This window comes from Peromyscus maniculatus, chromosome X, assembly GCF_049852395.1.
Source record: "Peromyscus maniculatus bairdii isolate BWxNUB_F1_BW_parent chromosome X, HU_Pman_BW_mat_3.1, whole genome shotgun sequence".
NCBI lineage: Eukaryota > Metazoa > Chordata > Mammalia > Rodentia > Cricetidae > Peromyscus > Peromyscus maniculatus.
The window spans coordinates 19,216,534-19,434,262 of record NC_134875.1 but is presented as its reverse complement, the minus strand read 5'-3'; the positions used below and the strand labels follow the sequence as shown (position 1 = coordinate 19,434,262).

Below are 217,729 nucleotides of genomic sequence, written 5' to 3'. Positions count from 1 at the left end.
GCCACTTCTGTCACTACCATGTCCATGTCACCGGCTGATGTAAGGGATTTCCATAAGCTACCATGTCCACTGCATCCCTTGAAAGTGGCAGTATACAGGGGACCAAATCAAACGTCGTTTTAGAAAGATCACTCCTTGTAGCTATGGCTATCTGGATAGGGGCAAGAATGGACATAGAAATAATGAATAGAAAGCTTGGTCAGTGAGAGAGTGTATGGTAGTATGGACCAGAGAAGTGTCACTGTGGACAAAGAGGGAAGGTAGATCAGGGAGCATTTACTATGTAGACTCAAGAGTAGTTGTAGACTAAATAAAAGAGTTGAGGCTGGAGAGATGTGTCTGTAATTATGGAGAGATGGGTCAGTGGTTGTTGCTCTTGCAGAGAACCCTGGTTCAGGTCCCAGGACCCACATGGCTCCTCCAACTGTCCATAAGTCCAGTATCTGGGAATCTGATGCTTTCTTCTGGCCTCTGAGGGTACACACATGAGACACATACATTCAGGCAAAGCATATATAAAATAAAAATTTACCAATTTCCAAATGTGATGATTAAGTTGGGGGGAGAGTTGTTATCCCCATGTTCTAAGCAATCAGATTTGGGCACAATGGATGGAAGACAAGTCAGTAACTAGAATTTTAAAAAAACTAAATATTTAGACTAAGAGATTGTGAGATGTGCCAGTAAAAACAAATTTGCTTCTGGGTCACACACATATACACACACGTGCTACATGCTGTGTCTCATTGTGGAAGCTTAAAACATCAATTTAAAAGTAGAAGAGAATAGAATAGTGATTATTAGAGACCAAACAAAGAAAGATGGGAGAAGGGGACATAGAAGGAAGTCGGCTAATAGTAAACACAAATAGGAAGAATACATTTTAGTGTTCTGCAGCACAATAGGGTGACTTTAATTTATAATAGGCCATTATGTGGTTTTCACAAATATACAAAGGAGGAGTTTAAAGACTCCAACAGAGAAAATAAGGAGATGAAAGTATGATTTGCCCTGATTTTATCGCCATATACTCTTTTCATGTATTGAAATATCACACTGCCCCAGAAGTATGTACGATTATGATGTTAATTAAAATTAAAATAGGAACATGAAAGAAGAGAAAGGGACAAGGGCCCCAAACGAGGTTGGGAAAGAATACAAGCTTGAATACCACCAAGATTTGGAAGCTCTTCTCCATTATAACGTAGGAACATCTGGAGCTTTTCCTCTGGGTGGTGCCTGGGAAAAATAATTGATTTAACCAGAGTACAATGGATGGAGGAAAAAATAAATTATTCCCCTCCTTCGAAGCAACGGAGCTTCAAAAGTTCTCAGGAATGATGGGTGGTGTTATTAGGAAACTTTTCAAAGTGTGTCAGTCTGGATCTTAGTGAATCCATCACTGGTCTTGGCCAGGAGAATAAAATATATGTGGTGGGTTCTGTTGAATGCAGTTCTTAGTATTTTCCAAGAGGGTCAAGGGCCAAAGAATGAATATTGGACGTGGAAAGGAAGCCACAGCTGGTTGGCTAGACCCTTTCTGGTTCTGTGGAGATTTAGATGCAAGCTGAAACTCCTTGCCTTTTCACCTTCCCCAAAGACTGTTGGAACAGTTTCTAGCACATCAGTGGGTGACCAAAGCCCTGGGGTGTGCTGTGCTCAGATACCCTGTGCCATTCACCAGCTTCAGTCATCAGAATCAAAGCTGACACTTTAGGGAAACTGAGCCAAATAGCAACTGGTGGGAGAGATTTCATCAAACATGCCTGGATTCAATGCTTTAAAAATTGATTTTTTTGCGTCTCAATAGAGGAAAATCAGTAAACGACAGTATATAGCTTATTTAAAAAAAAAAACATAGAGGCCTATATTAAGATGAAGGAAACATCTGGTTTTTGTTTTCTCAAATTTTATTAATTCATCTGAGGTGTGAGTCACCAGCTCACTCGCCAATGTTTCCAAACTTTGTTGCCTCCAGAGCAGTTGGGAAAATTCATTTAAAACTACCTTGAGGAAAAGATGATCTACAGAGAGGTAGGTGTGTGTGTGTGTGTGTGTGTGTGTGTGTGTGTGTGTGTGTGTGTGTGTGCGCGCGCACGCTCACATGCTCACATGCATGTATGTGTTCCTGCATACATGTACATACACATACATATGTATAATGTTTGTCTTGAGTGACATTTCTTAAAATTGCTTCTATGTTAAACCATGACCATATTCCTTTCTAGAGAGGATTTTATTCCTTCACCTAAAAATTGAGGACTGAAACCTCATAAACTAAGCCCTTTACCTAGGAAGACAACTTTGTTGCCTTATTTTAGCCTTTCCCAATAGATGGCAGTTAGATATGTATCCCCTAGGGATACTAAGGAATTAAACCACTCCCCATTTCTCCACTCAAGATATTCTTGGACTACTACCAATCCTAACCTGAAAAGGCCATCAAGGGGAGACGTCGAGAAGATTAAAGTGTTTTCTTCCTGAGTCTAAACTCTACCGCAGTATGGGGGAGTTGGCCATGCTATATTCTTGGCTGTTCCAGATGGTCCACATCTCATTCTCAAGATGGCTGCCTCAAGTTGACAGTAGGCCAATAGTTACAGACCATGACAAAACTGGGTTTTCTGTGTAATGATGGAACCATCCATTTTCTCTTATTACACTATACTTTTCCTGGCCCATTGGCAGGCATGCCAGTAGTTGGATTCAAACCTCTTGTCTTTCATAGGCGATCAATGGCTTGATTAGCACCCTCTGTCTCTCCCTTCCCTTCCTCCTTCATTTCTTGAACAGACTTAGAGCGCCTGTCCACTCTAGGTACTGAAAATACCAAGGTGAGTAAGTCTTTGGGTTATTTTTCTTGTAAGTGAAAACTCCAGCATTTGTAAAGAATGTCATGACAATTAGATTTCCCTTTTTCCTATTCCTCATCTGATTAGCTTAGATACAATACTGTCAAGAGTAATGATAAATTATCAATTAGTATTGGGTCTGGTCCAAGGGGGAATATTTTGACAGTCTGCTTTAACCTTATAAGCAATGATTCCAATAAAAAGTTTTATGAGGTGGTGTTACAGATGTAAATGTTTCCTAAAGATATCACTTGAGTTGTAAATCATGTTCTTGAATTCATACTAAAATCACCTCATTAAATAACAAGGGGAGCTATGTTTTTCACATAAACCTTGGTCTCCAGCTACTTTTTAAAAAAAAAAAAAAAAAGGAACAAAAGAACAAAAACCCGAACTCCAGTCCTAGCTGTGTGTGTGGCTCAACTTCAAGAGGCCAGCAGGACCATAAAAGTTTCTCCTATCACTTTGTTTTTCACCTGCCTTTCTGGACCATCCCCTCCAAAAGTTCCATCTTCCTAGGCTCGTTGTCTTCTTCTCAAGAGCAAACAGAACCGGAGAAATGAGGCAGAGAAACTCTTTGGAAAGGCTTATTGAAGTCCGATTGGCAAACAACAGAGGTAATCCCTCCAACGCAGAGTTCTGTGTCTGCAGACATGTCCCATGGTGACAATATGGAACATTTACAACTCTCCAGAACATTCCACCATGCCCCTTTGTAATTAACCCCTCTCTCTGGCCTCATGAATCTGACAGCCTGACCTGTTTTTGTCTCTGTAGCTCTTGCTTTTTCCAGAATGTCACAGAAACACAATCACGAATGTAGCCTTTTGCAGACTCTCCTTTTTTAGCTTTTAATATATTTTATTTTTTTATTTTGCATGTTGGGGTGGTGCATGTGCCACAGTATATGTGTGAAGGTCAGAGGACAACTTTGTGGATTTGGTTCTCTCCTTCTACTGTGTGTGTAGGGACCAAACTCAAATCTTCAGGCTTGGTGGAAAGGGCCTTTGCCAGCTGCACAATCTTGCCAGGCTTCTCTCCTTTTTGTTAAATTAATAACATTATTTTTCAGGTAATAACATCTTCATTGTGGTAGATTTTAGATATTTAACAAAAATTCTTCACTGTGTGATAAGCATGGGAGGGCAGCTGTCTGTTTGGCTTGCTGTTTCCTTTTCTTTGGGTATAGAATTTCCCATGAGAATTCCTGGAAAGAATTCCTGTCTGTGTCTGCAAAGACTGCAGTTGTATGCGGAGGTTGGAATGTTGCAAGCCTAGAGGCTAATTACCTTATCTCAGGATAGGTTTAGCACCCTAAATAGCCATTCCTTCTCCAGGTCTGTGTCACAACTAACATGTGACTAAAAGATAAAAATCTTTGAGAATGGGGCTGGGAAGAATGGGGCTCAGCAGTTAAGATTAGTGGCTGCTCTTCCAGAAGACCCAGGTTCAATTCCCAGCACCAATATGGTGGTGCATACCTGTCTGTAACTTTGACTCCAGGGCTTCTGATACCCTCACAGGCGTACATGTAGGCACAACACCAATTTATATAAAATACAAATAAATTGTAAAACAAAAACCTCTGAGAATCTATTAACTTAGGCAACCACTAGCTTCCACCAACTCAAGAACTTAGAATGTCATCAGACAGCATCTGAGGCCTATAGGATAACTTCCCCCGTCTTGACGTGGCCTATAGGATAACTCCCCCCCCCCCCGTCTTGACGTGGCCTATAGAATAACTCCCCCCCCCCCGTCTTGACGTGGCCTATAGGATAACTTCCCCTGTCTTGACATGGCCTATAGGATAACTTCCCCTGTCTTGACATGGCCTATAGAATAACTCCATTCATCTCACTGTAACCACTGATGTATTTTAAACTCGCTTTGCCTTATGACTTTCTTTGTTCTGTAGAAATATAAAACTGATTCCACATTGGAACATGGAATTTGTAGTAACCTAATTCTGTCTTCCTCGGTCATGGCCACTCAAATTTAGCTCCAGAATAAACTCTGCCCATTCCATTGAAGGTGAGAGCTCTGTTTTCTGCGTTGACATACCCAGCAGCGGGCTTGCTGGATCATGTGGTAGGTCAATTTCAAAACTTTTGAGAACTGCCTCCCCACTTTTCTCCATCATGCATATGCTAATTTGCGTTCCCACCCACCGTGTGCGAGCTGTACTCCTCGCTGTAATAGCATGCCTCCTGCGTGGAGCCGGCCCCAAGCTGGTTGTCAAGGAGATGGGAAGTACAGAGGAAGAGGAGGTGGTCTGCTTGGCCGCTGCTGTGATAAGCACACAGAGCTGGGAATAATTAGCGTCTGCTGCGTACCACGTGAGTGCTTTATCTGCCCGCTCTGCCTCGGCTGGGAGAAGATTTGAAAGTCTGCGCTTGCATACCAAGGTAAGAGCAAACAGAGACTGTCTGGGCCACCGAGGCAGACCAGCAAGACGGAGCGAGAGATAAGGAAAGGTGGAGGGCATGTGATCAGGAGAGGAGTCCAGTGATGCACACGCATGCAATACCATACTGAAATATATTATTTTGTACAGAGCCCCACTCAGTTGTACACCGTAGAAAGGTGAATTTTACATTATGTGGGTCATATCCTAATAAAATCTTTTAAAAAGAGCCAAAGGTAGTTGGGGGTGGGGGGGGAGGGAAAAGGAAAACAGTTCAAGTCACTGTGAGCTTTACCTTTGCTCCTGATCTTTGGCTCGGCCTCACAGGTAACAATAGCAGTTAGTGATTATTGACTCAGCTAACCTGGGCCAGGCACAGGGTGAGGTGCCTCACACAATTGCCTTAATGGGGTCTCAGCACAACTTGATGAACTGAGCACTAGTACCCCTCTCTTGCAGGCCGGGAAGTAGAGGCGGCTTGGCGAGGCGCTGTGAATGCCTGTGGTGACACAGTGACCTGCTGAGGTGAGTGTGCTGCAGCGGACACCCAGGCAATGGCAGCCGTTATGACTAGGAGTTCTACTAGCCGCCCTAAGACGTGACACAGTTGGCCCACAGCAGGCCATGGGCCCCAAGGCTCCAAATGAACTCTGCAGTGCAGATTCCCGAAGGACCCCTGGGTTCCGGGGACCTGCTGCAAAAGCTCCCAGGACCCTGGTCTCCCTTCCAGCTTCTCCAAGGCCTGTGAAGGTGGCTCCTTGGGTGGTGGGGAAATGATGTTGTGCTTGCGCTTGCCTCCAACTTAGTTCCCACAAATGTCCTTAACATTTTCCAGTTTCTGAATGCTTTTGTGAAACAGCTCTGATGTGGTCGACAGCATTTGTGGTGTGTGCCAAGTCAAGCCTTCCTCGGGAGGAAAGCTGGAAGCCTTTAAGGGACTCTTGAGTGCGCACGTAGCCCGTAGCCTCTTGCTCAGTATCGCACAAGGCCTGCACTGCCAAGCACAGCACTCCCTTGGATCTCCCTGCCTTTCTCCTGGTGGGGAACCAACACCCTATCAGCCCGGCTTGGGCTTGCAGTGGCCTTATCCAGGGACAGCTTGGCTGGAGCCCCTGATCCACCTGGGGTGCCTTCTGTGGTTCAAGGCCTGCTGAAGTCAGCTCAGGATGATTTTCCTTTCCATGTTTTCTGCATGGACTTTCCCCCCCTCCAGGCCCTTGGAGAGGATGAAACTAAGAATTACCAGTGCGCCAGGAATCCCTACAGCCTCTTTTGGAGAGTAGATGAGCACCATATGCTGTGGATCTAAACCTGAATGGCTCCCCCCAGTGCAGCACAGGGGCCTTGAATCACTGGCTAACCTCTCTTTTACCTTAGCAGCTGGAGCAATGACCCTCTGCGTGAGGCTCCATGTGCAGATAGAAATTTGGCTCCCAAATGGCCCAAACTTGTGTTTATGCAAGTGCCTCGTCCCTTAGCAAGGCAGGTGGTAGGCAGGCTACCGTCCCTCTGGAGAAGTAGTTGAAGGCGGCGAGAAGAGGCCAACGGACAGGGCTGGCCCACTGCCTTCTGCCTCCCCAGACAGACTTTCACGGAGGGCTCCCTTTCTGTGAAAAGTTCAACACTTTCCAACATAGTAAACCCTAGAGATGGGGACAGAAAGAGCTTCCCTTTGACTTATGGTGGGCCTCTATCGTGATGACATTGTGAAGTGGAAAATGTTGTGAGTAAAAATGCCTAACCTACTGAATGTCATAGGTTGGCTTAGATTGCTTTGAGTGTGTTTAGACCACTTATAGTAGCTCACAGTTAGGCCAAATCACTGAAGCTAGAGCCTCGGATACTGAAGCATTGGAGAGCACATGTAATTTTTGGACTACGGTACAGGACGTAGAAAATAGAATGGCTGTAAGGGTTATGCTATGGCACCATCATACATAACGTAGCAGAATTGTAGTCAAACTGTATTCACCTGGGGACCACTCTGCACCCATTCCTTGATGTGGGCAGTTGTTTATCCATCTAGCCGTTCGTTCATCAAGAAACTGTTAAGCTCTGTGCTTGTTGGTTTTTCTCAATTTGAAACAAACTAGAGTCACCTGGGAGGCGGGGCCTCAATTGAGAAATCAGCTCCATCAAATTAACCTGGGAGGGGCCAGCCTGCTTTGAGTGGTGCCGCCCATGGCCAGGTGGTCCTGCATTGTATTTGAAAAGCAAGCTGAGCAAACCATGGAGAGCAAGCCAGTGAGCAGTGCTCCGGTTTCCATTGTGGTCACGGCTTCAGTTCCTGCCCAGACATCTCTGAATGATGGACTGTGATGTGGAAGGGCAAGACAAATAAGCCCTTCCCTCCCCAGATTGGTTTTGGTCAGTGTTTTAGTACAGCAACAGAGAAGCCAACTAGCATAGGGATCCTGTGTTAGTTGCCTTGAAAGTATTATTAAAAGAGCAAGCCTGGCCCCTCTCTTTGCTCTGTTTTCCTGTCTCGCCACGTGACCTCTTCCTTCTCACACTCTTGTTGGGATGCCATTTTCTAGTAGGTCCTCACCAGAGACCAAACCAATAAGACCACCTTGGACTTCCAGATTCTGAAAATGGATGCTAACTAAACCTCTTCTCTTTATAAGGTTACACAGCCTCAGGTGTTGTGTTCTAGTAATGGAAAAACAAACTAATACAGTCATGTAGTCTTAAAGTGACAGAAATAAACTTTAACAATCTATGTGAGTCCAATGGTTAGGGCTGTGTGCTTTGCAATTACTGTACATTACTGTGTACTCCAGAGTTAGCCAGTTAGAACCCACTCATCAAATGTGGCCCACTGTCCATTTTATACTACCTAAGAGCTATAGTTTTCACATTTTTAAATGGTTGGAAAAAATCAAAAGAATGCTTATGTTACATGTGTACAATATTAGTCACATATCAGTGTCCCTTAGTAAGATTTGACTGGGACAAATCCATTCATTCATGTTTTATCTAATCTTTTCCACTAAAAAGATAGTGTTGAGTCTTTGTGACTGAGACTACATGACCCCCAAATATAGCAGAATGTGTTTGCTGATCTCTGGCACGAAGAGAAGCAGATCTCAGTGGATCTCTGAATTCAGCGCCCTGCCTGCCCACATTGCAACATGGGGAGATCTTTAGGTGTCCTGAGTTAGCATTCTGGGTGATGGTTGTCTTTTAGCTTTTTGAAGTACTTCTTTCAAGAGTCTGTGAGGCCTGGGATGCTTCGAGTGGTATTAGGTTTTCCATCAAATGTTTAGATGAAAATGTAGACAGCAGACTTTGAGGTTATTTGTGAACAAAGCCCTGAAAGCAATCCAGTTGGTCTTTGGTAAGAGGTGCCAAATTATCTCAGGCTCCCCTGGGAGCTGTGTGGAGAGCCTTATATGGTATAATCTCCTAAGCTGGCCTTGCCCTGCTCTGCAGCATGGGCAGATCTGCTTTTTTAAAACTGTGTTTATGTTTAAGTTGAAAGTTAAAATGGTGTACATTTATTTATTCTTTACAGCATGATATTTTTAAGTGCATATATGTTATGGAATGGTGAACTCCAGCAGTGGACATGAACACATGCAGTCAGATCCACGTTTCTGGTTCTGTGCGCTTCTCTGGTCTTCCTATTTAATCAAGCCATACTCAAGAGAAGATGAATGCTGTCAACTCCTGCACACATCTTATTGCTGTACCAAAGATGACAGTTGCTTTCCTTTGGCGCTTGTCCCCCTTTCCAGTCGGATGTAGGCGGAAGGATGTGTTTCTGTAAGTGCTGGGGTGGGCGAGGTGTCACGCCATCAACTTACTCGCTTCCTGGGATTACAGTGTTTGAAGATGTTGATAAAGAGCTTTCACTGTGTGCCTAGAGGCAATGGGTCTGGGTGAGGCATTCCATGGGGGTTAGCTTACTCAGACCTTATGGCATGCCTTCACTCACTCATTCAACAGATACTCATCGAATGCCTGCTAAATGCCAAGTCTGGTACTATGTCAGAGCTACAACAGCGGATGCAACAGAGACAGTATCTGTCCCTTTTCAAAGTCTCCACCATCCCATGAAACCAACCTACAGGTAGAGCTGATGATGATAAATAAATCATAAAAATCCTTACAGGGATAGGTCAGAAGGCAAGGCTGTCACAGACCAGTGGAGGCAATAAGACACAGTGTTAAATAAATGGCATGGCAAATTCAGCTGAAGAAATATAGCAAGATTCCCAAGGTGTTCCAGAAGAGGGGTGCTGACCACACTTGAGGAAGCCAGGAAGCATCCAGAAGGGGGCTTTCTAGAACAGCAAGTGTGTCTGGGAGCTAATAGACCTGAGTTTGAAGGTAGAGTGGTGGCTGTTGAGACTGAGGCAGAGGCGGCAGGTCTTGGGAGAGTTTGGGGAATGAGGGCTTTGGATTTGCGCTGCACAAAAGGTATGTAAACACAAGAAAGGAGATCCCCCTGGTGCTCTGCCTTGATAATATCCTGCTTGTCATCCAATCCCACTGCTTTAGGTTCCGTTTTCTAGGAAGCTATGGTGTTTCAAAGAAGCTGCTTGATCCTTTTCTACACAAATTTCATGCGTTGGGAAGTGGTTTTTCCTCCTAAGTACTTTGTATTTCTCTTACAACTTTTCAAAGCAGCTACCATATGGTATTTCTCCCAAGCGAGAGATTATTGTCCCTCTATTTGGGGGGAACTGAAATGAAGTCATCTGTCCACTGAAGTGACAGCTGCAAGCAGAAATGTTCTCTGTGAGCAGCAGGCCACCATCTGAGCTCAAGCCAGCATCCCTTCGCTGTGAGTGGTTGCCCCTTTCAGGCTTCTGTTACTGAAGTCTCCCTTTCCCTGCTTGTTTCCCATTATATAAGAGGGGTTTTCCCCCCAGAGATGAGCTCTGGCTTGTTCTGAATGTTTTAGGTGTCAAACATCCTGTTTTCCTCTGAGTAATCTGACCCTGTCAGCGACCCACTGCATTTCCGAATGACATCATGGGATTCAGCTGAGGATTGTTGGAGAAAAGTGCTTATGGGAGCCAGGGGACCTCTGCTTGCCCCTCTACCTTCCAGGGAGGTTTTCTGAGATGCTGAGAAAGAAGCCTGAGAATGTGTGCCATCTTTGCACAAAAGCAGGGGTTGGCAAACTCGGGCTTGACAACTCAGCCCTGCAACTCTGGTTCTGGCTGCTTCTGCGAAGAACATTTACTTGGCACACATCTGTTCTGATGTGCTTCAGTACTGGCCATGGTTATTTTTACACCACCTGTACATGGAATTGAGTTGATATGCCAGAGCCTGTATGGTCCACAAGGCTCAAAATCTTGCCCATAAGACCCTTTCAGAAAAAGTTTGCTATGGGATATTTGTTTGTTTAGTTGAGACAGACTTTCATGTATCCCAGGCTAGTCTAGAACTCACTATGTAGCCAAAGATGACCTTGAATTTCTGATCTTGCTGTTTGTGCCTCCAGAGTTCTGGGAATCACAGATGTGCACCACCAAGGTTGACCACCTTTAGGAAGCAGCTTGTGAACAAAGAGGCATCACATGACTTGGTGACCCACCACTCATTCCCTTCCCCTCTTCCTAAACACACTGTACAGGAAAGTAGGGAGCGGTTTGAAAAACACGTTGGAGCTTTTGTAGTTATTTAAATGACGTCAGATCATGCACATCTAGTAAATGAGAGCTGTGCTCCCCCCCAAAAAAAAGTCCCCTGGGAGGTGTATCCTTATTCTAATGTTCTCATCAGTGTGCTGGACATCGTTACTCCTCAGAGCCAATGATGGAACACCTGAGAAAATCACTTCTTCCTAGAGCCAAGGTAGAGCCACTCTAGTGGAAACATTTGCCTGTTGGGCAACATCTATCCATTTAAACAAACCCACACAAATCAAGCAGCAAAGCTACTCCAGTGCAGTAGTTGTGGGTTCTAAAGGTAGTCTCCTGAAAGCTGCCAACCATACCATTTCCTCAGAAGCTAGGCAGTCGTGTCCTGTGCAAGGCCAATCATGTCACTCTGCTTTGGAAACCTCTGTTGAGATTTGGATGAATGGTTTCAGCATATGGATCATTTCAATTCTCCCCAAAGGAAATAGTGTGTGCCTCTTGCTTCTCTATTTAGAGACGAACTCCCTACTTCAAATGACTTTACCATCTGTCCTGTATTTCCATGTCTCCTTCCAGCTGCTGTCCATGGCTTGTGCTGTGGCTTGGTCTACTGTACCCATTTGGCTAAAATTGGTCTGGGCTAAAGTTGAGGAAACCCTTGACTCCATTCCATGTCTCACAGCCGGGTTGGGATGGGAAAGACTCCCTTAGGAGCAAGCATGTGGCATGCTATGGGTGGGCCTGGCATTGTTGGGCAAGACTGGAGGCAGTGGGCATGCCAGCCTTTGATCCCTTCCATCCCATGGACCGCCATGTGCTCTGGACTGCTGTGGGGATGGAGTATAGAGGTTAGTGGTTTTGGAAAACCATGAAATGTCTACCCATTGCTCCGCAGTTCTGCTTTCTCATTTTCTTTAATCTCATTTTTCAAAGAGGATATTGTGTGGCCAGTCCTGAGACAGAATGATAACCAGTTAAGCCACTTTTTTGTCTTTCTTTCTCTACTTTTTTCCTCATCCCTTTTCATCAAGAACTCTTGTGACAGAACTGGGGAGGTGGAGGCAGGGGAATCAGGAATTCAAACTCACCCTTGGTTATATAGTGAGTTTGAGACCATCCTGAGCTACATGAAACCCTACCTCAAAAAAAGGCAGTGCCTCTTCCCACAAATGTCTGAATTTGACAAGTTTCCATTGCTTTATTGATTTCTCCTCTACTGCTGTCTCCAATACCCAACTCCAGGAAATACTTGCTCAGATCCACATTTGTTTATATACTTACCATTAAATTGGATGTTTTTGCATGATTGAGAATGATCAAATGGATGACTGAGAAGCAATGAACATTTAGGGCTGGAGCCACAGCTGTAAATTCCTCCCAAATGTTTCTGGATTTTCAGTGCCCCAGCTCTGAATCAGTTAGGGCAGTGGTTCTTAACCTGTGGGGCGCAGCCCCTTTGGCAAACCTCTATCTTCAAAAAATATTTGTTATGGTTCATAACAGTATCAAAATTACAATTATGAAGTAGCAATGAAAACAATTTTATGATTGGGGGGGGGTACCACAACATGAGGAACTGTATTAAAGGGTCACATCATTAGGAAGGTTGAGAACCATTGACTAAGTGGGTAGTTGGGTGAGGGGAGGTGCTGTTTTGTCTTGAGATTTTCTGTGCTAGGGATCAGAGGTTAAATTTGAACTATTATCCTTAGTCCTGAGTGGGGGCGGGAATTTGATTATGATGTATTGAAGCTGGGTCATCATATCTTGGTGCCCAAAGGATTGCTGAGAGCATCAAACACCTTGGTAGAGACGATGCAGGGAACCTGCTGGCCACATGCTGTCTTGCATTATGTGTTCTTCATTCAGTGGTGTCCTTTTCACAGATGGTGGTCCAGTCCACACGGACCCTTCCGAGGGCAGGAATTATGCCTTCTGTTGTTTTTGTAGCATGCCACCACAATATGTGTAAAAGCATGCAAGTGGGATTTCTGGTGTTTGCTTTTATAATTTGAGCTTTGTGTCTATTCTGGTAGTACTTAATAATCAGGCGCCTTTGGGATGTGAGTCTTCCAAGGGTCAGATCCCACAGGACTTCCATCAATCAGGCAGCATGTGAAGGAATTTGGGCTTTGTTCATAAGAAGTCTGGCATCACTGGTCCTTGGGAGACTTCCAAGCTGGCATGTTTGACCTCTAAAGGGAGGAGCAGGGAGGGGGCTCTTCGCTCAAGAGCCCTTTCTTTAGTTTGTGGTTTTCAGAAAAGCAAGGGGGCTTCAAACATCTTTGCTGGGAAGCTTTTGAGACTGAGAGAAAGGGGTTGTCTTGGCAAGGGCTCTGTTTAGGCTCACTTCTTAGTATTCACAGGAGTGAAAAGCTCTGCTTAATAGGTTGGAAAAGTTCCTCTGGGCAGAGCTGCTGGAGGTGGAGTGACGACTCTCTGTTGCTCTTGGTGCTGTGGGGGCGGGGCGTGTGGAGTAGAGAGGTGGGTATGGGGTGCAAACTGGTAGAGGCAAGGCAGGGATGGAATGTGGGGGGCTATTAGCCAACACTGCACTGCCTCCAGAAAAGGTGAGACTATAGCAAATGACCACAGACCCACAGACATCTGGACGGCTCAGCCCTGCCCCAGGCTTTCTCATTCGCCAGACAGCATAGAGTTTGTCAGGCATATTCTTGTAAACGCTGTGTCCCAGGTCTTTACCTGTCCCTGACTAATCAGTCTTCACCACCCACCGAAAGTTCTGAGAAGGGACCAGCCTCTGCTCCCTCCTTTCAGCCCACTGTGTGCTGCGAGTCTGTGTGTTGTTCTTCCCATCGCAAGGGTCTGAACTAGTTCCTGCCAACGTTTAAAAAGAACCTTCTCTGGTGCTCTCCTTTAATGAGTGCCAGAAGTGATTCATGCTGGAAGAATGCAGGCCGTGGCTCTTAGCAGGCCACTGATGACCTCTCTTAGACCCTTGCTAAACTCCAGACTCCTCTCTTGATCTACTACTTCCACATATGAAGACCATCACTCTTCTCCAAGGGTGACATTTGACTAATTGATTTCATCATTCATCGATTCACTCATCCAGTTCATCCAGTACACATTCATTCAGCATTCAGATGCTGACTTTTAATCTGTATGCTATGTCAAAATGTGGGGGTAAAAAGGGTCCTAGTCTGGCTGGGCAGGCCTGATGACATACATGGGTTTGATTCACAGGATCTCTGCTGAAAGGAGGGAACCGACTCCTAGAAACTGGCTTCGGACTTTGTAGCAAGTATGTTCCTACACACCCACCACCACCACCACCACCACCACCACCACCACCACCACCACCACCACCACCCCACCCCTAGAATCTGAAGAAATGCCCAGTGGGAGATGTAAATATGGGACGTGAAAGCCCAGGAGAGGGTTCTCATGCAGGAAGGGTAAGTCAGCAAAGAGTTGAGAGCTGTTTCAGGTGAGACCATGGGATTGGGGAGGCAATCCCAAGAGAACCAGGCAGATCAAGAACTGAGCTCTGAGGCCCCCTAATTACTCCATTTAGAGGTCCAGCACAGAAGGGGAAGCAGCCAGTGGGAAAAGAGAAAGGCAGCTGTTTCTCGGAAGCAGTTGGGAAAAGCAGCGAGTGCTTTAAGGAGGAGGGAGCTAGCGGCATGGCTCATGCTACTGCTGAACACAGATGCAGACAACAGAGTGACTGTGAAATTAGGTTCCCGGAGCTCCATAGTGTTCTTGGCTAGAGCTGGTTCAGCAGAGAGGAGGGTGTGGAAGCCTAGCCGGAGCCAGTGGAGAATGGAATGATGTATGGAGACGTGGTGATGGAGCCCGACTAAAGGCAACAGTCTGAGGTTCGAGTGCTTCTTTAGGTTTGCATCACGCCTCTACTGCTCCACACTGTTTCCCTGGAAACTAAGACCACCTCCTCTGTGGATGAGCAGGCCACATCACTCAGGTGACTTCTATATTCATGCATCACATGACACTTAATATTCTCCTGACGGGAAAAAAAGGACTACATTTTACAGAAATGGAAGGCTCATAATCAGATCCCCACAGCTTATAAACACTCTCTTCACAGGGCTTCTCAGCTCTACTTGACATAGGAACACCTTTTCCTCAATACATTATTTCCTCAACTTTCTAAAGTTCCCATAATGGGTCCTGCACCAGTCCACTTTCTGTTACTAATAATGCAATGCCTCTGAGTGAGGGAGTTTTAAAGAAGAGAGGCTTTTTTGAGCTACTAGCTCTGGTCCAAGGTTGAGGAGCCACAGGTGGTGGTGGTGACCTTGTTGCTGGCAGAGACCCTAAGTGGCACAGGCAAGAAACAGGGAGTGTATGAAAGTGGGAGAGACTTACCAAGCTGACTTTAGTAACAGACCTACTATGCAGAGAAACGACTATCCCATGAAGCCAATCATCCTTGACTGTATTTATCCATCATGGGAGCAGAGTGCTATTACTCTCTTAAATGACCCACCAGATCTTGCCTCGTTGTTGTTGTTGTTGCTGCTGCTGCTGCTGGGCAGTCTTGCTCTGTAGCCAAGTTGGGCCTCAAACGTGTGATCCTTCTGCCTCATTCTCCCACATTCTGGGATTACCATGCCTCACTGCTCCCACCTCTTAACATCTCATGATGCAGATTCATTTTGAACATGAGTTTCAAAGAGGACGACGTGTAAATTAGACAGACTTGTTTACTGTGGATGTAGCATACTTGTGATAAAGCTCATTCATTATGCCTGTGAGCAAGATCCTCTCATCACGACCTCCAAGTTTCTTGACCTTCTCTTCCCCAGGTGTCTTGTCTGCCCTTAGCTCTACTTTAACCGCTTGCTTTCATGATTATACACTAGACCTGTCCTTCGCCATTTTTATTAAAGCATCCAAAATGTCTCCTTGCATAGCTAGGTAGGAAACTGCATTTCCTACTGTCCAGCTCACTCTTAGTAGTGAGCCCAGCTGTATTTTAAAATGTATTTGCAATTTTCACAATAAAGTATAATTACATCATTCACCCCGTCCCTCCATCCTGTCATGTGCCCCTTGACTCTCTCACAAATTCATGGCCCCCTTTTCTTTCTTATTCTAATTCTCTTTTGCTTACACGAGGCTTCCATCTAGCAAAGCTCCGCCTCTTTCATTGTCCCTACCTCCTTCCTGTCCTCTGACCTCACTGTACTGCCTACATTCCGTGTCCCTCCCGTGCACACATCCTAACTCCTTGTCCTTCTTGAAGCACGGGCCTATTCACTTGGCAAAAGCCTCTGAAATTCAACTAGCTTTCAACTAAGCACCTGCAGCTGAGATGGTCACAGACAAAATAGAAAACCATCATGCCTAATGATAATCTCACTTTAAAATCCTGATGGCCGTGCACAAAAGTGGGTCCTTCAAGTTGCTTAGCAACCTATTTGCATAATTCACTCTCCCTCTCTCCTTGAGGACTAGGTCCTATGTACTCCCTCTCTCTCTTCAGATTTCCAATACTTCCCCTCCCAACCTTTACTCTTGGTGTGGGATCTCTGTTTCCACAATGATACAGAAAATAAGATGTAATCAGATGATACAAAGAAATTCTCAAATCTCCTGCTACTAAATAAATCACAATGGTAGAAATGTCTTTCAAAAAGTAATTCCTCCATTTCTTCATTAGATTCCCATACCCTTTCATCTACTCAAGGAAATGTCAAGGAAATGACACAAAAATGTTCCTTTTCATCTAAATATTAATTTCATCTGAACTATTAGATCATTCCTGCCAGCAAGCAAACGAATCTCTTGGGCCACTTTGCTGTGTAGCAGCTGCCTTCTTTTTCTCTTTCTGTTTATGCTAAAGTGTCTTAAAAGAGTATCCTAGAAATGTGCCATGGTGTCAGTAGCCAGACTATATTCTCTTGGGCATAATCTCCCAGGAAACTGTTGCATTGGCCAGCTCCTGCTCTATGCTGTCAGTGATGATTTGATTGAGAACTGTCCCTATAGGCTTGTGACACTGAATACGTGGTCTCCTGCAGGTGACTCTGTTTAGGGGAGGTTATAGAACCTTTAGGAGGTGGCAAATTGACTAGGTGTGCCACTGGGGAGCAAGTATTGAGCGTTTACAGCCTCATTCTGCTTTCTGCTTCCTCTTTAACTCCTGTGTACAGATTAAAATGTGATCAGCCATCATGCTGCCCTGCTGCCATTCTGTGCATTCTCTGCTATGAGCCATAAGGCAACAAATATACTCTCTCTTTTTAAATTTAATTTGTTTATTTCCTTACATCCCGACTGAATTTCCCCTCCCTCCTCTCATCTCCTCCCATCCTCTCCTCCCATCCTCCCCTCTGATGTCACCTCAATCCACTCCTCTGTTTCTATTCAAAAAGGGGCAGGCCTCCCATGGATATCAACAAAACATGGCCTCTTAAGTTGTGGTAAGACTAAGCACCTCCCTTTGGCAGACAAGGCAACCCGGTATGAGGAATAGGGTCCCAAGAGCCAGCCTAAGCTTTAGGAACAGCCCCCGCTCCCACTGTTAGGAGTCCCACAGGTAGACCAAGCTACACAACTGTCACATATATGTAGAGGGCCTAGGTCGGTCCCATGCAGACTTCCTGGTTCTCAGTTCAGACTCTGAGTTCCTGTGAGCCCAGGTTAGTTGTTTCTGTGGGTTTTCTTGTGATGTCCTTGACCCCTCTGGCTCCTACAATCCTTCCTCCCCCTCTTCCACAGGATTCCCTGAGCTCAGCCTTATGTTTAACTGTGGGTCTCTGCATGTTTCCATCAGTTACTGGATGAAGGCTCTCTGATGACAATTGGGGTAGTCATCAATCTGATCACAGGAGATGGCCAGTTCAGGCTACTGTATCCACTATTGTTAGGAGTCTTAGCTGGGATCATCCTTGTAGATTCATGGGAGTTTCCCTTGCATCAGGTTTCTACCTGACCCCCAAATGCCTCCCCTTTCCAGTCATCTCTTTCAGTACTCTCCCCCTCCACCCACCTCCTAACCAGATCCCTCAAGTTCCCATCCCTACCCCACCCCCTAGTACACCTAGGAGATCTCAACTATTTCCCCTTCCCAGGGAGATCCATGTGTACTCCCCTTGGGCCCTCCTTGTTACCTAGCCTCTCTGGGTCTGTGGATTGTAGCCTGGTTATCCTTTCCTTTATAGCTAATATCTACTTATGAGTGACTACATAGCATGTTTGTCTTTCTGGGTCTGGAGGTATCTCCATACTTTATCTCAAGCTCTATTATAGAGCTATAGTAATAAAAACAGCATGGTTGGCATAAAAACAGACAGGTGGAATCTAATCAAAGACCCAGACAAATCCACACACCTACAGACACCTGATTTTTGACAAAGAATCCAAAATAATACAATGGAAAGAAGAAAGCATCTTCAACAAATGGTGCAGGCATAACTGGATGTTGGCATGTAGAAGAATGCAAATAGATCCAAAGCTATCGCCAATGCACAAAACTCAAGTCCAAGTGGATCAAAGACTTCAGCATAAATCCAGATACACTGAACCTGATAGAGAAAATGGGGAACAACCTTGAACACATTGGCATAGGAGACACCAGTAATAGAACAGCAGTAATACAGACACTATGACAATTAATAAATGGGACTCATGAAACTGAAAAGCTTCTGTAAGGCAAAGAACACTGTCAATAAGACAAAATGGCAGCCTAGAGAATACAAAAAGATCTTTATCAGCCCCGCATCTGACAGAGGGCTGATCTCTGAAATATATAAAGAACTCAAGAAACTAGACATCAAAAACCCCAAATAATCCAATTTAAAAAGTGGGGTATAGACCTAAGCAGATTTCTCAATAGAAGAATCTCAAATGGCAGAGAAACACCTAAAGAAATGTTCAACATCTTTAGCCATTAGGGAAATGCAAATCAAAATGACTCTGAGATTCCATCTTACACCTGTCAGAATGGCTAAGATCAAAAACACAAATAACAGCTTATGCTGGAGAGGATGTAGAGCTAAGGGAACACTCCTCCATTACTGGTGGTAGTGTAAATTTGTATAGCCACTTTGGAAATCAATATGGCAGTTCAGAAAATTGGGAACCAATCTACCTCAAGACCCAGCTATACCACTCTTGGACATTTACCCAAAGGCTGCTCAGCCATACCACGAGGACACTTGCTCAACCATTTTCATAGCAGCATTATTCATAATAGCCAGAATCTGGAAAGAACCTAGATGTCCCTCAACCAAAGAATGGATAAGAAAATGTGGTACATTTACACAATGGAATATTACTTGGCTGTTAAAAACAATGACATCAGGAGATTTGAAGACAAATGGAACTACAATATACTCTTAAGTTGCTTTTGGTCATGATGTTTTGTCACAATAACAGGAAAGTAATTAATATGGATGATCATTTGCCACCATTAATCAGTAATTATTCAGACATATTGGAGGACATGCAACAGGACTTGGTAGAGTGTGCTACCCAGGCATTTGAGATATATCATGGAAAAGGACATTGTAGCCTATAGCAGTGAGCCAGACTAGAAGTACCACCCCACCTGGCACTGCATGAATGTCAGTAGTCATGTGACACATGAAACCAGAAGCCTCATCTACTTCTATCTAGGTTAATTCTCCTGTTCAGACAGAGTTAAAGGCATAGGTTGTGCCAGACAGCGATCCAGCCTAAACAAGGACTGCAGCCTAAATTCCAAGTTCCAGTTTGAACTTTTCAGTCTTGCTAGGAGAACATCTTCATGTTGGAACTTTAAAATGTTTTGTTCAGGGCGTCCTCTGTACTAATTGGCTGTGGTCGTAAAACATTGTGTAAAAACAGCTTATATTTATTTCTATTCCTTTTCTGTTCCATACTTCTGTGCCCCATGTTTTCCCTCTTAATCCAGCCTATTAAAAAAAAATCAATGGTGGAGATGTAAAAATGCAAGTTTGCTATATTTATTGCCTCCACGTTCTCTCGTCCCATTCATATTCATATTTGCTCTTATTAATGTAGCATACGTGGGAAATGAAGCTGGCTGCTAAGTATTATATAGTGCTAGAGGGCAGTAGAAATTAAAACTACACCTTCAAGAGAAGCAAACAGTCTTCTCTTGAGCTGTAGCTCAGTTCTAGTGTTCAAGAAAAATATGAAAATATGAGAACAAAGCCCTCAACCTCAAGGATTCTTTTTGTTCACTTTGCATTACATTTATTCATTATTGTGGTGGAGGCACATATCACAAAGCAAATGTGGAGGTCAGTGGATAACTCATAGGAATGGATTCTTTCCTTCCACCATGTGGGGCTCAGAGATGGACCTCAGGTTTTCATGCTGGGTGGCATGAAAGTGCCTTTACCTGTTGTGCTATCTCGCCAACCCTCAAGAATTTTTGAGAAACACAACTCAATGAAAATACCAGCTATAATCAGAATTCCTCTTGTACTGGAGAAATACAAGGCAATATATTAAGATTCTTCTGTTACCTTTTAAACATCATGCTGGTTAGGATGCTGTGAGGTTTGTAGAAATGAAGACCACTGCTATAATAATATATTAGAAGCTCATATTCTAATCATTAAAAATTAATAACTATTCATATTTTACCTTGTTTGCATTGCCTATTGAAGACTTTTTCTATGGAAAACTTCAAACATATAAAAGTAAAACATATATTAGGGAGCAGGAATACTACTTTAATCTACCCTGATGTAGCTGTCAGCCAGCTGCAGAAGTTATACAATCATAATGACTTTTTAAAATCTGTCCTCTCACCCATTTCCCTCTCAAATTATTTTGAAGCAAATCCTACATGTATAAGTTTGCTATACCACAATTCAGTATTTATCTAGAAAATATAACCTTAAAATCCAGTAACTATTCTAGTTCATAATTGTTTCATAAAGCTATAACCTGGAGACAATTTTGTTTAAATTAGGATCCAATAAGATCCATCTGTTGTAATTAATGGATATGTGTCTTTTATAAGTTCTTCTATATGTATTTTTCCTGTTCAAGCTTGTTAGTTGGAAAACCTGGTATTTTGTTGTTGTTTGAGATAGGATCTTACTATGTAGTCCTGGCTGGCCTGGAACTCACAGAGATCCTCTTGTTTTTGTCAACCATAAACATGTGTACCACCATGTCCAGCCAAACTTTTTTTTCAATCCAATACATTTTCCCAAAGGCTGTTATCAAGTAACATCTGCACTGTGGTGTCATTTAAATGTATTCTTTTGTCTCCAGTAGTTCCTGATCCATGGCTCTAGGTGCCTAGTGAAAGTGGGTTTGCTTTTTCTTTTGCTTAACCATTTTATTAAAGGAAGAGGCCCATCAGCAGAGGCTGAGGGGCACCAAAGAGGGCAACGGGTGGATATGATCCAAGTACATTATATACATGTTTGTTACTAAAAAGCACATCATTGGAATGGTATGTGGTCACGTTAGGAAGCATGACACTGTAATAAATTCTTGGTGTGACATTAGCAGCTGCGGGTAGGGTGGGAGTGGTGGCAAAGTGATGATATTGTACAAGATCACCCTTCATTGATTAGCTGGAATACTTCTACAGTGTGATGACCTAATCTACAATGTGGCTTTTTAGTAGTGCTAAAAGATTTCTAGAGAAATCTGACTCTTCAGGGTTAGTTTGCAAAGTAAGAGTTGCTTCCCTAACATCCTGTAACAGTTGCCAATAAGTTCTTTTTTAATTTCAGTCTAGTCAACCTCACTATTCTATTTCAACAGGTCTCCTCAAGGCCATCACTCACTTTCATGAAGGCAAACGGAATGGTACAACCTATGTCCAACCACCACCTCTATTTTTTTTCTTTCTGAGACAGGGTCTTTTTTTTTTTCTTGTTTTTTGAGACAGGGTTTCTCCGTGTAGTTTTGGTGCCTGTCCTGGAGCTCGCTCTGTAGACCAGGCTGGCCTCGAACTCACAGAGATCCACCTGGCTCTGCCTCCTGAGTGCTGGGATTAAAGGTGTGCGCCTCCACCACCCAGCTCTGAGACAGTCTTATGCATACTATTTTGGCCTTGCACTCATTATGGAGTCAAAGATGACCCCGAACTTCTGATCTTCCTACCCCTACCTCCCAAGTGCTGGGAGTCCTGGGATATGCAGTGCTCAGGACTGGATTCAGGGCTTGTGCATGGTAGGCAAGCATTATACCAGCTTAACTATAGCCTCAGCCTTACCTTTCTTTTCTTTTGTTTGTTTGTTTGAGACAAGGTCTCACTGTGTACCCCAGACTGGCTTGGAAGTCACCAGCCCAGGCTTCCCGTGAGCTCACTGTGATCCTCCTCTTGAGTTTTGTAATTACAGATAAGCGTGACCCACCATACATGGCTCTCCTTGACTTTTTAGTCCAACAAGTCTCTTAGACTTATTGACATCAGAGGACAAGCTTAGCCCCTGTCCCCTGTTTTTTGTTGTTGCTGCTTTTGTTTGTTTTTTGAGCAAGAGTTTCTTTTTGTAACAGCCCTAGCTCTGTCCTGGAACTTGCTTTATAGACCAGGCTGGCCTCGAACTCACAGAGATCTGCCTGGCTCTGCCTCCTGAGTGCTGAGTTTAAAGGTGTGCACCACCATCATGCTCCACAACCCCCATCCCCCGCCGTGTCCTCTATCCTTAATCTTTCATGATCTCTTTGACTTGCATGGCTTTATATACAATCCACACAGTGATCGCACCAGCAGGGACCTCTCTCTATCTGAACTCTAGAGTTAGAGTTATACCTGTCTAATAGATGTCTTAATTGTAAGCTGCTGATCTCCTAGACTCTGCTTTTCCTGCAGTTTTCATCTCAGATTATGACAGTTGCTCCAGCAGCCAAACTTTAGTCATCTTTAACTCCTCCCTTCTCGTTGAAGCATTTACCAAATCAGGAAATCCTACTGATGCACAGTTCAAAATACCCTGTGTGAACATGCCTCCGCACCTCTGCTGATAGCACTCTGGTGACACCATGCCACACCTTCATCTGGTTGCTCCCATTACCCTGCTGCTCTCACCTTTGCCCCTTCTGGGGTTCATCTTCTGTCTGGCAGTAGGTGATGGTCTGGATGTCTGGGGCAGGCGGTGATAATGTTGTCATAATGCACACCATACACGCAGCACTTGCTCATGCCTACATGATGGTCCCTGATGCTTCTCACACCACATGTCCTGTTCTCTTCCAACCATTTGTAATATTCCACGTCTGTCTTCTTGTTGTTCTGAGCACCTCTGGCTTCTTCCAAGTTTCTTAAATTGCTCTTCTCAGTGCCTGAAACACATTTTCCCCAGATAGGCTCCCGGCTCCTTGCCCTGACTTGCTTTCACATCCTTCAAGGCTTTGCTGACATGACACCATGTTAGGTGATGTCCCATCAATACCACCCTCCCATACCGACACTCCTCATCTTCCTGTTTAGTTCTCCATAGCAATTGCTGTCTTGTGACAAATTACCTATTTTTTTTTTTGGCTTATCAATTTTGTTTCTCATCAGTAGATTTAGGATAGAGCAGTAAAGGGCTCTTGTTGACTCTTATTCCATGACTTTTTTTCCTTTTGGCAAAAAAGGGGCACTCAAGAAATTTTAGTTAAGTGATGGAACTGGAATTCCAAGCACAAACTGGGTGAGTGGACACTTCACGTGATAGATCTTAGTTTTTAGGACAGCTCTACAAAGGCATGTTATTATCCATCCTCCCAGATGAGAGAACCGCACCCAAGTTCACATATCTGTTACATTTATTTATTCATCGATGTGGTGGGTGAGCAGGTGTGGAGGCCTGGAGACAGCCAGTCGGAAGCAGTTCTCTCTCCCCACTGTGCGGGTCCTGGGGGTCAACCTCAGGTCACCAGGCTTGGTGGCCAGTGAGTGAAGACTCACCGGTTCTATGCTCACACATCTGGTAAGTACCAGAAAAAAATGGAAGGGGAGGAAGGAAGAAAATAAGGGAGGGAGAAACAGAGAGAGAGACAGGGAGTCCAAATGGCCAAGGTCCTGAAAAAAAAAAAAGAGCTGGGCCCCCACAGGAAGAGTTTAAGCAGCTGCTGGACAGCCACAGAGTAGGAAGTGCTCTAAGGAACCTTGCTGGACAGTGCCTCTCTCAGATGACAAGTGCTCAAGAATGGCACCGAGGAGACGACGATGGGACCTAGAGGACAAGATGCAAATATAGTATATGAAAATATCGAAATCACACTTGCACTGGAGTCACAGTATAGCAGCTCTTGTCTCCCTTCACAGTGGCCTTTGCCACAACACGATTACTCTAATGCCGTCTCTGGACTCTTAACTCAAGCACACATAGGGGGTACAAACAACGACATTCCAAATTTCCAGGCTACCGAAAAGCAAGTGATGCTTATTTCTTTGCTAGTTGGTGCCTCATCCACACAGGACCCACAGGCCCATTCAGGCTCCAGTGATAAGGGAACTGACGCACGAATCAGTGGAAAAGAACCATGTGATGGGAGGAGGAGAGGAATTCTTTTCTAGAGTGGAAATTGTGTGCAGCAAAGACAATTTGTCATGTCATAGCATCACTGAAATTACCTTTCTGCTGCCTGGCAGCAAACTGGAGGCTGTGCTTGGACAGCTTCTTGCTGTTATTTCAGCAAATGCAATATGTCTGCTTCTAGTCTTGTTCTTCTTTAGTAAGAGAAGGTATTGAATGACCTTTTCTACTTCATAGTTGTAGATAGTAGTGACAGGCTTGTAGCCTCAGAACAAAACAAGCATGTCATTTGGGACAGGGTCAGTTTGAACAAAACATGCTTGCATCATTGTTTTGATTTGATGTCATTTCTAAGTTAGACATCATTAAAGTCACAGACTTTTCTGAGTATCATGATTTGCCATGGGTTTTTTCCCCCCATGTAGCTGGACTTCAGTGTTGGAATAACCAGAAGACCATGCTTGAAAGGATGCTTTTAAAAAAGACTTTTCTGGCCAGGCATGGTGGCATGTATCTTTAATCTCAGCTCTCAGGAAGCAGAGTCAAAAAGATCTGTGAGTTCAAGGCTGGCCTGGTCTATATAGTGAGTTCCAGGTCAGTCAGGGATACACAGAGAGACACTGTCTTAAAAAAAAGATAACACTCCATCAAAAAAAAAAAAAAAGAAAGAAAGAAAAAGAGAGAAAATGCTTTTCTGGGGCTGGAGAGAGATCTCAGTGGATAAGGATGCTGAGTGCTCTTCTAGGGGACTTGGATTTTTAATTCCCAGCATCCAGGTGGTGGCTCACAATCATCTCTAACTCCAGTTCTCAGAGATCCAGCACTCCCCTCTGGCCTTTTTGGGCACCAAGCGCACAAGTGATGCACATTCCCAGTATAGAATGTTTTACAAACATGCCCACCGACCGCATTTAAGAGCACGCGAATAGCAGTCATAGGACAGAAATCTTAGCATTTGGTTTTGGAGGCAGGGTCTTACTGGGTAGCCCTGTCTCTGCCTCCTGAGTGCTGATATTAAAGGCGTGAGCTTTAATATAAAGGCTGCCACAATTGGCCTTAGCATAGTTGCATCTTGTCCTCTAGGTCCCATTGTCTCCTCGGTGCCATTCTTGAGCACTTGTCATCTGAGAGAGGCACTGTCCAGCAAGGGTTCTTAGAGCACTTCCTACTCTGTGGCTGTCCAGCAGCTGCTTAAACTCTTCCCATGGGGGCCCAACTCTTTTTTTTTTTTTTTGCAGGACCTTGGCCATTTGGACTCCCTGTCTCTCCCTCTGTTTCTCCCTCCCTTCTTTTCTTCCTTCCTCCCCTTCCTTTTTTCCTGTTCTGAGGATTGAATATATGGCCTGCACATGCTAGACAGCTGCTCTACTGTTCAGCCCATTCTTTTTTCATTTTACACAGGGTCTCACTGAGTTGCCCAGGCTGCCTTTAAACCCACTCTGTAGTCCATCCAGGTCTCTAAACTTGCAATCTTTTTGCCTCAGTCTCCCTAGTAGTAAGATTATAAGCCTGCATCACCAAGCCTATTTTGTTTCTTAATATATCACCCCAGTTGGCCTTAACATCACACTGACCTGTGGGTGTAGCTCTGTTCTCAGGAGTGAATAAATATGTCCCCTTCCATAAACTAGCCTTTCTAATATTCCAAATAAAACACATTCCATGTCCTTCCACCCCCTCTCTTTGGTCTCAAGCTTCTCCATATATGGCTGGGTTAATTTTCTCATTACCATCTTAACTCTTGGCCCCAAGATCCTCTTAAATTTGTCAACAACTTTTGGAAAGTGTTGTGTCTAGCCTCTAAATCTAAATCTAGTTTGAAAGCAAACAACTTGTTGAACTCTTGTTCAGCATTAAAAATTACTGTCTTCATGATAAAGACGGTTCCAAGATTTTATTTTATCTTCCTAGTTCTTTCTACAAGGCTGTTCTGTCCTACACGACACAATCAAGATTGGACGAGATTTTAGAATGATGGGCTAGAGCCAACAAGATGAAATGTAACAGCGACTTTGCCTCTGCAAAAGCAGCTTGCATTACACGAGCGCCTGTCACTGCCATGGCTATGGCTGACTCACACAAAACTTGTGGTTGACTAAAGCCCCCAAGTCGGCCTCCATGCTGCCAAATCAGGTCTTGCTCGGGCTCTGCTCTAAGGCTATTGGACATTAAAACCATCTTGTTGGCTTCAACTCATTCTTTGTGCCTTTCTGAATCTTTTAAAAATTGTATTTTTAAATTTATTGTTAGAACAATATAAAGTTCAGAAGTCTTAAGTGTTCTATTACACACACACACACACACAGAGAGAGAGAGAGAGAGAGAGAGAGACAGAGAGAGAGAGAGAGAGAGAGAGAGAGAGAGAGAGAGAGAGAGAGAGAGAGAGAGAGGTGTACACCGACCGCTTAGATCAAAAACTGCCACAGTACCACATTCAGAAGGCTCTCTGGTATGCTTTCTATAGTCAATAACTCCCACCCCAAGGTAATCATTATCCTGATTTCTAACATTATAGAATTATTTTTGCTGGTTTTGGAACTTCATTTAAGTTTAATCATATAGAGAATATTTCTTTGTGAATGGCTTTTAAAGCTCACTATGGCTGTTAATTCATATTGTTGCATATAGTAGTTGTTCATTTTCATTGCTAAGTATTCATCCTCTATTGAATAAACCTATTATGATTTACTTATTTGTTCTTCTGATGATGGAAAATTTGGTTGCTTCCATTTTGAGATTAATATAGCTAACATAATGAACATTCTTTTAAATGACTTTTTGAGATTTATATTAAGTATAAAGCTAAAAGGATACTTTCTGGTTCATAGAGAATATGTGTCTTGCTTTAACATATATTGTCAAACATTTTCAAAAGTTTTGATCATGGAGCTGGTGATGTGGCTGGGTTGATAGAGAGTGTTTCCAGCACCCACAAAGTCCTGGGATCAATTCTCAGCACCATATAAACCAGGCAGGGTGGCACATGTCTGGAATCCTAGGCACTAAGGAGGTAGAGGTTAGGAAATCAGAAGTTTAAGGTTACACTCTGCTACATATTGAGTTCTAGGTCAGCCTGAGCTACCATAAGACCCTATCTCAAAAACAAAACAAGTTATTGCAGCTACTTAAACTGTGGTGCTCACTTTTATGTGTCCTTTGTTAAGGCATGGTCTCCAGTTAGTCAATCAAACACTGATCTTGTCATTTCCATGAAGATATTTTGAAGCTGTGATAAAAAGTTCACAGTCAGTTTCCTTTAGGCAAGGGAGGTTATCCTAGATAATCTGGAAAAGGATTCAGGTGCAGGGCTAATGATAAGAAACTCTGCTTGTGCAGAGCCGATTCAGTTCCTGGCTGTTCTGCCCATGGGTTGACCCCACAGATAAGGCAATCCTGCTTTATTTGCTCCACTAACTGAAAGGCTAATATCACCTAGAAACACCATCATAGCCATATCTAATAGCAATGTTTAATATGGACACCATGTCAAAATCAAGACATACATTTGATGCAAACCACAGCAGGAATTTTGCAGATAGAATTAAGTGAAAGGTCTAACAAAGCCAACCTTTGTGTCCAACAACAGAGAAATGGATAAGACAAAATTAGTATATATTAAAGATGGATTTTTTCAGCCATAATAAAGGAAGATAGATACAACTGGACATCATTACATTAAGTGAATCAGGCTCATCTCAGAAAAGCAAATCTTGCATGCTTTTATTTGTGGATTTCTAGATTTTATATGCATGCATAGAACTGTATATATATATATGTATATATATATATATATATGGCATAAAAGTAGACAAAAAGCTGCCTAGGGCAGCAGAGGAGACTAATGGGAGGGGAGGGGGTGGGAATAGGAGGGTAGAAAATATGCTCAAACAAAACAACCCAAAAGGAGTGAAGTTAAGGGTCTCAGGATGAATGGATTCTCTATCATCTTGGGTGGTCTCCACATATAATGATACATATCCTTGTATGGGACAGAGGAGAAGATGCAGACACAGAGAGAAAAGCAAGCCACATGGAGATGGAGCAGAGACTGGAGTTATGCAGACACAAGACGAGGAACTTCTAGAGGCTGCTGAAGCTGGAGGAGGTAAGGAAGGACTTTCCCCTAGGAAAAAAGTTTCACTGTTCACCACTGCCCCCAGAAACAGCAGGTTTTAAGATGTCTGTGGTTTTAAGCCACCCCGTTTGTCATAGCAGCGATTTCCACTTCTCGTTCCTATCTTGCGTTTCTGACAGTCTGTGTCCAGCTGAGCATGTCTGAGCAGTAGGTTCTTTGTCAGTTTTGTACCTCTAGCTTTTAAGCTGTGGGTTGTGCCCTTTTTTATTTCACTACTGAAATAAGTGAACATCTTATTTCAGGCCCCCAAAAGCTTTGGCATTTCTCAAGGCTGTCTTTGAACTGCCATTTCTGCTACGTGGCTCCAGGTTTTCAATCAGAAACACCTCTTCCTCTCTCTGCAGGGCTCACTGCCTGACTGACCTTGGGCAAGCCATTCAGCTTCACCTTCCTTTATGTGTGCTCTCAGGTTCACAACACTTCCCCTGTTGTGGTTATTGTGAACATTACAGATAATGGGCCCTTGGCAGAGTGCAGTAAATGCCAGCTTTTGATATGTCCTGGACTTTATTGTATGAGGTGTGTTGAACACATACACACAAAAGCTCCTGCCTTCCCTTATCCAAGTTCTTCATGTGTAATGGTGGTTGTCATCCTCCAGAGCTCAGCAATACCTCCCGCTGCTCTGTTCCTCACCACTCTCCAGTGCAGCCTTTCTGGCTTCCGGGCTGTTTCCTGCAGACACTCACCATGTAACATTTTCGTGGCTGCTATATTTGCTTCCTCTGTGTGGAACACTTGTAGGGACCTGCGTGACTTGTTCCCTGGATTCACTCAGATCTTTCCCAAAAGTATCATGTTACCCAATGTATCCTCACTCCATTGAACAACACAGCCTCTCCAACCCCTGTACAGCCTTGCTCTACATTGTTTTTACCTGCAGACTTTGGCACCATTTAGCACCTTTTTTATATGTCTCCTCCATTAGACTTCAAGATCAAGATGGGATTTTTGTCTCTTTGATGAACTGCTGTATCTCTGCTGCTCCGAACAGAAAGTGCTCAATAAATACTTCTTGAGTGAATGAGTGGATGGATGTGTGAACAGTCTAGCTGAGTAGTCACAATATAATGTCAGAGTACTATGATGAGTTTGTACAGGGTGTGCTAGGTAACCTTAATCTGTGTTGGGGTTGGGGGGGTGAAATGGAGGTAAGAATTATTAATGAAAACTTCTTGGAGCAAGTAACAGCTAAATTGAATTCTTAAAAATGAGTAGGAGCTTCCAGGCTTAGGAGGTTATAAAAGGAAGCCTGCTTTGATGGCCCTACTGTAATTCTATAATGAAATTGTCTAAAAAAAAGAAAAGAGGCCAAAGGATAGTCTTAGGGCTTAAGAAAACACACTGCCTTTGCAGAAGACCACTGTTTGGTTCCCAGTATCCACAGCAAGTGACTCACAACCACCTCCAGAGGGAATCTGGCACCAGCACTCATATGTGCATGACCACACAGAGATATGCAGAATTCAAAGTAAAATGACTCTCTCACTTGACAAACCAAAAGGGAAGAAGAGGAAAAGAAAGCAAGAAAGATAGAAAAGATGAAAGGAAGAAAGAAAAGGGAAGGAGAAAGGGAAAGAGGAAAGGAAACAAAATATATTAGGATATTTTAGGGAGATGAAATAGTGTTGTAGACGAGAGAATGAATACATCTTAAACAGTTTGGGATGACAGAATGGAAGGAAAGGGGGAGGAAGATAAGAGGAGAAGAGAGAAAGGATGGGAAAATAATAAAGGGGAAGGGAGGAATTATAGAAAGAGAGGAAGAAAGAAAAGAAAGAGTAAGAGGGCAAGAGTAATTTGATGGAGGAAGGTTAGAGGAAGGCAGGCAGGCAGGAAGGAAGGAAGGAGGAAGAAAGGCAGGCAGGAAGGAAAGAAGGAAGGAAGGAAGGAAGGAGGAAGAAAGGCAGGCAGGCAGGAAGGAGGAAGGCAGGCAGGCAGGAGGAAGAAAGGAAAGGCAGGCAGGGAGGAAGGCAGGCAGGCAGGAGGAAGGAAAATATGCACCCAAAGAGCTCATGGAGCACTGTGGAATGATGGTGGAAACAAAACGGTGATGGTAGGGCTGTTTCAGGCCACAGTGGGAATGCATGAGGGAGAAGCACTCCCTCTGTGCAGATGGCAGAAGCTGTGGGGGAAGAAGACTGCCTAGAGAATGCCCAAAGCCTGACTTGTTCACCAGGCGGACCGAGGAGAACAGGCCCAGTGGAGGCAGCAGGGCTGAGCTCCGCGAAGGCTTTGAGCTCCGCGAAAGCAGCAGTGCAGGAGGATGGTGAGCAGGAGGTGAAGAGAGAGGAGTAGGCAATAGGCTCCTGGCCATGGAGGCCGTTAAAGCCACAGCAGAAGGATGTCAGGAGTCATGAAGAACATGAAGTCGAAAAGACACTGAGGGGAATCTTATAGATTCAAGATAGGCTTGTAACTCATCCATTCTGTCTTCCCCGGGAAGAACCAACTGAAAACGTGATAAAGCCTGGAGGCGAGAGGACCAGCCAGAAACCTGCTGGAAATACTAAAGCAAGAGACATGGCAGCCTAGAGCCTCCTCATCCAAAGTTTAGGCCGATGCCAGAAACCCATTGAGTACTCAGGAGTTTGTGTAATGTGCTTGCTGTCAGGCACTGACACGCACTTGCTCAGCCAGAGCCTACATTTTAACAAGATCCCTGGGTGAGAATATCCATATGAGAGTTGGAAAAGACCTGGCCAAGACTAAGTGGGAATCAGGGGAGGGGTATAGATATGGAGAGCTGTTAAGAGGAACTGATAGGATTTGGCTTGAGAACTATTGATCCCCACCCTTTGAAATAAAGTCTCATGTATCCCAGGGTGGTGTAGAACTCATTCCCTATAGCCAAGGATAACCATGCTAGATAAACACTCTACCAACTCGCTACATTTCCAACCCTATACTGACTGCATGAGTCTCTTGCTTACACTTTCAGAAGCTTGGTCAGTGTCATGGCGGGGAGCATGGCAGCATGTGTGGTGCTGGAGCAGTAGATGAAAGCTACATCCTGATCAACAGGCTGAGAGAGAACGAGACTGGCAAGACTGGCTCAGCATGGGCTTCTGAAACCTCAAAGCCCACCCCCAGTGACATATTCCCTCCACCAAGGCCACACCTCCCAATCCTTCCCAATAGTCCCCCAAGCAGGAACCAAGCATTCAAATATATGAGCATACGAGGGTCATTCTTATTCAAAGCACCACCACACGGACCCTTTTAAAATTACTTCATTTCTCCATTTGTTGACTTCTCTGTTTTTTGTCAACTAGGGCTCCAACTGACCCCACCCCCTCCTGGGCTGGGTTTCCACCCCAGCCGAGGAGGAGCTGGCCTTCTCTTTGGATCTGGGCCCATGTATAGACAGAAAGTTGATTCATTTTCAGGGTCCTCAGCAGATGGCCCCTTACACAGCTCAAAAGGCAATAAAATGTAGAATAAAACAGTGGAGGATCGTTCTCCTTTTTTTCCCCCAGCTGTTCAATAATTTCTTTAAGTCTCTTCAAAGACAACAGTTCACTTTCATTTGAAAGCTGGGGCAGAGAGTGGGGGAATTGAATTACCTCAAAAAGTTTTAAAAAGTGAAACACGGGCTCTTTTATCCTACTTGCAAAGCATAGAAGGTGTCCTTGCTTTATTGTGGAGACACATCTTAACACCAGTAGATTGTGGGTTTCCATAACCTCTCTTCAAAATATGAGAAATGTTGGGTGAGTTGATATAGAGAGCATCATTAAATACCAGAGGCACTAAAGAAGAACCGCTCCCCATGAGTAATCGCTCCCAGATGCCTTTTTAGGAGGGAGCTGACTTCATCCTTGAGTCAATGTGTTCATTCCTGTTATATTTGAAATGACAGTTACTTCAGCTGCTGACCTCTTGTTTCTCGCCCTTCCAACATTCTAAGAAAATCTGCCAATTAAGGAAAGAGAGCTCTTGTTATGAGACCATGACAGCCATGGTAGAAATGCGTGGGATTTTGTACTGAGCAATTTCAAGTTGGAAACAGACAGACCACTGATTCAGCAGGTGTTTGTTACACACCTCCCAAGGTAAAGGGATTTTGTTAACAGGCTTGTTCTTTTCAATCAGCAGAAACCAATTATGATGAGTCTATGGAGAAAACAAACGCAGAGGCAGGAAGTTAGAGGTCCCAGGAATGCCAGTGAACCAGGTTTGGAAAATGCCCTGCGACTGGGGGAAAATCCAGGGGCCAGAGTCCCAGGCAAGGTCATGCCCCAGGAACAGAATGCTTGAGTTTTCCTGCTGCCACTGTGGGAGGCTAGCTTGGATCCTGGCTGTGAATGCCATGGTAGTTGCTGCTGCCAGTGACTGCTAGGTGCTATGCCCTCAGGACTGTGGTGGTTTGAAAGAAAATGGCCCCCAAAGGGAGTGGCACTATTAGGAGGTATGGCCTTGTTGAAGGAAGTGTGTCACTGTGGGGTTGGGCTTTGAGGACTTCCTGTTGCCTGCAAGATGTCGGACTCTCAGCTCCAGCACCATGTCTTCCTGCACATTGCCATGCTCCCCATCATGATGATAATGGACTGAACCTCTGAAATTGTAAGCAAGCCCCCCTATTAAATGTTTTCTTTTAAGAATTGCCATGGTCATGGTGTCTCTTCACAGCAGTGAAAATCTAACTAAGACAAGGATGAATTCAGAACTGGTTTTTGCTTCTTTGCGACACTGGATTCTGATTTCAAGTCCTAAACAAAAGTCCTAGATTGGCTGAGCATAGAGCACATGCCCTTTTCTGGCTTCTACAGGTGAAGGATGGTGAATAGCTGATCATTTCATTCTCCTCAGTAGGAGGTAGCCCCATGTTTCTCACACAGTGGGGATTTCCCAACGTACTTTTGAGATTTTAATTTATATCATTTCTCCTCTCCTTTCCCTCCCTCCAAACCCTCCCAAATACCTCTCCTTGCTCTTTCAAAGTCATGTCTTTTTTTTCTTTTTTCATTAATTGTTGTTATATGCATATATATAGATGCATATATTTCTAAATAGAACCTGCTCAGTCTGTATGACATTACCCGTATGTATGTTTTCAGGGCTGACCATTTGGTATTGGATAACCGGTTGGTGTGCTCTTCTCTGGAGAACACTACTTCTCCCACTTGTGAACATTCCTTAGTTGTCTGTAGATATTGATGCAGGGTTAAAGCCTTGTGGGCTTCCCCCCATCCTCTTTGGCATGTCTGTTGTCTCCTGACATTCTTTTGTTAGCAGAATTTTAGGGTATAAGCCTGGGTCCTGGCATCCCTAACGAGCTTGGCTCAGCCAACTATCCCTAATGAGCCAATTAAAGGGACATACAATAGTGAAGAGCAGAGAAAGGAGATTTAATTTATCCAGTATAACCACATTGGGAAGAGGAACAAATAAAGAGGTTTGGAGACACCCAGAGTACATCTTGGAAGTACTGCCATGGCGTTTCAGCTTGAAGAGAGGGTGAGAGGTGTCTAACTAGGTAGTCCTGGTCAGCAGGTATGGGTCTGTGCATAACCCATCATTGTCAGTGTCTCTGCTTCCGGTCCGCAGTCTGTCTTAGAGTTGTCAGAACTGTGTGAAATCGCTTCCTGAGAGACGCGTTCCTTCCTTGGCTGGCCCCAGGGCCTCAGCAGATTTCTATAGAAGTCTAATTCATCAGGGTCCATTTTAATAGGGGTGCGCAAGTGTTTCTCTGTAGAATATTGCCACCCCAGGACAGTTAGTTACACCTCTGCCTAGGCCATCTCACCCTGCTCCATGGCTTTAAGTTGCAAGGTTCACTGATGGCTTTCAAGTTTCCATCTCTAGCCACACTTCTCTACTGGTCTCCAGACTGCCATGTCACATGTCTGTATGACATTTTCACTTAACTGTCTAATCAACAACACAAATACGTTTTTGAGTTCTCCCATATCACCCCTACAAGCCTACATCTCCCTTGCTCTCCTGCGTAGGTGAACATTACCACTAACCACTTCTAACCAAATCCCAGGGATTGGGCTCCATTCCTTTTCCCTTCATTTTCTACCTCCAAACTGGAAGGGTTTCTTGTGATTTCTGCCTCCAAAGTATAATGTATCTCAAATGTCCCCTCTTCTCACTACCTCCAGTGCCCTCACTGTGGTCCAAGCCATCATCACTTTTTGGCCTGCACCAACCACCTGAGTCATTCAGTGTATGATCAGGAAAGAGCACATTGGAAAGAGATTAGCCAAAGAGTACATAATGGCTCAGCTATTAACCAAGGTGCTGGCCAGGCTAACCAAACAAGCGGCAGACCAGGAGACCCCAGGAACCGGAACTGAAGCAAGACCAGCATAGCCAGGACCTGCTTGATGAGGGAAGGCAGTAGACTCGGGAGTGGTGGTAATGAGGCCCCTCCCGTTCTCCCCCAGCCGTGGAACCTCCTGTGGTTCCTGTGTTGGGTATCTTTGACCAGAACGCAGCCAGCAAAGGAGCTTTGGAGGTGCTGTCTGCAGGAGTCAGTCTTGAGGTCAGAGAAGGGCTGAGAATGTTACAGTAGAAGAGGAAAGCAGTTAGAGGGAGAAAGCCAAGCCATCCTCACTGGCCACTTCGCCTCCTCCCTCCTCCCTCCTCCCTCCTCCCTCCTCCCTCCTCCCTCCTCCCTCCTCCCTCCTCCCTCCTCCCTCCTCCCTCCTCCCTCCTCCCTCCTCCCTCCTCCCTCCTCCCTCCTCCAATGTCCAGTTTATTCTCCACAGAGCAACCAGTGTCCTTTTACAATGTAAATCAAATCGTCCTGTGTGTTGGAAGCGGTTGCCTCCAGTGGCTTCTTTTTACCCTCAAAATCAAAGCTCCTTACCATGGCTTTTTATTCCACCTCCCACCACTTTTCCCTTGCTCACTAAATTGTCATGTGGGAGCCACGCTCATGTCAATCTCGGTCTTTGCCTTCATTTTCCTTGGTGGAACAGTCTTCCTACAGCTTACAACTTGGCTTGCAACTCAGTAATCATTCAAGTAGCAGTATTCATACAAATTGCTGGAGATCTTGGTGTGTGTGTGTGTGTGTGTGTGTGTGTGTGTGTGTGTGTGTGTGTGTGTGTGTGTGTGTGTGTGTTAGGGTTTCTATGGATGTGAAGAGGCAACATGACCATGGCAGCTCTTCTAAAGGAAAACATTTAATTGGGGCTTAGCTTATAGCTTCAGAGGTTTAGTACATTATCATCATGGCGGGATATGGCAGCATGCAGGCAGACAGGATGCTGGAGAAGGAGCTGAGAGTTCTACATCTTGATCCAGGAAACAGAAGGAGACTTTGTGCCACACTGGGCATAGCTTGAGCATCATGTTCTTCTAGTGGAAAGACCTCAGTCAGGTAACTATTGGTTATCCCCATAACAGTTAATGCCAATGTTACACTAGTAGGTACATCCTACCTGGCTAATCAGTTTTGTAGTATGCAGGGTCCAGCATTGGGTAAGACCATTGGTGAGTTTTCTCCACCAGTGGTCTGTATAGTATCTTCTAGCACTATGAAAGCTAGCCAACAGGAAGACAGTTTCCTGGTCAGTTCCAGATTGATTTCTCTATGTCCTACCACTAAAGTATATGGTGTCTTCAGCAGTTGGGTCTAGTATGGTACAACCAAGAGCAATGATACACAACCTCTGTCGTTTTGGGGGTTTCTAGGGCTTTCCTGACTAATAGGCAGAGGTCTTTCTGTCATTGTTTTGGGCTTTGGGGCCTTTTTAATTTAATTTGGAGTTTAGAAATCAGGGATGTAGAACAATTATCTGGCATGTGCAAGGTACAGGGTTCAAGTTCCAGCACTGCAAAAATAAATTATATTTAATTAATTTAATTTAATGCATAATAAAATTAATAGTTTGTTCAGCTCAATGCATTTAGACACATATAGCCTTGTATAAACAACACCCCAGTCAAGCCAGAAAACATTCCTATTACTCAAAAAAGTTCTTCCATATTTTCTATGAGGCAATCACCCCTCTTTCTAATAAGGCATTTGATTTTTTCTATCCTACAAATTAGTTTTATCTATTCTTGAACTTCATATAAATGGAATCATATATTACACTGGCTGCTTTTCTCTATTCAACACTGCTTTTGATATTCACCAATGACCTTTTACCTGATGACACATGCCCATGAAACTGAGTACATGGGAGACTGAGGCAGGGGAATCACAACTCAGTGGGCTACAGCAATCTATCCAGGTGGTTGCATGTATCATCAGTTGCTTCCTTTGCCTGCTGAGTATTAACACATCATATTAATTGAGCATAATTTGCCATTTCTCCTGCTGATATGTGTATATTTCAGTCCCTCATCTCTTACTTTTGAGTATATGACTAAAACTAATTAATATTCTTCTATGAGTTTCTTTGCAGATATAAATACATTGAAGATTTACCTTGGATAAGTATCTAGGAATGGAATTGTTAGGTGGATAAATGTTGAACTTTATAAGGCTAGATTGAACAGTTTCCCAAAGTCGTTAAGCATTTTATCATCCCACCAATACTGCATGAGGGTTCCTATTGCTTCACAGTTTTGCTGTTCTTTATTTTGCTATTATTTTCTGCTGTCCAGCCATTCTACAGGGTGTGAAATGTCGTTTCATTTCAGTTTTAGCTTATGTTTCCCTGGTGATTAATAATGTAGACCATCCTTTTGTGTATTTCGTGGCCCTTTGTGCCGTTCTCTTGTGTAGTGTCCATTCAATTCTTTTGACCATTTTTACTGAGGTTTTTGTCTTTAGTCTATTGTTAGTTATATACTGTGAATAACTTTACCAGTCTTTGCTTTCAGTGTTCATTTTCTTAATGGTGTAATTTGATGAGGAATACTTTTAAAAATGTATTGAGACAGGGATTCACTCTGTTGCTCTGGCTGGTATTGAACTCACAGAGGTCTGACTGCCTCTGCCTCCTGATGCTGGGATTAAAGAAAGTTTGTGCCATCATGCCTAGCCTATTTTTTTTTAATTTTGATCGTTTCATTTATTACTTTTTCATTTTATGGTCAGTACTTCCTTATCTTCTCTAAGAAATTTGTTGATTTGCTTATCCTTAGGTTATAAGAGAGTTGCCTACATATTCTTTTTTCCTTTTTGGTTTTTCAAAACAGTTTCATGGTGTAGCCCTGGGTGTCCTGGAACTTGATTTGTAGAGCAGGCTGCTGGTGTAGAACTCAGAGATCCTCCTGCCCCCGAGTGCTGGGATGAAAGGTGTGTGCTAACACACCCAGCTTATTTATTTGTTTGTTTAACTTTTCAAAATGAATTTTGAAAAGTAAGATGCTAACATGTTCCCTCACTCCATTGCATTCAGGTTAAGAATCCAATGACTGAGTACCAACGATGTTCTCAGCACTGGGCTAGGTTCATGGACTGTTCACATAGATAGCTTCTGGCCTCCAGAGCCCCTCCAGTTCTCACGCTCTGCTATATATAGTCTGGAGAGATCATAAAGTGTCCTGCTCTAGGACCACAGACTCCAGAGTGTTCAGCTCTTTGCTTGGCTCTGCAGGATACTTTACAAGGAGCTCAAAATTCTTGGATAAACAAAGAGGATGCGTTTACAAATCCTTGGACTTCTTATCCTTCTGTTAATATGTTTTAGAGGAAATAGCAATGTTTTACAATAATATCTGCATATTTCACATTTTCCCAGTGAGATATTATCTATATATTCCTGTTTGGCCATATATCATTAACCAATAATCAGCAAAGTTCTGAGAAACTGATCTCTGGGCCAATGCGATGACATTTTTAAGATTTGAGAAGAAAATTTTTCGTATGTTATTCTAAAAACAAAAAAGCAAACATCTCATTTCTTCATTTATAGCACTGGAGTGTATTACTTACACTTAATCTGTGTTTAGCAATCTGAAATAGGGCCATGAGAGTGTTTGGATTCCTGGACTTCTTTCACATTTCTGACTTCAACTGAGGGAGATGAACACATTACCAAAGCAGCAATCTGTAAACAGGCAAAATCAACCCATATTAAGCAATTGTAGGGTATGGGTTGGGTAACATTCCAGTTTTGAACTCTAGTTCTAGCTAAATTTCTGACTCCAGCTAAATTACTCAACCTCCCTGATTCTTGGGCTCTCCATCTTATAAAATGGAATTAATATGATCTTTTTTTTGTTTTGTTTTTTTGTTTGTTTGTTTGTTTGTTTTTTTCGAGACAGGGTTTCTCTGTGTAGCTTTGGAGCCTGTCCTGGAACTGACTTTGTTAGCCAGGCTGGCCTCGAACTCACAGAGATCCGCCTGCCTCTGCCTCCCCAGTGCTGGGATTAAGGGCGTGCTCCACCACTGCCCGGCTTCATTTGATCTTTAAGATTACCAATTAGATGAAATATGCTAACAATATGTAGAGCTTTCCAATAGGAGACCATGTCATTGCCCCCACGAATCACTATTTGTTCCCTCCCGACTTTGATCCTGGAGACTGAATTTCACACCTCACGTGTGTTTCCCCTGAGCTACATCTCCAACTCCTGCATCACTTTGTTTGAAGCAGAGAAAATAATTTTGTGTTCCAATTACAAAGCCTCCTGAGGTGTCTTTATGTGAAATATTTTAAGAAGATAAATGAAATTGAACATTTAGAACACATAAATCTTATGGTATATAAATATGATCTTTTTTCTTTTTTAAATTCTTCTTTCATATATTACATCTGGACCACAATTTCTCTTCCCTCTTCCTTCTCTCCCAATTGCCCTCCCTGCCCATTCACTCCTCCTCCTTTCTAGGCCACATTGGCCTCCTTATGTCTTCTCTTTTCCCATTTCTGAGACTTCAGAACTTTTTCTTCCCACTGCTTGGAAGACTCTTTGCTTAGCACTGGCCAGGCAGTCCCTTTTCACTCATGAAACCTCACCTGAAATGGCACCTCACAGAAAAGACCTACCTTCCTTTTTTTGGTATTTTAACTTTGTATTTGATTTTTTTTTTCATTTTACATACTAACTCATTCCCCTTCCCTCTCCTTCTCCTGTTCCCCCTCCTCCCCCTCATTCCACTCCCATCCCCTCCTCATAGAAGGTAAGGCCTCCCTTGGGTAGTCAACACAGGCTGGCATATCAAGTTGGGGCCGGACCTAGCCCCTCCCCACTGCATCAAGGCTGAGTAAGGCATCGCACCATAGGGAATGGGCTCTAAAAAGCCAGTTCCTGTACCTGGGATAAATCCTGGTCCTATTGCCAGGGGACGCACAAACACATCAAGCCACACAACTGTCACCCACATTCAGAGGGCCTAATTCAGTCCTATGCAGGCTCCCCAGCTGTCAGTCCAGAGTCCATGAGCTCCTACTAGCGTGGGTCAGGTGTCTCTGTGGTTTTTCCCATCATGATCCTGACCACCCCACCCCCCCACCGGCTCCTATAATCCCTCCTCCCTTTGTTTCTTTTTAAAATGTATTTTGTGTGTATGAATGTTTTGCCTGAATGTATATATGTGTACCAAATGCATGCAGCACCCATGGAGGCCAGAAAAAGACATCACTTCTCTTGGGATTAGAGTTATAGGCAATTTAAGCTTCCATGTGGGTACTGGGAATTGAGCTCAGGTCCTCTACAATAGCAGCCAATGTTCTTAACCACTGAGATGTCTCTCCTACCCCATTGTTTCTTTTCTTTCTTTCTCTTTAAAAAAAAAATCTTATCCTAAAATAGAAGTTTTCTATTTGTCTACTTGCATTTATTGTCTCCTTCAGTAGACAACCAATGTCTTAGGCTAGGTTGCTATTTCAATAAAAAACATACAGTAACTATATAGCACCCGCCCCCATACACACAAGTGAGTGACTCTTATATGCCACTTTATGTATTCCCATAGCTCTAATCACCACTCCAAATGCTCTTTGCATTCGTGAATATGATCTGGCTCTCCTTACCAGACTACAAGCTCTATGAGTGCAAGGAGTGGGTCGGTTTGGATCATTTCCATATGCTTAGTACTCAGCAGAGGTCTTAACATTGGCTTAGCTTTTACATTTAGGACTAAACGCTTGCTACCTGCACTTGTTCCTGAGTGAACACTACTTAATTGGGGGTGGGGTAGGGGAAGAAGATCTCATGTAGCCCAGGCTTGCCCTAAAGTCCTTTTATAGCTGAGCATGACCTTGAACTCCTGATCCTCCTGCTTCCACATTCTGGGTACTATGATAACAGGCATGTATCACTCCACCTTATCTGTTCCATGCTAGGAATCAAACCCAGAGCTTCATGCATGCTAGGCAAGAACTCTGCCAACAGTTTCAATGGTTGGGTTTATTAAAAGCTTAGCCATGGGATGGAGATATAGCTCAATGGCACAACATTTGTCTAGGTATGCAAGGCCCTGGCTTCCATCCCCAGCATTGCAAAAACAAAACAAAAACCTAAACTTATCCTGGCTCATGTCCTTTACCACTTGAACGTGTGTGTGGAAAATTTGACCTGCAGAGTTCCAAGAAAAATCAGGCAGTGAGCACGCAGACTAAATTATATGGCTGCTGGTTTTCAGCTAGAAAGAAATCAAGTTTTTGTTCTTATTTCCTAGTATATTGATGTAAAATCCTCTGGCACTTCTTATAGATAGCTGTGTAACTTAATAGTTTACTTTGTGGGCGCTTTGCCTCTTGAATTATTGCTCTCTCAAATTCCAACTAAGAATTATGATTCTGCACCAAATTCTATTAAAACATCTTGTATGAAAGTACTCAGATCCAGCTTTTGCAATTATGGATTTGATTTGGTCTCTTGGCTGAGCTCTAGCCGCTGTCCTTCTAATGGTTATGCACACCAGTGCTACAGAGCTTATCTGTGCTTTGGAGGCATGTAAAGCCTGCTTTCCATAAGAAAAATGAGGTCTCCCCATTCTGTCTTTTTTTCATGAGGACAGGAGAGACAATAGTGATGTTACTATTATTCTTTTGCCATCTAAGGAAGCAGTCGTTTTATAAATATGTATCACCTTAGGAACCAGAAAGAATGCAGTTTTGCTTTGTGGACATGTGTTAAGATATATTCATTTATTCACTCAACAGATACCCAGATAGATGCTGTTGATATAGCAGTGAACAAAACAACGTCCCTACTCGGTAATTACATTCGAAAGAGAATCCTAATGGAAAAAAGGTCTTCATAAATATGAAATGTTTAAAATGGAGAATGAGTTGAAGACATTTTATTGAATTTATTTGCCAAGTTAGACACAGGCAGCCCCTCATTTGCGGTACCATCCTTTAATTAAATCTTGACCCTCTCCAGGTTAGCATGTTCAGAGTCTTCAGTATGTCTAGAGTTAATTTTTAATCATTAAAACTATGTAGCAGTAGAATGTAATAGCACAAAAATGATTCAGAATTCGAATTCCTATAATGAAAATCGTCAGTCTTCCTGCCCACCCTCACCACACCCTAGTCCTGCCCCGTGGAAGCAGCCACCGAAATATTTTTAGCTGTTTTTTCTAGTTAAGGCCACATTCTTTTACAGTGGGGTTTTCTTGGTATTTCTACAATCACCCATTTCAGCTATCATCTATCAGTTTCTTGTTATGCTAGAAAAGCATTAGCCAGATGAAAATCTAAGGATCTTATTCTAGTTAGTTGCACTGCCTTTTTTTTCCCACTGTGTTTTGAAAGAATACAAACATTTGCTCTATTACAACTATGTGAGTATCATGCATTGTGGATTGAAGTCGTTTAATGATTCTGTTTTTGGCTTATAATATATTGTCCCACACTCACTAATCCTCTTTTGTCTTATTTTCTTTTCCCTTGTCTCTCACCCACACATCTGAACTCCTTCACAACTTGTCTATACTATCAGATATTCTAGCAAGCCCCCGTCTTTTTCTCAAGCGTCACCTTTCCAGAGCCAGCCAGCTTTTATGCTAATCTTGGCTACTTGTTCTCCAAGCCAGGCATGCAGCTGCCACTCTGAACCTTCCCCACACCACGCAGATGGGATCCAGGTTCTTTCTTTCTATCCAATATGATATTTTATTGGTTATTTGGGAATTTTGCATAATGTACCCGATCATGCTCACTGCCCAGTCCCCCTAGATGGGGTTGGAGAAGGACTCCATTTTCATTATGGGGCTGGCCACTGGGAGTTGAACCCTGTTCCAGTGAGTATATTGGATCCACTTTCTTGACTCCCATTTCCTCCCTGTTCTTGTGTCAGTCCAGTAGCCTCTAAGAAGGGGACTTGAGCCCCTCCCCTTTGCTCCTCATTAGCATTAACATGCCTTCCATTCTTGCCATGTCTTCTCACGAGACTTTAAGAATGAAGAAATTCCTAACCAAGCAACAAAACCAAAACTGCCCCATATTCCGGTAGATTTCAATGACAATTTGCAATGCCATCGGGCATGAAAAATGGGATTATCAGGAATTGCACGTGGGATGGCACACAGATTTCTACTCTGGCAAGGTCACTAGCATCTTAGCTTACCAAGCAGAGGCTGTTGCTACTGTTTGGATAGTCAGACTCATCTTATCGGGAAAATGATTTTTCTTTGTTTCTATACTCCATATAAGTAGGTTGGTTTAATATAAATGAAGATTTTAAAAGTCACCGAGTCCCTTGCATTTCTAAAATGATGTCTAGCCTCATATTTGGTTAGTCTCGTAACTGGAAATAGAATTCTGGATTGAATATAATTTTCCCTGGTGTTTTTAAAGTTTTATTTATTTTTATCGTGTGAATATATGGTGTGTGTGTATGGTGAGTTCACACATGCCATGGCACATGTGTGCAGATCAAAGGACAGCTTCAGGAAGTTGGTTCTCTCCTTCTACCTTTACATGTTGTCTGGGGATTGAACTTGTGTCATCAGGCCAGTGTGGTGAGTGTTTTCACTTGCTGATCCACTATTCCAGCCCTCTGTCACACTTAAATATTTTATTTATTGCATATGTTGTATATGTGCGTGCACATGCATGCACACGTCATGGTTTATGAATGGAAGTCAGAGGACAACTTGCAGAAGTTGGTTTTCTCCTTCCACTTCTGATGGTTCAGTGACTTGTTCTCACTTTCCTCCATGTACAGTAGCCATGGATGAACTGATCGTACTAAAAACCTGAGATGGTGGACTTGCAAAGTTCAGGGTTTGCTTCTACCACTGTGCACAGTGCACAACCTGCATGTGCTTTTTCTTTTTTCTGTTTTTTTTTTTTTTTGTCTTTCAACAGGATCTCAGCATTTTAAGTTAAAATTAACTAATCAGTCACAATTCTCTATGACTTTAAAGAGTATTTGTTTAAAAATGACACATCTCAAATGAACCATTACTAGTAACTAGTACAGGTTAGGCTGTCCAGGTCAGGAGAGAATAAACAGTAGTGCAGCTCCCTTAACCTCGGAGTCAGGTCTGAGTGACAGAGCTGTCGCCAGCAATGGACATGCAAAAAACCATCCAAACTGCTTCTGTTGAGGGAAGGCCCTGTGGAGTCCCAGCATAAGGCGGGGACATTGGCATGTGTCGCACCGGGTCTCTATGACTTAGGATGGAGTGCCTTCCTGAGCAGTCCTGAGACAGACAACCAGTTCCACCATCTCACTGGCTTTCTCCTTTGTCGGCAGCATCCCCATCATAATCTATCTGGACAACTGTTCACAAACAGTCCTCACATCTGGAACTCAAGAGGCACCACAGCATCCCACCAGAAATCAACCAGTTTGTTTCTGCAATTTAGTGACAGTTGTAGAAGGCCAAATATAGTCCAGAGAAAAACGAAATCACATGGGAAACAGGTCACTAAGTGCTCTAGATGTTGAGTTTCACCGAAAACCTTTCTGTTATGAAAACCCCAGAGACCTCTTCTTATCCTTATCCCCATACCTTTTTTTTTTTTTTTGGTTTCTTGAGACAGGGTTTCTCTGTATAACAGTCTTGGCTGTGCTGGAACTCTCTTTGTAGACCAGGCTGGCCTTGAACTCACTGAGATCTGCCTGCCTCTTCCTCCCAAGTGCTGGGATTAAAGGCGTGCACCACCACTGTCTGACTTATCCCCATATCTTAATGGGCACAACAGGAAATGAAACTCTGACCCTTTTCCCAAGTACCCCAAGAGCAAACGTATTCATTCATGATCTGTACTGGGCAGAGTGGCAAGCATGTGTCAGTTCTTTGAAAGGGGACGATGGGGACAGGCATCTGAACCAACCATACTGCTTTCTCTTCTGTGGCCCCAGGAACGCAGAATGGACAATTCCTCCTCCTCAGGCCAAACAACAACGTAATAAGGAGAAGCAGAGGAAAGACAGGAGGGGAGGGCAGGCTAACAGCTAATGCCGCAGGTCGCAGACCTTTCATTAAATCTTTTAAATAAAAGTAGTACTATCAATGTGCACATTGTGGTTTTCTTTCTCCAGTTTTTTACATCAATACTCTACTCATCTGTAAAAACAAAAACTCAAGTACCCCCAACACCTCAAATGACCCGCCACGTTCTTTGCTATTTCATCTCTCACAGTAAGACATTGATAATGGGTTGGGAACACTGTAAACCAGATGAATCTTTACAGGTTACTGCCGTGAGCCTCATCTCTACAATATTAATGTTTATTACAACTAGCCTAGAACTTAGCAAGGTTCAAATTGCACTGGTTTTTGCTACTCCCAAATACTTTTCCTTTTAAATAGAAAAAGTTCTTAACTTTTAAATTCTGAAAATTCAATGGTTGTTACTTGCCCTAGAGGGTGGAGGGGTGTGTATGAAATCAGGGTTGATTCAAACAAAAACCGACACCTAGAATCGCAACATATACAGACACTCATTTCCAAGGGAAGAGAGGGAAGGGGCAGCACCAGAGGCTGGCGTAAAGCCGGAGCGGAAGAACAACAAATTACTTTGGTTCCTAAAGCCAAATTGGGAGAAACAGGCAGAAAAGAAGACAAAAATGGTAAGAACATACAGTCAGTGGGATTTTCTCTGTATCAATGATTTAGTTATAAATATAGATTATTAGTCCTCTTTCTATACATGTAACAAATGTCAAACTCACTACCATGAGATTTCTAAAGTTGACTCTTTCACATTTGTTAAAAAAGGTAAAAATCACATACTTTCCCCTTTCAGTTTAAGCTCTAAACTTAACTACTACATGTACAACACTGGTCCTAACTTCTATACAAAGTTAAATCATGTCAAGCTCCTTTGCCAATATAAAGAGCTACATAATTCCTATCACACTTGCCTTGAATTTAGGCACGAGAAAAACTCAAAGCAACAACTCAAAAGGAACGGGTCAGAGAAGGGAAGGCTACAGAGGAGGGAGAGAGAAGACCAGCAGATGAAATACTCAGACAACTCGAATCTGCCATTCAAGTATGGAAATACCCCAAAAGGAGACAACAGGCAGGATCTACTGTAGTGGCAGTCATCAGAACAGTATGCAAACGTCAAGCGCTGTCTGCTGGAAATGTAAGGCTAGCGATGCAGTCCACGATTCCTTTTGGACCCTACAGCAGGGGCTCATCTGAAGTCATAATTCTCTCACTGCAATTTTCTCTTGGTCATCTTTAGAAAATAGTAGTTTGCTTGTTTTTCTCCATGTCATGCAGACTGTCTCTTTATACCCCTCAGAGTAACAATTTTATGTTTTAAAAAACTTCTTTTCGAAAATGGATAGAAGAATATGAGGCTTCAGTGATGATGTTAGCAGTTGCTCTTCATTGCTTCTTTAGCTGCCAGGATCAGTGGCGTCAAGCTAGACAATGGTTTGGCCAGTTCAGGAAGGGATGCTTCCTTTGCGTTCTTTGGCCGAACCACTTTTCTCCACATCCATCACCAAACACCGATTTAAGAAATCCCGCAATATTGGGGCAAGTTTTTCTGGATTCTGAAGTTCGGGAGTTCCATTTGTTGCTATCAGGTACAAAGCCCTCAGAGGATTTTCACTGGGGTGTGGAGGCTCTCCCTCAACCATCTCGATAGCCATGATGCCCAGAGACCATATCTCAACTTTGGGTCCATAGACTTTTTGTGTAACCACCTCTGGTGCCATCCAGTATGGAGGTCCAACCATAGTACTGTGTTTGCTCTACTCAGGGGTGATCTGGGCACAGAAGCCAAAGTCAGTAAGTTTAACTGAGCCTTCCATTCCCAAAAGCATGTTGTCACTTTTGATGTCCCTGTGGATCCCTTGATCAGCATGTAAAAACTCCAAGGCCTGTAAACACTCTCTGCACACAGCTGCCATATGTGCCTCGTCCATGCAGGTTTCTGTTCCAGCATCAGTGAGGGACCCACCAGCAAGGTTCTCCATTACCATAAACAACTCATCTCCTACCAGGTAACTGTCCAAGCAATTAACTATATTGGGATTCTTTTATTCTTTCATCACCAGAATTTCATTAATGATCAATTTCTTCTTTGGTTGTTTCTGTAAATTAATCTGCTTAATAGCAACAACCTCTTGCCCAGTGCCACATCAGTTGCAGTAAAAATTGTATCTGAAGCCCCTTGTCCAACTTTTTCATATCCTGTGTATTTTTTCTTAGGGTCACCTATGCTCACAATAGTTCTTAATTTCTCCAGAATCTCTTCATCTGTCATCCTGGCTTTCTTTTTCTGTTTGTCTGAAGACTTGGCTCCACCATCAACATTAGAATCACCAACTGGAGCAGGAATGGGGTCAATGACAGACTGTGTGTAAACTGATTTTGTATGATCTGGCCCAGGGACAGTGACAGGAGGAACAGCGTCTTCATCATCATCGTCTTCCTCTGTTACTGCTGCTGCTGTTTCTGATCCCTCGGTATTCAGTGCTGGTGTTCCAGAAGGGAAGCCATCTTTTTTAGGGGGGTAGAGCTCAGGTACATCTACTTCACAGTGTTCGAGTCGTAGAACTTCAGGACGTCCAGCACAGCCTGAGGCGGCTTCTTCTGCACTAGTTTGGTAATGATGGAGGTCTGCAACAGCCTCATCCACTGTTCTGGCATGCCAGTGAATTCTCCAGGAACAGCATCAAAGCCAACATGGATTGTGTGTTCAAAATGAGATGGAGGAGAAATCTCTGACTGTTCTTTGTCTTTCTTTTTACTTCCTTTTCCTGTGCCTGAGAATATGGCGATGATTTTTGTCCCTGGGTCTTTCCCCTCTCTGGAGCAGAAGGCAAAGGTTTCAAACTGTGATTGACTGATAAAGGATCTTTTCCTCCAGTGCTAAAAATGGTACTGCTCATTCACACAGGAGGTGCTATGGGCTTGTCTTCTAGTTCTCTGTTATCAGACCTGATTGAGAATTATGAAATGGCCAGAGAGGGAAGGTCTCCGCCTAGCCCCCGGGCGGGCTGCAGGGCTGACGCAGGCGAGTGCTGTGCTGGACGGCAGAGAGGCAGGAGGGCAGGGCCTGTATGTGCTTTTCCAATGTCTGTGAAATAGAGAAATCTTCACATTCTTAAAGTGTGGAAGAATCCCACCACATTTGAACAGCTTCCTTGAGATATTTGTATACCAATTATCCCATTTAAAATGTATCATTCACTGATTTTTAGTATATTCAAGTTGTGCATTTATCACCATGCTCAATTGTAAAACTTTTAAAAAACCACTCTCCTAAAAGAAGCCCTGAAGTTATTAGTAGGCACTCCCCATTTCTCCCTTTCCTCTCTTCCCTGGCAAACACTAATATGCTATCTCTATAGATTTGCTTCTCCTGGACACCTTATTTCAGTAGACTCCCTAGTATGTGACCTTTTATCTGATTTCTTTCCCTTAGTATAATGGGAAAGAAATTCCATCCATGTGGCAATATATATATCAGTATGTCATGCCTTTTTAATATTTTTTGCTTGGTCAAATAATTTTAATCAAGCTCATGGTCAGCAGTAAAATTGCAATTCCATGCAAAGTCCTGGATTTTACATGTTGAAACTGGCCATCACTATCTTTCCTTGTAAGGTGTTGAAGGTGGGATGGGTCCCATTCTTAAACCTTCTTTCTAGTGGTGAAATAAGGTGCAGATGTGCCACTCACGTTGAAATTCTGGTTTGCCCAAATGAATTTATGAGCAGTAGGTGGTTGTGTTACTAGAAGATCTTGAGTCCTGCAGCAAAGCCAATGATGCCATTCAGGAAGCACCAAGTTTTCATCCACACCCCAAAACGTGTTTTTTTCCCATTCATTTCAGTGGCATACAGAACCCACTGATGAGGGCTAAAAAATGGCTCATTGTCCCCCATCGTGTTTGTTTCCATAGTTGTCTTCTTCCCCACTCCCAACTCATGTACTAACCCTCGCGTTATTTGTCCTGAAGAAACTGTTGATTGAACCCAGGTCCTCTGGAAGAGCAGTCAGTGTTCTTGACCACTGAGCCATCTCTCCAGCCCCTTCTCCATGTATTTTATGACTGTGAAAGCAGGAAGAGAGACTGGAGGACAGCACTAGGAATTCAATATTCTAGTCATAGAAGCAGCTTAATTCACTCAGTCAGTGATAAAGCAATTGCCTGGTTTAAACACGGCTCTGCTTTATCTTCAGTATCTAAAAGGACAGGGACAAAATGTGTGTGTGTGTGTGTGTGTGTGTGTGTGTGTGTGTGTGTGTGTGTGTGTGTGTGTGTGTGTGTGTGTTGGGCTTCTGAGACAGGGTTTCTCTGTGTAGCCTTGCCTGTCCTGGAACTCACTCTGTAGACCAGGCTGGCCTCAAACTTGGAGATCCACCTGCCTCTGCTTCCCAGGTCCTGGGATTAAAGGTGCGTGTCGCCACTGCCACCACCACCACCTGGCTTACTTTTTACAGGAATAAGTCACCACTTCTGGCCCATAATCAACTTTCTGAGGGCCCACCAGTTTTCCACAGCAGCTGTACAATTTTGCAGTTCCATCAGTACAGCACACGTCCCAATTTCTACATTCTCCCCAAGTGCCACTGTCTGTCTTTTGTGTTATCTTAGTAGATGTGAAACAGTTTCATTTTTTTAATGTTTCCTCAGTAACTGGTGATGTTGAACATCTTCTCATGTGCTAATTGGCCTTTTGCTTATCATCTTTGGAGAATTATCTATTCGGTTCCTTTGCTAATCAAAACTATTTCTAGAATAAAATATCCAGAAAGTAAAGGTTATCATTGGAACCATTCCAAGGGTCCAGTTCAGTGGTGCATTAACATCACTGTGCAGCAATCAGAACACGTCTCCAGGATTCCTTTCATCATGCCAAACTGACACTGTACTCAATAGACAAATGTCCCTCCTCCATCCCCTGACAACCGTCGTTCTACACTCTTTATGAATACAGCTGCTCTTGGTACCTCAGACAGCAGTTGCAATTCTGTTTATATTGAGGACTAGCTCTGCATGTCTGCAGAAGAAGGTTTAGACATTTTGCTGGAGGTTGCATTGAATTGTAGGTCAGTTCAGAAGTTGTTCCCATCTTAACACTAGTAAATCTTTTGCACTTTGAACTCAGATGCCTTTGCATCAGTTTAGGTCTTTAATCTCTTTATACTTAATGTATATTTATAAGATAATTTATACACAATGTACTTTTAGAGCACAAGCTTTACATCTTTCCTGTTAAATATATTCCTCAGACTATGTCAAAAGGATAATGATTTCATTATTTTATGTGATTTTTGTATTGTCACTGTAACATTTGGAATAATATTTTTAAAAAGAATTCACTGTGGTCAACCTCTGAGTTTATAATCAAAAGCTGTGACTCTGTCCCAATTGTCCTTTTCAGAGACTCCAGTGTTTTCTAATGGCTCACACAGTAAAAAGCTTAAAAATGAAACTATCCTATGAGTATGTTTGCTAATTTGGAAACCATCAACTTCTTTAGTGAACTTAACATTATCATAAAGATTCCAAACCAATCCTATCCTATTAGAGGAAGGTGAATGTGAAAACTTTGCTTGTCCCTGGAACTTGTCTGTTAGTACTTTAAATATTTAATATGTTCCTTGGGTGAGTGGGTTTTGCTGAAATTCCAATCCTTTTTTAAAGGACATGGAAAATTCCTGGGTGCTGGTATTAACCTCTCCCTCTTTTTAATGGACTGAAACATTGAATCCAATGAGATGAAAATGTTCTCAAGGGCCAAGGTCAGGACTCAACTGTTAATGTTCTGGGCGAATTTGGGTTCAGAGGTAGACCTGAATTCATACCAACCTCTCAACTAGAGAGGTTTACTCCTCCATTTTTCTTCATCCTGGCTTTAAAACATCCCAGCTAGCATTCTCCTCTTTAAATTTTCATCTTCCCACATTTAATTAAAGGATAATTTTATTAAAATATCTAGTATACTAGTCAAAATTCAAGTATGTGGTAAATACAGTTTTGTTTTACTTGAAGCAATATTTTCTTTTGTTCTTAAAAAAGTTTCTGTGTTAATCAGGAGTTTAAAATGTTTATGCACATTTTGTGCCAACTTATAAAAAGAAATTTGACAGACTGGAGGCATTTGAGAAGTTGTAAGGACCTCAGAAGCTAGGGTGGGGTCTGTGATCCAAGTTCAGTCTGTAGACATGTTTTATTTGGCCATTCTGGTATTTTTAAAAATAGTCAAATTAGTTGCCAACATTAAAAAAAATTAGGTTGAAAGTTTCACATAAAAATTTAGACTTGTGATTTTTCTTACTATCTCTAGCCCGCATTTATTTCAGCATGTGGCATTCTGAGGCCCCGGGCTGCAGTTTGCTGAGGTCCTCCCCTGTCCCATTACATTCGGGAGTTTGAAATGGTGGCTGCAGGAGGCCACTGAGACTCTGCTGAGCTGATTCATTAATCCCCTTCTGAAGTGTGGAGACATCATTATGTCTCAGAGTTAGTCAATAGCTAATTATTTATCAGTTTCTCAATATTTGTTTGAACTCTGATGCCAAGAATGCTATTTATATAGCAGATCATGTTAATGAATGGCTGGCTAATTATTCTACATTTTCAAGGGATTTTCTTGCTTGAATGGCATCCTTATGGATGTATTTAGGTTTTTTTTTTTTTAAAATGTAATTCATTGACAGAGGTTCTAAAGAAGCCACAGATAATCAAGATTGGTTGTGTCTATACACAATGAGTCATTATTTTAACCTGGATTCCCAGCTTTAATCTGGCTTCTTCAAAATTTTCTCTGGTTATATCTCTCCTCCCCTTCAAACACCAATGATTTCCTTGTGTTTCCAGGTTACAAGCAAACTAGTAGGTAGTCCTCTGTTCAGTCAATGTTTATGTGAATGTGATGAGGCTATGGCTGTAGTTAGGTGGCAGAACATGTACCTAGCAGGCAGGAGACCCTGGCTCCCATACCCAGCACTGCAACCACTACATTAAAAGAAGTACATGTTTGAGCACTTATTCGGTAGTAGGTGATGTCCTAGGTTCTTGGGCTATACAGCACTCCAAAGAAACAAAAATCCCTTACAAGGCAACATGCTGGGGGGAGAGAGAAGACAAACAGGCGGGTTCTAAACGTTGACGTCAGAATTAAGATGCAAACATGGGTTACTGTGAGTGTGGCCTAGGTTTGGGAGTGTTATTTCAATAGAACAATGATAATAGAGGAGCCACATGAGGGTGTAGGGCAAAGATTGATCTGGGTAGCTAGGAAAATAGATATAAAGGCTTGGAAGTGGACCAGTGTAGTAGAACAAGGGAGAGGGTGAAACTGGTAGGAGTTGAAATAGGAGAGAGGGGCAAGCTGGGAGGCATACAAAGCCTGTTGGCCATAACCTGTGGCTTCTGCTTTAGAAACCATTGGAGTCCCGGGATTCTGTTATATGGCCCATGTATTATATTTCTCAAGTCTTCCACATTGCTCCCAGGCATGCAGTAGTAAGTCAGTCTCTACTCTTCAAGTTCAGAGGCCCTGGACAATCCTCTGGAAATGGGCTCTTACTAGAAGGACCTAAAATGGCTGGGTTTAGGAAAGCCCCATTTGCAAGAGATGGTGTCTATACAATAGAGGAACTTCTTCAGTTTATATGGACCTGTGGGGTCATATGACACGCTACAGATAAAGATAAAAAAAATGATGGCACCAGTGTCATTAGTGTCCCTTCTCTGGAGTAGACAAGATGGAAGGAAGAGGAGTGGGATCAGATGGGACCCCAGTTTTTGACTGTGGCAAGATTTTTGCATGAGTCAGAAGGGACAGTGGGTGACAGGTGGTTGCAAGGGGTGAGTGTACACATCGACACGTGAGTATGTGTTAGTTTTCAGAACCTGCCCAAGCCTTTGAAATAGTACATCAGTTAGTGCAGAAACATTACAACAGAGGTGAAAGCAGTCCATATGGGTCACATCTCCAATCACTGACTTTGCAAAAGTAGCAGAGAAAAGGGAATCATGTCTGTCTGTGACTAAAATGTACCCCCCCCCCATTGCTCATGAAAGCCAATGGTAAAGCACAGTTCAACAACTCTACATAAATTTCAGTGCCATGGACAGGAACACATATATAAGGTCTATCCATTCAAGTGTAGCGGAATAAGACTGGGGCTAAAATATCAGTAACCCCTTTAATTGCTGAAGTCTTGTCCAAAGATTTACTCCATTGCATCTTTAGTTTCTTCAAATATAACAGACTATAGCCTTCATGAAGTTCCTGTAAGGAGAAAATGAGATCATTTACCTCTAGCATTTTAAATAATGTCAGAGGCATCAACAAAGAATATCTGTTGTTTGTATCTTCAGTCTTGCTTTGTTTTTTGAAAGCCACAGAAGTAAGGTAGTTTAGATTTTCATTGCATTCATAGCAATTAACAGTATACCACATGAGTTGAATTTTGTGGGGAAGCAGCAACAGGAAAAAAAAAATAGCTAGACTCCTTCACCCGATGGCCATTTCACATCATGACTTAACAGGGAAGTACCTCTTGAGCAATTCCCAAATATAGTCTGAATCTTAACCCAAAAATGATTCACACTCCTAAATCTTTCCACCCTAGAAAACAAGTCAAGAATTAATTTTCATCCGTTTATGTTCATATGGACTGAGCCATAAATTCTCTAAAGCTTAAGAATTCAAAGGCTGATAACATTCAGCGACCTCTAAGTGTAATTTCTCCCCAGGCTGAGAGAGCTAGGCATATTTGTACCATAAGCATGTAGGGCAGAAGTCTTCATGCAGCAATCTGGACATAACATAGGTTTTAACCCCACAAAGGAAAAACCTCTAAATCCCTAGTTGGCTCTGCCTTGATAGGTTTCTCTGGCTTCTCTCAGCTCTCATAGTTCCATAAAGGTATTATCAGCCTGTACTGTCTGTGACCTTATTTTGAAAAAAACCATTGCTGACATTTCTCAGCAGCATTCATTTCTGAACAGAAAAAAAAATGGCTGAAAATAACACTAACTTATTCTAATATGTGTATGCCTTGTTTTGAGTTGCTTTTACTACAGTGATATGTTTGTGTTTAAACAGTCAACAATGGAAATATTAATGGATGAAAAATACTGTTTAATTAACTAGCTTTTATCAGACTCCATGTCAACAGCTATATTTAGCAACCGAACTAATGGAGAAAGCTGCTGCAGAATTAGTCAGCACATCAGCCTGTTAAATAGCAAAGAGCAGAGGACGCCTTTTGTCTCCTCATTGAACAAGAGATTGAAAATGCATCTAATTTTAGCATGTCCAGAGCAGGATAAAAGACGTGAAACACAATCATCAGGAAAAATGTCACGCACAGCCTAAGCACACATTTGTTAGAGAAGAAATGCTGAGAGGGTGGCAACAGAAGAGGTCTGCCCGGAAGCTGGAATTCATCTCCATGAGTGGATTCTTTAAAATAACTTACCGTTACAAAAAGGCATCAGCTCCTAGGGAATAATCCTGGATTTTGAGTAGGGTACAAAAAAGCGTCAGGTCCTAGGGAATAATACTGGATTTTGAGTAGGTGACAGGGATATTTCTTTTCCTAGAAGTGATTTCAGCATTTAACGCCATCATCAATACAATTGAAGAGAAAGGTTTCTTTCCAGGGTGAGCTGTTACTTCCTTGAGAGTCTTTTGAGAGAGTACAACTAGGTGAATCCTGGTAGCAGGGAGGAGGAGGTGGGCTAGATGCAGATCTCTTTGAATTTAGCCATCTTGGTATATTTGAAAGGGTTCTACTATATTATGAAGGCAAATTTCACATTCTTTTTGTTTGTTTGTTTTTAAAGATTTATTTATTTATTATGTATGTTGGGGTTTTGTCTGCATGTATGTCTGTGTGAGGATGCCAGATCCCCTGGAATTGGAGTTACAGACAGTTATGAGCTGTCATGTGGGTGCTGGGAATTGAACCGAGGTCCTTTGGAAGAACAGCCAGTGCTCTTAACCTCTGAGCCATCTCTCGAGCCCCCCCCCCAAAAAAAAAATCACATTCTTAAACAGAGCATAAAAAGACTCGAGCTTTGATCAGGTGTGATAATGTGTTTTGAAATTTTAGTATTTCAAGAACCCAGATTGGTACAAAGAGTGCCTTCAAGAAGTATTCGCTGATTATGGGGAGCATAGCTTAGTGATAGAGCCCTTGCCTAGCAATCAGCTCTGGATTTCACCTCCAGCACAACAACAACAACAAAATGCTGAAGAAACAAACAAATGGTTCCATGGTAAAACCACAGTAAAGTGAGCATACGTGTAACTCTCCCAATATTACTGCAGTGATCCATGAGGTCTTTCAAAAATAAATTTAAAGTGATAGAGGGAAGTTTTCATAGATCCAAACAGAAAGAGGTAAGCCAGGAGCCGCTGGTAGTAGGGTTACAAATCCATGAGAATTTCCCTCGCAGCAGGAAGCCAGGGCCCAGCACTACTCCCCACTCTTCTACTGGCACACGGGGATTTTGCCAGAATTTCAGGCTTAAACTCTAGCTGTCGTGAGACCTCCACCTATTTGTGTGTGTGTGTGTGTGTGTGTGTGTGTGTGTGTGTGTGTGTGTGTGTGTGTGTGTGTGTGATATATGTATGGACACTAGGACGGCTAAATCTTTAGGGGGAAGCAATGATCTCAGTTATTGGGAGATTGAAGGGCCAGGACTGAGGCCATTGAAAACCTGCTTTCATGAGCATGGTTATGTACAGGAAAATTTACATAGAAAATTAGTTCTCAACAAAATGACCAAGTTTCTAAGCATGGTGGGTACCATGAAGAGCGACCTATAACCCAGCATCTGAGGAAATGAATCAAACAGAATGATCTAAAGAGTACTTGACTTTCCCTAAGTTTGAAAGTATAGTTTAAATAAAATCTTAACATAAATCTTGTGTTTGCAAGATGGAAAATGCTATCTATAACATTGTCTTAGTTAGGGTACTTCTATGATGAACACCATGTCCAAAAGCATGTTGCGGAGGAAGGAGGAAATGGTTTCTTTGGCTTACACTTCCACATCACTGTTCATCACTGAAGGAAGTCAGGACAGGAATGATCTGGGCCCTCCCCATCAATCACTAATTAAGAAAATGCCCAACAGCTTGACCTTATGGAGGCATTTCCTCAGCTGAGGTTCCCTCCCCTCAAATGACTCTAGCATGTGTCAAGTTAACATAAAAACTCAACCAGGGCAAATATGTTGCCATTTAGGTAAGAAAAAAGGAGAAGTACGTAGCTGTGTATCTGCTGATATCTGCAGAATATGTTTTACAAATAAAATTAACCAGAAATTAAGGAAATTGCTTTCCTAAAGGGAGTAGATGCTAATGGAATTCAAGGAATAATTCTGTTTGTTTTTGCATATTTTGTTTTATGATTACATTAATATTTACACATAAAATAAAATTGAATATAAAAATTTAATCCCGCATAAACATATTTATTTATTGTATCACACTAAAAATACAACTATGCACCAAAATAAAAATTAACATAATAACTTGTTGCACAGTGATTTCATTGTGAATATTCAGTGACATACAGACTAAAAAGAAGCCAGTTGGGTTGGGCAGTGGTGGCGCAAGCCTTTAATCTTCGTATTCAGGAGCCACAGGCAGGCAGATCTCTGAGTTCAAGGCCAGCCTGGTCTACAGAGTGAGATCCAGGACAGCCAGGGCTACACAGAGAAACCCTGTCTCGAAAAACCAGAAACAAAACAACAACAACAAAAACCCTAATCATCATGGTGCGAAAGTATAGTCCCAGGATAAGACACAAGGAGCCTTTGAGGCCCAGTGTTTGAAGCTGTTATGGATGACATAGCTAAATCCCATGTCTTTGTTTTCTTGTTGTTTTGTTTGTTTGTTTTTAATGGATATCACTAGATAGCCCAAACTGGCTTCAAACTCACGATCCTCCAGACTTAGCCTCCTGATCATGAAGGCTGAAGTTATAGGCATGTGCTACCACATCCAATTTTGTTTTTGAAGATCCCTATCTTCTAAAAGGAAAAAAAAATGACCTAAAACCATTGACCATTTCTTACTGGCTTATCTCTGGTGTTTCTGGAGAAATACCAAAACTGTCAGGTCTTTATACCATGCCTCACGCAGTGACTGCATATGAGTGGTTCCAAGGGCATGCACTTAGGTGAAGGGGTTTGCAGCTGAGGCCGACCCAAAAGGAAATGACCATGTTTTCCACAGGTAGGAAATAAGTCTTTTCTCGATGGTCGATCCAGATGGTACCTCTCTAAGTGTGTACCATGCTGTGTCACAATAAAAAGAACTAGATTTCTCTGAAATACTGGATCCAAGGAAAGAAGAAAGTTAGGGGACTTTGGAGATGGCTCAGTGGTTAAGAGTACACACCTTTAATAACAATACCTCAGGCAGAGACAGGTGGATATCTGAGTTCGAGACCAGCCTGGTCTACAGAATGAGTTCCAGGACAGCCAGGACTACACAGAGAAACCCTGTCTCAAAAGATAGATAGATAGATAGATAGATAGATAGATAGATAGATAGATAGATAGATAGATAGATAGATAGGCAGGCAGGCAGGCAGACAAGTGCCAAAACATTAGTTCTTCTTTATTGAAGAATCTCAACTAATGAATGTGGGAGAAATTGCAGGAATTTTTGTATAGGCATCATAATAATAACTGAGTCCGACAAGGCATCTGTCTCTCTCCACCCATGTTTTTATTAGTATTAAAAATAAACCAAAAGATCTGAAATATGTTACTAAACTGATTTATAAGAAATATCAAGAATAGGCAAACCTGTATTTAATACAGAGCCTCACTATGTAGCCCATCTGAGACTAGCCTCAAAGTCAAGATCCTAATGTTTCAGTCTCCTGTATAATGAAACAACAAGCATGTACTACTAGGGATTTGTTTTTAGTTATTTTGAGACAGGGTTTCTTTGTGTAGTTTTTGTGCCTGTCCTGGATCTCGCTCTGTAGACCAGGCTGGCCTCGAACACACAGCAATCCACCTGGCTTTGCTTCGTGAGTGCTGGGATTAAAGGCATGCGTCACAAGTGCCTGGCTTCTTTTATGGTTTTCTATGAATTTTGTTGTTTTAGCTCTTCGATTTGTTATATCCTTAGTCCCATTTGTGGTTTTTTGTTGTAGTTGTTATTGTGGTTACCTCGTTTTGTTTTAATTTTTATGCATATGGGTGATTTACCTTCATGTATGACTGTACACCACATGTGAGCCTGGTGGTATCCATAGAGGCCAGAACAGGGGGTTGCATTCCTTGGGAATGGAGTTACAGACAGTTGTGAGCTGTCACATGAGTGCTGAGAATTGAACCTGGGTCCTTTGCAAGAGCTGCTGGTGGTCTATGCTCTTAACTGCTAAGGCATCTCTCCAGCCCCTTGATCCTTTTTGAATGAATTTCTGTGCTTGCTAAGAAAGGGGCCCAGTTTCATTTTCATTTTTATGTGTGTGTGTGTGTGTGTGTGTGTGTGTGTGTGTGTGTGTGTGTGTGTGTATCCAATTATCCTACTATAACTATTGAATTGCATTATCATTCTCTCTCTCAAAGATTTATATTAGGAGATAAGGAAGAGGATATAAAGTTAATTGTTTTTTTAGTTCTAATTCTGTCATAGACATTGTTTCTGGTTGTGAATAATGTACATAAAAGTATATTCAATAGTGAAAGTATAAAAGCCAATGTGAAGCGCCATAGCTTCCACTTTAATGGCTATTCTAACTGTATAGAAGTTCATTGAGTTGGGCCTGCTTAATTTTAGTGTGTAATTTTTTATTTGCAACATTTTATAATAAAATTTAAAATAAATTTAAAAGAGAAATAATATAAAAATATTCCAAACATATTTATGCATTTTAAAATTATATATATGGGTGTTTGTCTGCCTATATTATACTACATGCGTGCCTTGTGCCTCCAGAAGCCAGAGGAGGGCTTTGGATCCTCTGGACCTGGAGTTAGGGATGGTTGTGAGCTGTCATGTGGGTACTGGGAATTGAACCTGGGTCCGCTACAGAGTAGCCAGTGCTCTTAACCTCTGAACAGTCTCCTCAGCTCTGTTTCCACCCTACCCTGTCTTGGCATGCTTGTTAAAAGCAATTCGCCTGTGTAAGGGTTGCTCTGACAACTCCACTTTAATTCACGTATGGATTTATACTTCTTCATATGCCAACAGCACATAGTTTTGATTACCACAGCATTACATTTACTTTTTCAATTAAGCGGTATAATTCCTCCAGCTCTGTTCTTTCTTTTCAAGGTTACTTTGACTGTTCTGAGTCAACTGAAGAATCATGTACTAGTTTCTGAAGTAAAAAAAAGTTGTGATTTTGATAGGAATTGTGTTGACTTATTCATAAATTTGGGAAGTACTGTCGTCTTCATAGTACTGTAACTTCTAATCCATTAACATGGTTTTTAGTGATTTATCTAGATCTTCTTTAATTTCTTTGAACAATTTGCGAGTACAAATTTTATGCTATTGTCAAATTTCTTCCTAAGTAATTTATTCTATTATCAATGAAATTATTTTAATTTCATTATTGAATTGCTGATATAGTGCAGAATTACAAATGATTTTTACATATTTATCTTGTATCCTACAACCTGTCAAATTCTTTTATTCCTGGGATAAATCTTACTTGGACATGGTATATAATATTTTATGTGTTTAATTATGGGTAACTAGATTTGGTTTGATGTGTTTTGCTGAGATTTTTATACTTGTATGCATAAGAGATGTTGTATACTTTTCTTTCTTTTTAATTGTCCTTAGCTTTTAGACTGTTTGACTTTGGTATTCAGGGTATCAGGAAAAGTTAAGAAGGGTTTTGTATTAGTTAGGGTTTCTATTGTTGTGAAGAGACACCATGAACATGGCAACTCTTATGAAGGAAAACATGTAATTGGGGCTGGTTTACAGTTCAGAGGTTTAGTCCATCATCATCATGGCAGGAAACATGGCAGTGTGCGGGCAGACAGGGTGATAGAGAAGGAGCTGAGGGTTCTACATCTTGATCCGCAGGCAACAGGAAGTGAACTGTGTACCGCAGTGAGTATAGCTTGAGCATGTGAGACCTCAAAGCCCACCCCCACAGTGACACACTTCTGCCTACAAGGTCACACCTCCCAATAGTGCCACTCTCTTTGGGGACCATTTTGTTTCAAACCACCACAGGTTTCTTCTTTCACTTTTGAAAGGGTTTGTCTAAAATTGGTGTTAAGTCTTTGTGGGAAATTTCCAAATTACTAACTCAGTCTCATCGTTTATTTATTTGTTGGCACTTTTTTTTCTTTGTTGTAGCTCTGCTCAGATTTCTTACCTCTCCTTGGGTTATATTTAGTGATGTGTGTCTTTCCAGAAAATGTTCCTATAGTGGGTGGCTGTTAGAGCCATTCCCTGAAGCACCGCCCCTAGTGACATTACACCTGCCTATGACCTTGAGGTACACGCCGCTGGGGGACCCTTAAGACCTGGGATGCACATAGCTCTCTCTACCTTGTGATTTGGGATGCTGGGATGGACCAGGGCAGAGCTTGCCATAGAACTGTGTTGGACCGTGCCTCACCCTTCTAGGATCCTATGACAAATTCCTTTATTCTGTCTTGTGAATTAACCCCTAGATAAATTGCTTTGATCATTAAGCAGGCTCTGTGGATTGCTAGCGATATAATCCCATTATGTTCCATTTCATCTAAGTTATCTAATGTGTTGGCATCCATTTGTTCATAATGTTCATGTGTAATTCTTTTTCACTTCTGTAAGGCCAATAATAATAATGCATCCTCTCAGTTTAGAAAATTGAGGGTTTTTTAAATTTTTCCCTCTGGCCCCCACCTTCCAAGTGCTGGGTGGTCTCTGCCATGGCCAGCCCATCCTCTTGTTATCTAGAACAATTTCCCAGCTTTAAAAATAATCTGGGCCAAGTTCTTTTTCCCCACAGTACACCTAATTTGAACTTGTCTGACTCTTCCCATTCTTGGCAGTAATGCAACAGAACGGCCAGTGTGTTCTTTGTGCATCACATAGGAAGGTGATGTTGACTTATTCCAATATTAGGTAGCTTTGTTCACTAGATTCAGGTGGTTTCACCCGATTTCTCTATTGTGAAGTATCCTATCCTTAAAATTAATAAATAATCACTGGTGCGATATGTTGAGGGTGTGTGAATGTATTTAAAGCATGCTTTCTCTGCATAGTTTCAGGATCTTCCTGAGAGCCTTTCTTTTAACCCTTATTCAATACTTAGTGTGTGCACATGTGTGTGGTTTTTCGAGACAGGGTTTCTCTGTGTAGCCCTGGCTGTCCTGGAACTCACTCTGTAGACCAGTCTGGCCTCGAACTCACAGACATCTGCCTGTGTCTGCCTCCTGAGTGCTGGGATTAAAGTGTGCACTACCACTGCCTAGCTAGCATCAATTTTTAAAATGTCTTTTGATAAATTCCAGTTCTGCTTCATACTGGCGTGTTCTGAAATTCCTCTCTGTACTGAAACCAAAAAGCCAGGTTACCTGAGTAGAGGTCCCTAAAATATAAAGGGATGCCTTAGGCTGCTGTGCATGGCAGTGTAGGGCTGTGTCTTCTCCCTGCTGACAGTACCCTAATGTGCATGATGGCATGACATCATAGGGAAAAGATCACCTGAGAATACTGGTGGACTCTGGAAAGCAAAGGTAGTAGTAGTCCCAATATGAAATATTTATTTGTGATATTTAATTCATTTCCTAAAAGAGGGAGTAAGGGTTGAAATAAACTGTTAGTAGTTACAAATTCTGGTTGTTGGGATTATGCCTGTTCAATTATTCTTTCTACTATTTATGTCAGGGGTTTGTTTGATTGTTTTTTGTTTTTTAGGCAGGTCTCACTCTGTGGCCTTGGTTGGCTTAGAACTTGCTAGGGCCGGGCGGTGGTGGCGCACGCCTTTAATCCCAGCACTCGGGAGGCAGAGGTAGGCGGATCTCTGTGAGTTCGAGGCCAGCCTGGTCTCCAAAGCGAGTTCCAGGAAAGGCGCAAAGCTACACAGAGAAACCCTGTCTCGAAAAACCAAAAAAAAAAAAAAAAAAAGAACTTGCTAGGTAGACTGGGCTGGCTTCAAATGCATAGAGACCTGCCTATGTCTGTCTACAGAATGCTGGGATTAGAGGTGTATACCACTGGCTTATTTTTAATTTTTGAAAAGGTAAGATCTAGTATTAATAACTTTGTATCAATGTCTGACATATAATTATTTGAACATATATGTCTATGTAAACATGATTTTTATTTGGCTGAAGATTTTAAAATAGGTGGGGAAACGTTCAGATTGTATTTCAAACTCATTTTTGTTGATTTTTTTAATGTGTTATCTTATCCAAATCACATACCTTTCTAAAACAAAACAAAAAAAGCATGCTGTTTACTCTGTACCAGTCAAATAAGACGAAAGATAAGAGCACTTGTGTAAATGCAGGAGTGTGAAAATGGCAAGTTGGGGAGGGACTGTCACATTTTCCACTCACCTATATGTCTAATGTTGTTCTAGGGAGCTTCACACACGATCCACAATGCCATCACCAGATAATCTCGTGACGTAAGTACCCTCAGGTGCACATGTGGAAACTGGAATAATGAAAATCACACTGGTGTCCACGGAGGATTGCCAGGACTCCACAGGTCCATTGATTGGTGAGGAACAAGGAGGCAAAAGGCACTGTCCTTCCTACCACTGAAAACACTGACTCAGGCAGCTGGAGCTCCTTTGCTGCCTCCTCTCTCCCCACAGACCTTCTCCTACTTTAAAAAGGAAGCAAACCCTCTTCCCCAGCCACTCTGACTTTGGTGCATTTCCCGGGGATAGAGACTTCCCGGGGACAAAGAGGCAAATTAAAGGTGCTGATGTTCAAAACCGAGTCCTCCTCACTGCATAACTAGGCTTTTGCATCACTGAGTGTTTCAAATTCTTTGCTTTCAACGAAGTTGTTGAAGGATCTAATAGAATGGTGAGCTAATACATTGTTAAAATGATTTTTGGTGGTAGGTTGTCATAATATATAACTAAAAAAACCAGGGCTGGAGAGATGGCTCAGTGGTCAAGAGCACTGACTGCTCTTCCAGAGGACCCGGGTTCAATTCCCAGTCCCTATGTGGCAGCTCACAACTGTCTGTAGCTCCAGTTTTAGGGAATCAGACACCCTCACCCAGACATTCATACATTAAGACAAGACACCAATAAAATAAACATAAAATAAAAATAAACAAATAAAAAAATCTAAAAACAACAAAAATCCAAACCAAAACAAAAAAGAAACAACCGATTGTGTGACAAATTCTGTGAGAAAAATTCTTCATCCCTTCTATTTAGTTATGTGAACAAAACTTAGCATTTACACTTTCTAAAGTTAGTAAAGAAAAAATAAAAACTGATATTTGTCTCATCTAATAATAAACAATATCCACAAATATATGAACTAGATAAAAAATACTTCTTCAGTCTCTAGGGAGTGTATCTCCAAAATTTTGTAATAGCATATTTGAACTATTTTTATTTTTTTAATTTGGCTTTTTGAGACAGGGTTTCTCTGTTTAATAGTCCTAGCTGTCCTGGAATTTACTCTGTAGACCAGGCTGGCCTCAAACTCACAGAGATCCTCCTGCCTCTACTTCCTGAGTGCTGGGATTAAAGGTGTGTGCCACTACCGCCCAGCTTGAACTATTTTTAAAAATTTTATAAAGTTTTTAACTGAAGATCCCTAGCAGGAGAGACACTATGTATAAGAAGGTGGTTTCCCAGGGCAAGGCTCCCCATTGCACTTTGGCTAAGCTGATTGCTGTGATTTCTCCTAATATGGGAAACTTGACTAAATCATTTATGATAGTGGGAGACTGTGTTCATGCTCTCCCCTGCTAAAAAAAAGTCTATGTCAGATGATCAAATCCAGACTCGTATGCATAAAATGTGTTACATTAGGACAAACCTCTGTTGCAGAAGGGAATGGAGAGATGACTTTGAGGAAATACAGAGAACAACATAAAATGTTCAACTGTTAAAGACGTTAATGGCCTATATTTAAGTGCCTGCTGCTGGCTATGAGCTGTAGTATTTAGATTTGACTGGATAGATACAATAAAGTGATGTAGCCATTTTACCATAGAATGTAAATATTTACAATAGATCAAAAATCAATTCTTGTTTGTTGCTATTTGAAAATGGAGTGAAAGGTTTCTATATATCAATTTATAATATATAGGGAAAGATATACAGGTTGTTGGATTTATTGTAGGAAGCATGCCAGCAGAAATGTTTGAAGATATATAAGTTTATAAATATCCCTGGACCACATAACCAACAGGAGGCCATACTCACAGTTGAGCCCATGTCTACAATAGTTTTTCTACTATACTTGAAGGAGACATAAATCTATGATGTTAATTTTGATTATTCTATTCAGTTTAGAAATAAATTATTTGGTTGTTCAGTATTAGCAAGACCTTGTTCCTGGTGCCAAGAGGTATACTGAGAGGAGTAAAATGTGTTCCTTACTTTTTAGGCGCTGGAACCTTATAGGGGAGATAAACTGTCTTTACAATCTTAACGTAAAATTCGTGCAATAAGGGCAAGAGGTCTTGATGAAAACTTCTGTGGGAAAAGATAGAGAGACTGTTTTGGACTGTGTCATCATGGAAGAGTTTCAGCAGCATGGAATTTGGACCATTGAAAAAAAGGGAGATGGTAATGAGAATTTATTTGTCCACACACCTACCCATTCATTCATCAAGGAAACATTAGCTACAAACAGATTAATACAGGGTAATTAAATGGGCCTTTAAACATACTATGTTTGGAAGAAATAAACTGCATCAAAAACATTTGTGAGACATCTAGGGAATCCTGAAAACTTGCTATTTGTTGACAGTAAGGATTTTTAGTTAATTCTTCTTAGTGTGATGATATTGTGCTTTTGTTAAAAATGAAGAAAGTCTATCTTTTAACAATGTGTACTGGGGTATTTTTTATGGAATAGATACTTTACATTTCATTTTTAAAAGTCCAGAGTGTGTGGTTTGGAGGGAGTCTAAGTAAAATAGAATGAATAATATGTAGGTAACTGTTCAAGAAACTGTTTGATGCATGCAAGTTTATTGTACTATTTTCTTTATTTTGCCTCCAAAAATATCTTTAAAAGAACTTCCAGGTTTCAAGAAATTAGAGGGGGATAGAAGCGGGAAAGACATGTTGCACTTCCCATCCTTCTGTGGTGGAAATACCTGGTATGCCACTGTTGTCTGCCGCACTGATGGTATGATGGATGGATGCTGTCTGAGATGCTCAGGGGCAGTTGGAAAGAGGGAGTGAGTGAGGCTTTACTATTGCAGGAGAATTGATCAGACTTTGTAATTTATTGGATACGAGATCAAAAGTGATGGGAATTTTGATTTTGAATGCTGGGGGTGACATGTCCACAATGGAGACAGGAAATATAGGTGGAGAAATAGGTTGGGATGAGGATTGGAACAGAGCTCGACTCTGGACCTCCAGAGACTGAGCTACTCCAGAAATGTAGAGATGATAAGGAATTCATGGAAACAGTTCTAGGCAGAATGAACTTCAATGATAAAGATAGGGGGAGGAAAATGCACAGACTACATTTCACGGTCCTGCTAGTCTTCAAGTTGATGCAGCATAGGCTCTGAGTGGAAAGTATGGTTGGCTGGAGAGGTAGATGCACTCATTGAGGTCATGTTGGTCCCCATCATTGCCATGGGGCTTGATGAACCTGAAATGGACCAAGTGTTTTAAGTCTTAAGCTCTCTTGTGGAAGGGGATCTTGATGCTCAGGAATGACACTTTCAGAAAACAAATCACTTACCTGAAATAAATAGCCAATTAGGATTGGTAAAAGGTGATGAGCATTCTTCTTTTGTTGTTTCGGAATTACAGTTTATTGATTTGGATTGTGGGCTCTAGAGCCTCCGTTTTTATTTTTAAATCCCGACTCCAAAGTTACTTAGCCTCACTCTTCTCCTCTGTAAGGTAGAAATCATAGTATCTAATATGAGAGTAAATCAGATGGTGACTATAAACTAGTATACTCCTGATAACCTAAAACTATCAGTCCTTATGATTCTCTTTTCTCTCTCTCTCCTTCATGGGGCAGGCCTCATGCTAGGCAGATACTCTACCACTGAGCTATTTTCTTAGCCCTCTCTATCAGTACTTTTTGAAGAGAAGGCAAAGGACTTGATTGCTTTGTGTATTAAATGCTCCATATTTCCTTCCGAAGGGCTTTAAGTTCTACTGAAATTGACTACTGCTTTCCTTATGTCTATTACATTACTCAAAAAAAAAAAAGCCAAGTATACTCAGGTCTGAGGTTATGCTATCTGAATCTAACCTATTATTATTTATCTTCACACTAGAACATTACAAAAATGTTCTAACACAAACACTCCACTTGGACAAATCCTTTCCTTTTATCTTGCTTATTCAGCAACACTACCATAGTTCTTTACATGTTTTAAGTGAAACAATGTGTTTCTGAGATCTCCAGAAGTTGAATTCCAATGGAAGAAGATGAAGTGTTAAGAAGAAGGCGAGGCTGGCTTTGGGTGCAGATTTAACTGGGGTGGTGGGAGAGGTGGGGCCAGTCCCTTAGAGCTCCAGGGAGCTTGCTGAATGTCTACACAAGGGAGGAGAGGAGGGAAGAAAAGCAGGAAGGAAGGTGTGGAGCTGAGAGGTGGTGAGGGTTGAAGGAGGGCAGTAAAGGAAGGATAATTCATACCAACTGAGCAATGGGAGGGTCCCAAAGAAAGGGTTTGTCGGATCTCTGTGAGTTCGAGGCCAGCCTGGTATACAAAGTGAGTTCCAGGACAGCCAGGGCTGTTACACAGAGAAACCCTGTCGAGAGAGAGAGAGAGAGAGAGAGAGAGAGAGAGAGAGAGAGAGAGAGAGAGAGAGAGAGAGAGAATGAGAGAGAGAGAATGAGAGAGAAAGAGAGAATGAGAGAGAAAGAGAAAAGAGAAAGTCTGTAACTTCTTGTCAGAAGATATATTCTAAAGACAGACACTTGTGCCCCTCCCTTTTGCTAGTAGAATAGTGAAATAATCACAATCTTCCCAGGAATCTCATGCTGGGGGAAGGGAAAGGTTGAAGGAGGAACCTGCTTTCTGAGAAGAAATTTCACACTGTTTTGACCACTTATGGTCAGACCACCTTGCGGGACGCATTAGAGCCTAGTGATGTGTCAATGATAGGCCAGATCACACACAACCAGCACTGCTTAGCTACACATACTTTTTGCTCTCTATTCAATCCTAATCCTCATGTTAGATGGACTTGAGGGTCACTAGACCTCTTTATTTGTTCCTCTTCTCAATGTGGCCACGTAGAGTAAATCTCCTTTCTCTGCTTTTCACTATTACTTGTGTGTTTAATTGGCATAAGTAGAGACAGGTGGTAGATCCGATCTTGTTAGGACTGCCAGAGCCCAGGCTTTGATCCTAAAATCTCCAGTAACAGGCTCTCTGTCCAGAGCCATCCAGAGCTTTCCATTGTCAGTGCTCTTGGCTATTTCTTTCTGGTTGAGCCCAGGGCTGGTATGCCGGGAGCTGCTTGAAGTGTTAATTGTTCACTGCTTTCCCATGATGGCCTGGGGCAGATCCGCTTCTTTTCCTAAGCAATGTGTAGCAAGACTTATCTCGCTAATCCAGAAATACCAAACCTGAGTGATTCCAGGGCTCAGGGTAAGAAAAGAGAACTAGGATCTGGGAAGCAAGGGAGAGAAAGGCATTTTGCAAATAGCTATTGGCTCTCTGGTAAAAGAGGCCACCACCTGGTTTGTGAAGCATGGAGAAAACAGCAAGGTTTAGACTGCTTAGCTTAAATACACAGCTGCCCCACCTCTCAGCAGCATCTGCTTCTGCATAAAAGACCTATTCTCTCTTTCAATCCTGCCTTCATTTTGTGTCAAGACTTTGGACTCCTTTAATGAACCTTTCTCCTGTCTCACCAGCTATTCCCTACTGACTATCTCCACCTTTCAAATTCACAGCAGAAAATGGAAGTTTTCCTCGACCCTATCCATCCCCCTTGGTCCTTTCCCTTTCTGTTCCTCTTTACAAGAAGAAATTTCAAAGCAGATTTCTCTAGTTCACCTGCAATTCTCTCAATCCTCTTCTATCAAGTCCTTCTACTTCTGTCCACTGGCATGGTCGGATTCTCCTGGATTTTTGCCTCTGCTCCTTCTGTCTGGAAAGTTTTCCTTGGTTCTTTATATGGTGCTGCTTTTATACCGTCCAGGGCATAAATTAAATGCCACCTTCTTACCCACATTATTTGCAACCCCATCTTATCCTGCCGTTTATCCAAGTGTGATTACTTTCTCGCTTACTTATATTCTCTCTAGCTCCACTAGTAAGGGAGAGTGTGTGCACAACTGTGCTTGTATCTACAGCATTTGGCATAGTACTTGGCACATGGTGATGGCTCACTGAACTGGAGGAGTGAAAGAAGGAGTCACTATGTGAAGCTCTGTCCTAAGTGCTTTAGGAGTGATGGAAAACCCTCTGGGAAAAGGCTCTTTTCCTTCTGTTCTGCATGTTAGTAAGGGGGAGAGGTCGTCGGTGGGTCTCTCAGCATGAGAACCAAGAGATCTGCAATCGCGGGCTGTAATGGGGTGTGCAGGTCAGCGGGGCCCCTGGAGAGGCGAGAGGCCACCTTGGCTGCCTCTCTTTGTTGCTCCCACCTCCCAGGCTCTGGCCGCGGCTGCCTGCAGTGACTCGTGACTCCCCGGCAGCCCGTGAAGGCCTGCGTCCGCTAGGGAGGGGGCGGCGAGCGCCCCCAGCCCGCCCTCCGGGTGCCCTTCCCAAGCTAGCGGGTGCTCCGGGAAGCCGCGCCACCGCGGGCTCGCGGCCACCTCCTGCGCGCCCCCGCGCACGCCTGGCAGGCAGTGGGGCCTCTCCCGAGGCGGGGCCCACGCAGCCGCGCCCCCTTCCCGCGCTTGCCTGACCCGCTCCGCGCGCGCGCGTGCCCGCTTCCCGCACCGCAGCCCCGAGAGCCACGGGCAGAGCCCAGGCGGACGCGCGCTCCGCCCTGCCCCACCCCGCCCCGAGTGGGCCGCGCCCGCCCCCGCCCCCGCGCGTGCTCCCTCCCTCCTTCCCTCCCTCCCACTCCCGTGCGCCCCTCCCCGCGAGCCCCTCCCCGCTCGCCCTACATCCAGCGCCTGGCCGAGGGGGCTCAGTCCGCAGTCGCCGCTGTCGCCGCCGCGCTTTGGCCTCGGAGCTGGCAGCGGCCACTGGTGCCGCCTAGACAGCTGCGCGGGTGAGCATCCCCAGACAGTAAGCCCGCTTCCCCTCCGCGTGTGCGGGTGCACCTCCCGCGTCCCTGGGGAGCCGCAGCTCAGGGCTCCGCGGCCGCCGCTCCGGCTTGCGCCGACCTGCAGGGCTTGAGTACCTGCGGCCTCCGGCCTCGGCTGGCGGCCTCGCCCACGCGGGGGGGCTGCGGAACCCAGAGCTCCAAGGTCCCTTAGGGTGCGTGCCTCGGCCTCTTCCCGGGGGGTTCGCCCCCCTGGGGAGGGGTCGGGATTCAGAGCGGGTGGCTCTGGGTCTTTCCTCTGCTAGGATGGAGGGTTGTAGTAAAAAGAGGGGGCTTTTGGTTTTCTCACCCAGGATGGCGGGCAGTGGGGGTGGGGCGAAGTGGGAATACCTTTGAATTTTTTTTCTTTTTTTCTTTTTTTTCTTTTTTAAAGGATAGCTAGCAGCAGTTGAGAGTAGAGGGGAATGATGATGATGACGACGATAGCGATGCGGGGGGTGGGGGTGGGGGTGCTTCGTTGGTTTTCCATTAAGGATGGCGCCTGTTGGGCTGGAGAGGAAGGTGGAACCTGCCTTGGCTCCTTCCATAGAGGTGTTGAGGGAGCTGCGTGGTGGTTTTCCCTTTGGGGATGCTGGGGGTGGTGGTGGAAGGAGGGGAGTGCAAGGAGAATGGTGAAGGAGGGAGAGGGCTGGTTGCGCGGTTCTGCTCTCCAAGGGGAATGGCAGGGACGTGGGGAAGGGGGGTGGGGAGAGGGGACTGGATTTCAGCTCTAGCATGGAAGGAAGCAAGGGGAAGGCTCTAGCACTTGGGTTGAGTCTTGGTTGAACCTTAACAAGGTGGGTTAGGAAAACTGCTGGGTGTGACCTTTCTATTTGTAAAAGCTTGAAATTCCCACTACATGCTGTCCTGGGCTCTGGGAAAGAGGTTTCTGCTTCCAAAGTTCCCATTGCTTAGCACAACTAGGTAGAGGCTTGAATCAGAAAGGCTAAAGGAAACACTGAGTGTGCTGTATTATTTTCTGCATTTGGGCCTTTTGAATTTCTCAGGCTCATTCTGATTACAGTGACCCCCACAAGTAGGGTGACACATTGGGAACAGGAGACAAGAAAGTATGAATGTGATTTCAGATTTGGTTTTTGAATTTCCTGAAGGGCAAGAGTGGGACAAATGTCTTTGCTGGAAACCCTCTGGACTCTTCTTTAAGTTACGCCATTGGGACTAAGCCTCCTTTGATTTCAAGTTGGAATAGATCCAGTTTTCCTAATTGGAGCTATCATTTTGTAATTGCTTGTAATTCTCCATGTTAGCAAATGTATTTTGAGTTTATAAAATACTGGGAATATTTTTGTTATCTTGATTAAGGCTTTTTAATATAAATGTAATGTTCCTTGGAAATGAGAATATTTACAGAATAGCACAAGTTTAAATTATGGGTCATGTGGAATTGGGTAAAGCGTTCCCATCCTTGCCCATCTCCAGGAACTGGCCACTCCCCATTCCATACACTTGAAAAAAAATCAAGGGCTTGGGTTGGTAGTTTGTCTTTGGAAATTCATGTCCATATTTGCTTAAGAAGAATGCACATTAACAAGCTGTGGGCCTTAAATGTGCAACGACTATAATGCTTTCCCGCTTTGGTTACATAAGGTTCCAATCTAGCCTACCTTCAGTCTTTACAAACATGTAGTTAACATTTTTAAGGGCAAATAGAATCTTTATGCAACAGGAAATTTGTTAGATAGGCCATGATTTGTACAAACCACCACACAGAAAGTACGCATTCTAATAATACCATATAGATTCTGTAACCATACATGGCTTTTTAAATTCTAGGCTTCCATTCCAATATTTAATTTTTTTGGAGAAGGAAAATATTTATTTTTCTAGCAAGTCTAGATTTGAGGATGAAATCTAGACTTTTTGTGTAACATGCAAATTGGTACACATTCTTCTTGTATGAGTTCTTTGGAGATGATTTAATATGCATTAAATGAATGGATCACTTGAATAAGATATCGACTTTGTTTATTGCAAATGTTAAAACTAGAAATGTTTAAGTGGAACTAGAACATGGGTCTACATGATTAACAAAAATGCATTTACTTAGGATGTTGTGTATACACCATTCTAACGTTTAATGTGATGTGTCTTCTGCACCAATGCAATAGTGAGAAAGAGCATATTTTCACAATATAATTTAAGCCTTGTGTTTCCTCCTTTGAGGAATAAGAATGCTGAAAGTGGTAAAAAAAAAATCTCTTAAAAGGAGCAGTATGTTGGTGGGAAAATGGGCCTTAAGTTTCTCTCTAAACAAAAGGAGCAAAGGGAGTCTTTCTGTTGGCTTTTTGAGGACCTGTTGTAAAATGGGAGGACAAAAGATGAAGAACTTTCAGAAATTAACAGTCTGATGAAATAGTTGTTCTAATAATCTTATAGATTTGGCTAGTTGTTGATTGGAAAAGTAACTTGTAAGTCAAGCATTTGTGTAAGATACTGAGCATCGGGCCTTCAGTTAGGATATTTATTTATTCATTTGTTGTAGTACTGGGATGGAACCCAGGGCCTCACACATGCAGAGCAGGCGCCGTTATCATGGAACAACATCCCTAGCCCAAGTTTAGACATTAAAAACAAATAATTTGTTGAAGGCATGGCAGCTAATCTCCTGAGGCTGTGCCCTGTTTTCCTAATCTCTTCCTCTTGGTTCTCCTCTCCCCCCCCTCCCCCTCCCCCTCTCCCTCCCCCTCTCCCCCCTCCCTGGTGCCAGCAGCATTGGCTTTTATAACCTTGTGAGAGTTGGACAAATGTGCCTGCTTGCTTGAACTTTAGTTGTTATCTCGCAAGCGGCTTTCCTTAACTTTTGTCTACACTTTTTTGTTAATGTTGTTGTTAACTGAACTACCCAGTTGTTTGAATTTGGGATAAAAGGGAGTATGTTGTAGTTATTTTTCTTAAGAGATTTTTTTTCTTTCAGCTCCTGTTGAACATAGCAAAAAAAGTTTCTCTCTCTCTTTCTCTCTCTCCCTCCCTCCCTTTCCCTCCTCCTCCCCCTCACCCCTCCCTCCCTCTCTCCCTCCCTCTCTCCCTCCCTCCCTCTCTGTCTGTCTCTGTCTCTCTCTCTGCCAGCACAGTGCCTAATTAAGCAGAATATATGACCAGATACCAAGTATTTAAGAAATCTCTGCTGCCTTTGTGGTGTGACTATAGAAAAGTAAAGTATAGACGGTTAATCTGTTGTGAATAATTAAGCCATGTCTGGAGTCTTTGACTATCCACATAGTAGCTGTGTATACGTTCAGCATTCTTCTGTCCTGCCAACAGTCATTTCTTTCCAGTGTCTTTTGCTTGAGACATAGTTTTCATTTTGGGTAATGCAAATAGCTTTGGATTCAACCAATTAATTGTTGAAAATATTTACAAAATTGACATCTTTATTAAACATTTATAGACTTTCCTTTGTTGTATGAAAACTGCATAGTATTCACATGGTATTGGAAAGCCTAAGTAATTTAAGATGATTTAAAGTGTATGAGAAAATGATGTAGATTATGTGCAAATACAATGTACTTTTATATGAAAGACTTGGTCATCTATGGATTTTGCTATCTATAGGTAGGTTCTGGAACCAATCACCCATGGATACTGAGAGACTGTGTCTTAGAGTTTATGGATTTTCTCTTTTATTTTTTTGTTGTAATTATTTTTGAGCCAAAGTCTCCTGTACTTCAGGCTGACCTTCAACTCTCAATCTTCCTGCCTCTGCCTCCCAATTGCTGGGAATACAAGCATGTACCACTGTGCTCATCTTTCTCTTTTTTAATTAGTCAATATAATTGTATGTATTTATGAGGTACAGTGTGATAAGTTGATATATAGATACAATGTGTTAACATATTTTCTATAAATCAAATGGAACATATCAGATTAATTGATGTTTAAATTCACCTTTCTTATTTTCTTAGATATCTTCTCACTATGTAGCTGTGGCTCTCTTGGAGCTCACTCTGTAGACCAGGCTGGCCTTGAACACATAAAAATCCACCTGCCTCTGCTTCTGAGTGCTGGGATTAAAGGCATGCTAAGTTTATCTTCCCATTATTGTATACCGTAGTGAGAAGTGGATGGCCAGCCTCCCTTCCTATGATTTAAAATGTTTTCTAATGGCAAATTGAGATCCCCAAATTATTTTTCTGTGGTCAATTTTGAATTATAGTTTGTCATGGATGATGGAGCCCAGGAGAGTTAATAGTATTTAATAGTAGCTTGATAAACCTTTGATCTTCTGCAGAGTACCATCTGAGATCTTAGAGAACCCTTCTGTTTGTGGAATGTGCTGGACTAGTGGTTTTCATCCCCCCGGGAATTTACCACACAGGAGTCAACTGGACAATGCCCAGGATTTTTTTTTCCAGATGTACTTCCTGGAATCTTGTCACTAGAGGCCAGGGATGTTGCTTAAATATCCTAGAACTCAGAGGGCAGCAACCCCAGCATAAATGTGTCCAGCTTGAAGTCTCAGTAATGCCAAGGTTGATGTAATTTCCTCTGCAAACACAGGAACACATCATTTCAGAAGAGGAAAGGACAATAGCAGTGTGTTCATGTGACCCTCTAGAGTACTCGGCTGAGTTCATTTGATCAGACTTCAAAGTGGCTAGTTCCTGCCTACCAAACTGAATAATTAGAATAACAGCTTGTGTTTATGACACGCTGTTCCAGGTACTTGCATACATTACATATTTCTCTTACTTGGTAAATGAGGAACAAGGTTTGGAGAGGTAAAATAAGTTGCCCAGGGTCTCACTGCTGATTAACCTCGGAAGTAGAGATGAAAATCTTCTGAAGTTCACAGTCTCCCTTGTGGTGGGAACCATTCAAAAAATCTTAACTAACAAAATTTTAAATGCTATACAAGTTCATTAGTACATATAGACTCTCATTTGCAAGTTTTTTATAATAAAAATAGAGTATAGTATTGAGAAAATTGAAAATTACTTTATGTCCTAAGTACCATTGAACTTGATTGAAATTAATTAAAACCAGGAATGATAAATTTGGCCAGGCTTGGAGTAAGTAGCAATGGAAGAGGAAAAAGGGGAACCAACATTAATTCTTTTGATTGCATTTCAGAAATTATGATAGTTGTATTGGCACTCATGATCTGATTTGCTCCTCTTAGTTCTACAGAATCGTGAAGATGTACATTTTATAGATAAGAGTCTGAGACTGGGGGCAGGCATGGGGGCGAATTCCTTTAATCCCAGCACTTGGAAGGCAGAGGCAGGTGGATCTCTGAGTTCCAGGCCAGCCTGGTCAACCCTACATGGAGAAACCCTGTGTTGAAAAAAAACAAAAAACACAACAACAACAACAAAAAAGAGTTCAAGACTGCAGCACTGAGAAGTGACAGAGGTGGGATTTGAGTTGCAATTCCATGGCTAAGCCACTGTCCCTGTCATAATGTTGGTGGTAAGTTGGGGTACCTGGTAGAGAGAGAGGAGAGTAAGTAGATGTTGGGTAGAAAGTCATTTTAGAGGTAGTGTGTGTTGCCAATGGATTTTACTCTACTGAGGTTGAAACTAAGGGGGTGAATATCTGCTCTCTCTTCAACTGATGAGAATTGAATTCAATATGGAATTTGTTTTAGAGGTCAACCCCAAAAGACTGCAGTGTTTATTTTGGAGAACTTTATTCCCTGGTTTACCTGAAAATTTCAAGGCAGTGCTTTTTTGATAGCCGCAAACCTGGGCATTATCTCCATTGGCATCCGTCCAGCAACTTGCCTTTCCCTTCATTAGAACTGCCTTAGAGAACTCACTAATGACAGCATCCTGTCTTCTCTTTTTATACTGAACATTTACACTTGCTATGGAAGTTGTTTTTATAGTAAACATCAGATTCATACTTGTGTTTTCCATTTGGGGGTATTTTGTTTTGACAGCTAAATATCTTAACTTTTGATGTACTTTGTTTTAGAGCATAAAATGAGAAGACATTTTTTAAAAGCCCAAGAAAAATCATATTTTTTCCATATTTTGTATGGAAAACGTGTGTGTGTGTGTGTGTATGTGTGTGTGTGTGTGTGTGTGTGTGTGTGTGTGTGTATGTGTACGTATTGTACGCACACACACAGGCAGAAAAAGGTCATCACATTTCACTTCATTAAGTTGGAAAGGAATTTTAACCATGATTCTCCAGGGCCAGGGTGCTGGAAAAAAAGAACTTTTATTTAGACAAAATGCGTGTTTTGATTTCCACACAGGACTGTCAGCCATAGATTGTGATTATGATTAAATGTCCTGCTTCTGACCACAGCAGCCAGCCAAGTGCTGATCATCCACTGCGTGCAGGCATGCCTGGGGATACTGCCCAGTTTTCTCCCCACCTCAGTGACTGTGCTTTATTTTAGTCTTCGCTGTGTGCGGTATGGAAACCGGCCTCGTGCATGTGAGGGTAGTGAGCTGCCACTGACCTGCGTTCTCCAGACTCAGCTCACTAATTTCCGATAGACAGGAGACCTGGGGAAACTTGTAGGAATGCACAGTCCTTTCTGTCAATCAGCGTTTTCAATAAGATCAGGGCTTCTCTGTTGTAGGCAAATGGAGAAAACACAGAAGGGCTTTGAGAAGGAACCGAAAAGCACATATGATCTGCCATCTAGAAGTTAGTGACAGTGTTTTGTGCTGCTTCTGCAAGTGCAGTCCAGTTTTCACGGTGGACTCAAGGCTGTTGCAGAGTTGCTAACTTAAAAATACTCCCGGGTTTGGTAAGCCCTCAGAAGCCTATCTGAGTTCGTGCTGCATAGCCAGCCAGCCACGGTCATACCGCAGGTGGAGGGGGAAGCCGCTGGGAGTCGGAGTTGCACTCTGGCCTGCTCCTGTCTGCAGTGTAAAAAAGGTAAGAATGACTCGTGCAAGTTTCTCTTCCTTCCATTTGATGAGTAGATTCCAATATCAGAAACTCATCCCTCCCTCCATTTTACAGATGAGGAAACTGAGGCTCAGGTAATAGAAGAATTCTGACTTGGGTTCTTTCTTTCTTTTTTCTAATTTGAGTTAAGCTTTTTGGTGGCCTGTTCCTCAACACATCAAGTTTGGGGGCAGATGAGATAGCTTAGTTGGTAATGGGTGGCTGGGCAAGTTCAAGGGCCTGATCTGAGTCTCCAGTGAAACATGCTTACAATCCCAGCTCCCGGGAGGTGCTTGTAGCTTCTGCCCTAGAGAGGAGATCCCAGGGGGGATCCTGAGGGCCTCACTGGCCTGCCGGCCAGCCTAGCCTACCTGGCTAGATCAAAGCATGTCAAATATGCCAGTAAATATAAAAATGAAAGGCAACTTTAAGTCACTTTGGACGTGGTAGCCCAGGAGACCATAATTAAGGCTTCTTCATGAAAAAAGTTTCTCCTTTATAAAATGAGATACCTGTTCAGATTGCGGGAGATTTGAAATTTTGTCTGTTTTAGATCCAGGCAGGAAATTAAGTTATGGTAGATTCTGGCAGTATAGCCATTAATGCATACATGTAGATGATACATATGCGCACACTTTATTTTAATCTGACTCTCAATAAGTTCCTAGGGGTGGTCCTGGAAAGAGGGGTTCAGTGGTTAAGAACATTTGCTACTCTTGTAGAGAACCTGGGTTTAATTCCAAGGACCCACATGGCGACTCATAACTGTCTATGACTGCAGCCCCAGGAGTTTGGATGCCCTCTTCTGGCCTCCTCGGGCACAGGCACTTATGTAGTACACATACATTGAGGTGAAAAAAATCATACATAAAATATGAATAAATAAATCTTAACAAAAATATGTTCTTGGGTCTGGAGAGATGGCTCAGCAGTTAAGAATACTTGGAGTTCTTCTAGTAGATCTGGGTTCAATTCCTGGCACCCACATCAGGCAGGTGGCTCACAGCTGCCTGTAACTCCAGCTCCAGGGATCCACCATGCTCCTCTGGCATCTATGGGCTGCTTCAGTCAAGTTCATGTGCGCGCACACACACACACACACACACACACACACAATGAATCTGTATTTTTAAGTATTTACGGTTCCTCCCTTTCCCCCTGGATGAAGACATTCCTTTGTGAGCTGTGTGGGTCCCCCTTTCTCTGGATGGCCACTGCGTGTCTTTTTACCATCAGAGCAAATTTTGTCAGGCCGTCTCACTGTGCCTGCCCACTTCCCTTTCCTCACAATCATCCCTGGAGCACATTTTCCAGCCACTCCATCCGCCTTCTCTTATCCATATTTGCCACTGTTGTCGTTATACTAGCTCAGCTGGGCTAGGTCAGTTTCTCCACTGTAGATGATTTCCAGAGTAGAGGGGAGGTGAGAAGATGCAGTGTTACTCAACACAGAAATGCCATTGATAGAATAGACGGAACCAAGTATGGGGAGATTGCATGGGCTCTATACATGTCAACTTGTGACTGCAAAGTGATTTTTCTTTATAGCTAGGGTACCAGCACATGGAAAAGGGTGTGTAACGATGCATATGGATACTTTCTGCTGAGGGATATGAGTGGAACAAAGGATAAAATTGTCCCTTTGACTAGGGGTGTATTTTCAGATAGCCTTTGCTCTTGTTCATCACTGTGCCTGATAGGGAATATGGTGCATCACCAGCAAGTGACTAGCTCCTTGTAGGTTTCAAAAGTCCAGTGACTCTGTCATCTGAGAATGGTTTTTCCTTCCAATTTCAGCTACTGAGATATACTGTCTTTTGAATATGATAGATAAAATGGACACAGAGGAATCACATAGACTTTAAAAATGCAGTACAACTTTTCAAAGGGAGCAATCATGAGTCTTCTTGGTCCTGTCTTTACCACTTGTCAAAGCTGTGTTTTGTTTGAGCACATAAAATGTGGCATATGTATGCCAAGATACGAATGTTCCTGAGACATTCTAATACAAGGAATTTGTAGTATCCATGAGATTGTATTTTTTATTTATTTATTTTTTTGAGACAAGTTCTCACTATGAAGTCCAGGCTGGCCTTGGATTCCTCTTGCCTCAACTTCCCTATTGTTAGGAATTTGGCCATGAACTATTGCACCTGGAGACACACGGTTTTTAATTTATATTTTCTTACTAAAAAAAAAAAGATCGCTGATAACTGTGCTTGAATAGTTGGGAAATCTTGTGACTCACTTCAGTTTTAGAGTATGGTTAAGGCTGTTGGTTCCTGTTCAATTTGAAATGTCTGATTTGTTAGGAAGACTTAAAGTGAACTATGGCAGGTCTAGTTTTCTGCACCATCCCTGTTTGTGAAGCCGATTGCTAGCATCTGCCTGTACTCAGTTATCTTCACTTTCATGAGAATTTCTCTCCAGGCTTGCCAGAAACTAAGATACCTGGGGCGTGGCAGGGAGAAAGTGGGAGAGGGAGGAAAATAGGGAGAGAGAGAGAGAGAAACTATAAAGTTGATGATTTTGAGTGAACAAAATGCATGCTCATCGGCAATTTATAAACAACACGACAAAAAGCATACCCTGTGAAAGATTGAGACTCTGAGAGGAAGAACTGAGGAGGAATTTTCCAGTGTAGCAAATATATCCCACTGAGGAAAGAAGCTATGATGGGTGTGTTGGTGTACACCTGTAATCCCAGCACTTGAGAGGTGGAGGCAGAAGGGCATGGGTTTGAGGCCAGCGTAGGGTACACAGGAAGACCCAGTCTCAAAAAGCCCAAATCTAGAAAAGAAGAGAAGAAATGCAGCCCCCAAATGCAAACAAGGTGCTGCCAGTTTGTGCCTGCATCCGGAGAGAAAGCAGCTGCCTTTCTAAATGCCTACTGGATGGATGGCGCATCGTTTATACACAGCTTGAATTTGATGAGTTGTGACAACCATATGTATATACCAGGAAACGACTCTTAAAGTTGGGCTATGCATTTTTCACCCCCCTCCTAATTTTCCTGTGCCCCTTGCTCCTACTGACGTGCTTTTGTGTGAAAACCCCTTTCCAAATTAGCTTTAGAAGTTTGTGGATCTCCCTCTATACAAAAACTGGATTATGTTTTCGGTGTAGTCTTGTCCTCTGTATTTAAAACAAAGCAATGTTACAGAGGAATCCTGGGTGTGGCTTTTCTCAAACACGTTCCTGATTACCTCCCAGGAAACTATTTAGTAAATAGTTTCATTGGGCAGAAGGCAGATTACAGCCAAGAGAGCAGTAATTGTGTAAATAGAAGGGCCGTGTATATTCTCACATAGTTCTCCCAGAAAGTCAAATGCTCACGAACAGGAAAAGTGGGCTGGGACTTTTTCTCTGGGACAGTGAGAAAGCATTTGCCTTAGAGTCACAAAGCTACCAGTTCAATTCCCAGTCCTGCCAAACAGACAAACAAAAACAAACAGGAAATCCAGGAAATGCAACAATTGAATTTTTGCCTCAAACTTATTCATAAAACAAAAAAATGAAAAAAGAGATATTTAAAAAATATTATTTATTAATTAATTAAATATTATTTAAATATTAATTATTTAAAAAATAAAAGATATTTATATATGGTTATGTTACTAAAGATGGGTATATTTTCTGAGAAACTTGTCAGGACACTTTACTACTGTACAAACATCAGAATATACTTGTACAAACCTAGATGATATGGCCTCCTAAACATCAACAGAGCTCTAATTTGATGACTTGTGACAAACGTATATACCCAGGAAACACACACACACACACACACACACACACACACACACAGTACAGAAAAATTCACAGTCCCAGGGTTTTTTTCTCAGCTCAGGTATAATCAGGATAGGAATACATAGAGCATGGCATTGACTGAAATGTTAAGTGGCACATGATTGTACATCTGTATCTTCAGGTACACAGAGACACATACAGTCATCTTATAGGAATAACCTAGGAGCCTCCCAGTAGATTTGGGGCTTTCTGTGATTAGCCTCCATACCCTGTTTACACATTTATGTGTAGAACAGGCTTTTGGTATATCCAGTCTTTTCTCCTCTGCCTTATCGAATTAAATAATTATTGGAAGAAGTTGGGGCTGCTGTAGTCAAGTGCAATTTGTCCCTGACTGTCAGAAAACTTCAAAAGTCAGGAAGTGTTGTTGCTGCCACTCTGTTGATTGCTGTGACCCTGGTCTGTACCCACTCCCCTGCCACTCCTGCTTTGCCCTGTGGCTGCCCTCTCTGACTTCCTTCCTGGTTTTCTCTTTATGTGTCTTTCCTGTTTCCTCATGCTATTTCTTATGCACTGTCTTAAAAAAGCCATTTTCATAAATGTCTCCAGACTGAGTAGACACCAAACAGGAATTCTAGCATCTTTGGGGCTGTGTTTCCGATGTTTCATTTTGGGATCCAGTAAAACTTTCAGACTCCTTTCAAGTTTGGAGCCACACTGGAGGTTGTAGAGTTATGAAAGCTGGCATTCAGAAAACTAAAACAGTCTGTTTCCTGCACTAAGTTACAAGAGTTTGGGAACAATGAATCAATAAAACTAAAGAAAGAATTTATGATATTTCTGTGATGCGTCCTTTAACAATGCTTAAGCAGTTCAGTGCTCTTGAGGTAGAGGTACTTATTCTTCAGAGTGTACCAAAAAGATATTATTCCCCTTCCACATTTGTCAAAGCCTGCAAAATGCATGGCACAGAGCATGGACCCTCGTCCAAATTATAGTCACTAAGATAGGTTTTAGTTCATAATAATGTATTAATATTGTTCCATCAGTGTGGCAGATGTACCACACCAATGGAAGATGTTGAACGTTCAGTTCCAGGACCCTATCCTAGAATGTAATACAATACCCAAGTCCCTTATATAAAGTGGAGTATATGAGTATACACATGCATATGATTTATGTGTATCCTTCTGTGTATTTTAATCCCTCTTTATATTCTTCACAATACCTAAGGTAATATAAATGCTGTGTACCTATTGTTATGTTGTTTAGAATAATTACAAGAGAAAAATCTACATACATGTAATATTCTATTCTGAATATTTTCCATGCCAAGTTGGTTGAATCTGCTCATGTGCGACCTGTGCATAGGGAGGTGTCAGCTTTACCCGGAAGGACTGGGGAGGAAAATGGTAATAGCTACAGGGCAGGTATGTGACAGCATCTTGTTGTTCTCTTGCCATCTTTTGACAGCTCTTAGTTTCTCCTTCCCTTTGTTTCCTCTTTATCCTCGTGTGGTTATTTGGAGATTGTCTGCTAAAGAACAAGGAGGGCCCCCGCATGAAAAAAAGATTGGCTGACATACCAAAGCTACCAATGCATTGCACTTGAGAATTTTCTAGCACTCAGAACTGTATTGCTGTAGCAGTTTCTTCAGAATAAAATGCTAGGCACTTTGTAAATGTCGTCTGGCATGGCATTCGAAAGCAGAATTGTCACCTGGTAAACTTAGTTATCATCCCTGCCATATTTCAGACCCCATACATTTTCTTTATGCGTTTGTCATGGTTCCTGTAACAGATAATGGCAGCACACATGAGGATATGATGTGCTCTGGCTGATTGATTATAGTGGAGCTGCATGTTTACCAGTATGCATCTTGCCAGCCTCAGCTTCTGACATATGGGGCTGAGTCCATCATAGAGCGGAATCGACAAGTGCTTAGTCAACGCTCACTCTAAAACACAGCCACATAGGTGAGCTACATGTTATGGTGAAGAGTAAAGTCAGTCTCTCCAAGCAAGGAATGGTCATCATAATTGGAGATGCTCTTAGCAATGCAGCAAAGATGTGCCTGAAAGAGTCTTGAGCTGGGCAGGGCAGGGAGTGGGGAGAGGCAGGAATTTTGAACCCTACCCAGAGGATCATTTGATTCTCTGAGAAAATGATTTCTCCACTTAGGCTTCAGTTTATAAAAAGACAGTTTCGCTGGATCGTCTTAAGACATTTGTGGATATTTCAGAAGATGTTACATTTTCTTTTGTCTAATGAGATGTACAAGGTTAAACACTCCTAAATGCTCTGGTATTGGGACATTTCATATTTCAGATTAGGGATTTATAAGTAGTGAAGTCTACACAAATACTCTAAAATCTTGGCAAAAACCCTAAATCTGAAATACCAGTAGTTTTAAGGTTTCAAGGGAGGGGCTGGGTGTGGTGGTGCATGCCTTTTCATCCCAGCACTCAGGGCAGAGGTTGGCAGATCTACCTCTGGTCTACATAGTGAGTTCCAGGGCAGCCAAAGCTACATTGGCAAGACCCTATCTCAGAAAACAACAATAACAACAACAAAAACATACAGATTTCAGGGAAGGGGTGCTTAACCTATAGATAGACTTACTATTTGTTTTACGGTACATCTATTTATATCATATAATTATACTCATCATGACTGCACATCAGTGCTTCTCCATGTGGGGTCCTTGGACCCAGAGCACAGAGCATCAGATATTCTAAGTCCTAGAAGCTTGTTAGAAATTCAGGTTCATGAGCTCTACCCAAGCTGACTGAATCAGAAGTTCTGGGGAATGGGGCCTCTCCCCCCCCCCCCCCCGTGTTAGAACAAGGACCCCCGTAGGGTCATTCTGATATCTACCAAAGTGTGACAGCCACGAGCTATGCAGACTTGGGGCAGTGACTCTCAGCTTTGGGAATCTTTGTTGGGGGTAGGGTACTGTATTATTCTGTATTGCTATAGCAGAATACCCAAGACTGGGGGTGACTTAAAAAGAACACATTTATTTCTCACTCTTCTAGAGGCTGAGTAGTTCATAATGAAGTAGTTCATAATGGTGAATACTGCTTACAGTTGACAGCATGGCTTCTTGATGCTGCATCCTCTGGAATGAAGGGATGATGTATCTTCACATGAAGTGGGGTGGAAGGCCTAGAGATGAACTCTGTCAGCCATTTTGTAAGGGAACCAAACTTTACTCACCAGGGTTTCCCCCTCCTTATGTCACCTCAAGACCTTACCTCTTAATGTTGTCTTGTTACTTACGCTTAAAAATGGATTTCAGAGAATACGGAAATATTCACGTTCTTGCACCAAGGAAGGTCAGGAAAGCTGGTAGAGGAAAGAGAGGAAGGGAAGGCCGCAGGTGGGAGGGGTCCTTGACTATTGGGCAGTCTGAAGAGGTCCTCAAGCCCCCAAAGGTAGTCCTGCTTTGGCAATGTTGCCCTGCAGCTGCTAAATCGGAAGCACCATTGGGCAGCCTGGCCTGGGCAGCCTGGCCAGACACGTGTGGCCCGCTGGAAAGGTGTGCTTAGTGGAGAAGACACTACCTAGGGGAAAGGCAGAAAGGCCCGAGGGCTTAACACAAAAGCAGTGGAACAGCACTGGGAAGGGCCTCAGTTTCTTTCCAGGAGGGTGGAGCCTCCATGTTCTAATCCCTTAAAGCAGTGCTTTTTAACCTGAGGGTCGGGACCCCTTTGGGGGTCATATATCAGATATATATACACAGTAGTGAATTATAGTTATGAAGTAGCAACAAAATAATTTTATGGTTGGGGGTCACTACAACATGAGGAACTGTATTAAAGGGTCACACAGCATTGGGAAGGTTGGGAACCACTGCCTTAAAGGGTCCACCAAGTAATAAATGTCACACTGGTTATTAAGTTTCAACACCTGAGTTTTGGAGGGGGCACATTCAGAGCATAACAGTATCCATATATATCACTGGTCTCTGGCTCCCCCAAGTGCAGCCAGTTTTGAGAGGCGTTGGTTTAGATGGAAGAGGCATCTGTGTGTTCCTTAGTGGCCTAGAACTCTCGAGGTAATGAGGCAGCCAAAGATAGGGCCGTGGACAGGAGGCCAGCGTCCCAGTGAAAGGACTTGTATTCCATGGTGAACACCTTGGCTCCTAGGTCAGACATAGAAGAAGGTTTATTTAGAGAAAGGGTGTAAAACATCTTTCTTTTTTTTATCTTGATTTTTTTGAGACAGGGTTTCTCTGTGTAGCCCTGGCTGTCCTGGCACTCGCTTTGTAGACCAGGCTGGCCTCAAACTCAGAGAACTGTCTGCCTCTGCCTCCCAAGTGCTAGGATTAAAGGTGTGTGCCACCACCCCCCAGCTAGTATAAAACAGTTGAGGAGATTTATTGGAAAGATTATTCTGGTAGCTACATGAAGAAGAGATTATGCCCAACATTAAAAAGTTCAATAAGGAGCCAGAGAAATGGTTCAGAGCCTGTGTTGCATTCCCAGCACCTACATGGGGGTTCACAACCACCTGAGCTCCAGTTCCGGGGCTCTGACAAGCCTCTTTAGCCTCCTTGGCACCGGGTACACATGTGGTTCAGAGGCACACATGCAGGCAAAGCACCCAGACACATGAAACACACTTTAAACCATCTTCGGACAGTGGAGATGACGAGGAAGGAAAGGTCTGCACGTTTGTTCATGAAGAATGGGCACGGTTTAGGGGTGCTCATGGGGACCGTCTTAGAGTAACTGTGGTGCTCCAGTGCGGCTGTCAGAATTGTCATATGGGCTCTACACAGTCCTGTCCTTCATGCCTTCCATTTAGCTCTAGGTTGGGGAGTGGTCTACAGAGAGTTAGATAAAAAAAGAAATTATATTTGCCTGAAAAGCTACCCATAGTCGTCATGTCAGAAGGGGAAAATGCTGTTTTCTTTTTAATATGAAAGAATGCTTGGAGTTGTGGGAAAGTTGTAAACTTGGCAATGACTAATTCAAGCCTCTCTCTCAGTCAATTAAGTGAATTTGTATTTTATCATTTGTTTTATTTGGGAGCAACAGTAATGGTCATTGAAAGAACATCAATCTTCTTATTTTTAAAACACAACAAAAATACCATTGAACATTAGGGCAAAGGACAAGAATGTGAAGGGCTTACCTTTGACTGTAGCAAATATTTGTCACTCCATTTTCCTTTCTGGATTTCACTATTTGACTCATGCTTTTGTATGCATTTTTTCTGAGTGTCTAATAGGTCTGGTTTCACATCTATTTTAAATGGCTCTTGAAATTTGTAAATATTATAAATATTTTAACATTTCAGAAAAAAGTAGACAAATATATATTCTTCTCCCTTTTGGCCAAAGGTCCCTGAGACTTGTATCAAGCAATGGTCATAGAAAGAGCTTGGTCCTTAGCCTTGGAATTAGGAATGGCGAGATGTACTTTTCACTCTTCCACCTTTTGCTGCTTTAGAGGGAAGACACAGCGTATTAATTAACTGGTTTGAAAACCTATCAAAACATGTTCACATCTATTCCAATGCAGTTTTAAAATGCCTCATTGCTCTAACTTTGGGAAATCTGTGTACTTTGTAGTTTTTGAATGAAATGAAATCTGTAGAAAAATCTGGACTGATGGCAACTTTAAATATGTAGCGCATACAACAGATGCCTTTAAAGAAGAGAACGGATCTTTCCCCAAACTGTATAATGATGACGCTTCTCTAAATTGTGAAGAAGCCTATGAGTGCTTAAATAAATGTAGAGGGATTGAGGGAATAGCTCAGTGGACAAAGTTCTTGCCACACTAGCATGATGACCCGAGTTCAGATCTCTAGAACCTTTGTAAAAAAAAAAAAATCTATGCAAGGCTGCATGTCTGTAATAATCCCAGTGCTGTGGAGAATGGAGACAGGAGGATTTGGGGAGTTACTGACTAGCTACTCTAGCCAGTTGGTGAGCTCTGAGTTCAGAGAGAGACTGTGTCTCAAAGATTGAAGCAGAAAGTGACCAAGGAAGGCACCAAGTTTTAACTTCCCTGTACACGCTCACAAGTGAGTGTGCCTCCTCCTCACATCCCCAACAAAAAGAAATGCTCAGTTAGACGGCGTGGGTAGTAAAATGGAGGTAGTACAGAGGAGATTAGCATGGCCATCCATGATGATGGTATGCACATTTGTGAGGTGCTCCATATTTCTAAAAACACTAAATAAATGTAAAAACTTGTATGTAATAAATGATTTTCCAGAGTACAAGAGTATATTATCAGATATTCTATATACTTAATCTTATTTTAATAATAAAACTTAGACAGTGTTAACATTTATATGACTGAAAATATACTGTAAATTTTTTCTTTTATTAAACTAATGTATTACTGAGTAGCTAGTTATGTTACAGGTCTTATGTTGAAATTATTAAAATTATCAAAGGCATCTTTTATCAAACCATTTATCTCAGTAAATTATTTTCAGTTCTTCTAGAGGAAAGGAGCCAGCAGACATTTCAGCTAGATTTATTATTGCATTTTATGGTAACATATTAATACAAGTAGGGAAATAAGTAAAGTAGAGTAAATGGGAAGTCTGAGCCTATTGGTTACCATCACAAGTGTCTCTAATTAAGGGGATAGTAAGAGTTCACCCCTCTTTGATTTCTTAGGTGGAACATAGTATCCTGAAGAACATGATTAAGGGATGGTCGCCATGACAATCACACCCAAGGCATCTGAAAGGAAACAATGAATACATGGAGATCATCCGTTTTGAATGATTCAACTGGTCATTTAAGTTCATTTAAACAGCTGTTGTCTCTGCATTTTGTTTTTTCACATAATTCACTTGATTTATTAGCAACTTGGGGATCCTTTAAGCTTGGCTGAAAGTTATGGTAGGGTCATCAGTGTCTTTGACCAGAATACTTTCATTAAACCTGAAGTGTCTTAAATGCCTCAAAGATGAAAGAAATGTCTGGCTTATTCCAGAATAACAAAATGGTGTTTGTAATTTGACTTAGTAATTTGTCAGACTAGGGTAAACTTGGCAGGATTTATTTGAAAGTGTAACTGACTCTATAGTATTTCAGTTTTGTTTAAGATTAATTTGCTGTCATTACATTTACTCAAGGTTTGGCTGTTCTGCTTTTTGTCTTTGTTTTGCATTATGTCTGCTCAAAGCCATGGTTCTGTTCTACGTAGTGAGAAGTGCACACATATAATGCCTACTGTGTCTTTATTCTCATAACCCCAGCTAGTGGTAAGTGGAACTAGTACAGAGAAGAAAGTGAGGGGAAGATGCAGATGCAGGCCAGGTCTCACTGTGAGTTTTCTCCGTGTCACTGATGGGAGCTCTCAGTTAGGGCATAGAAAACGGCTCCATCAGGCTCAGCTGAACCCCAGTGTATGAGCTTTGCCTCCTCAGTCCAACTCTTTCTCTCTCCTGCCCTCTGGAGGGTGCCAGGCAACATGAGATGCAAGGACTTCTGGAATGGATAGCCAGTAGCCTGGTCTGGTTAATAGAAGACTTTCAGCATCGTCTGACTGGTAGTACCTCCCTACCCAGCAAGAAATTGTATAGGTAGCAAGAAGGCATTTGTAGGGCCAAGATCTTAGGAGGGAAGCTGACTCTTTTAAGTAGAGAACCAGATTCCCTTTTAGAAGAACCCAATATAAATTGTATCTATCTCCAGGAATAATCCGTTCTGGAAGGGTAAGATGAAATGGGATATTGAAACTAGAGTGTGAGGAGTTCAAGTTTGAAATTAAAGGTGGGTTGGGTCTAAAAGAAGAATACATTTGGTGTGATGTATTTGTAGGAACATAACAAATTGTTCCCCAAGTTGATCGCGTCTTAAGTGCTTGTCTGCGCTAAGAAGTGATGGCTGTGTATCTAATAATCGGTATGTGTCATACTCGTTTGATTGTTTGCCTTGGTGAGGTTGGTTACCATTAGGAAATTCAGAAAGGTTGGGCGGCTAACAAGATAGAGCCAGTGTTTCACCTCAGCCTGTCCAAGTCTGGCAGCCTGTCTGTAAACAGCTGTGATACGCTGTATTCTTTCACAGCTGCATGCAAGGGTGTGGCACCTTCTAGAAACAGCAAGTTTCATGAGTGGAGTGTGGGCGAAAGATGAGATTTTTGTATAGACATGCCTTGCAGCCGAGCTAGAAGTAGGAAAGAAAGGTTTTTTTATCTGCCATCATAAAATATTAAAACAAAAAGGTAGCATGAAATAAATAACAGTATTTTCTCTTGTGTAGGTGGGAAGAGGAGTAAAAGGTAGTCCTCGGAGTTCATTTTTGTTGTTGTTACTGTTTTCTTTTTCAAGACAGGGTTTCTCTGTGGAGCCTTGGCTGTCCTGGAACTCTCTCTGTAGACCAGGCAGGCTGGTCTCAAACTCAGAGACCTGCCTGAATCTGCCTTGAGTGATGGGATCAAAGGTGTGCACCACCACTGCCTGGCCTGAGTTCACTTCTAAAGAACTCTCTTTGAATGTTAGCTCTTTACCACTGACACAGATTGGCCATGCTTTTGACTTGGCCAGCAAGAACCCTGTCCTTTCAGTTAACAGTGTGTTCATTTGGACTTCGGAATAGTTGTCCTTAACTATGACAGTCGTCATCAAGATCTCAAAAACAGGCAAATCTATAGATATCTATATCAGCATATAGAACTAACTGCACCAGCTCTTGTCTGGTTCCCGCAAAAAATGAAATGTGTGGTCACAGCCTGGAAATGGTTGTGGGGGCACAGGAGGGATTTCAGATCTGATAGCAACCCTTGCTTTATGTTTGTCCCACTGAAACTTCCTGAGAGCCTGTTCTGGGTGTGGGAACAAAACAGTTGGCCGCTGATTGTGGTGACACATACCTGTGATGCCAGCAGTGGGGGAGGTGGAAGCAGGGGCATCCTGAATTTGAAGCTAGTGTGGATCACACAGTGAGATCCTTTCTCAAATAAACAAGACCCAACCAGGATCCTGCTCAGGGAGCTGTCATTCACCAGGTTCCCTTTACAAGTGATAGAAGGTACAAGATGGGGATGTGTATGGGTTTGCAGGGCAGCTGTATGTCAGGAGGACATTGTGTTGTGCACTTGTGTCCTGGGTAGCAGCAGCCAGGGGACACCTGTTTCCTAGTCCCACAGCACCATGCACATTGGGAAGAACCTGCAAACTAGCCTGCATCCTAATCCTGTTGTTGATGGGAGATAACTTCAGTGGTCACAGGGTACCTCATCTCCATGGCAACACCTAAATATTCCTCTGGTGACTTGTGCTCTATATTCTGACTGGATCAGAGCCCTCCTGTGGCAAAATATTCTAAAGATGTTAAAAGAGAAAGGAAAAAAGGCTCAACTAATAAATCTCTTCTAAATGACTGAATCATTTGTTTTGATTACCCGGGTGATTGCCAAGTGTTAATTTAAAACTGAAATAGGCCATGAGCTCACCCACCTAACAATGCTGAGAGTTTGAGCTAATACAGCTTGATAATGAGGGAGCCGGAGCCACTGCCAGGGCTAACGTTATATGATAAACAGACATTCGCAGAAATGTACAGACCATCTTGGCTGTCTTCCGTTAACTTTTGGGGTTATAAATACAAAGGAGAATGTATTGCCATGAGTCTTCAAAGGAAGATTTTTTTTTTTATTTCTAACTTTTATTCTAAAAAGGTAATTTTGCTAATTTTTTTTCCAATTTAGGCAACCGGTAGCTGTTTTTAGCTGTGTCCAGCCCTTCGGGAACACATCCTGTGTGAGGTAAGAGCTACTAATTGCTACAGATTCTTATGCTGATCTCTAACTTTCCAATTTGTGGCATTATACAAGGGCTTTATTTGTTTGAGAAGTTTAAGAAGGTTTATTTTAATTGGCTCAACCGATATTACTGCTTACCCTAAATATTAGCTCTCTGGGGAATGCCTTTTCAAGCACAAGCCTCATTTGCTTTGAATTTGAGAACATAGAAGTGACTGTGGCAGGCCCCACAGACCTTCAGAAGGTTTGCTTGGAAAGAAAGAGCGGCTCATGTTGCAGTGTGAGCAGTAGGGAGCAGGAAAGCTGCGTGGAGCAAAGCCTGGGATGAGCGAAAGGACACCTGATGGTGACCGGAACACTGTGTCCTGGGTGGAAGGAGTCAAGTCGGTAAAAACCTGGTGGTAACACCACCCAGGAGCATTTCTGCTGGGCCGCCATAACGTGAGCCAGTATGCTTTTTCTGGTTTACCCTCAAGTTCTGAAGCGGCCATTGGTGCATGTAGCCACACTGTTTGGACCTTTCATTTACCACACACATTGGCTAGATAGCCTTTGCTTCCTTTAGCCTGTGGCTGATTAATGCTCTGTGGTAATCCAGGCTTCCTTATTTCTTGAGAGAAGGGACTCCCATCTTTGAAAATAACAGGAGGGACATCTGAGAGAGATCTACTCCAGGTACAATGCAGAAGTGACTGCTTCCTCTTGTCCCCCATCTCTGTACTAATGAGAGACATATTTGCGAGCACTGTACCTGTTGAGATTTCCAGTTTCATACATGAAAAGGTTGCTCTGCCATCGTCTCTACCTAGGTAAACCTGCGAAATCCCCCCCCCCATTCTTTTTAATCACTACAGAAATACACAGGATTACAGCCCTGAATCTTGTGTTGAGTCTTCCTTTAATCTGCTGAGCCCCACTGTGTGTCAAGGCAGGAGTGTTGTGGTAAAAGCCAAGCACTAAAGATCCACTGTGGTATAGGGCAAACCTAGGTTATTTTCCCTTTACCAGGTAAAGGAGACTGAAAATTGCTTTATAAAGTACCACCTTGCTAATAATACTGAAAAGGTCATCCAGGCCCTGCTTCCACTCCCATCCTTGACGCCTGCAATTTAATTTCCACTACCTCCGTAATAAGCAGGTATGAGCGAGAAAGTGCGTGATGCTGGCTGCAGATACAGCTGTGCCTAGGTCCAAATGGAAACTGCATTTCACACTCTACTTCTAAACATTTTTTTGGGCAAATTAAACCTTTGAAGGAAATGAAGTTTGCAATTTCCACAGGAGGATGGTTTAATTTTTAAAATGGTGTCTCCCTTTTAAAGCTTTATACAGCATTTATCTTCCACCAAGTTTACAATTCAAGGACTTGATATTATTCCATTTGGCTGCCTTCAGGTTACAAAATTATTTGAAATATAGTTGAACACAACATAATACTTTTATAAAAAATTCTAAAGGCTTACTTTATGTGTGGGGGTGTTTTGCCTGCATACATGTCTGTGCAGTCCCTGCGGAGACCAGAAGGGGTTGCTGGATTCCCTATAATTGGATTTACAATACCCTGTGAGCTGCCATGTGGGTGCTAATCAAACCTGGGTCCTCTAGAAAAGCAGCCACTAAGCCATCTCTCCAGCCCTTACAACGTAATTGTTAGCAGACACACGAGCGGGCCTAAACATGAGTGCTCTAATTTGTACTGTAGAAATGATAATATTGTTAATGAATTGGATACGTTTCACGTTTAGGAAATATTTGTATAACTGCCATATGGTTATTTTCATTATTGATTTGGCAGGATTTTTTTTTTTTTAAATATTCACCAAACTAAATTTTCAAAGATGTAGTCATAGTGCCGTTGATTTGATGTGATCCCTCTCTTGGAGCTCACATAGTCAGCATACAAATCAGCACAGATGGATTACACACAGGCTTAAAGAGTTCAGAACTCTTCCATCTAGAACCATGGTCTCAAGCTGGTAGGCTGGATCTGGCATGCAGAGGTGTTCTTTTAAAATGCGAGTGAGTTGCCAGCCTTGAAAACTCGAGAGCTTTCACACTTTTAAGCATCCACATTTCTGTCTCCTGAAATATCTGAAGTTTTGGCACCACCAAGCCTACGTTCCCATTTGGCTACACTAGGCTGAAGCCAAATTGCTGCTGTTCCTTTAGGGAGAGCAAGGCTGCTATGCGAGGCTTGCCATGGCCTCCAGCTCTCTCTGTAGTCTTCTTGACACAGGGTGGGAGCCTATTGCCATACTAGAACACTGTGCTCACATAGGCACTCGGCTTTTCAACTTCAGTTCAAGATAACATCGTGGGTGCAAAGTTCAGATTGTCCTTTCTTACAGGAGATCACTTTGCTTGTTTTTCTGGCCTGAGCCATCCGTGTTTATTTTTAAGGGGGTGCTTTAAAAGGGTAGCAGGTGAACCCTGATAGGGAAGGGATACTTTCTGGTGGTCCATGATTAAGAGGAGCATCAAAACTTATGAGTGCTTTTTTTTTTTAAAAAAGTCTTAATTCTGGAAGATTCCTGTGGTCTCCCTCAGTGCTTCTCAAATGCGGATGTGCACATGGTGCCATAGGGCTGGAGATCCTGCTTGTCACACTGCTACTTGTCTGGGCCTCCACTGCTCTGAGTCACAAAAGGGTTTTACTCTAAAGCGGCCTAAAGATGAAAAGCCTCATGCAGATCCATTGTTTTTTTCTTTGGCTTTAGAGAGCACAGTATCCTCTTACAAAGGCTTGCATGGGGTCAGCCCTTCTCAGATACATCTGAGGTCCCTTCTGATTGCAACAAGGTAGCTTCAAAACAACTAGTTTTAATACAACATACCACATGTGGTGGATAAAGAAAACTCATCTAAGTTTTTATTCTAAATTACATGCTTCTAGTAAAAATGTTATTTATGTTAGAGCAGAAGAATTAGGAATTATGGATAAGAACTTTAATTATCGGAGAACATATTTATGTGGATCTTAGAATACTTTGAACAAAGACCACAGGAAATAGACTATCAAATCCCTAGGTGTGAAATCACCATGTAAGTTGTAACAAGGTAGAAAGTCAGAAGATAGACCAAAAGATTCACATATCTCCAACTCAACTGTGAAAAAGTATAATAATAACAAAAAGGAAATCATGCCCAGAAAATGGTCTGCATATAGAAAAAGATAATTTCTATATTATGTACAGAAGTCATGCAAGTAGTGAGAAGGTCTGTATAGCCCTGGCATGAGGTAGATGTTCCAGAACTACTGGCTGAACGAACTCTTCAGGAGGTAGATTAGTAAAAGCCATTCACATTACATCACAAAGTAAGTATATACATGAGAACACATCTAGCATTAGGGTATTTAAAGACAGACAATTGAAACATTAACCTAGTTCATCTTTACCCTTAAAACTAAGGAAAAACAAAATGAAAATCTGATGCTAAGGTAGCCACCTTATTTGAGTGACATTAACTTGTAAATGGTGGCAGTACATGGCAGAAGTCAATCTTATAATCCTGTTTGGGGAAATGTGTTCTAAGAAACAGATTGTCCCAAGAAAAGGAGAAAAATGACCCATGTTCTAGGTATCCATTACAGTGTTACTTGTAAAAATAAACAATTAGAACAAAGTGTCCAGCATTAGAAAAATGGTTCATTTATTCAACAGGTATAATTTCTTTTCAATATTAGTAATTGAACCTAGGGCCCTGTGCATGCTAGGCAGTCACTCTACAGCCTTCTTTTTACTTTTTTATTTTGAAACAGTCAAAACAAGTTGCCCACACTGGTCTTGGAACTTACTCTGTAGCCCAGGCAGGCTTTGAACTAGTGATCCTCCTGCCTTATTCTCTCAAGTAGCTGGGATTGCAGGCCTAAGAATCAACAAATCCTTCTGGTTAAGTAAATTTTGATGGATCTGTAGTGGAATGCCACGAATTGGATAAAAATTTAACTTTTGATGTTTGCTTATTAATACAAAAGAATATAGCTAGCAAAAACTTACTAAGATACAGATTGCAAAATTGTGTATTTATGTGTGTGTGTATACATATACATATATATGTATATATATGCATGCACACACACATATATAGTAGCTATAACTGTGCAAGGTGATAGGGATGTATGGACAAGAACTGGAGGGCACATGGATGAATGTAAGTACCATTTTATTTGTGGTTTCATGGTGCTTGTTCATTTTTAACATAAGTTTGTACTCCAAGGTTGAGAATCACGGAATATTCCTGTATATCACACAGTAGGTAACCATTTGAAACAAATTATCATAGGTAGAGTATTCCTGTTTGTCATACAGTAAGTAAATAACCATGAAACATAATGTCCTTTTGTCTTGTCTAGAGCTTAAACATGAAATTCCAATTATACAGGTCTTTCTTATGTATTTTTTTCCCATTAGCTCAAATTTCCTGTTTCTCTTTCTTCTGTGTAGCACGAATCCTAATTGGTCTTAGTAAAAACCCAGAGCCAGATATCAGGGTAAATGCTGAAAGATCAGAGAGACAGAGGAGCAAGCCACAGCCACGTCTTACCTCTACGGAATCCTCAACCTGAAGAGGACCGAGCTCCTTTCTACTCCTACCTTATAGTCCTTTCTCCACCCGGCCATGTAGCTTCCTGTCTCAGCCTCCCTAGTGCTGAGATTCAAGGCGTGTGTGAGATCCCAAGTGCTGGGATTAAGGGTGTGCGCCACCCCTGCCTGGCCTCTGTGGCTAACTAGTGGTTTAGCTCCACACTCTGATCTTCAGGCAAGCTTTATTTGTTAGATCACCAACAAAATATCACCACACTTCTGTGTTCTTGGTGACCTCCATGACAAAGAACACATATTTTGTTTTAGAGCCTCTTGATGTGGGCCAGTACCAGACGGGAGATGAGACTTCATTCTAAAAGGTCCAGCATACCCTGGAGAAAACTCTTAATGCTGTTCTAACTGGAGGGCACTATCCAGCCCACCATCTCCATGCCTGTGCAGAAGCCTGCACCATTCTCTTGAACGTTAATGGTCTTTGGCAGTGCCCCTTCCCCTCAGCTGAGCTCGGTTTCACATGTACTTGCTTTCCTTTTAATTAGGTCAGTTACTTCATGTCTGTTTTCCTTTTTTGACATGGTTTCCTCTGGCTTTGGCATCACATATTTTCCCCATATGTCATTGCCTCCAGAGCTTCATGTTGCAATCATTTTTCAAGGGGAATGGAGTGCACATTGCTGGGGCGGCGGCGGGGGGGGGGGGGGGTAACTTTGGACTCTGTTGCTTGCCCTTTGCTTGAATGAGCAATTCCTATTTCTTTTGGGTCTAGTTCTGTTTGGTTTTGGAGTCCTCACATTTGGTTATGTTTGGACTAGAAGATACTTAAGTAAAAATAATGGTAAGTCAGAGATCTGTCTGGCAAAGGTGCAGCGTGTTTGTTAAGGGTCCTGGTTTATTTCTCTCCCTGTCTCTATGGTGACTAAAGCGGAGTCTGGGATTTAATGGACTTAATTTTGACCTTCTGTAACATCGCCTACATTTTCCCAGCCTTTTACTGGAGAGGAATTCATTTTCACTTGAGGAAAGAAATCCACTTTACTTACAGAAGGAGTCTTAACCAGACTCTCTCAGAGGTGCTCTCTAGAGTCTTTGATTTTTTTTCAATTTAAAAATTGTATTTCTTTTTTAAAAAGTTTTATATGAATGTTTGCTCCCCCTGTGTGTGTGTGTGTGTGTGTGTGTGTGTGTGTGTGTGTGTGTGTGTGTACGTGTGTACGTGTGTACGTGTGTACGTGTACACATTCCATTAGTTTGCTTGGTGTCCTCAGAGACCAGAAGAGGGAATCAGCCCCTGGTATGGGAGTTACAGACTGTGATTTGCTGTGTGAATGCTGGGAACTGAACTCGGGTCCTCAAGATCAGCCAGTGCTTTTAACTGCCGAGCCAGCTTGGCCCCCAGAATCTTTGATTTTTACAGTTTTCAGTCAGAGTACACGTCACGCTTAACAGCACACATATATATCCAGTACTACTGGTGTCCAAAGAGTAATTTTCTTTTTGGTGAAATAAAGTATCGTTTAGTCATTGTGAATGAATTCTTTGTGAACATATTTTAAAAGAGCTTATTGTAAGGATATTAAAGCAAAGGGAACGTTGATTATATACAATGTATTTTTTAAATTATCTCTTATTCATTATAGGATTATAAATTTACATGCTCATAAATGTTCAGACTATATCTCAGAATTTAAATGTGTTAAACTGCACCATAGAAGTCCATAAGAAAGTTTAGTTTGACTGGAAGTCATCTTTGGATACTGACATTGAAATCTGTCATTTCATCTGCATCTGACTCGTGAATAAAGACAGAGTATCTGTCTGAGAGTCAAACCATGTTGGACCTCAGTTGGTTGAAATGTCATATAGCACTTTGCAGGACATTTCAAAGGCATTCCAATTCAGGCAATGCAATCATTTATCCAAAATAAGGTCAGAGTACATTACTGTATTTAAGTCTAGTGCATAGTGTGTTGGTCTACTCATGAAAAAAAAATGTCTATTTGAAGTCCTTTCGCCTTCTCTTAGAGCAAACTCCCATGTGAATTTTCCTTCAAACCCAAACACAGGAATGAGAAAATGATTAATAAGGTTTGCAACCAAGGCCGCGGCAAGGGAAGCAACCTGTGCCTTGCTCTGCAAGCACAAAATTCAATGGAGTTCAGATCTATCATCAAGTTGAACTCGGGTCCAGTACAAATTGGTAAAAACAAAAACTTCATCTGAGATATCATAAAGCCTCCATAGATGTGGAGATTGTTTTAAGATCTTGTCTATCATTACCTCTTCTATTTATAGGTCAAAGTCTTGAGAAGCAGCTACAGATGCACACTTGGGAAAGATCCACACTTGGGAGACGAATGCTGGCTACTCCTTAGTTTCTGAATTTGAAACCTTGACTCACATATCTTATAACCAACTATGAACTCAGAAAATGTATTAGGTCAAGTTCATAGGTACATCTTATAAATTTTGTTCTGGCCATCATGAGAAGTATATCTGAGATCAAAGCTTTTAGGGAAATTAATCAGAGCTTCAGGCCAGAAGCCATCAGTAACACTAAAATGGAACAATACTTCTGCCATATTCATTATCATTATCATATGAGCTTTATGTTACATGTTGAGGTCCAGTGTAATGTGCTGATAATTGTTATAATTTATTTGTTTCATTACTTCTTTCATTGGTAATATTTCAGCTTTGCTTAAAACAGCACTAAGAATGAATTTAAGGAGAAGTGGATGAATTATGTAGAATTCATTCAGAAGAGTACCCACATTCTCTTGTCCTGTTGGCCAGATAATCTTCACACACTCTAGACCATCTCTCACTGAGGATATCCAGTTGTTGGAGAAGTAGTTTCTTAAACTGTTCTTTACCCGAAGAGAAAAGGTATGGTGAATAGGTAGTTTAGTGCTTATCTGTGGTCCTCATTGAGTTTGTGGGCATCCCTTAAGCCATGAGATTTGTATATGTGACGGAACTATGTCTCTCCATCGTTCAAGACTCTGAAAAATAATTTACTGAAGGTATTCATATGTTTCTTTCCTAGAACTAGTAGAGATTTTGTGAGCGATGGTGAACATTTACATACATAATTGTTAGTGTATACTAGATAGGAGATTCATAACCCATTTTAAAAATTTAAAAAAAATTTTATGTGTATGGGTATGATGGCTATTCTTTTTTTGGTTTTTCGAGACAGGGTTTCTCGGTGTAGCTTTGCGCCTTTCCTGTATCTTGCTCTGTAGACCAGGCTGGCCTTGAACTCACAAATATCCGCCTGGCTCTGCCTCCCGAGTGCTGGGATTAAAGGCGTGTGCTGCCACCACCCGGTGATGGCTATTCTTGGTTGTGGTATTTTGCCTGCATGTATGTCTGTGGCCACAAAAACCAGAAGAGGGAATCAGATTCCCTGGGACTGGAGTTACAGTTGTGAGCTGCCATGTGGGTGCTGGGAACTGAACTCAGGTCTTCTGGAAGAACAGTAAGTGCTCTTAACTGCTGAGCCATCTCTCGAACCTCCCCTGCAGTGATGTCTTTTGCTCCTTTTAATGCTTCAACTGCAGACTAAGTGGAGACAATGTAGTCCACCCTTTGCATTGGCTCATGTGACAGATGTGAACTGGGAAACAAGACAAAATGCTCCAATATTTTTAAACTCGGTGCATGTTCCAAACCTTGTCTTCTGCATTGTGTCAGTCTTTATAAACTACACGGGTTCTTGACCCGCCTCTTGGTCCCCTCCTGAGTGTTTCCCATTTTTCCCACTGGAACTGTCTAAATAATAAAGAGTAAAGAATTTTATTGAGATTTACCATCTTAAATTGCATTCACCTTTCCCCCAGGAAACTGGAAGCTCCCAGGGAGTATCACCCCTGGTAGTTCTTTAGTTTCTCTACATCATTTATTATCTAGTACCAGGGGCTTGGTAGACATTAACTTGTAACACGAATTCCTAAATGGTCTCACCAACTCCTTTGGCTGAAAAACCTTCCTCGGCCCAAAGCCTTTAGTTCCTGTCTCCTTTTGCCTTATATGCCTTTCTCCACCCACCGATATCATTTCCTGCCTCAATTTTCCTGGTGCTGGGATTAAAGGCGTGTGACTCACAAGTACTGGGATTAAAGGTGTGTGTCATCACTGCCTGGCTCTGTTTCTCTCCTAGACTGAGTCAATCTCATGTAGTCCAGGGTGGCTTTGAATTCACAGAGATCCAGATGGATCTCTGCCTCCCAAGTGCTAGGATTAAAGGTGTGTGCCACCACTACCTGGCCTCAATGTTTAATGTAGTGGCTTGTTCTGTCCTCTGATCTTCAGGTAAATTTTATTAGGGTACCACAATATATCACCACATTGACTAGTGATAAAAGGAATTGAATGAAAGGCATTATATCACTTACTAATGATGGAATTAGCTGGTATCACACAGAAAAATCTCAGTATCTTTGTTTCACCCCCTTTTCCTCCAGTAGCCACATTATTGACATCATTGTAGATTTCTGTTGCATGGAACAGTCTTTTCTATCTCCTTATTGCATAGCACCACCCCATCGATTTTATTAGGTTGTTCAGAGAAAAAAGTTGAGAATTCCAACACTGAACACTAGTTCATATCACCTGGATCCTCTAATTAAACCTTTTACAACATTTGGCTTATCATATCATCGGTCTTAAATTTTTGGATGATTTAACCCTAAACAAGCTGGCGTATATTTCATTCCATGGCTTCAATTTTGACATTTTAATGCTGTTATCAGGCTTGACTGAAATCTTGGCATTTATTTTGGTGGTGGCTAAGAAGAGGTGCTGACTTGAGTGTGAATTCAATTTTCAGACTCTGGGGATTTTATTTCTGCCAGCAAGTATACAGACACATATGCTGTTACCTTTCCCACCACGTTTCATGATCACAGTTTCGTACTATTGAGTCTTGGAAGGACAGCCTAGGAAACACAGTTAAGGGTTCTTGTCCTGTGAATGAAAGCGGACAGTTGGGATGGAGGAGAGGAGCACAGAATGTTAGTTAGGTCCCACGGTGTGTGAGAGGGGTAGAGTTAGCTATTGAGTCGGGAAATGAAATCAGGAAGTTATTTACCAGTGTGACATCGCTGTTTCTGTGACATCTACAGCGTGGTTAGGGCTTATGGAACCTAAACTCCATGGATTTAGTAAGTACTAAGAGTACAGAAAAGTCATTTTAGTCTGACAATTTTGACATTATAGTCCATAGAACTCTGGAATTTACAGAAGTGTTTTAGAGGTTGGCCTAATAGTTGACTTAGATTTTTAAAATTTATTATACTATTTTTAAAAACTTAAAACAACAGACACATCCAACTGTGTTTTATACTACATTTTAGCATTCAGTAGGAACACTTACTAATCAACTTTAAAATAAAATAAGTAAAGGTTATTAATGTCAACCTAAAAAAAATTTTGCTTAGCACTTATCAGTCATCCATCAATGTCAGTGTAGCATTTCTGTTGGGAGACTAAAGACAAAAGGTCTTCAGAAAGGCCATTACACTAAAGCCATTGGTGTTAAGGTATTGGCCTGTGAGAGCTGATGTTACATTTGGGTTTCCAGTTACAGTGAGCACTTACCCATCTGTTATATTTAGTTTTTTCTGGTGCCTTCAGGAATCTGGGAATGGATGAGTGGACACTTTAAATTTGAAACAGCCATAAAGGGGAATATACAGTTAAGAAGTTGGAGGCTGGTACCAGCATCATCCCTCAGATAGGGCTATGAGTAGGTTCGGAAACTTCATTAAAAGCCCCGAAATGCATGTGTGCAACATTGCTGTTTAGTATGAGATTTTTAAGGACTCTCCAGTTGTGCCAGCAAACCCTTCACATGAGTTTGGCGGAGTCCTTTCATTTGGAGGCTGTAGTACTCACTCTGCTTCCTTCCATTCCAGATGGCATCACTCTCCCGTAGTCTTAAATACCTTTTGGAAGCCACTGTCTGCTTGTGTAGACTTGCAATCAAGTTTTCACGGTTTTTCCATCTCCATATTTTATTTCCCCATCTTTTTTTCTTAGGAGACTGGTCTCATACATAGGCCCAGCCTTGCTTTCACCTTCACTGTACAGTTAAGGGTTAAAGATGACCTTGAACTTCAGGTCTTCCTGCCTTTTGCTGCCTGCCGAGTGCTGGGTTTCCAGGCGTGTGCCAGCACTTGGGTTTTATGCCACGCTGGGGATGGGATCCAGGCTCTTGTACACGGGAGGCAAGTGCCCTACCACTTGCACCCTGAGCACTGTGCACCCATAACCCTCCACCAACATTTGATGGCGAACCCTTTGAAAGTGATTTTTCAGTGACTGCTTGCATGCTTCTCCTCTGTAGTCTACCAGTGACATTTGGTTCTGCTTGTTTGTATCGTGTAAGCCCATACGCCAGTCTGTTTTACTTGGGGATGTATCTGAATGCAAAGCTAGTGGATTTCTTCGGCAGTTAACTTCGTATATTTTATACACTCAGTCTAGTTTTTGAACACTGCCCTAATGTACCTACATTGGCATAGCATGCCATGAAAGAAAGGTGGAAAATAAATTCCTTAATTTTACTTTTAAAAGTAATAGTTTTTTTGGAATTCTGGCATAGAGTTGGGAAAAAAATAGCTGGCCCATTTTAAAACTTAAACTCTTTCTGTGACCCAGACTCTGCTGACTTCTCATTAAAGCAGGATATTATACTTGTAATTTTTATTTTCACCAGTTAGAAGCCAGATAACTTCTTACAGAGAGGTGTGATCATCCTTAAAAGAGTTGTTGTCCTTCCCACCTTCTCTGTTGGATTTGGAAGGCAGGAGAGCAGCTTAAATTGGTGTGTGCTGGACTCAGTCCCAAGCCCTGCTCTTAAAGTCAAAGTGTTGAGTGCGAATTATTAAAACATCACTAACATTGCTACGGTTTGAGCAGAACGTGTGGGATGGTGCATGGCTTTTTGTACAGAGAGCTCTCCTTCTATTCCTCCTTCATTCTGTCCCCCAAATTGGCCCGTGGGGCTGACTGGGCATATTTCCTTCTGGAAGTCTTCACTAGCACTCTTGAGGTGGCTGGCAGGAAGACCCTTAAAAGCATTTCTAAGCAGTTTTCCCCACTCCTGTATGGGCTAATCCTCGACTTTCCACTTTGGTTTCAGCTGCTGTTGCTTGGCTTGAGCAATAGACTTCTACTGTGTCAGGAGAGAATGAATTTAAAAGAATTAAATATAAAGAGCGATATAAACTTGACCAACTGCTTCCAACAGCACATGGCCCTTTACTGCCTGTAAAAACTCATTGGCATGGGATAATGTGCATGTCAGTCTTGAGAAAGACTATTAGGTTGCAGTGCTTTTGATTCATCTACCACTGACTTGCCCTTTGATCTCAAAATGTGACTGACTTGTCCTTTGATGGCTTCATAATCACCCATAATAAAATTGATTTACTATATAAAGTGTAAGAGTTGAGTTCTAAGCTATATCTAGTTTCTGTTATAGGTCAAATGTATGGAAGATTTCATTAGAATTTAGGTATGCACATTAAGCTTTCAAATCAGATTTATTTTTACCAATAAAAGTTAGTTTGTATAGAAATACTGCATATTCTGTAGTTCATATGTACAGTCCCACCCTTAATTCAGTGATATGTCCGTGACTGAGTTGAGAAGATGAATGGTATCAACTATAAGACTGCGTTGGAAGTATTTGGAGCTTGATTACACTGTGATTCTGGCTCGCAGGAGGTGGGAAGCTCCTGGATCTAGGCTTAGAACAGGTGACAGTACTTGAGCTTCTATTCTTAGTTTGACCTCAGCCCTTCTCTTAAGGTACTTACTCCAGTGTCTTGGTTCGTCCATCTCTAACACCTAAGATGCTGTTCCGTTAAAAGAGGGCCTGGTTTACATTTGCTGGCATCTGAGGATTTAACATAGAGGTGGCACAGCAGTTCGGATTGCTGGGTAGTGAGTGTCTGTGTGCCTAATGGCAGACAATCTGACAAATTACTAATCACTACATTTAGAAAGTTACAGCTCTGGCGGGAATTGATATCTGATATTGTTGTTCTGTGTGGTCTAAGTTACCATCATAACAGTAGGAAAATAAACCCCGTCCTGGCTATGTTACAAAGGGATTAATCACTTCTTCAAGTCATTGCTAAAGCTCTAGCCCTTTGAAACAACAGAGAACAGAAGTGTTCCTTCTTTTATTGCCTCTTCCTCCAAATAAAAGTCTTACAACTAACTTTTGTTATACTTCTTCGCTTGTTGAAGTCTTTCCAAGTTAGTTTCTTCGTAAAGAATGAAGGATGGACCATGTCAGTTACTTGAAGCAGCTAAAAATACCCCGTGCAAGTATGTAGCGGAGAGGGTTTTGAGTTGTACTTCGAAGCAAAGAACCAAAATTCCATGAGCTTGCCTTTTATACATTTGTCCCCAGCTCCTTGTGCCTTTGCCAAGACTCAGATGTTACCTGAGTAGAAGATGATTAGAATAGTTCAACTCTGGGTGGAACTGAAAAACCTGTATTACTATTTTCTAAATCCAACAGACTTGAAAGTTTGGGCCAACATGAGGGAGAGGATTCTTACCACAGGGATTCTTGGTCTTTTCATAGTCATCTCCCTTAAGGTTTTATGCCATGTGATACATGTGAGTCATGTGAAAAATGAGAATATCGACTTAGAACTAGGCCTGATTAACTTATGAATTGATATTAGATACACAATATTGAGCATATACCATTCATTAAAATAATTCTATAGGGAAAGCAGGACAGCTATTAATATCCCCATTTCATCGATGAAAGAAAATTAGTTTTCTGGTAAATAACTCGGTAGTTCGACCATCATGTTTGTGAAGACATTGGTTCCAAGACTTGTGTCTGTACTCTAGGTACAACACACTAAAGCCAGAAAAAAATGCTCATTACTCTTAATTTTGTTAAATAAAAACTTAAAATGAGTTTAAGTTCAATCTCGTTATCTCAATCCCATTGTACTAAAATTTAAATTGATTTTTTGTTTTTTTGAAACAGTCTCGGGAGGTTGTCTGAGGTTGCCTGGTACTTGCTGTATATACTAAGCTGCCCTTGAAATTGTGGTAACACTCCCATCTCTGGCTTCCACGTGCTAGAATTATAGGTTTGTATCATCAACTCTTGCTTAAATGATTTGTGAACTTGTTCAGAGAGATTGAAAATTAAATGCCTATTGTACATTCCTGAATTGATGTCTTCTCTGTACAGTTTCTGATCCAAAATGGTTATTTATATAAACTTACATATGTATTTGTAGCATTAAATGGGGGATTACTTTGGAGGGACATAAGAGTAATTAGGTTTTTCTGTACTTCCACAGTCCTGCTTTGCTGCAACACTCCATGTTAACATCTAGCAACAATAGATAGTCTGTGTACTTTTAAAACAGTTCCCTCAGAGTCGCCCACCATCTGGCTCTCACACTCTTCCTCCCTCCTCTTCTCGTAGATCTTCCGAGCCTTGAGGGGAGGTGTTTGATCAAAAACACCCCATTTAGGCTATGCCGACTTATAAACATCAGCCCTTCCCTTGCAGCCCATAGTTACTATTTTGTAATGTTTGCTGTGCAACTGGAGTAAAGGGCTGGTGATATTCCCTTTCCTTGTGTGTCTGTAGAAATGGGTTCATCAGTCACAAACAGTCAAGGACCGTCCATCCCTTCTGTAAGTTACTTCTGTGCCCTTTTAAAAAGCAAGTGCCTGTTTCAGGAAGGACTGAACTTTGAGGCTCTAGGAGTCCAGGTACTCTTTGGTTTTGAAGCAGGAACAATTGTGGGCTGAGTTGAAATTTTTCTGATGTAGATATAGTTGAAGATTCCGTGGCAGACTTACATAATGACCAGGATTGTTACTTTGTTTTCCCCAGCATGCAGTAGTTTTAAGGTCAGACCTGTGACTCAGAGTTGTGCACTTTCTTGGTACTATGCATCAGAGTGATATGTCTCCAGTCTCATCCCAGAAGGGCTTGTGCCCAGCTCAGGTTGCTCGCATTATAATCCCCAGCTGGGAGGCCACCTTGCCTTTTTTTAATAGGTAAAGAAAACAACACGACCATTTGGAAGCCGAGTGCTTTAGAGTTTGTTTTTCAGCCTTAGGACTTAATGAACACCAAGGCACCTCTTGATTGAGAAGTAGATCCTGCATTGCCACCAATCTCTTATGGTGTGGCTCTGCACGGACATGTAATGGTCAGTGTAAGTGTTTTACTAAGGTGAATGTTTAAAATTCATTTCAAATCGAAAGCAAGGCCCTTTGATTTACTGTAAAGAGTGCAGATTTGGATCAAAAGCCGCTTCCTCTCTGGGTGGCTTATTAGATAAAGGTGATCTTAAGCATAGTTGGCATAAGATTTCTAGATGGCATCTTCTCTGTATGCACAGAAATAATCTAGGCTTTGGGAACTACCTGATTCATTTGAGATTTCCATTTGCTTTTCTCTCTTCTTTCCATATTTTTCCTTTAGGTTTTTTGAAACAGGGTTTTCTTTATTTGTGCAGTCCTTGCTGTCCTGGAACTCACTCTATAGCCCAGGCTGGCCTTGGCCTGGCCCTGCCTCCTGAGTGCTGGCATTAAAGGCATGTGCTACCACCGCCCGGCACCTTTTTTCTTTAAAAAAAAATTAATTAAAATATATAATAGCTCCCTCTTTTCCCTGTAACCTCTCCCATGTTGACACCCCCAAACTCCCTTTTAAATTCATGCCTCTTTTTGTTTAATTAGTATTGTTACAAAAAGAGTGAAAAAGATAACAGCTATTAGCTCCCTACTTCTTATATGTGTAGTCTGTCTGGAAGCATCAGAAGACAGCAGTAGCTGAGCATGGGAATACAGCATGCCTGTAATTTCATCACTCAGGAGGCTGAGGTAGGAGGAGCATGAGTTTAAGGCCAGCCTGGGCTACATGATGTGACTATGTTTCAAACATCTCTTCCCCCCACCCCCAAAAAAAAGTAGGAGGAAGAGGAAGAAGGAAACAGTGGTACCAGTGGTTGTGAATTCACAGGGGGAGTAGCTATCTGATGACAGGCAATGGGAGGGGGGGACTTTTCATTATATACTCTTGTACTTTTTATTATTTTTTTTGAGACACGCTCTCACTACTTATCTCTGGTTGTTCTGGAACTTGATATGTAGACCAGGCTGGCCTTAAACTCACAGATCTGCCCGCCTCGGCCTCCCGAGTGCTGGGATTAAGATGTGTGCACCATGCTGGACTCCTGTCTCCTTTTAAAATGTATGTATTGAAGGGCTGATGAGATGGCTTTGCAGGTAAAGGTGCTTGTGCCAAGTCTGAGCATCTGAGTTCAACACGTGGAGAGAAGCAACTCCAAGTTGTCCTGATCTCTACCTGTGTGTACACCAGCCAATAAAGAAATAAAAGTAAGAATGCTTAAAAGCACACATTTAAAAAATCCTCATACGAAACGATGCTAGTAGTAGCATTCCTTATACTAGTCAGAAAGTAGAGATGACTCAAATGTGTCAGCTAATAATGGATGAACAATATATTGTGCATATGTACACTGGAATATCATTCAGCCATGAAACAAGGTGTTAATTGATGTTATAACATTCTTGAAAATATCTAATGGAATAAAAATAGTGGAAGATATCAGACATAGAATACCACTTGTCTTCATTAGGGTTACTATTGCTGTGGTGAAACACCCTGACCGAAAGCAACTTGTAGAGGAAAGGGTTTATTTCGCTCATGGTTCCATATAGCAGTTCATCCTCAAGGCAGTGAGGGCAGGAACCTGGAGGCAGGAACTGATGCAGAAGCCATGGAGGGGTGATGCTTACCTGCTTGCTCATCATTGCTTGCTCAGCCGCCTTTCTTATAGAACCCAGGACCACCAGCCCAGAGATGGCCCCACCTACAGTGGGCTGGACCCTCTCTCATCAGTCACTAATTAAGAAAATGCCTTAGTTAGATCTTATGGAGGCATTTTCTCAATTGAGGTTCCTTCTTTTCAGATGACTTTAGCTTGCATCAAGTTGACATAAAACTAGCTGGGACACCACATGCTGTATGATCCCATTTATATAAAATGTCCTGAACAGGCAACTCCATGGAGACAGGAAGTAGGCTTGTGCATGTGAGGGGCTGGCCTGGGTGGGGAGGGTGCTGGTGGTGGGGAGAAAGAAGAGTGACTGCTTAGAAGGCCAGACCTCTTTGGGAGTGGTTTACATCCTCTGGAGTTAGGTAGTATGGGTGGATATATAACTATGTGAATATGCTATAGACACATTGAAGTATGTATATTAAAAGGGTGGGTTCTTATGCTGTGTTATTTTATGGCATATTTCATCTCAGTAGATAATGATTAGCTTGGTGAGGTCTTGAACTTGGAAGCTTTAACAATTACTGTGAACATGTAAAACCATGCACAGCTTTCTTGAGTTTCTACCCAAGAAATATCATTATTATCATTCTGAAATATTTTTATATACTATTATGGATAACTCCAGAAGACTACCTTTAGTACCATTCACCGATGACCTTTCATTTTATAGAGGCATATTGCTAACCCAAACGAATCCCTGATTGGAAGCATAGGTAAAATACATAAGGCACAGGGTTGAGACATTATATGACTGTGGACCTTCCCCAAGCTCTGCCACTAGAGAGGTGATGGGAGTTTGCAGGGGAGTCTCAGGAAGACATTGAGAGCAGTCTGCCCTTTCCTCCAAGTTGATCCTCCAGTAATGCCTCTGTCTTACTACTTCTCAGGGGCTGTACATTGTTCTTGTCCCTTTCCTTGTGTTCTCTTGGGGTGAGCCGAGTCATAGGGTTAGGGAGGGAAAGGGTTAGCTTTAGGAGTCTTGGGTGATCTCTGTAGGCCCGACAATACAGCTTTTCTTCCCATAGTCACCTTCTTTTCTTGGTCCCTGGTCATTGTGGATAGCTGTCTGGAAGGCCAGTTGCTGCCATTTCATCTATCCTGTCCACAGGCCGGTTAGAAAATTCTTCTTGACTTTTGACCCAGAAGTCATCTTGGCATAGACATGTGGGATTGACTTCAATGCATATTTGATCATGTATAGGATAAATGGTGTATATTTCTAACACTTGAGACCTTAGGCCTTGTTGTACTTGAGCCAAGGCAACTATTTCACCTGAGCTTCTGAGCCTGTCCTATATATACATGGTTTCATAAAATAGGTCTTCCATATCTACATCCCTGGCATTCATTGAAAATTAGCTTACAGAATGCAATTGTAGTTTGCACCCTGGGGATGGTTCCTGGCTATGGGGTAGCCTCTTTCTTTTTTTTTTTTTTTTTAGTTCTGAGAAATCAGCTTAGGTTGTGAGATGTGTGTGACGCAGTTAACCTGCCTTATTCATTCATACTCAGAAGTTGTGTGGGAAGTCTGTTAACTCTAGGTAGGAAAGGCCTCCTCGTCCACTCTATCAACTGGGTTCTTTTTTTTTTCTTGTAGGAAGGCTATAGGAAAGACTCACTCCTAGATCAGGCAGGTGCCCTTCAATTTACCTAGCCATTCCCTTGAGAATTCAAAGAGCTTTGTTCTCACGTGGTCTCTCTCATTTGTTCAGAAACCATTCTTACTCCGGTTTGGATATGCAGCCCTCTCCTTTGGGCTGTTGTATTCCAGCCTCCATTCCTCTGAGTCCTGAGGACTTTGAACTTTGCTCAAAGTTCTCCAGTTATTCGCAGGCCCATGGTCTTTGAGACTGGGCTCTTGGCCAAGATTCTGAGCTCTTATCTCCTTTCCACATACCTCCTGTGAACTGGTGAACTTAATAAATTCTCCTTGCAGGAAGCTGAGGTTTGGGACAGCTACATTTTTGCAGTGTTGTTAAATAAATAATATACAGTGATTGCAGTGTGTCAGTCACTCTCCTGAGTAACAAATATGCTTTATTTTTCATAAGAATGATATCACACAGGTCTTCACAATGAGATCACATGGGCACTATTATTATTTCCAGTTTGCAGATGAGCGAGTTGAATTACAGAGAAGTTAGATAAAATATTTCCCATGTCATAGAACCAGAAAGTGGTAAAGGTTAGAATTCTCCTCTAGACATTGTGGCTCCAGAGTCCATTCTATTAGGCACTGCATTATGTTCACCTGAACGTTATAAAGTCAATATATCCATATTAAATTTGGAGAAAAGCAATTCTTTATCTCCAAGATGATGTTAATTGTTGAACCAATCTCATGTAAAATTAAGCCTTGAATTTTCTTTATGGAGGGATTTGAAAAGTTATGTGTGATTCATACCACTCTAAAGTTCATGAATGAAGTAGAATAATTACTATTCATTACTCTTTGTCTCATTTTTCATACCTTAAGCAACCTGGATTTATGTACATTTAGGCACACATTTCACATATTTGTTTTATTTTTATTGTTACACTGCTTGAAAATAAAATGAAGTTTAGAAAACAAGATGGGCTGGAATTAAGGTTAATGTGGCAGTCTTTCCAAGTGTATGTCCTTTACTAGCTTTTTGCTACATTAGACCTAGTTAAGATCCCTTTTGGGGGTGTTCTAATGGACTGTGTTTAGGGTCTTGCCTATGTGCAGACCTGTGCTCTACTACTGAGTTCTGTCTCCAGCTCTACTGCTCTCCTTTCTGTGAGACCTGTTTGCTGCCCGCTGTGTTCTCCTCATTCTCTTCAATGTACTTGCTAACTGACATAGAGAACACATTGCTTGACTCTGGGAAATTGGAAATTAATCACACTTGTTCTTAGGTGTCAGTGGTTCTCGTAGACCCCCTGTCTTCCCCTTCAACCTAGTCTTTCTATCTTGTAGCTCATTGTCAACTACCACTTTGAAGTTAGCCAGAGTTTATGGTCTTGTCAACTAGACTCTAACCATTGCATGAGAGAATCCACCATATTTCATTCCCAGCTCAGGGTTAGTGATCTCAATTCATCTCCATTGATAATTAGAAAAGATAAGGGACCATGATCATCATTTACTATAAACTTTATCCCTAGGTTTTGTGTTATAATGAGTAAAGACCCCTATGTGGAATCATCCTGATTGGGTACGAGGAACAGTGCCTTGTGTTGGAAATCATTTTCAACATGACCATGAAACACTCTATGCAAATGAAAACACCCTCAGACTTGGCCCATGGTATATCCCAGTCCTTCCAAAATCTCTGTTCTCATCATATATAGACTGGCTGTCAGGGAAGACAAGCTACCCACTGGGGCAGCGATCTGTTGGTAGACCACACACCAAGATCACTAGGTCAGTTTTCACAAAGGAGTGCCTGGCACAGCAGAATGGCTCTTTCCACAGAAAGTTGTTCTTGTTTGCTTTCAACATGAGTCACTGTGGGCTACCACTCTCTTGGATGTGCCTGTGGGCACTTGTGGGTGGAGTCTAGATTGAGAGACTTGGAGAGCAAACAAGACAGATAGAAGCCAAGTGAGCTTTAGCCCTCTGTGATTTTTCAGTTTGCCACAAATCCAGAGTGGCTCCATTATCAAAATAGTTAGCTCCAGCACCTAACAAAATAGGGACTTCCTGAGTCACATGCAGATCACTTCTTGGTCTTTTTCTTCCTATCATCCTCACACTCTACCACATTAAGTTCAGATTGTCTTTTGAGCAAACCCTAATTAACCATGCATGGGTTTCTTCAACATTCAGTTCAATAGCTATGCTCTGTTTACAGTTTGAAAAGAGGAATGCATAATATTGTATAGTATTTAACATAGTCTTTGAATAAAAAGAAGATAATCTATCACTAGTCTGAATATTTCACACCAGAAAGGAAGGCTCACAAAGAACTATGGGCTCTTTACAATCAAGGTAGTCAATCATAATCGTCAGCACTAAGGGTAAAGGTATGAGGGAGAGGGTTGTAGCTCAGTGGTAGAGTGCCTGCTCAGCATGTTCAAGACCCTGGATTCCAGCCCCACTACCAAAGAAAGAATAAAGGCATGGCTACTTTATTTGGCCTGTTCTTTTTCCTTTTTAGGATATGAATCAGCTGAGTGAATGGTAGATTAAGGCCACAGAATGCTTAGCCCTCTAACATCTCTCAGAAGCTTGAAAGGCTCATAACAGGTGGAGTTGGTGACTGCCAGGACTTGGGGTGACTGAAAGGGTGTTTTGAATCATGGCACATGGCAACATGGAAATAAAACAGATATATCACAAGTGGATGGTAGAAATAGACTAGGAGAGAATTTTAACACCTAAAATATGACAAAGATTTATCCCTACCAGTAGTGTCTCAGATTCATAAGACATTTATTTTCCCTTGATCTGATGGTCTATATTTATATTATATATTCTAAAATCTTTCTGCGTTCTTATTTCCTTGTTCCACTTTTCTCTTTATTCCTCATCTAAATGCAATCTCTGTTTTGTTTGTTTGTTTGTTTTAAAGTCTGATATCACCATAGAGACTTTCTTTGATAGCCATATGTTCAGTGTTATGGTAATTTCTGGTGAGAGTCTCACGAAAATAGCTACATGATGTGGTTTTGATAGTTTTTGTATCTTGGTAAGGGTCTTTAAAAACATGGAAAAGGACAGACTTAAGGGACAAGAAACTTTAAAGCTATTGCTAATCATGAAATGACATTTCAAAAATCAAATAACAGACACCATAGCATATGCCATTCTTAATCCCTGAGTATTATAAAGAAACCATAGGGCCTGGGGAATTGCAGAATAAATTATTTTCAATAGACTTACTTGACATTTTCAAGTTGCCTCGATATTTATAGTCTTCTTTTTGTGTATCATTTGTAATGGGCCTTCCCTTTTCCATAGCCACGCTTGTCTTTTCCCTGAGACTCAGAGACCCTTTGGGTGAGCAGAATTCTGGGTTTTCATTTGGCTCTTAGGTTACGAAGCAGCACTTGTGTGGTCCCAGAGTGTTCCCTCATTTTGCTCTTTCATGGGTATGCTGGGAATTGTGACATTTAAGAAGTGACATTGCAAAATTGGACATGTCAGTTGGCAAAAGGGCTCTTTTCAACCTTAAAGATTGCCAGGAACCCGAGATGGCTGAAGTGGCTCTGGACTTATTTCTGGCAAGAGTACACAGGGCACAAAATACTCTGGACAGTTCAACATTGAATCACATCATATCATAGTACATGACGAGATGCTTTAACCATGTGTTTAGACTCAGGAGAAATGGTGGAGGGACTTGTAGCCTGACAAAATTATCCTGGGAGAGACTTACAACGTATTAACTTATTGGTAATAGGAAAGAATAAAATAATGTATAAAAGTTTAAGCTGAAACCACCAAGACTCCATAACAGGTTGTAATCAGGCTCTTGCTTTTGGCTATGACTAGTGGCTTTAATTGTTTTAATAAGTTTTCAGCAATCTGGAAATATTCTTGAGTAAAAAGAAAATGGAGTAAAACAGAAGGCTGACCATGGTCATGCTGTGAAGGAGGAGGAGCTCTTGAGCTATATACGGGCCAAGTGGGTCACCAAATTTGCTTTTTGACTCTTGGGTTTCACCCATTTGAACTTTGAGGTGTGATCCTCCCGGTGGCGTTCAGAGGCAGAGTCTAAGGTTGGATTGCACAAACGGGATTCCATTATGATCTTACCTTTGGTCTTTCTGACTTGAAATGCTAGATCCCGTTAGCCTGTGTTTGCTGTCGACGTCTCAGAAGAGCCTCACTGGAAAGGGCTGGTGAAGTACCACTCTTTCACACATTGTCTCCAATTTTCCTCCTCACGCGGAATTTCAACTTCAGGCAGCTTTTGGACTCTATCTCTTCCTTTGCAACTAGTAACTCCTCTATCCCATCCTGTAATATCCCTTCAACCTAGTCTTTTCCTTCTGTCCCCATTGCTAGTGCCTCCTATTCATTTAGCCTACCATACATATCATCTGGTCAAATGCAGTGCCCCTCAAGACCACGCCCCAGCCTTTAGACTCTCCCTTTGATAGCTACCCTTATCCACTGCTTACATCACTCAGATCTCACCCTTCCTTTGCACCAATTGGGAAAAAAAGCCCTGTGTGTTCTGGCTTTCCTGCCCCTAGCTTTGGTTGCATCACTTCCTTATCACTCTGCTTCTAACAACCTTCTCCCAACTAGAACTCATCCTGCTTCTTGAGCATGCCTCATATTCGTCTCATAACTTGACCCACATTTTATCTTTTTCTCGAATGACCCCTCCTCATTCTCTACACAGTACTGTTTTCACTATTCAGGAATCAGTCATGGCATAGAGGCCATGATATCAAGTGTTTTCTGGTCCCCATCATGATAGGATTTCTGTCAATGACAAATAGTGTTAACATTGTATATCTTTCCTATAACATCATGCTCTGCCTTGCATAGAAATAATTTGTATATTTATCCAGGTAACACTTCACAGTAAGGACCATATTTTATTTCCCATGTTTAGCAAATCACTTTGTAGTACATAGTAGTAGGACATCTGTCTAAATGTTGGTCATATAAGAGAAATGAGTGGATAGGGTAGCATAATCATAGTTGGATCCCAGTGAGATGATAGAATGCATCCATGGGTTGTTGCAAGACAAGGATGAGTAGATAAACTCTGATGTAAATGGTCTTGGGAGGATGGATCACATGCTAGAGGGGACTGAAGGGATTTGATGCCTAGCACTCAATAAAAAGTCATGCTGATCTGGCTAGCATAGGATAGGTGCCAAAGAGAATTGTTCACTATCTGCCAGCCAGCTTCCCCCACAGTGTAAACAGTACACTGATTATCAGAGGGGTTGTTAAACATCGTGTAGTCAATGTATAACAAGATCAGCTGAAATGCCAATGAAGTTTGGGAATGTTTGGGTATCTGCTAAGTAACCATCAAAGTGTCTGGACAATTGAGCCAAGATGGGACAATTTATTAACTGTTCTTACTGAGAAATTCTTTTTTTTCTCATGGAAAACGGCATTTTTAAAAAATTTTCATTTTATTTCTTTATCCTCATTTTTAATCAGTTCTTTGAGAATTTCATACAATGTGTCTTGATTATATTCACCTCCTTCCCTCTCTGAACTCCTCCCAAATCCAACCCCCTTCACTCTGTGTTGTCTGTTTTTTAACCCCATCAAGTAGAGTCTGTGCTGCTCATATACTCTTAGGTGTATGGCCTTCCACTGAAGCACAGTCAACCTTCCAGGGGCCGTATCCTTAAGGAAAACAGACCCTTCTTCTCCTAGCAGCTGTCACTTGCCAGTGACTATTAAGCTAGTGGTTGAATTTGGTAGCCACCCTTCCCTCTCTGGGCTGGGCCTTTGTCTGGCTAGAACCTCTGAAGATTTGGGCATGCTGTCTTGACTGGTGTGAATTCTTATGTGCAAATACCCTGCTGTACCTAGCCCTGGCTCTTACAATCTGTCCGCCCCCCTCTTCCACGACCATCTTTGAACCTCGGGAAAAGGGAATGCGGTGTGAGATGTCTCATTTAGGGCTGAGCGTTCTTCGGTCTTAGTCTCTGCACTTTGATCAGTTGTGGGTTTTCTGTGTTAATCATCATCTACTGCCAAAAGAAGCTTCCCTGATGAGAGTTGAAAAATGTACTAATTGATGGGTATAATGATAATTCATTAGAAGTCAGATTAATACTATGCCATATAGCAGAGTAATAGTGTTATGTTCTCTCCTATGGTCTGTGACCTATCTAGCCGCAAGTTGTTAGCCCCAATAATGGAACCAAATGTGGGTTTCATCTTGTGGAGTGGGAAAAATATAATCAGAAAGTGGTTGGATATTCCCATAACATTCAAGCCCCCACTATTGTCCCAGTGGACCTATCTCATCAGGCCAGTTGTTACTATAGCTTGCAGGGTTCATAGCTGGTAAGACTGATGGCTGTGGCCGGGTGGTGGTGGCGCACACCTTTAATCTCAGCACTTGGGAGACAGAGCCAGGCAGATCTCTGAGTTCGAGGCCAGCCTGGTCTACAGAGGGAGATCCAGGACAGGTACCAAAACTACACAGAGAAACCCTGTCTCAAAATAACCAAAAAAGAAGAAGAAGAAGAAGAATGATGACTGCTTTTCTCCTCTGGTAGTGTGCATAGTACCTGCTAGCCAGTAGGGATGAAGCTTCCTGGTGAGTACCAGTTTGATTTCTCAATGTTCTATGACTCAGGTATGCAGTATCTCTACAACAGGGTCTTACCATCAAGTTCTGTAAGGTAACCAGGAACATTGACAGTAAATGGCCCATAATGCTTTAGTTTGGTGAAAGATCTAATTGTGTGTGAGGGTTGACATTAACACTAGGGGCCAGTGTCCAAAGAGACAGTAGTCATGTCTTATATAGTCTCTTAGGAAATCTGGGTTACGTGGTTGGTGTAGGTTGCAAGTGGAATAAATGCAGTAGTAGGTTGAGCCGCCAGATCACACTGTCATTACTGACTAGTGGTCACCAGGTAGTTCTCTTATCTTTGTATCTTCTCTTCTATTTGAGGAAAAATAGACCCAAGTATATTTGCCTACTTCATGAAGCCATATGTCCATAATCTCTGTTTGCTTTTCAAATGAACCAACACCTAAATGAGTTGCTCTAAAACCTCCATCCCAGGGTCAAGCTTGAAACCGGAATTGGTGTCCTGTAAGACCACATTAGATCCACGGAGCTGGCTGCTCACAGCACTGTTAAGAGGGACATTTACAAATACATTGACCCTACTGAAAGGAATACCTCACTAAAGTAGAAAGTTTAGGAGTTTTAAAGGTTAATCATCTAGTAAAGTAAGAACATTTCCCTACGTGAAAAGTGTGCGTTGATTTTAGGGGTGTGGTATTATTGTAACTAGTCAGTCTGTTATAATTTAATCATCCTGAACAAGGGAATGTCTAGGAAGGTGTGGAAGAAAGCACAATGCCCGTACTTATTTTCCTAGGCTTATTTTTTTTTAACTAAACAACCTGAATTTTATTCTTATGCCAGTCTCCAGATAACCAAGAGTAGGCAGAAATTTCATTTATCTTTCTGAATAACTTTTCCTTGAAAGCTTAAAGGTCAAAAGAATTGGGAAACTCATTGACCCATCTCTCCACTTCACATTTGCATACTCTGTGCTGCAGGAATGTGGGGACAAGCGAAGCAGTGTGCTAGTCCCTAGCCTGGAGCATACATGATCGGACAGACTGGTGGTTGTTAAGTCGTTAGCCTGGGGCCTGTCCCAGAATGAAAGTCTACTACTCCCTTTCTTGGAGTTCATAACCAAAGCCAAAGCCACTCTTTTTCCTTCCTTCCTTCCTTCCTTCCTTCCTTCCTTCCTTCCTTCCTTCCTTCCTTCCTTCCTTCCTTCCTCCCTCCCTCCCTCCCTCCCTCCCTCCCTCCCTCCCTCCCTCCCTCCCTCCCTCCCTCCCTCCCTTTTTCTTTTTCTTTTTCTTTTTCTTTTTTTTTGAAACAGGGTTTCTTTCTCTGTGTGGCCCTGGCTTCCCTGGAACTTGCTGTGTAGACCAGGCTGACCTCAAACTCTCAGACATCCTCCTGCCTCTGCCTCCCGAGTGCTGGGATTAAAGGCGTATGCCACTACCACCCAGCACTAAAGCTACCTTTTCGATTCCAGATCGGACTGTTTTGGAGGACTAAGTGCCACAGCCAGTGAGATGGGAGCCAGGGCAAAGGAAAGGTCCTAGACAGACTTTGAGGCTTTTCTTAGAACCTGTTCACAATCGCCAAGTATCCAGCCAGTGATGACCCCTGGAGCTGCTATAATGTATGACGGTTGATCTCTGTATTCGTGTTTTATCATTGTCTCTGGCAGCAGAAAATGTGAGACAGACCGCCTCTATTGTAGATGTAGCAGGGTTGTGCTTGTGTGGGACCTTTACCATTCCATTCTCTCTGGGGCTGGGGGGAGAGTGGCTCGAATTGCTCCCCATTTCAGTGATCTGCTGTTTGCTGGCACATAGCCAGGAAGACATTAAATGTCCTTAATGCTCTTAAGTTCTCTCACTGGAGTGCCTAACCTCCTTTAACTACACTGGTAGCAAAAGCCTATCTCCTATAGTTACTTTTACAATTAGCAGGATAAAAATGCATTATTTATAGGACCAAAGGCAAGCTCTGGTGGCGTATAAAGTGTATTAATAAGGTTGGCTCAGCATTAAGCTATGTCAGAGCTGAGTCCAAATTTTATTCCGGTACAGGGATGACTTTCTATGTGGCCTCTCTGGCTCTGAAGCTAATTTGGATGCTGAGTAGCCCCACAGGTATTTATATGTAGCGTTTGGTATTTTTACTGGGTCCTATTCTTCTCCCTTGGATCACCTAAAATGGTTAAGAATTTTCTAGTGGGATTAAGGTTGTGATCTCAGGGGAGGGTGGGACATCTGCTCTTGGTTATTTTTGTGTGAGCTGCTTCCCCTTAAATGTATGTTCACCAATGAGCCACAGCGTTATCATCTGGGCTTGAGAGAAGACAGGTCTAGGTGCTGCTCCGAAACTTGGCCTCTGAGCCATGGCTTCTCAAAGACACTCAGGTAAAAACTCTCTGTTCTTCTCTTATCTTAATGACACTTGTTCCAGGCCAGTGAATCTGTCATTTGTCTAAAGATAATTTGGGATTGAGTGATTTTAGTGTTGTGTAAATGGTAAGTAAATCCTAGCTGGTATCTGTTTTATTCTCATGCTGTTTCAAAGATGAAAGTGTTCTTCCTCGAGTAAGCTTAGACATTGGATTTTTTAAAATTTGTTTTACATTTTCAGGATGTCTTATGAAACTAAGAAATGATGTGAGGAAAGAAGTTTGATTTTTTTTGTTGTTGTTGTTGTGGGGTTGGGTTATTAGGAATTTTGGTCCTTCATAAGGCTGCTCTTCAGCTCTACAGTGCTTGAAATCTATCTTAAGGTGTTTGGGAAAAGTAAATTGAAACGAGCGGAAAGAAGGATTATTGGTAACTAAAAATTTCTTAAAGGACTTAACACATTTTTCCTTTTTCTGAATAGTAGTCTTTAGTTTTCTAAAGAAACAGTTATAGGTCTCTTTGTTGCGGAAATTATGGTGTTTGTTATTCTTAACTGAAAAAGTTTCCTGTCCCCTAGATAAAGACCAGGAGTGAGGATTTTCCTCCTGTTTTCTAGCCTGCCATTAAGGAGCCTTTTGGCCCTAAAACAAGATGCCTGTGAAATAGGGTGGAGGCTGGAAGGCCACTTCTGTATCACTCTGCAAAGCCAAGAATGGGCCTCTTGCTCTCTTGCCCTCTGCCCAAGTAACACTTCCCTCTCTTGGAGCTGATGAAGAAAGATAGATGGGCAGAAACCAAACACTTGGTCCTGTCTCCCACTTTCAGGTTAAGGGACAAAGTTACTACTGATGGTAGTCTTTTTATTGATTCGATTTTTATTTTGGGAAGTGTTATTTTTTGAAACTCGGGATTGTCTGTTGATACACTTTTTGAAGAAATGACCTTTCCGATGGTTGAAAGCACGTATGCTGCAGTGGTGCCCCACACTTTCATTCATTAGTATCTACTTGCTTTTGTTTCTAAGTGTTTAAAAGATGTTTGAGGATTTTTCTGTAACCCTCAGTGACAGTTTTACAAACATGGTTGCCACATGCCTGAGATTGTGGTTATCTGCCAACCAGGCGGCTGTACCAGTTGTCCTAATGGACCTTGACTGCACAACAACTACCTAAGTTGTGAGGTAATAATAATAATAATAAATAATGATAATGTAATAAAATAAAATAATAAATAATAAAAATAATACCTAACTTGTGAGAACAATTGTTTACACTTGGTACATGATTTTTCAAGTCAAGAAATAACACTTTGCATTGTGTTACATTCATTGGTCTATAGAAGCAGAGAATAACTAGTTCCATAGAGGAGAAAGAAGTCCTCACAGAAGAAAAGTCAATGTCGCTCTGAAATGGGCTTCAGTTGAGCAAAATGAAGGTTCAGATCTTTGGATTTGGATTCATTTTTAGTGGCCATCCACACAATCAGAGGACATTTTAAGAACAAAAATGTATACATTCAGCATTGAACATTTTTGTCTGCAAAAGCATCAGTTCAATTCCTTTTACTCTTTTGCTTACTCAAGGCCCAGGATGAAGGGCGTAGAGAGAGTTAAGATCATTTTTCATATCCTACAGTTTGAGTTCTTTTCACCAGCCAACTGCCCAGTAGCCCTCATACATGCCAGGCCTTTTTGAATGCCAGAAATGGAAGCTGAGAGTTGGGGGAAGAAGAATCGAAATGGACTGCCTTCTTAAATCACTGAAGAACGGGAGGCAGAAGATTAGGCTGAGGGGAAACCAAATGTTAGTCTGTATTCTTTCATTTTTCATTTTGTTTCTTTACATGCACTAGATTCCACTGCAGTTTCCCCTCCCTCCACTGCCCACAGCCCCTCCTCTCCCACCTCCCCTCTCCCCTAGGTCCACTCCTTCTCCATTTCCCTTCCAAAAAGAGAGCAGGCCTCCCAGGGGTAGCAAGGGAGTATGCCATAACAAGTTACAGTATGACTAGGCACAAACCCTCATATCAAGATGTAGGAGGAAAGCAGTGGCGAGTCAGATGCCCCCCACTCCCACTGTTAGGAGTCCCACAAGAAGATCAAGCTATATTCAGCCATAGTGTTTATACAGAGGACTAGCTCAGGCCCAGTCTGGGCTCCATGATTGTCACTCCAGTCTTTGTGAGCCCCTGTGAGCTCTGCTTAGTTGATTCTGTGGGCCATGTTATTGTGATGTCCTCTACCTCTCTGGTTCCTAGAATCCTTCCTCCCTATCTTTTGTGGGGTTTCCTTGGCTCCGAAGAACTAAATATGACTGATTTTAAAAAAAAAGTCAATGAAATGGTTCCTAATGATATTCTGCTATACTCATAGATTGGTGCCTAGCCCAACTGTCATCAGAGAGGCTTCACCCACGACTGATGGGAGCAGATGCAGAGATCCACAGCCAAACACTAGGCGAAGCCAGGGGAACATTTTGTATTCTTAATGACCACTAAATGACTGCCTACCACTTTCCCACAGCTGAAGAAATCAAAAAGACATGGTCCATGGCCACTGGTCACGAACTTTCTTCCTATATGAGAGAGAGAACATGCTGCATGTGGCATGTACAGCATTAAGGGAAATTTCCCAGGCAGATAGAGTGGTAGTAGGATTCCAACTTTGTCAGGTGGAAAAATAGTAGCAGATTTGTTTTCATTTACTAATACTGTATCCAACCCTTCTGACACCAGACATAAATTAAAATGGTGTTATCTGCACATGAGTGACCCAAAAGAGCTTTTAATTTTATTTTTTTTTACCAAATGTGGCATTCTAGAGAAATTACTAGTATCATTTTAATCATTGTGTTCATGCTCTATTTTTAAACTAGAAAAAAAACACTTGCTGAATTTTCTATGATATTTGATAGACTGCTTTTCAGCTATGACTCATAAGCTCCATCTCCCTGAGGCTATTTAGGTGTTTATTTCCAAATGTCTGATGACACATCCAGGTGTATTAGCAGGTCTGTGACACAAGTGTCCTATTCATCAGCTGAGGCTTCTTTCCATTTGTTGAATGTCCTCAGGAGTGCAATATGTCCTTTTCTTCGGAAGCCAGTGTTCATTGCTATGGCACCGGTGTGCTACACTGAGCAGTGAACAGACTAGGAAGAAGCTGGCTTTTGTTTCCGTCTGGGTGGTGGTCAGTGTCTGCACTGTTAGAGTAGTCAGGCAAAGCACACGAAAGAAAGCTGCCTAGGTACAGCGCCCGCTCCTCCTGAAATGTGGGTTTGAACCACTGGCTTTGAGGACAAGTGGACTTCAGCCAGTTCCTCCTTTGTCCCTCGGTGCTAATTGTGTAGGTGTCTGATTAAATTTGAAGCTAGGTCATCTTTCTTTTTTGTGGGTATACATCTGTGTGAGTGCTTAAGTGTGTGTGTGTGTGTGTGTGTGTGCACACACACACACACTCGTACTTACAGAGGCCAGTGGTCAGTGTTGGGTGTTTTCAATCCCTCTCCACCTTACTTTTGGAGACAGGAGCTCTCACTGAACCTGGAGCTCACCAGTTGAGCTTGACTGGCTGGTCCGTCGAAGCTTCAGGGATTGTCCCGCCTGTCTCTTCTTCCTCAGGCACACACCACTGCACCGGTCTGTTTATGTGGGTATTCTCACAATGAGCATCTTACTGATAGAGACACCCCCAGCCTCTTCAGTCTCTTTGTTGAGACGCTGAGGTTTCTGTACGCACCTCTTGGCATGCTGCATATAAATCAGGATTTTTTTTTCTGAAAGAGGAAGCTTGCTTATTAGGTGAAGAATGATGTATGTTCTGAAGCAGGCATAGAAAGAAAGTCAGGCTGCCACCTTAGAATAGAGAGGCAACATTTGATCACTCAGCCACATCTCTCACTGTATTAAGCTAAGCATCCAGAGTTGATTTCCTTAAATACATTTATACCAAAGACAACGTAGAAAAATCCGATGGCAGTTCACATGACTGGGGGGTATAATTTAGTTCTGGGGACCTTAGGAAATGAGAGGTGAGATTTAAAATCAGGACGTAGCATTTTGCATTGTATTAGGTTCCTTCATCTCTGAAAGGAGAAGGAATTTGGTTTACGAAAGAGAAAACATTTTCTCAGAAGGAAAATCAATATTGCCTAGAAATAGAGGCTGAGATCATTGGATCGGAATCCATTGTGAATGCCTGTCCACACACTGAAGTTTTAGAAGGTTAACAGTGGCGACCTTTCTCCCCCTGCCCGCCAGCAGGGCACACTGAAGGATTTTGATAGGTTAGGTCCTGGACTAGGTCCCTGGGCTCCTATTATAGTGGCAGAATTTTCTGTGACAGAATCCTCACTCCCATGTACAAAGGCAGGCCACATTGAGATTCAAGTTCATCCGAGGAGCTACCCTAGGACACGATGTCCTCCACAAAAGAAGCAGTAAAGGAGGCAGCACCGTGATCACATGTAGCAAAATTGTCATTTAATGATGTATGACCTTTCCAAGTTCAACCACTGCAGGGCAAGGCAAATGTGCCTGGAAGTTTGTAGGGTATAAAAGGTTGGACATTTCGTGTACTTAGAAATTGCCAAAGGGATAAAATTATGTCTTAAGAGATAAGTGCTACTGGAGTATGAGATCAGCAGGAGTAGAGAGAGTTCCACCAGAGAGGTTCATTTTCTTTCTCATCTGCTAATTTCTAATGAAGGCCAGGAGGGGCATGGCAAGCTTTTCTCCTCCCATGAATTCTCAAGTGTGGCTCCATCTTCCATGGTGCCGAGCACTTAGGATATTTATTCTCCTTTAAAGACCTCTGTGCGGGCATTGCCATTGGTCAGATGGGTTCTCGGCTTTGTTAATTCCTATGACTGTTCTAGTCTTGAACATACTCCCCCTATTTTCTGTGAAGTTTGGGGGTAATGACTATGTCACCAGTAGGAATATATGACTCCAGCTTTGTAGTAAAGCTCATGCTGCAAGGTTTGGAATAGTTTTGTACGTTTGTACGAAGTAATTAGACAGGCAAACGAAGTTGGATAATCCAGGCTGCCCGAAGCTTCACTTAGATTTCTTGCAAAAAAAAAAAAAAAAAAAAAAAAAAAAAAAAAAAAGTTTGTGAATTTGACATTGCTAATATACTTTAAGTATTCCAGCTTGTTTGTGCATTAGGCAATAAAGCCAACATTCCTAGACGTTCTAGTTTATCTTGATTAATAGGTGTTTCCACACATAGAAATGACTTAAGTCAACTGTTAAAATCAGTCCTAAAATAGTCACTTGGAAGCCTGTTTTCTCCAGCTGTACACAGAGTCTGGGCTTAAGTATACTGTGGTGGGGAATCTGAGGTGATTCTGATTTCTCCTGGTTTTAAAATACAAAAAAATTGTACCGCCAAAAGCGAAAACTTAGAATTACTGAGACCCAAGGCCTTTCTTATTGGTGCCATTAACTTAGAGTTGGCTCCTTTAATGACTCCCTGGGTATGCTTTGGGACACTGTGTTAAAGGAACGATGTGGAGGGGTGTGCTTTCATTGATGGGCATTTTCAGTACAATTCAGTAAGGCATGCCCAGCCTGCAACCCACAGACTACATGCATCCCAGGATAGCTACAAACATGGCCCAACACATTTGTAGATCACAGCATCATGTCACAGTGTCAAAAGGTTGGACCCCCCACTCCTGGATACTTCTCTGTTCATTGGTGAGCTGTGAATTCTTTTGTCATTTGCATACCTGGAAACTGAGCAGGTCATGTTCTGTAGGTGTGGGACTTAGCAGTGAAGAACATGGGATTGGCTCTGAAAATACATGCTTTTAAAGTGAGGAAGGCCTGGCACATACCTCTCTGGTTTTATAAACCATAGTGTAACTAGCCTTTTCTTGAAAACCTCTAGATACCAGCTAGCCATAGTGGCTCATGCCTATAAAAATTTTTAACAGTTAAGAGGTCAAAGTAGAAGGTTGACCACAAGTTCAAGACCAGCCCTGGACTACAGAATTAGACTTTGTCTCAAAGAAAAGCCAAAACAAAGCTCCTAGATACCTAGGAAGGGAGTTTGCTGTGTTTTCTAGCATTTTTTTTCTTTTTGTATGACACCAGCACCTATATTTCCACCAGAAAGTTAGAGCTCAGCACTACCAAGAGGCGCAGGGCTCCTTTTAGGTGCAAATGAGTGCGGTTCTTGGATATAGAAATATTTAGAATCCACTGTTTTCCTCGACGGTGAAAGAGTGATGGTAAAAAGAAAGACCTCAGTAAGGGAGAGCGACTGCTTTTTCAAATATGGCCCAAGATGATAGGGTCTGAAGGGCTAATTCCAGGAGGGTTAGTGTGCTGTGCAAACGGTTTCCTTGCCAGTGGTTCTTAGGAACCACTGATCATTTGAGTTCCTTGTAGTTATTCTTTCGTTTTACTTATTTTGTGGTACCAAGGGTTAAAACCAGGGCCTCGTGTGTGTTAGACAAGGATCCTGCCCCTAAGCTATATTCTCAGCCTTTTAAAAGTTAAAAAAAAATCATGAGATGACAGTTTCATTACATTGCGTAGGCTAGCTTTGAACTCATTCTGCCGTGCAAATAGGCGTTGGACCTGTGATCCTCCTCTATCAGTCTCCTGAGTAGCAAGGGTCGCAAGTCTGTACCACCAGGCTGACATGGCATATACCCTTACTAAAGAATCCCTTGGTTTCTCAGATCAGCCCTTAGCAAGAAAACAAGAGATGGCAGAGGCCAGCTAGAACAAACGGAGAGTGATTTTCCATAGGCTCCAGGTACTCATGCCTGTAGGCGACAGGAAGTTGAACAGATGCCTCACAGTAACTTAGTAACTGGGGAGATAGGCCTGGCTTCCTTGTGTGTGTGCACTGTGTATCTAACCTAGGCACACAAGGGAACCTCCCTGGTATTCTTCCCTGTTGACCCGACGGTGATCGAACTGTGCTAGGCAACTGTTGTACAGAAATATCGCTCATTTGCTCCCTGCGTCGGCTCTTTGAGGTGAGGGGCCTGGAGGTGGGAGTGCAAAGCAGTGGGCATTGTGTGTGTTCCATGGCTTCCTTTCCCTTGGTGAGTGACAGGCGGCAGGGACTGACTGACAGGGGTCTGAGTGAGAGTTCATTAGCCTCTGGCCAAGCCGCCCAGGCGGGTTCCCAGACAAAGGGTGTGGTTTCCTTAGCTCAGTCTCTGCTATTTGGTTGCCTATGGCAACAAGATCCAAACAACTTGGACATGTGGTTGTATTTAAAAAAAACCTTGGGAATGGGAGCCGGAGCCGGAGTTTGGGCCATTCACTTGGTGGAAGAGCCGCGGTGAGTAGCAGGGAACTGCTCGTTTATTCCCCCACTCTTTCCTAAATTACACTCTGGGTGAAGAGCTGGCTTCAAATAGTCAAGGCTCTTGGACTTCTAGCAGAAATTAAGTAATTGCTGTCTATTTAGTCATGTAAATCCCTCGTTTTAAGTGGGAGAGGAACAATTAGCACATGGGTAAAGAAATTGGGAACTAATAGAAACCCGAATTTGGTGCCTTCCTGGTGGCAGGAGTCTCTGGAAAATGGCTTGGCAAAGGGACTACGGAAAACCTAGCAGCGCTCTGGGTCTTGGCAGGCCTGCTCTGTATGGTTATCTAGAGCCACAGCTGGGGTGAGGGTGGGGAGCAGAGGGAGGTGGTTCATGTGCAGGGGATGGAGAGAGGAGGGTCTTGAAATGATTAGTTTAACCCTTCGCAAAAGTCAGTTTTCCAGATTGTACTTGAAACTTTTGCGAATGTGCCGAAAGGTAACACTTCAGTAATCATTGCTTTGACCTGAGAGAGATTTGATTTTGATTCTTCATAAAACTGCACCTCACTGTGGCAAATAATTCATAATTGCCAATGTGCCTGTGCCAGGCAAGAATGCCACTCTGTAGCCCTGTTGCTCAGGCCTCAACTATCAAAGTATCCGGGACAACACTTTTTGGGATCTCTTTGAGGACTGAAACAGCTTCTGCTGTGTTTCAAGTCCACTTTAACATTTGAAACAAGTTTGTGAGGGCCGCAGATGTGCCTGGTGGTAAGGACTCGGCTGTTAAATGTCTGTTCTCATTAATAGAACTGTACAGATGGGAGGGAGTGGGACCACCAGGCAATACCCGCGCCCCCTTCCATGCACAGGTGACGTGGTATGAGGTAGAAGCTAGCAGGGAGGCTTCTGGCCCAGGCACAGTGGTCCCAAGCCTGCTGTGCCGGCGCCGGCTCCTTTTGAATTGTCTGTGCCAGCCCATAGGGCGGCACGCGGACCAGTGCTGTGGGCACAGATACACCTGCCTTCCCAGTAGTCTCCCCCTTTTCCCGTCCCACCTCACCTTTCCGTTCCCCTCTCCATTCCTGGTCACTGTTCAGCAATGGATGAATCTCCCAGAATCCCCGTGTGGTGAGATTAGCACAAGCACTGGTCTACTTGTCCTCCTTTGTGTCCTCTGTGAGTCAGCATAGTGATTGCTGACATGACCCCAGGGAGTCGCTGGCCCTTGATGTGGGGCACTCAGAGTTCAAATCAGAGGTATTTTCTTCCTGGGAGCCATAGTGAAGTATCGGTTGCCGTGGCACTCGGTAACTAGCCAGGCTTAAGGGGAAGCTGGGGCCCGAGGAGTCGGGGCCCTCCAGGGCCTTCTGTGGCAGAGCGCCCTTGTAGTTCCCCCTTGCTCATTTCTTCTGCTTGCTTGCTTGCCTCCACAGGTCCCTCCAGCTATAAGGTGGGCACCATGTCTGAGAAGTTCGACTGTCACTACTGCAGGGACCCCTTGCAGGGGAAGAAGTACGTGCAGAAGGATGGCCACCATTGCTGCCTGAAGTGCTTTGACAAGTTCTGCGCCAACACCTGCGTGGAATGCCGCAAGCCCATAAGTGCTGATGCCAAGGTAACTTTGGCTCCTGAAGGGGAGCGGGGCAGGCTGGCCTTCATGTGTTTTCTTGCAGCCTTGTCCGCAACGCCGCCATTTTGAGGTTTCATCACAGCAGCCTTAAGTACTTGAGACAGGCTCTCTGCTTCCCAGGGTACTTCTGATACCCCTAGCTTAAAAAAGGAGTAATACGGGCCTTGGACTAGACGGCCCACTGAGGCCTTTACCAGCTCTTGCGTTATACAGGCTTTTATCTGAAGTGCTTGGCAACAAAAGTGGTTGAGTTTGGATTTTCTTATTTTATAATTCTTCCACATAGTTAATGAAAGATCTTGAGAACGATACCCAAGTCTAAAGACAAAATTGATTCACATTCTGTTTATCCTCTGTGTATATAGCCTGAAGGTGATTTTGTGCAGTGTTTTTATTTTTTAATTAACTATAATTGTACCATTTTCTCCTTTCCCTTTCCTCCCTCCAACCCCTTTGGGCATTCTCCAGCCCCCGCACTCTCTCTCTGAAACTCATGACCTCTGGCCTCCTTTTCTTTTATTGTTGCTACTTTTTTAAAGTAATTGTGTGTGGAGTGACATTTATGTGCTGTCGCTAAAGGTACTGGAAGGGTCTTGTTTTCCCCAGGGACACAGGATAAACTATGTGTTGTGCCTATGACCCAGCACATGAGAGCAGATGTGCTTTTCTTCTGTGGGATCTATTAACCCTCAGAAAGCTTCAGATTTTGGAGCGTGGTGGATTTCAGATGTGTGATGAGGGCTCTCCTACCTCTACTCTTATGTCCTTTGGGAACTCTGAGGCTTTCGTCTCCACTACAGTATTCTTCCTGTTACTCCTAAACGCACTCACCCCAGGGCATCCCCACATGGAAGGGGCTGACATCTGAGTGAGTAGTTACCTGGCCCCGGAGAACCTGGTATCGGATGGTAAGGCTCCTGCCACTGGCCCCAGTGCCCCTCACAGTGGCCACCCTGCTCTGCTTGATGTCCAGGAGGTGCACTATAAGAATCGCTACTGGCACGACACCTGCTTCCGTTGTGCCAAGTGCCTTCACCCCTTGGCCAGCGAGACCTTTGTGTCCAAGGATGGCAAGATCCTGTGCAACAAGTGTGCCACTCGGGAGGACTCCCCCAGGTGCAAAGGGTGCTTCAAGGCCATTGTGGCAGGTACTGGCCCCTTCCCACCCTGAGGGCAGACATGATGTGTGCTTGCTTGTCATGGTGGGGCTAACATTGCTGTGAGCTGCTTTGAGATTTTAGCATATGTATGTACACATATACATACACGTATATATGCGTACATATATATGCTCGCACACACGCACACACTCGGAGACTAAAGAACACTGGCGAGAGCAGTCTGTGCCAAGAGAATGAAGTGAAAAGTATGTAGCGCTTTCTCCTTTGGGTGTAGTAAGTGATCGATGCATGCTTCTTCCTCAGGCATTTTTGGGTTAGGTAGTCCCCCTAGTGGAACTCTCAAGTCATTGCAGGGGTGGTGGTGGGGGAGTGGGCGCTCAGGAACCTCCTCCTAAATAGCACTGCCAGGACCCCCACCTGTAACAGAAGCCTGGGTTGGCATGATTGCAAGTAACACACAGGGATAGGTTGAGGGAGGCCACTGACTGCAGGGCCTGCATCCCCTCGCCTCTGGGGGTGGGCTGGGGAGCTGAGTGGATGCAGCCCCCTGCAGAGCCTGTCAGTGGGGCTATCGGATTGCTTCCCTTTGCAGGAGACCAGAACGTGGAGTACAAGGGCACCATCTGGCATAAAGACTGCTTCACCTGCAGCAACTGCAAGCAAGTCATTGGGACCGGAAGCTTCTTCCCTAAAGGGGAGGACTTCTACTGTGTGACTTGCCATGAGACCAAGTTCGCCAAGCATTGCGTGAAATGCAACAAGGTATGTTGTGGTAATTCTGCGTTGAGTGTTGTTGCCTAGTGTTTGACAGTTTGCAGAGCTCTTGCACACGCACACTATCTCATTCCATCCTCACGATAGCCCTGTGACGTAGGAATTATTGTGCCCATTTTACAGACGAGGAGCCTGGGGTTAGAAAGCATGGCCACAGCTGTTTCTGGCTGTCAGTGTATGTGCCCCTCCATTCTGAGCCGGGCAGCCCTGACTCTGGAGGCCTGCCTCTTCTGCTTCATTGGCTTCTGAAGAGGCGCACCATCTCTAGGCCTTGGTGTCTTCATCTGTAAATTGGGGATAATAATAGCACCTGCCTCCCATGGCTGTAATGGTGGTGAAATGAGATACTGTAGACCAAAGCACCCAGCACAGTGCCTGGTTGTTGAATCTGAATCCCGGTGCTACACTCCCTGGTCTAGGCCATCACATCTGGAGGAATCACTTACCAGGATCAGCCCTGGCATGCCGAGTGCTTTGTGTGTGTTACCTGCTCTAAGAAGCTGGCTGGGCAGCGTTTCACCGCTGTGGAGGACCAGTATTACTGCGTGGATTGCTACAAGAGCTTTGTGGCCAAGAAGTGTGCTGGATGCAAGAACCCCATCACTGGTAGGCTAAAAGAGTCCTTGCTAAGTCTGCCAGGCTAGGTTTTGTGCATGGTAACCATCTCTCATTTCCTGGCGTCGGTTTCATCCACAAAGGCCCCCAGACAATGCCCTTCTGCCCCTACCATTGTGGCCCCAAGGCCCCCTCCCCAAGTAGTTTGGATTATCTCCCAGGCCAGGTTAACCTTGCAATGCAGAACACTTCCTGACTACTGTTGACCAACTAACCATGCCAGTTTACAAGCCTGAGAGCAAGGCACTGCACAGGGGTGAAATGGGGGGGGGGGAGGACAAGGGTGGGAGGGGCTGGTGGTGGGAGAGGGAGGGAGGGGAAGGAGGGAATGGGGAGGGCTAGGGAGGCTGGAAAGCTAAAACCTGGCATTATACCACCCCATAGTGGAAGGCTAGTGCAGAGGGGCCTGCTAGCAGGGTCATTTTTATTTATTTTGAATCTTTTTGTGATCAGAAGCAAAGCTAATCACTTCATTCCTCATCTTGCGGCCGCGATCCACGTGCCCTGAGCCCTTTCCCTTGCCTCCAATTTTCCCATCTCCCCGGGGAGCCTTGAAATGTACATTTGAGAAGACTTTTGCCATCCTCAGGGAAAAGGACTGTGTCAAGAGTGAGCCACCCAGTCTCTAAAGCTAGGAAGCCCCCAGTGTGCCACGGGAAACGCTTGCCTCTCACCCTGTTTCCCAGCGCCAACCTCCGGGGCAGGCATCCGGGTGGAGAGAGGACTTGTCCCTCGTGGGTGGTGGTTCTTTATAGAAAAAATCGAAGCTTAGCAGCTCCTCGAGGCCCGGTAAGTGCACACCCCACCAACAGCCCAAGTTTGCCTCCTGGTGGCCACTTTGATGCCATGGCCCTGACTTTAAAAGACACTGGTTATGCTGGGAGGTCGGTGCGCGTCACAGAGCTCTAGTGGTGGTGGCATGGGACCCGGGGTTCTTGAAATCAGGGAAGCCGTTGGCTGAGCTCTGGCATCTTTTCAGGTCCTTGGCAGCCATAGAAGGGTTGCGGCGGCGCGGGGGACAGTGGCGGCGCGGGGGACAGTGCGCGGTGGGAGACAGTGCGCGGTCGGTCGGTCGGTCGGTCGGTCGGTCGGTGGAGTAGAGGGGAGCAGAGAGCCGGGCAGACACTGACTGTGTGCCTGTCGGCTCTATGACCGGGCAAGTTGTCATTTTGTCTCTGACTCCTGGCTTCCTCATCAGTCTTCATGCAGCGCTCTCTCTGTTTTCTTGTGTTTTCCCACAGGGTTTGGTAAAGGCTCCAGTGTGGTGGCCTATGAAGGACAATCCTGGCACGACTACTGCTTCCACTGCAAAAAATGCTCCGTGAATCTGGCCAACAAGCGCTTTGTGTTTCATAATGAGCAGGTGTATTGCCCTGACTGTGCCAAAAAGCTGTAACTTGACAGGGGCTCCTGTCCTGTAAAATGGTATTTGAACCATGCTTTGTGTCCTTTGCTCCCTCCCTCCCTCCCTCTGTACCATCCGTAGGGGAGGAGTGGGGTTTCACCTCTTTAAAGTTGCTCCTTCTGTCTTGTCTCCCATTTTACAGTATTAATCAACCAAGGGCACACAGTGATCATATTAGGAATTAGCAAAGAGCAACCTGGCAGCAAAAATAATTTCTCTGTTGCTGCAGTGGAAAAACAGAAACAAAAAACAAAAAACAAAAAAAAAAAAACTTAGATTGACTCTTCTGCATGTTTCTCATAGAGCAGAAAAGTGCTAACCATGTAGCCACTTGATGATGTAAGCAAGAAGCATAGGTGATAAGGCTCCCACGGAGAGGCCTTTCAGGGCTCATCTGGGACCCACTGTGCGGTCACATGACTGATGAGCAAGAGTTGAGCGGCTGCTCCAACTCGCTGCCCTCCTTATTCTGGGAGCAGTAAAGAACTTGCCAGAATGCATGGCTGAACTTCATCAAAACTCTGACCTCCCTTCTGTTCTTTTGTGCTTTCACATGACTAACACGAATTTCCAGAAAATTAACATTTTGAACTTAGCTGTAATTCTTAACTGACTTTCCCCCATACTAACTAACGTTTGACTCCCCCACGTGGCGTGTTCTCTGAGTGTTCCTCCTTTAAAGCATGGAACACACAGGTGATTTGGAAAGTCTAAGAAGATCTGAGAAACAAGCCTGTCTCAGAACGACACCGTCACAGTGACTACTTCCGGAAGTGTAACAAAACTAACCCTCCTCTTCTTTTTAATTTTTTAAAAAAATTGTTTTGTTTTAATAGTAAAAATAGTTTATGGGTTTGGAAACTTGCATGACAATATTTGAGCCTCCTCAGACGTTCCTGCAGTTTTGAGATTCATCCTATAGAAGAGACAAAAACTCTAGAGGGCCAGCTGAGCAGGCACAGGGCTGTCGTCAACAAGATAGAACATTTCAAAATCGGGACAAGTTGAATCCCTTGTAACAGAGTTGTCTGCCCTTTGTCTGTGTTCGAGACTGCAAAGTCCTTTATCTTGTGATTCTTAGAACTTTCCCTCAAGAGTTTAGTGGGTCTCGGGGGCTGTTGGGGGTGGTTTCCCACCTCCTGCCTCTCTGAAATGCAGGATACCTACTTAACTGTATTCTCCATTATGATATTACATATATAAAGAGACAATATCAAAGTAAACATGTAATGAAAATACAGATTCATATATTACTGTAGCAGTGGTTGTAGATGCCGACACCTCATGTCCACATTTTGTCATTAGCTGTTTCCATCGAAAGTTTCAGTGTATCCTTACAAAAATAAAGCAGCTAGAAAGAACACGTCTCCTGTCCTTTTCATTCTGCCACCCCGGAAACTCGGGGACCTTGTTCCTGACATCAAGATATACTCAGTTCAGGCCAGGCGGTGCTGGCGCACGCCTTTAATCCCAGCACTCAGGAGGCAGAGGCAGAGGCAGGCGGATCTCTGTGAGTTCGAGGCCAGCCTGGGCTACAGAGCGAGTTCCAGGAAAGGCGCAAAGCTACACAGAGAAACCCTGTCTCAAAAAACCAAATATATATATATATATACACATACTCAGTTCAATGCTATACACAAACCTGTTGTACTACTCTGGTCCAGTTTAAAAAAAGAAAAGTCTCAAAGTGTTGCCCAGATTTCCACATTCCACAAAAGGCAAGAACTGGTGGTTCTTACTTGGACAGGATAGCACAGGCGGGGAGCATCCTAGATGAGGCCACTGGAGAAGGAATCGGGGTTTCTCCCTTCCTCCCTCCCTTCCTCCCTTCCTTCCCCTTTGTTCCTGTAGAGCCTGGGATCCGCGGCTGTTGTATCGTTGTATCGTCATCACCTGCCCTTCTGCTGGCATCCTCCCTGTGCTTGGCCATAAGTCTCCTGTTGGGAGGCTGGCTGGGTACAGTGTGCATCTGTGTAGTTGGAATGCCTGAAGCTCATACTCTTACCCATCCACCCTTCCCCTACCTGGGGGTGATTTTAAGGGGGCCCAGTGGCAGTGGCAATGGGTGACTGGTGTGCTCCCTTTCTGTGCGCAGTCCTTCCTCCCATAGGGTGCTCTAAAGGCCTTGGGGTAACTTTGATAAGCTACATTTCAGCTAAAGGTCGCTTGGAGGGGTGGCAGTGTTAGGCTTTCCCAAGCCCCACTCTAGCAAACTAAAAATGTGTCCTCTTTTGTGGGTGTCAGACTCTTGAGAAATCCTGGGATCAGAATGGTTTCTCTTCTTCAATGAAGCATCTGCCGTCTGAGAAGGCTTGAGACCTGTCAGAATCCACCTCAAGCCTTTTTTGTCCATTGGGCTGCAGACTGAACCCAGACCTCTTAATGATCATGAAGAGTGTGGACCGCCCCCCTGGGTGTGTCTCTTTTTGGAGAGGTTCCCTGTGGAAGCCCCCCATAACCACTGAAAGAGCCTCTCTGGGTTCCCGAGGCCCGGCCTCTGCACCAAGCCAGCGTCCTCCACCTCTGTGAGCTCTGCTTTTCTTGCTCTCAGCCTCGCCGCCCGCCGTTCTGCCCAGCACTCCGTCCCTTCCCAGAGTTCCAGACCCCCCTCCCCAGCATGAGGTGTGTGGCCTCCAGGCCGGTGGCCGCTCGGCCTCTTCTCAGTTTCATGTCCCTCCAGTCTTCACCGACTCCTGCTATCACTTCAGCCATTCTTTCATAGCCTCAGCTCTGCCACCCGTCCTGTGCTGCTACTGCGCTGGAAAACGTTAGCTGGTGTCCTGACTTGTGCTGAAGAAAAGCCACATGGCCTCAAATGCCCAGAACCACCTCTGCCACTTGCTCCAGCCTGCAATAGTCACTTCCATCCCCCTGCCCCCCCCCAAAAAAAACGCCCTGCCTTCCTTACCCAAGAAACAGGCCTGCCAGGCATGTCTGTGCAGCTGTTTGCCCTCAGCACTGATCTTTAGAACCAAACACGTCCTTCACACTGGGTCTAATCTCAACCAGTGCTGGGCCCATTTTCCAGGTGAGAAAAGCACAAGTTCAGAGAGATTAAGCTTGCCCAAAAGTTACACAGCTCATCGGAGAGAGGCCATTCTGGGCATACTACTAGTATGTCAGTTACGACTGCACTGTCACAGAAATGGACATATCAATAAGGAAATCCATCAGGATACCCACTACCTTAGAAGACACCTATTTATTGCATGACAGGGCTCAAGAAAAATGGGGTTACATACCTAATTACTACACTGTCAGCAGAGGCATCATCAGGGTAAGAACGTAGCAACCTGTTGCAAACAGGGTGATGACTGAAGCCAGGTTGCCTGGGTTCAAATCCTGGGCAAGTAACGATTCACTAAGCTTATTTCACACTTAAAATGAGATAGAATGGCTCGTTTCAAAGTCATATGCATATGATAGGATCATAGGAGAGCTCATTGGGGTGACAGGTATCACGTAAATATGCAGTCGGTGTTAGCAAGGATTCTGTCTGCAGCATCAGAGATACTGCTTTGGTGTCTTTGACCTACCCTACAGATCACACTATGCCACTCACGAAGCATGTGGAGGCTTGATCCAAGTCAGACAGACTCGGATTTGGACACTAGTGCCACCACTTTCTAGGCGGGTGATTGAAATAAATATCAGGGTCTACGTATTGCCATGTTGTTTTAGGTAGAAATACCCACACGCACCTCCCAGAGATGCAGTGAGGACTGCCCAGTTTTGCCTCCCTAGAATCTGGCACTTTGTAATGGATAGCAGACTTCAATGGCCTCAGTGCCGCTGGGGAAGTTGGGAAGAGTGGCTAGGACCTATGGGGAAACAGGACTGCTGGGAACGGAGACCTGGCTACTGCTTTGACTAATTGGGGACCTTTGGCACTAGCTACTCCTATGTCTCAACACCCTAGCTCTAGCCAGAGTGTGGCATTTAGGAATGAAAATGCCCAGGGATTGCAGCGAGGGTCCCTTTGCCTGATAAGGAAGGCCCAGAGGGGAGGCACCATGTGGTCACACATAGCAAACTGGCAGCCTCCTCAGCTGGGGTTCCAGTCCTTGGAGTCCTCTGTAGGATTCCTTGCAGTACCCATGCTGTGCTTCTGGGGAGTCTGGGCACTGGCCTGTTCAAAGCGTCATTCTACATGTTGTGGTCATGGTAACGGGCATAGGAAGTGCGCTGCACTGAAGAATCCGTGTCCCTTAGGGGACAAGACATAATAACAGGAAGGACAATGTGAAGAAGCTGACACATGGAGAGTGGTCCTACAAAGTCTTGTCACCTTGGAGCTGTGAACAAAACACAGTGGTTCCAACAGGTGGATTGATAGGACCTGGTGCTGACAGGAATGAGATATGTCTAGATTGTGCTGATTCAAATATACATAGAGAATGTTGGCAAGACATAGCTCAGGTGGGTAAAGGTATTTGTCACCAAGCCAGATGGCCTGACTTTGATTCCCAGCCCCCACATGGTGAAAGAACTGCAATTTATCTTCTGACTCGCGTCTGCATGCATGCTATGAGACACCCACCACCGACCACACAAAATATGTAAAAAAAAAAAAAGCTCTAGAATATGAAGCAAGAAATGGTTGCCACAGTCTTATAAACATCAGATCACAGAGACTAGGGATAAATAAGGGCCAAGCTGTATTAAAAGCAAATTTAAGTGAGGTAAAGCATGACTAACAGGTTGAATTAACTGATGGATTTGTTCAGTGGGAATTTCCATCTTCCAGCTTGAGTTGCCCAGAGTGCTAGGATTACAAGCATTGTGCTGTGCTACAAGGCCTGCACGAACCGTATTTTAATACTAGAACCTTGGAGCCGGGCAGTGGTGGTGCACACTTTTAATCCCAGCACTTGGGAGGCAAAGCCAGGTGAATCTCTGCGAGTTCAAGGCCAGCCTGGTCTACACAGCAAGTTGTAGGACCACCAGGGCCACATAGAGAAACCCTGTTTGAAAAATCAAAAAAAAAAAAATGAGAACCTTGGGCCAGTTAAGATGGTTCATTGGGTAGACTTTTGCTATGCAAACCTGATAATCTGAGTTTGATCCTTGGAACACATGTAAAGGTGGATGGTGGGAGAGAACTGACTCCCAAAAGTTGTTCACTGACCTCCACAAACACACTGTAGCCTGCATGTTCCCACACTCACAATGATGATGATGATGATGATGATGATGATGATGATGATGATGATGGTGCAGGCATGTCAGGACATGTCAGGCACGTTACAGTAATGCCATGAAGAAATGTGTACATTAAGAGCATCCACACTGCCTCACATTTATAAAGAAAATAAAGGGGGAAAAGTTACAAGTTGGGGAGATGGCTCAGTTGGTCAAGTATTTGCCTCTTAAGCATAAGACCTGAATTTGATCCAAAGCTCCCACATAAAACCTTGGGATGTGGTACTCATACTGGTAACTTCGGTGCCAGGGAGGTGGAGACAAGACTAGCCTAATCAGTAAGCCTCAGGTCTCAGTGAGAGAGCCTGTCTCAAAAAATCAAGTGAAGGGCTCCTGAGGCATGACATGAGACTGATCTCTGGCTCCACGTGCATATACATATATGTGTGCGTACCCCACACTCACATGTGTACACACATGAACATATATATGTCCCCCATAACATGTGCAAAAAATGTTTTCATCAGACAGAAATACCAAATCTAAGGGTTAAAAGGGCCAGGGGTGGAGGGAATGGGTTTCTTTCGAGAGAATGTTTTAAAACCAGACAGTGGGGATGGTCACACAACCTTGTGCCTACATACTTGTGTTAAAATGGTGATTTCTAACGGTGAAATGGCTCATACCTGCAGCTATGTGGGAGGCTGAGTCAGAAGGCAGCTTGAATTCACAAGTTCATGACCAGACTGGGCAAACACAGCAAGATCCAGACTCACTAACTAACTAACAAATAAGTAAATAAATAAACAATAGCAGAATGTAATTAATACATGATTATTAGATTATTTACTGTAGTGAAAAGGAAAAAACAAAACAAAAAGCCCACTTTAACAATGGACCTCAGCTATAACTGCTCAGGTGGGAAAGAATAAAGACTGGTTCTGCTGGACTGTGATGACACTCGCCTTTAATCCCAGCACTTGGAGGCAGAGGCAGGTGATGTCTGTGAGTTCGAGGCCAGTCTGGTCTATAGAGAAAGTTCCAAGACAGCCGCATCTACACACAGAGACACCCTGTCTCAAAAGCCCAAAACAAACAAAAAGACCAGAGTTTGAAGATACATTTTTTTTTTCTGTTTCAAACCTGGAACTCTGCTAAATCACCAACTAAACGCATAGATCTGATTATTATTTGTTAGATTTGCCAGTGGCCTGCATTCATAGCTTGCTTGACACTTGGTATCACCTTTACATCACCACCAGTGCATTTTTATTATAACGAAAACAAGGCTTGTTTTATCTGAGACGTTTATTTCATATGGCACATACTTACAGAAAGTATTTCAGCACATTTGTAGAGAAAAACATCAGAAGCCCATCTTTTAGGATGATTGCCTTTTGCTGTCTACATGTAAGAAGTAGTATCTAAAAATAGATTTTAAAGCTAAGGCCTCCTGCCCTAATACATAACAAAGGTAGCAAAGGACCAAGAATCAGAACATAAAATCACCTCCTTTTGGGAATCCAAGATTGGTGGCCAAAGAACACTGGCCTATTTTAAACCATTCGTGGCTCAACACTGAAGCTTGTTGGTGTTAGGACAAGGAATGTGCTTGCTACTTTTGTGGACTCACATCACCTGTGTGCACATGTGCGAATGCACACATGTGTATGTCCGTGTGCCTGGCACCAGAACTGAAGAACAGCACTGCTCTTGTCTTCACTTGTGGCAGGCGTCCACAAAAGGCAAGCATGCTTGGTTTCTGTGTCCCAAGCCTGAGTGTGTACTGAAGGACAGGCCTGGGGAGCAAGTCAGAAAAGGCTCTAAGTACACACTATTTAAAGGAAGTAATCGTAGTCTGCGAGACAACAGCCAAGTACTGTCCCAACAAAATAGAGCTCATTTTGTGCATAAATCCTGCTAGGTACTTCAAGATGAAACACTGATGAGAGCATGAAAGATACTGTTGATTCCAAACTTAGATTTTCTGGTTCTGGCATTTGGAGGTATCAGCACTGGACAGGGATGAGAGCTAAGTTTAAAAAGTGTATGTATGAGGGGTTGGGGATTTAGCTCAGTGGTAGAGCACTTGCCTAGCAAGAGCAAGGCCCTGGGTTCGGTCCTCAGCTCTGGAAAAAAAAATGTACCTATGTATAGACGATAATGGTGTGTTCCTCTGCAACCTTTGCTATCTCTTAGGAACACTGGGGCAGAACTGTAGTGAACACTTCGGGTTCCTCACACAGTCTGGTATGCTCTACGAGAGCAGACTGTGTTTCTAGCGTCACCATTAACCAGAATCAACTCTGTTAGGGTTTCAAAGAGATCCTGGAATAGAGACACTCCTTTAATAGGATTGTTTGAGGGACTGAAATTGATCATTTAAAGAAAACATCCTTGAGGAATCCCTTGACATACATCCATTGATAGAAAGTCCAAGAAAGAGACAATAGAGAGTTTTGACAAGGAAAACAAATCTCTTTACTTAAACTCTTACTAGAGAACAAGGTGACCATTGCGTGGGATTTTTTGTTTTCCTGGTTTTTGATGGTAAGTTCTTTTGCCAGTTTCAAGTATGGAGAAGACAATTTTGAGTCTTGGCCTTGGGAGATTTAATGCAGAGTGGAAGATGATCAATCCCCTAGGCTCCATGGGGTTTTTATATATCTAGATATCAGGGGAGAGAAGAAAAGAAAGTAGAGTAGGTGCTTATGTTGTCAAGGTAACTCACCCCAGTCTCCCTTTGGGCTGACTCCCTGACCAAGCCCTCTGAACATTCTGACCCCCTGCTGCTCTTCTCTAAATGTCCATCAACACCGGAAGAGCCCATACTGCTTTTGGCAAGGAGAGCTGTTTTTGGGGTGTGTGTGTGTGTGTGTGTGTGTGTGTGTGTGCGTACATGCCCATACATGCCCATATGCATGCTTATGTCCCAGTGTGGAGGCCAGGTTTAGCTGTCCAGTGTCTTCTATTGGTTCTTTGGCTTTTTTTTTTTTAATAAATACAGGGTCTCACTGAATCTGGAACTGACTCAGCTTACATTGGCTGGCCAGCAAACCTCAAGGCTCCTCCTGTCTGCCTCCCCAGTGCTGAGATTACACCTGTCTTTTTACATGGGTGCTGCAGATCAAACTCAAGTCCTAAAGGTTTCCCCCAACTATCTTCTCAGCCCTGATAACTTTTTTTTTCTTGGTTTTTCGAGACAGGGTTTCTCTGTATAGCTTTGGAGCCTGTCCTGGAACTCGCTTTGTAGACCAGGCTGGCCTCGATCTCACAGAGATCCGCCTGGCTCTGCCTCCCGAGTGCTGGGATTAAAGGCGTGCGCCACCACCACCTGGCGGAAGCCAGGTTTTGAAAACTTATATTTTATATGTGACAGGAGATTCAGGGTGCAGAAATTATTATCGCTATCTATTCTCTCAAATATAACTTAATGGAAGATTCTTCTAGATCATTCCTGCAGACTCACCACTGTCTTCTTCCTCTCCTCCAAATGCCATCCTGGAGCAGCCATAGGAAAAGGGATTTTCGAGATCAGTTGTTCCTCCAGCTAGGTTAAGTTGCGAAAAAACCTTCGTCAAAGGAGCAGAAACAGATTTGGCTCTCTTCTTACTGTCCCAAGGTGCCTGAGGAGCTTGGTGAGCTGTCATAGAATCCTTCGAATTGTGTCTGCTGCTACCAGCAGTGGTCTTTGTGACAGGTGATTCGGTCATGTGACTAAAGTCTATAATTTTGTCACAAACCCACTCCTGATTGGTGGTGACGCTTAGAGCAGATCGGATGGTAGGATTGGCTTCTCTTGTTTTTCTGGTTTTTACTGTTCGGGTAGGTGGTTTTTTGGTAGGCATCCTGGAATGAAGTATTGTAGTTAGAATCCTGGCTATTCCAAAACCATGAAAGAAGCTTTATCATTTAACCTCCGAGAAGTGCCTTGGATATAATAAACACACTTTCCACATCCTAAAATGAAAAGACTGGAAGGGACCATGTAGGTCACAGAACACACTGGCATTCAAATTGTATCTTAGACAGTGCTAAGGTACCCTGAAAATACCAGGGCACATGAGCAGCTGAGCATGCCCAAACCCAGGAACTCTGTGTGTGTGTGTGTGTGTGTGTGTGTGTGTGTGTGTGTGAGAGAGAGAGAGAGAGAGAGAGAGACAGACAGACAGACAGACACAGACAGAGACAGAGAGAGCATATGCATGCACACTAGAGAGAGACAGAGACAGAGAGACAGAGAGCATACGCGTGCGCACTAGAGAGAGACAGAGACAGAGAGAGAGAGAGAGACAGAGAGAGTGCATACACATGAGCGCTGAGGCTGCCAGAGGAGAATACTTGATGCTCTGCTCTACCACTTTCTACCTGAACCTGGAGCTAAAATGGCAGCCTGCACAAGCTCTAGAGATCCTCCTGTCTCTAGCCCCCAATCCCATCACTGGGGTTATAGGTAGGCATGTGGCCATACCTGGCTTTTTTTGTGTGATGCTGGGATTTGAACTCGAGTTCTCATGCTTGAGCAACAAGTGCTCTTCCCTACTGAGGCATCTCTGCAGATCCCCGCTGCCCCTCTTAGAGTCAGTTAAGGACACTGATGGTAAGAAGCAACTCGAGAACTGGTGCAGGAGTTGAATGCGGTGCCCCTTTCCAACCAGAAGCAGAACTTAGCCCCTTGGCAACCACTCCAGTGGGCCTCAGTGTTCCTTTTCAACAAACAATCCCTCCCCCCACCCCGACTTAACCTCTGAGCCTCTTTACCCAGATGTGAAATGAGAATATGACTATCAATCTCTAAGTAACAGTGAAAATGAAAAGAGATAGTATTTTCACATCTTTGAATATTGAGTATCCACTCAATAAATGAAAGCACATTCGTTCACCATGCAAACACAAGTAATTTGCTGTCACATGAATCTGGGTTTGAATTTGGCAAATAAAGCCTAAAGCCTGTATGTCCCTCAGTTTGCTTGTCTGTAGAAGATGGGGGTGCCAGACAGTGGTGGTGCACCCCACCACTTGCGAGGCAGAGGCAGGCGGATCTCTGTGAGTTGGAGGCCAGCCTGGGCTACAGAGCGAGCTCCACGACAGGCTATACAGAGAAACCCTGCCCTGAGAAACCAAAAAAAGATGAGGGTGATGATCCTGACCCAGCAAGACTGCTGTGGGCACTGTCTTGTTTGCATTAAGTAGGGTGCTTGACGTGAGGTTTGGTAGAGGCAAACCAAGTCTTCAAGCAGTAATAAACATTGCTCAGGATTCTAAGAATGTCATCCATCCTTCCCCACATCTATCTGGATAAAGATGGTGCTCAGTGACTCACTTGATGCCCCTTGCTTGAGTCGTGGAGTCCTTTGGGTCGTTTTGTTTGGCAGCTTTCGTGTTCCCATTAAAATGTATTTTCTTCTCTGTATCAACCTTACCCGATCCCGCTTGCAAAAACACTAGCTTTGGGGGCCTTCTTTTGGCATTTTTGTGATACTTTTTGTGTTTGGTTAATGTTTTCATTCCTGGAGGGGGAGAAGAGAATTAAAGCTGGAACTTCAACAACCAAGACAAGAGAAATCAAAGCTCCGATCCTGCTGTGCTAGGATGTGTCCGTGTGTGTCCGTGTGTGTGTGTGTGTGTGTGTGTGTGTCCGTCTGTCTGTCTGTCCCTGCCTAAGGCAAGAAGGGCCGGGCAGCCAAGGCTCTGGGGCCCAGTCAAGCCTGAGCAGCCTCCATGTGACAGGCCAGTTGAGGGCCTGTCCAGCATGTGCACTAATTTGCCTGACTCTTCATTCACTGGTGGTGATGGGGAATGTTTCTTTAAGGAATCTCTTTGCTAGTAAAGGCTGATGGGTCAAAGGTCAGAATGATTCCTTGATTCCCTACCCTTGCCCTCGATCTGCCTTTGAGTCTGGTTTTTCTTTAAATGTCCTTACTGCCTTCAGCTCTCCTGACTGAAAAGCAGACCCTGAGGCTCTAGTCACTGTGTTGGGACTGCGTTTTCACGAGACTGCTTAAACCCCATCATCATTTGGTAGTACCACTGTTTGCTTCAGTGTCTAACCATGAGGACCAAGCAAACCTGGCGGAAACATCTCAAGGGAGTCCTCATCACTTTCTGTTTCGCCTTCATCATCAGCTTCATCCTCTTCGGATAGGCAATTACCAGATATTTCTGAAGCCTATGGTTAGCAGAGAAAGTCATGTTTTAGAATTTCAAAGAAGTAAGAAGACTAGACCGATGGCTAATTTTTGGCATTTTGAATAAAGGGTAAAAAAAAATCAGTCTAACTGGTCTCATGATGGGCAGCTGGCCTTAATTCTGTCATTCAGCTAAGGCGACACTCGAGGATAAACTGTTTCCTTGAACAAGAGTGCAGGCAGACCCAACAGCCTTCAATTCACATTCATCCTCTACCGAAAGCTATTGGGATCCAGACCGACAGCCTTCACCCAGAGTTCCAGAAGAGACGCTACCAGTGGCAGACTAATCTGAGGGGTTCACTAATAAATCTATACACACGAAACTATTCCATACACTTTATTCTTCTGAGTCAGTTCTCTCCACAGCTTCTATTCTGCTCGCATGTCTAGCTCCTTTCTTGCCTGACTCCTCTCTACATCTTTCTGCTCTTCCCTCTAAGTGCTATCTTGATTCCTTCAACTCAGTTCTGCCCCATCTTGGTCTTTCTCATCTCGTTCTTACCCACCTAGTTCTTCCCTGTCAGGCTCTTCCTCATCTCCCATCTTGTCCTTCTAGTTCTCCATCCACTTCTCCAATCTAGTCCCCCAAGTCTCTGAGGTTCCCAGTTATATACCCATGCGATAACAATGCTCTGGCTAAGGCAAGGTCCCCAGGCTTGAATTCTTATGGGGCATAAAGGCAGATAAGAGTTTTCCTCAGGCAGTGACTGTCAGGGTTTTACAACCCTGGCTCGAAGCAATCCTCTGTTCAGAATGCTAGTGAAGCCAGAGTGGGAAGAGTCAGCAAAGAGCAAGATGAACTCGGGAACAGCTGCTGATGTAAAAGGTCTTGGGCCAATGAGTTGAATGAGCTTTGAGGCGGTGACTCAAATGACGTCAGAAATGACATTTCTATCAGACACTGTGCTGCTCCTTGATGGTGGGGATAACTATGACTAGTAAAAAGAGCAGTTTGTAAATGAATGTAACTGGCTCAAATGTAGAGAAAACACAAGCCTTGAGCGCATGCGCTATATTCAGAAGACATGTTAGGAGAAGCAAATAGAAAACAGATGCAAAAAGCAGTCACTAGAAAGGGGGAAGGTCTAAGTTCATTTGCTGAAATGAAGAATTCGGGTTCACCGAAAGATATTAACAGATAGGAACACACACCTCCAAAGGACTCCTACTTAGAGCAGGTAAAAACTCCCGTAAGTCAGTAAGGAAAGGCAGGTGACAACACAGGCACGTGATGGGAGAAGCATGTCACCAAAGTGACGCCCGAGTGTTCAGTAAGTGCATAAAAAGTGCTTCCGTTACCAGAAGATGTTGATAAATTCAACATAGACATCAGCAGCTTCTCTCCAGCAGAAAACGACAATAAGACAAGGCACAGACTGGGAGAGGAGAGAGCTACAAAAGTAGGGACCTAGAACCTTCAAGGAACTTGAAAACAGGAAAACCCAAATGGGACACCATACTTCATTACCACCAGACTGGTAAAAATGAAGAGATGCCAAGAGCAGGAAGCAAGAGGAACTCATACACACTCTGGTAGGAGTGGAGACTACCTTTGAGGCATTCACATCAGTCTTCCTTGTCCGCTTCATTATTTCTTCAACCCTCTATTCAAAGGGAAATAAAAATGAAAATGTAAAAGAGATTTTAAAAAATAGTGGCCCTGAAGCAGGTGATTACCCCATTTTATAGCAAGCAATGCCTGTAATTGTCCCCAAGCCACAGACTTAACAAAAGTCTTGGGGCAGCAGCTGGGTTCCTCTTTTGTCCCGATTGCAGCCATAAAATGCTGTGAATGGCGGCAATTGTTCTTCTACACAACACCAACACCCAAATGGCAATTCCGTGTTCCCATTTTCACACAGACTAAACATATGATTGCAAAGCAATTAGAACTCTTAGTCCACGGCGGGCGAGGCAAACATTAACAATGCACTTCAATGATGTTATGGTTCTAAGAGATCTTGTCCCTAAACCAACCGAAGATGGAGGACGATGTTCTCTAGGGAGGGCTAAGAATTCTACCCACTGCATAAGGTGAGGGGAGCTGTGGTTTGCTGGCTGCCTCAGAGTGACAGAGACCTGGCAGTAGCCCGGCCTCGGCAGGGACTTCTACATGAACCACATGGAGTTACATAAAATGAGGCCCTACCTTACAAACACCAGCCTTTCTAACAGGCCTCCACTCCCCCCCCTCCACCTCCACCCCCACCCCCGTATGTAGTGCCATCTCCTGCCCAGTCTAGAAGAAACTCTAAACTTCCACTAACCTCTGTCAGCCTGGAGTCATTCTGCTAAAGGGAACGCTGGTCCTACAGGTTGGATATATTGAGACTTTGCTATAATGCCATCCATGGGGTACAAATACCACCAGTAAGAGGGTAGCTTCCTATATAGAAGTCAGCACCTTTGGATGGGCAACCACAGTGGGCAGACAGCTGGCAACTAACACACACCTGATTGAGGATTTTCGGAAAAATATGTTGCTAACTTGCACCCAGCTTTAACACAAAGCACATGCAACAGAGAATTACCTTTTTCCTTTCTAATCTTTCTTGCAAATTTTGTAGCATAATCTTTTCCTGTTCCTTCCTTCTTATTTCAGCAAGGTCTTGAGATTTCATCGTGGTGTTGTTCCCTTTCTAGGAAAATTTGTGCCAAAATATCATTAATTTCAAAATATCTGGATGACAAGGAAGTTTTTAGCTGAAAAAAATTAAATAGTTGCAAGCCTGGTAGCCATTTATTACCCATTTTCAAAGCCTTGTTAAAAAGCACAGATTGAGGCTAATGTCTGAAATGCTTCAGACATCAAGGTTACACTTCTGAACATGTGCCTCCTTCCTTACACCAGTGGTTCTCAGCCTTCCTAATGCTGGGGTCCTTTACTGTAGTTCCTCGTGTTGTGGCGACCTCCAACCATAAAATTATTTCCATTGCTACTTCGTTTTGCTAGTTGTGAATTGTAATGTAAATGTGTTTTCTGATGGTCTTAGGCAACCCCCGTGAAAGGATCCTTCGACTCCCAAATAGGTCATGACTCACAGGTTGAGAACCACTGCTTTAAAAGCACGTGTTTTTGAGTTATTAGCACAGCAAGGAGTCAACTTTCTTACATTCCTTAAAAAGCTATGGAAAAATTTGTAAAGGTTCCCTGCCAAGGAATACAAGTAGACACAATCATTTAAGGAGATTACATGTAACCAGTTCTGACGAATGACATCCTGAAACTGGGAATACAGATTGGGCTATGGCCACGTGGGTTTTGGAGACTGCAAAGTAAAAGTGCAGTCCCCCCGAGAATGCTGTCTGCAGTGCAGCAGCCCCCCCCCCCCCCAGAATGCTGTCTGCAGTGCAGCCCCCCCGCCCCCCCCCCGCCCCCCTCCACCCCCGCCCCGAGAATGCTGTCTGCAGTGCAGTGGCCCAGCTGGCTACTCGGCATCACAACTGCACTTTCTAAGCAGGGTCGCTGGTACAGCAGCAGTGGCGAGGCTACAAACCTGGAGCTGTCCTTTCTGCTCTTCCGGTGGCTCGAAATGTCTCAATGCCAGATCTTTTGCTTGCTGCTCATCTTTGCGAGGTGAGAGTTCTGCTGGGACTTCCTCCGCTCTCTCTGCCATACCTTGTGATTTTTTAGCAGCACTGAGGGTATTTAAATAACTTTAGTATTTTTCTTAGAAGCTAGCATATACAGTTTGCAGGAGTATGGAAGCATTTATGGTGAAATTGCTTGAGTATAGTAATACAATACATCTATGGAAGATTTACTATATTTTCTAGGCTTCTTACTATCCAAGAGTTATATGTCACCCTTTTAAATGAGGCCTTCGGGCGTACAAAAGGATTTCTAATAATGACTACTTTACATATGTGCACATATGCAAGAGAGGAATGGTCGAGCTTTAATTATGTTGGTCTTATTTAAATGTGAACGCACCCAAGCTCACCTAGGGATGATGATATGCAATCTGGAGGAGGGTCTAATGGTGTGCCAGTCTTTAGTGCTTTCAAATGCTAATTAGCTCTGCTTGCAGAAGACAAGGAACAGTAATTTCCAAGTTATAAATCTCTTGCTGTTCAAAGTATCTCCTTCCTCTTTTTTCCAAGCAACTGTACTTTAAACACTACTTGGAAATAAAGTCAGTACTATAGTATTCCTTGTCCTCAGTGGACAGGGGTTTACAAGATACAACACAAAATGGGTCTCAAGATGAAATTACGAGAACATTTCAAGTTCAAGTCAACATAGCTCGACTTGAAATGTGTTGTCAGGGACAACCTTCTAGGACTAATTCATTGGCTAAATGGGACTCTGGTGACATGGAGACGAATCTCATTATCTCTCTGTGTCTGTCTGCCCCCATTCCACGTCCCTCTGCCTTTCCAGTGAAGGCAGACAGAAACATCATGCTGTCGTCTGGGTGCTGCCGCTGAGATGGAATCCCGGAAATGATCTTGGTTTCTTTCTACACTGGCCTAGCATACCTTAATGGTGCTGAATGTATGGAGACTGAAAAGGATGTGGGGAGATGTTACCACTCTGCTCAGCCAGTTCTAACACCTTTCCAAGTGTTTTCTACTTTCTTTTTTTATTAATACTTATTTTTTTATGTATATGGTGTTCTATCTGCATGTACACCTGCGTGCCAGAAGAGGACATCAGATTCCATTATAGGTGGCTGTGAGCCACCATGTGGTTGCTGGGAATTGAACTCAGGACCTTTGGAAGAGCTGTCAATGCTCTTAACCACTGAGCCATCTTTCCAGCCCCATGTTTTCTACTTTCTTCCTTCTTTTTTTTTTCCATGGGGAGGGTTAAAACAGGGTTTCTCTGTGTAACAGCCCTGGCACTATTACCACAGTGTTGTGCAACTGTCCTGGATCTCGCTCTGTAGACCAGGCTGGCCTCGAACTCACAGAGATCTGTCTGGTTCTGCCTCCCGAGTGCTGGGATTAAAGGCGTGCGCCACTGCCGCCCGGCTTTTCTTCCTTTCTTTACTTGACTACAAAGCAATGATTGACTTCTCACCAGAGAAAAAGTTAATTGCTATTTTGAAACCTAGAATTTGAGGGCAAAACTTCCAAGTGTGGACTCCCACCAAGTTCAAGGCTAGAAAGGACGATTCAGTGATCACCTTTGCTTCGTCTCTTTCTGGACTCCCTCACTCTCCTTGTTGCCTGTTTGTTCAAAAGCAGCATGGTGCGTCTCTACGGAAACTTTCATGGCCGCTTCACTGCTTGGCATACTTCTATTGCCAGATTCTAGTTTAAAGAAACATGTGAAACAGTTGGTTAGGGAACCTATTTCTTCTCAACCCCGCGAAGAAATAAATGAGACTCCCCCAAACATTAAAAAAAATGAGCACAGACCAAAATTAATCACATGCTAATTAGGGGAATTGTTCAAAACGCCAACTCCTCCCTAGCAAAAGAATTAGCATGTTGTCTCTTTCAAACAAGTGCATATTCAAATACTCAAAATGCAATGATCTGTTTCTACTTCAGCCTACCTATTTAGAGAGGTAAATCAAGGACTCTATGCCTGATCCAAATGAAGAGTAAAAATCTCAAATACTCAACCAATCAAATAATATCTGGTATATGTGTGGAATTTGTGTATCATTTTTATTGCTGTCTACCTGAACTTTGACAACTCTATATACAAGTGGTTATCATACAGTGGTAACTATAAGTAACAAAAGAAGCCAAGACTATCATTAAAATAAGATATATTTTACATGTATCTATCTATCTGTCTGTCTCTGTCTGTCTCTGTCTGTCTCTGTCTCTCTCTCTCTCTCTCTCTCTCTCTCTCTCTCTCTCTCTCTGTACACACACACACACACACACACACACACACTCTCACTATTTACTGTCCTGGAACTCACTCTGTAGACCAGGCCAGCCTTGAACTCACAGAGTTCTGCTTCTGCCTCCCAAGTGCTGGAATTAAAGGCATGCACCACCATGCCTGTCTCAACATGGAGGCATATTATAATATTAAGTTTATATAACTATTGTTTTAGATAAATTATGTAGAAATGAAAATTTCTAGACACTAAGAATGATTAACTCATAATAAAAAGATCATTTGATACAGAGAATTAATTGGAATTTCTTTTTTTTTTTTTTCCAAGACAGGGTTTCTCTTGTGTAGCTTTGCGCCTTTCCTGGAACTCACTTGGTAGCCCAGGCTAGCCTCGAACTCACAGAGATCCTCCTGGCTCTGCCTCCCGAGTGCTGGGATTAAAGGCGTGCGCCACCACCGCCCAGCTGGAATTTCTTATAAAAGCTGAATTCCCAGTACATTTGAGACCAAGTAGCATTGACATGTGTAAAAATGCATGTTACAGGAAAGTAACAGTGTGAACATGCATACAACACAAATCAGGACATGCCACATACCATGTATGTATATGGAAACTGGCCTGTATCTGATGAAAACTTATTTAACCACATGTAGCTAAACTCGTGAAGAAAAGCTAATATCCAAGCTGGAATGGCCCACAAGGATCATAGACCAACCCTCTCATCCAACTTATGCTTCTAACAATGGTTCTAAAAATGAAATTTCCAAGCAGAGGGGTGAGTAAGCAGAAGTATTCCACTGGACCAGTGTTTGGTTAATTCTCTTTATCTAAAAGAAAGACCACTCCCCGAAGTCCTGTTACATACAGAATAAAATTGTGATGATTCTCAAGTACTTCAAGATTTTCTGTGTTGCTAAAATTAATTTCTTAGGGAAAGAATTTACCTGTGTTGATCATACGCTTTTGGACAATTTCTTTTTTCTTTGTTATCATACTTAATGCATTTGGCACATACAGGATATTCTGAACTGGGGTTACTTTATACAATAGAGAAGTCTTCGCTGATAGTCTTGAGACTGGTAGAGGAGATGGAGGTCGGATCTTTTGATTCTGCCTGCTGAGAAAAAGTAACAAATGTTTGCTGATTACTTTTTAGTATATAATTATAAGCAATGCAACGCATTGATACTGTAAGATAATTATAAACTGGAAATTTTTGTAATGGAGAACTAAAGCTACTTCACTTTTCCCATTTGCAATTGTTTACCTTGCATTCTATATTATTTCATTTAGGAAACACTGATATGACATTTGTTCCAGTAAAATGCCTTTCAGAAATAACTGCAAATAGGTTACTTACACAGCCTTCATGGGAGAAGGTGGGCGCCACCCAAGTGTGGGGGATGATGGCCATCTGTAACATGGTATATGGGATGGTAGCTGTTTCTTGGTGGTAAGGTTTATGCTTCTTTTGCCCACTTCTAGGTTCTGAACATACCAATTCAATAAGATAAAAAAGTTAATAGCAATTATTATACTATACCTTTCTTTTCATAAGAAAATATTCTGAATAAAATAGTCATAGTCCCTGAAACCTCCAATTTTCTTTTAATTCATGAAAATTAGATATGTTTTTTTTTAGGCTATGAAGTTACACAATGTGAGTATATCACAGAAATAAATTTTTAAAATCTTCTACTTCAAAATCTAATTCCATTTCTAGACCTCACTGGATGGTCCAGAACACTCCTGAAAAACCTTTTTCCTCCAAGTATTTCACATTAACTGCTTTACAAATCTCTGGAGTCTCTCCTTTGAGCCTTGGGAGGTGTTTTCATGTCATGGGAGGTGTTCTCATGTCATGGGAGGCATTTCTCCACTTGCCTGAGGTGAAACTTCCATCAACATCTCAAGGAGTGCTTCCACACTCACCGTGCCTAGGCCGTGCTTCCTCCCACACTCACCTTGGGTGGCGAGGCTTCAACATTCATCCCATGCCGTGCTTCCACACTTGTCTCAAGGTTAAATTCCCCGCTGCTCTTAGGAGATGTTTCTAGATTTCCTTCTGAGGCCACAGCACTTGCTGAGTCCGTACTTAATTCTGGTGAGGTATCTGTGCTTGCCTCAGGTGAGGCATCCATGCTGACAACAGGAGATATTTCCACACTCACAAAGGAGGATGATCCGGTACTCAGGACAGGGGATGAATCCTCACTCACAACGGGGGATGGTTCAACACTTGAGGAGGCATCCACATTCACTGTGGGTAGTTCTTCAACATTTGATTCCGGGTGCCTTGTTGAGTTCACATCAGCGAGTACTTCTTCGTTATTCACCTTGGGAGAAACATCCACCTTAACTTCAGAGATGTCCTCCAGGTTCTGGAATGTTATTTCCACATTCGCCTTAGATGGTTCTTCCAAGTTTGCCTGAGAGGGTACTTTCACGCTCATCCTGGGTAGGGTTTCTGCATTCACCTTTGCTGGTCTTTCCACATCTTCCTTGAGAGGTGTTTCGACTTTCTTTGTGGGTGTTACTTCTAATTTTGCTGGAACTGGCATTTTCACTGATGATTTACAGAACATTGTGGAAGACTTTAGCTCATCACTGGTAAACATTGGTACAGTCACATAGCGGAAAACGTATTTGGTCATTCCTATAAGTGAATGAGAAAAGAGTAAAATTCCATTGAAATGTAGTAATCTGACTAGCTAAAAACACTCCATGTGCACAGTATGAGAAACGAAGGGCTGTTTAATAGGAAGCACAGGAATTTCACACACTGTAGGAACTGCTCAGTGAAATGTACCATTAACAGAACCATCAGAAATTTAGTATTTCAGAAGCAACATCAACAACAGAGGTCCTGTAAGCACAGGGCTTCACTACAAATGAAAATAAACTGGCGCTGTAAAACGAATACTTGCAGCAAAACATTGTATTTCAAAATCTCAACCACATTTTTAAATGCTTTATTTATTTTTATTGTATGTGTGAGTGTTTGCCTGCATGCCTGGTGCCCTCAGAGGCCAGAAGAGGAAGATGGATCCGCTAGAACTGGATTTGCAGACAGTTGTGAGCTGCCATGTGGATGCTGGGAACAAAACCTGGGGCCTCTGGAAGAGCAGCAACTGTTCTTAACTGTTGAGCCAGGCCTAGAGAGCTCAGTGACCATTATAGGTAATTATACAAAATACTCCACACTTGATTGTTTTAGAACAGAATTAACAGGCTGGTTGGTGGTGGCACACGCCTTTAATCTCAGCACTCGGGAGGCAGAGGCAGGCGGATCTCTGGGAGTTTGAGGCCAGCCTGGTCTACAGAGCGAGTTCCAGGAAAGACACAAAGCTACAGAGAGAAACCCTGTCTCAAAAAACCAAAAAAAAAAAAAAAAAAAAAGAAAGAAAAAAGGAGAAAGAAATGTATATGAGCAAGGCAGGGGGAAACAGTATTCCTTTGTGGTTTCTGCTCCAAGCTCCAGCCTGAGTTCCTGCCTTGGCTTCCCTCAACGATGGGGTACAAACTCTAAGTCCAACAACCCTTTTTTCCCTAGGATGCTTTTGCTTAGTGTCTTATCATAGCAACAAAGAAGCAAACCAACACAGTATGAAACAATACAAGAGGAACATGAAAGGAAAATGGTAGACAGAGAAAAGCTGTCAGAAAGAAATCACTTTAAAGCCAAGTGGTAGTGGTGGTGCACTCGGGATGCAGAGGCAGGCGGATCTCTGAGAGTTCGAGGCCAGTATGGTCTACAGAGCGAGATCCAAGACAGCCAGGGTTGTTATACAGAGAAACCCTGTCTCAAAAAAAAAAAAAAAAAAAAAAAAAAAGAGAGAGAGAGAAATCACTTTAAGAGGCTAGGCATAAGAGCTGATGCCTGGAATGTCAGTTCTCAGGAGACTGAGTCAGTAGGATTGCTATAAGGTTAAGGCCATTCTGGAGTACACCAGGACTACAATGTGAGATCTATAAAATAAGAGGCACTGGGGAGTGGTGTGTGTGGGGGACTTTGAGATGGCTCAGTGGGTAAAGACACTTGGCACTAAGCCTAAAGACTTGAGTTCAGTCCCTGGAACCCACATGGTAAAGTCGACTCCCACAAATTGTCCTCTGACCTTCACACACACATTGTAGCTTGTGTGCACATGTATATGTACATATATACAAACAATCAATAAATATAAAAATAAAAACTTAAAGAAATATTTCAATAATTATGATTTTTGTGTAAAAATCAGTAGTAAGAACAGAAAGTCGGGGGCTGGAGAGATGGCCCAGAGGTTAAGAGCACTGGCTGCTCTTCTAGAGGTTCTGAGTTCAATTCTCAGCAACTACATGGTAGCTCACAACCATCTGTAATGAGATCTGGTGCCCTCTTCTGGTGTGCAGGGGCACATGCAGATAGAGCACTGTATACAAGAAATAAATAAAACTTAAAAAAAGAAAGAAAAGAACAGAAAGGCAGTCTGGAGAGATGGCTCAGCAGTTTAAGAGCACTGACTGCTCTTTCCAGAGGACCCGGGTTCAATTCCTAGCGCCCACATGGCAGTTAACAACTGTCTGTAACTCTAAGATCTGATATCCTCACACAGGCAAATAAAATAAAATAAAATAAAATAAAATGCACATAAAATAAAAATGAATTTTAAAAAAGGCAACATTAGCCAGGCGGTGGTGGCGTACGCCTTTAATCCTAGCACTTGGGAGGCAGAGGCAGGCCGATCTCTGTGAGTTCGAGGCCAGCCTGGGCTACAGAGCGAGTTCCAGAACAGGCTCTAAAGCTACAAAGAGAAACCCTGTCTTGAAAAACCAAAAAAAAAAAAAAAGGCAACAGATTAAAGCTTTGTTTAAAATTGGGCCAATCTTTATAATTTCCAAATGAAAATTCATAATGTTTGAAATGAATCAAAAAAGCAGTCCTTCGGTACAAATCAAATCCAATTATAATAAAATTAATTTATTTCTTCAGCTTTATTCTAGACTCTATCATATGCCAGGAATTATGTACCTTATGGAAAGATAAAATTCTTTTTTTCTTACCATAGTACATTCTTTTAGTTCAAGAAGGGATAGTTTGGCTTGCAGTTTCTTTAATGACTTTTTAAGTTTCTTTTGAGACTAGAGGATAATTGCATCATTTCCTCCTTCCGTTTCTTCCCTCCAAACCTCCCCATGTCCCCCCTCCCTTCCTCGCTCTTTCAGATCCATGACCTCTCTTTTCATTAATTGTTGGTACATGCACATATACACATGTTCCTAAATATAATCTGCTCACTTTGTATAATGATACTCACATGTCTGTTTTCTTGAATGACTTTTTAAGCAACATAAAAACTGAGCTAAATATATTTCGTTCAACCAGTACTTAAGATCCATACTTTACTCACCAGGCGTGTTGTCCACGTGTTCCAGAGCAACATTGGAATGCAATTGGTTGTCTTTTCTATTCAGAGAGGAACTTCGTTTACTCTCTGTTTTTCCTAAATATGAAGTGCAAAGGAATGTTACTTTCCTAGAGACTAAGATTTCAAGAATGACTCACTCATTTTATTAAACAGTTTAAAATTCTTTTCAACTCTTGCTTGTAAGAATTTATTTAATTTCAAATATTATGTAGTTTACAACCCCAAACTTAAAAAATTTACTCATTATTGTAGTTGAGGTGGAAATAAAATAACTTAGAAAATTATGACAATTGCCGGGCGGTGGTGGTGCACGCCTTTAATCCCAGCACTCAGGTGGATCTCTGTGAGTTTGAGGCCAGCCTGGTCTACAGAGTGGGTTCCAGGACAGGCACAAAGCTACACAGAGAAACCATGTCTCGGAAAAAAAAAAATCATTAGCCAGGAGGTTGTGGTGTACACCTTTAGTTCCAGCACTCAGGAGGCAGAAGCAGGTGGATCTCTGTGAGTTTGAGGCCAGCCTGGTCTATACAGTGAGTTCTAGGAAAGCTAGGGCTATTACATAGAGGAACCCTGTCTCAAAAACTAAACAAAATGAAAATGATAAAAATTAATAGGGGGGCTGGAGAGATGGCTCAGAGGTTAAGAGCACTGACTGATCTTCCAGAGGTCTTGAGTTCAATTCCCAGCAACCACATGGTGGCTCACAACCATCTGTAATGAGATCTGGTGCCCTCTTCTGGCGTGCAGACATATATACAAACAGAACACTGTATACATAATAATAAATAAATAAAAAAAAAAAAAAAAAATTAATAGGGAAGATGCCTAATGTTGACGCCACCCATCTTCCTAAATTGTGAATATGTAATCTTTAGTTTTAGACACAATCCACAATGGTTTCTAAGTATAATGGATAATTTAATTATAACTATTTTTAAACCAAAAACCATTTATATTTGCTATAGATGTCACAAGGTAACAAAACTGTTTATAAGAGAAAACAATTGGCTTTATGTAAGTACTTCCCATTTTATCTGAAAGATTCTAGCTCAGGATACTGAGGGGTAGCCATTTAAACGAGAATTCCTTTTCTTTAAGACTTGTAAAATAAAGTACACATTAACACTATTGTGCCACATGAAATTCCTTGAATTGATAATGTGATGAGCATAGCCCCAGAGTTGTAAGCCAATCAGTCATGTGACTTTGTCATGTACTCTTTTCATTGACATACTTCAAGAAATAATAATCAGCTTCTGCCTTGCCAGTGCTGGACTTACGAGGGCATACTAACAGACTTGGATTATTATTATTATTTTTTTTATGTTTATTTATTTGTGGGTAGTGGGTGGGACGTGCCACTATGCCCACATGTCAGAGGACCACCGTGGGAGTCGGGTCTCTCCTACCCTGTTGGTCCAGGGGATTGAACTCAGGTCGTCAGGTCGTCAGGCTTGGCAGCAAGCTCCTCCTATACCTACTGAGCCATCCCACCAACCCATTTAGTGTTTTTTTTTTTTTTTTTTAAGATTTATTTATCATGTATACAGAAGAGGGCGCCAGATCTGATTACAGATGGTTGTGAGCCACCATGTGGTTGCTGGGAATTGAACTCAGGACCTCTGGAAGCGCAGTCGGTGCTCTTAACCTCTGAGCCATCTCTCCAGCCCCGACTTGGATTATTTTTAAGTGGGTTCTGGAGAGCAAAGTCGGGTCTTAAAGCTTGCAAGGTAAGTGCTTTACTGACTGACCTATTTCTCCGGCCTTGGCCTGAGTTCATTACCAAATGAACAAACAAAAACAACAAGGATTGGCTAAGCTGACTTTGTATTTGTCATTTTGGTGTTGATTGTAAATTTAGGACATAAGGAGTAGAATATGTTGCAGATACAGCCATCTACTAATAACTGACAGTTAAAAATGGACATTAATGAACTTAAATTTAGCAACTATTGCCAGGTGGTGGTGGTGCATGCCTTTAATCCCAGCACTCGGGAGAGAGAGGCAGGCGGATCTCTGAGTTCGAGGCCAGCCTGGTCTACTGGACAGTCAGGACTACACAGAGAAACCCTGTCTGGAAACCCCGCCTCCCCCAAATGAACAACTAACTATATTACTTACCAGATTTGTCAATGTTGGTCGCACCGCCCTCCCACGACCACCTTTTCTGTCGTTGGTCGACACGATTGCATCGCTCCATTGTACGAGACACAACAGCCTTGAATTTCTCCTGTTTAAAATAAAAATGCCAGGCCATTTTATGTGGCCATTATATTACCACTAACTATTGTTTCTAAAACTAATCCCATCAGTGCATTTCTTTTTCAAGTAGGTGAAAGTCTAAACGAATTGGAGACAAGTTTTAATTTCATCAATGAATACCAGGGCTATCCCTGAATTATTAGTTTTTTATTTTGTGGATACTACATCAAGAAATTGGCCATGCTTCCCTTTTCGCTTTTTCTCATTAGGAAACTCAGAGGCAGACTTCTGCAGCCAATGGACACAGCCTGGGTGGTGTACTTTTAGGCATGCTAATCATACCTCTACTGCACTGTTTGCCCACCTCAGCTTTCACTTCCGCTGGCTGCCCTTAGTCACGTATTTCACCACATAGTATGGTTTATTTTGTAGTTACCCTTTTTTGGTATATGGAAAGAAACAGGAAAAGGTGATATGCTTATGTCAAATCTATGCCAAAGTTATTTTTATCTATGATGTTCATATCTATAAGAGTTTAAATCCTGGTGCTCAGTAAGAATTTTTTTTAAGGCGAGTAGTGTGTTTATCTTGACCTCACCTGCAACCTGAACTGGTCAGGATAACAGCTACACAAATCACATGCCACACTGTGGTAGATTAAGTACAAGTTTAGGGATGAGTTCTTTGCTTGGCGATTTCTCATTCCTGTACTATAATATACTATGGACTGTGTTCCAGCCAGCAAATCAACTTCAGGGCCAGAGGTTTCCTATTATTTCCTAGTAGCAACTGTTACAGAAGAACATCTTTACAGTGCCTGCCCTGTTCCTCTTAGGCCAAAGAGAAACCTGTTAACCTCCTTGCAATGAATGTCCATGTACCAGGCTGTGGGCCAGGCCTCACCCCACCAGCTCTTTGGAGTGGATGCCCTTTGCCTTTTCTCCCGCCATGTCTCTGGTTCCCCTTCTGTCTACACTGATATTTGCTTCTGTTCCGTTCTGTGTTTTCTCTCTCAACTTCCTCTTTTACTAAGATGGACTGTCTCTGTCCACCAGGAACCCTCTCTCACTTGGTATTGTTCCTATTCTATGTTTGTTAATTCTCAAAACTGTAATGATTTGTACTCTCTCAGGGAATCACAGGATTCGGTAAGTTGGAGAAATCGGCCTGCCAGATGGGACCTGTGAGAGGTGGGGTGGTAGGTTTGGGGTCTTTATGCAGCTGCTAGAGAACAGTTTTGAGCTGACCCAAGCCAATGTACGCTGTGAATTGCATTCTAAAGGCCAACAGAGTTCCGTTTCTGGACCTCCACACCTCCTCTTTCCTCCCTGAAATTACTCTTGAAGCACTTGGACTGAGGAGGGTAAGGAAAATGGAAAAAAAAATAGGAAAAACTGAGGCCGTTCCCTTCCTCTCTCCAGGGCCAGTAAATGCAGACAAGGCTAAGCAGCAGTTGAGCTGCACACTAAGCGGGCAGACTCGGACGATGCCTACTTTGTCTTCCGCCTGCTTCTGTTTTCTTTTTTCTTCTGCAGATACTCGGCGTCGTTCGTCCTTTTCCTTCTGTTCTCTCAGTTTGCGGTGTCTTTCTTCCAACTGTTTCTCGTACTGTACCTTAGCCTTTTGTTCCTTCTCAAGCAGCTGTTTCTCCTTGTTGGCTGAAACAGTCCAGGCACATTTTCATGGTGGTAAAGCCAAGCAAAGTTTTCAACGTTAAACACAAAGAAGGAAAAATGTCACTCTATCTCATTATCATTCTTAGAGAACATAGCCTGGTCCAGTAAATAACACGGACAGTTCATGTGTGTAAATACATATGGCCACTAAAGAATCACTTTTCACAAGGTGTTCACTGTACTGGGAAGAACTGGCATTTCTAAGCCAGATGACTCTTGGCCTATCCAAACTAAAATTCTAAAGCAGGAAGAAATGTTTTCTTTCATGTGGTATTTTGCTAGTTGGAGCTAAGATCAAACTGTATCAGAAAAACATGCTGTGTTTTAAAACATAAATTAAAGAACACATGGGCTGAATCTATATTTTGCTTCATTCTACTCTGAAACTTCTTTCAAAGTCCTCATCTCTCCAGATACTGTTAAAGAAGTGGGCGCTGCAGGAATAGACTTAGAAGTCGACTCAAGCTGGAAGGGCATGCTTTACTATATTCAGGGTTTCTGACTCCAACCAGAGGATCTTATCTGTGCAATTATCAAATATCCTCCCTAACATCACCACTGCAACGAAGATCATTTATAACATTCCATTTGCATAAATTTGAGCATTTATTCCGTGAGTTGATTTAGATCAAAGAAGAAATACATATAATTACAAAGCATGCTCCCAAGTTGTAGGAAGTCTTCATTTATACCAAGTCCCATTTTCACTGAAACCCCATCCTGCTTGTTTCCACAATTGTTGAAGGAAATTCCAGGCCTCAGTTTTCAGATAACTGAAGCTACTCCTTCAAAATTAAATAATCTGGTCACAGGTTCTTCATGAGCCTTCTTAATGTGGATTGGTAAATGGACTTAATTTCATATAATATTTTACATAAAATTACAATGTATCATATAAACAGATTAAGCAAAGTGATTAAAACCAAGTCAGAAATATATAACATATACATAAAGGGAAATGTGACATAAAGGGAAATGTAACATACATACCCTCTTGTTGACGTTTCCTCTCTTCTCTGCGTTCTTTGGCTAATTGCTGTTTGATATCATTTTTAAGGACAGAACCATCTAAAACTACACAAAAATAATTACCCATTAGTATTATATTAATTCTATGTATTTATTATTTATGTTTTCTGATACAAGGTTTCTCTATGTAACAGTCCTGGCTGTCCTGTAGATCAGGCTGGCCTCGAGCTCACAGAGCCCCCCTCTGCCTCCCGAGTGCTGGGATTAAAGGTGTGCACCACCACCACCCGACTTATGATATCAAATTTGAAAGCTACAGCAGTGATATATCAAGACATTATTGAAAGTATACCAGGTGTACATGACGATCTCTTAGTAGTAACTGCAGAAGAATTAATACCACGTTTACGTCGCCGTTCTTCGGCTAGTTCTTGAGCCATGGCAGCTAGAACACAGAGAAATAAGGAAAAGGCATTAGCTACTAATGGTTAGTACAAAGACAGCAACCCACAACCATTTGTCATTGATGGTAAAAGGTCAGATCATTTCTGTGAGGTAAAAACATTACTGCTTAATCTTGGTCAACCAAAGATTGGGCCGGGCGGTGGTGGCGCACGCCTTTAATCCCAGCACTCGGGAGGCAGAGCCAGGTGGATCTCTGTAAGTTTGAGGCCAGCCTGGGCTACAGAGAGAGATCTAGGACAGGCACCAAAGCTACACAGAGAAACCCTGTCTTGAAAAACAATAAATAAATAAATAAATAAATAAATAAATAAATAAATAAATAAATAAATAAATAAATAAAAATAAAAGACTGGGAAGTGTGTGGTATTTGTGGACATGAAGACAGTTCCAGTTGTGGATGGCAGGGGAGCACAAGAGCAGGTAGATGAGTAAGAAAGTCAGTGACGAACAGCTGTTTAAAATGTCAGACAAAATGCTACACCATTTTTTTTTTAAGAGTTTGCAAGAAATTGAGGGGGAAAAGTTTTGTCAAAATAAATGAAGATTTTGGACTGGAGAGGAGACTCTGTGGTTCTGAGCACTGCTCTCGCAGAGGACTCAGGTTCAGTTTTCAGCACGTACTTGGCATCTGATATGTCTTAAACTCACAGTTCCAGGGACCCTGATGCCCTCTTCTGGCCTTCACAGGCACTGCATGCCAATAGGGTATTTACATACACTAGGCAAAACATTCACACACATAAAATCAAAATCTTTTAAAAATTAAGAATGTATAGACTCAAATGTAGAAGCAATGTACTAACAATTAGATACTCAGAGATTGAGCCAAATATTATAAGACATTTATAAATTCCCCATATCAGGTACTTTCTAGGCTATTTGTACACTAGTTACCCAAGTGGCTTTCAAAACAAGACTGAACCCCCTTAGGGAGTGGGACTCAAGCACTTGGAACTGTTTACAAAGTAGCTCTTTTTCTTCTTCCTTTCTTCCTTTCTTCCTTCCTTCCTTCCTTCCTCCCTTCCTTCCTGTGGTGGTTGAGATAGAACTCCTGGCCTCTAATATGCTAAGCAATGTACCCTTCCCCGTGAAGGCACACCTGCATGCCCCCTAAGGCTCTATTCTAATGCATTGTGAAGATGCAAGGACAGCCAATGTTAAGGTTTAAAACATGTAAGGCAAATACATATAAATTATACCAGATATATATGCCTTCTGTTGACATGCAGAAAAGTGGTCAGTAAACATCAATAAGGTGGTATGTAAATTGAGGGAAAGAAAGAAAAAATATAATGTACATTTAGACAGAGTCTAGAGGATTCCTGAACCTTGAATTCCATGGATGATTGCATCTAAAATTCCCCGCAATCCTGGGCAAGGGCCTGGATGGAGAACACTGAAAATTGTTTTGGGTTTTTTTGTTTGTTTACTTTTGTTTTTCCTAACTCTTTGAGGCAGGGTTTCTGTGTTTCCGTGTGTAGCCTTGGTTGCCCTGGAACTTGCTCTGTAGATCAGGCTGGCCTTGAATTCACAGAGATGCGCCTGCCTCTACCTCCCAATTCTGGGACTGAAGGCGTCCACCACCACTGCCAGGCTTAGTTTTTACCTTTGTGCAAAGGCACAGCAAATATGCTCCAGGTCATACCTCAAGTCTGGTTATTAACTATTGAGAGATTCATAACAGTTCAAAATAGACAGCTCAAATAATTGAGGTGCTAGAGGGATTGCCCCAGTGCTCACAGAATGAATGGTTTCTGATGTTGGCTGCATTGGAGAAAAGCTACCTGGGACTCATTTTAAGAGGTAACTTTGAAAATGACCCTGAGATTGCTACCCCAGGGATCATAATTTCAAAAAAGAAAAAGGATTTGTTTGTAAGCCCTAGAGACCTAACAGCTCAGATAAACTATAACCTAGTTAAACTTAAAGATTTGATTCTTCTCTGCTTTACTCAACTATTATTATTATTTTTGTGAACACATTATTTCTGAGTAGCATACTAGCACAAATTCTTTTCAATCTGTTCTCTAAAGAAGAAAATGTTTTTTAAAACTTTCTTTGGTCTGCAACAATTGATTCCAGGAGAAGAAATGGCTACTGAAAGCTTACAGATAAAGGCTGGTGAGAAACTGCTGTAATCTTTTATGCCCAGCAGCTACAATGGTTAAGAGCACATTTCCTCCAGAGTGCTGGGAGGCAAAACCAGGCAGATCACTGTGAGTTCAAGGCCAGCCTGGGCTACAGAGTGAGTTCCAGGAAAGGCGCAAAGCTACATACACAGAGAAACCCTGTCTCGAAAAAACCAAAAAACAAACAAAAGGAAAAAAAAAAAGAAAAGAGAAAAGAAAAAAAAAAAAGAAAAAAAAAAGAGCGCATTTCCAAGCAGACTGTCCCATTCTAAATATTAACACAAATACCAGCCTGTCCAATACAACACACATTCAAGCTGTGGAAGCTGCCCAGGATTTCTGAGTCTGGGATTCTGGCTGCTAGACTAACTTTAAGGTTTCTCCAGCTCTAAGACGCTGATAATCTGGCTCTCAGCCTCAGTAGCTTTGCCTGCATTTTTTTTATAGGAGCCTGTCTTTGAGTAAGCTGTACTCAACTGAGAAACCATGTGTGGATTTAAACAAACAAGAAGGGAAAAGCGACAAGTTAGTTACAAAGTTTTATGTGCTCATAGGGCTGAACAGTTTTAATTTAAAACAATTGTGTAGAAAATATGAAATGTGTTCTGATAAAATTAGTTCTTCAGTACATAGCATTAGCCTACTACAATTCGGAGAAAACCCATTAAGTGCATGTATGTTCATCTAATGAGTGTTAATCCATACATAAATACATTTATAAAATGTATGTATGCAAATGGCACTGTGCACCCCACAGAGGTTGTTTAGGACACCCTTTTAATTCATGCAGTCAAGGTTCTAGCAGGCGATGAAATTGACCTTTTGGCAAAAACGTTTCACTTGACTTTACTCCTTTACTCCTACAGAAAAGGCTGAGACCAGGAGGGCAGTTCAACTGGTGTACTATGCAAATCCAACCTAATGTACAAGAGGCAGCTAGCATGTAAACAACGGATCAGGATTTAACAACCTTAAATCCCCCCTCTTTTGCATGGCTTAAAGCTTTTTAAGTTTGAAGCGCTGTAAATGCAAACAACTGCCTCATAAGTTTAGCTATTTTCTAACATTTAATAAACAATGTTAGGGGGTATCAGACCACAGCTCCTTCAATATATTGGAATACATGCTAGCTAATTTCCATTACTTTACACTAATACCAGGGAGCTATAAATGTCAATAAACAACATAGCAATTGATTGCAAACTCTCTAGAGTCTACAATAAACTAGAGGCTCAAGGAATATTACTTTGCCCCTATGGAGTGGTAAAAGTGTACTTGCTTCTGACACTTTTGAAAAGTTGATTCAAAGTGTTCTTCAGTAACATACGGTCTTCGAATCTTAGCCAATCTAAATTAATTTTTTAATTACAATTTAAAACTCCCTAAAGATTTCAATAGCAATCAAAACCATTTTATTCACAGGCATATCTGAGGAAACTGGACTGTTAGCAAGCCGAAAGCAACCAGCAAGAAATACTACCTCCTCACACAATTTCCTGAATTAAGCAGGTGCGGCCAAAATTGGTAAGAGTAACACACCCCCGCCAGCTTTTTATTTTCTCCCCTAGACGGGAAAAGTTTTGATTATAGGACCTGTTGAGGAGAAAGCATTGCTAGGTGTAGATTCTCATTCTGTTCAGGCTAGGGACAGTCACGTGCTATTGCAGAGCAACTTTGCAGAGAATCAAGTCTCTTCCCAACTTCCTAAGCCCTAAGTCCCAGTTCCCTCCTCCCTTGACCTTGACATGGAAAGTACCAATATCCTGGGATACTGGGAAACCCCAAACTTCCTGATCCTGGCAGGGCCACTCCGACTGCAGCGATGCCCCAGCACGCAACAGCGCCCACTCATCCCTGCGTGTTCCTGCAATTGCGCGGGTGTCACTGGTCTCTGATGGCAGGCAGGGCTGAAGCCCGGGTTCGATGGCACCCGTCAGGCAGGAGCCTTTGGGCCGTTGACAGCACTGACCAACCGTTTCTCTTCTATGTCCCCGGCCTCCGGTCTTTCCAGTACCATCCCAGGGTGTTCAGGGAGATGAGGGGACCACAGACCACATAGGACGAGGGGACTGCCCACAGAAAAGTTGCCCAGCCACGCCATTCTGCTGGTCCCTGGGGCTACAGTAACCGCACTGCCCCCATGGGGGCTGCTATCCCCCTGAGGGCTTCCCAGCCCACTCACCCAAGCGTTCGCGTAGACTCCTCAAAGATGTGTTGCCACTGATACCCGCAAAAGCGGGGTCCGCCATCTTCGGAGCGGAGTTGAGAACCACTGGTGGTTCTTGGGCGGCAAGGCGCAGGCGCCGCCTCTGCCTCTGCCGGGGCCCTCGCTGGGACCCCGGGGGGCGGGGCGGGGCGGGGCTCGCGGAGTCCCCGCACTGCCCTGAGACCCTCAATTTTGGTAGCATTAGCACTCACATGCTGGGTCGCTACACCGACTGACTGGCCAGCGACTAACTTTAAAGAAACCGTTTCTTATATTCCAGGCTCTATAGTGATGCGTTCTGGACACCAGCCAATCAGCTGCCTACTTAGCCATTGAACATTCCTTTCCTTTTATCACCTCTACCTAGGAATGTTATAACATTCCATATATCCCCATCCTTAAGTTCATTTGGATCATTTAAAGATCATTTGCCAAGCATCTTCCTGTACTATGAGTTTACTACCTTTGAACACTACATGAAAAGCCCAGTTTTGGGGGCAGAGGGGGTATTAGATAATGTGCCACCTCTCTTAACTAATGTATATGCTGACACTTGGTTGTAGGAAGGCAAGTTATGATTGAGGTAGTGGGTAAGGTGCAAGGGTCTGTAGGATAAGCACTTTGATGAGCTCGCTGAGTCTTCAAATGATGTAGGAGTTATAAACTAAAAAGGGTAATAGTGGGTACCCGTATTTTACTTTGTAACATGACACTTATCACTTATAGTAATACAAAAACTTATTGGTCCCCCTACTATCCTATGACGTATGTACCACTAACTGTCCCCACCATACAGACAAGGAAACTAAAGAGAAAATTAAAATCATTTGTCTAATGTCACACCGTTAGTGACAATATTGGAATTCGGACCCTAAATATCCCACTAGAGTAGCCATGTGTTTTTATTCTTATACATGATAGTTTCATGAGAGTGAAGGAAGAAGAGAAGTGGAGCCGGGCAATGGTGATGCACGCCTTTAATGCCAGCACTTGGGAGGCAGAGGCAGGTGGATCTCTGTGAGTTCAAGGCCAGCCTGGTCTACAAAGCGAGTTCCAGGATAGTCAAGGCTGTTACACAGTGAAACTCTGTCTCAAAAAAAAAAAAAAAAAACATGAATAAATAAATAAATAATAATAAAATTTTAGAGAAGGAAAGAGAAATGGGATCTGGAGTGACGGCTCAGCAGATAAGAATATATACGACTTCACCTCTGGCCTTCAGGAGCACTTGCACTCATATGCACCTTCCCCAACAATACATATAATTTAAAATAAAGAATGAAAAAAATGTAAGTTATAACACACAAAGACATATGATCTCTAAATGTGGTCAAAAGACAAAGAGGCCTCTTCAAAGGACAAAAAACTCAAATGGTCACTAGTCGTTTAAAACAACCATTCGGACTCTTTAGCGTCAACACAAATGACAGTTACCACAAAACAACATGCTTTTCCTCTGAATCTCTCTCTCTCTCCCCCCCTCACATGCGCGCGCGCTCACACACATTCATTCTCTCTCCTTCCCACCCCCACCACACACACACACACACACACACACACACACACACACACACACACACACACACTCATTCATTCTCTCTCCTTCCCACCCCCACCACACACACACACACACACACACACTCATTCATTCTCTCCTTCTCCCTCTCTCTCTCTCTCTCTCTCTCTCTCTCTCTCTCTCTCTCTCTCTCACACACACACACACACACACACACACACTCATTCATTCTCTCTCCTTCCCACCCCCACCACACACACACACACACACACACACACACACACTCATTCATTCTCTCCTTCTCCCTCCTCTCTCTCTCTCTCTCTCTCTCTCTCTCTCTCTCTCTCTCTCACACACACACACACACACACACACACACACACACACACACAACACAAGGTGGACAATAAGTATTGGGGGGATGAAATCAAGTATGGTATTTTGCACTAGATCCATGACGGTAGCCATGATTATCAGTATGGCACACCTATACTGAGGACATTAGTAAAGTACACACATGCACAAATACATACTTCACAGACAGACAATCTGGCCAATCAGGAAAGCATCCTTGTCATTTCTTATTTTTAAATGGTTAAACCCAAATCTAGCAATGAAGGAATTTTCATACAAATATAGGCTGGCATAAAATGCCAATATAAGCCAGGTAGTGGTGGCATCTGCTTTTAATCCCAGTACTCAGGAGGCGGAGGCAGGCGGATCTCTGTGAGTTCAAGGCCAGCCTGGTTTATAAAAAAAAAGCCAATATAACGAAAGACTGCAAAATTAGGGAGTTATTCTTTTTCCTTTTCTTTCTTGTTTGCTTCTTTTCAATTTTTTTAGATTTTCTTATTTTCTTATTTTATGTGCTTCGGTGTTTTGCCTGCATGTATATATATGCAACACATGCATGCCTGGTGCCCACAGAGGTCAAAAGAGGTCACTGGAGTTACAGATGACTGAGTCACCATGTAGGTGCTGAGAATTGAACCCAGGTCCTCTGGAAGAGCAACGCGTGTGTTTAACTGCTGAGTGAGTCATCTCTCCAGCCCAGGTTTACTTTTTTTTTTTTTTAATCTAGAGATTGTCCTTAGCTTAGTTTTCCGTATCACAACTTTGAATTTGGGAATTACATTTAAGGCAGCACAACCCATCCATCATCTTATAGTGTTTATAGCCTCTCAAGGATGCTGGAGCAGGAGGAAAGACATTTGCAAAGAACTTAAAGCAGACAATGTATGAAGAGCTAGTTGGCTAATTAAAATGTATTCTAAGAGGCCACATGGATGAGACATCAGCAGAGTTTGGGGTGGGCAAAGAAGGCTTTAGGAAAAAAGTTGGCACTTTGGTCCTGAGGTTGCCTTTATTGTAGCCCATGGTAGCTGAGTGGGAGAGGGGATCATCTGTGGCCTAATCTCCCCTATTTTCAAACTAATCTAGAGAATCTGGGTTTTTGGATTTTTGTTCTTTTGAGACAGGGTTTCTCTATGTAACAGTCCTGGCTGTGCCAGAACTAGCTCTGTAGATCAGGCTGGCCTTGAACTCACAGATATCTACCTACTTCTGCCTCCCAAGTGCTGGGATTAAACTCGTCTGTCACCATTACCCTGCTGGGAATCTTGATTTTTACTGTAAAAAAAAAATCTTATTATTTTTAAGTATACGTTTATTTTTCTGTGTATGAGGGTTTTACCTGCATGTATGTCTGTGTACCATGTATGTAGTGCTTGCAAAAGACAGAAAGAAGCTATTGGGTCCTTGGGACTAGAGTTACAGACACTTGGTGAGTTGCCATGTCAGTGCTGGGAATTGAACTTGGGTTCTCTGGAAAAGCAGACAGTGCTCTCCAGGCCCCAAATCTCTTATTTTAAAATGATGACATTTACAGTTTTTCAAAACATTACAGGGTACATAAAGTTATCTAATGTTGTAACCGGTGTTTAGAATTTCCAATTATCTCCTTATTCAATGTTTGACTAGAAATCCAAATGAGGTCTTTGTTTCCTTAATTGATATGCCCCTCCCTTTTTTTTACTTCTTGAGGCAGGATCTCACTTTGCAGCCTAGGCTGGCCTTGAACTCGAGATGCTCCTGTTTCTGCCTCTTCAATACTAGGATCATAGCTGTGTGCCAGCATGCACAGCATTGATATGCCTTTTAAGCATCTTTTAATCTATAGGTAACCTTTTGCTCTAACGTCTTTGATAGACTGCTGTGAAATTAAACTTTCATGCATGAGGTAAGTCATTCAATTGTACTTTTACTGCCCACCTACTCTGCCTATAAAGGAGATCTAGAAGCAAGGAAGGAAGCCCTTCCCTCCAGGGTCTGCAAGTCTCAAACTGACTCTAGCTAATGATTCATGTCTTGAGGCTAGAGCAGTTCCCAAAGGAGCCCAAGTATGCTGTACATTTCTCAGAAAAAGATTGGAACTGGAGGCTGCCAGCTTAAGGAGAGCTAAGTTTATTTGGGAGCCAAAAGAGACTCAGAACTGGCAAAGAACCCTGGCAGGGCTTCGCCTTTCTTCCCTGAACTTGGAAAGTGTATATTCCCTTGTGAGAAGAAGAGAACTGGAATCCTGCTAATTTTTGTCTCTTACTTGGCTATTTCTTTCCCTCTAATCTTGCATTAGCAGGAAATACATTCAGAAAACCACAGCCATGATATGCCTAAGAATTGTTATGTTTTTCCCCCAATTAAAGGTGAAGTTTTTAAAAATTGACTTCATATTAAAGAAACATCCAGAAGAACGTACTGACTGACACATTTGCATTGCAGCTGCCACAAGCTCGGCCCTGTCCCGTGACTGGTGAGCTTTACCAGAGATATGGTGGCACTTTCTAGCCATCCTACATCCCTGTTAGCTTCATCTAGCACATCTGGAGTTGGAACCAAGCTCTGCTTTTGCATTCTCTCCTCTTTTATCTCTGCCTCTTGCCCTGAACCAGATGTATAGGAAACACTTCATTCTGGCCTCATCTCTTGCTCCACCTGCCCCCAGGCTCTTGCCTTTGTCCAAATCTAAACCACCTTCCTCCCTATGTTACATACTTCTGGACGTGAAGATTTTCCCCTTGCTTGATGGGAGTCTTATTGCCTCCAGAATTCCAACAGTAACTGTAACCCCTATCTCCAACTGACCCTTCAGATCCCTGTCCTCTTTACATGGATTACCAGGGTGGAGGTTGGGAGCGGGACAATTGCTTTCCAGTTTCAGCTAACTCTCCTTCTGTACCATTGCATTTTAGAAAGGTGCCTGATCTTTCTTGAAATGAGGGGCCGATTTTCATCACCTGAGCTCATCAGGGTGGGAAAAAGAAGTTAGGAGAAGGGGAAGAAGTGGTCATTAGTACCATGAAGGGCAAATGGAAATTAAAAACTCAGAAAAGAAGGGTGTGGCCGAGAGCGAGCTGCTGGAGATGTAGGTAAGTCTTGCACACTTACTAGGAGTTAGCAAATGCTGCATTTGTGGAGTACAGGTCTGATAGGGATTATTTCTCATAATTCATTCAACTGCTTTAGGAGCTAGCTTCCATCCTCATCCCTAGCAGGCACAGAAGAATAACTAATTTGCCCAAATTAGCACTGAAGTGGCAGGGTCAAGTTTCAGATCTATTTATTTTTCTAGGGCTGGTATTCCTTTTACCAAGCCTCCTGATTTCTAAGTCAAGTCCTAGGGCACACTTGCTTCCTAACCCATGCCTTCCATTTTTGTCTTGATTCAGTCCTAACATTGGTCCTGAGCTTATTCAAAGTTGTCATTTCTAATTGGGGAGGTCTTATTACAACTATCTCTGCAAACACAGGTTATCAGCATAGCTGTCTCATAAGCCTACAGTGGAGTTAACTCAAGCTACTGAATACGAAATTATTAAATCCGGGAGTTTAGCATACATTTGGCAATGGAGATGGATTAGACTCTTCTTAAGGAGCTCCCTTCTAGAAAGGCTTAACTCTAATATTGGGCCTCATTTCAAAATATGTGCATGAAGGAAAATTAGCACATTTATCACACTGTTTATCCTTCAAGGAATATTTGCTGAATAAATGAAAGAAAGTACTCAAAACCTCCTTGGATACCAAAGTGGAAGAAATGAAAATATTTGTGATGGCCTCTTGGGGTGTTGAAAAGGTCTAGACTTAAAATTATTAAGGGGCAAGAAGATGGTCCTTTTTTCCCCATTTTTTTCCCTTTGACTTCAAATAAAGTAGAATAAACACCGTTATTCTAAAAGCAGTCCTGAAATATAAAGGAAGGTTCATAGGATGCCAAGAAGCATAAAATAGCAAGAAATGCCCTTTAGAGGCATGTTGGAATTTTTAATAGAGTTAAAATTTGGTAAAATACAGATGGAAGAAAATGAAGAATCAGGATGCTTTGTTAAGATACACATTGCTGGGTTCCATGCTTATAGTTGCTGGTGTTAAATGTTATTATTTATATAACATATATTCTTAAAGAAAGGTACTGAATAATGTTTAGTGTTATGTCAGTTACATCATAGTACTTGATACCAGTAAACTTTGGCATGGAGAAATACCAAAAACGTGAAATGAATAGTTATCTAATGCTTTATATATCCTGAATATTTAATTTGTTTTTTCCTGATAGCTGGCAGAAGCTTCACCCTGGGGTACATCCAAATCCAAGGTATCACCGTGGCATCACAACCATGAGCATCATAAAGCAAAGAAACACCGTACAAAGTAGGCAGATAAGAGGTGCATCACATCCGAAATGCCTGGGATGACATCTTGTGCCCCAGGCCCACTGTGGAAGAGTCTGATACAACTCACACCAACACGCCATCTTCCTTATTTTTGCCCATCACATGTGCTATCCCATGCTATCTACATTTTCAAGTGAGATATCTAAATGAACAACAGGAAAGGGAAAATATTCATATCATACCTACGAAGTTCAAAAGGAGAAAACCTCCCTCCTGTGATTCCAGGGGAAGGTTTCCCAGGGAAGCCTTGGGTCAGGTTGAAAGTAGTTTACACCTCATCACCCACAGAACTCAGCCCCCTTCATTGCCTCTCCTTGCTCCAAAGAGGTCTCCTCCGAAGATGCCTGATGCCTTCCCAGCAAAGGGAGTGGCTTATTACTTTCAGCATTGCTATGGATTTTTAGACGCTATGTGGATGAAAGGTATCCCACCCATATTTATATGTTTGACTTCATGACTCATGAAGTCCTATTGTTCTAAAAGGTCATCATTAAGAAACTTTGAGACTCGAGCTGAAACTGATTTCAGTGTTACAAATCTAGGTTTTGATAATTTCCATTTGCAAAATTGAATTGCCAAAAGTCTGATACAATTCTGCAGCTGAAAGGCTTTCCTGGAAAACGAGTGGCTTTTTACAGGGTCACTTCGAGGATCTATTTTGAGAACGTGTAATTGGGGGAGACAAACAGGCTCAGGACTAGAAACCAACTGTGTCCGCACTCTCCAGGGCTTGGGGGTCCGTTTGCCATGCACACGGGAGCAGCTAAGACCGGAAGCATGTTGCGGCGATAGGTTCCCTTGGCCTCTGCGTGCTGCTGGGATAAAGGGCTCAACAAGAAATGGAGCAATACTTCTAAGGCTCAAGTTGGCCCCAGAGCCAACCCTTCCAAGACTTCAAGAAGAGGAGCAAGGACAAGAAGAAAGGCGAAGGTTATCCTTGAGTTAGTGGGTAAACTAAGCGTGTTTCTCTGCTCTCCGGAAAGGCATGGCTGCTGCTGTGACTGGTAGACTGATGGAAGAATGTCACAGCTAGGAAGGAGTGTCAGGGCTCCCAGTTAAGTCCTCACATTTTCATCTGAGGCTCAGGGTCAGGCCTTAACTCAAGTTCCTATTGTTGAAAGCCAGCTCGGGGACACCCTTTCTAATGCTGCCTTCCATTCATATGTGAAGGGCTGTGGAAAGAACCTTCCGAAAGAAATGTAAAACGAGCATTACCCCTTGCTCCAATACTGGCAAGGAACAATAAGACAACCCAGCTGGAATTTGACTAATACTCACCTGATGAAACTGAAGAAAATAGTGTTAAGAGGGAAATGCAAGGAGATGCCGCAAAGTTGTCAAAGACCTACTTCTGGCTGTCCATCAAGCCTTTCTGTAAAGGTTCCTAGGGCTGGGCCCTTACTTGCTATTCTAGGGTCGTTTCTCACAGCTTCCTCCCAGGCATTCACCTTGGCCCGAAAGCTTTTGCATCTTGATCCTTTCCCTTCCCCCACCTCTCAGTCAGTATTCAAAGTCAGGCTAATTTGACTCCTAAACTCGGAATTTTTCCAGCAGATTGAGGAACCAGAGGAAGAGCGGCGTTAAAAACAGTGCCTGGCAGCCTAAAGAAAAGGCCAAATGAACTACTAAATCTATAAATCCGTGGTGGGAAGGGAGAGATGGCCAAACACCAGTGTACCTGAGAGACTTCATGAAAGAAAGAGCGCTTCTGATTGAGTTTTACAGGCCTGGAGGGCAAGTTCTTGTATGAGTTTTCCTTAGTGGCCAGTACAGTGCTTTCTGTGTGGTTTCTGTTCAGTAACGTTTTGTGGATGATGATGAAATTTGCTATTATAATTAAGTCAATGGAAACCATTCAGTCTTTTGGAGCTAACAGTTATTTCTCTTTTCTTTGCCTAGTGTGTGTGTGTGGGGGGGGATGGGCAGACCCAGTTTTGATTTCTTCTGGATAAATGTGTGTGAGCATCCTGTTGATGGGGTTCCCTTCAGGAAGAAAGGTGTGAGGAACAAAACACCGACTTCAATCTTGGGTCTGTAGACACTTTGGATAGCTCGCTTTGTGGTGTTTTCATGATTGAGAGTGACCCAGCCTGTAGGTTTAATAGAAACATTGGCCCCAGTGTGCCTATCATATGCTTTTCTCCATCTCCGTGTTTCATTTATGTCCTAATCCATGGCCTTCTGGGAAATAGTTGGGTAAGGAAGTACTTGGGGGACCTCTCAGTTGCTCTCACGCTATTTTGTTAGCCTACAGTATTCACACATCCTCCTCCACTGTGAGCTGGAATTCGGCCCTGGACCTGTGCAACTGCCATAGGGCTGACTACAGGGGAAAGAAAATGTGAAATGTGAAATGTGAAATGGCTTTGTTCAAATGTGAGTCAGGGATGTGTTCTGTTTATAGAAGGAGGAAATGACATTTGGAGGAAATTGGTTCAGGGAGAAATGCTGTCATTATGTAAGCATTCAAGCTTTAGGAACAGACTAGCAAGGGGAGCAACCTTGGCTGACTTGGAAAGGTCCCAAATGTGTCTTTTGTTCATGGCAGGGGGATGAAGAGTGGGGGCTTTCGAGCCTAACAGTCCTGGGTCCAGCTGAGCCACCCAAGGACACTGTGGCCCTCAGCCTCTGTAGTGTGAGAGAGAGTAACGACAGTTGCCTATAACCGTTTCACTGGCATTCTGATCAGTTGTTGCAAAAGATCAGGATCCATGTAAAGTGGCTCGCAGTGATTGTAACGGTAGCCATTAGAAGGCAGTGTGTGGAAGGCCCCGAATTACACACTCCGGTGACCAGCTTCGCTGGTTCTTGACAGTAGTCGTATGAGGTCAGTAGAAACAGCCCATATCACTCTTATTATTTGAGTCAAGGTCTCATTATGTCTCCCTGACTAGCCTGGGATTCTCTATGCAGACCAGGTTGGTCTTGAACTCATAGAGGCATGGGGCACCATGCCCAAAACAACTATTTTTTTTTATTTTAAGACTTTTAAGTTTAGTCTTATTTTATGTGCATTGATGTTTTGCCTGAATATGTGTTTGTGGGAGGGTGCCAGATGCCTTGGAACTAGAATTACAGATAGCCGTGAGCTGCCATGTGGGTGCTGGGAATTGAACCCTGGTCCTCTGGAAGAGCAGTCAGTACTCTTAACCATTGAGCTGTTTCTCTAGCTCCCCAAAACAACTATTATTATTAATGTTAATATACCACACAGTTCAGATTGAAATAAGTAATTCTACCTCCTAACCCTACCCTGATAAGAGTTTCTAGAAAACCTCTCCTGTGGCTCCCTCGCCCCCAGGGCCTTAAAAATCTTCCTGTGGGGCTTGAGTGCTGGGGATGCTCCACCTGGTGATTTGCTAGGAAAGACAGCAGGCCTAGAGAGCAAGTATTTCTAATGCAAATAGTGGCTGAGAGCTTTTGCAGTGGGAGACAGGAGGTCAAGTTTTTCAGGCAAAGAATAATAATTGTGGGTAATTCTCTAACAAACAAGCTTGTTTTGGGAGGAGATTGCAAATAAGAGTCATTCACATGCTGGAATCTTTCTTAAAGAAAAAAAATGCTGGAACTTCCCAGAGAGCCAGCACTTCCCTCAGCTACCAGGGAAGAGAAAGCCTCCTTCAGAAACAGGACAAGGTAGAGTCTGTTCACAAGGGGTGGCGGCAAAGCACTGTGGGCCTTCTCCCAGCCGGCCCCTGCCCTGGGCTTGTCTTCTTGTGCAGAAGCCAGAAGGCCGAGCAAACAGACTCTAAACAGATGGATCCCCGCCAGCACCACCACTGCCACCAAGGCATTTGAACCTTCCCCTTACTTCTTCCACACTGAGGCGGCCTTTCTGGAAACTAGATCTTACAGGAAGAGGAGAAAGGCTCTCTCTCAACAGAGTGTGGAGTTCAGAATGTGAGCCAGAGGTCCACAGCCTTGGCAGTTTCTGGCAGAGAGAGAGGCATACAGGCTTGGCGGAAGGTCAGATCTGTGAGACAGGGGTTAGGGCCAATCATGCAACCGAACACACTCCTCCAGCCCCTCAGGACAGCTTGTTTGTGGCCCCTAAAGGCTAAGTTACTTGAATGCTAACTGAAAACAATGTGGGCTCAAGTTTTCCTTCGGCCTTGGCGATACAACATTATAGAGTGTCACCAGCTCACTTCAGCTTTCTAGACCCAAATGCTTTCAGTTTACAATCCTCACCCTCCACCCCAGTCACTGCCAATTCTGTGGATGTGGTAGAAAGGGAGCCCTATGGGTATGGTCTCCAAAATCCATGGAAATATGAATAGTTGTCATAGATTTCATGTTGTGTGTTGCTTCGTAGTAGAAGGTCAGTTACACTGTTCTCCAGTGGTGTTTTGCAATGTTCTTTTCTTTCCTTTTTTTTGAGACAGGGTCTCCCTACATAGCACTGGCTGTCCTAGGACTCAGTCTCTAGGTTGGGCTGGCCTTGAACTCACAGAGATCCACCTGCCTCTGCTTCCTAAGTGCCGAGATTAAAGGTGTGCGCCACCAAGAGTGGTTACACTATACTCTTCTAAGTCCATCAGTGGGCACTAGTGGTCATTAGTGGACATTAGTGGTCAGTAGACTGAGCTGAATTCCTGGGAGCACCAAAGACAAGAAAATTAAGTATGATTTGCCTGATAATGCAGAGACACTAAGATTTAACATCCAACCAATTTCTCCCTCATTTTACAAAAGAGGCAATTGAGATGTAGTGATTTGTCCAAGATCTAACAGCTAGTAAATGACAGAGCCATTCATTTGCAATTTGCATTTTCAAAATGCTGCAGTTACAATATGCAATACTATGCAATACGAATTATAGTTCAAGCAGGATTCGGGGGGTGAAGAAATTATCAAAATGTGTGCTGTCCTGAGGCATAAAGGAGATTAAGTGGGGCATGCACAGTAGCTAAACCCAAATCAGTGTGAAAATGTTCTAGCCACTACACAGTTTCCTCTTTGTACTAATGTCCATATATTTTAGCTGTACATAGATGTAATGTTTGATCTACATTGTGTTGCAATCTACATTTTTCACTTAATAGAGTCCACATACTTACCACTTTAGTTCCTAAATAGCATTTTATCTAGTCAAATAGGTTACCTGTTTTTAGATTACTGTTGAACTTCAGGATTGTTTTCTCTTCTAGTTTTTTTTTTCTCCCATCATTAAAAACAGTGGGCCTTGGATTGGCCTGGCAATTTTCCACCCCCTTCCCTCTGTTTTATTTGAGATCAGTTCTGTGAAATGTGCTCTTGGGAACAGGAGGGCAGGTAGGTGGAGGATGTGTGTAAAGAGCTTTCAAACCCAGTTGCCCTCCACCAGTTTGTTGTCTCTGTGTATCAACAGGGATGAGGAGATTAGATCATTGGAGAGATGGGGTACACGTGATCTTTAGGCGGAGAAAGGAAGCTGAGGCTTCTTGGCTGAGGACACTTGCTTCTTCTTAGTCCCCTCCCCTCCCACGCTGGGAGCCTTTGCTTGGCCCTTCTGGGACTTCCTCTTTGCTGTGCAGAATCGGCACAGAAACAGCCTTGCTGCTGCACAGTAGGATGGATGGTTTGTGCACCAGGACTAGGCAAAACCACACATGGAGGAGTGTGAACATCTACTGTGCTTTGACAAATCAAATGCTTGACACTCATTTATATACTCATGTGTATAAACTGGGGATTTGCATTCCAAATATCAGCCCGTAATTAAACTTACCCTCACCCTCCAGTAGCCTTTTGGGTTTGGATCTTTTGAGAAAGAGTCTTATCAGATAACCCCATCTAGCTTGGTACTCAGTGTGTAGTCCACACTTGCTCAAACTCATGTCAATCCTCCTGCCTCAGCTGCCTCAGTGCTGGGATTACAGATATGTTCTCATTCCCATGCACTGCATGCTCCCCTCTCCCCTTTTAAAAAACATTGACTGGTTCTACGTACACTTGGACTTGGGTATGCTTTTGATCACTTACAAATTATTCTTTTAGTAATAAGTAGTATGTTTGAGTGTCCAGTCCATGATTTCTTGGTCCTCATTACAATTTTTGGGATGAATGTTTTTCTTCCATTTTTATGGAGGAAGAAACCAAGGCTTAGAAAGATATTGAACTTGGACCAGCTTAATTGGTAAAAGTGCATGCTGCCTGACAATGCGTAGAGTCTCTAGAATCCACAGTAAAAGGAGACAATAGACTCCTGAAAGTTGTTCTCTGACCTCCATGCTGAAGCCATGACATTCACCCACCTGAGTGCAAGCATGCACATTCGGGGACACACACACACACACACATACATACACACACACACACACACACACACACACACACACACACACACACACGATACTACTAAGTAAAATAAAAATTAAAAGAGAGGGAAGAAGGAAGGAAACTAATTTGCCCAGAGTCACATAGCTCGCATGTGCCAGATCTATGACACTCATTTATATACTCATGTGTATAATTTGTCTGATTCTAGAGCCTTTGTCCTCCACCCTTTTATGATCTTACACAGTACCCCTGGGTTGCTCAGTTTGGCTCCAAACTCTTGGGCTGTCCTGATTGTCCTGTCTCAGTCTCCTCAGAGATGGGATTACAGACATATTGCCATCGTACCCCCATTTTATTCTTGATCTTGTTCTGCCCCATATACTGTCCTCACTTATGATGACTAACCCTCATCATAATGACTACATAGTGTTAACTATCAAATGAGATACAAACTACCAAAGTGCCTTATAAAGTATAAAAAACCTGGCATAAAAATATGTAAGCATTTTGTAAAGGTAAGGTACTGCCACCACCTGGTTTTTGTTTAGCTACAGTGATTAGGTTTTCTTTTTCAGAATGGGTCTTACTGTGTCACCTTGGCTGGCCTGGAAGTCTTAGAGGGCCATGCTAGCTTCAAACTTACAGAGATCTACCTGTGTCTGCCTCCCAACTTCTAGCATTAAAGGCTTGTGCCATGATGCTTGGCCCAAACTTTTAAAAAAGAATTTATTTTGTGTGAATACACACACACACACACACACACACACACACACACACACACACACACACACACATCATGTGCATACCCGGTGCTTGTGGAGGCCAGAAGAGGGTGTTGAATCCCCTAGACCTGGAGTCTTAGGCAGTTGTAAGCCGCTGGATGTGGGTGCTGGAAACCAAACCCCTGTCCTTCTCTTTTCTTTCTTTCTTTTCTTTTTGTTTTTTTGTCTTTTTTTTTTCAAGACAGGGTTTCTCTGTGTAGCTCTGGCTGTCCTGGAACTTGCTCCATACACTAGGCTGGCCTCGAACTCACAGAGATCCACCTGCCTTTGCTTCCCCAGTGCTGGGATCAAAGGTGTGTGTCACCACCCAGCTCCCTTGTCCTTTTCAAAGAGAAGCTAGTGTTCTTAACTGCTGCGCCCTCTCTCCAACCTTTAAGTTACCTACACTGATTTATAGGCTGCTACCAGCCACATAACCTGGTCTAATAGTCATATGACTGAAGGGGCTTCGTAGTTTTTGTACTAAAAATATTTGTTTTGGGGAGTGTGCCCCTGGTGATTGCTAGAGGGTGTTAATTTGCATTGAGATACTCACCAGTATGGGGTTTACCAGTATTGATGTTCTTTTGACACATGGGGGTCTTACTCATATTTTCAAAGGGATTAGATGTTGCAGATGTTGCTCCCAGATACTGTAAGGGGAAGTCTCCTCTACCTCAGATCTTGTGGGTGATTGATGAAATGGGATAGCACTTGAGGGACTTGCTATCCTCGATACTTCCCCTCCTAAGGGAGAGAGCCAGAATTAGACACATGGGATCTTCATACTCAATCAGATACTATTCACACCGGGGGAAGCCTGAGGTAACCGTTCTTTGGATACCATCCCTCTCACTTATTTCTTTTCTTTTCCTTTCTTTCTTTCTTTCTTCTTCTTCTTCTTCTTCTTCTTCTTCTTCTTCTTCTTCTTCTTCTTCTTCTTCTTCTTCTTCTTCTTCTCCTCCTCCTCCTCCTCCTCCTCCTCCTCCTCCTCCTCCTCCTCCTCCTCCTCCTCCTCCTCTTCCTCCTTCTCTTCTTCTTCTTCTTCTTCTTCTTCTTCTTCTTCTTCTTCTTCTTCTTCTTCTTCTTCTTCTTCTTCTTCTTTTTGAGACAGGGTTTTTCTGTGTAACAGTCCTGGAACTCACTCTGTAGACCAGGCTGTCCTCGAACTCACAGAGATCCACCTGCCTCTGCCTCTAGAGTGCTGGGATTAAAGGTATGTGCCACCACCACCCGGCTCCATTTCTTCTTTCTTTTTTCTTTTTCTTTCTTTCTTTCTTTCTTTTTTTTTTTTTGCTTTTTGAGACAGGGTTTCTTTGTGTAGCTTTGTGCCTTTCCTGGAACTCACTTGGTAGCCCAGGCTGGCCTCGAACTCACAGAGATCCACCTGGCTCTGCCTCCCGAGTGCTGGGATTAAAGGTGTATGCCACCACCGCCCGGCCTCCATTTCTTATTTCTTAAATCTCTGTTTTTGTTGAAAATGCATACCATGTCCAATATCAGGGAGAGGGACATATGTTGTATCAGGCTTTATCATAGGAAATCAAAGTATAAAATGTTACTAAACATCCTGGTATGTTACCTGTGTGTACCGTTGTCCCTTCTTGTCTGTGAAATGCCCTCTGTGTGTAACTCCTTCTTGAGTATGATGTGCCTCACTATTTCACTAAATTCTGATGGGACCCTCCACCACAGATACTATTATCCTTATATTACCGATGAGGAATTGAAGGCTCAGAGGGATTAACTACCTTGTACCAGGGTGTAGCTACCAAACAAAACTATTGGCTGCTTTCACCTTCCAAAGAAGAAAAGGGTAAAAGATTGGCATTGAGAATAAAGAGAACTTGAGCCATTAACCTGGACAATGTCAGGTGAGTCATTCCATCTGTCTTCCTACTACGGCGGAAATTCACGAAAGGATTGCGCCCAACAATTACTGGCATTATTTCCCGGCCTTATATTGATGCCCCTTTCTGAAATCTGTACACCTATTTGTGATCACTTTTCATTAGAATTAAACACGTTTAGTTGTTTAGAAAATAAAAATAGAGATTTAAAATAGGAAGGTGTGTAGTAGAGGTCATCCTGGAAATGGCAACTGAAAATGCCAGCACTGCTCTCGGTAAAGCTGAGTGTTGCTGCCACCTAGTGAGTAAAAGTAACATGGCATTCATGCAAGGTCAAGCCTGTATAGGCCCACAGAAAAACACCAGTGCTCAGTCAGCTGAGAAGTTAGTTACCTCAGGGATACCACGGGTATATTAGACATCACCGTGTTGATTTCCTTTCTTTATGTTTTTGAGACTGGGTTTCTTTTTTTTTTTCCGAGACAGGGTTTCTCTGTGTAGCTTTGCGCCTTTCCTGGAACTCACTTGGTAGCCCAGGCTGGCCTCGAACTCACAGAGATTCACTTGGCTCTGCCTCCCGAGTGCTGGGATTAAAGGCATGCGCCACCACCACCCGGCTGAGACTGGGTTTCTTTATGTAGCTTTTATTTTGAAGACAGGGTTTCTCTGTGTAGCCCTAGCTGTCCTGGAACTCATTCTGTAGACTAGGCTGGCTTTGAACTCAGATATTTGCCTGCTTCTGCCTCCCAAGTGCTGGAATTAATGGCATGTGCCACCAGACTTGGACTTCTTTAATTTTTTTAAAAGGATTTATTCATTTATTTTATGTATGTGACTGTTTTGCCTGCATATACATATGTGTGTGCACCACACGTGCCCGGTGCTGGAAGGAGTCAGAAGAGGGTATCTCATCTCCTAGAACTGGAGTTACAGATGGTTGTGAGCCACCTAATGTAAGTGCTGAGAACCAAACCCAGGCCCTGCGCAAGAGCAGTAAGTGCTCTTAACTGCTGAGCCCCGTTCCATTATCTTTAAGCCAATATATTTTCCTTTGAGCAAAATGGGTTGGGAGAAGACCTACTCTGGTCATTAGTTAAGTAGTCTGCTTGACTTATAGATGTTACTCTCAGAGGCTGTCAGAGGAAGCCCAGCTCCAAACAGCCACTTATACTGTGTTCTCCCCATCTCCTAGCTAGAGTCCAGGGACCTTACAACACCTGAAAAGGCGAGACCCATCCTCCGAGACCATCTAGACCGTGTAATATCAACTGAAGAGGAAAGTCAATTTGACCCAAGTCACACATAGAGTTGGTGCAGGTGAGGCTGGCCTGGTTGCCTATTGCCAAAGCACCGTTGAAAGGGAACAGAGCTGCTTTAGGACAAGATTTGGAGATGTATCAGTGCTGGGGACATATTCCGGTTGGGAGGAATTCTGAAGAGCTGGGAATTTGGCTCTCTCTCCTAGACTGAGGGGAAGGAACTGTCATTGGGACTTTTGCAGAAAGGGAGCCTGGGCTGCAGAGAAGGTCTCTCACTGCAGTGGATTGCAAACGTCATTAGGTCATTAGATAAGATCCTGCCCTGGGCTCCCAGCACACCAGGCAGAACCTTACCTTTGTCCCTGCTGTTAAGAAAGACTATTGGGGGGCTGGAGAGATGGCTCAGCGGTTAAGAGCACTGACTGCTCTCCCAGAGGACTCAGGTTCAATTCCCAGCACCCACATGGCAGCTCACCACTGTCTCTTAACTCCAGTTCCAGGGGATCTGACACCTTCATACCAATGCACATAAAATAAAGTTAAATAAATTATATTTTAAAAAAGAAAGACTATTGGAAGTGAAACTAAGAAGCAGAAGTTCCTGCACACTGACTTGGTTTGAAGAGCTGGAGATTGGTCCTGGGGTGCCATGCATGTCGGACCAGAGCGGGGCTGCTGTGCTCCATCTCCTGCCCTTCTCCCACACCTCCTCTCACCCTTGCTTGTTGAGGCTGCCTCACCAAGTTCCGCAGTCTGTCCTGGAACGCACTCTGTAGACCAGGCAGACCCTGGTATCGAGATTCTCCTCCCTCAGCCTCCAGAGTCACTGGGAGTGTGGGTCTGTGTCACCAGGCTCAGTTTAGGACATAGTATCTTTGAAAACCCAGAAGCACTTATTCCCCTGATCAGAAACACGCCAAACTCGCATCCCCTAGTTGAGATAATCCACTTGTCCTGTCCTTCCAGGACAGCCAACGACCGTAATAAGAAGACCGGTAGTAACAACTGCTGCTATCAGCATGGGTACCCACTGTGTCTCGTGTTTACAGTCGAGTAAGCTGAGGCTCAGAGAGCAGTTTAAAGTCACACCGCTTTCCTTGATGACCTCAGTTCTCAATCAGCCTCCTCCAGTTCATTAATACCAGGAAACCGGCGGGGAGTGTGCTCCTAGCTCCTACAGGGCATTTGTCCTTCTGTGGAGCTTCCCTCCATAGATACTCAGTCCCTTTTTGTCAACTGGCACACAGTGGACCATCATTCTAGCTTTTTCTCAGGAAATAATCAATTGGCCTGTAGGGGGAGAGATTAGCCCAGAAAAATATTTTCCCTACTGCACAAACACTTGCTTGCTAGCCGTGGGCGGAAAAAGGAAATTGGCCGTAGGAAGACATGTGACTGATGGGAAGAGTACTGGAGTATCTATTATTGTTTGAGATTTTCAGAACCACTGCTTCTGCCCATTAACTCGGATAATTGAAGAGTTAATTGTAGTGAAGAAATTCAAATCTTTCTCTTTCACAGGCAAAAATCTCATCAGTAGTAAACAATTGTTTACAGAATTAATCACAGAAAGGAATGTACCTCCTATTAGTATTTGTGGTTAAATATACCTTCTTTCTCCTTGAATTAGTGATCAACTGAAGTGGATCATTAAGTATCTATCTATCTATCTGTCCATCCATCCATCCATCACCTACCTAGCATATATCTTTGTGCTACAAACAGAATATTCACCAACATAATTTCTCTCTTGCTCCACCTCTTCTTCGACCTTTTTTGGTACCTTAGGCGGGAGTATAGGTTAACATAAATTTAACGTTTTATAGAGACTACTAAGCAGGGACATTTATAGTATGTGAACAGGAAATAGGAAGAAAGGAAGTGAGGAAGCGAGGTTAGGATTACAGGCAGCTTTGTATTCAGTGGGGGTCATCAAAGGAGGAGAATGGAGCGGCAAGAGAGATGGTTCAATAGTTAATAGCATTTGCTGCTCCTCCGGAGGACCTGGGCTTGATTTCCAATGCTCACACGGCAGTTAACAACTGTATGTAGTTCCAGTTTCAGGGAACCTGATGCCATCTCCTGACCGCTGTAGGTACCAAACACACATGGGGTGCATATATGCATATACATACACAGAGGTAAAGCATTTAGTCAAACAGAAAAAAATTTAAAATCTGAAAGAATAATGGGCCATCTCATATCTAGACCCTGAGCACCAAGATGAGTACCAAGGAAAGCAAGCAGAATTTCAGTTGTTTTCTAAATTCAGCCTGAGATACAAGAAGACAAGAAGACCATGAGTTCTTTTCCAGGAATTAAGAGGAGACCTCATGGATCATGAGATTTTTTCCCGTGTTGTCAAGTTTGTTGCTGGGCATGTTTTAGGCATTCATTGAATATCTAGTAAAGCAAAAGGAATTATCCTAGGCTTCAAGAATCAAGTTCTTTCTCTCCTCTCTCTCTCTCTCTCTCCTCTCTCTCTCTCTCTCTCTCTCTCTCTCTCTCTCTCTCTCTCTGTCTCTGTCTGTCTGTCTGTCTCTCTTTCTCTCTGTGTGTTTAAAGTACAAAAGAAATAGAGACTTTATTTTTGAGAGCCAAGGGAAGATTATAAAGATAGTAAAAGTTCTCATTGCATTTTGTATGAGTTCTAACTGCAATAATGAAGCACACATGGACAATTCCTCAGTGACTTCTTATAGACCCCTTTTAATTTATCTACCAAGGGCTGGAGAGATGACTCAGTAATTAAGAGCACTTGTTCTTGAAGAAGACCTAGGTTCACTTTATGACTCAAAGCTCCAGTTCCAGGGAATCCAATGCCTTCTTCTGACCTCTTTAGGCACAAGGCATACACATACTGTGCACATACATACACGCAGGTGAAAATCTCATGTTCATAAAATAGATAAATCTAAAAAAAAACTATCTATAGTGTGCATTTCACCCTAAAACATTTGAAATAAGAAACTTTGTAAAACAAAACAAAATAAACAAAAGAAATTGTGTGTGTGTGTGTGTGTGTGTGTGTGTGTGTGTGTGTGTGTGTGTGTGTAAAAGACAAAGGAGCTGATTGTGAAGTTTCCTTTTCAGGACTAGGTCAGTTCTTCCTCGCAGAGGTCAGCGGTCATTTCTTTGATATGGTATGTGAACAGTTCCCCCTAATTCTCCCTTTCTTCCCTTGCTCTGCAGTGCCATTTTCTCCAAGCTTGCGACTGCTACTTTCAATTTAAAGCAGGTAGCCACTGCTGAAATTATGCATCTGGGGAAGAGGCAGATGGAAATGATGTGAAATCCTGTGTAGGAGCACTTATTATATACCAAGTAGGGTGCTAACAAACAAGCAGATGAAAAGGTTCTCAACAGCATTAGTCATCAGAGAAATGCTGATTAAAGCCACAGTAAGATGCTCTAGTGTGTCTATTAGGATGGCTAAAACAAAGACAAAATGGATAGCATCCAAAGCTGATCAGGAGACAGAGTACATGAACCTCTTATAGACTGCTAGTGAGATGAGAAATCTTCAAGGGAAACGGGATGGAATGTGTAATAATTCTCTCTTCGAAGAGAAGACTTAAGTTCCTGATCTTAACCTGAAATTTGGTCAAAAAGGAGAGTTTATCTGCCCTGATTGTTATTTAAATTAAATACTTCTGGGAAAAAGGGATTCAGTGTCAATATCACACTGCCATTTTTAGCTAGCAGGTTTTTATAAAGCTCCCCAGGATCAGTGGCTCTTGCAGAACTGATAAAAGGAAGCATGTGATCACAGGATTTACTGTACCCTTCACAATCAATATTGATTCCTTTGCCTCATTAATGGCCGCTGCATTCATCAAGAATAGGGTTCCTCCCTAGCTCTGTCCTTTCCCCAACAACTATAAATTACCATCAAGGCCCCCTCTTATCTTTACCTGACTCCAATCACTCTCCTAGCTTAAGAACTCTAGGCAGCTTACTACACAGATGTTGCTATGACTATGTTTACCTGAGTATCTGCCAGGCTGGTTGATACAGGAAAATAAATCTATGCTTTCTACTTTTCATTTCTGGAGGGGATCTGTCTGGAGTTAATTGAAATAACGATCATCGAGCTGTCTGAACAAGCACGCATGCATTGCACAAGGCAACTAAACTAAGCTGGAAAGTAATCTAAAGTGATGATTACTATATGTAACCAGGAGCTTGTGTTGTTACTACTTATCTGAATTGTTCATTGCGAAGCCATTTTTTGGACTGGAAAATTATATAAACAATACCATTGCCATCTGGTTGATTTCATTCTGGGAAGTTTGGCTAAATACCATCCACCAGAAATCTTTGTAACTGTGATCATTTATAATTGTTCTAAAAGAATTGATTGAACACTTTTTCATCTGTGGAAATCAAGTGGCTTTTGTATGGTTTTGATAGGGAATAATTTGGGAGACCTTTCCTTCTGTAAATGATTCAAACTTTCACCCTCATTTATAAATAAACCACAAATCTTTCTGAAGGCAGAAAAAGTATGCTATGTCAGTTATGTGTGTAACAGAATCATTGAACACTGAAAACAGTCTTCCTCTTTTCCTTTAGTTCTGCCTCATCTTGGGTGGGACTTTAGATCTTTATTCCTCTCTACCTATACCACCCTATGATTCTCAGCATCTCCCAGCATCTCTCCTCTCTCTGTCTCCCTCTCTATATCTCTGCCTCTCTCTCTCTCTCTCTCTCTCTCTCTCTCTCTCTCTCTCTCTCTCTCTCTCTCTCTCTCTCCACCTATCCATCAATCCTCCCAAAGAAACTCAGTGTTAGCTAGCTAAAGACTGTAGAAAGAAGTTCTGTGTTTCTTGAACTTTCTGTATGGTGTTTGGGGATGGATGTGTCATGCTTTAGTGGCCACCATTACCTCTCTAAGCCCCATGGAGGATGAACAGGAAGCAAGCACAATAGCAAACAAAGGAGAAAAGGAGCAGAGAGTCAGGAGGTGGTCAGGAAACATTAGAATGAGCTAGTAATGGTCATAATAACTTCCATTTACGAAGTGTTAGCCCCAGTGCTTGATATTTCCCTATGCCTTATCTCATTTCTTCCTCATGCTATGTCTGTGAGAGAGACATTATCTCCATTGATGCTGTGGAACACTGATGAGTTTGGTACAGTCCTCGGCAATGTTCCCAAAGTATACTCCAAAGCACTCAAACACTGGTGCTTTTTGTATTCAGAGGCAGAACTCCCTTTCAACCACTAACCTATTAGCTGGCAAAAAGAGTCTAGAAACATACAGAGCCATCTATGAGAGCAGGGCCAAACCAGCTTCCTGGATGCACTTTGCTCTGTTCCTAGGGAGCCAGACAAAAGACATTTGTTTACTTATTGGGCAGGGGATCTGTGAGAGCAGGATCCAGACAATCAATATGAGGTTTGGACACAGGATGGGGCCAGGAAGGACCAGGTTGATAATAAGTAGAGTCACTCATCACCAAGGACAGCTCCAGGCTTGCTTCTCAGGCAGCAGGCTCTTTCATTTGCCCAGGAGCTTTCTTGCCACATCAAGTAAGTCCTTCCCGCATCCCACCTGGGGGCATGTGCTGCTACTGCTGCTGCTGAAGTGGCAGCTGACAGCTCCCAAGTATGAGCAGTGTCAAGGTGGGGGTTAGACTTCTAAGGAGTAGCCCGTGTAAATCCTCCAGCCCCGATCTTGCCCAGCTCTGAATTCTAGAGTCGCACACAGGGCAGCAGCCTCTATGAAAACAAGCAGCCTGCCATGTTCATCTCAGCACTAGGTATAGAATACATTATAGACAGAATCAGTAACATCTGTCTTTTCTGGCCCTTATTTAACTTATCTGAATTATGAAGCCTCTCCATGTTTCCGGTTTGTAACCATTGTAAATGATGCAAAAGGAGAATTGGAGACAGAGACAGATAGGAAGAACGAGGGAGAATTAATTTACCACAGGGTGAAATGAAAATGTACCAAAGTGTAATGGAATTTCATTAACTTCGGAAATGATGATGAATGCTGTCCAAATAATTCTTACTAATGCATAATTCACAGCTGAAAATAGAGCCAAATTCTCCTAAAAAGCACATCCATTTATGCCCCCAAATTAATTTGGTATGTTATTCAGGATGGTTGACAGGATAAAAGATCTACTATGAAATATAATCATCTATTAAGCTTGAGAATCTACGAGTCTTTCTAGTTTAGTAGAAGCTGGTAGCTGATAACAAGTGGAACCTTGAGAGGCAGACACCCACAGTTCTCGTTCTCATGATTTGAATTTCCCCAAAGACATAATTTCAGACATAACCACACAGAAGTTTGGATGAGCTTTAAGGTCTCCATAGCAACCGTGGCCCAATTCATATATATATATATATATATATATATATATATATATATATATATACAGAAAGCAAATTAAAATCCGTTTCAAAAGATCCCAATGGGGTCAGGAAAGGGCCCATACATATTCTGATGGGCAATGCCACTACTAATTAATATTACATGTTTGTAAAATATGCAAATTATATAGGTAGTATATTACATATATTTATGTATAATTATACCAAGAGATTTTGAATATCTTTTCCATTGTTCACAATAAGCGTCCTATTCCACAAACCCTCAGTGACATTTTGCACTTAGTGTCTCAAGACTATGAGCTTTTAAATGATTTCTTCCAGAAAAACCTCCCTTATATGCTTTTTCTATCCTCAGGAGAGTGGTAATGGGAGAGAGACCTTTTTACCTTTACAGCTGACACAAAGCCCACCTGTGGTTGGCAGAGAGAGAAGACTGTCATTGGCTCAGATCCCATCAATGGGAATCTGTAGATCCACAAGCCCCTCAACACATGTACACATTATGGCTTTTCTAACCTGTGGGTCCCTTAGCCAGAGTGCTGGTCACATATGGTGGCAGTTTACTCAGAGGTGAATGCCTTCCTCTTGTAGGAAGCACTACACGTAAGGGAAAGCTGGTAAGGGGAGGGTTAAGGCCCACAGTGTTACCTGAGTCTATGATAAAGAGGCCCTGGGATAGGAATCAGATACGACGACGGCTTGGTGATACTGACACCTTAGTAAAATAGGAAGGTGGCCACCAATGCCTTACAATGGAGATACCACAGCTTCTTCCTGCTAGGAATCCATTAACTCAGAGAATCCCTTTTGTAGGAGTATGGACAAGAAAGTCAGATTTGTTCTGAAACTCGTAATGACATCCTCCTGCAGAGGGTCGGGTAAAGGTAGGGAGGTATACTAATATAGGGAAATTCTTTTTTCTTTTTCTTTTCTTTTCTTTTCTTTTTTGATGTTTTGAGACAGGGTTTCTCTGTGTAGCCCTGGCTGTCCTGAAACTCACTCTGTAAACCAGGCTGGCCTTGAACTCACAGAGATCCACTTGCCTCTGCCTCTTTGAGTGCTGGGATTAAAGGGATGTGCCACCACTACCCAGCACTTTTTATTTTTGAGAAAGAATGTATAATTCTGAATTCTGTGGTTCTAAGTGAACGCAATGTTGACCTTGGAATCAGTGGCTTTGATTAAGTAGGAGAAGAGCCAAACCTATAATCTCCTTTCCCTAGGTGAAGTGCAGGGTATTGGTATGGAGGTATAATTTGGGAGTCACTAATTTCTAGAACTACCCCTTCTCTATCTTAATGCAGAACCCATTATGTGGATTTTAGTACTATTAAACCAATACAAGGAGGGTAGCAACAAGTGATGTCATCAGGAAAGAGGGTAGCCATTGGCTTGCATTATACCATTAGGGGACACTGGTGAATGAGCTCATGTTGTCCCCCTCCCCTGATTTTCAAATTTTATTTTATTTTATTTTTGAGACATGGTCTCTCTGTGTAGTCCTGGCTGTCCTGGAACTCACTATGTAGACCGGGCTGGCCTCAAACTCACAGAGATCTACCTGCCTCTTCTCCTAAGTAGTGGGATTAAAGCTTGTACCACTATACCCAGCTCACTGGGATCCCATAACCTCTAGATTTAATGGGTGCTATAGTCTTCATTGCATTATATTCGTAGTTTGAATATTTATGTTATTTGTGGAAGTACTAACATTTTACTCATTCTAAATCATTATTCATGACTGAATGATCTCTGTGGAGGTACAGATGTCATAGATGGCCAATGTTTCCTTCATTAACATTAAGACTAATAGAGTATTCCTAGAAAATATGACAAACCCTATGAATCCTTTTTTCCCCTTTTTTTTTCCGGAGCTGAGGACCCAACCCAGGGCCTTGCACTTGTTAGGCAAGCGCTCTACCACTGAGCTAAATCACCAACCCCTGAATCTTTTTTTTTTGAGACAGGGTCTCTCTATATTGTTCAGGCTGTCCTGGAACTTCCTATGCAGAGCATATGCAGAGCTTCTGCCTCCCAAGTGTTGGGATTAAAGACTTGTGCCACCGTGCCAGGCCCAAACCCTATCAATCTTAGTGGCAGATCCTATGATAGAGTGATGTGCTATTACTGGTACATAATCACTGTGGCAACAGGTGATGTCATTCTGAAGGAGGTCAGCCATTGGACCTTGTTCCACCAATGAAAAAACTTCCATAAATGAGCCATAAAAGTAGGAACACAGCAATTGACTACTTCCTTTTACAGGGAAAGGTAACTGGAAAGGTGGCTGACTTCTCAAAATAGAGGCACACTGGCTGGCCTGCTTGGGATCCCTTTGGCCAATTAAAGTACTTTGCACAGATATGTGAAGAACAACATCAGAATGATTTCTGATTTCTCTATTTTCTTATCTTGGGTAGTTGTGTGGGGTATTGATGTGAAGATGTTATTTGGGGAAATTGATTCTTTTCTCTGTTACCCATGTCTCTTAATGGCAAACCTCATTATTTGGAGTTCCGTGGTGTTAAAGTAGTCTATTGAAGGTGGTGACAGAAGATACAGTCATGGAGTAGGCCAGGCATTGGCTCAATTTCCACCAATGGAAAAGCTTGGGTAAAGAGGTCAAGATGCCAAAGGAGACATCATGGCCCCTCCCTTCCATTGATTTCCTTAGTTTCTCAGACATTCTTGGGCTGAAAAATGAATTGTAATAGGTAGGTAATCTCTTAGCATTGGGTTTGTTCTGGTATTTATGACATCTGCAGCACTCAGCATTTCATCCTTTAGGGAGAGTGTGTCTTTTGGTGAATTGCAGTTGTTGATGTAGAGAGCATTACCTCACACTCTCTAGTCTGGATAAACATAGACTTGGGCTTCTTTGGTAACAAGTGAACACAATGCCTGAGTTTTGACTATTCTTTAAGTAGGAAGATAGTTATTGACCATTAGTGGAGAGGCCACCCATGTTTTGCAGTAAAGACTTCATGTCTTTTTACTACTAAGGGTGCTTCCAGTCACTCAAAGAACATCTTGTGTAGCTATGTGAAAAGTAGTGTCAGAAATGACTACCTCACACCTCCGGACTTTACCACTGGTGGGAAGCAGGGTGTTGGGGGGAGGTGTAATTTGAGGATCATTACCTTCTAAATCTACCCCTTCCATGTTAATCCAGAACTCACATGAATGAGGTTCAGTACCATTAAACCAGTACAGTACAGGCAGCAACATTGATGTCATGAATAAGGAAGGCAACCATTGGTTCACCCTCCACCAATAAGAAACCTTTCTCCTCTTGTAGCAAGCACAGCACCCTCCAGTACTATGAAAGCTAGCCAGTAAGGATGAAACTTCCAGGTGTGTATCAGCTTGATTTCTCCAGTGAGTCACTTCAGAATGGCGTGTCTTGAGCAATAGGGTCTTAGCATCAAGTTCTGGAGGGCAGCCAAGAGTATTGGCAACTCTTTTTTAATATAGTTTTCAAATTTTAAATTTAGCTTAAAATATAATTACATCATTACATCATTTCATCCCTTCCCTTTCCTCCCTCCAATTCCTCCCATGCCTCTGCCACCATTGCTCCCTCTCACATCCATGGATTTTTCTTTGTTATTGTTTTACACACACACACACATACACACACACACACACACACACACACACACACGCACGCACGCACGCACACACGCACACGCACACGCACACGCACACGCACATGCACACAAAAGCTTAAATACATAAATACAACCTGTTAGGGACTTTTAGTTTTGCTTGTATGTGTATAGATGATTTTAGCATTGACCTCTTGCTATTAGGTAACCAATTGGAGAGCTCATCCCCCAGAAAGACAACTCACCCGTTCTCAGCATTCTTTAAATGCTTTTAGATATTTTATCTAGTGGTAGGGACCCATGAGATTACCCCTTCCAAATTAGCATGTCTGTTGGTGTCCTTGTTTAGGCAGCCATGTTGTGAGGGTATCATTGTTGAAGCTTCTGTCATTTCTAGAGAGACAATCTCACAACAGACTTCCTGGTCCCCTGACTCTTACCATCTTTCCATCCTCTCCCTGTTTTGTTTTTGTTTTTGTTTATTTATTTTAATTTCTTTTTTTTTCAGAGAGGGTTTTTCTGTGTAGTTCTGGCTGTTCTGGAACTCACTCTGTAGACCAGGCTGACCTGGAACTCACAGAGATCCTCCTTCCTCTGGAATGCTGGGATTAAAGGTGTGTGTCACCACTGCTTGGTGGCAATTACTTTTGTCAAATTCATTGGCAATTACTTTTTTTTAGACAGAATTTCTCTGTGTAACAGGTCTGGCTGTTCTAGTACTTGTTCTGTAGACCAGGATGGCCTCGAACTCACAGAGATCCTCCTGCCTTTGTCTCCTGAGTGCTGGGATTAAAGGCCTGCCACTTTAAGTGCTGTGCTGTTAACCTGGCCGCCTAACTGGGGTAACAGATGATGTCATCACAAAGGAGTGTAGCTATTGGTCAATTTTCCACCAATGGGAACGTTTTAAAAGTTCTTGCTCCCAAAGGTAGTTTCACTGGCTCTTGTCTTCCATATGTGCCCTCAGCACTTCAGTGTTGAAAAGTAGATTGTAATATGTGAGCAATTTTTAAACATTGGATATAGAAGTGATAACATTCACAACTCTCTTAACTGAGTGTGTTAGTGAGGTACCAAGGTAATAGGACCATTACCCACTGGGTCTAATCTGATCGCTCTTCATGGTTTTAATCTTATGATTTTGTATTCTGTTCTGAGAAGTAAACACAATGACTAGTCAAAGAGTGGTCCTGATTGAGGAGAGCAGAGGGCAACAGAAACCTTAGTGAAGAAGCCATCAATGCCTCACAATGGAGGCGTCAGGGCTTCTTGTTGGGGGTCTTTTCAGGCATTCTGAGAACACACTGTGCCCCTGAAAAGTAATGCCAAAGATAATGCCTGTAACCTTCTATTCTTATTTCCTGTGATAGAGTACACAGTATGGGTATGTGGAAAACACTATGTTCTAGGACCATACCTGTCAGTTATTTATCATGGTGACAGATGACATCACTATGAAGAAGGGCACCTATTGGTTCACCTTTCACCAATGAGAAAGCTGCAATCAGGGTACCTCCCCTTCCCCTCCACCCCCAGTTCAGAAATGAGGCAACATGGTCCCTCCTTCCCTTGGAGTCCCTGAGTCTCCTCAAATTCCTCACACTAAAATTCAAATAACAACATGGAATTTTAAAAGATTAAATTCGTTATGGAAATAATAAAAATGTGAACTAAAATCTTCAGCTTTTCTCCTTAGGTGTTGTGGCATGTTTGTAAATGTAGGGAACTTAATTCCTGGTGTGTTCCCACCAATATTCCCTGTACTAACCCAATGGCTGGATATCTTATATTGAGAAGGGGACAGTATCCTGGATAGGATCAGAGTGGCCTTGATTAGGAAGGAGCATGGCCATTGGCCAGTTTCTCAAGGTGGGAAATGTTACCAGAGAGGCCATCTACACATCACAATGGAGGCATCATGTCTGCCTTTTTGTCTCTTTGGAGTCCCTTCAGCAAATCAGAAAGCCCCTTACTCTAATGTGTGAAGAGTTATGTCAGATGTCACCAGAAATGCTCAATTTTTGCAGCTTGGGTAAATGTAGGGTGTGGATTCAGAACTGTAATTTTGGAAGGTCTATACCTTTGGCTCACCTGTGAGTCTTAATCCCAGTCCTTGGGAATTGAATTTCTGTTTGTGTTAAATTCTCCTATTAACTGTGGGAGTGGATGTTGTTATTATTGAGGAAGACAGCCATTTGCACAACTTCCACCAATGAGAAGGCTTGGATAAAGAGGTAATGATGCCAAAGGAGGCATCGTGGTTCCTCTCTTCCATAGGCTCTCTCAGCATCTAAGATATTCTTCCTCTGAGATACCCGTATTCTGAAAAGTTAATTATAATATGTAGGCATTATATTCACATTAGATTTGGTATAGGATTGATGATATCTGCAGCACTCAGAATTTTGTACCATAGATTAGGGTATGTCATGTGTGTAGATGTCACCGAGGGTCTGTTATTTACATTCTCCTACTCGTCTTGATAATTGAACACGTAAGTCTGGATTTTTTGATGAGAAACGAACACAGTGACTAGCCTTTGAATGAATGGTTTTGATTAAGTGGGGGACAGCTACTGGCCACATTCCTCTAGTGGGAAGCCTTAGTCTAGAGGCCACATATACTTCACAATAGAAGTTTTGTGTCTTTTTTTCTAAGTATGTCTTCAGCCATTCACAGGGCATCTTGTACAGAGGTGTATAAAAAGAAATGTAAAAGATGAATTCATCAAGCCTCTAATCTTCTTCTCATAGAGATTTGGGTGTAATACTGCAAATACTACATTTTCAAGCATGCCTATAGAGTCTTCATGAGGACCTTATAACTTGGGGTTCTGTGGTAGGAAGCTAGGTGATGGAATTATGAAACTAGACAGCTATTGGTGGTAACCCATGATGTCATTAAAAAGCTAAACAGCTATTAATTCTAACAGGTGATGTCATTTTGAAGCTAGATAGCTATTAGCTCACCTTCTATCAATGAGTCTTGGGCAATGCAGGCACACCGTTTCCCGTACTCAAGCTTCGTGAACAGTCCCTTCCTTATGTTCCTGTGCTAAACTGGAGCTGCAATGTCAATAGTGATAGGTTATTTACTAAATGCAATATTAATTTGGAAAATTGTGACTTATGGGAGACTGTAAATCTTTTAGTGTCTGTAAGTTTAAATTTCAGTGAGGAAGTTTTATGCCCAGGGAACCCTCTTATCTCTTTCTATGTTGTCACCCTGTGATTTGGCATTTTGTGGCAAACAGTGAGAATAGTGGCTACTTATAGAGTATTTTGATGAAGGAGGAAGACTACCAGTGGCTGCATTCCTCCAGTGAGATACCTTAGTAGAGAGGCTTTCAGCTCTTCACTTTGGAGGCTCAGGACTCCTTCTCCCTCTGGCTTTTTTCAGGCAGTTTATGGTTCCCTTTTTTCTAAAATGTGAATAATCCATTTATTAGCAACATGTATAACAGCATCAGATACAATGCATTCCTCTTTCTGGAGTGTAGTGTGCATGTGGTGCTTGTGGTGTGTTGTAGGGAAAATGACTTTTTTGGGGGGAAACTCATCTTTATTTTAGTGACCCAATCCCCAAATATTAGCTATTGCCATGGTAATCAAGCACATTGGCTTGAGGTGTCTATTGGCCTGCCTTCCCTTCCACTAATAAGAATCTTTTGCCACAAGGGCCGTCAGAGTCCCAGAGGTATCATGGCCAGTTAAAAGAATCTTCTGGTGACATGTGTTATAATGTTAGATAACATGTGCCCCGACTCTTGAACTGCTTCACTTAGGAAAGGAATGATCCTGTAGATGACTAACTAGGAAATACACGAAGTATCTCTTGGTCCCATTTCTCTTAACTGTCTCCACTCAGACTCCCTTCTAATATTATGATGTCATAGACTCATGTTCTAGTAACCTAGCAACTCTTGTCAATGCATGGTTACATTAAAACACAAGATTTACCCTATTAGCCAGCATCTTCTCTAAATATCTCAAATTAAAATTTTCTTTAGAACTGTTGAGTGATTGGAAAGGAGCTCACTTACAGTACCTTAGCATCCATTCAGCATCCTGTATCAATTGCTACTTGTCTACCGCCCCCCCCCCCCCCCGCCCCGGTCTTATCCATCTCCCATGGCTCCTCCCTGCCATCTCTGTTGCAGGTACTTAGTCCCCAGTGTAGGAACTACTAACCTTCCTCTACCAGAAATGATAGTTACTTCATCCTCACCCAAGGAAATGGCACTTACTTTTCAAAATCCATGATCACCTTAGAAGCCTTCTTTCAGCCCCTAGTTTAAATTCTTCCTTTTGCTTCTAGAGTGAATTAAGACCCTAGAACTGAATCTTTGTCTTATGTATGGACCATAATACCTGCTTAGTACCTTTATCCCTTTACCTTCTATTTCTTCCTTTATTTAAAATGTGCTTATATTGAATGAACCCCTTCCAGGTGTCTTCAATTCTCTTTGGCGGAAAAACAATCAACAACACATGAATAATATGTCAAGAACCATTTTGGGAGAATTCACTCCTACATCCCGGCTTGGTGACTCCCCTCTACTACCTGTTGTATGTATCCCATTCACTGACCCCACTCTTTTACCTCCTGTGAGCTCCACCTGCTTCTTTCTGTGCTCCTTAATTGATGTCAAATATAAGTGCTTACCTGGTTGGCAGAAGTATGTTGTTAATTCTCTCAAATGAGCCTCTTTACAAAGATGTATCTTGATGTGTTCTTTCTGGCTCTTCTCTAGGGACTGAGCTGGCCCAGGAAGCTGGCCTGTATTTATACCCTGGCCACACCCACTCCGCTAACTGTATTCTAAGCAAGCTATTATGACATAGGCTGAGGTATGATGTAAGTGGGCCAGGGCTAGGTTATGTGAGCATATTTCAATGTCTGAATACTTTTCAAGGCAAAAGAGTCATATTTACGTATAAGCACAAAGATTGGTATAATAATTGCTATCACAAAAATTTCCCAACATTCTGTATCCACAATCCCACTGCCCTTTTTGTTCACAAAGTATCTGAATAGGCACTAGCAATACTGGTACAATGACATGGGTATCATCAGCGGCTTGTTTATTGAGTCTTATTAGACTAGTAGGCAAGACATATCCCTTTATTTAAGGCCTATTATAGTAATAGCAAGGCTGGAGAGATGGTTCAGTGGTTTAGAACACATATAGCTCTTCCAGAGGACCTACATTAGGTAGCTCATAATCGCCTGTAACTCCAGCTCCAGTGGATCCAATGTCTCTTGTCTCTGTGGGCACTTGTGCTCATGTGCACACGCCTGCATAGACACATGTACACAATCATAATAAAAATAATAAAAATAAATCTAAAAAGTAGTAATAGCAAGATATGTGAAGACTTTAACTTAATGGTTCTCCATACTTTAAAAACAAAAACAAAAAAAATTGTCTTAAAAAAAGCACTCATTGGGAGTGTAGCTTAATGATAGAGCATGGGGTTAATATATACCAGGTCTTGGGCTCAAGTTCCATCACCAAACACAACCACAAAACGTAGAAAAGCATGCTTAACTCTTCTGTAGTTTGTTGTCTGGCCTTCTGTAAAGTACTGTTGCTCTGTCTTTTGTGAATTATGGGATATAATGTCCATTGTTATTTTCTACCTGAAAATGGAAAACCCTTTCTTTGCATACAGGTATAAAAACAAAAAGATCTATATACTACATAGACCTTTTGAGTTTCTTAATTGTTTAAAGAGTGAAATCAGCTAGGCATGGTGGCACATACCTTTCATCCCAGCACTTGGGACGCAGAGGCAGACAGGTTTCTGTGAGTTCAAGGCCTGCCTGGTCTATGTAGCTTATTCTAGGTCAGTCAGAGCTATGCAATGAGTTCCCATCTCAAAAAACAAAACAACACAAAACAAGAAGTAAAACTAGATATTGGCATATAGAGTAGGCTACCATAGACTTACATTTACAGAAGATAAAGATATCAAATCTACTCAGCTTCATTGATTGCTGTAATGTATAATTACCAACCAACACAAAATACAGTAGTTTTTATAGTGATCATTATATGCCGTTGGGTTAGTTTGACCTCAAACTATTCTGCAATAGAGATTTTCTGACCTCAACTGAAATACCTCTAGAAATGGACAAAGTAAAGAACTCTTACATGTATTTGAGCATCATCCAAAGCAAAAGGAACTAGAATCACATGCCTTAACTAACAACCAGACCAAAAAAGCAGCTTTAACCAACATAATTGCTTCTATAATCATTCACAAAGGAGAAGCTTTAGAGGAATTAAACGATATTGTTGTTCGCCATCAAAGATAAGCCTCTAATTGGGAAAAAATATACTGGGAAAATTTTCAAGACTCTGTTGCATAAAAATAACATTTACCACTGCCAGGATGACTGAAAGTATCAAATCTTTAAAATGAAATTAAAAATTCTTCATGATATTATCCACAAGAAAGTAGACAGATTAGCCAAGATATTAAATGAATATGATGGAGGCACTTTAGAAGATATTGTTAGGCATGCTCCCAAGACACATTCTACCTGCTAACAACATAATCCTGGTTAACCAGAAAGGTGGCTCACATACTAGAGCCAAATCCTTGAGGGCCCCTTTGAACACCACCAAATGTGCTTCAATGGGCTGTAAATACATCTTACGATTGTTCATTTTCAAGATGGCTTAAAACATTCAGTTAAATGGCTATAGCCTTGTATTTGTTTGCTTGGGAGGCTGTAATTTAGTTTTACAAACAAGGGTCAAATGGTAAATGGACATTTATTGCCTCACATTCTTAAATAGTGATGCCAACAGAGCTGGCCCTTCCTGAGGGACATGGAGTTAAGGATCAACTCTAGACCCTCCATCCTTGGCTTGAAGATGGCTAACAATGGCTATGATCTCTTGGCCTTTGTTGTTGTTTGCTTGTTTTTCTGAGATAGTGGATTTGTTACAAAATAAAGTGTTACCAAGATAACCTCAAGTCAATGGCTTGCCACCCCTCTCCAGTATTGGGGGCTGGAATTGAATTTAGGGCCCCAGGCATGTTAGACAGGCACTCTACCAATGTGCTGCAGCCACAGCCCTTCATTATTTCTCTTGTTGCTTCAACAAAATACACGAGAAAAGAAACTTAAAGGAGGAAGGATTTCTTTTGGCTCACAGTCTGGGGCTGTGGTTTATCATGGCAAGGGATGTGTGGCAGCCAGAGCTTGAGGCAGCTTACATTTGCAGTCAGGAAGTTTCATGGCCTAAAACATTACTAGCAGCTTTACTATCTACAAGATCAGTTCCCCATGGGAGTCTCAAATTAGCTTGTGAGTTAATAGTAAGCTACCCCAAGTACCTGGGAATTTCACCATCACTCTTAGGGTCTACCTTTATTACAAACATATAACCAATTAATGCAAGAGGCTCATAAGCACCTTCAGGCTTAGTCATCAGTAGACACAAATGGCATTTTCAACATGTCTATCCTAACTGCTTCTGGGTGATCTTTAGCTTGCAGATTTTAGTCTTCTGGATAAGACACCAAAGAAAAACAGTGCCATGAAGCCTAGTTGGAAAGGACCTTATCACATACTGCTCTCAGCTGAAGGAATCTCACCATGCCAAAGTGCTGATGCATGGATTCCTGTTTCCCAACTCAAAAGAAAGACACGAATTCATTTTCATTATGCATATCAGTTCTATTTGATAACCTTAAGCTTTGGATTCTGAGGAATCTTCCACAAGCTTCAGAGATGGACAGTTGCTACCCAAGTTGACAGAAGAGGATTAATTTTTGGATTCTGCAACACCTTTTTCTGTCTTTACACTTCCACCAATCTTGCCTATTATTCCACTTAGATGCTTTCTGGAATACTAATGTGACACCCTTTATCTCCATCCTATTATTTTTTGCCTTGCTATATTACCACTTAGCAAACCCCCAAAAACTCTTACATGTTTTCCCGTAACCACAGCTCTGCTGTTAACTGAGTGTTGCATATGTCACCCCCTGCCTAACACTGCTGACAAAAATGTAATAGCTGTTCTCTTAAGCACTTCAGGAGGTAGATTCCCTTTTACAGGTTTCTTCTAGTACTTGTTTCCCTCACAGCATTCAGCCCAACCAACCTTTTATCTGGTCAAACTTAGATCTTGACCTCACATCAACAAAATGCTCGTACTTGAAGTCTTTAGAATTGTACCACAAAGATCCAGTCACTTAGGAATGGATACTCATTTGAAAGATAGCTTGATTACAGAGATCAGTTTTCTCTCTTTAACCTTTGCAGGAACAGTTTAACTCCACTAAGAAGATTTGTCCATCTTGAAGGACACTAATTGGCTCATTCTTAATGTAGTAAATGATAGCTGCATTCCTAATACAATCTATACACAGTACTGCTTTTTAGATATAGATTTATTTGCCTCCTGTCACATGCTATCATATCTTGGATAACTGTAATTAAAAATTACATTTTTTGTTTTGTTTTTAAAGACAGGGTTTCTCCGTGGAATAGCCCTGGCTGTCCTGGAACTCACTCTGTAGACCAGGCTGGCCTTGAACTCACAGAGATCTGCCTGCCTCTGCTTCCTGAGTGCTGGGATTAGAAGCATGCGCCACCATCACCCAGCTACATTATTTTTGTGTGTGTGTGTATGTGTATGTCTGTGGGTGCACGTGTGCCCCAGTGCGTGTGCAGACATCAGAGGACAACTTGCTGGAGTCATTCTCTCTTTCCATGATGTGGATCCTACGGATTGAACTCAGGCCATTAGGCTTAGTGGGAAGCACCTTCCTCTGCTGAATCATCTCACCAACACACTTGGAACTCGTTTTAGGGATTTAAACCTACCATTCATTTACCAGTTCATATCTCCTTAAGAAGGACACTTAGAAGCCTTCAGAATGAGGCAAATAAAAGTTATTCAGGAGAACTCAAGGAGGGCTACCTCTTTATGCTTATGCTTTGCAATAATTTCCTTAGTGGGTATAATATAGCTAGTAAGGCAGTCTGAAACTTGTTTCTAATGCCAGTACAAGTCATAAATGATAACATTTCTACTTTTGACATTCAAAAATTTATATAGACTCATTAGGTAGTGTGGTCAGGACAATCACAGGGTCCTTGATTCCCCCCTATCCAGCTAAAGGGGGATTACACAGGAATAAATAGCACTTGTTGCCCCTGTGGAAAGACTACAGTGAAAGTGAAGTAATTTGTGATTCGGCTAAAAGAAAAAGCATCCTACTTACCTTAAAGTCTCCATTGAATTTGGAGACATATTTTCATTTTTTAGATTTCATAATCTAATCTTTTGACTTTGAGGCCCATTGTTGATACCCATTTCTGATAGTTGTTTTATAGCTGGTTTACATCATCTTCGTAGGGTCTTTTTATATTGAATTTTTATCATGCAACCGGTTTTAAACCAGAGAATGATACAACTACTCCTGCAGCAAACAGGAGAGATTTGTATAGTCTAAACATAGACCATACACCTAGAACCATCTTCTCACCAGCCATGGGGAGGATGGAGATTGCATGGAGCAACATCCTGCCTTCTGACTTCCTCTGTCCTGGCCAGAGACACAAAGGAGGCACGTTTCACATCTTGGAATAGGTCTGATGCCCACAGCTGGGTCTCAGTATTGATGGAAGCCAGCTTCACAGTCCTAACTGCCACATATAATTTACCTGTGGGGTCTAAACAGTCTCACAGAATTGTGTCGGATAAGGCACTCTGCTGTTATGATACAGTAAAATGGAGTTTTGTAATTTGTGTAGGTACAGACAGCACCGGAGCCACTGTGCAGATTGTAAGCTACCGACCACCTCCCCTTCCTGGCTGTTATGAGTGACTGCTGCTTGTGTACCAGTTCGAGCTTTGTGCTTGCTTACTCCAGATGCCTAATGATAGAACGTAGAGTGAATTTTCACTTACATGAATGCTTTCTGACTCATTTAACGAAGCCCCCAAATCCAGGAATAACTCTTCAAAATACTTAATATTTTTAAATAAATCTCAAGGCATTTACACTTTGAAAATTTCTTACATGGCTATAATGTGTCTTGATCACACCCATTCCTCAATTTTCTCTTCCAGCTCCCCCAGAAAACCCAACACATCTCCCTCCCAACTTCACATCCTCCTTTTACAATTTTTAAAATTATTTTTGATTGATTTTAATCCACTGAGTCCAGTTAGTGTTGGCCTATATGCATGTGGGCATAGATTCATCCATTAGTGCACAGACAATATTCCAGTGGCCATCCTCCTAAAGAGTGGTGACTCCCTTCCCAAACAACCATCAACTGCCAATAGGTCCTCAGCTAGAAGTGGAACATTGAGAACTCCTCCCCCGTCATGCTGAAATATTAACTGGCTTGATCTTGTGCAGGTAAAAAACAACTACTGTGAGTTTATGTGTACAACTGCCACATTGTGCCCATTGGACAGCATTCTACAGTTCTCATCTTCCAGCTCTTACGTTCTTCCTTCTCCTTCTTCCTAAATGTTCCCTGAGTCTTGATAGAGGGGTGTTGATACAGATGTCCCATTTATGGTTGACTATTCAGAATTGCTTAGTCTCAGCACTTTGAATAGTACTGTGTCTCTACATTAACTACTGTGGTAAGAAGCTTCTCTGGCCAAGGTGAGAACAGCACAAATCTATGGATATACACACAAATAAATAGAAGGCAGTTTGAGAACATGGCCATTTAGGAAAACAACATTAATAGCCTCTCTTCTAGGGCTTATGCCTTCTCCAGCCATGGGCTTTGGCCATGTTTACAGAACCTGGCATGAATTCTCTCCCGTGGAGTGGGCCTCAGGTCTAATAAAGAGAACAGTTTGTTATCCCCGTAAACAGCCTTGTCACTATTGCATCAATGGGAACATCTTCTCTGCCAGGTCAGTATTGTAGCATGCAGGGTCCAATGTTGGTTAAGATCATTGGTATTTTTTTCTTGCTCAGCAGCTTACATAGTACCTTCCAGCACTATGATGGCTAGCTAGCTTAGAACTGAATGAAAGACTTTAAAGCTTTGATTGTTGCTAAGGCCTGCTAATGAGACCTGTCTCCAAGACCCTAAAGGAAACATTTTGCAAAGACAGAGCTCTTCTAGTAAACTAACTTAAGACATCACACAGTTTCCCAGCTGACTTAAAGGATATGACTTTTGTGGATAACTTTAGCTTCCAATCACAGACTAGGAGGAAGAAGGCTTGTTATTAGGCTCTGATAAGATTGGGAGGGTACTAGGGAAGGCATATGTTCTGTTTATTATTATTATTTTAATTTTTGAGATTATAATTTTTTAATTCTTTTCTTTATTAAGAGATTTTTCTATTCGTTTTACATATCAACCACCGATTGCCCTGTCCTCCTCCCTCCCCACAGTCTTTCCCCCCAACCCACCCCCCATTCCCACTTCCTCCAAGGCAAGGTCTCCCCTGGGGAGTCAGCAGAGCCTGGTATACTCAGTTGAGGCAGGTCCAAGCCCCTCCTCCCTGCACCAAGGCTGAGCAAAGTGTCCCAGCATAGGCACTAGGCTCCAAAAAGCCGGCTTATGCACTAAGGACAGATCCCGGTCTCACTGCCTGGGGCCCATCATAATTTTTTTTTTTTTTGGTTTTTTGAGACAGGGTTTTTCTGTGTAGCTTTGGAGCCTGTCCTGAAACTCACTTTTGTAAGACCAAGCTGGCCTCAAACTCACAGAGACCTGCCTGTCTCTGCCTCTCAAGTGCTGGGACTAAAGGTGTGCCCTACCACTGCCTGGCCTTGAGATTATAATTTAATTACAATATTTCTCTCTTTTGCTTCCTCCCTCCAAACCCTCCCGTATACCCTTCCCACTCTCCTTCGAATTAGTGGCCTCTTTTTTCACTAATTGTTATTGCATGCATATGCATATAACTAAATATATAACTAAATATAACCTGTTTAGTATGTATAATATTACTTGCATGTGTGTTTTCAGGGCTGACCATTTGGCACTGGGCAACCAGTTGGTGTGCTCTGCCACTTCCAGCTTGCCTTTGTTGCTTATTGTATTATTGTATTAGGCCTCTGTCACTTCTGTGTAGGGATATTCATGGGTGCCATTCCTTGTTTTTGAATTGAAATATAATTATATCACTCTCCCTCCCCTTTCTTCCCTCCAAACTCTCCCATATCCCCCCTCCAACCCCTTCCATGTCTCTCTCTCCAAGTCCCTCTTAATTTCTTTTTTTTTTTTTTTTTTTTTTTTTTTTTTTGGTTTTTCGAGACAGGGTTTCTCTGTGTAGCTTTGCGCCTTTCCTGGAACTCACTTGGTAGCCCAGGCTGGCCTCGAACTCACAGAGATCCACCTGGCTCTGCCTCCCGAGTGCTGGGATTAAAGGCGTGCGCCACCACCGCCCGGCCCCTCTTAATTTCATAATCTCTTTTTCTGTAATTGTCTCTTTTATTGCAAAGAGAAGCTTCTTTGATTAAAGGTGAGACACTTATCTGTGGGGATAAGGATAAGTTTTAGAATGCTGACAGGAATTATTCTGGCATGGTGAAGTAGACTAGTAGGTTCTCCTCTAAGATCCATCAACTTGCTAGCCCAGGCAGTTGGCTAGGTTTCTCCTATGAGGCATGATGTAACCTCCTGTTGCGTAGGCCTTAAGTCCAATTAGAGAGTTGTTGGTTATCATCAAGATATGGGTGCCACTATTGCCCCTTTAGGGATATAGTCCCATGATGGCCATTGTAATGGTTCATAGATATCACTGCTGTGTAGAAGTACAGATTGTTTCACTCACTTGGCAGCTTGTATAGTATCTTCTAGTACTATGAAAGCAGACCATAGGGATTTGGCTTTTGGATCAAATACAGCTCAAATCTTTCAAGTCCTGTGTCCAAATGTGTGGTGTCTTCAGCAACAGGGGCTTATTTTCAAGCTGGAAGAGGCAACAAAGAGCAACAATAGTTTGTATTATTTTGGGAGTCTCTTGGACTACCCTGACCAACAACTCCAAAGGGAGTTTCTCATGCTTGGTACTGGGGGTTTTGTTAGACAGCTTACGGTTCTATGGGGAGCACTGTCGCCTAAGTAGCATAACTTCAATTATACATACATACATATACATACATACATACATACATACATACATACATACATACATACATATACACATAAATACATACACACATATAATATAAAAATATATTTTTATATATTCCTCTCTCACCTTACTCAATGAAAGCCTTCTCCCAGAAAATACCTATTTGTATTTTTGTTTATGGATATGTGTTTCTATGTGTGTATGCCATGGTATGCGGGTGCTCACAGAGACCAGAAGAAGGCATTAGATCTCCTGAATCTGGAGTCTCAGGCACTTGTGAACTGTGGATGCTGGGAACCAAACTCTAGTCCTCTGCAGGAGCAGTGACTGCTCTTAACCCCTTTTGTGATGTTCCACATGGGTGCTGAAAAGATCTTGGTTTCTAGAAGCTGTTCTGTTCTAAAAGAAAGCAGGGATTCCTGGAGGAACAGTGAGTTCTAGGTACAAGGCCAGGAAGGATGCAAGATAAACTTGGAATAGCTTGTGCATGAAAGCAAGGAAGTGCTCCAAGTACATGGTAGCCATGTCAAAAGGGCATAGAAGTCAGTTTAAAAGAGTTCCTGGCTAATAAATGCATCACTGGTTGTTGTTCCAGAGAACTAGAATTCAATTCTCAGGAACCACACGGAGGCTCACAAAAGTCTCTAACTCCAGTTCCAGTGCCCTCTTTTAGCTTCTGCAGGCACCAGGTCCAGCTTTTCAAGCCCAGGTCCTCTGCAAAAGCAGTTAAGTCCCAAACATTGAACCATTTCTCCAGGCCACAGACTGTAACTCCCTGATTCTAATAGGAATCCATGAGAATGAATGAATGAATATGAGAGAAAGGAAAACTTTTCTTTCTTTTGGTAGAAAACTGACTAATAAATAAAATGATGGGGATAGAAAAATTAACACGTGGGCTGAAGGTTTTTGTATGAACAAGATACTCACATAGACTGAAAGTGTTTTCCCACAGTTCACTTACAATTTACAAATGAAAAAAATGATAAGTAAAATAGAGGAACTTGACAGACAGTATACTTCAATTAAGTAATCAAAGTTAACATCCTCAGTCTTGGGACAAATTGACATCACATATGTGATAATGTGATCCACTGAGAAAGACACCATGTCACTTCTGTTCTGTTCCTGTTGAAAATTCCCAACCTGAATCATGAAGAAGATTAGACAAGCCCAAATTGAGGAACATTCTATAAAATAGCTGGTCTGTATGCTTCCAAAATGTCAATGTCATCAAAGCCAAAGAAAACTATGGAACATTTCCAGATTAAAGGAGACTGAAAAATCGTGACAACTAAAAGCAATGTGTGATCTTAGACTGGATCCAGGATCAGAAGGGGGAAATGAAATGAAGAACATTAGCGAGACAGTTGGCTAAACACAAGCGTAGACTGTGTATGAGACAGTATTCCATCAGCGTCACTCTCCTCACTCAGATAATTGTTGTTATGTAAGGAACTATGCCTGTTCTTAGGAAGATGCCTGTTGAAGTATTTTGAGGGAAGGGGCATGATGTGTCCAATTCATTCTCAAGTGCTAAAAAAATACGCGTAAGGAGAGATAAGGGAATAGTGGCAAAATGTCAAAACTCAGGGGTTCTTCATGAAGGCTGTAGGAGAGTTCTTTATGCTCTTCTATTAACTTTTCTCTAAGTTTGATGCTATTTCAAAGTAAAATGTATTTTTCATATCCAGCACGGCCTTTCCCTTTCTTCAGAGCAAAAATAAAGTTCCTAAAATGGCCCACAAGACCCCATGTGATCCAGCTCTACAATGCTTCTCTAAGCTCTTCTCACTGTTTTCCCTTTATTCTTTGGAGTTAGGCACATTGGCCTCGGTGTGGCCCCTGCAAAGGCTGCATTATTCTTTCCTTCTTACTGGCACCCTCTTTCCCTGGGTACCCATGAAGCACTCATTTACTTCCTTCAGAGCATCTATTCAAAGGTCACTGTATTTTTAAGGATGCCCTTGATTCCTCTATTTGAAATAGTGCTTCTCACCCTCATTTTAGAAAGCTTTATTAGTCTATGGTATTTATCATCATCTGATATACTGTATGTTTTATTCATTTGTTTTCTTTAGTGCCAGTCTAACCCAATGACATCTCAAAATTATAAGGCAAGACAAAAATTTCCCTGCTTTGTTTGCTGTCAAATTCCTAGATCTCTTTATTGTGCCTTATAATAGTGAGCACTCAAATATTGATTAAATAAACACAGTTGGTCTTGAAAAACAAGCTGCAGAAGAACATGCAGCAATAGTTAATGCTTATAAAAATTTATGATCTACTAGGCAGCATTGTAAGTGTTTAATGTATAGTATCTCATTTACAACATGTAAACCCAGAAGGGGATCTCATCATTATCACCATTATGTCGTCACCAACATTATTTCCATTCTGCAGCGAGGCAGTAAGGTGTCAGGGAAGCCAAGCAGTCAGGTGTGACAATCTATTGGCTCTTATGCTGTACTGCCTCTTTTGGGGGACGGTACATTTTATGTCATGCTTACTAAAAGCACATGAATTTATATCATAGTTAAAAACATGCAACAGTATTGTATAAAGAAATAGGATGCATCATTAGGGGATGACAACATAGAGAGTAATATATGACAGAACATAGGAGAATGACAAGGACAATTAGTTTAATGGTAGTGTTGAAGGTCGAATAAAATCAAAACTGTTTTTCAAACTCTCTTATGAAATCACCAACACACATGAGCACATGCTTTTTCCTCCAGCATGGATCTTTTTGCTGCCTCTATGGCTGAGCCCATACTCAACAGCTGGCTTGTAGCTGGAGCCATATTGTGTAGAATTCACCATTTTCTCAAATGCTTTGCTCGGATACTCACGCCTAGAAAGGGAAAAGGGGATGATGACAGCTTAGACCTCCAACAGATTAAAAATATTTTCTAGTGTCAGCAGTGGGGACAGAGTCTCAAGTCACTCAGCTCAGCCTTGTCTGTGAGAGGGCAAATAAACCAGTAGATCCATATGGGTATCTAGACCTTTGAGTTTCCAGGGATGGATAGCTCATAACATCCTGTGATAGCCTTTTCTGGTATTTATCAACTCTCAATGTCAATAATGACTTATTTATGTCTAACCCCATCTCCCACTGCAATTTCAGTCCATTTCCTATTACTTTGTAGATATGGAGAACAGATGGTCAACATTCTCCTTATAACCTTCCACAGAATGGAAGATACCCACTGAGGCCCTCCCAGGTGGCACTTATTTTCCTGGCAAAAAGAGTTCCAGCTTCATTTTTTTTGCACAAGTTTCATTTTCTAGTTAGTTATTTCATTGAACTATGTTGGATTTTCTTTGAAAAACTACAGTGTTTTTTTCTTTGAAAATCACACAAGCAGATGATTAAAATTCAAACATTATAAAAAGCATGTGTGGTGAAAATTAAGCTTCCTTTCTACCTAAAATCCCCCAGTCTGTCTCTCTGGAAGCAGTCATTCTCCCCAGTATTTTCTTCCAGATAATTCTGATTGATATATCTAATATATATGAATATATTCTCCCCAGATTATCTTCATCTTTATATTAGTAAACTTTCAAATACTGTAACAATATACCGGACACAGGCTACTTATGAAGTAAAGAAGTTTATTTTGGCTAACAATTTTGGAGAGTTATTTCTTTGAGGCTCTGAGAGGGCAGTGCTTCATGGCAGAAGCACATAGCATAGCAAGCACATTTTGAGGAAGGCAAAAGTGAAAGAATGAGAAGCTGAGGTTCTATAATCTCCTTACTGTAGCTATAAGTTTTCTCAGGTCCCACCTAGTTCAGTGGTCCCTCAGCTGCTTATAAAATATTAACTCTATGGCCTATGACAGGCCTCTTGCTAGCTCTTATAGTTTAACTCAGCCCATAACTATTAATCCATGTATCACCACGTGTTCCCTGGCTTTACCTATATCCCATTACATGTTGCTCCTAGGACAGCAGTCTGATGTCTCCCTGCACTCCACCTTTCTCTTTCCTGTCTCTTTCCTTGGATTTCCCACCTGCCTCAATGCTGCCTTGCCATAAGCCAAAGCAGCTTATTTATTAACCAGTGGGAACAACATGTATTCACAGCATACAGAAAGACATCCCCCAGCACCTTCCAGAGTCCATTCCCAGTGACCTAAGGATTTCATGCTAGGCCCTCCCTCTTAAAGGTCCATGGAGCTAATAGAGCCACCCTGGGCCCCAAGACTTTATATATGGACCTTAGAAAGACTATTCATACAAACCATAGTAATCTTCAGTTCAGAAAATATTCACTAAGCAGTTTTCATATCAGGCATTATGTTAGCTCCAGAGTCAGGATACAAGGAAAATAGAGACATGTTTCTCCACTTTTAGGATATTTACACTGTAGTAGAGGAGAAAGATGTTGTCACCTATGTATTATGTATTGATTGTGCATCCTCTGTATGCCAGGCTATGTGTGAACCTCTGAATAACATGGAGCTTATGGCCTTCCACAGCTCAGTATGTAGAGAGATCAATGAGCAGCCATGGTGTGAAGTAGCAAACATCAGAGAAATCCCATGGTACTCCTTGACAATTGCTTTACCACTTTTTATAAGCCATGGGGTGGAAGTAGGTCCAAATGTAAACATTATGCCTAGTGTGAGGGAGACCCCTTCAGAGTCCCAGACAGGATCTGTGGCACATTTAAGCCCCTTTACACATTCTACCTCATGAACTCTTACAACATGTGGTGAGCTCTACTATCCATGTTTTACAAACAAGGGAAGTTGGGGGTCCAGAGACATCAAGGAGCTGGCCCTTAAGTCATAAATCTTTCTACTAAGCATTGGCTCTTCTTTGTCATATCACTCCCAACTTCCATGCTCGGGAGTCAGTGATGGGTAATTTTTGTACATTTCTTATTTCTTTTCCTCATGGAGATTCCTGGCCTTCAGATTGGTTGAGGGAATCTCCTACTAGACTGAAATTTTCCACTTAAAGAATGAGATGGGGGGGCTGGAGAGGTGGCTCAGAGGTTAAGAGCACTGTTTGCTCTTCCAAAGGTCCTGAGTTCAATTCCCAGCAACCACATGGTGGCTCACAACCATCTGTAATGAGATCTGGCGCCCTCTTCTGGTCTGTAGGGATACATGCAGGCAGAACACTGTATACATAATAAATAAATAAATCTTAAAAAAAAAATGAGATAGGAAAGAAAATGCCATGGTCTGAAGAGTCAGATTTTAGCACTAATTCCTGCTCTGATGTCAGGAGCTCTGTGACCTTGGGCAAGTCAGTCTCTAAGGACTTTTGAGTCCTCATCTTTGAAGTTCAGAGACTGGCATGGGTCATTTCTGGGTCTTTGATGGGATTTGGTGATATGTTCATGGGCGATGATATTTTCATCATAGCCCAAAGTTATATTGCTGCCTTTTAACAAAAACTACTCCCCTGCCTGCCAAGAATGGCTCAAGAAATGGTTCAGTAAACCTATTCACTGCCAAGGAAGATGTAAATGTGTTGTTGCCTTCTTGGCCTTTACCTTTCATTCATAGTTCTGAATACCGCTCAGACCCTATTTTGTCAATAAAGTGAAATAAGCCTTAAGTAAATGAACAAGCACCCATTTAATATATCCAAGTTAATTGACACAATGATTAACTAGGAACAGATGATAATCCTTAATGAAAACTGGGAAGGAGTCCTGAAATGAGTGGGTTATTGCAGGTATGTAATAACCTGAGAACTTTGCTCAGGTTGATTTTATGCATGGGAGAGCAGCCTCATGACATGCTGCAGGTCACAAAAAGAGGATCTTCCCTGGTCAATATGCCTCATAAAGCTAGGAGCAGAAAGGCTGTTTTGATCCAGAATAAAAGGGGACTGAGACATGGCCAGCAGAGAATGAATTCCCTCATTCTGCTCATTCCACTTCATGCCTAAAGTAGAAATTTGGAGTCCAGATCTCACCATTTGTGAGACAAACTTTTCTTTTGGACATTATAAGCACACGCGGGGAAGTTCAAGGGACCCTATTCCCAGGTAAGTGCTTTTCTTCCTCTCTTATCCCCTACTTTTCTTCTTTCTTTCCTCATTTCCTCTCTCTTCTTTTTTCCCTTCCTTTACGTTAGAATTGTGATTATAGTAATCATTAATCATAAAAGTACCAATCTGCATGTCATTGTATGATGTGTAAAATAGAAATCCTCAATCTCCACTGATTCCTTCTCTCTTCTTCCTTTCTTTTACTTCATCTTTTTATTCTTCATGCTAATTTTCAAAATTATGAAAATGATGCAGATCCTTTGCAGAAACAAACAAACAATAACAAAACTCCAAGAAGCACGGAATCACAAGTAGTGTAAAGGAAATGTACTTATTTTCACTCTTCCAGCATTAAAATTAGCCCTCTGTTTCCCCTCCTCTTTCCTCTTTGTTTTATTTTTCCTCCATTAAAAAATCATATATTCACATTATGAAACAATCAAGCCATATCAAATTGTATTGGCTATATGGGGAATCTTCTGAAGCTCCTCTCCCTTCCTCAGCCTACCATTTCATGCCAGACTTAATCCTTTTAGCAGCTGCATAGTATTCTGCAGTGAATGTCTGTTGATTTATTTACTCAATGTCATTTTTAAAAAGTTTAAAGGAAATGAAAAATGGATATAAATTGGCTTGTTTGCTGCTGAAAATTCCATTTTATAGATAGCAATCCATCATGCCCATTTCTGTAGCACTTTATATTTTGAAAATTGCCTTTGAAATATCATCTTAATTGATTCATTCTTACAGCAGCCCTGGGAAATAGACAGATTATTATCATTACCATTTTACAGATAAGGAAACTGAGGCTCAGGAAAATTAAGGAACAGAAATAGGTATGGTCTCACAGATAGTTGCTAGATTCTCAGGCGAGTCATCTTATGACACTATAAATTTAAGCTGCATGTGATCTCAGAATTCATAAAAGATTTGAATACCTCCTTACTTCTAAGTATGTAGCTTAAAAAACCCACCCAAGTCATACAAATTCTCTCATTATCCTAATGAGAATGGCAGTAGAATGCAGTAAATATGAAGAGCTTGATTAATGGCTAGTGCTCATAGCAAGCTCAAGATTCATCAGATTTCCTAATTGGCCTTTATTGTGATATTAAATGTAAAAGTGAGTCTATTAACTCCAAATCCCACATAGAAGTGGGAGGAAATCCAATATATTACATTACCCTATAGGAGGAAAAAAACCCGCCTAAATCAGTAGCAAATCATTCAAGAGTGTATTTCATTCAGAATCAGAAAATGCCTGTTAGCATCCTACTTCCAGCTTTCTGTAATAAATTCCCACAGGATTTGTGGTTTTAGCCACAATTTATATCTAAGCCACAATTGTGCTCAGGGAAAAGGGATGCAGACGTTCAATACATTTCCTAAATAAGAAACTTCAGTTGCAATTAATTAAAGAGAGAAGCTGAGTGAAAATAATGAGATGGTGGCCAGGTTTCTAGAAACAGCTCTGCTTTGAGAACAAGACTTGTTTGACGAGTTACTTTTGTCAATAAGGCCATCTTGCATGGTGCTTCTTCAACCCTGACATGATTATTACACAAAATACATGTATCACAGCAACACAGTGTAGTCCACCAAAATAGATAATTGTATGTTAACTAAAAATCACAAAAATCCCTGAAAACAAAACCCACCCAGAAACTAAAGACCATTAAAACTGCAAGTAGTTTCTTTCTAATTGTGTTTTTTATATGGCTCTTCCCACTGAGCTAACTGCCTTCGGGGTAGCTATTTCCATTTCATCACTACATTCCCAGTGAGTAACACAGGGGCACATAGTAGGGACATAATGAAATCAGTCAGTGTGGCTGTAGCCACTGAGAATGACTCATGGGTGGGGCCCTTACATGGAATCTGAGGGAGAAGCGTGATCATATGCACTTATAAATTGCTGTTTTTGAATCTGATCTGGGCATATTTTGACTCTTTGAATACAGGGTAGACAATGAAAAATCACATACTATATCAGAAGCTTTATGGATTGATTCTTGTTTCGAGTTTTATCTTTCTTTCAGGTAAGAAAATATGTTTTTTATTCTCCCTCCCAACATATAGAAGGTTCTAGAAATCAACTATTAGAAAAAATACTATCACTGAAGATTTACTGGCTGCCTCCTACTGGTCAATATAGCTTTAGGACATGCTAGAGTTTCAATGTACAAATGTATTCATTAAGTATTTTATGTGAATGAAGGCAAACTGGCCTCAAGCAAAAACTAGCTTGGACTACTGTCTTTGATGTTTTTCGGAAATGTCATTTGGTAGTCAACATACCCCTAATGGAACATTTGGGTTTTCTTTTGGACTGTTTCCTCTCATGCATGATGCTTTATTTAAAACTTCCTGATGCCATCTTTCTGTATCCTGTATATGTTTATAAAAATAATAATAGAATGTAGATGAGGAAACTGAGGTGTGCCAAAATCTCTTAACTGACTGATAGTGACACATGGGTGTATGTCTAGAAGGGTTTGTACCTTACACTCTGTGACGGAGGAGTGGAGAGAGAAACTGTTCCTCCATTGAAGTTAAATAGGTGACAGGCAGTTGACTGAAGTAGCCAGTAATTTGAAGAATTAAGGAGAAGATTTTCTTGAACTATAGCAATCTCATCCATATGAAGTAAGTTCAGTTGATAACATCGTTCATTTAGCAAATCAACCCTTAGCTGAAAGGTCATACATGCCAATGGCCGACAATTCCGGATGAAACTAACCTGGGGTTTATTCTGAACAATGCTCGGATTTCAGAGCTAATTTCTGGAAAAATACATCATCATCACCATCAATAACAAACACCGACTAGCTCCTTGCTGCATGCAGGGCCTGATGGGAAACCACATTTCTTATAATAAAGGTTGAAATGGGACCTGCAGGGCACAGTGGCAACTTTGTCACTTGGCATTACCTACCTGCTAAGATGTTGATTTATCTTTCCCCAGCCTGCTTCCCTGAGGCAAGAAGCTTTTTTTTTTCTATTTTCTTATCCAAAATCTACACCACAGATCTTGTTACATAAGTTAGGCATTTGGTACACATGTGCTTATTTTATACATCAACTCAGTTTGAAGTTATAAAACTTTAGAACTCTGTTTGGTGGTGATGTATATTACACAAACCTTTCTGAGTTTTATGTGATGGGGCATGGAGCATGGAATAGGATGAACTAGGAAGAGAGTGGTATAGGAGTCTAATGTAGTCATGGCATGAAAAATATAAGAAATGTGGTATAGAAGAGCATGTACCAAGTTTTTGACTAATGTCCTTAGTCAAAATTATGACATGTGCACAAGGTTTTAAACTTATGAAATTCACTTTAAAGCATTATGAGTTTGTTCAGAACGTTTACATCTCAAATGCTTGAATGCAGGCAATAATTCTGGATTTAGATTATCAAACTAGTAAGTACAACTGTTCTTCATTTGGTGAGCAATGCGTTACTTTCTTCCTGGAAAAAAATTTTTGTTTTTGAAATCATGATATAACTAAGGTTCAGTTCTCTTCAAGTTCTTGACGAGTCACCAGCCTCCTAACTGTGAGGGTCATTGTGGGGGAGAGATTAAGGGCAGATCAAGCAGAGAGTGACTCAGAAATGCTTCAACTGGATGCGTTGACAGTGGGCCAAACTGTGTTCATAGAACAATGCCAAGGGTCAGCAAGAAGAAAGCACCCGTCATAAAATCCAAGAGGTAAGAGCAGGAACAACAGGAAGGGACACACGGTAGGCTTGGGGGTCAATAGTCACAGGATGTAGCAAGAGGTAAAGTATAAGGCATGAATGCGTAGAAAGAAGACCTAGGAGCTAAGTTTCCCCTGATGTTTTAGTTGGCTTGGGCTACTGTGACTGAATGTTTTAAACAACACCTCTTTATTTCTCATCTTTGTAGAGTATGGGAGATTCAAGGTCAAGATGTCAGCTAATTTTACTACTAGTGAAAGCTCTCCTCCTGGCTTTCAAATGGACCTTCTCCCAAAGTCCTCAGAAGGCTGAGAAGGAGAGAAAGAGAAAGGGAGAGAGAGAGAGAGAGAGAGAGAGAGAGAGAGAGAGAGAGAGAGAGAGAGAGAGAGAGAGAGAGAGAAAGAGAAAGAGAGGGCAGGATCAATGTAACAGGGTAACAGGACAAGCTTTGCTATATAGAGTGTGTTATAGGCCAGGTTGGTTGTTCACACCTTTAATCCCAACACTCAGGAGGTAGAGGCAGGAGGATCTCTGTGAGTTCAAGGCTAGCCTAGTCTGCATAGTGAGAGCTCTAGGACAGCCAGGACTACATAGAGAGACCCTGTTTCTAAAACAAACAAACCAAAAAACAAAACAAAACAAAACAAAACATCCAAAATACCAAAAACAAACTCAACAATAAAAGAGTGTTTTATGATTGGTTTGTTAATATATACAGAGTCTTGTTATTGTAGCCCACATAGGCCTTAAACTCATGATCTTCCTGACTCAGCCTCTCAAGTACTGGGATTATAGGCATGTAGCATTATGCCTTCCTTGTAATGTGTTTTAGAGTTTTCTTGATGAATGGAAAAATGGCTGACTTCTTTGACATAATCACATGGCATTGAAGCTCCATGTTTGGTACCCTTGAATCTTTTACTCTTATACTGAGTAGTTAATTTGGGCTGGAATCAACTTTATTAATATGTTCTTACATATACAGAGACAACTTGACCAGGGGTCTTTTGACACAGGAAGACCCTAGAACTATGTCAAAAAATGTGACCAAGCCATATTTGGTCAGAGAATGCCAGGATGTGGTTAGAGTCAGTTAAGAAACTTCCTCTGAAAGGCATTTGTGTAGTCATGATAAGATTACTTCCCCCCGCCCCCCCTCCAATTTTGAAGAGCTCATTTGTTGAGAAAGGTGAAGTGGAGAATGAAGTTTGAGTAGGCATTGCAAATTTCTTTGTAAACTCCAGAGCTGACCTGTACAATGTAGTAAATACTTACAACACATGACTCTTTAACTCAATTCATTAAAATAAAAGTAACACAAGTCCCATGTTGAGTACTCAGCTCCTAAAGGTGACTAGTGGCTACTATACAGACGAGTGCCAATAAATAATACTTCTGACATCACAAAAAGGGACTCCGCTGTTCTGAAGGTTGTGGGAACTGGTCCTTTGACAAATGACATAGAACACAGGTTTACAGAAATGTAATTTCCATCCCATAAAGTACACCAGTTTAAAAGTACAATTCAATGATTTTTAGTGTGGCTACAAAGTTGTGCACTCATCACTATTATCTAATTTCAGAGAGTTTTCATCATCCTCAAAGAAAGCTCAAACTCTATATTCATCTCCTTTTCCCCCAAGTTAGACCTTGGCAAGTACTGGTCTGCCTTCTTTCTCTCTTGAGTTGGCCTTTTAAGAGAATTTCATTTAAGTCATACAATATTTGACCTTTTGTGGTCAGTTTTCTTCACTTAACATATTTTTTTTGGTTCACCCACGTGCCATCTATCCTTCAATCATTCCTCTTTATTGTTAAACAATATTTACTTTTATCGATATACCTTGGAGTTTCCCATTCGTCAGTTAATACATATTTAAGTTTGTTTTTACATTTTGGCTAGTGTGAATAATATTGCTGTGAGTATTTGTATGCAGGTTTTTTAATGGACATATGCTTTCATTTCTTTTGGGAGTGTGCTCAGGAGTGAAATTGCTGACTCATATGGTAACTTTATGACTAATATTTTGAGAAGCTTCTAGGCTATTTTTCAAAGAAGCTGCTTTGCTTTACATCCTTGCTAGCAGTATGTGAGGGACTGATTTCTCTACACATTTGCCAATTCTTGTTGCTATCTTTTGATTATAGCCATCTTGGTGGCATAAAGTGATACATTACTGTGGTTTTGTGTTTTCCTATGATGTAGATTGTCTTTCATGTGTTATAATAAGATGATATTTATTTAGAAAGGGTCTTGCTTTATAGTACAGGCTAGCCTACGAATCACTGTGTATCCTAGGCTGATAAAGGAATCATGATCTTATTGCTCCAGCCTCCAGAGTGCTGGAACTATCACAACATACCACTATACCAAACCAGAAGTTTTTGCTGGCTTGCTTATTTGTTTTGTAATTCTGAGGACTGAACACAGGGCCTTCCACATATTAGGCAAGTGCTTTATCACTGAGCTACATGCCTGCTCCAGACATTTTATCTGTCAATATTCAGAGCTCCTGGACTGCAAAAATTACACCTTTCAGATTTTTCTGAGTATATTTTTTTAGTTTGAAAATTTCAAATACATGTTTTCCTTAGTGGACATAGTCACAGTGCTTTTGGAGCCAGTATATTACACATAGGAAAAACTAACATGGTAGAATGTTTTTGAGGGGTTGAGCATTTCATTTAAGTTGGTTAAAAACCACTTATATTTCTCCAGGCTAATAGATAATAGAATTTTCGAAATTTCATAGCTTGAAAAGTAGGTCTCAAATGCTGTTGGCCTTGCAGATAGAGCTAGATACCAGCCTAGAGTTTTATTATATATGGGACCTATTATCCCCACAGCATAGAAACTTTGGTGGGGAGGCAGAGGTCCTAGTAAACTTACTGTCAGGTAATAATCTTCATTCTTTTCCCATAGGTTCTCTGTACACCATTGACCCATGTTGCATCCTTTTCTTTCTACATCCGTATCAATCCATTGAGTCTAGTTTATGCCACTTCTATTTCCCAAATCTCTTTTCCCATATATATATATAATCTCGTGTGTGTGTGTGTGTGTGTGTGTGTGTGTGTGTGTTCCTCCCTTCTTTGACATGGTCTGGCCACCATGATCTCCTTTCAATGGCCTCCCAAGTGGAATCTCTGTTCCCACTGTAGTCAGTTTTCATTGCAGCAGCTAGAATGATCTTTCAATATATCAGTTCAAACCATGTTATTCTTTTACTCAAAACTTTCCATGAAGCTCCTATTATGAACTACAATCTAAACCCTAAAAGACATGACATGATCTGGTACCTTGCTGCCTCTTGGGTCTCATTTCCCCCCATGCTTCCCCACTGTCTTACTCTAGATATGGTGGCTTCCTGGTGTTCCTTGAAAATACAAGTGCAGTCTACTAAAAGATTTCTCTGCACACATTTACCCATGTCTGAGTTACCACTTACCCTCCATCTTTGTAACCCTAGTTCATCGATGACTAAACTAGCTCTTCATCGGAGAAGCTTTTAACTAGCTTGTCAACTGTAGACTTTCCTATTCCCGTCATTTCTGATTTTCCCATTATCTAGCTCATCAGCCTGTTAATTTCCCTCAGAGCACTTCGCACAATTCGTAATTATTTTATTTACTTGCTTATTGACTGCCTCTATTCTTGCAGTGTAATCTAACAAGGCCAGAGACCTTTCGTGTCACATTCACCATATTACTGTGCTCTAATACTGACATAAAGCAGATTAATTTTCTGAAGGGCTTCTGTATTTATAAGTAAGGTGAATTATTTTGTTGGATGAGCAGTGGGAAGTGTTGTTAGTGGGTGGCAGATAGCAACTCTGATTCTCTGTGGCTATTCACACTGTGGCCATGATGTTGCAGGTAACAGAGACCCTATGCATTATCAGGCTCAAAAAGTTATGAGTTTGCTAACCAAGGATCTGATCTACAAATGCTTCAGAATATCAGTTAGTAAGACTTTATGAAAGTAAGAGCTCTTCCCCTCCCTTTGATGAGTGGGTAGTGGTCTTTGCCATTTGTGATGCATGGAGTACCCTTTGCAGAATGCTCACCCAAGAGTGGTCAAATTCTGTAAACTATTAACAATAGAAACATTTTTATTGTTGTTATTTTGCATTGATAGGGATGGAAACCAGGGCCTTGTGTATACTAGGAAAACCCTCTCCCAATTACCTGTATCCTTAGCATCTCTCTAAAGTACAAACATGACCATCTTCTTGGATGGGCTCTTTCTCACAGGACTACTCTGCCTTCTCTGATGGGTTACATTTCCAGCTTTGCTGTATTACTTCACTCCAACACTGACTTATAGTTGTTGCTCAATTATCACCACTGTTTGTTAAAGTCATTTTTCAGAGCGCTTCTGGATTTATGAGTAAAGAATACATTGACTGAGTAAGACATGGACTTTGAATCCAATATTTTGTTGGGCTTTGAGCACTTTTTAGTATTGTCAGTTGAATCATGCCTTCTTCAAATTTATATGTTGAAGTCCTAGCACTCAATACCTCAAAATATGATATTGTTTAGAAATAAGGTTATTGTGAATGTGATTTATTAAGATGTCATTATACTGGGGCAGTGAGCTCCCAATGCAATATGAAAACCTTTATTAAAAGGAGAGATTTGGATCTAGACATGCACACAGGGAAAAGACCATGTAAAACTAAAGACACATACTGGGGTGATTTGTCTGTAGGTCCACAAACACTAAGGTATTATCTACAAACCACCAGAAATGAAGAGAGGGCCATGGGAAGGATTTCTCCTGGACACTCCTTAGATGAAACCACATTTGCCAACACTTTGACCTTGACTGTTAGTCTACAAAACTTTGAGATAGTAGATTTACATTGTTTAAGCTATATAATTTGTGGTGCATTGTTATGGTAGTGTAGACAGATTAATAACACAGTCACTGGTGTTCTGTTGGACTGATTAGCTTAGACATCTTCAGTCAAAAAGAAGAAAACAGATGCTCTAATGCCTGCAACCCAGGGAGCAGACCATGCCTCCAATGCTTGATCATAGGAGAACCCCATTTGTTCTCTCCTCTAAAAAGATGTCAGCTAGTACATCTGGAACCCCAGTCACCATTCTTTACACCACTTGAACATGTTAAGAGAAAAAGTTTGCAAAGAAAGAGAACAAAAGTTAGCACAGAATGCACCCAAAGATCCTTTAGTAGTATTGTCAGCTTAAATACATTATTTGGATCATCTGTCTTTTAGAGTTCGAAACATTTTATTCATGTATTTAAAATTAATTAATATATTTTTCCTTTGGAAGTCTGGTAGGGAGAAACAAAGGCACAAGTTCAGTATAGTCACATTTTCTGGATTCTATGTCCATATCCCAGCACTGATGCAAAACAGACAGCTCTCCACTTGCCTACCTGTCCTCATGTATCTCTGTCTTCTAAAATAAGGCAACCACATATGAAGTAAGCAGATACAAAAGTGCTACGTGCCAATGAAATGGGACCCCAACACCTCATATTATGTACAAATTTGAACACAAAAAATGAATGCAAGATTTAAATGCAGGAACCACGCAGGTAACCCTTTTAGAGACAAACACAGGATCAAATCTTCAGGGCCTGGGATTTGGTAATGAATGCTTAGAAATGATACCAAAATCACAAACAATAATAACAAAACCAAAATAGACAAGTTGGACTTAATCAACCCAAAACTTTTATGTATCCAAAGACATTATTGGGATAACAACCAGAATGAGAGACTGTATCTGCAGATCATGTCTGATAAGGGTCTACTATCCATAAGACTAAAGAATGCTTAGTTTAATTTCAACAACACAATAAAATATGGTCAGAGGACTTAATAGATATTTCTCTAAAGAGGATATGGAAGTAGCTGAGAAAATTATGAAGAAATACCACATGTCATTAGTCATTAGGGAAGTGCAAATCAAAACCACAATGAGATATTATTTTATACTTCTGATTTAATAATAATAATTAATAATAATAAATAATAATAACTCAAATGCTAGTGAGGATGTGGAGAAACTTGGACTCATACATTGCGAGGAGAAATGTAAAGTGGTGCATTTTGGAAAATGGTTATTTTGGAAAATAGTTTCATTGTTTATATTAAGTATAATTACTGTTTATATTAATTTGGCTGTTATATTAAACATAAAATTATTATATGACCCAGTAATTCCAAAAGAAATAAAAATGTTCTGAATCAAAATGAATGGCATACAATAATTATGCTGGTGTATGCCTATAATCACAGCACATGAGAAGCTGAGGCAGGAGGATCATGAGTTCAAGGCCAGTCGGGGCTGTGTGTAGAGACCCTGTCTCAAAACAAACAAACAAAAACAAAACCACAATGAATAGCATGGAATGAATTGAAGCAAAATGAACGACACAGAAAGAATTGAAAACACTATTGAAACAAAATGAGTGCTAATCATCATAAAAACACTGTTTCTAACAGGTAAAGATGAAACAAGCTGACAGACGTTAGTAATGAAGAAAACAATATCCATGTAATGGGATGCTATTTAGCCATGAAAAAAAAAGGTACCAGTCCATGTTCCAATATGTTAAATAAAGAAAGCCACATATTGCATTCCTGTGATAAACTACCCCGACAAAAACAACTTAGTTGAGGAAAGGGTTTGTTTGGTTCACAATTCCATGCCACAGTTCATCATTTTGGGGAAGTCAAGACAGGGACTCAAGCATCCAGTCATATCACATCCAGTTGGAAAGCAGAAACAAATGCATCTATGCTGACTGCCTGCTTTTTACTGCTAGCTTCCTCCTGCCTAGTGGTGCTAGGTGGTGCTGTCCAGAATGGGCTGGGTCTTCCTACATCAAGCAACAACTAGATAATTCCTTAATTGAGAAGCTTCCCAGGTAAATCTAGGTTGTGGCAAGTGGAGGTTTAAAACTAACTAGCCAACTGAACTGCCCAGAGTAGGCAAATCCACAGAGATAGAAAACAGCATACAAGTTACCAGGAATCTAGAGTGGGGCAAACAGACTGACTCACTGCTTAATGGGTGCCAGTTCTCTTTTGGGATGCAGAAAGTATTCTGAAACTAGATAATGATTATGGTTATATACTAATT

The 217,729-nt window shown here is 42.3% G+C and overlaps 2 protein-coding genes, 1 long non-coding RNA gene and 1 pseudogene across 16 annotated transcripts; 2 read left to right on the top strand and 2 right to left on the bottom strand.

Annotated features, from left to right (window-relative positions):
- Positions 1-4,620: 4,620 nt before the first annotated feature.
- Positions 4,621-64,577, top strand: LOC121825774 (uncharacterized). The gene is made up of 6 exons (XR_013048019.1): positions 4,621-5,260; positions 5,719-5,784; positions 8,777-9,027; positions 28,286-28,397; positions 62,254-62,301; positions 64,259-64,577. It is a non-coding gene; the product is annotated as an uncharacterized LOC121825774 (long non-coding RNA).
- On the bottom strand, positions 46,076-47,603 carry LOC102926151 (serine/threonine-protein kinase PAK 2 pseudogene; annotated as a pseudogene).
- Positions 64,578-68,751: 4,174 nt separating the features above from the next.
- Fhl1 (four and a half LIM domains 1) lies at positions 68,752-130,618 on the top strand. 8 transcript variants are annotated; one of them, XM_015985586.3, is made up of 8 exons: positions 68,873-69,027; positions 89,370-89,426; positions 125,146-125,327; positions 126,316-126,490; positions 127,056-127,225; positions 127,657-127,843; positions 128,442-128,641; positions 129,094-130,618. In XM_015985586.3, exons 3-8 carry the CDS (start codon positions 125,172-125,174, stop codon positions 129,175-129,177), a joined length of 972 nt encoding a protein of 323 aa, XP_015841072.1. In that variant the 5' UTR covers positions 68,873-69,027; positions 89,370-89,426; positions 125,146-125,171; the 3' UTR covers positions 129,178-130,618. The 8 variants fall into 8 exon arrangements, with proteins under 8 accessions (XP_076417988.1, XP_076417987.1, XP_015841072.1 ...); XM_076561870.1 differs by having other exon boundaries at positions 69,026-69,044; XM_076561872.1 differs by lacking the exon at positions 128,442-128,641 and having other exon boundaries at positions 68,754-69,027.
- Positions 130,619-136,856: 6,238 nt separating this feature from the next.
- Positions 136,857-192,606, bottom strand: Map7d3 (MAP7 domain containing 3). 7 transcript variants are annotated; one of them, XM_042269094.2, is made up of 20 exons: positions 192,454-192,597; positions 191,119-191,209; positions 190,758-190,853; positions 175,277-175,467; positions 157,005-157,097; positions 156,674-156,757; positions 155,502-155,665; positions 153,927-154,035; positions 151,788-151,880; positions 148,362-149,053; positions 147,758-147,885; positions 147,342-147,514; positions 145,723-145,849; positions 144,088-144,229; positions 143,122-143,229; positions 142,141-142,194; positions 140,469-140,568; positions 139,723-139,909; positions 137,869-138,248; positions 136,857-137,066 (listed from the first exon to the last, which is right to left on the bottom strand). In XM_042269094.2, the coding sequence occupies exons 4-20, from the start codon at positions 175,329-175,331 to the stop codon at positions 137,059-137,061; spliced, it is 2,697 nt and encodes an 898-aa protein (XP_042125028.1). In that variant the 5' UTR covers positions 175,332-175,467; positions 190,758-190,853; positions 191,119-191,209; positions 192,454-192,597; the 3' UTR covers positions 136,857-137,058. The 7 variants fall into 7 exon arrangements, with proteins under 7 accessions (XP_042125028.1, XP_076417983.1, XP_042125029.1 ...); XM_076561868.1 differs by having other exon boundaries at positions 147,342-147,511; XM_042269095.2 differs by lacking the exon at positions 175,277-175,467 and having other exon boundaries at positions 192,454-192,606.
- Positions 192,607-217,729: the final 25,123 nt, after the last annotated feature.

What these genes read in the sequence shown, in the direction of transcription:
- Fhl1 (XM_006991979.4), top strand. Translation starts at nt 116,425, where the DNA reads ATGGCTTCTCAAAGACACTCAG. An exon ending in ATTGCGTGAAATGCAACAAG is followed by an intron (nt 127,226 to 127,656) that starts GTATGTTGTGGT and finishes TCCCTGGTCTAG; the next exon opens with GCCATCACATCTGGAGGAAT. An exon ending in ATGCAAGAACCCCATCACTG is followed by an intron (nt 127,844 to 128,441) that starts GTAGGCTAAAAG and finishes TGCCATCCTCAG; the next exon opens with GGAAAAGGACTGTGTCAAGA.
- Map7d3 (XM_015985599.3), bottom strand. Translation starts at nt 161,654, where the DNA reads ATGCTACCAAAATTGAGGGTCTCAGGGCAGTGCGGGGACTCCGCGAGC. An exon ending in AGAAGCAGGCGGAAGACAAA is followed by an intron (nt 154,036 to 155,501) that starts GTAGGCATCGTC and finishes TATTTTAAACAG; the next exon opens with GAGAAATTCAAGGCTGTTGT. An exon ending in GACCAACATTGACAAATCTG is followed by an intron (nt 151,881 to 153,926) that starts GTAAGTAATATA and finishes CTTCATATTTAG; the next exon opens with GAAAAACAGAGAGTAAACGA.